Source organism: Staurois parvus, unplaced genomic scaffold (assembly GCF_062004578.1).
Source record: "Staurois parvus isolate SC_StPar_1 unplaced genomic scaffold, SC_StPar_1.0 ptg000735l, whole genome shotgun sequence".
NCBI lineage: Eukaryota > Metazoa > Chordata > Amphibia > Anura > Ranidae > Staurois > Staurois parvus.
This window is the reverse complement of record NW_028318531.1, coordinates 40549-328906: the sequence shown is the minus strand read 5'-3', so window position 1 is coordinate 328906 and position 288358 is coordinate 40549. Positions and strand designations below refer to the sequence as shown.

Here is a 288358-nt window from a genome sequence, read left to right as displayed (position 1 = left end):
CAATTAACCTTCCAGCATGTCTTTGGAGTGTGGGAGGAAATCGGAGTGCCCGGAGGAAACCCATGCAGGCACACGGAGAACAAGCAAACTCCAGGCAGGAGATGCCATGGTTGGGATTGGAACCAACGACCCTAGTACTGCCAGGCGGAAGTGCTAACCATTTAGCCACTGTGCTGCCCATATATAAACCCTTACAATGGATTTTTTTTATTTGGATCCTTTTGATCTATTAAATATACAGGGTGTCCCTGAAGTCTGCACAAATGGGAAGTATCACTATATGTGTATATATGTGTCCCTGTGCCTGCGTGGGTTTCCTCTGGGTACTCCGGTTTTCTCTCACATTCCAAAGACATGCTGGAAGGTTAATTGGCTCCTGTGAAAATTGACCCTAGTATATATGTACGTATGAATGTGAGTTAGGGACTTAGATTATATGCTTCTTGAGGGTTAGGGACTGATGTGAATGTACAATATACAGTATATATGACAAGTGCTGCGTAAGTACTATATAAGTATCTGTAATAAATAAAAATAAATACAAAATATCACTATATAAGCCCAGCAGAACTTACCTCCTTGACTTCTTTTTTAGTTATGCCTGAATGTTAGAATGTGAAAGAAATCACAAATATGAATCGCCTGAAGGAACGAATCATGATAGAATGTGCTCAAATTGACAGAAATGTGGAGTTAATGCATTGGATTCATGTGAATCTTACAAAGCGCATGGAACTTTGCATCACAAATGGTGGAAATCACATGGAAGATGTTATTGATTAATATTCCAATGAAATAAAATGTTGTTGCAAAATGTATTGAAATGTATTGAAAATATGTATTTTGCCTATGTGTCCATATTTTAGGGACAACCTATACAATTAAAAATGTTTTCATCTATCTGTATGAAAAAGTGCAAAAAGTACTTATTGATCTTGTCAGAATTGCTGCCAGCTGATTACTACACGTGTTCTGTATTTGTGCTCTATTTTTATCATTCAAATTGTTTCTAGTTTTCTCCGAGCACTACAGAACACCACCCCTCTATGTTATAAAGAAGAAGTGAGGCTGAATTAAGTTTCTGTAGTTCTGTCCTGTTTCTGTTGTCACAGTACAGTGAGTGAGCGTTGTCACACTAGGACAGGAAATGCGTTACTGGCAGAAATCAGCAAGAAACAAAAACTTCAAAAGAGGTCATAAACCCGGCCACCCATTTGAAGGACTGGTAGGCTGCAATATTTAACATTTTTGTTTTTAGCTTTAGATGCACTTTAAATAGGAAGCCAATTTACCACAATGTTTTTTGGTTTGAGGGAGAAAAAAACATATAGATATTGGCACAACATACAAACTCTATGTAGATACCATCCATCGTAGTGATCAGCCACTGGACCAAGAGTTGCAAGGCTATCCAATTAGACACCATGCCCCTGGACATTTCTAGAGGTAGCCAATTTATCTACCAAGATATTTATGAACTGTGATAAGAAAAAGATGCTTGTGAAGGAAATTTACATAGACAAAAGAAGAAGGTACAGACTCTATCCAGTTAGCATCTTTTGTAGAAATCAGTCCTTGGATCAAGAGTTGTAAGGCCAAGGCTATATTGGCCACCAGGTCATTTTTGAGGATGCCTATCTACCTAGCAAGCTATGTCTGGATTGTGAGAAGAAACAGGGGCACGTGAAGGAAACCCACATGGTTGTTAGCAATCATCCCTGGATCAAGAGCTGTGAGGTCAAGGCTATCCAATTAGCCACCTACGTATGTCCCTTGGCAATTTTGGACAAAGCCTACAAAAAATGTGTGGACTGTAAGAAGAAACAATTGGGCCCTTAGTAATCAAATCCTGGGCCAAGAGTTGTAAGGCTAATCCAATTGACCACCATGTCCCTAGCCAATTTGGGAGGTAGCCAATTTACCTACCAAGATATTGTTTGATTGTGAGAAGAAACAGGGGCACCGGAAGTAAATCCGCACAAACACAGGCAGAACACACAAACTCTGTGCAGATAGTATAATTGTAATCAAACCCTGGACCAAGAGTTCTAAGGTTAAGACTATCCAGTTAACCACCATATCCTTGCCAATTTTGGAGAAAGCCAATTTACCTGTCAAAATGTTTTTGGATTGTTAGAAGAAACAGGGCCATCCGAAGGAAACCCACACAGGCACAAGCAGAATACACAAACTCCATTCAGTTAGCATTCTTTGGGAATTTAAAACTCTGGACCGATCAGACACCATGTCAAATTTTGGAGGTAGCCAATCTACCTTCCAAAATATTTTTGGATTATGAGAAGAAAAGGGCACCCAAAGTACAGTCCATACGGACACAGGGAGAACACAAACACCATGCAGAGAGTGTCAAGCACTATCCATATCCACTATCCAATTAACCATCATGACCTTGGCTATGGTTGGGCTGGCCCACCCACAGCAGAGGTATCAAAGGCATGGGCCTCTTTTGTCAACTGATCAGGGACAGGCACCTGCTTCTGCACGCCTCTCAAATTTTGACATGCAGCTGCTGCATCTGCATCCCCTTCCATAGGCTGCCTGCACGCAGCTTGGGGAGGATGCAGGCGTGAAAATGAATGCCTTATGTATGCAGGATGGGTGCCAGCACCTGTCTGAAAAAGGCTTTAGATGGATGGAAACCCCAACAACAAACTTCTCTCATCTGCTCCCTTTTGGTCTTTTAACCTCCTTGGCGGTATGATTCTTTCCGATTTTGTGTGCTGAAAGAGGTACCATTTTTTTTGCATGGAAACACGTAGTTTTTTATTGTAGGCTGTAATTTTTAGGAATAACTCACTGAAATCTGTACGAACAAGAGTCTATTAAACATCCCAGGTAGGATAAAATTTGAAACACGAAATCATAAATTATAATTTAATAAATAATCATAAAAAATAATAATGTAATAATAATAAATTTAATTCAATAATATAATCAAACCAAAAACACTGAAATTTGAAATACAGAGGCAAATTCGCACATCGCTGAGCAAAGTCGCAAAATCGTTTTCAGTGTCTGATGACGAATTTCCCCCACGAATCATTATCACTCAATTCTGCAAGTGGTTCTGATTTACTATCGCTGTTCTAAAACCGCTTTTTGACGTAAAGGGACGCTTTTTGGACGCCATGGACTTTTCTAAGTTTCCAGGCAGAAAGAACATTCAAAATGCAGGCAGGGCGCAGGACAAAGCAGTAGGGACAAAATATATGTGAAATGCATTGAAACAGCAATGACAGCAAAAATTACATTTTTTAAAAATTTCACATTTCCCGCCGGTTCCGGCGCCCGTATGTCCCGACGTCACAGGGACCAGAACACAGAAGCCGGATGCCGGCATCGGCCGGAGGAGATGGCCGGGGACGCTGCAGGGGACACATCGCGGGAGCGAAGGACAAGGTAAGTGCTGCAGGGACCCCCAGAGCAACGCCGCATGGTAAGCCCGAGTGTAGTTCGGGGTTACCGCTCTTGGTACAGACATTTTACCCCGAGCTACACTCAGGAATACCGCTAAGGAGGTTAAACAAACCATTAAAAGTGTTTTGTTATATCAGTTTTATAAGTGTGAAAATACATGCTGATCCTGCCAGAAATCTGTGCTGAAAAACTATTATAAGTTACATTGTTTGCAGCTCTGTCAGCTACAGCATACCTCCCTCTATGTTATTATTATTATTATTATTATACAGTATTTATAAAGCGCCAATAGTTCGCTCAGCGCTGTACATTACAAAGGGAGACAGAACATGTGACAGAACAATAACAATACAATGCAAAACATGAGGGGATTGAGGGCCCTGCTCCTTTGAGCTTACAATCTAGGAGGGAGGGGATAGTGGTACAGGAGGTGGGGGATGGAGTGGTAGGAAGAGTGAAGGAGGTCAGCAAATTAGCAGGGGGTGGGGTAGGCTTCCCTGAAGAGATGGGTTTTTAGGGTGCGCCTAAAGGAGAGGAGAGTAGGTGATAGTCTGATGGGTTGGGGTAGGGAGTTCCAGAGGATGGGTGACACCCTGGAGAAGTCCTGGAGGCGGGCATGGGAGGAGGAGACCAGGGAACTAGAGAGAAGGAGGTCTTGTGAGGAGCGGAGTGTGCGTGCTGGGTGGTACTTGGATATTCGGTCAGTGATGTAGTTTGGGGCAGTATGGTGGACGGCTTTGTACGTCAGTGTTAGGATTTTAAATTTGATCCGTTGCGCAATCGGAAGCCAGTGGAGGGATTGGCAGAGGGGGGTGGAGGAAACGGAGCGGTTGGTAAGGTGGAAGAGTCTGGCTGCCGTAATAAGGATCGACTGAAGTGGGGATAGCCAGCAGCGAGGCAGGCCAGTGAGGAGGGAGTTGCAGTAGTCGAGTCGTGATACGATGAGGAAGTGGATGAGCTGTTTAGTGGTTTCTGGGGTTAGGAACGTGCGGATTTTGGCGATGTTGCGGAGGTGGAGTCTGCATGAGTTTGTTAGTGATTGGACATGGGGCTGGAAGGATAGGTTGGAGTCCAGAATGACACCAAGTACTCTGGCCTGCGGGGCGGGTTTGATGGTGGCGTTGTTGGATGTGATGGAGAAGTTACTGGGGGGTGGTGTGCGGGCTGGGAGATTATGGAGATAAGGAGGGGGTAAGTGTTCTGTAGAGTGCAAAATCTGGTGCAGCTCTGCAGAGAAACTAATCAGCTTCCAGTTTTTTTTTTTTGTTAAAGCGTAATTGAACAAACTGAAGTTAGAAGCTGATTGGCTACCATGCACAACTGCAGCATTTTTAGTAAATCAACCCCTCCACAGATACAGGTCGAAGAGTGAATGTTGTCACCCTAGGGCTGGATATGTGTTATTAACAATATCACAAGGGGATAATAAAGGGGAAAAAATCCTACATAAAATGAAAACTAATACAGCCACTACATCTAAGGACAAGTAAGCTGCAAAATATTACAAGTTTATTTTTGCCTTTACGTTTTAAAAGGACTGGAAAATTGCCAATTTCCATAAAGTTCATTTTCCATGAATTTCAGCAAATATTTGACCGTAATTCAATACCACAGCGATTGTGTCAGCCTGAAAATCAATACCGTTTTCATAGCTGGCTTATGAGCGTGGAAATTGAGATGGCTATGCTTCAGATGTCCAGGACTGGCGTCTGCAGCAAACTTTGATGTGGTCATTTTGTATTCAGGTCCGATAGTGGTCACTTAATGCCGCTAATGTATAGGATTTGAAATGTTTTTCTTCCACAAAGAGATATTTTCATGATGCTGATAAAACACGGCTAATAGATCGATCCAGTGTCTGCCTGTCTCTATGGAGGGCTTTGTGCTGGCAAAAAAATAGTTATGTGTCAGCTCTGAGCAGTGTCATCTGTGTGTAATTTACACAGCAATTTGGCAGAAGCGGCACCATTTCATGACAATCTTCACTCTGTTGTCATCCTCTCAGCTGCTTCCCCCAATGCTAAATTCAGGGCTGTATTCACATTAGGAGGGACGGAGAGTCTGTTGGCTTCTGTCTGTGATGCTTTCTCCCTGGCAATCCCTGATAGAACTCTGATATGGCAGCAAAGGGTTTTTTTCTACTGGGCCTAGGGGGCAGGTTGATCCTTTGTTGATTTTTAGCAGACTCCTGTGTGCAGAGGAAGCCACCTTTTTAGTTCTCAATGTCATTAGGCCATAGCCTGGTTGCCAATGTTGTCAGGAAATTGGGGGGACATTGTTTACATGCACTAGCTCCAGCATTGGCTATACATTATTGCACTGGATCTGCTTCCTGATGGGGACAATAGTGGATTGTATCTGCACAATGTGTGTCAGCATGGCTTCTTGTTGTCTCCACCAGGGGCCCAAATAACAGGTGATAACTATAGCCAACTCAGTTAGGCCACAGCCTAGATGACAACCTTCTCAGAAAAATCGGGAGGATATTGTCTACATGCGCTTCCTCCAGCATTGGCTACACATTATTGCACTGGATCCACTTCCTGATGGTGACACTAGTGCATTTTGTCTGCACAATGTGTGTCAGTACGGCTTCTTGTAGTCTCCACCAAGGGCCCAAAGACATGGTGACAACTTCATTGGGCTATCGCCTAGTTGACAACCTTCTCAGAAAAACTGGGAGGAAATTGTTCACACGCACTCGCTCCGGCATCAGTTGCACATTATTATGATGGATTCGCTGGTGACAATATTGGAACACATCTGTGCAATGTGTGTCAGTATGGCTTCTTGTAGTCTCCACCAGGGGCTCAAATGACAGGGTGACAACTATGGCCAACTCCACTCCATTAGGCCATAGCCTAGATGCCAGCCTTCTCATAAAAATTAAGAGAACGTTGTCTAAATGCACTCGCTCCAGTATTGCCTAAACATTATTGCACTGGATCAGTTGACTGATGGTGACAATAGCAGATCATAACTGGCAGCACAGTGGCTAAATGGTTAGCACTTCCGCCTGGCAGTACTAGGGTCGTTGGTTCAAATCCCAGCCACGGCACCTCCTGCCTGGAGTTTGCATGTTCTCCCTGTGCCTGCGTGGGTTTCCTCCGGGTACTCCGGTTTCCTCCCACACTCCAAAGACATGCTGGTAGGTTAATTGGATCCTGTCTAAATTGGCCCTTGAATATGAATGTGAGTTAGGGACCTTAGATTGTACGCCCCTTGAGGGTTAGGGACTGATGTGAATGTACAATATATATGTAAAGCGCTGTGTAAATTGACAGCACTAAGTACCTGAAATAAATAAATAACTGCACAATGTATGCCAGAGAAGGTTCATGTAGTCTCCACTAAGGGCACAAATGACAAGGAGACAACTATGGCCAACTCAATTAGGCCATAGCCTACTTGACAACCTTCCCATAAAAATTGGGAGGACCTTGTCTACTTGCTCTGGCATCGGCTGCACATTATAATACCGGATCCACTTCCTGATGGTGACAATAGTGGATCTTATCTGCGTCAGTGAGGCTTCTTGTAGGCTCCACTGGGGGAACCTATTACAAGGTGACAACTATGGCCAACTCAATTAGGCCATAGCCTACTTGACAACCTTCCCATAAAAATTGGGAGAACCTTGTCTACATGCACTTGCTCTGGCATCGGCTACACATTATAATACCGGATGCACTTCCTGATGGTGGCAATAGTGGATCTTATCTGTACCATCTGTGTCAGTGAGGCTTCTTGTAGGCTCCACTGGGGGAACCTATGACAAGGTGACAACTATGGCCAGCTCCATTAAGCCTAGTTGCCAACACTCTTAGAAAAAATGGGAGGACACTGACCTGTGATAGAAGACTTGTGTGCTGCCACCTCCTTGGTGGGATATTCTATGGAGTACTGAGGATGTAGCACAGTCTGAAAAAGAGAAAGGGGGGACTCTTGTACAGAAAGAGGGACACTTGGCAAATATGCCAAAATGATGAATCGAAAGTTGACCTGTTATTATTATACAGGATTTATAAGGCACCAGCAGTTTGAACAGCACTTTACAAAATAAAGCTTGCCGTACAGGAGTATATTTGTGAACAAATGTTAATATTCATATGAATATACGAACATTCATATGAACAGTCATAAAACAATTATGATTGGTACATTCGATGACTTGACGAATGTTTTTTGAAAGTACTTTGAAATTGAATTGGCTTTTAACATTCTCATTCAGGTGAATGGACTTTTCTAAATAAAAACCACACTCGCAGTTAAAAATTTGTTTGAGAAAAATTTTCCATACTGCTCCTTTGAGTTTTCTTGTCACTGCAGTCGAAAACAAACGTCAATTTGTCCCCTCCTTGACTAGAAAATCAAATGAACCTTCTAAAAGCAAGAATTGTCAAATTAAATTCTATTTGTGTATACACAGCTTAACCACTTGCCTACCGGGCACTTATACCCCCTTCCTGACCAGGCCAATTTTCAGCTTTCAGCGCTGTCGCACTTTGAATGACAATTGTGTGGTCATGCAACATTTTACCCATATGAAATTTTTACTACTTGTTTCACACCAATAGAGCTTTCTCTTGGTGCTATTTACTTGCCGCTGGGTGTTTTATTTTTTGTGCTATAAACAAAAAATGAGCAAAAATTTTGAAAAAAAAATTTTTTTTCTTTGTTTCTATTATAAAATTTTGCAAACAGGTAATTTTTCTCCTTCACTTATGTGCATTGATGAACCTGCACTGATAGGCAGCACTGATGGACAGTGATGGGCACTGATAGGCGGCACTGATGAGGTGTCACAGATAGGCGGCACTGATAGGCAGCACTGATGGGCACTGATAGGCGGCACTGATGGGTGGCACTGCTGGGCACTGATCATCAGGGCACTGATGATCGGTGCCAATCCCTCCTCTGACAACTGCCGGTTCTCGATACAGCGTGAGGAAAGTCAGCCGATAACTGGCAATTGCATTTCCTGGTGATCAGTGTGTCATTGGGCACGGCTGATCACGTGGTAAAAGACCGCTGTGATTGGCCTTTTACCATATCACATGATCAGCTGTGTCCGTAGGACACAGCGATCACGGAGATCGCTGGGTGCGCACCCCCGGGACGCGCAGGAAAGCGCGTTCTGGGAGGACGTCATATGACGCTCTCCCAGAACTGGCCAACCGCAGTGAAGCCGTCATTCGGCTATCTACGGTCGGCAAGTGGTTAAAGAATAGTACACACAATCAGAAAATCGTCTGAAAAATACTGCTGTCAAAGCGATTGTACAATAATCTGATCATTACACAGCTTTCGTCCAAAACCATTTCAAAGAACAAGCGCAAACATTGTTCTTGCATACCAAAGCATACGATTTTCATTTAATCAGCACAGTTTTTGTCTGAAAATACAATACAAATACATTACATCACTTACGAATTTCTATTCTGTCGTACAAGTATTTTTGTAACTTTAGTAACCTCTTCATTTTCAATATGAGACTAGCCTGCAAAAAAGAACAGACGATCGTTCATCCAATATTCTCATCGTGTGTATGGGACTATAGGGAGGCAGTACAATAACAATACAATTCAATACAAATGGATTAGGAGGGCCCTGTTCATCACAAAAGCTTACTATTTAAAATGGAGGAGCAAGAGATAAAAAAGATAATAGGGCTGTTATAAAAAAATGTAGACTATAACACAATCTTTGTGCATGCATTTATGCATTATAGCAAATCAAATATAATAGATCGAAATGCTAATTGATATAGATTTTGCTAAAGCATGGTGTATCAAACATTTTTTTTTATAATGTTTTTACCTTTTTGTCTCAGTGCTACTGATCACTCCCAGCTTTCTTTACCCACTTCCCATCTACATGCACTTGCTCCAGCTTCAGTGGAGGGCATGTAAGACATAAGGGGGTTTATTTACTAAAGCTGGAGAGTCCAAAATCAGACTCCCTTCTGCATAGAAACCAATCAGCTTCTAACCTCAGCTTGTTCAATGAAGCTTTGGCAATGAAACCTGGAAGCTGATTGGTATATATGCAGAAGGGAGTCTGATTTTGGACTCTCCAGCTTTAGTAAATAAACCCCATGGAGTCTAAAAGGCCCCGGTGTCTCATAAGAGAACCTGTAACAACAAAATAGTATCACATAGGGCAGGGGTGGGTAACTGTGGCCCTCTAGCTGTTGTTGAACTACAAGTCCCATCATGCCTCTTCCTTTGGGAGTCATGCTTGTAACTGTCAGTTTTGCAATGCCTCATGGGACTTGTAGTTCTACAACAGCTGGAGGGCCACAGTTGCCCACCCTTGACATAGGGGATTTTTGATCAAAAATAAAATTAAATGAAAAAAGAAGTGTGAAAACAATAAAGCTACACTTAAGCAGTTAAAGTGGTTCTAAAGGCAGAAGTTTTTTTTTTACCTTAATGTAGTCTATGCAACTCCCCTTCCATATCTCTACCTGAGCCCCATCTTTAACCAGTGATGTGCAGGCTCTCTCTGCTCTCTTTCTCCTCATTGGCTCAGAGACAGCAGTGAAAGCCATTGGCTCTTGCTGCTGTCAATCACAGCTAGTGACAAGGGAGTGGGGGTGGGGCCGAGTCCTGCTGTCTGTGTCAATAGACACAGACAGTGAGGCTCAGGAGCGAGCCCTCATGAGCGCCCTTGACAAGGGGGTGAAGAACCAGGAGTGCAAAACCATTGCACAGAGCAGGTAAGTATAACAAGTGTGTTATTTTAAAGAAAACAAAATTCTGTTTAGAATCACTTTAACCACCCAAAAAAAGTTTGTGCCCCCAACCCCACATGTACATACGAATATAAACACACGTGTTGGCAGCACCTACATACGTAACTTTTGATTGCACTACACGCAGGCTGGAGTGATGGCTCATTATTCATGGCTAAATGATGACCTGTAGAGGCTGCTAAAACATCGCCTATGGAAAATATAGGGTTCCTAAATGTTTGGGGTATCCATTTACTAGGCACAGCCTCAGCTTATATATTTTACCAGCAGTTGGGTAATATTGCGTTTGTATGCCCTAAAATTGACTTCAATGTACTTTCTACTGAAATTGTGCACTTGATAAATATGTGCTAATATTGTGTGACATGCAAAATTGGAATTAGCAGCATTTTATTCTTCAGGGTCTCTGCTCTCAGAAAATATTTAATATTGTGGGGATTTTAAATAATCTTCAGGCCGAAATTTTTTTTTTCAATGTGCAAAAAATGCAAACGTGACATTGGGAGTGAAAGGGTTAACGTGTATTTAAAAGAAGAGGAGAGGGGGTGTGCTCTGTAGTCCTGTTCTACGTGACAATGCAGCTCCTCCAGTGAGGAATGAATGAGTGAATGTCACCTTAGAACAGAAAGTGTGTTACTGATAGTATCAAAATAAAGAAAAGAGGGAAAAACAGACTGAAAAAAAAAACGAATGAAGTCACCACATCCAAGGTCTGATAAGCTGCAATTTAATACATTCTTGTTCTTGGGTTTAGGCGCAGGTGATATAATAATTATGGATCACTTTTTGCTTCCATTCTAAAATAATAACAGATGCACTTCTGTGTGAACATATAAAACAAGAGAGATCATCCAGCATTGCATTTGGCACAGAACAAAATGTTATAGACTTCTGCTGCACACACTTCCATAAAAATCTCTTTTCATTTTAAGTGCAAACATTTGCTTCTTAAGTGATTCAGGCTTAGTGAGGGAAGCCATATTACGTATATAGGGATGGAGTCAAATGGATGAGCCTTTCCCCTTTGCCCAGTAAATTTCCCATATGTTGCTGAGCTCAGTAACTGACAAAAATCTGCCGAGAGGACCCAACAAATGTTACAGGACTGCATGGACACATTTCTGCAGAACAAATGTCTTTCTTGTCTAGATAATGTCCCATCCTTGACCATTAACCTGAGCTGGCAGATAGGGATTGTATAGGATGCTTGTTAAAAAGGACTGTTTAGCCACGAAAGGATATAGGGCAAAGAGTAAATTGGTAGCGTGACGTGTGTGTGGGGAGATTTTAGTTGTAACGCCCTCCAGGTTAGCCAGATAGCAGTTTGTTGTTTTATTTTTTTTTACATAGAATCTGGGTAGCAGCCTGGGGATGAGTCAGCCTGTGAGTGAGGTCACGTCAGGAAAGGATAGTGAGGTTCTGAAGGTAAGAGCTTCTGGAGCCCTCCCACCTCTCCAGAAACATGAGAGCTTCTGGAGGAGGGATAGAGGAAGGGAGGAAGCTCAGATCTGCATACCTGAGGAACCTTGGCCAATCCCCTGAAGGGGGGCTGGGCATGGTGACCAGAGCAACCCTTAAGTATTGCCTGGGTGGAGGGGAGCAGTGTCAGGTGCAAGAAGGAGTGAAAGGACGGAGTGTGGAGCCTGGGAGGGGGCCCAGGGAAGGGGCCTACCTACAGGCAGGTACTGAAGAGGATCTCCACTGTACCACCGTCTTCAAGAAAGAACATCCTGAACAGCAGGGAAGGAGCCAGCCCAGTGAAAGGCTATCAGAAGAGGACAGTGTGAGTACTCTTACACCCCCTTGGCCAGATAGGGGGAGAGGACAGTCAGGTGGAAAACCCAACTAGCTTCTCATCCATGGCTGCCGTGCTAAATTGGCAGTTTGTGGGGCCCCTTGCCCAGGGAATACCCCAGGCAGCTGGGTGAAGAGGAGGATTCATCTGGGGTCTGAGGAGGTACTATTTTGTCCACATCTGTACATAGTTGCTAAGGAGCTTGTCCTCAAGTTTTCAGTTTCCTTGGACATCCCATACACCCTTCAACCCCAACCAAGTTCTAAACCCCTTCATAAAACCAAGCTCAAGGACTATTCACTGACTCCAGGTGCAAAGTGTGGAAGAAAATACGTGTTGTCTGGCTGTGCAGGGCTATAGGGGGACCCAAAACTCAGCGACCCCTAAGGGGGTAATGCTACATAGGATTGTAGCCCCTGTAATGTCTCAACACCCACATTGATGACACCCACACTGGACTTCCTGTCTCCTACTAGAGGTTCCTCTTCTCTGCTGCCCCCAATCTCTGGACAGGCAAGCCTGATTTCAACTATTAGCAATGAAGAGAGGGACATTTAAATAAAAATCCTGCAGGGAATAAATACAGGTTTACTTTAAATTTGTGTCTGATAATGCCATGTCTAGACTAGTTGTAGTCAACTTGATATTAATAGAGGACCTCAAGTGTGGCCCACAACCCATCAAGAGGGCCGAGATAACACCTACAGTACAGTTTATTTCAATGGAATGCAGAGAGTGTTTCAGCACCCAGAACGCTGCTACTACTCTGCAAAGTAGTGTCCAACTAGCTGTGGCCAGGGAACAATGGGCCACACATGAAGGGATGCTGGGCTGAGTGTTGGGCACCAATGATCTAGACAGTTTTCAGTTATTTAGCTAAACCTAAAAATGATTTAACGACCCTTTTAAAGACTAATCTATCCAAAAGCCACATTTTAGGTATAAATGTAGCCTAGTGAGCTAAGTCCCCTTACAGAAGGGGGCATCTAGCTGCTCTGCATCCCTTCTGCTGTTTTAGTGTGTCCGGGAAGGATAGTTGCAACATCCAGCCCCATTGCCTCCAGTCTTCCAAAGTCTATAGCAGTGGTACTCACATTTGGGGCCTTGTGTGTTCTGGGACGAATGCCCGGAACACAGGTCTTCTTTCTCCCGGGCATTTGTCTAGGAATGAATAGGACCCTGAACCCAAAAACCTCTTGGTACAGTGTTCAGCCCTGACAAGCTGCAGCCTGCCGTAGACTTTTATGTAGGACACTGCACTTGTGCCTTCCAGATGCCCTAAAACACCAGGAAGGACGCAGAGCAGCTAGATGCCCCTTGTGCAAGGGTCCTAGGTCTGCCAATTGTCTTGACTACTCCAACAGCAAGATCTCTCTGTTATAATATCCAACTTTGTTCCTCTTCACCTGGAATGTTTTCCCACACCTTTAGGACTCATGCACTTAGATGTTTTTGAGGCGTAGAATTTAGCATATTTCCCTGCCCAAGAGTTGCAGATGTTGGTGCACAACAGCAGCCTGTACAAATCAAAGACAGATCCCATAATAGTACATGTGTAACTGCACATCTGGGTGGTTACATGGGATGGAAAAGCACCCTTGAACACAAACTGTGGCTGCTCAGCCATCCCTCTAGGAAGGTAACCAATTGGATATGCTGTTACAGGTACAGACTGTCATTTATTTGTACAAGCTGCTGGCCGTGACTGTACACCAACACTTCTGCCCCGAGGTGCAGAAAAACTTCTGCTGTATTTTCCATTTTGCCCCGGGGGATGAGGCTCCACCTTTTATCTGCATGCAGAGGGTACAGGTTGCACTGTCCAGACCCGCTGCTGGAAGCCTAGAATAGTATAGTCTCAGGCACATGGGGCACTTAGTCCTGGTGCATGAGGCTCCGGTGTTTAGCTGCATGTCGAGGGCACAAGTGCACCCTCCAGCCCCATGACTGGCAGTCTGTCAAACTCTACAAGAATATACTATATACATAGGGACACCTAGCGATATTTACGTTTAGGTCAGCATATACCCAGGGGAACACACACGGAACGCAGCTTGTAAATACCACTTGGTCCACCATCTAGCCCTGTCCAGCCACAGCTCTCATAGAGATTGACATACTGCCGGCGGTGGGGCTACAGGGTACACCAGTGCCTTTGACCCACAGCTAAACACCAGAGCCTTCCGTGCCAGGGCTAAATGCCCATTTTGCATGAGGCCTTATTATTCTGCAACATAAACCTGACTAAGGTCCTAACTTTTCTTATTCTATCTAAAACAAGGTTTTGACTTTATTTGGACTTTTTTTTTTTTTCTTTAAACAAAGCTTTATTTGGGTTTTTCAATTTACATAAACTCAGCCGATGAAACCCTCCAAGGATGTATCCTGGCAACAAAGTAACCTTTGTAACAGTACTGACAGATTGACCAATATAAGCAATACAATATTTTGCATAGAAAACTGATCAGAAAGATTCACAAAATATTCAGTATATCTGAGGAGAAGTAGGAAAAATGGTGAAAAAAATGAGCTAAACGCAATGTCAGCAGTTAGAACGTCTGAACAGAAACTCTGAAGGCAGATGAGACAAAAGAGGGGAGGCATTGTGAGTCAGTAAAGTGTGTAGGGGATGTGTAATGGTGAGCTATGATATATCCAAAGATAAGACGGTCAGGACATGCCACAGAACTTTGAATGGGAGCTGGGGTACTATTTGGACTTTAAAGTGGTTGTAAACCTTTACATATACCCAGTGAAATCTCTGTGCATCAGGTGATACACAAGAGATGAAACAAATCCTCCTACATAAGTTGTATCGATCTATCTGCAGTATTCTCTTCTCTACATCTATTCCAAGTGCTGAATTTATAAAGCTAGCCTGAGAGCTCAGAGAAAATGGGGCGAAGAACTGAAATTACACCCTGCAGAGCTCAGTGGGAAGAGCTCTCCACACAGCACCAGCAAACACAAATGCTCCTGCGCTTGGGGATGGACTCGATGCAGGCTACAACCACATTAAGAATGTCCTGGAACATGCACACCTTGCTGCCCTCAAATGGACCGGGGGAATCCAAATATACTGAATGGGGAAAGAACAAAGAGAGGGCGCACAGGCCTAGTGCATTACCATAAAAAATGTTTAATAAAAAATAAAGTAGGTGTTGTACTCACAAACGACAATATAGTCAAGGCACATCATAAAAGAACAGCTGGATCAACACCGCGCTGAGTAACAGTCCGCAATAGGGAGTTTAGACATCCAAAAGCCTGACGCGTTTCGAGGACTTGCCTCTTCCTCAGAGCCAACTGACCAAATGTCTGCTCCCTCTTTTATATGCTCACTACTAGTTAAACCAAAGGTCACATGGGCCGTCCTTGATACTCCCCTGTGCAGGAACACAGGAACAGAGCTGAGGCTGTCAATCACATTCTGCGTGCTAGAAATCCCTCCCCGTCCTCATTTTTTTTTTGGTGTCAAGGAAACTTGTCAGAAATGACTCATGCTGCTGGCAGAGGAGCAAAGCAGCAGACAGAAATGACACTTAGTGCTCTTAATTGAGACAAATACACGGTATAAAGGGATATGCTTTGTTCATATTTCATGTCTGAGGTTCACAACCACTTTACAGCAAAATGTCTTTTTATAACAGAGCAAAACAGGGATTACCCAATCAAGCAATGAAAAATCTGTGTTCAGCAAATTAAAATAAGCACGCACGCTGTGTTCTCACTTGTTGCTAGAGGTGACTGCACTCAATTACTCTTTGTCCTTAATATATAAGCTCAATTAGCGCAGAAGATGAAGTCAGACCTATCTAATTATAAATAGCAACATGACGGCTTTTGCCAATTACAGCAATAGAAATTTCTGATATATTGCACAGTGGGGGAAAACATTTTTCCAATGCCCACAGGATTATCCTCAGCAGTGCAATACGGTTTTATTAAGCTCACTTACCTCCCTGGGCAGTATTCTACTTCCTAATGAAGATAAGATCAGATTAATGTCACCTTTTAAGCTAACTGTCCCATTAAGCTTTTCTCACCCTTGATAATTTGCATAAATGCATTATGGAGATGTTCAGCTTTAGGGAGTGTCCCTTCAAGGTTTGTTGTTCAGCTAAAGGACATTAGCAGGCTGCAAAGTATACACAAGAATTGGGATAGAAAAATATCTACCGGAGGAAAAAGATACGGGCTTTTGAATTTTTTTTTCCTCTGGTTGATGTGAACTCACAATGACAAAAGGAATTATGAGCAGGTCATATAGCTGTACTCAGGGGTCTAAACTGGACCCAAGTTCAGGGCTGGATTTCAGTTGTACGCCTTTAGGCTACATTTTTGGGCGTCTTTGTTTTGAACACAAATCTGTGTGGACATGATCCAGACGCTGAACAAAAATGTTCATGTTTTGGCCTGTGAGACCAAATGGGGAGTAACTGAGTGCCAACTTATCTAGAATTAAAAGATGATAGCGACTGGCTGAAAATCCATCCTGGCCAATTGCTTGGTTCCACCCAAAAGCGTTCAGCCAGGAGGTGTCAGGGAGGACCTACAAATATGAAAGTGTTGCTGCACAACCCATCTTTTACTGGATTGCTTAGGCTAACATTCTCTATTAATTCTAAAAAAAAAAAAAAAGGTTTGCGGAATTGTGTAAAACATTATAACAAATCTATTAAAATAATACTAATAAAAATACTATTAATAATAATATTATCCCAAAATAAGACGTAAAAAATAAATTAAAGTATAAAAAATACTCACACCCAGCTCCTTATAACCTCTAAAAGACATTAAAGGCTCCAAATATTAGGGGATTCTGCCTGTAACCCATACCAACTACATGCAAAAACAATGAAAACATACAAAAAACAATAATCACACACATACTTTTCTTTTGTGTTCCGATTGCTTCCCCAGGTTGAGCTTACTCAACAAGTACAGACAAAGGTTGGCACCCTTGAGTCTTCAGTGCACTAATGTTCTATCTTTTACCTGTGTATAAAAAGGTGCTATTTTTATTCTACTAAAGATCTAAGAGTCTTGACCATTTAGGCATTGGTTTTATGATTGTAGCTTTTTGCCGGGCTTTCCCAAGCTAAGTAAGGGAGTTTGGGTCAGGGCCTCTCTTTTATGGGATACCAGGTACGGGCCTCCTTTTCTTTAGGACTCATGATGAGGGCCTTTATTCTTTGGGACTCTGATTGAGGGTCGATTGAGGGTTGGTTCACACCAAAAAAATGCACTCCAGTTCCAGATGTTTCTGTATGAACATTTTTAACGCCTTTTTGATCTGTTCCGGTGCATTTTTGAATGCGTTTCCAGATGCATTCCAGATGCTTTTTTTCTTCTTTTTCCCATGTACTGGGGTCTGATGCATTTTTTATGCATCTTTGATGCATCCCAGTGCGTTTTTGATGCTTAGTATTGTGTTCTAGTACAGTCCAGCATGCGCTACTTTTTTTTCTGAAACTGGAACACCCTGGATCTGACTCCGCTGGTGTGAACTATGCCATTGGAAACCATATAACCTTCTTTGCATGTATTTTTCATGCAGGAAAAAATGTACTGGACTGCATGTGGTGTGAACTGGCCCTGAATGCTTCCATTCTTTAGGACTATCGTCTGTTTTTTCAGTCTGGGTAAAGACTGCCTTTTTGGGGGCTCTGGAGGAGGGCCTTTATTCTTTGGGACTCTGGGTGAGGCCATCTGTTCTTTTGGATTCTGGGTAAGGACCTCCATAGTTTAGGTCTCTGTGTGAAGGCCCTGGGTAAAGACTACCTTTTTGGGGGCTCTGGAGGAGGGCTTTTATTCTTTGGGACTCTGGATGAGGCCATCTGTTCTTTTGGATTCTGGGTAAGGGCCTCCATAGTTTAGGAAGGCCTCTCCTTTTGCATTTTTTCCACACTCTGAGTAAGGGCCTTATTTGGTAGGGATTCTGAGTGAGGGTTTCTGTAATTTTGGACTTTGGGTGAGGGTCTCCATTCTTTGGGACTATGGATGAGGGCCTCCACTTATTGTGATTCTGCTTGAGAGTCTCTATTATTTGGGACTGTGAATGAGGGCCCCCATTCTTTAGGACTCTGGGTGAAGACTTCTGTTCAATGGGACTCTGGCTGAGGTGGCTCTTTGAGATTATTCAAAGAGAAATAAGAAGCCAGCAAGTAACTGAGCTGTGTCCTTCTTACAACTGAAACATCATATTAGGGTGAATTTACCTTTTAAGTAGAATAATATATATATATACAGTAAAGCATGAAATTTTTTTTTTAATTCATAATTATGCCATAACTGGTTATATGGTGTTCCAGGCCCTCTAAGAAAATACTGTCTACAGCAAGCTTAGAAACATGGGTCTAATTTACTTAAAAACAGATTTTTCTAAAGGACGAGTGAAACTGTGCTTTCTTTTTGGATTTCTAATCAGATTTCAGAGAAAGTATCTTTCTTTATCTTCTTTTAAACTGATATACTGTTTTCCATGAGCATGCATTCACTGGGCTCATGCCAGATCAAGTCCATGTAGTATAGTTTGCCCTCTGAAGCACAAAACTCCCACTTCTCATGTTTGAGGTTGTGCAGTGACTCATAGCCAACCAACAATAAACAGAAGTTTCCAGACAGCAAGTTTTAGTCATGCGATATTTTCTTACTTCTGAGATGTTAGGATTTATTTCCTCTGCCATGGAAAAGAAGTAGCATTCAGGACTCAAAACAAGGAGAAACAAAAGTCATTCTGAGGAATGAAGTCATATTCCTGGGAGTGGAGTCTATGTCCAAAGTACTTGTGTCTCTCCCTAGTCTAGCCCTATAGAATCGGTGTCCTTATATTGGAAGAGGAAACATTTGACTATCGACCATTGTCAATAGTAGTATGAGACAAGACACATTTAATTAATTAATAATAATACATGTGACCAACTACAGTGGGGATCGAAAGTTTGGGCACCCCAGCTAAAAATTTGTATTAATGTGCATAAAGAAGCCAAGGAAAGATGGAAAAATCTCCAAAAGGCATCAAATTACAGATTAGACATTCTTATAATATGTCAACAAAAGTTAGATTTTATTTCCATCATTTACACTTTCAAAATAATTTGGAGAAGAAGGGGCACAGAATTTAATGAAAAGAACCTGTGTCCAACTGTTAAGCATGGGGTTGGATCAATCATGCTTTGGGGTTGTGTTGCAGCCAGTGGCACAGGGAACATCTCACGAGTAGAAGGAAAAATGGATTCAATAAAATTTCAGCAAATTTTGGATGGTAACTTGATGCCATCTGTGAAAAAGCTGACGTTAAAGAGAGGATGGCTTCTACAAATGGATAATGATCCTAAACACACCTCGAAATCCACGGGGGATTACATCAAGAGGCGTAAACTGAAGGTTTTGCCATGGACTTCACAATCTCCTGACCTCAACATAATTGAAAATCTATGGATAGACCTTAAAAGAGCAGTGTGTGACAGACAACTCAGAAATCTCAAAGAACTGGAAGACTTTTGTAAGGAAGAATGGGCAAAGATACCTCAAACAAGAATTGAAAGACTCTTGGCTGGCTACAAAAAGCGTTTACAAGCTGTGATACTTGCCAAAGGGGGCAGTACAAGATATTAACTCTGCAGGGTGCCCAAACTTTTGCAGACGCCATTTTTTTGTTTTCTGTTAATTTGAAAGTGTAAATGATGGAAATAAAATCTAACTTTTGTTGACATATTATAAGAATGTCTAATCTGTAATTTGATGCCTTTTTGGAGATTTTTCCATCTTTCCTTGGCTTATTTATGCACATTAATACAAATTTTTAGCTGGGGTGCCCAAACTTTCGATCCCCACTGTATATGTTCCCTTGCAAAGACTTGGTGATTATCAAACCCTGTAGTGCAGAGGTGTCCAACCTTGTGACTTTCCTGGGCCATATTTGAATAAAAAGGAATTGTCCTGACTGACACATAAAACACACTAACAATAAGGATAGCTGATGAGCAGAAAGAGTCAGGCAGATTACAAGTTAATGATCAGTGATATAGATAATGTACCTGAGTTATAAACTTCATTTTTAATTTTTTTTTAAATTAAATTAAAAGAGGGCAGCATAAAATGAGTGCGATATTTGATGTTTTTGATAAACTAACGCATCAATATCTTGTTCGATGGCTGGAGTAGCAATTCTCAATGAATTCTCAAGGTGCTCATCAGACATTTTGGTTCTAATTTTGCCCATCGTGTGCTTCATCCTTGAAAATAGTTGCTCACAAATATAGGTGCTGCCGAAAACTGATGACATGAATAAGACATCTTTGTTAAGAGTGGGAGATTTTTCTTTGGGAAGATAAAACTTATAAAAGTCCAGCAAAGAGACAATGTCAATTTCTTCTTCAGCCTTATGCGGTTGCTAAGTGTAAACAAATTGTTACAAAAAAAAAATCCCCCCCCCCCCAAAAAAAATCAAATTTTTTACGTAAGTTTACGATTTTGTGTTGGACCCCCTTGCCGTACTGGATAACAAGGGAGCTCACATCCACAGAGATTTTTCATCAGAGCTCAATATTTAATGCATTGAGTTGTACTGCTAGCCCATTCAAAATGAATAGGTTACCTTAGCACAGGGCATGAAAACACATGCTTTAATTCAACGCATGGTGTGAATGGACCCTCTGGGAGCTCAGTATGAACCCTCAAACCCACTGTTCATTTTCTGCGTAAAAACGGAACAAGACTCTCACTTTGCATCCTATATCAACTAAATTAGGTCAATTTAGAGGATTGTGCAGCTCTGGATATGTGAGGGATGACATCCTCCTCTTAAGTGAGGCACGTGTCCATCCATTGGCAGCAATCAATGAAATTGCCGTGGGGGTTGCTAGTAAAAATGGAAAGTAATGGCCCATATTCTGAACAATTAGTGGGTAGATTGGTTCCTCTTTGGCTATTCAGTGAATAATTATGAGCACCCTGGACTTTTAAGGTCAAGAGATATCCAGGGCCCTCTGTTTCCTCTTGTACCAAATTGTATTGTAACTGTAATATCTACCTTCATTTTGTAAAGCGCTGTGTAAACTGTTGAGGCTATATATATCCTGTATAATAATAATAATTTGGATATTGAAAGAATGGCAATCAAGTTACCTAATCTGAATAGGAGGATAGGAGATTCTAGATGGTTAGATATGGCATTTTCAGTGTGTATGGCTAAATCAAATAAAGATGTACGCTTACAGCTGCTCACACACAGGAATCATTGTGATCAGATCACAGCCTGGAACAATTCAATTTTTATTGTGTGTTGGGTGGTCTCCCCGCTGCTGCCAATATAGAACACTTAAGCCGGCCACAGATAGATCGAATGGATTTGATCCATGTATGGGCAGGCTGATCAATTGATTGACTTGGGTATGTCCAGCATGTTGGATTTTTAGCATGTGATTAATGCCAGTGGCTATATAGCCACTAGCAGTAATCATTGTATTCTCCTGGGAGGGATGGCTGCTTGTGCCCAACACCCATTCCCTCCTCCTCCAGCAGGAGAGCACAATAGCTCTACGGAAGGGATCAACACTGACTGACAGGGCCTCACCTGTGGTTGCAGGAAAGAAAATCGCATAATCTGTGGCCTGCCTTAACCATCCTGGCGGTATTCCCGAGTGTAGCTCGGGGTTAACTTTCAGTACCAGAAGCAGTAACCCTGAGATTACTGCTCGGGATTACACTACAGCGTTGCTTAGGGATTCCCTCCAGTACTTACCTTGTCCTGCGCTCCCACGATGTCCCCCGTGCAGCGTCCACGGCCATCTCCTCCGGCCGATGCCGGCATCCGTCTTCCGGGTTCCGTCCCCTGCGAGCGTCAGGACATATGGGGGACAGAACCGGCGGGAAATTAAAAAATTTTAAAAAGTGACATTCACTCAATACACTAAAATCACATAGTAAAACATTACTGTATCAAACCATTTCACATACATTTTGTCCCGAGTGCTTTGTCCTGTGCCCTGCCTGCATTTTTACTGTTCTTTCTGCCTGGAAACTGAGAAACGTCCATGGCTTCCAAAAAGCGTCCCTTTAGGTCAAAAGTGGTTTTAGACCGGCTAGAGAACAGCGATAGTAAATCAGAACCACTTGCAGAATTGAGTGATAATGATTCGTGGGGGAAATTCGTCATCAGACACTGAAATCGATTTTGTGACTTTGCTCAGCGATGTGCGAACTTGGCGCTCTATTTCAAATTTCAATGTTTTTGGTTTGATTATATTATTGAATTAAATTTATTATTATTATTATATTATTATTTTTTTATGATTATTTATTATATTATAATTTCATGTTTCAAATTTTATCATACCCGGGATGTTTACTAGACTCTTGTTTGGACAGATTTCAGTGAGTTATTCCTAAGAAGGCCTACAAAAAAAACCCAACATATTTCCATGCAAAACAATGTACCGCTTTGAGCACAGAAATACTGACGTAATCAGACCGCGAGGGAGATTAATCATCTCCAAGTTAATGTAGTTTACATGTGTTTCTGGGTGCCTGCATTTCTTTTACTAGTCCAAAAACTTGCTGGCAGGCAATTGGCCTCCATCTCAATTGGCATTATGCAGATTCATAAGGGTATAGCTAGGGTCAGTAGGGGTCAGCAGGAGAAACCCCTAATCAATGTGGGGAACAAGGAGATTGACACACCCAGAAGTATCATCAGCTGGTGGTTCCTCATTAATGGAGCGGTGTTCGGAAGAGCAGGCAGAAGCATAGATAAGTATTTACTATTTTCTTTACAAGATCAGCTTTTATTGGAGCTTTCAGTCTGACAACAGAGTTGCTTGAAACCATCCTTGTTTTTCTTGCTTACTGCCCTGTACAGGTGAAAAGCAGTTTTGCAGATAGCAGATCCCATACAGCCTCAGACAACACATTCTAGTTAATGGCTTGGTTTGCAACTTTGCGTTCTGTTTTTATGAGTTTTTAACACATTTTTAAGTGCATGCTGATGCGCACTGAGTGCCTTTTTAATGTATTTTCATGTATTATTGATTTTTCATATTGGCCAATAAAAAAACTATTTAGGCCAGGTTCACATCTATCCTGGTCTGCTTTTGGACGTTTCTTGGTACATTTTTAAAATTTTTGTTGTTACGTGCCAACATGTGTTTTCATTTAGGTTGTGGTGCGATCTGGTATGTTTGTCATGCATTTTTGGTTTGGCCTATGAGAATTGACTTCCTGTAGTGACACTGTTATTGCAGACTTTGGAAGGATTAGAGAGGCTGGCAATGCATAAAAAAATGCCAGAACCTCTAGCAGAAAAAGCTGCAAAAATAAAATGCTCATAAAAAATGCTCATAGTGGCTCGTATTGCACACAGGGGCGGACTGACCATTTGGAAACTCGGGCACTGCCCGAGGGCCCGGGGTCATTAGGGGGCCCCATGGGATGCCCCTGGTACCTTTTTCATAGGCTTTTTTGAGTTTGGGCAAGGACACAGGGGCCCCATGATCCCCTATTGCCCGGGGGCCCCATGAGTTGTCAGTCTGCCCCTGATTGCACGTATTACATTAACAAGAGTTTTGCTTTTATAAGTGTATATTTCCAAAACATTCTCCTCTGCTCATTTTTCAATTTACACCTGAAAACGCTGAATGTTCCTAAACGTCGCGTTTAAGAGTGTTTAGTGTTTTTTGTGCCTGAAAACTCCTCTAACTTGTGATTGTTTTTTTTTCTGCCTCTAAACTCTCCTCTTGAATAACTGTATGCCCTAATGTGTATGGACACATATGATAATATTGAGCTACTTCTACAGGCAAGAGAATAAAATGCAAAACTCCTGTAAAAGCAGTGTTTTTTAAGCCCAGTGTACATGGACCCTCAATTGGACCCTCAAATGCACTATACACTTCCATAGACTTCTATGGTCTTCACAGCTTATGAAAATGCACAATATAACAGACATACCTTCTTTTTCAAAATGCAGTGCATAGATGTAAATGCCACTTAGCATTCCAATACACAGAATAAAAAGCAAAGTGTGAACAGGTCCTGAGCCGAAAATGTATTCAAAATGCATCATACATGCATTTTCAGGCATTACTACTGACTTCTATTGGGCTAAAAACACATGAAAGTGGACAAAAAGAAAGACCTGGGATATTTTCAAAAATGTGCTATAGTGCATAGATGTGAACAGGTTCTATCAATAACATTGCATTTGATGACACATGCGTTCCGGCTCATTCCAACGTGGGCAAAAAAATGTGAATGTGTGAACATGCCCTCCATTTTTATTAACCGCTTTCCCTCCAGAAGATTTACCCCCCTTCCTGACCAGCCATTTTTTGCGATACGGTGCTGCGTTACTTTACCTGGCAATTGCGCGGTCATATCAAATGGACAATTCATCCAAAAAGCTTGTCATGTTGCTGGATGACTATATAGCTTGGCCCCTCCTACTAACCTGAGACTGCCCAACCCAGAGGGGAGGGCCTATGTTCAGTCCAGGAGTATATATAGGAGAGAGCACTCACAGTTCAGTTAGCTCTGATGAAGAAGGGACCCCCTTCGAAACGCGTCAGCTATACTGAACACCCATTCCCTTGATGGGACTCACGCTATCTTCAAGTCCCTGTGAGGACTTACATGCCTGATTTCATTCGCTGTTTGTGAGTATATTTTTTACAATTAATAAATTTTGGTTACTGAGGTAATGCGCAAGGTTGGTGCGCTTCTTGTTTTCATTTCATTCTGCAGTGATAACTGAGTACCACAGTAACATTATTCATTCTTAGTAAATCTTTTGATAATACATGTATTTATATTCCATGGATGTAATAGCTTGTGTAGACAAGTCCTCATGGGTCAACCTGTTTCTCATTTTGCCTCTTGGGACTCATTCAGCAAAATGAGAAATGTGCTGACCCATGAGGTTTTATCTCCACAAGCTATTACTTCCATGGAATATGAATGCATATACTGTATTATCAAAAGATTTATTAGGAATGAATAATGTTACTGTGGTAGATAGGTTGCAGTTGGTGCTCCTTTATCATTGCATATTTTTATTTATTTATTTCAACTTCTATAGCGCCGTCAATTTACGCAGCGCTTTACATATATATTACATTCACATCAGTCCATAACCCTCAAGGGGCGTACAATCTAAGGTCCCTAACTCACATTCATACATACACATACTAGGGCCAATTTAGACAGGAGCCAATTAACCTACCAGCATGTCTTTGGAGTGTGGGAGAAAACCAGAGTACCCGGAGGAAACCCACGCAGGCACAGAGAGAACATGCAAACTCCAGGCAGGTGGTGCCGTGGTTGGGATTTGAACCAACGACCCTAGTGCTGCCAGGCGGAAGTGCTAACCATTTAGCCACTGTGCTGCCCTATGGACTATGTTTTTATGACCCATGGGTTGCCAGATTTGTAAGAATAAAATTTTGTACATGATTTTATATACATCTATATGTCATGTTTCTGTGGCAGTAAAGTCCTATTATTTCCTTTTGGTATGTGTTTGGTAGATATTGCAGATGTAGTGGTCCAAATAATGCATTGAGTACCTAAGGCGGCATAATATCAAAGCACACAGCCCTGGGGCAGGCACTGATGTAAATCGTTTAATGGTTTATCTGAAGCACTGCAAAATATGCTGTATAAGTGAGTAAAACAGATGGATAATGCCCATCCAAGAGTCTCAAGTGAAAGGTGGCTACAACAAGATAAACTACACAAAGACCTTTAAACATCATCCTGTGGACTCCATCGCACAGATAACCCAACCAGCTACTGATGGATTTTCAATCTACATTGACTGACAGGTAAGCAAATGAGCACGATGTTTAAAAGTCCAAAGGGAAAAGGGATATTTGCCGACACACATTAGCTGCCCTGACCACAAAATCCCTCTGTCCAGGCACATGTCAGGGAGATTAGCTCTTATTCACAAAGCAGAAGAATTAGGCCTGGGAACTGGGTTTCTGGTATGACCTTAGATCATCCACTGGTGCCTCACTGATCGTCTTTCATTTACAAAGAGCCAAAACTGTAATAATATGATACCTTTCCATCACGGTCCCTTGGCATGTGTCTGCAGCAAGTCCTATCATGGCGTTTTTGATGATCCGTGAGTCACCGTCAGCTGAAAAATGATCTTGGGGATAAGTAAATAAGTCAAATTTCATGGCTCTTGCCGTAGCATGAAGACTATCAGCAAGCGCCATATAGAATATCAAGATCACAGAGGGTTCAGAGGAGTTATGGCAAAAAAGCATAAAATCTTCCACAATTATAAGCATTATTCATTCGATTGTCAGAGACTTGATGATACATATGTGTGGGGAGTATAAACAAAAGGATTCACACGAGAGAAGCTTCAAAGGCAACATTATAATCTGTCCTAAAATGTCTTTGACTGATTATTCTTCAAGTAGGAATAATTAGTCTTGCAGGATTATTATATAAAATATTCATTTATCTCTACATTTTATTGATTTATTGAGTGCTGAAATGTTTCTTACAGAGAACACAGAGCTGGCCCCTCTGTGTACAGTCAAGGGGGAGATAACATTCAAACATCCCAAGCAATATTGAATATGTAGAAGAGACATTTAGGTAAAAAAGAGCCAATTGAAATACTGGCATATTTTTCTTCTCCGATAATTTTTATTGAGCAATTCAAAAAAAGGTATCAAAAATCCAGACGTGGCATATAGAGGCAGTTCACATTACCTTAATACAGAAAGGTGAAGTCAATAAAAAGATGGAAATAATTACATCATTCCAGTGATGTGATGCAGAAGGCATAAAATCAAGACATCTTATGGTACACAGGCAAAGCACATTACATCCATGGACGCCCGAGACCCTCGGAACATCCAATTTAGCCAAGATCCAAGCCCTGGGGCCTCAAGCTCTTGTCCGCTGTAAGTACAGTCAGATGATGTTCCCAGTAGTCGAGAATATGGTTTAAAGTAAGTACCAAGAGGGAATAAGAGAAGAGGAAAAAAGGGGTAGGTGATAGAAAGCGACCCTACGATCCAGATCACCCATACAGGATATTCAAGTAGAGCCAGATATGTATTTAGCCCATATTTTTTAAAAAAAGGCAATTTTATCATGCAGGATGGCCGAGAGGCGTTCATTAACCATAGTCCACGATATTTTGGCTTTTAACAATTTAAACAGTATCACGAGAGATCTCCACAATCTGGCGATAGAAATTCTTGCTGCAACAAAAATAAATGCTACCAACCTCCTCGTGTGTTCCGGAGTCCCTTCTACTGGGCGACCCAGTAATGCCTGAAGTGGGGATTTTAAGAGGTTTACTTAGGTAAGAAAGTAAATGAGATTATAGGCACGTATCTAAAACCTTTTAACTTTTGGACATGTCCATCACCTATGAAAGACCACAACCTCTAAAGCATTGAGGGAAAGCCCCCAGGCCATACAAGGTCACTCATGTTGGAACCAGGGGCGGACTGACAACTCATGGGGCCCCCGGGCAATAGAGGATCATGGGGCCCCTGTGTCCTTGCCCAAACTCAAAAAAGCCTATGAAAAAGGTACCAGGGGCATCTCATGGGGCCCCCTACTGACCCCGGGCCCTCGGGCAGTGCCCGAGTTTCCAAATGGTCAGTCCGCCCCTGGTTGGAACCATATATCACCACAAAAACACTTTATAATTCACTTCTGTTAATGAAGTATTGCTTTTAAGATGTATTGTGCCAGCTTGTGCCAATTGTCATATTTTTGAACTGTGAGAGGAAAGCAATAAAGATAAAAAGGAGAAATAAAACAGGAAAACTCATGAGGATTTATTATTATACAGAATTTATATAGCGCCAACAGTTTGCTCAGTGCTTTTCAATATAATGGAAGACAATACAGCAACAATACAGTTCAATACAAGAGGAATGGGAGGGCCCTGCGCCTGGGAGCTTACAATCTAAGAGATTGACGCTATCACCACTTAATTAACCAATGAGCAACTAGGAAACAAAAAAGTGGTGAGTAGATAGTGACGTAAGATTATTTCTGGCTAATATGACGAAAAAATGGCATTGCAGCCACAAATTTAAAATTTTGGGTAGCCTTAGGAAAAGTTAGAACCACTGTCAGATGTTTACTGCCATATGTGTCTCCGATAGCAAGTTTTTTTTTCTCAATTCTTATTAGGAAATTAAGGGATATCTCTCTAAAAGGTGTATGTACTGTATAAACCTCCATCACACAACAGACCACAATACCCAGGTATGGGGTAGACATGCGAATGCCGGAAACTTTCACGTTCGCATGCATTCATTCACTGAATTTTGTTTGTTCTTATTCATTATGTTGAACCAATTCATTTTCAGAATTTGTTCCGTATCTTTGGCATTCATTTTGTATATTTGTTTGTCCGGGTGGATTTGAAAAATTTAGCAGTTTTTTTTGGAAGATTGTTATATATTAGTTTTCAAATCCGATATTTGAAATCTGGATCCATATGAAATCCGAAATTATCGAACAAATTTGAAAATTGAATTAATTTCCCCAAGCACCCAAACTACTATTGCATCATGTGAAAAAACTACTATTGCATCATGTGATGTCATACGAATGAAACAAATGCATCAATTAATTTTGTTATAACTTTATTTTGGATTCGTTATGTCCGTTCAGAGATTTGTATACATCATAATCTCTGAAAATCAACTTTTTGTCCGAAATTTGATCTGTTACGAAACACAACACACGTCTAGTATCAGGGGCGGACTGACAACTCATGGGGTCCCCGGGAAATAGGGGATCATGGGGCCCCTGTGTCCTTACCCAAACTCAAAAAAGCCTATGAAAAAGGTACCAGGGGCATCTCATGGGGCCCCCTACTGACCCCGGGCCCTCGGGCAGTGCCCGAATTTCCAAATGGTCAGTCCGCCCCTGTCTAGTATGGGGTGCTGAAACAACAGATGGAGGGTGCCGCAGCAAACAAGAGAAAATAGGTTGCCAGCTTACTTCTATTCTCCTGCAATAAAACCAACTTTATTGATGTTTGTTCGGCACACTTCTGTATTTGACATGCTGAACAAACGCCAATAAAGGCGGTTTTATTACGAGAGAATAGAGGTGTGCTGGCAACATCTTTTGTTCTTCTTCCATCTCCCCAGTAGAAAAGCAAAAGCTATTTAAAAAAAAACAAAAAACATTTTAGGCATAGTGAGGAAAGGCTAGAACCTCCAGTGGGTTTTGTTGCTCATGCTCCTTCTAGAAATTTGGACTCACTTCCAGTCTTGATGACAATAAGGTCCTCATGACAGTAAGTATGTGTGGGTTGGGGGTGGAAGGATCTCAGGAATGGGGCACAAACTGCAGTATACATTTGAAATTGTCTTACTCTTAAAAAAAAGTTTGTTCTAGATTTACAGTTTAAAGGTTTCCGGTCAATTTAACCTTTAACCTAACCTTTAACAATTGGAATCCGATGCGACTGGCTGCCAGTCATGTGACCACTGTGACAGCCAATCACAGTGCTCACATGATCAATGATCCATCCCGTGGGCGAGCAGAACATATTAAAGAGACAACATGGCAGGCAAAAAGGGGTTAAATAATTAGTCCAAGCCAAGCTGGCCCAAGCTATTTCCGTTTCAAGGAGCTGGAAGGACAATTTTTCTTGAACAACGAAATTTAAACTATGAATGTTGGTTTTGTTCGGGGGAAAACATGTACATAGCATAATGAAAACTGTTTAATACGTCTGGGATCCCATTCAAGCAGGAGGCCTGGGCACAATTTTAACTGCTTTTGAATAGAATTACTTGACTCAATGATGAAAAGAAAGATTGTTCTGATGAACGTACGAATGTTTGAACGAAAATCTAACCATGTACGGCCAGCTCCATTCTCTTCTTTTTTGTATTTGGCAGCTCATGTACACGAGGTGTTTGGAAAACTCTTCTGAACGATGGAAACTGACTGCTGGAAAGCGTAGGTTAAAAAACATTACTTTAGCTGTGTTAGCATACCGCGTTTATGCGCATTTGCATTTAGAAGCGTTTTTAAAAGATAACCTCAGGAGACCTTCCCAAATGCCCAGAATGCACTGAAAAACAGTAAAAAATTAACTATTTCAGACATTTTGAGAGAAATAGAGAGAGCAGAAGCAGAGAGAGCAGTATGTGTTGAGATGACCTGTCTTTTCTGGTTGTATTCACTATGGATCCCATCATGAGCATAATGCGGCACGGTCTACCATTTTTTCCTTCACGAAAACCTGGAACTGATTGTGCTGGTGTACCGGATCCATTTGAATACATGGAAAATGCTTTGCATGCATTTTTGATGAAGAAAAAAAAGACTCTGGACAGCATCTGGACATGGAACAGTTAAAAAACGCTTCTAAACACAAACGCTTCTAAACGCGGTTAACCGCGTTTACAAGCGTTTGGCATTTGAAACGCCAGTAAAATCTACTCCTGAACGCAAGCTTGGTGAGTTAAAAAAAACGACTGTAAACTCAACTACCTGTAAATGACAATGTTTACATGGACACATAGGAAAGCATTAAGGAGAGTTCAGGGGCTGCTGAAAAAAAAAAACCCACAAAAAAGCTCCTGAATGTCAGTTTATCAGCTGCAGTGTATATGAACCCTTAAGCACGAAATTGTGAAACTTTTTTTTTTCAATAGGCTTCATAATGTCATCTCTAATGCAGGCCATACATGGTTCGAATTCCGAACAATTTTTTGTCCGAAAATCGAAAATGTTGTTCGCTCGGTAATCCGATGGTGCCATCATTGATTTCGAAAATTGGACGACCAAGTCATAAAGTTCACCCCATATAACAGGCGAAACTTCTGTTCCTTCCAGGTCACGGCTCATGCAGATATTCCTTTCGGAAAAATGATCGTACGATTTGACCATCATTGAGTCGAAAATCAGTCGTTTTTCATGAATTTTTCAAATGCCCGATCACCAAAAAGGGGAGGAACCATGAAAATCGGCCGGTGCCATTGACCCACTAACAAAGCGAAAATCGTCCGATTATTTAAAAATCGGTCGATTTTCGACCCATGTATGGCCAACCTAACTCGCACAGGAAGCATTTACAGAACGGTGAGGAAGGTGCAGCAGTGTGAAGGACCATCCTGGCTCCTGTCTTTTCCCCACTCATAGGCAGGTTACAGGGACTCTGCTAAGACTGTTAACCTGAAAGGTCTCCCTCTCTGCTCACCAGCACCATGATAAAATCTTCACTGCCAGCTTTACAGCCTCCGTCCACTTTCATCATCTGCACTTTGAACCTGGGAGAGTTGATTTTATTGATATCCATGAAGAAGACATGACTTCCTGGGACTGACCAGCTGCCTGTGCAGATGTGCAAGGAGAGCGGGACTATGCATTGACCTCACAACATATGGCAGGACAACCTGAGCTGGAGGGGCCCTATCCCTACATATTGACAGGAGGAGACAAAACATGGCTCAAAGGGCTCACAGATATCCTAAACTACAATAAAGTGCCATTTGATTCGGGTCTCCTGAGCTCAGACCCAGACTATCCTTTTCACTAGATGGAACAGGGGGGCTCCAATCTTTTTATTACATTATATATTTTATTATTTTATGGTAGTAGCGCTGCATCATTTGTGTTTCAATTATATATTTTACAATCAATTTTATGAATGATGTAACACTCCACACCAAAAGCCCCTCCCATCACATCAGAGTCCTCCTTTCACACCAGAACCCCCCCCCCCAATTACATCAGAAGCCCCCTATCACATCACAGCCCCAGTGTTTCACATCAGAGCCCCCCCCTCCCATCAGAAGTCCCTTTCTTCCAACATTCTCTGTCTTCTCAGAAGCCCCCTTTAGCATCAGAGCCCCCCCCTTTTCACATCTTCATTTGGAGAAATACAACCAGTCACCCCATACATGGATCGAATTTGTTCTGAACCGGATGAATTTCGATCTATGTATGGCTGGCTTAATGCAAAAACACAAAGTACGAACTCTAGAAGGGAAAAGTGGGTGAGGTGAGCTGCTATAAGAACAAAGACAGTTTGAATCTTGGCCGGTTCAGCAGGGACTGGCCGAGGTTCGGTCCATCTATGGGCAGGCTGATTGTATTCAAATCGATCCATCAACTGACTTGGATACAATCAGGATTTTTGCATGCAATTATTGCCAGCAGCTTTAGCCACTAGCAGCTACCATTGTGTTCTCCCAGCAGGGACAGTACCCGGCACGCTCCCTGGAAAAACACAATGGCTCCATGGGAAGGATTCCCCCATCAACACTGACTGTGTTGATGGGGGAACCAAGTGATATTCTTTCCTTCAACCCATGGAAAATGGCACCATCTATGGCCTACCTAAATTTACTGTCTTCTCTGAATTCTGAGGATGAAAACACTGTGCCTGCAGGTACAAAGATCAGTGGATGCTTGTCAAGAATACGCAAATACTTGAATGTCAGTAGCCTAGCCACAGGGTCACTGTACACTGGCCACTTTTTATTGGAACCTACTGCAAAAAGGAACAGGACCTTTATGCCTCATATACTTGTTGTTAATGTAAATGGGACTAATGTTCTTCTCTGCCAATGAGAACCTTCTCAACAGCATGGAAATGCACTTGGCCCTGGCTAGCATACTAGTTTGGAGACCCTTATAAAGAAGGTGAATGCATTGGTTATTTTTTCTTGGAACCAGTAAACATATACACTTTACTTATGATGGTTCTCCCAGCTAGAAGTGTAAGGCTGGCCATACACAGACAATTTTCTTACAAATTTCTGTCCAATTTCTGCCCAATTTCCTTTAGATTTACCTTCAGCTATGTAGTGCAAGGGCCTGCCCAATTGGATATAATTGAAAGTGTTGTTTAGGTTTGACTTCATATTATATGGTTTTTGGTAAATCAAAAGAAAAATTCCCAAGAAAAAAAAACTTTATTAGCATGCACATTGCCATCAGCTACAGCACATTACATGCTGGATGCACCTGGGGACAATCACTACACAATTTTCTGTCTAATTTCTGCCCAATTTCCTTTAGATTTACCTTCAACTATATTGCAAGTGCAAGGGCCTGCCTAATTGGATACAATTGAAAGTGCTTTTGAGGTTTGACTTCATATTATATATTATGTTATGTCGCTCCATTTCCTCAAATTGAACCTTTCCAAAACCGAGCTCCTAATTTTCCCCCCAGCCCGCGCCCCCCACCCTCTCCATCACGACCAACAACGCCACCATCAGTCCCACCCTGCAAGCCAAAGTCCTAGGTGTCACTCTAGACTCAAACCTGTCCTTCCAACCCCATGTCCAATCGTTGGCAAACTCATGCAGGCTCCACCTCCGCAAAATCTCCAAAATACGTTTGTTCCTAACCCCAGACACTACTGAACAACTTGTTCACTCCCTTATTATCACACGTCTGGACTACTGCAACTCCCTCCTCACCAGCCTACCTCATCGCAGACTATCCCCACTTCAGTCTATCCTGAACTCAGCGGCCAGACTCATCCACCTTACCAACCGCTCTGCTTCTGCCACCCCCCTCTGCCTATCCCTTCACTGCCTCCCGATTGCCCAACGCATTAAATTCAAACTACTAACACTGACATACAAAGCCATTCACAACGCTGCCCCAAACTACCTCACCGACCTGATACCCAAATACCACCCAACCCGTAATCTTCACTCCTCACAAGACCTCCTACTTTCTAGCTCCCTGGTCTCCACCTCCCACGCCCAACTGCAGGACTTCTCCAGGACTTCCCCCATCCTCTGGAACTCACTACCCCAATCCATCAGACTGTCACCTATCCTCCTCACCTTTAGGCGCACCCTGAAAACCCATCTCTTCAGGGAAGCCTACCCCACCCTCACCTAATAGCCGATCTCCTCCACTCCTCCCACCACTCCATCCCCCACAGCCACTTCCTCCTGTACCACTATCTCCTCCCTCCTAGATTGTAAGCTTGAAAGAGCAGGGCCCTCGAACCCCTCGTGTATTGTTTTGTTACTGTATTGTCTCATGTACTGTCCCCCACTATAATGTACAGCGCTGAGCAAACCTTTTAGCACTATATACTGTAAATCCTGTATAATAATAATAATAATTATATGGTTTTTGGTAAATCAAAAGAAAAATTCTCAAGAAAATTGTATAATGTATGGCCAGCCTAAGCCGTTGAACTTTATTAGCATGCACATTGCCATCAGCTACAGCACATTACATGCTGGACGCACCTGGGGACAATCACCTTATGTCTATAAGCCCCTTTCTAATTTTTTCAGTTTCACGGTTGAAGGAGAGTGGCTTTATAAAGGTTGTGCTTGTTCTCCTTTAGCACTCCCAGTCCTCCTGCGTCCCTATTGTCTGGCCATCAGGAGGTGGGGGTGGCTCGTCCCACCATATCAAACAGGATTGCAGAATGGAGCCATTAAGCTGACTGCCAAGAGACCGAATATGATACAGCGCTATCGGTTTTCTATAAAAAGTTCTCTCAATGGATCCACTCCACCAACTGCTCAAACTGGTGGGATTCAGTTAAAAGGCTCTTAGAAATACTGTAAATTAATTATAGGTTCTCTTCTTTCCAACAGGGTCAAAGTCAAATATTAGAATAAAGTAAAATATTTGAGTAACTACAAACAAGCAACATTGTTCCAAATTCACATGTGTATATGATCTCAAACTTCACATTTCTATGCCTTAGGCCTCATGCACACCGGGCATTTTAAAAAGTATAAATTCGCATTAAAAACATTAGGTTTCTCGGCGCTGTTTAACGTTTTTTCCATTAGCATTTTTTAACACACAAAAAAATAGTCTCAAAAAATTTAAAAAATTGCAGGTTTGCCGCGTTTTACCGCGTTTACCAGAGATATTGAACCCCACTACTTCTGGGTTTTTTTCCAGCCAGAACAAGCCCCTGCCAAAAACGCTGATTAAAGCCTATGTGTGCATGGACACATAGGATAACATGCTGGGGAGTTTACTGGCTGTAGAAAAAAATGCCAGAAGCCAAAAACAGCCGCTGTAAAAACATCCCGTGTGCATGAGGACTTAGAGTAAGTCATAACTCAACAAATCTAATCAAACTAAGGACAGCTACTCGAAACCTCAACCCTATTGAACACCGTTGGATGATGGTCTGGTGCCCACAAATTAGGAAGTACCATTCAGCTTAGAGCAGAGGCAGCAACAATAATACCCCTTAATTGGTGTCAGTCATTGTGGTGGCAATAATAAACTCCCTTCCTCTTCAAGGTTGTCAGTGACAGTGGCAGAAATAAATCCCCCTTTATTAGTGTCAGTGTCAGCAATAGATAACCTTCCCCATCTTCACTGGTGTTCAGTGGCGGCAATAAATACCCCCTTTGCTGGTGTCAGTGACTGCAATTAAATACCCATCCCCCCTTTAATGGGGTTCAGTGGAATTATCAGCATTAAATAACCCCCATCCCTTTGGATTGGTGACAGTTGCAGCAATTTTAGTAACCTTGATGTTGTGAAGTTAGCTAGCACACTGTTCACTTGGTGAAGCAAGACCTGGTGTACTCAACTGTATGCAAACCTGGTTGAACTAGGGGATGATGGTGGATAGGGGAATTGGAAACCTGTCCGGTAAGTCATTGCGCTCAAAGCCATAAGTGTCCTCAGTCAGAATAAGTGATTACCAAGGAGGACCAGGAGTGCAAATACATTAAAGATGGGAATAGAGTTCAGTGTGCTGTGGACTGACCATGTGGCCTGAGCTAGGCCTGAACAACTAGCCCTGCTACTTTTGGTGGGCTAGTGAGGCGGGGACTCTGTCTCATGGCTGGAACCCTCTCACAAGCTGCTACTGTAAGATGTTCCCCAGCTTATGGCGTATGAGGAAGAACACGCACGAAACATGCTGCCTTCAGTAGGATTATGAATACACCCAAGTGCAGCTGCCTGAGACTTCTCCTGCCACTTCTTGGTCTTGATGGACAAGATGCTTTTCAACTGTGATGGCGCTTTCTAGTGCGTAAATTAAGAGATCCAGAGGGTTCTGGAGCTGGTGAAAAACCTGAACTAGAGTAGCAAGCAGGGCTTTAGCCAACAGTACAAGGACCGGTGTCATGTACTCCAACAAGCTGGGCTGTTTGGGCTTCTCTGTCAAGCTCAGGGAAGTGTTTTGTAACGTTCTGAAGTGGATCAACAAGCAGGTCTTTTATCAACAACGGCACGAGGTCCTGTGTTACATACTCTGACAAGCTTGGCTTTTCTGTTGAGCTCAGGGAGGCATTCAGTACAGTTCTGAAATGGAGCAACAAGTGGGTCTTTTATCAAAAACAGCACAAGGACCTGTGCCGCGTACACCAACAAGCTGGGCCACTTGGGCTACTTGTCGAGTTAGGGCAAGTGTTTGGTAATGTTCTGAAGTGGAGCAGCAAGTGGGTCTTTTACCAACAACAGCATGAGGACCTGCATTATGTCCTTGGAGAAGTTGGGTCACTTAGACAACTCTGTTGAGCCTATGGAAGTGTTTGGTACAGTTCTGACGTGAAGCAGCAAGCGGGTCTTTAACCAACATGAGGACCCACACCATGTCCTTGGAGAAGCTGAGCCATTTGGACTTCTCTGTCAAGCTTATAAGGGTGTTCTGTACAGTTCTGAAGTGAAGCAGCAAGTGGGTCTTTAACCGACAACAGCATGAGGACCCGCACCACATTCTCCAAGAACCTGGGCCACTTGGGCTTCTCTGTCGAGTCCTTGGAGGTGTTGGGTACAGTTCTGAAGTGGAGCAGCAAGTAGTCTTTTACAAACAACAGCATGATGACCCATGTCATGTACTCTGACTAGGTTTGACTTCTCTCTTGAGCCCAAGGAAGTGTTCTGTACAGTCCTAAAGTGGAGCAGCAAGTGGGTTTTCAACCGACAACAGCATGAGGACCTGCACCATGTCCTTGGAGAAATTGGGCAACTTGGACAACTCTGTCGAACCTATGGAGGTGTTTGGTACAGTTCAGTAGTGGAGCAGTAAGTAGGTATTTTACCAACAACAGCATGAAGATCAGCATCCTGCACTATGACAAGGTTGGACTTCTCTCTTGAGCCCAGGGAGGTGTTCTGTGGAGTCCTGAAGTGGTGCAGCAAGAGGTTCTGTTACCAACATGACGAGGACCCACGTCACGTACTCTGACAAGCTTGGGTTTCTGTGTTAAGCCCAGGGAGGTGTTCTGTACCATTCTGAAGTGGAGCAGAAAGCAGGTCCTTTACCAACCAACAGCATTAGGACTTGCGCCACATAATCTGACAAATTGGGCTGGGCAAAGAAGTGTTCGGTACAGTTCTGTCAGATTAGATGTATGGGGACCTCCTCTATCCAAAACTAAACTAAAATGTTTTGGCTCTACATACACTTTATTATATCTTTGATAATACAGCCAAATGCATTTTCATTTTGCATGAACACAGCACAGAAACAGTTGACAAGGTTCCTAATTTAGAGGCGGGCAGCTCCAGAAGTTTTTCTATTGAATCCGCACATATCCAGCCAGAAGAGAAGGAGGAGGGATGACAGTCTGGGGCCACTTAACAAAGCCAACACCTTTGATGTTTTTGTTGTTTTGAAGAGCCAGTGGAGTTTGTGTTATTAAGGTTGGAGGCAAAGGAAAGCTGGACACAAAACAAGCACTTGGCCAGGGCCAGCTCCGATTTGACACGGTGTAAGCCATCAACACACATATGTAAATGGTGGCCCCGGATGAACCTGTGAACAGACTGACGCTGAGTAAACGTTTAGGACAAGCTCTATAAATTCTCACAATGGAGTGCCGATTGAGGAGAAGAATTGGAGGGAAAACAGCACAAAAACAAAGGCGGTAATGTGGTCTTTATCAGCTCATAAGGAGCCGTTTGTCATACACAGAAAGGAGAATAGAGACAGAGAATTTTCTTCAAAGAAGAGATGGCAAGGAATAAATGCTGATTTTCACCGTTATTACTGGATTACTCCATGGTTGACCATAAACTGGCTGAATTTTTAGAAGATCGAGTGAAAATTTCAGCATTCTAAGTGCAAAACCCAATGCTGATGAAAGGCACAGTCCAGTCATTATCCAGCTCGCTACATAATCGCTATTAGGACTCATTTGCGGTTGCATTAGGCCTATGAAGTGTGATCTATGATAAATCACTTTTCAGGGGGTGTTTCACAAGCAGTGAGGAGGCGTACACCCCTGTCCGCTGCCTTTGCAGGTTAAGAGGGTGTGGTAAAAAAAAGCAGCTCAACTGTGCTTTTTACTGCTCCCCAATAGCATGTGTAAACCTAGCCTTAAGCTGGCCATACACTGGAAGATTTCGTTTGAGCATGTGCATGAAAAATATCAGCAGTACATTCGATAATACTTACACAGACTTGACAAATGTTTGAAAGTACCTTTAACCAGGGGCGGACTGACCATTTGGAAACTCGGGCACTGCCCGAGGGCCCGGGGTCAGTAGGGGGCCCCATGAGATGCCCCTGGTACCTTTTTCATAGGCTTTTTTGAGTTTGGGCAAGGGCACAGGGGCCCCATGATCCCCTATTGCCCGGGGGCCCCATAAGTTGTCAGTCTGCCCCTGCTTTTAACATTCCATTTTGGAATTATTTATCTTATTTATTTATTTCAGGTACTTATATAGCGCCGTCAATTTACGCAGCACTTTACATATATATTGTACATTCACATCAGTCCCTAACCCTCAAGGGGCGTACAATCTAAGATCCCTATTTCACATTCATATACTAGGGCCAATTTAGACAGCATCCAATTAACCTACCAGCATGTCTTTGGAGTTGGGAGGAAATTGGAGTACCCGGAGGAAACCCACTCAGCCACAGGGAAAACATGCAGGAGATGCCATGGATGGGATTCGAACCAATGACCCTAGTACTGCCAGGTGGAAGTGCTAAGCATTTAGCCACTGTGCTGCCCAAATGAATGTAATTTCCAGAATGAAAACTACATAACTGGTAGAAATTTGCTTGTTTAAGAAAAATTGTCCATTCTGTTCTTTTGAATTAGAAAACCGAAAGAATGTTAAAAAAAAAAATCTGTAATTGGAGTGACTCTGAGGTGATGGGGGGGCTATGTGATGATGGGTAGGGGGACTCTGATGTGATCGGGGAACCTTGTAAGAGGCGACACTGACATGAAGGTGGGCTCTGATATTATGGGATGATCTCTGATGTGATAGGGGAATCTCTAATGTGAAAGGGGGCTTCTGATGGGAAGTTAATTTCATCAAGTGGGTTGTGTAATCTCCCAGGCTCAGGTTTCACATTGACAAGTAACATTTATATATTTGTTAGACTGGGGTGCCTAATACTTTCATAAGGTGCCACTCCTGAAAAACTCGGGTGTAAAGGATACCTACTAGTGTCCACTGTACCAATCAAAAACAATTATCAAGCCCCCTAGAATCCTACCCATCACATTAAAAGTTTATAGAGTGCTTACGATCATTTGTTCATCAATGGAAATTTATCAAATTCTGGTTGTAAAGTCTGAAGAATGTTTTCCGGCTTGCCTAGCAAATATATGAGATGATGTCATCTGGTCAAGGCCAATTACACAACCAGGGGCGGACTGACCATTTGGAAACTCGGGCACTGCTCAAGGGCCCGGGGTCAGTAGGGGGTCCCATGAGATGCCCCTGGTACCCTTTTCGTAGGCTTTTTTGAGTTTGGGCAAGGAGACAGGGGCCCCATGATCCCCTATTGCCCGGGGGCCCCATGAGTTGTCAGTCCGCCCCTGTACACAACATTCTCTTTCAGTCAGGTTCCATACATGCTAGGCCATGTATTCGATCAGTGTATTCTGGCTGAGGCGGGAGCCGTTGTCAGAATACAATATACCGGCGGAGGGGAAATCCCTCCATCCACCTTTTTTGTGTAGATGAAGGAATCTATTAGCTTTTTTTGAGGGCTCTGAACAAAAAAGAGATAACTGTGCATGGCGAGCTTTAAGATTTATTTACTTTGTACTCCTGCTCTATACATTCTCCACACTCCTCTTCAGCACATATTGTCCATTTCCATACCCTCTGCACTCGTCTCCTGCACATACTGCCCGCTGTCTTACCCTCTGCACTCCTCTCCTGCACATAATGTCTGCTGCCATTGGAGTGACTCTGAGGTGATGGGGGGGCTATGTGATGATGGATAGGGGAACTCTGATGTGATCGGGGAACCTTGTAATGTATATAGGGATATATAGCAGCAACTCTAATGTGATGGGGGGCTCTCAAGTCTAGGGGGGGGGACTCTGATGCAGTGTATCCATCCACCTTTTTTGTGTAGATGAAGGAATCTATTAGCTTTTTTTGAGGGCTCTGAACAATAAAGAGATAACTGTGCATGGCGAGCTTTAAGATTTATTTACTTTGTACTCCTGCTCTATACATGCGCCACACTCCTCTTCAGCACATATTGCCCATTTGCATACCCTCTGCACTCGTCTCCTGCACATACTGCCCGCTGTCATACTCTGAATTCCTCTCCTGCACATAATGTCTGCTGTCATACCCTCTGCACTTCTCTCCTCTACATAATGCCCGCTGTCATACCCTCTGCACTCCTCTCCTCTACATAATGCCCGCTGTCATACCCTCTGCACTCCTCTCCTGCACATAATGTCTGCTGCCATACCCTCTGCACTCCTCTCCTCTACATGCTACCTGCTGCCATACCCTCTGCACTCCTCTCCTCTACATGCTACCTGCTGCCATACCCTCTGCACTCCTCTCCTCTACATACTACCTGCTGCCATACCCTCTGCACTCCTCTCCTCTACATAATGCCTTCTGTCATACCCTGTGCACTCCTCTCCTGCACATAATGCCTACTGCCATACCCTTTGCACTCCTCTCCTCTACATACTACCTGCTGCCATACCCTCTGCACTCCTCTCCTTTACATGCTGCCCACTATCATACCCTCTGCACTCCTCTCCTGCACACAATGCCTGCTACCATACCTTCTGCACTCCTCTCCTCTACATACTGCCCACTGTCATACCCTCTGCACTCCTTACCTGCACATTGTGCCCACTTCCATACCCTCAGCACTCTTCTCCTGCACATACTGCCCACTGCCATACCCTTAGCACTCTCAGCACAGTATTTGTAGCTGCTGACTTTTAACTAAAAAAAAAAAAAAAAAGAGTGAAGTTCCACTTAAAGCGGAGTTCCAGTCGCACTGTAAAAAAATAAAAGCCAGCAGTTACAAAAACTGTAGCTGCTGACTTTTAAAAAACAGCCACTCACCTGTCCCATGATGTCCTCCCCGCAGCCTGTTTCACCAACCGTCTGGTGTTCCAGGTGCCGGCATCTTCAGTGTGGGCCCCCGGCTGTGGCAGCTTTCGGCTTCACAGCCGGGTGCACACTGCGCATGCGCGAGAAGCTCTGCGCTTCCTGAATGGCCCCGTAGTCTTCTTGGACCTGTCACGTATCCAAGAAGACTACAGGGAGGAGGGTAGGAGAACAACTTCCGCTTCTGATCGCCTAGGCCAGGGGTAGGCAACCTGCGGCTCTCTAGCTGTTGTGGAACTACATTTCCCATGAGGCATTGCAACATTACAAAACTGACAGTTACAGCTATGACTTGAAGATGCATGATGGAACTTGTAGTTCTGCAACAGCTGGAGAGCCGCAGGTTGCCTACCCCTGGCCTAGGCGATTGCGGAACTTGGAGCGGGTACATATCAATTTCGGGTACCCACTGCCCCCCCCCCCAAGGTGCGAATCCTTAATGAGGAGTGGGGGACCAGTCTTTAAAGCGGAACTTCCCCGTTTGGGTGGAACTCCGCTTTAAGTCCCTTCTATTGCTCTCAGTCACCCCCAAATCTCCAAATTCTTTTTTTTTGCTGCTCTGATCTGACTTCCTGTTAGAGGGTTTCTACGTTTGTTCTCCATGGGCCCTCTGTATGTAGGAACATAGCCACCCTCTCTTACTCACACCTGAGATGGACTAACGACTATGGGAATTTTAGAATGCATAGAGCAGTGTACATGACCACAACTAACGTGCACTGCTCATTCTAAACAAACAAATGTTAGAGGGAAAAGGAGAGGCTTGGGAGCACATGGAGGACATTACAAGGAGGAAGAGAAACACAGTAAGAAGCAATTTCCTGAACAAATCGATAACAGGACCATTATGTAGTGGATATGTATGGATTATATTTGGAGAATAAAGATATTGTTTAGAGTCACCATTCAGTGCCAGTCCCATTCTGGCAAAAGAAAACCTCCTAGGGGTATTAACCCTTTACTCTATCCAACCCCCTAAAAATGTTTTGGTTGACAATAAATTTTAAGGTCCTTGGTTTTCTAAGTACTGCATTAAAGATGCGCCATTGCTTTATAGAAGATGAAGAAGTTAGTAACGCTCCATCACTGCGTGAACTTCAAAGTTGGGTGGAAGTTGTGAAGGATGAAGGATAGCTGTGTGGTCACAGCATGTGTCCTTTAAAATGCAGTCCATGTGCAGTGAATCATGTTTCTTCTCTCCCAGTAACTTGTTTATTAGTAATCTCCCGGCATCTCCCGTCCTCCATAATGGCCCTGTGAAGCTGCGTCCATTGATAATTGGCGCCCTCGCACACCTCTCTCCGCTTTTCCCATCTGCTGCTGGAATGTTAATGACTTTTTCACATGGAGCCCGGCCTGATGGTGGAAAGCCATGACAATCACAGAGGGTTTTCTCTTTTGATGGGAAGAGTTCGGTTACATGCATATGACACAACGCTTTGATGGAGGATTACAGTTCTTATAAATGGCGATATTTTTTAAATTTTTACAGACGGGCAAAGCGGTAACTGCCAGCTGATTATTCCCCAGTGCGTCCGTAAGGATATAGAATGGCGCCATGTGGAATACGGTAGCACAGGTGTGCTTGTACCCTGTAATTAATGCTTTAGGATTACACTTTCTTCTATTACTAATTAGCTATGACACTAAAATACATTTCATGTGACAGCTTTTACCAATGTATGTAAACAAAATGGTTAGTTTTGGAGTAAAAAACTCTTTTTTTTTTCTTTTTGGATAGATTAATGGAAGGTTATAACTGTTGTCAGGTTTGTTTGAGGTCTGTGTCCCCATTGGGGAGATTTCCATTCACATCCTGTCACCTAGGCAAATCAGAAAGTGATAGGATATCCCTCCAAAGTGAGTGAATCCCTGGGTGTCACCAGAACTAGTGTTCCCATTGAAAGATTTTTTTTTTTTTTAATCACTTGCCCTCCAGAGGATTTAACCCCCTTCCTGACCAGGCCATTTTTTGCAATACGGCACTGCATTATTTTAACTGACAATTGCGCTGCCATGCAACGCTACACCCAAATTCAATTTACGTCCTTTTTTTTCCACAAATAGAGCTTTTTTCTGTGGTATTTGATCGCCTGTGTGTTTTTTATTTTTTTGTGCTATAAACAAAAAAAGACCAACAATTTTGAAAAAAAAAACTGTATTTTTGACTTTTTGCTATTAAAAATGTCCAGTAAAAAATTGTAAAAATCTAATTTTATCATAAATTTAGGCCAAACTGTATTCTGCTACGTCTTTGCCAAAACAAAATCTCAATACGTGTAAATGAATTGGTTGATGTGAAAGCTATAGCGTTTACAAATGGCGGTCTAGATACTGAAATTTAAAAAAATATTTTTTTTTTACTAGCAAGGGCGGCGATCAGCGACTTATAGCGACTAAAGTGCAAGCTTACCCCATTGCAAGGTTCCCCCTCAATTCCCATTCTGGTGACAACCCAACATATGGAATTTTCTTTCACTTTCAGTCAGGGTGGATTTGATTTAAATCAAACTCATTTAACCACTTGCCTACCAGGCACTTATACCCCCTTATTTACCAGGCCAATTTTCAGCTTTCAGCGCTGCCGCACTTTGATTGACAATTGCGCGGTCATGCAACATTGTATCCATATGAAATTTTGATGATTTTTTTCTCACAAATAGAGCTATCTTTTGGTGGTATTTAATCGCCACTGGGCGCTTTACTTTTTGCGCTATAAATAAAAAAGTTGCAAAAAATTTGAAAAAAAAAGTTTCTTTGTTTCTATTATAAAATTTTTCAAACAGGTAATTTTTCTCCTTCACTGATGTGCGTTGATGAGGCAGCACTGATGGGCACTGATAGGCGGCACTGATGGGCACTGATAGGCAGCACTAAAGGGCACTGATAGGCAGGACTAATGAGGTGGCACGGATAGGCGGCACTGATAGACAGCACTAATGAGGTGTCACGGATAGGCGGCACTAATATGCAGCACTGATAGGCGGCACTGATAGGTGACACTGATGATGGGTACTGATAGACGGCACTGACTGGCATCACTGCTGGGCACTGACTGGCGGCACTGACTGGCACAACCGCTGGGCACTGACTGGTGGCACTGACTGGCAGCACTGCTGGGCTGCACTGCTGGGTGGCACTGGTGGGCAGCACTGGTGGGTGGGCACAGGTGGGTGGCACTGGTGGGCACAGGTGGGTGGCACTGGTGGGCACAGGTGGGTGGGCACAGGTGGGTGGCACTGCTGGGCACAGGTAGGTGGCACTTCTGGGCACAGGTGTGTGACACTGCAGAGTGGCACAGGTGGATGCACTGCTGGGCACAGGTGGGTGATCTGCTGGGCACAGGTGGGCGGAGTTAGTGGGCGCACTGCTGGGCACAGGTGGGCGGAACTTGCGGGTGGCACTGCTGGGCACCGATCATCAGGGCACTGATCATCAGTGCCCTGATGATCGGTGCCGATCCCCGCTCTGACAACTGCCGGTTCTCGGCAGTACTTTCCTCACGATCTGACAGCGTGAGGAAAGTGCAGCCGAGAACCGGCACTTGCATTTCCCTCTGATCAGCGTGTCATTGGACACCGCTGATCAGGTGGTAAAAGGCCGCTGTGATTGGCCTTTCACCACATCACGTGATCAGCTGTGTCCGTAGGACACAGCGATCACGGAGATCGCCGGGTGCGCGCCCCCGCGTTCTGGTGGGACGTCATATGACGTCCACCCAGAACTGGCCGGCCGCAGTGCAGCCGTCATTCGGCTATCTGCGGTCGGCTACTAGTTAAATCACTAGTCAGTAAGGCTTGATTTAAATGATAGTTTTCTACATAAAGATTAATTCTTGCTGGTATAACTTTAATATGCAAGTAGATGAAGATTTTTAGAATAACAACTTTTCATATTAGTTTTTTTATCCCCAGTTTAATAGGTTAATCATTCATATTTGGACAACTTTTCTGTTGTACTTAGGAAGGAGAAAAATAATTATTACCTTAATAATAACAATTTAAATAAATTTATTCAACTGAAACAATAACATTCCAGCATATGTGATTTGCTTAAACATCCATGTTTGGTAACTAATTTGGCTAAACAAAATATATATATTTTAAGAAACGTAGACTGTCAGCCCCTTCCTCCTCACACTTAGTTTCACTTTCTTCTTGTGCAGATCTATTCCACTCCAAACAATCAGAAAAATATTGTTTCTATTCAATGAACTTCTTGAAACTTAGCAGTGAAGGGGTTGATTCTGTATTCATAGGTTTGTAGAAGTTAGGATGAAGGTCTTTTTCTTAACTCTGTTCATGTTATAACATTTTTGCTGTGAAGAAGAGGCATGTGATCTCCGCTGAGTCAAATACAGTTTTGAGAACTGCAAAAGTAAACCAACATCTGTGATAATATCTTGTAGGCAGAGAAACTGCACAATAATCTTACAAAAACCTCTGGAAGAGCATGACATTGTGAATGGATTCATGGAATTTATGTACCAAAAAAATTAAACATATACAGCCTTATTCTACATAATTAAAAAACTAATCTTTATTTCATGATGGAATAACCTTTAGATGGTAATATATTTTCCTCAAAAAGCATTTTACTTAAAAAAATCCGATTTAAATAAAAAAAATCAGATTTTTTTGATTTTTTAAAAAAAATCATTGATTTTTATCCACCCTGCTTTCAGTGATAAAGGTAAACAAGACAAAAATGAAGGGTGAATCTCCCTAATGGGGACACGCACAGCAATAAAAAGCTTCACTTTGTCCAAAACCAAAAGAGGATGTCCAGCAGTGCCATTAGCACAGAACTGGCAGAAACCAGTAGAACCCATCGACTGTCTGGAAAAGTCTGGCCAGAATTGTTTTTTTATGGAAGAATTGCAGCCAAAAAGCCATACCTCCTACACAAGGCTAAGTGACTCAACTATGAATGAAAACATAGGAACTGGGGTGCAGAAAAATGGCAGCAGGTGCTCTTGACTGATGAGTCAAAATTAGAAAAATGTGTCTGTAGCAGTAGACAGTTTGTTGGGAAAGGGCTGAACGGCAGCACAATAATGAGTTTCTGCAGGCAACGGTGAAGCATGGTGGAGGATCCTTGCAAGTTTTGAGCTGCATTTCTGCAAATGGTCAGGATCAATGGTGCCCTCAATGCTGAGAAATACTTATCCATCATGCGACACCATCAGGGAGGCGTGTGATTTGCCCCCTTTTTATTCTGCAGCTGGACAACGACCACAAACATACAGTCAATGTCATTAAGAACTATCTTCACTGTAAAGAAGAACAAGTAGTCCTGGAAGTGAGGGTTTGGCCCCCACAGAGTCCTGATCTCAATATCACAGAGTCTGTCTGGGATTACATGAAGATACAGAAGGATTTGAAGCAGCCTACATCCACAGAAGATGTGTGGTTAGTTTTCTAAGATGTTTGGAACAACCTATCAGCCACGTTCCTTCTAAAACGGTGTGCAAATCTACCGAGAAGAATTTATGCTGTTTTGAAGGCAAACAGTGATCACACCAAATATTGATTTGATTTACATTTCTCTGTTCATTTACTTTCCATTATGGTAACTGATAAAACTAAACTATGAACACTTCTATTTCTGAAGTCATTTACAGCATTTTTTGCACGCCTGCCTAAGACATTTGCACAGTACTGTGTATATATATATATATATATATACAGTCAGGTCCATAAATATTGGGACATCAACACAATTCTAACATTTTTGGCTCTATACACCCCCACAATGGATTTGAAATGAAACAATGAAAAATGCTTTAACTGCAGACTGTCAGCTTTAATTTGAGGGTATTTACATCCAAATCAGGTGAACGGTGTTGGAATTACAACAGTTTGCATATGTGCCTCCCACTTGTTAAGGGACCAAAAGTAATGGGACAGAATAATAATCATAAATCAAACTTTCACTTGTTAATACTTGGTTGCAAATCCTTTGCAGTCAATTACAGCCTGAAGTCTGGAACGCATAGACATCACCAGACGCTGGGTTTCATCCCTGGTGATGCTCTGCCAGGCCTCTACTGCAACTGTCTTCAGTTCCTGCTTGTTCTTGGGGCATTTTCCCTTCAGTTTTGTCTTCAGCAAGTGAAATGCATGCTCAATCGGATTCAGGTCAGGTGATTGACTTGGCCTTTGCATAACATTCCACTTCTTTCCCTTAAAAAACTCTTTGGTTGCTTTTGCAGTCTGCTTTGGGTCATTGTCCATCTGCACTGTGAAGCGTCCAATGAGTTCTGAAGCATTTGGCTGAATATGAGCAGAAAATATTGCCCGAAACACTTCAGAATTCATCCTGCTGCTTTTGTCAGCAGTCACATCATCAATAAATACAAGAGAAGCAGTTCCATTGGCAGCCATACATGCCCACGCCATGACACTACCACCACCATGCTTCACTGATGAGGTGGTATGCTTAGGATCATGAGCAGTTCCTTTCCTTCTCCATACTCTTCTCTTCCCATCACTCTGGTACAAGTTGATCTCGGTCTCATCTGTCCATAGGATGTTGTTCCAGAACTGTGAAGGCTTTTTTAGATGTCGTTTGGCAAACTCTAATCTGGCCTTCCTGTTTTTGAGGCTCACCAATGGTTTCCATCTTGTGGTGAACCCTCTGTATTCACTCTGGTGAAGTCTTCTCTTGATTGTTGACTTTGACACACATACACCTACCTCCTGGAGAGTGTTCTTGATCTGGCCAACTGTTGTGAAGGGTGTTTTCTTCACCAGGGAAAGAATTCTTCGGTCATCCACCACAGTTGTTTTTCACGGTCTTCCGGATCTTTTGGTGTTGCTGAGCTCACCGGTGCATTCCTTCTTTTTAAGAATGTTCCAGGCAGTTGTTTTGGCCACGCCTAATGTTTTTGCTATCTCTCTGATGGGTTTGTTTTGTTTTTTCAGCCTAATGATGGCTTGCTTCACTGACAGTGGCAGCTCTTTGGATCTCATCTTGAGAGTTGACAGCAACAGATTCCAAATGCAAATAGCACACTTGACATTAACTCTGGACCTTTTATCTGTTCATTGTAATTGGGATAATGAGGGAATAACACAAACCCAGCTGAGAAGCCAATTGTCCCATTACTTTTGGTCCCTTAACAAGTGCGAGGCACATATGCAAACTGTTGTAATTCCTACACCGTTCACCTGATTTGGATATAAATACCCTGAAATTAAAGCTGACAGTCTGCAGTTAAAGCACATCTTGTTCGTTTCATTTCAAATCCATTGTGGTGGTGTATAGAGCCAAAAATGTTAGAATTGTGTCAATGTCCCAATATTTATGGACCTGACTGTATATATATACACACACACACACATATACTGTACACACACTGCTCAAAAAAATTAAAGGAACACTTTTTAATCAGAGTAAAGCAGGCATGTCCAAAGTCCGGCCCGCGGGCCATTTACGGCCCGGAGGTCGGTTTAATACGGCCCTTCAACAGCCCTCCCTGCTCTGTGTAATGTGGCCCTCCCACGGCCCTCCCTTCTATGGCAGACAGTCTTCTGGTTGAGAGCAGAGGGCAGTGCGCATGCCTGACTGCGGCGCGTTCTCCCTGGTCTGTGTAAATGCGGCTGTCGCACGGCCCTCCCTTCTGTGGCAGACAGTCTTCTGCTTGAGAGCAGTGCGCATGCGTGACTGCGCCGAGCTGGGAGCGACAGAGGGCGGTGACCTCAGGGCCGGGCTTCCAGCGTGAAGTGTGTTTCTCTTCCCCTCCCGGCTGTCTGTCAAGGTCCTACCTTTTCCCAGAGGTTATGTTACTCCATGTGCTGGCATCCATCTTGGATTTCTGCTGAGCATGGTGGGAAGCTTTTATGCCTTCAGGTCTCTGAGGTCCATCCCCCAGAGGGGTGTGGCTGAGTACATATAAGCCTGTGATCCGCACATGCTCTTTGCACTTGTGTCTTGTGTCTTGGTCTTGCTACAGCTCTGTGTGTATGCTCGTGACTCTTCTGGTATTCTGACTCGGCTTGTGACTAAGACCATTCTCTGTGTTTACTTCGATCTGACCTTCCGTTGCTGAACCCGGCCCGTGACCTGTGATTCTCTGTCTACTGTTCTGTACTGTTTTGTCCAGTTGTTGTCGACTCGGCTTGCCTGACTACGCTATTGTCATTCTCACCAGCTACACGCCATTGGCGGCGGCCATTACCGCAGCCGGGGTGTCTCAGGGACCGCGACCTGGTTCTTGGCTGCGTCAAGTCCATCCCCACCATCAGGGGCCCTGGTGAAGGGCAGCCTGGGACTTAGACTCCACGCCCTGAGGGACTTCGGTCTGTTGGTGGTGGTTGTCGTCAGCCAGTGCCTTACCCTGCCACTAGGCCTACCTGTCCGTTCCACAGCCCTGCCCTGACACTGCCGAGCAGAGACTTCAGCTCCAGCTACCTTTTTCACCCTTCACATTAGTGCAGGTAAGTTTTTTTTTAAATTTATTTTCAATACATTGTGAAAACTCAGCTGTCAGTTGATCTTAATGTTATGAAATGAAAAGTATGTCGTTTGCAACTAACTTGGCATAAAATAATTTATTTGCATTTAATTGTAATGGTTCAAAGAATGTTCGGAAAAATGTTCGGCCCTCCACCATGTTCACTTCATCCAATCTGGCCCTCTTTGAAAAAAGTTTGGACACCCCTGGAGTAAAGCATCAAGTCAATTAAACTCCTGGGTCAGGTAAGTAGCAGAGGGGGTTGTTAATCAGTTTCAGCTGCTTTGGTGTTAATGAAATTAACAACAGGGGTACCAGATGGGCAACAATGATACAATCCCCAAAAGAGGAATGGTTTTACAGGTGGATGCCACTTACATTTTTTTCCCTACTCATCTTTTCTGACTGTCTTTCACTAGTTTTGCATTTGGCTAGGGTCAGTGTCACTACTGGTAGCATGAGGCGATACCTGGACCCTACAGAGGTTGCACAGGCAGTCCAACTCCTCCAGGATGGCACATCAATACATGCCATTGGCAAAAGGTTTGCTGTGTCTCCCAGCACAGTCTCAAGAGCATGGAGGAGATTCCAGGAGACAGGCAGTTACTCTAGGAGAGCTGGACAGGGCCATAGAAGGTCCTTAACCCATCAGCAGGACTGGTATCTGCTTCTTTGTGCAAAGAAGAACAGGATGGGCACTGCCAGAGCCCTACAAAGAGACCTCCAGCAGGCCACTGGTGTGAATGTCTTTGACCAAACAATCAGAAACAGACTTCATGAGGGTGTCCTGAGGGCTCGACATCCACTAATGGGCCCTGTGCTCACTGCACAGCACCATAGAGCTTGATTGGCATTTGCCACTGAACATCAGAATTGGCAGGTCCGCCACTGGCACCCTGTGCTTTTCATAGATGAGAGCAGGTTCACCCTGAGCACATGTGACAGACGTGAAAGGGTCTGGAGAAGCCATGGAGAACGTTATGCTGCCTTTAACATTGTTCAGCATGACCGTATTGGTGGTGGGTCAGTGAAGGTCTGGGGAGGCATATCCATGGAGGGACGCACAGACCTCTACAGGCTAGACAATGGCACCCTGACTGCCATTAGGTATCGGGATGAAATCCTTGGACCCATTGTCAGACCCTACACTGGTGCAGTGGGTTCTGGGTTGATACCTCTGAATGGCCCCCACACTCTCCTGACCTAAATCCAATAGAATACCTCTATGATATCATGTTTCGGTCCATCCGAGCCACCAGGCTGCACATCAGACTGTGCAGGAGCTCAGTGATGCCCTGGTCCATATCTGGGATGAAATGCCCCAGGACACCATCCATTGCCTCATTAGGAGCATCCCCCACGTTGTCAGGCATGCATACAAGCACGTGGGGGCCATACAAACTACTGAGGACCATTTTGAGTTGCTGAAATGAAATTTCAGCAAAATAGACTCGCCTGCTGTATCATTTTTTCACTATGATTTTCGGGGTGTCTTTGAATTCAGTCCTCTGTAGGTTGATCATTTTCATTTCCATCAAACGATGGGGCCGCCTTATGTTCCTAACACATTGCCCAGTCCATATCAGTATAGACATCCAGCATGATATTTTTCCCCACTGAGATCTGATGTGTTTTCAAAGTGTTCCTTTAAGTTTTTTGAGCAGTATATATCTATACATACAGTACATAACACATACACAAACACACACAGGTGAAGCCATTTACAGTATTATCACATAGTTGTTTGACTCGTTTTTAAATCATAACAGATATCACCCAAATGACCCTGATCAAAAATGTTGGCCTTGGTACAGACACACAAGGTGATGCACACAGGTTAAATTGGCAATTAAAAGTTAATTTCCCAGGTCTGTGGCTTTTTAAATTGCAATTAGTGTCTGTATATAAATGGTCATTGAGTTTGTTAGCTCTCACATGGATGCATTGAGCAGGCTAGACACTGAGCCATAGGGAGCAGAGAAGAACTGTCAAAAGCCCTGTGTAACAAGGTAATGGAACTTTATAAAGATGGAAAAGGATATAAAAAGATAATAAAAGCTTTGAATATGCCAATCAGTTCTGTTCAATAATTTAAAAGAAGTGGAAAATTTCAGGATCTCTTGATACCAAGATCAGGTAGACCAAGAAAGATTGCAGCCACAACTGCCAGAAGAATTGTTTGGGATATGAAAAAAAACCCACAGGTAACCTCAGGAGAAATACAGGCTGCTCTGGAAAAAGAAGGTGTGGTTGTTTCATAGAGCACAATACGACAATAGTTTAACAAAAATGAGCTACATGGTGAAGTTGCCATAAAGAAGCCTTTATTGTGCCAATGCTACAAAAAAGTCTGGTTACAATATTATTATTATTCAAGATTTATATAGAGCCAACGGTTTGCTCAGCGCTTTACAATGTAACGGGAGACAATACAGCAACAATACAGTTCAGTACAAAAGGGTTAGAAGGGCCCTGCTCCTTGGAGTTTACAATCTAAGAGGGAGGGGCTAGTGGTACAAAAGGTAGTAACTGTGGGGGATGGACTGGTAAGAGGAGTAGAAGATTCCATTATTAGCTGTGGGCAGGATAGGCTTCCCTGAAGAGATAGATTTTCAGAGATTGCCTAAAAGTGGGCGGAGTAGGCGATAGTCTGATAAATTGGGGTAAAGAGTTCCAGAGGATGGGGGAAGCTCTGGAGAAGTCCTGGAGATGAGCATGGGAGGAGGAGACAAGAAAGCTAGAGAGCTAGAGAGGTCATGAGAGTAGCAGAGAGTACGGTTTGGGTGATATTTGGAGACAAGATTGGTGATGTAATTTGTGGAAGAGTTATAAATGGCTTTATATGTGATTGTTAAAGTTTTGAATTTTATTCGTTGGGCAATGGGAGGCCAGTGGAGGGATTGGCAGAGAGGGGTGGAGGACACTGAGTGGAGACCAGTGGAGGGATTGGCAGAGAGGGGTGGCAAATACTGAACAGTTAGTAAGGTGGATGAGTCTGGCAGCAGCATTCATGATAGACTGAAGAGGGGATAGCCTGCGATGAGATCGGCCAATGAGGAGGGAGTTACAATAGTCAAGGAGAGAGATAACCAGGGAGTGAATAAGTTGCTTATTGGTTTCAGACGTTAAGAACGGGCGTATCTTGGAGATGTTGCGGAGGTGAAGTCTACAAGATTTGGACAGCGATTGGATTTGGGGCTGAAAGGACAGATGGGAGTCTAGGATTACACCTAGTACCCTGTCATGAGGGGAGGGACTGACGATTGTGTTATTGATCTTGGTGGAGAAGTCAGGGGAGGGGGCACAGGCTGGGGGGAATACTAAGAGCTCAGTTTTGGAAAGATTGAGTTTGAGGAAGTGGAGTGACATCCATGCCGATATGTCACTTAGTAGGTTAGTAATGCAGGAGGAGACTGAAGGGGTGAGGTGAGGAGTAGAAAGATAGATTTGTGTGTCATCAGCATAGAGATGGTACTTAAAGCCATGGGAGTTTATCAAGTGACTAAGGGAGGAGGTGTAGATGGAGAAGAGTAGGGGTCCAAGGACAGAACCTTGAGGGACCCCAACAGAAAGAGAGAGTGGAGAGGAGGAGCCAGATTTATAGGTAACACTGAAGGAGCGCTGCGATAGGTAGGAGGAGAACCAGGAGAGAGCAGAGTCCCTGAGGCCAAGAGAGTGGAGTTTTTTGAGGAGGAGGGGATGGTCAACAGTATCAAAAGCCGCAGAGGTCTAGTAGTAAGAGTATGGAGTAGTGGCCATTGGTTTTAGCAGTTAGTAGATCATTAGTGAGTTTTAGTAGGGCAGTTTCAGTGGAGTGTAGTGAGCAAAAGCCAGACTGTAAAGGGTCAAGAAGGTTGTTGTCGGTGAGGTGGGAGCTCAGGCAATTGTAGACTAAGCGTTCTAGGAGTTTAGAGGTAAACGGGAGCAGGGAGATGGGTCTTACGTTGTTCAGGTCCAGGTGGGGTCCAGGGAGGACTTTAGAAGTATGGCAGTGATGTGTGCATGCTTTAGAGGGGTGGGGAAGGCACAGTTAGAGAGGGAGAGATTGAAGATGTGAGTGAATGAGCATAGGATAGAAGAGGGTGACCGTAGTATTTGAGAGGGGACAGGATCCAAGGGGCAGGTAGTGAGACGGGCTTCTGAGAAAACCTTAGTGACCTCTTCGGTAGTAGCGAGGTCAAAAGAGGAAAGTGTTGAGGGAGGTTTAGTGTAAGGTATACTAAGTGGAATGGATGTCTGTGCAGTGGCGATGACCCTATGAATTGCATCAATCTTGTTTTTGAAATGATTTGCAATCTTGTGAGCAGTGAGTGAGGTACTGGATGGAGGTAGAGGTGGAGAAAGCAGACAGTTAAAAGTAGAGAAGAGATGAGGAGGACTGGATGACAAGCTAATGATGAGAGTGACAAAGTAGGCTTGTTTGGCAGCATGGAGGGAGGAATTGTATGTTAAGAAAGCAGATTTATATAGGGGGAAAGCTTGGTGAGATTTGGTTTTACGCCACATTCGTTCCAGCACACGACTATGTTGCTTAAGATTTCTGGTGTCGTCAGTCTGCCAAGGTTGTAATGGCCGGGGCCTGATGCTTCATGTGGTTAGATATGCCTGACAACACATTGAAAAGCCTCACAGCTTTTGATACACTGTAATCTGGAGTGATGAGACCACAATAGAGCTTTACGGTCACAACCAAAAGTGCTGTGTTTGGATAGGGGTCAACAAGGCCTATAGTGACAAAAATACCATCCAGACTGTGAAGCATGGTGGTGGCTCACTAATGTTTTTTTTTTTTGAGGGGGGGGTTAAAAGCACGGGAAATCTTGTGAAAATTGATGGCAAACTGAATGCAGCATGTTATCAGAAAATACAGGCGGACAATTTGCATTCTTCTGCACAAAAGATGTGTATGGGATGCTCTTGGACTTCCCAGAACATCAATGGCCCTAAGCATAAGGCCAAATTGATCCTTCAGTGGTTACAGCAGAAAAAGGTGAAGGTTCTTTACTGACCATCACAGACTTAATATCATTGAGCCACTCTGAGGGAGATCTCAAACGTGCAGTTCAAGCAAGATGACCAAATACTGTGCATGACCTGGAGGCATTCTGCCAAGATGAACGGCAACATTACCAATTGCAAGAGTTTGGGGCCTCAAAGACGACTATTACAAAAGACCGCATCAATGTCATCGATGCTAAAGAGAGCAATACACAGGATTATGAACTAATAAAAAAATGTGCTTTGCCTGCTCACTTTTTCTTTAAAAATGGTACATAGTATTACCAATTCTGTAAAGGGAGGCAAACTTTTGCGCACAACTGCATACATATATATATATAATGCAGCAAGTGCACTCGATGGGATTTACAACAGGAGGAATTTACCAGCACGGCTTAATCAATGTCAAGATTGTGGTGAACTCAACCTTTCTAAAGACACCTTCATGAGAAAGCGGGCTGTGCCATGTTGGAAAATTCCTCCTGCTGTAAGGCCCCTTTCACATGGGCGTTCCATTTTTTCCAACAGTTCAGTCACGTTTTTTTCCAAAAAAAACCAGATCAGTTCACATCAGTTTTTCATCCGTTTTTTCATGTTTACATCAGTTTTTTTTGTTTATTATTATTATACAGGATTTATATAGCGCCAACAGTTTGCTCAGTGCTTTACGAAATGAAGGAAGACATTCCAGTTACAATACCATTTGATACAAGAGGAAACAGAGGGCCCTGATCGTTAGATCTTACAATCTAGGAGGAAGGGTTGAGTGATACAAAAGGTAATAGCTGTGGGGGGATGAGCTGATGGACGAAATAAATGGCAGTTTACTAGTTAGAAGCAGGATCGGTTTCTTTAAAGAGAAAGGTTTTCAGGGATTGTCTAAAGGTGGATAGATTAGGATAGATAGCCAGACAAATCGGGGTAGGGAGTTCCACAGGATTGGAGAAGTTCGGGAGAAGTCCTGGAGGTGAGCATGGGAGAAGGTGAGATGGGAACTAGAGAGCAAAAGGTCTTAGGAGGATTGAAGAGAGCGGTTTGGTTGATATTTTGAGACCAGGTTGGTGATGTGGCTGGGGGCAGAGTTGTGGATGGCTTAGTTTATATGCATTTTTCGTCCGTTGACATCTGTTTTCGTCCGTTCCGGTTTTAACGGAAGAAAAATAGGGGTTTCTTCCGTCCAAAAAAATGGATGTTAACGGATGTGGACAATAATGGATGTAAACAGATAATCATCCAATTACATCCATTAGTTCATAGAAATACATGGACAATGGACAGATGAAAACGGCCATATGGAACGCTCGTGTGAAAGGGGTCTAAGTCCTGTTGAGTCCACCTATTGCCTACTACATATTCTACAATAAATACTTTTTTCATCCATTGCACCTGGGTCAATACCCCTACAAGTGTGTGTGGTGGCCCAGCTCTACACTGCCTATATATACATATTTAGCAATAATGGCAATAAGCAGATATGTATGAATTATTATTAATAATGTACACAGAATACCTGTCACACCTGTATCACCTGCATTCTTTCTCCCCGGAACCCGATCTGCTCTGCTCTGTTCCCGGGCGGGAGATGTTTTGGGTTGCACCCGCATTACACTCTGTAGTGTGTCGCTGCGAATTCCTTCCCCCTTTCCTCTCCTGTGCACGCTGCGGGCGGAAGAAGCCGGTGTTGGGTGTCCTGCTGCCTTCGCCATGACTAAGGAGGAGAACACGGGGTAAGAGGGGCTCATTGTCACCCCAGACACGGGCGGTGTGTGTGTGGGTGACCTCGGCGGGGGGCTGGGTGTTCTGCGACTTGTAGTGCCTCAGGCGCTACCGCTGTTTCCGGGTCTGCCTGAGAGAGAGAGTTCTTCACATTGCAGCCTTCGTTCTGGGAGTTATAGAAGTGTCATGTCTGTTGTGTCAGTCTATGTGAAGGGGAAAAAGTTTTTTTTTTCTTTTCATTTTTTGGTATTATTACTTTTATTATTATTAGCTTTTCTATTACTTTTTTTTAGTTTTGAATAGTGTGTGGAAGATTTATAACCCCCTGCTAGTGTTTTTTTTTGTCTGTCTCTTTAGGGGAGATTTCCCTTCACTTCCTGTGCCAGAGACACAACAGGAAGTGACGGAGTTTTCCAATGAGAGCCGTATTCCTCCTCTCAGGCTGGCGGTCATTTCCAAATCAGCATACGTCAATGCACAATATACCGCACTCATTGCTTTCTTTTTTTTTTCTACTATTTTGGTTGCATTTCAGTGCTACTGATCTCCTCCAGCCCGTTTGCAGCCACTTCCCATCCACATGTACTCCAGTGAAGGCTTCGTGCCGTTTCTCAGGCGGGGCTTCCTAATGGTGACAGAATTGAACCGTGGCTTGTAATGCGTGTTGAAACAGCCACATGCATGGGGACAGGGTGACAACCGCTGGGAGACAGGGACAGAATGTTGTCAAACAACAAAACAGAAAAATTTGCAGCTCAACCTGCCAGCCAGCTTGTATAGAATCCGAATTAACCTGTCTAAGGGCTCGTTCACACTTGGCTGTTTTACCAACGCTTGCCAAACGCCCCTTTAGCGGTTGGCAAGCGTTGGTCCGGCGTTTGCGGAGCATTTTTTAACGCTCGGCAAACGCCGCATGCGCGGTTTAGCGGCGGTTGTAGGCGTTTGCTGAGCGTTAAAAACGCCCCACAAGCGCCTATAATGCAGTTTGAATGGTGTTACCGCTCTGCAAACGCCAGCCGGGCGTTTGCGGAGCGGCACCATGGACTAGAATAGGAGGCTTCAACGCCTCCTGACTCGACCAGAGGCGTCCGTTTTGCCGCGACACAAACGCTCCCGTTAGAACAGCACCATGTGCTGTAATGTGCAGGAATTGGCAGGTAAAAACGCTTCCCAAACGCCTCTCTGCCGCCTGCACACAGCGCTAGTGTGAACGTAGCCTAACAGTATGCGTTAAAAACAGGGGTTTAGTTAGCACACATTTGCAAACACATGCGTATGCTACAGAGCCTCGTCACGGCCCCCCGATAATCTGTAGTCCTAACTCTACAATGTTAAGAGCCCCCATAGTAGAGGCACATGTATTTAATGGATAGACCAAGGGCAGGTGGACCTGAGGGAGCCCACCCCTTCTTGAGGCTAGGTTCACATATGTGCGGGTGGTGCCGCTGCGGAACCAAACGAAAATCCATGCAGGCGGACCCGCGGGTTGGTGCCAGTAGTTCTAATGGCACGCCGCCCACACTGGAAAACGCAACCGTACTGGGAACTGAGGTTCCTGTGTGGGATGCGTTTTCAGAAGAAGTGCAGGGACTTCTTCCCTGTGTGGCACGGGGGTCCATTCAAATAAATGGGCTCTTGTGCCTGCGCCAAACGCAGCCCACATGGCCGCATATATGTGCACCAGGGCTGAAGGTACAAGAGCGCACTGGACACCCAGCATGTAGCACAATGGCAGCCAAGGTGTGCAGCGTGCCCCCCACCAATAAATCAACAGTACAAAAAATGGCTGCTGCCCCAGTCTATAACTGTCCTTCACAGCAAGGAGCACATGGACGGGCGACGCATGCCAAACAACAAAGCAGGAAAATTCTCAGCGCAACTTGCCAGCCAGCTTGAAAACAAACCGAATTAAAGCGGAGCTCCACCCAAAAGGGGAAGTTCCGCCTTAAGGACTGCTCCCCATTAAGGATTGGCACCTTTGGGGGTCGAGGGGGAGTAGGTACCCGAAATTGGTATGTACCCCCTCCCACTTCCGGCAGCGATCGGAAGCGGAAGGTGTCCTCCCTCCCGTCTTTTGGGACACGTGACAGGTCTCAGAAGACTGCAGGACCATTCATGAAGAGCAGCGCTACTTGCGCATGCGCAGTGGGTATCCGACTATGAAGCCGCAAGCTATCACAGCCGGGTGCCCACACTGAACATGCCGGCCTCCTGGAATACAGGACGGCCGGTGAAATGGACTGCGGGGGGCACACAGCGGGACGGAGGGACAGGTAAGTGGCTGTTTTTTAAAAGTCAGCAGCTACAGTTTTTGTAGCTGCTGATTTTTATTCTTTGACAGAGTGAGCGGAACACCGCTTTAACCTGTCTAGCACCTACAGGAGGAGTTGTGATTGGAGATTAGGAGTCTCTCTACCTTGAGCAGCAGTAAACATATACTAGTTCTAGTGACCTGGGGGACCCCAATGGATTCCCTTAATTTGGGATTTCCTCTCACTTCCAGTTTGGCTTTGGGACAGGAGGTAAAGGGAAATCTCCCCAATGGGACACATATGGTGAAAAAAAAAAAACCTGACGGGTTATAACCCTCCATTTGGCAAAACAAAGTTTGCCTTTAGTTCTATTTTAACTTAGCCAGTAAAGTGATTGTTTAAAACCAGGGTGTCAAACTCAACTTTCATTTTGGGCTGCATCAGCTATGTGGTTTTCATGAAAGGGCCGGCTGTATCTGTAAGACTAGATGTCCATAGCACCCCCACCCTCATCAGGTGCCAAGAGACCCCCACTATCAAAAGTCACGAGTCCCCCAGCCTCCTTTACCTTGTGTTGCTACTGTTAAGAAGCTGGGGGCAGAAATGCAGGGTCTGGAGGAGGACCAGAGGAGGGCTGGAGTCTACTGAATGCTGAGGCCAGGGGAGGTGGAGATGAGGGGGTACCGCAGCTGCAAAGGGGGCGCAGGGTTTTTAGGTGGAGTTTTGTCCTCTTCTCTGCTGTCAACTGCTGAGACAAGGTGGGAGCAGAGACAAGGAGGTGCCACAGCTGCTGGAAAGCTGCGAGGGCCACATGGAAAGGCCTGGCGAGCCGGATTCGGCCCACAGGCCTTGTGTTTGACACATGTGGTTTGAAGTATAAATAAAGGTAACTTTTTTTTTTTTTGGAGAGGGGTTAGAACATCTGTCAGGTTTTTATTGCTGTCTGTACCCCCAGAAATTTGCCTTCTCTGTTTTGTTTACTGTCCACACTAAAAGTGAAAGTAAAATAAATTCCTGAATTTTGGGTTGTCCCTGGCATAGGAATAGAAGGGAAATCTTCCAATGGGGACACAAGTTCTGGTGACAACAATGGATTTCCTCTTACATCTGTTTTGGCTATGGGACAGGAACTGGCTGGGGCACAGATGGCATAAAATAACTGACAGGTTATAATCCGCCCGTACTTTATCCAAAATTTAAAAAAAAAGGTTTACCTATAGTTCCACTTTAAACCTATGGCTTACACAGCACAAAACTCTACTACTGCTATGTAAAAAAAGATGTTCCCTAAAGATATACTCCTGAAGCTGCATTCATTTGCTGGTTTATATGAGATTGTAGGAACGGGCTTTCCATGATCTCCAGCAGTCAGAAGTGTTAATCTGTGTCCAGGCTGGAAAGCAGAAGTGTCTGCTGGGTGTCAGGAAATCTGTACACAGGATTGCATCATGCGACAGAACCTTGTTCCTGTTACTTGTTCAATAAAGCTGTGCAGAGTGCAGTGAAATTATGCAATCTTTGTCAGCAAAAGGTGACTTCTGATTGGATGCTGCTGGTTACGTTACTGACTATAAAAAGTTATATATCTCATATATATATATATTCATACTATAGGTGCAGTTCACAAAGGATCCTTATTACCAGTTATGTGACTGTCCAACTCTAACTGGACTCAGCTGAGAACAACTGTCACTTCATTGAAAAAAAGGAAACACCTTGTCCTGCTGTTTTACCTTTCAGATTAAAGCCCTGGTCTACACTGAATGCAACTTTGAAATTGTGCTACTTCATTTGAAGTAGTTTGATTTCAAAGCTGCAGATCAGTGCAATTTGTATCTCCGATTTCACTGCGGCTTGCAACTTCATTTAACAGAAGTCGATGAAAGTTGCAATGAAATTGGAAAAAAGTAGTGCAGGAACTATTTCTGAAATCGCGATACTTCAAATCACACTTTCACACCTATGCAGGTTGCGTTTGAGCCATTTCTGCATTGCGTTTTATGTTGCATTTTGCAGCTGCGTTTTTGACTCATTTTGCGGGGTTTTTTTTTTTTTCACTTTTTTTTTCTGTTTTTCTTGTTAGGCAGATTTAAAATGTAAAATGCAGCAAAAACGCAATAAATGTTTTTCTGCAGAGCTTCCATTTAAGTCTATTGAACCAAATACGCAACTTTTTGCATTAAAAAAAAGTACCAGACCCTTTCCAAAAAACACACCGGGTCAAAACACGGAGATGTAAACGTGTCCCATAGGAAATTATGTTAAAATGACCTTAGATTGTACGTCCTTTGGGGGTTAGGGACTGATGTGAATGTACAATATATATGTAAAGTGCTGCGTAAATGGATGGCGCTATATAAGGACCTGAAATAAATAAATGGACTGTTTCAGCAAAATGCTGCAGAAAACGGTTAGGTGTGAACCTAGGGTGAGTCAGTACCTTAGAAATATATTAAATGCGATTTCAGGTGCAATTTGTAAATTACATGTCGCACCTGAAGTCGCACTGGTGTGAACCAGGGCTATGGGTCCATTTATACCAGCTAACGGTGTGCAGTCCAGTGGGAATGGCTGCTATGTATTGCACCACCACCTTCTTTTTTTTTTTTAACGTACTTTATTGAACGGCACAGGGACATTTCATTAAAGTGTTACTAAACCCTGGACCCTGCATTCACTATATCTGGTCTCCCCGGACCCCGCATTCACTATATCCGGTCTCTCCGGACCCCGCATTCACTATATCCGGTCTCCCCGGACCCCGCATTCACTATATCCGGTCTCCCCGGACCCCGCATTCACTATATCCGGTCTCCCCGGACCCCGCATTCACTATATCCGGTCTCCCCGGACCCCGCATTCACTATATCCGGTCTCCCCGGACCCCGCATTCACTATATCCGGTCTCCCCGGACCCCGCATTCACTATATCTGGTCTCCCCGGACCCCGCATTCACTATATCTGGTCTCCCCGGACCCCGCATTCACTATATCTGGTCTCCCCGGACCCCGCATTCACTATATCTGGTCTCCCCGGACCCCGCATTCACTGTATCTGGTCTCCCCGGACCCCGCATTCACTGTATCTGGTCTCCCCGGACCCCGCATTCACTGTATCTGGTCTCCCCGGACCCCGCATTCACTGTATCTGGTCTCCCCGGACCCCGCATTCACTGTATCTGGTCTCCCCGGACCCCGCATTCACTGTATCTGGTCTCCCCGGACCCCGCATTCACTGTATCTGGTCTCCCCGGACCCCGCATTCACTGTATCTGGTCTCCCCGGACCCCGCATTCACTGTATCTGGTCTCCCCGGACCCCGCATTCACTGTATCTGGTCTCCCCGGACCCCGCATTCACTGTATCTGGTCTCCCCGGACCCCGCATTCACTGTATCTGGTCTCCCCGGACCCCGCATTCACTGTATCTGGTCTCCCCGGACCCCGCATTCACTGTATCTGGTCTCCCCGGACCCCGCATTCACTGTATCTGGTCTCCCCGGACCCCGCATTCACTGTATCTGGTCTCCCCGGACCCCGCATTCACTATATCTGGTCTCCCCGGACCCCGCATTCACTATATCTGGTCTCCCCGGACCCCGCATTCACTATATCTGGTCTCCCCGGACCCCGCATTCACTATATCCGGTCTCCCCGGACCCCGCATTCACTATATCTGGTCTCCCAGGATCCTGCATTCACTATATCTGGTCTCCTCGGACCCCGCATTCACTATATCTGGTCTCCCCGGACCCCGCATTCACTGTATCTGGTCTCCCCGGACCCCGCATTCACTGTATCTGGTCTCCCCGGACCCCGCATTCACTGTATCTGGTCTCCCCGGACCCCGCATTCACTGTATCTGGTCTCCCCGGACCCCGCATTCACTGTATCTGGTCTCCCCGGACCCCGCATTCACTGTATCTGGTCTCCCCGGACCCCGCATTCACTGTATCTGGTCTCCCCGGACCCCGCATTCACTGTATCTGGTCTCCCCGGACCCCGCATTCACTGTATCTGGTCTCCCCGGACCCCGCATTCACTGTATCTGGTCTCCCCGGACCCCGCATTCACTGTATCTGGTCTCCCCGGACCCCGCATTCACTGTATCTGGTCTCCCCGGACCCCGCATTCACTGTATCTGGTCTCCCCGGACCCCGCATTCACTGTATCTGGTCTCCCCGGACCCCGCATTCACTGTATCTGGTCTCCCCGGACCCCGCATTCACTGTATCTGGTCTCCCCGGACCCCGCATTCACTGTATCTGGTCTCCCCGGACCCCGCATTCACTGTATCTGGTCTCCCCGGACCCCGCATTCACTGTATCTGGTCTCCCCGGACCCCGCATTCACTGTATCTGGTCTCCCCGGACCCCGTATTCACTATATCTGGTCTCCCCGGACCCCGCATTCACTGTATCTGGTCTCCCCGGACCCCGCATTCACTATATCTGGTCTCCCCGGACCCCGCATTCACTATATCCGGTCTCCCCGGACCCCGCATTCCCTATATCCGGTCTCCCCGGACCCCGCATTCCCTATATCCGGTCTCCCCGGACCCCGCATTCCCTATATCCGGTCTCCCCGGACCCCGCATTCCCTATATCCGGTCTCCCCGGACCCCGCATTCCCTATATCCGGTCTCCCCGGACCCCGCATTCCCTATATCCGGTCTCCCCGGACCCTGCATTCACTATATCCGGTCTCCCCGGACCCCGCATTCCCTATATCCGGTCTCCCCGGACCCCGCATTCACTATATCCGGTCTCCCAGGACCCCGCATTAACTATATCCGGTCTCTCCGGACCCTGCATTCACTATATCTGGTCTCCCCGGACCCTGCATTCACTATATCTGGTCTCCCCGGACCCTGCATTCACTATATCTGGTCTCCCAGGATCCTGCATTCACTGTATCCGGTCTCCTCGGACCCTGCATTCACTATATCCGGTCTCCCCGGACCCTGCATTCACTATATCTGGTCTCCCAGGATCCTGCATTCACTATACCTGGTCTCCCAGGACCCTGCATTCACTATATCCGGTCTCCCCGGACCCTGCATTCACTATATCCGCTCTCCCCGGACCCTGCATTCACTATATCTGGTCTCCCCGGACCCTGCATTCACTATATCTGGTCTCCCAGGACCCTGCATTCACTATATCTGGTCTCCCACAGTACACAGAACATGGAAATACAATTATTTTAGTAAATATAAACTGCTAAATACCTTTCCTCATCAGCAGTACATAGCAGTCTTGTGACTTCTATCAGTGTCCAGCAGAGCAGTGGTTACAGCTTGTAGGAGGAGTTTTCATTCTTCTCTAGGAGGATGCAGAAACCCTGACCTGTGTCTGGAGAGTGCTGATTGGCCCTGTGCTGATCACATGTAGTCTCCCAAGAAAAGCAAACAACTCCGTAGCAATACACAGCAAACGGAGCATATGCAACTTGCCCCCGAGCCTCTGTTTTATCAGGAGATATTTAGGAGACACTGGAAGAAGGGGAGGATCAGAAAATACAGGATCAAGCATGCACTACTTTTTTTTTTTTTTTTTTCATCGCACCGTGCCCGCACACCACCGCAATGCAGTGATGTGAATCGAGCAGAAAGGAGCCAAGGCATTTTGCCTCGTCATGTGGTGGGACTGCGCTGGAATAACCGCTCATCACAGTCTTACTGCATCTGGTGTGAATTGGCCCTAAAAGGCTTAGTCCACATCTTTCAAAAATCCATCCGCTTTAAAGTGGCTCTAAAGGCTTTTTTTTTCTAAAACGACAAACATGTTACATTTCTCTGCTATGTGCAACATTATTCATACGTGCAGCAGCCCTTGCTGCCTCTTCGACAAGCGATCCATGGTGGGACATGTTTTAGAGGCAGTTTTAACCCTGTAACCCATGCACTGCCCTGCAACTGAGTGCGTTACACGTAGCTGCGCGGTGGCTCCATACGATGAAAGTCGTTGTAAAGCTTTGTGTTTTTTTTTTTTTCTTTATTAAAATAACAAACATGTCATACCCCCCTGCTCTGTGTAGTGGTTTTGCACAGAGCAGCCCTGATCCTCTTCTTCTCGGGCTCCCCACTGACAGTCCTGGCACCTCCCCCCGCCGAGCGCCCCCATAGCAAGCATGTCCTGACTAGCCCTGTATGTTCATAAGACATACAGAATGCAGCTTAGCCTGGCCTCCTGCCCCTTCCTCACTGGCCGTGATTGACAGCAGTAGGAACCAATGCCTTCTGCTGCTGTGTCTCAGCCAGTGAGGAGAGAGAGACCCGGGAAAGCCGAGGCTCTGTGCACATTGCTGGATCGCAATTGGGCTCAGGTAAGTATCGGGGGATCTTGGGGGGAGCTGCACACTGAAGATTTTTACCTTCTTGCAAAGAATTCATGAAGGTAAAAAACTTTTAATTGATTGTGTTTGGCGCCAGTACCACCTGCTGAATGCGACATCCTGTTTAGTTTGTGCTTTTTCCTTTTTTTTTTTTTTTTTAGGTGGGTGGTAAAACTGCAGCTCAGCTGCTTGCTTTTACCACTCCCTGGCTGCCTGTGTGAATGAGCCCTAAATGTGGGGTAACCATGAACATGGTCACACCGTATGCATTGGGCTGCATTGGACAGCATGCTTAAAGTGGAGTTCCACTCACCCTGTCAAAAGATAAAAGTCAGCAGCTACAAAAACTGTAGCTGCTGACTTTTAAAAAACAGCCACTTACCTGTCCCTCGGTGTGTCCCCCGCAGCCCGTTTCACTAGCCGTCCTGTATTCCAGGAGGCCGGCATCTTCTGTGTGGGTACCCGGCTTTGCAGCTTCACAGCTGGGTACCCACTGCGCATGCGCAAGCTGCGCTTTGCTTCATGAATGGTCCTGTAGTCTGAAGGGACCTGTCTTGTGTCCCAAAAGACTACAGGGAGGGAGGACATCTTCTGCTTGGCGATCGAACTGGAAGTGGGAGCGGGTACCTGTCACATTCAGGAACCCGCTCCCCAAAGCTGCCAATCCTTAATGGGGAGTGGGGGAGCAGTCCTTAAAGCGGAATGTCCCCTTTTGGGTGGAGCTCCGCTTTAAAGCAGCCCAATGCATAAACAAGGCAATTTGCCTCATTTCCTTTTGTGTTCCATTCACACCACTGAAAAAAATAACAAAGACCATACACTGCTGTTTTTCAGCACAGCATGCTGGGATTTCACTACTCTGCATTATACTGCCCAAAATATAGATAAATGGGATGTAACATTCCAATAAAGGTAAACAGAGGTAAACAGTGGATGTGCTGTAATCAGTGCATTGCCCTGTCCCTTGTACCATGCTCTCTGGTAGCCTCACTGTTGTGTAAATGGGCTGTAATGTCAGTGCTGCCTGAGTGTGTGTTACACATTCTGTAGGTGATTGACAGTGACACATGTTGTGTTACTCATTGTGGCGTCACCCCCTGATCGGCTCATTATGGTCATCTTAGATTAGTAATCTCATATTCAGCAGTTGATGAGTCACGTGTCATTGACTAACTTCTGTCTCTTAAGTCTCCCATATGGATTTGTGTTTTGAAGTGTCATGTAAAGATGGGTTCAAGTCATAATTCACTGGAGACTCCGTAGATGTGAGGATGGGATCTGCCAGACCTGACAGCTGTCTTCCTGCTTATAGGACACACTCCTCATCATCGCCGCTCTGGGAATTTGCATACGTATGGTAATACCACAGCGGCTATAATTAACTAGGGAGATCCGAGTTTTCTTTCTTCAAAGTGCTGAAACGTCTAAAACATTGACTTCGCTCATCCTACAAACTCTACAGACCGAGGAATATGTCTGGGCTTGGCACGTCAGTGGACTTACCAGGGCTCAAAAAAAAATAAAAGAAACAAATACAGTTGGCGCGTGACTTCTGTAATTGGCAAATTTGAGGAATGTTGGGTGTCCTAATTAGGGATCATTTACACGGGCTGCCAGGGACTAGTAAAATCAGTGGAGCCACAGTTTTACTGCCCCTCAACCTCTCACTTAGTGATTGTAAAGGCAGATATATTTTTTTTTTAACATAAAATGTCATATGTACTTGCGCTGTGCAGTGGTTTTGCACAGAGCAGCCCTGATCCACCTCTTCTGGGGTCCCCCGCTGGTGCTTCTGACTCCTCCCCACTGCCGTGTGCTCCCACAGCAAGCAGCTTGCTATTGGGGCACCTAAGCAGGCTCGCTCCCGAGCTGCTACTCTGTGTATCCATTTACACAGGAAATTCTGAAGGGCCCTCTGCACTCTGGTATATACCCTTTCCAGCAGACTTTGCAATAAAAAAAAAAGGATATTTAGTTCACAGATATTGCAATACATGTTTAGGCTGGCCAACTGCGTCAACGTAATCCCTCTATGGCACGGGTGTCAAACTGGTGGCCCTCCAGCTGTTGTCAGACTACAAGTCCCATGAGGCATTTCAAGATTGACAGTTACAAGCGTGACTCCCAAAGGCAGAGACCTGATGGGACTTGTAGTGTCGCAACAGCTGCCAGTTTGACACCCCTGTACTATGGCCAGTCCTTCTCTGCCTATGCAAATGCTACTGTGGACACAATGCCATTCACACACATACGCAGCTCAGCCCCGCCCCCCCCATTTTCTCCTAATTGGCTCACTGGCTGTGATTGACAGTTGTGGGAACCAGTGGTTCCTGCTGCTGTCTTAGCCAACGAGGAGGGAGACACCCAGGACAGCCAAGGCTCTCGTGCACAGCACTAAATAGAGATGGGGCTCAGGTAAGTATTAGGGGGGCTGGGTAGGGGTGCTGAACACAGAAGTTTTTTTTTTTTTTACCTTAATGCATGAAGTTAAAAAACCTCCAGCCACATTAAAGAAAGTCTTTCAGCCATTCTGGGCTCTACTCATGCTGCGGTCATGATGCTTTTTGAAGTTAACTGCATTTTACTACCAAACACAACCTATTTAAGCATATGGGGCTGCACAACAATAGGGAAGGGTTAAAACAGGCGGTGAGGAGGCACCATATTGTTCCGTCACCACCCTATGAAAAGTGATCCACTGTGGCAAGGGCTGCATCACGTGTGCACAAGCCCCAGGGCTCTTGCACACAGGTCCAAAAAAATCCATGATTTTAGGTGTTCAGGCATTTTTTTTTTTTACTGGTTTGAATGCAGCCCATTGCTTTTAATGGACCTGTACACACAGGTGTGTAAAATCAGTAAAGATGGCCATAGATGGATTGAGGGCCAATTCACACCAGGGCATTGATCTGCATTTTAGTGCAGCTGTAAAATGCAGATCGATAGAAGGACATCTGAAAAAACAATAATATGTAAAGTGTCCTACTCACACGATAACGCTGCGTTGACCTGCGTTGCACTAAAATGCATCATGTATGTAAGCGGATGTCACACACAATGCAAGGATATCCTGTGAAAATGCATTACGGTTTAACGCACGCTAAAATGCCTGTCAGCGGACATCAAAAATGTATCTCAACTAAAATGAATTGAAATGTTCGTCCATTTTCTGTACATTTTAGCACATGTCAGTGTGAATTGGCCCTTAATCTCAGCTGGTTCAGCAGGAACTGATCGAGATTCAAGCCATCTGTGGGTAAGCTGGTTTTGACTTCAGTACAACCAACCTATCTGAATATTTTCATGTGATCGCTGCCGCCAGCTATATTTATTTATTTCAGGTACTTATATAGCGCTGTTCATTTACACAGCACTTTACATATATATTGTACATTCACATCAGTCCCTAACCCTCAAGGGGTGTACAATCTAAGGTCCATAACTCACATTCATACATACACATACTAGGGACAATTTAGACAGGAGCCAATTAACCTACCAGCATGTCTTTGGAGTGTGGGAGGAAACCGGAGTACCCGGAGGAAACCCACGCAGGCACAGGGAGAACATGCAAACTCCCAGCAGGTGGTGCCGTGGTTGGGATTCGAACCAACGACCCTAGTACTGCCAGGTGGAAGTGCTAACCACGTAGCCACTGTGCTGCCCATATATAGAAGTAGCTCTTCTGGAGGGAGTTCCCCAGCAACACTGAATATGTCAATGGTGGATTTGAGCAATTGGAAGAAAAGAAAATTGGAAGAAAAGAAAATTATTATTATACAGTATTTATAAAGCGCCAATAGTTCGCTCAGCGCTGTACATTACAAAGGGGGACAGAACATGTGACAGAACAATACCAATACAATGCAAAACATGAGGGGATCGAGGGGCCTGCTCCTTGGAGCTTACAATCTAGGAGGGAGGGGATGGTGGCACAGGAGGAGATAGCTGTGGGGGATGGGGTGGTAGGAAGAGCGGAGGAGGTCGGCAAGTTAGCAGGGGGTGGGGTAGGCTTCCCTGAAGAGATGGGTTTTTTTGAGGGTGCGCCTAAAGGAGAGGAGAGTAGGTGATAATCTGATGGATTGGGGCAGGGAGTTCCAGAGGATGGGTGACACCCTGGAGAAGTCCTGGAGGCAGGCATGAGAGGAGGAGACCAGGGAACTAGAGAGAAGGAGGTCTTGTGAGGAGCGGAGTGTGCGTGCTGGGCGGTACTTGGATATTAGGTCGGTGATGTAGTTCGGGCAGTATGGTGGACGGCTTTGTACGTCAGTGTTAGGATTTTGAATTTGATCCGCTGCGCAATCGGAAGCCAGTGGAGGGATTGGCAGAGGGAGGTGACGGAAACGGAGCGGTTGGAAAGGTGAATGAATCTGGCAGCCGTATTCAGGATGGACTGAAGAGGGGATAGCCAGCGGCGAGGCAGGCCAGTGAGGAGGGAGTTGCAGTAGTCGATAGGGGAAATCACGTGTTAATTGGTGTTCATTCACATCAATGCAGCTGAGCACGGAGAGATTTTGGGAAAAGGTTTCTATACTACTTTGGTGTGATTCCAGTGCGAAAATAGAAATATGATCAGCGTTGCATCCAAGTTCCATCCCAGCAGTACTACATCACCGTTCTAAAAGCTGGATCAAAATCATATCGCAGCAATGTGAACCTAGCCTTAGCCCTGGTTCACATATATGCGGGCTGCGTGTTGCGCAGGCACAAGAGCCCATTCATTTGAACGGACTCCTGTTCCCCAGGACATGCAGGGAAGAAGTCCCTGTACTTCTTTGTAAACCGCAGCCCGCTCGGGAACCTCGGTTCCCAGTTGTTTGCGATTTCCAGTGCGAACGGCGTGCCATTAGAAGTAATGGCACCCGCCTGCAGGACCGCATTCCTCTGTGCGGTGGGCGGTGGTGTGGCTGCACGGATTTTCATGCGGATCCGCAGTGACACCACCTGCACAGATGTGAACCTAGCCTTAGATCTGGTTCACATATATGTGGGCCGCGTTTTGCGCGGGCACAAGAGCCCATTCATTTGAATGGACTCCCGTGCCCCGGGACACGCAGGGAAGATGTCCCTGCACTTCTTTGGAAACCGCAGCCCGCACGGGAACCTCGGTTCCCAGTGCGGTTGCAATTTCCAGTGCGGGCGGCGTGCCATTAAAATTAATGGCACCCGCCCACGTATTTCTCTGTGCGGGTGGTGCGGCTGCACAGATTTTTGTGCGGATCCGCAGCGGCACCACCCGCACAGATGTGAACTTAGCCTTCGTGTTGCATAACTACAGCAGCAGAAAATCAGGTCCCCTGCCCTGCCAGACAGGAATGTATTGTGTGGCAGAGCTGTGTAAATCTAAAATAGATGGACAGAAATACAAACTGTTTGGCAGGTAAAGCAGCTCCCATATAGAAATGTCATGTGTGTATTTAGCTGTCTGCGTGGAGCTTGGCTTTAGATGTAACCACTCCAATGTGTACATATAGACAGCACACTACAGCTTTAAAGGAGCCTGTTTAGTTCAGAGGAGCGGTAATTCACAGACAAAAACAGCTTCCATCTGTTGTGTTTTCCCTTGTTGTTCCGTTGCACATGGCAGGTGTCGTAGTGTTGTGGGGTTATCAGGACTTCAGATTGAGAAGCTGTGGTTTACACATCAGCTTTCTTCTCCAGCTGCTGGCTGCAGACCCTCTTCCTCCTCCACTCAGGTCTGTGTGTTGTATGAGGAGTGACGTCACTGTGACACCTGAACCTTCTGCATTTCGGGGTCTTCAGATCGTCTTTTAATCAGTTTCATCACCTGGGTGCAGGCGCTGTGCTCTATTCCTCATTCTTCTTGTGGTTTTTGTGTTGTGACGCACAGTAAACAAAGCTTTCACTTTGGAAAGTGCTTAGAATTTAAAGGGCAATTGTAGGTTTATCATATTGTGTATCATGAGCTGCCCTCCTTGTCATTTAGGTTTGTAGACATACAGACCTGAGGTTCAGATATGACCCCGTTTCCATTATTGTTGGGAATAGGAAGGCTGTGTATTATTACTCTCTATGGACATGCGCTGTGCATGCATAGAAGAGCAGCTGTGCCCATACTCACCAGGGTGGATAAAAATCAATGAATTTTTTAAAAAAATCAGATTTTTTTTATTTAAATCGGATTTTTTTAAAATAAAATGCTTTTTGAGGAAAATATATTACCATCCAAAGGTTATTCCATCATGAAATAAAGATTAGTTTTTTAATTATGTAGAATAAGGCTGTATATGTTTAATTTTTTTGGTACATAAATTCCATGAATCCATTCACAATGTCATGCTCTTCCAGAGGTTTTTGTAAGATTATTGGGCAGTTTCTCTGCCTACAAGATATTATCACAGATGTTGGTTTACTTTTGCAGTTCTCAAAACTGTATTTGACTCAGCGGAGATCACATGCCTCTTCTTCACAGCAAAAATGTTATAACATGAACAGAGTTAAGAAAAAGACCTTCATCCTAACTTCTACAAACCTATGAATACAGAATCAACCCCTTCACTGCTAAGTTTCAAGAAGTTCAGTGAATAGAATAGAAACAATATTTTTCTGATTGTTTGGAGTGGAATAGATCTGCACCAGAAGAAAGTGAAACTAAGTGTGAGGAGGAAGGGGCTGACAGTCTAATTTTCTTAAAATATATATATTTTGTTTAGCCAAATTAGTTAACAAACATGGATGTTTAAGCAAATCACATATGCTGGAATGTTATTGTTTCAGATGAATAAATCTATTTAAATTGTTATTATTAAGATAATGATTATTCTTCTCCTTCCTAAGTACAACAGAAAAGTTGTCCAAATATGAATGATTAACCTATTAAACTGGGGATAAAAAAACTAATATGAAAAGTTGTTATTCTAAAAATCTTCATCTACTTGTATATTAAAGTTATACCAGCAAGAATTAGTCTTTATGTAGAAAACTAGGATTTAAATCAAGCCTTACTGACTAGTGATTTAATTCGTGATTTAAATCAAATCCACCCTGATACTCACACAGCCTGGCCCAGGGCAGTGGAACTGGGGTCAAGTCTGCATTTTTGCCTCCGTTTAATTTACATTACTAGCTTGGCCTTTGACAATGAGAGGTTTACGTTAAAGGGTTAACGCTGAACTTTGGGGACAAAAAAAATATTGATCCTTGCAGTGTGTCCCACTGTCAAAGCAAGAGTTAAGTATAAGTAAAGGCAGAACCTTTTTTTAACATTTTGGATAGAGTGGAGATGGATTAGAACCCCTATCAGGCTTTTATTGCTAATTCTGTCCCCGTTGGGGTGATTCTTCCTCTCTATTTGTCCTGTTTACCATTGTCTTTTAAAGTGAAAGTAAAAGAAAATCCCAAATTTTGGGTTGTCCCCAGAAAAGTAATGGAGACCAAATCTTCCAATGAGGACTCTAGTTCTGGTGACCTGGGTGTCCCCAATAGATTCCTTTAATTTGCAGGGATTTCTTCTCACTTCCTGTTTGGCTATGGGACAGGAAGTGAAGGGAAATCTCCCTAATGGGAACACAGGTGGTGAAAAAAAATCTGATGGGTTATAACCCTCCCTTGCTGTATTAAAATGAAAAAAAAAAATGTTTTTCTTGTAGTTCTGCATTAAAGTGGTTGTAACCCCTTACATATACTCGTTGCAGTGTCTGGATACACAGAGATTAAACAAATACTCCTACATAAGTTGTACCTGTTTATCAGAGGCAATCTGTCTGCTACATCCATTCAAAGTGCAGAATTTACACAGGATCTCTCAGCTCTGAAAAGCATCATGTGGCGGGCTTAAATTACACTGTGTGGAGAGCTCTGAGAGCTGATTGGAGGGAAGGGACACCCCCCCCATTCAAACAGCACAGAAGAACAGAGTTGAGGCTGTCAATCACAGACTGTGTGCTGTAGCTCTCTCCTTTGTCACCATTTTTCTCTTGGTGCCAGGAAAACCTGTCAGAAGTAATCCAGGCTGATAGCAGTTAAACAAGGGAGCAGACAGAGATGGCACTTAGTGCTCTGGATTGAGACAGGTACACACTATAGAGCAGTGGTTCTCAACCTTCCTAATGCCGTGACCCTTTAATACAGTTCCTCATGTTGTGGTGACCCCCAACCATAAAATTATTTACCCAGTAATTATAATTCATGAAGTGTTCGTTTTACCTCCAATACTGCTGCTTTCAACACAGTAGCTGCTTTCAACACAGTAGCTGATCTTTACACATTGGAAATATGTGTTTTCCGATGGTCTAAGGCGACCCCTGTGAAAGGGCCATTCGACCCCCAAAGGGGTCGCGACCCACAGGTTGAAAACCACTGCTATAGAGAAATGTGCTTTGTACATATTTCATATTTGAGGTTTACAACCACTTTAAAATGATAATAAAGCCATATTTTTTATATGAGATGCTGCAATACTTTTCCTAATTTAAAAAAAAAAAAATTCCTCTCTTCTGCTCTGCCAACTTTGCCCCAGCTATGTATGTGGGTGTCCCCTGTGACCTCTGAGATCTATGGAGTCTCGCCTGAGTCTATTGCTTCCATGCTCCCGTTTAGTACTAGAACCTTTATGTTCAGCCCAGGGGCGGACTGACAACTCATGGGGTCCCGGGAAATAGGGGATCATGGGGCCCCTGTGTCCTTGCCCAAACTCAAAAAAGCCTATGAAAAAGGTACCAGGGGCATCTCATGGGGCCCCCTACTTACCCCGGGCCCTCGGGCAGTGCCCGAGTTTCCAAATGGTCAGTCCGCCCCTGGTTCAGCCATTCCGGAGAGGGGTACAGAACCAAACCCACACTAACTCGAGAGTTGCTGTCAGTCACTGCTGTCGGAGACTCGTGTCTTTGGTCCTGTGTCCCTCTCACACTGCCTGTGTGTTCAAGAAGCTGCATAAAAGGTTGTAGTTCTGAACTGGAGACTCCATAGGGTCCCTGTCGGCACAGGGAACACCTGCAGACCTTTTTTTAATTTTTTTTTTTTAGTTTATAGATGTGCATAAGAGGACAATTCCATCTCTACATTAAGCAGACTTGCATAACAGTGCAACAACACTTCATGTAAGCTGCTTTCAGATTCCAACAAGAAATAAGGAAACAAAGGCACAGCAAACTAATATGTCGTGAGAATACTGTCGCATGTTAACATGTTACTATGTAACGGGCTTAGAAAATAAACAGGCGAAGTTCAGAATCAACATGGTGTGGTAACTCGAAGCACAGCAATAATAGGTTGCCATTTGCATTAGGTCATCTCCTGGAGGAGAAGGAAAAGTCTCTAGTTGAAAAGAAGGTATGAAAAAGAAAAAGGGGAAGGTGGGTGGGACAGGTTAGGGGAGGGTAGCCACTGAGGAAGTGGATGGGTCTTCAATTGGCCAGTGTGGAACTGGGAGTGAAGTGAAAGGGATCATATATATCGGAGATGTTCATCAGAGCCATAATATAGGTCCAAGTAGAACCACCTGGTCTTATGTTCTTAAATTTGTCCTGAAAATCAGAGGTCAAACTTTCCATTTGTTACCACGTACCTTAAGTCAACAGGCGCGCAATTAGCGGAGCAAGAAGAGAGGAGAAATGTTTTACGAGAATAGCGAGAGCATGTAAGTCCTAATATAAACCTTTCATTTAAAAAAAAAAAAATGGCTTTATTTTCACTCTAACTGCTCCTTTTGCCTAATAGATGGCAGACAAGCTGCTGTACTTACCTTATTTCTCTCTCCTCTTCTCTCTGACATTCTTCCTCCTCCTGCATTGTTTTGAATGACATTGGAGAGCCTGGTCAGACAGTGAGGGTAAGAGGCTTCAGGGGTCTGGCTGTCTCCAAAGACTTCCTCCTCTTTACACAAAGAATAAGTTATAATATCACCTTATTCATCATCCCCCAGGAAAAATGAGCCTTTACTCCTTGCAGTTGGAAGGGAAGCCCATGGTAAAGGTCAATCGGTTTTGTCCCTAGCATTCAGATTTAGCCCTGGTTCACACCAATGTGGTGCAGGAAACTATGCAAATCCTGCGCGTTTCCCACATCACATTGCAACCACATCCCGTTATTGCGATCTGGTGCAGGTGTCAATGATAAATTAATGACACCCCGCAACAGATTGCAAAACGCGATGCAGTTGCCAGAAATCACATCGCATGGGTGATTCAGGTGTGGATTTAAAAAAGGTCCTGCATTTTTTTTTTGGTGTGGATGCAGTGCGATTTGAGCCATATAAAATGTATGGCTCAAATCGCACTGCACAGACATTTGATTCCTGTGCAAATTACATGCGGTGTCCTGCACCGCATAGTGTGAACCCGGGCCTAAAGCAGTCCCAAACCCTCAGTGTGACATTACTGTTTGTTAGGCTCCATGCAACTTGTAGTTAATACAGTGTTCTCCTTTATTCTTGCTAAAAGTCTTTAGCTGTGTCAAATTTATTCTTTTTGTCGCCTCTTCAGTTTGCTCCTCAAACATCCAAGCATGCGTCCACCAAGCACAGGCCAGAGCAGAGCCCATAACGTGCATGCATCCCCTGAACAGAGCACATGTATACCCTGGAGCATAGTACCTGAGCATGGCACTAAATGATATGCCATGATATAGTCCCAGTAGATGTAGATTTTTCCCTACTCTATACAAAACAAATAAAAATGTTTCAACCAATACCAAATTAAAAAAGAAAAAAGCGCCTCTTACAAAAAACACCAAAATGTCAGCAGCATATCCCACCCAAAATACATTTTGGCAACAATAATCCTAATTAAAAGGTATGCGCTAATAACAAACTTATACAAAGGTGTATATCATCATCCAAAAAACATTAGTGTTTTAAATAAATAATTACCGTATTTGCCGGCGTATAAGACGACCCCCCTACTTTTCCTGCTAAAATGTAGTGTTTGGGCTATACTCGCCGTATAAGACTACCCCTCTTCCAATGCACACAAGTGGGGGGAATAGTGCCCCATCATTGGTATCAGTGGAAGGAATAGTGCCCCATCATTGGTATCAGTGGAAGGAATAGTGCCCCATCATTGGTATCAGTGGGAGGAATAGTGCCCCATCATTGGTATCAGTGGGAGGAATAGTGCCCCATCATTGATGTCAGTGGGAGGAATAGTGCCCCATCATTGGTATTAGTGGCAGGAATAGTGCCCCATCATTGGCATTAGTGGCAGGAATAGTGCCCTATCATTAGTATCAGTGGAGGAATAGTGCTCCATCATTGGTGTCAGTGGGAGGAATAGTGCTCCATCATTGGTGTCAGTGGGAGGAATAGTGCCCCATCATTGGTATCAGTGGCAGGAATAGTGCCCCATCATTGGTATCAGTGGCAGGAATAGTGCCCCATCATTGGTATCAGTGGGAGGAATAGTGCCCCATCATTGGTATCAGTGGGGGGAATAGGTGCCCCATCATTGGTATCAGTGGCAGGAATGGTGCCCCATCATTGGTATCAGTGGCAGGAATAGTGCCCCATCATTGGTATCAGTGGCAGGAATAGTGCCCCATCATTGGTGTCAGTGGGAGGAATAGTGCCCCATCATTGATGTCAGTGGGAGGAATGGTGTCCCATCATTGGTGTCAGTGAGGGGTGGAATAGTGCCCCATCATTGGTGTCAGTGGGGGGGAGGAATAGTGCCCCATCGTTGGTGTCAGTGGGAGGAATGGTGTCCCATCATTGGTGTCAGTGAGGGGTGGAATAGTGCCCCATCGTTGGTGTCAGTGGGGGGGAGGAATAGTGCCCCATCGTTGGTGTCAGTGGGAGGAATGGTGTCCCATCATTGGTGTCAGTGAGGGGTGGAATAGTGCCCCATCATTGGTGTCAGTGGGGGGGAGGAATAGTGCCCCATCGTTGGTGTCAGTGGGAGGAATAGTGCCCCATCGTTGGTATCAGTGGGAGGAATAGTGCCCCATCATTGGTATCAGTGACACCAATGATGGGGCACTATTCCTCCCACTGAGACTTGCTGACCCTGTTCTCGTATGGTGCTGCTGCAGCCAGCATATGTGGTTGCAGCAGCACCTCTACACAGCACACTTACCTGCTGCTCCGGCACTCAATTTTCGCGGGGCCGCTCGGCTCCGCCCCCTTGCCGGTGATTGGCCGCCTGTGTGCCTTTCCTGAGCTACAGTTCTGGCGGCCAATCACCGGTGAGGAGGCGGAGCCGAGCAGCCGCACGAACATCCAGTGGCCGAACTGAAGGAGACGCCGCGCTTCCTGGACCGGATCGTCGTGGGACTGGATCCAGGTAAGAGACATCAGCCCCTGCAAACCCCTGTACTTAATGCCGCAGCCCCCCTAACATGTGTACCGGCGTATAAGACGACCCCCGACTTTTGAGAAGATTTTCAAGGGTCAAAAAGTCGTCTTATACGCCGGCAAATACGGTATAGTGTCCAAACATAAATTAGTGTCCAAAAAATATATATATATCTTCAGTGACTTGAACCAATTGTGAAAAATCCACCACCAAAGGAGACTAAATGAACTCACCAGAGCTAATGGCTGGTCAGATTATAAACCAGCAACAGCGCTTGTGCTCTGGGAGCGATGAACCCGATGTCCAAATAGATATGGTGATGTTTCAGATACTTCCAGATAATAATAATCACAGACAAACAACTTTGCAGCCCAAGCTCTTACGATGAACTTCTCCACTCTTTCTCATACCTCCATGAGAGCATGCAGTACACTCAGGGACAAAAAAGAGAACATAATGGTGCAATACGTTTTTTTCATGTATCTCTTTAATAAAAAAGGTATAAGGAAACTCACAAACAAGGTGTCCAACAGACACCAGCTTCAATCGCAAAAAAGGGTTGAGATACAGTTAACGCTCACCGCGGATCTCTCCCATACAGCACAGAACAGCAAGGCTCTCTAACGTCCACATCGAGTAGGCTACGCCCAACCGGTTTCGTCACACCGACGTCATCAAGGGGCGGTACAGATGGGAACGTCAGACAGCTCTTATAAATACCACCCTTCATCTACATAGTTTTAACACCCAGCCAATCACTTTGGTGGTGGATTTTTCACAATTGGTTCAAGTCACTGAAGATATATATATATTTTTTAAAAATAAAAATGTTTGCCTTTAGATACACGTTCAGTATACTGGTCATTTCCGGTGACACTCTGAAGATGGTCCAGTACACTGTGTGATTGGGATTAGCATATAGAGCAGACATGTTATGTTGTGAGATGTAAAAACCTCTCTGAGCCTTGGATAGGCTGTAGCAATCAGTTTGTCAGAAGTATGTAACTGGAGTCTGTAGGCATATTGAACTTGTTGATGAAGAGGGTGTGCGGGGTGAAGTATGGGTGCTTGTGTAAAACTAGAGCTACACTTAAAGCAGAATTAAACCTTTAAAAAATGCTGGCAGGTAGGAATTTTATGACAGGAGAGACTCTATTGGTCTTTGTCATAAATTTTTCTTACTGTCAGGGGCGGACTGACCATTTGGAAACTTGGCATTGCCCGAAGGCCCGGGATCAGTAGGGGGCCCCATGAGATGCCCCTGGTACCTTTTTCATAGGCTTTTTTGAGTTTGGGCAAGGACACAGGGGCCCCATGATCCCCTATTTCCCGGGGGCCCCATGAGTTGTCAGTCAGCCCCTGGGCTGAACATAAAGGTTCTAGTACTAAACGGGAGCATGGACGCAATAGAGACTCAGGCGAGACTCCATAGATCTCGGAGGTCACAGGGGACACCCACATACATAGCTGGGGCAAAGTTGGCAGAGCAGAAGAGAGGAAATTTTTTTAAAAAAATTAGGAAAAGTATTGCAGCATCTCATTTAAAAAATATGGTTTTATTATTTTAAAGTGGTTGTAAACCTCAAATATGAAATATGTACAAAGCACATCCCTCTATAGTGTGTACCTGTCTCAATCCAGAGCACTAAGTGCCCCATGATCCCCTATTGCCCGGGGGCCCCATGAGTTGTCAGTCCGCCCCTGCTTACTGTCTGTCAGCATTTGTATACACCAAGCTGACTATGCGCAGCTCAGCGCACATTTACGGCACGGCTGTGTATCTATCTGCTTAAACCTCGTACAGGCAGGCAGTTTCAAAATGACAGGAATACTCAATGAACTACCTAGAGTGCTCACTAGCTCCCTGGTAGTTCATTGAGAACTACACAGCATCAGTCGCAAAGGCTGTTGGTACTTGTAGTTCATTCACAGATCTCTGTGAATTAATCAAATTGTGACAGAGGGTGTGGGGAGAAGATCCCCGGCCTGCTGTCACAATGCAGGGGGGGGGGAGGGGGGTCGGCAAGAGGCTGCAGGAGCATGTGATGTTCCCAAAGGAGAACTTATCCTTTAACAAGGAGGAACCCTTGTAACTTCCAGGTCTCACAGAATCTCTGCTAATGAATTATTTTTATAATGAAATTATGAATTACATAATGATGATCATATCAGAAAAATGCCCATACAGTGAAAATGGTGCTGTCCCCTCATAATATTATACAGGAATTGTATAGTTTGCACAGCACTTTACAATATAAAGGGAGGCAGATACAATACAATCGGGTTAGGAGGACTCTGCTCATGAGAGCTTACAATCTGTAGGGAGGGTGGTCAGTCTAGTCGTCTCTTTCATCGTTGGCCAGTGGGCCATCTTATATCCGTGCTCCCCTCACAGATAGCCAAAAACATTCTTGGTGTCAGTAGTTATGTATAATGTCCCCTTGACAGAGTTGCTGTTTTTATAAATTTGAATCTTGAATATAAGACTAAGGCCACATGTGTATGAATGTTTAATAGCTCCAGTGTATTCATCGTAAAATCTCTGCCACGTTCCTGTGCCCGTGGAGCTACCTGTGCCATCCCATTACAAGTGAATGGTTGCTTCTGCATCAGGTTCCATTCACACTTTACGATTAGTAATCGCTGCGATTCTGCCCATGATTCCAAATCCTGAGGTGAGTGCTGCACAATGCCCAACTCGCCTTATGGTGCTGTTATCCTTTAATGGCAACCCAAACATGATGCAATTCTGCCATAATTGTCACGCGACAGGATCGTGCAGCAAAATTTCAAAATCGTGTGAAAATTGTTGCCGTTTCGGGCAACGGAGGCACGTAGGGCAGGCCATGTTAGTGAATTGGCTGGCCCCTATGTGACACGCAAAATTGTATGCAAATCGTGCAACAAAATTGTGGGCTGGAATGTTTGTTTCCACTGCGGAAAAGTATAAATGGAGCCTCAGCGTTTACCCACGCATGCATGTAGGGCAGGGGTGGGCAAACTTTTTGACTTGAGGGCCTCAATGGGTTCATATATTGGACCCGGGGGCCGGACCAAGAGTAGATGAATGATGTGTATGTGTCATCCATAGTAAGTATAGTAATATTCCCCCATAGTAAGCATAGTAATTAATCCCCCATATAGTAATTCATCCCCCATAGTAATTCGTCCCCCATAGTAATTCATCCCCCATAGTAATTCATCCCCCATATAGTAATTCATCCCCCATATAGTAATTCATCCCCCCTATAGTAATTCATCCCCCATATAGTAATTCATCCCCCATATAGTAATTCATCCCCCATATAGTAATTCATCCCCCCTATAGTAATTCATCCCCCATATAGTAATTCATCCCCCATATAGTAATTCATCCCCCATAGTAATTCATCCCCCATATAGTAATTCATCCCCCCTATAGTAATTCATTCCCCATATTAATTCATCCCCCATATTAAGTCCCTAAGTCCCCCCTGTGTCAATTTACTTACCTTTGCTCCGCGCGTTCCTCTCGCCGTGTTCCCGCGCCGTTCCGGTCTTCAGGGCGGACTGTGAGAGGAGCCTAGCTCCCCTCACGTTCGTCACGCTGCCCCGCCTACACACATCCTGACAGCCATCCTGACAGTATCACGCTCCGCGGGCCGGATTAAAAGGTCCGCCGGGCCGTAGTTTGCCCATTGCTGGTGTAGGGCGTATGGACAGACAAATCAACTGCAGAAGTGATCAGCAATTTACACCGCTATGGCCTTTACAGCCATTTACTTGTATTGGTGGGTGTGTGTGGCACCTTTGGCTCCCATGTCAGAGGGTGTTATGCTTGAGGACTTAGGAGCTAATAAACGTCCATGTGCATAATACATTTTATTACATCGGTATAGTAAAATGTTCACTTGAAATGATGTAAAAGTAATTTGCAAAAAAAAAAAAAGTTACATTTTTGCACATATAAAGAAGAGGATTCTTTTCTTGTTACAATGTATCAATCATCTGTCTGTCCCAAAGCTGCTTGTATGATCTAAATAGAGCAGCAGGATCCCTCAATAACTGCAGGCCCATTGTTGTCATAGACAAGGTCATCTGTAAAATTTCTGTCTTTGTCGTCTGATTAGACAGATCTGACATTGACCCCGTCTGCATTCCTGACTGCTGGGATGGAGGGACACTGCAACTGGCCACGTTGGCTTCTTGCGTAGAAGCGGCACAGTCTGACTTTTTCATAGAGAGGGTAAAGGGCATAATAGTCCGTCTGGGTTTTTTGTTAATTTGGAATATCAGCCCATGTGGTCAGCGTCTTTGTATTGTCCTTGTTCTGGTCCCTACGGCCCTGCTGAGACCCGCTTGTCTTTCTTGTGGTTAATGGCTCAGTCATATTCCAGTGCGGTTCTCTTCTTGTATGTATTCATCCTCAGCGGTCTTGGTGTACAATATCGTACTGTCACGCTGTGCGGGGCTCAGAACAAGAGCCAGCTTTTGCTTTACACCCCCTGAGTATATGACGTGTGTGTCAGCCGTCTGAAATGCGGACCCACTATCAGTCAATCTTTGTTGTTTCTTTTTGATATGAGGCTGTAGATAATGTTCTGAATTCTATGTTCCACGTTGTGGTTTGATTTCATCCTGTTTACATATAAAATTCTGAGCAGTTGAAGCACTCAAGTTTTTAAAAAAAAAAAAAAAAGAAGCAGAATCTCCACATTACTCAGGACAGTTGCATTTTGCATAACGTCTAACCATGTTGTTAGGTCAACACTACAAGACAAATATACTAGCAAAACAATGAGAAATGCTGGTGGGTGTGTGTGTGTGTGTGTATGTATGTATGTATGTGTATGTCTGTATGTATGTGTGTACGTGTATAGCTCCTGGCCTATTTAAAATACACAAGTGAATGCGTCCCTTTGATCAGTAATGCACCATGTTATATTTATTTATTTCAGGTACTTATACAGTGCTGTCAATTTACGCAGCACTTTACATATATATTGTACATTCACATCAGTCCCTAACCCTCAAGGGGCGTACAATCTAAGGTCCCTAACTCACATTCATACATACACATACTAGGGACAATTTAGACAGGAGCCAATTAACCTACCAGCATGTCTTTGGAGTGTGGGAGGAAACCAAGTACCCGTAGGAAAGCTACGCAAGCACAGGGAGAACATGCAAACTCCAGGCAGGTGGTGCTGTGGTTGGGATTCGAACCAACGACCCTAGTACTGCCAGGCAGAAATGCTAACCATTTAGCCACTGTGTTGCAAAGTTTTGAATGCAATCATTGCAAATCCTTGGATTTGTCAGACACCATCCGCCTGTGAATGATCCACAGCAACTTGTTTGGGTTCTAGTTTATGTCCGAACACACCTGATCTCATCCTTACCTGTAAGTGAAACTGCAGCAGAGAACCCTTCCCTGCTAGACAAGGCTGCGCTACAGGGCAGAGCTGTGTAAATCTCAGGATTGGATATACAAAAATACCAATCTATGGACAGGTTAAACTGCTTTCTTTTATGTACTTCATGTATATATTTAGCTGTTTGCCTGGAGCTCAGCTTTAAATGCATTGTACACTTTCAAATGTGTTTGTTGTTTGAACTAGGTATTGGTGTAGGTATCCTATATTTCCAAAAGTATTGGAACATCCCTCCAAATCATTGAATTCAGGTGTTCCAATCACCTCCATGACCACAGGTGTATACAATCAAGCACCTAGGCATGCAGACTGCTTCTACAAACATTTGTGAAAGAATGGGTCGCTCTCAGGAGCTCAGTGACTCCAAGCGTGGTCCCGTGATAGGTTGCCACCTGTGTAATAAGTCCATCTGTGACATTTCCTGGCTACTAAATATTCCACGGTCAACTGTTAGGGGGATTATAACAAAGTGGAAGCAACTGGGAACAACAGCAACTCAGCCACCAAGTGGTAGGCCACATAAAATGACAGAGCGGGGTCAGCGCATGTTGAAGCGCACAGTGCGGAGAAGTTGCCAACTGTCTGCAGAGTTAATAGTTAAAGACCTCCAAACTTCGAGTGGCCTTCAGATTAGCAAAACAACAGTGCGTAGAGAGCTTCATGGAATAGGTTTCATGTCCGAGTAGCTGCATTCAAACCTTACATCACCAAGGGCAATGCAGAGTGTCTGATGCAGTGGTGTAAAGCATGCCACCACTGGACTCTAGAGCAGTGGAGACGTGTTCTCTGGAGTGATGAATCAAGCTTCACTGTCTGGCAATCTGATGGACATGTCTGGGTTTGGCAGTTGCCAGGAGAACGGTACTTGCCTGACTGTATTGTGCCAAGTGTAAAGTTTGGTGGAGAGGGGATTATGGTGTGGGGTTGTTTTTCAGGGGTTGGCCTTGACCCCCTAGTTCCAGTGAAGAGAACTCTTAAGGCATCAGCATACCAAGAGATTTTGGACAATTTCATGCTCCCAACTTTGTGGGAAGTTTGGGGATTGCTCTTTCCAGTTCCAACATGACTGCGCACCAGTGCACAAAGCAAGGTCCATAAAGACATGGATGAGCGAGTTTGGGGTGGAAGAACTTGACTGGTCTGCACAGAGTCCTGACCTCAACCCCATAGAACACCTTTGGGATGAATTAGAGCGGAGACTGTGAGCCAGGCCTTCTGCTCCGACATCAGTGCCTGACCACAAATGTGCTTCTGGAAGAATGGTCAAACCTTCCCATAGACACCCTCCTAAACCTTGTGGACGGCCTTCCCAGAAGAGTTAAAGTTGTTATAGTTGCAAAGGGCGGGGCCAACTCAGTATGGAACCTTACGGACTAAGACTGGGATGCCATTAGATTGTAGGGCCCCCCCTAACCTTCTTGTATTGAACTGTATTGTTGCTGTATTGTCTCCCGTTATATTGTAAAGCGCTGAGCAAACTGTTGGCTCTATATAAATCCTGTATAATAATAATTAAAGCTCATGTGCATGTAAAGGCAGGCGTCCCAATACTTTTGACAATATATATTACCTGTATTGTTTTTTGCCTTACCTCATAATAATAAACTGACATGTTGCAGTCAGTGCAGTGTTATGGCTAATTGTTTCCTCTATGCCCATGTATTCGTTCATCTAGCTTGTTCCAGCGTCCAATCCAGACCCTGCCATTTCCTCTGTGTTGCATCACAAATTTAAGAGTACTATTATGATGAAAACACTCCTCTCGTCAGTGCCTGCTTGTGTCTGTGTCAGATGTAATTACTGTTTAGCTTTCACCTGCAGAACACAAAACTGAGAAGCCCAGGGATTGTGGGATATGTAGTTCCTTCTCTACAAAGAAATCATGGATTAACCTGTTCATTGCCATGCCACTTGCTTTGTGTTTAACCCTTTGAGGACCGTAAGATTTTGGACCGCCAAAAGAATAAATTTTTTTGTTTTTAAAGTTCGTACACTTCAGTTGCTGTAACTAAGCCATTTCATGAAATAATTGGCAAAAAGCTAGATCCATTTGTTGTTTGTTGATAAGAACTAATATTTTGACTCAAACCAAAAAAAAAAAAAGAGTTTTAAGTTCTTAATCAGATGATACACGCAATTAAAAACATGGGACAAATACGTCCCTTGATCCTCAAAGGCACAAACAGAAACTCCTGACACTGGAATGTGAAGGTTTATTCTACTATAAGCTGTGTGGACAGGGCAACAAATGACACCATGAAACTACAAGATCAATACACATCTCATGTAGATGAAAAACAAGGTGCAGGTAGGAAGGTTTATGATGCCACTAAAGTAAATCGGTTATACTGTACAGGGATGTGCAATTCCTATAGCCCAATGCCCGGGACATGCGGTTCTGGGCACCGGGAAAGAGAAAGCGATGAGCATACTCAATATTGAACCCTGCGGACTAAGACTGGGATGTCGTTAAAGTTCATGTGTGTGTGTAAAGGCAGGCAATACTTTTGGCAATATAGTGTATGTCAGTGCAGTGCAATACCCAAGGGCGGACTGACCATTCGTGCACTCGGGCACTGCCCGAGGGCCCAGGGTCAGCAGGGGGCCCCATGAGATGCCCCTAGTACCTTTCATAGGCTTTTTTGGGTGTGGTTTGAGTGTGGGTGAGGACAGAGGGGGCCCATGATCCCCTATTACCCGGGGGCCCCATGAGTTGTCAGTCCGCCCCTGGCAATACCCATACATCGCATGCTGTTACTCTGTGCAAAAAATTGTTCAAAAATATATGACTGTCTTTTTTTATATTCTGTTCTTTTTCTAGCAGCTAATATACACATCTCTAGATACAGAAGGTGTAGTATGTAAAAATGTTGTGACAGCATAAAACGTTATAATAAGGTAAATACTACAAATACGTTGTGTAACCTAAATCTGAATTCCAGATATGGCTTTATAGCAGGGGTGTCCAAACTTTTTTCAAAGAGGGCCAGATTGGATGAAGTGAACATGGTGGAGGGCCGAACATTTTTCCGAACATTCTTTGAACCATTACAATTAAATGCAAATAAATTATTTTATGCCAAGTTAATTGCAAACGACATACTTTTCATTTCATAACATTAAGATCAACTGACAGCTGAGTTTTCACAATGTATTGAAAATAAATTTTAAAAAAACTTACCTGCACTAATGTGAAGGGTGAAAAAGGTAGCTGGAGCTGAAGTCTCTGCTCGGCGGCCGGGAGGGGAAGAGAAACACACTTCACGCTGGAAGCCCGGCCCTGACATCACCGCCCTTTGTCACTCCCAGCGTGGCGCAGTCACGCATGCGCACTGCTCTCAAGCAGAAGACTGTCTGCCACAGAAGGGAGGGCCGTGCGACAGCCGTATTTACACAGACCAGGGAGAACGCGCTGCAGTCAGGCATGCGCACTGCCCTCTGCTCTCAAGAAGAAGACTGTCTGCCATAGAAGGGAGGGCAGTGGGAGGGCCACATTACACAGAGCAGGGAGGGCTGTTGGAGGGCCGTATTAAACCGACCCCGGGCCGTAAATGGCCCGGGGGCCGGACTTTGGACATGCCTGCTTTATAGTATAGTTACATTGGTCCAGCTTGGGCCAATGTAAGTATGCATATGTCATCTTTGTGGGATTCCTGTAGAAGCAGATTATGACTGTAGTAGTCTCTGTTACTACAGCAAATGCCAATACCTCCACGGCTGAGAGTCTGCCATGCTGCATAGTGAACAGAGGAAGGCGCTTTTTCAGCATTGGAGCCTCTATAGAAGGCCCTTCCTTTTTTTCAATGTATGCTAATCATTCACTGATTGGACAAGGTGGAGAATGTGACATCACCGCCCTGCCTCTCTACTTCATCCAATCAGAGAGTATTTTGCTTTAATTGAGAAAAAGGCAAGGCATTCTATAAATTGTGCCTATGCTGAGCAAGCAACCCCTTTGGATACTATGTACAGGACCTAGAAGATAGCAGCGATCACTATACTATTGAGACTACTGCAGTGATTATCTGCTTCTATAAATATGGCATATGCATTTTTTGCATTGGTCCAAGCTGGACCAATGAAATCATGCTAAAAAAAAATAAAAAAAAAATTAATACTTGGAGTTCAGCTTTAAAGGGCTCAACAGAATTACACTTCAATTTCCCCTTTAAATATCCAAAGTGGGAGGCAATCTTGTAAATGAGCACAGACTCATATTGACACACCGACAATAGAACATGTGTTTTAACACTCCAGAAGAGTAACTGAACCTGAACTGTGATTATTTCAATTCCAGAAAGAATCAGGTTTGCACATGAGTGTATTTGGACAATGAAGTAAAGCCTGCGGGAACCCAATGCCCACAGCGACCGGTTATCCCATCTGTCCACTTGCAGCAATACGGGAGGTCCGCGCTCACTGCGTTTTATCGCCACAAAAGGGGCTTTTTTTTACATATGCAAATAAACTGCAATATTTACTGAAAATGGCTCAATTAAGGCCATGTTCCCATGGCAGCCGCAGGGCACGGGGCCCAAACGCTTGAGTGAGCAATGTTGGATCTACTTTAAGTGTTCATGGCCGGTCAGAGAAATGAGAACTATAGAATCACTGAAATATATTAAAAGATGCAACTATGTATGGCCTACCTGTGGATCTATCCAAGAAACTATCAGTAGTCCCTATAACAATCTGATTCAAATCTGCATTAGAATAAGACCACTGAAAGAACAAAAGGAGAAACCTGAATGACATTTCAGACACTTAAAGCAGATCCTACATTGAAAAACGGAAACAAATTAAATGAAATAAAAAAACACTTAAAGTGGCACTAAATGCAACGAATATAAAACTGGGACCAGGCAGGGTTTTTTCTGAAGAATTTACATTTAACTGCCTATTTGCAATACTTTGCAGAATGTACACAGAGTTGCACACACACAGCTCAGTTTACATTGGATGTCGCTCCACTTCCTTAAACTGAATCTCTCGAAAACCGAGTTTCTTGTCTTCCCCCCCCAGCCCGGACACCACCCCCCATTGACTTCTCCATCACATCCAACAACACCAATATCAAACCCGCCCTGCAGGCCAGAGTACTTGGTGTCATTCTGGACTCCAACCTATCCTTCCAGCCCCAAGTCTAATCTTTAACAAACTCATGCAGACTCCACCTCCGCAACATTGCCAAAATCCGCACGTTCCTAACCCCAGAAACCACTAAACAGCTCATCCACTCCCTCATCATATCACGACTCGACTACTGCAACTCCCTCCTCACTGGCCTGCCTCGCTGCTGGCTTTCCCCACTTCAGTTGATCCTGAATACGGCTGCCAGACTCATTCACCTTTCCAACCGCTCCGTTTCTGCCACCCCCCTCTGCCAATCCCTCCACTGGCTTCCGATTGTGCAACGGATCAAATTTAAAATCCTAACACTGACGTACAAAGCCGTCCACCATACTGCCCCGAACTACATCACTGACCTAATATCCAAGTACCGCCCAGCACGCACACTCCGCTCCTCACAAGACCTCCTTCTCTCTAGTTCCCTGGTCTCCTCCTCCCATGCCCGCCTCCAGGACTTCTCCAGGGTGTCACCCATCCTCTGGAACTCCCTTCCCCAACCCATCAGATTATCACCTACTCTCCTCTCCTTTAGGAGCACCCTGAAAACCCATCTCTTCAGGGAAGCCTACCCCCTGCTAACTTGACCGACCTCCTCCACTCTTCCTACCACTCCATCCCCCACAGCTATCTCCTCCTGTACCACCATCCCCTCCCTCCTAGATTGTAAGCTCGAAGGAGCAGGGCCCTCAATCCCCTCATGTTTTGCATTGTATTGTTATTGTTCTGTCACATGTTCTGTCCCCCTTTGTAATGTACAGCGCTGAGTGAACTATTGGCGCTTTATAAATACTGTATAATAATAAAATAATAATTACATCATTCCTGCGCATGCGTAGGAGTGATGTCCTCCCTCACCAGTTAAAGTGTCTGAAGACCTGCACCTGGAAGAACCTGGGGAGAAAACACTGGTGAGTGACCTCATAGGCATCAGACCACTGGAACTAAGGTAAATATGTATGCGTTTAGTTATGTTTTATAGCTAAAAAAAAAATAGAATTTGAAAAAAAAAACCTTGACTTGGGCTTCCATCAACTTCATGAAGGCATCAGTGACATCACCATGCCTAACCACTACCTTTCACGGAAGAGAAGTAATCAAATTCCTACAAGAATGTGCTTCAACACCGCGCAGAAGCACATTATCGCAGGATGTCAAGCATCTAACTTTTCAGGAAGGCTGCGGTAAGGCACAATGACGTCATTTGTGTCTTCAGGAAGTGGATAGAACCCTGGGTCTGAGCCAAGAATTTTTGCTCAAAATACTATTTTTTGCACATTTATTAAAGCCCAACGCTGAGCTCAGCCTTTTCCAGATGTCTTCTTCATCTCTTCTCTATAGGTGGGCACAGTCCCTGATGATCCAGAGAGCAGTGCTGACGTTATGATTCTGCTCTTTACATCATTACCCTATGAGTGCAGGGCATCAAGATGACATCCTCAAAGGAAGCTGATCCATTACATTTTCATGCAAGGTCAGCTTTAAAGGAGCAGGGTCAGAGGGAAGTCAGGACTTATGACTCAGAAAAAGTGTCAATAAAAGCTAAGCATTTTCATATTACACAGTATAATAGATTTGCTTTACTGGCATCATAAACCTTCCTACCTGCACCTTGTTTTTCATCTACTTGAGATGTACATTGCTCTTGTAGTTTCATGGTGTCATTTGTTGCCCTGTCCACACAGCTTATAGTAGAATAAACCTTCACATTCCAGTGTCAGAGATTTCTGTTTGTGTTTAACCATTTGACGCCCGGCCAATAGCCGTATGGCGTCCTGAAAAATGTACTAGCTTTCCGGGAGGCCGCCATATGGTGTCCTCCTGCACATGCGCAGTTTTCGCGCTTGCAGAGCTGCGCAGCGGCGCGATCTGTCACCGGCCGTGTACCTCGGACACGGCCGATGACAGATCTGAGTACCGGCCCCCGTTGCCGGTACCATGTGACCTGCTGTGACCAATCACAGCAGGTCACATGACAGTTGTATACAATGGATGGCTTCATTCGTGCCATCCATTGTATACTAGTGTCTAGCTGTGAATGGTCACAGCTAATCACATGCACATGTCATGTGATTAGCTGTGGCCAAATCACAGCTAAGCACAAAAAAAAAAAACCCTGAATGAATCGATGTCATTGTCATTAGCAGTAATTCTTTGCTATAAGCAAATTGTGTAAACGCACATGAGTTTTAATGGCATCCCCATCTTAGTCCGTAGGGTTCAATATTGAGTTGGCCCCGCCCTTTGCAGCTATAACAGCTTCAACTCTTCTGGGAAGGCCGTCCACAAGGTTTAGGAGGGTGTCTATGGGAAGGTTTGACCATTCTTCCAGAAGAGCATTTGTGAGGTCAGGCACTGATGTCGGACGAGAAGGCCTGACTCACAGTCTCTACTCTAATTCATCCCAAAGGTGTTCTATCGGGTTGAGGTCAGGACTCTGTGCAGGCCAGTCAAGTTCCTCCACCCCAAACCTGCTCGTCCATGTCTTTATGGACCTTGCTTTGTGCACTGGTGCGCAGTCATGTTGGAACAGGAAGGGGCCATCCCCAAACTTCCCACAAAGTTGGGAGCATGAAATTGTCCAAAATGTTTTGGTATGCTGACGCCTTAAGAGTTCCCTTCACTGGAACTAAGGGACCAAGCCCAACCCCTGAAAAACAACCCCACAACATAATCCCCTCTCCACCAAACTTTGCACAATACAGTCAGACAAGTACCATTCTCCTGGTAACCGCCAAACCCAGACACGTCCATCGGATTGCCAGACAGAGAAGCGTGATTAATCACTCCAGAGAACGCGTCTCCACTGCTCTAGAGTCTAGTGGCGGCGTGCTTTACACCACTGCATCCAACCCTTTGCATTGCACTTGGTGATGTAAGACTTGGATGCAGCTGCTCGGCCATCGAAACCCATTCCATGAAGCTCTCTACGCACTGTTGTTGTGCTAATCTGAAGGCAATATGAAGTTTGGAGGTCTTTAGCTATTGACTCTGCAGACAGTTGGAGACTTCTGCGCACTGTGCACTTCACTGACCCCGCTCTGTCATTTCACGTGGCATACCACTTCATAGCTGTGTTGCTGTTGTTCCCAGTTGGTTGCACTTTGGAATACCACTAACAGTTGAGCGTGGAATATTTAGTAGCCAGGAAATGTCCCGGATGGACTTATTGCACAGGTGACAACCTATCACGGGACCACGCTTGGAGTCACTGAGCTCCTGAGAGCGACCCATTCTTTCACAAATGTTTGTAGAAGCAGTCTGCATGCCTAGGTGATGATTTTATACACCTGTGACCATGGAGGGGATTGGAACACCTGAATCACATGATTTGGAGGACTAGACCAATACTTTTGTCAATATAGTGTATTTAGCGTAATACAAACGGGTGTCCCCCAGCACACTGCAATGCTTCTGTTAAAGAACATATGCTTTACCTTGCAGTGTAGTGGATGAAAAATGAGGCAGGTATGTTTTTTGGATCCATAAACACACATTAAGGGCCTATTATTTGGCACATTCAACATGCCAAATGTTTGCTATGAAATGTTTGGTATGTTATGTGCTCTTGCTAGTAGTTATCAGTATATCCAACAATGACCCTCTTTGTTGGGATGGTAGAAAGGGTCTTTTGAGGTCCATGTTTGTGTCTGGCTCTTGCATCAGTTCTTCCTCTGTCTTCTACGTGATATGGGTGTTTTTGCAACTCCTGGATCATGTTTGTATGCAGATTTAATTTGTGGTTAAATCTGGCACTTGCCTGCAAACTTGGCTGCTGTGGATAACTGAAGGGCGCTGGGATCAATTTACAGTGGTGGAAGGAATGGGTGAGACACAAAGCAGATGCCTAAAAATGTTTCCAGTATTAAAGCTATCCAAATCTTTCCACCTTCGTCTCTGGAGGCCCTTTAACAAATAATATCACAAAGCTACTAATTCATTCCCTGTTCTCTCCCAGCTCATCTACTCCAACTTGACTACTCCCAACTCATTGGCCTACCTCTACCCCCCTTCTGTTGTGAATGCTGCTGTCAGGCTCATCCACCTTACCAACCGTTCAGCATCTGCCACTCCTCTTTACCAGTCCCTATGATGGCTGCCAATCACCCAAAGAGTTGTATTCAAAATACTAACAACAACATACAAAGCCATCCACAACTCTCCCCACCAACCTCATCTCCAAATACCAAACAAACTGGCCTCTTTGCTCTTTCGAGACATCCTGCTCTGTAGCTCACTCACCACCACCTTGCATGCTGTCTTCCAGGACTTCTCCAGAGCTTCGCTCTTCTTCTGAAACTCCCTACCCCTATGAGTTCCAGTAAATCATACTCTGGCTGTCTGTAGGCAATCTCTGAAATCTTACCTCGTAAGGGAAGCCTGTCCTGTCTTTTCCCAACAACTGACCTGTTTCCATTAACTCATTCCTACATAGTTATTACCTTTTGTGTCACTTTTTTTTGCCACCCTTTCAATTGTAGGCTGTCAGGAGCAGGTCCCACCTAGCCCTTGTGTAGAATAGTAATAGTTACACCCCGACCCCTTCTGGATAATCACTGCAGAAATACAAAAATATAAACTTAAGGTGGTTAGAAAGGCTCAAGCTTTTTTACCTTCCTGCATTCTATGCATGAAGGTTAAGAATTCTTCCATGTGCAGCATCCCCCCAGTCCCCCTAAAACCTACCTGAGCCAGATCCTGATCCAGCGCTGTGCACGAGAGCCTCAGCTCCCATGGGTCTCTCCCACCTCGTTGGCTAATACAGCAGCAGTAACCATCAGTTCCCGCTACTATCAATCACAGCCAGTGAGCCAATGAGGAGAGAACAGGGACACTGCGTGTGTGAATGGACACACAGAGCAGCTGCTTGAGAGAGCGAGCCTGCTTGGGTGCCTCCACAGCAAGCTGCTTGCTATGGGGACACTAAGCAGCAGGGAGGGGCCAGAAGCACCGGCAGGGGACCCGAGAAGAGGAGGATCGGGGCTGCTGAGCAAGCGCGTATGACATGCTTGTTGTTTAAAAAAAATGCCTTTAATATCACTTTAAAGCAGAACTTCACCCAAAAAAGGAGGTTCAACTCCCCCCCCCCCCCCATATTTTGAATGTATTTTCTTTGGGAGGGGGGAGTGGGCACCTGATTTTGACAGGTAGCTAGCCGCTTCTACTTCTGCTCTGACCGCATAGGTGATAAGAGCAGATGTTGCGCATCCCTCCTCCCCACAGCGTCTTGGAACACATCACAGATCCCAGGAGACTGGGGGACCATTCAGTGGGTGCAGCGTGGCATGCGCATGCACAGTGGGCAGCCGGTTGTGAAGCTGCAAGCAGTCACACATGGCTGCCGACAGTTAAGATACCAGTGCCTGGACCTGAAGACAGTATTGTAGCTGCTGACTTGTAAAATATTTTTAAAGGGTGAAAATCCCCTTTAAAAAGACCCAAATTCTTAAATCTGTGGTCATGTGACACCCAGGTCATTCCCATTTGGACTGCAAATTTAGAGGGTCTTCACAGCCAGGTGACGTTATCGCTTATTCCAGGTACACATGGGGAGTCTTTCTTTTTTTTAATCAACCTAGATCGAGAAAAACCCTGAGATGTCACCGTACTAAGTGGTATTAGTACGCCGATTATTAGCTGTCCATTGGCATGAGTCGTACAGGTCCTGAGGATTCTGGAAGCAGCATTGCGACGTCACAATGATGGGTGGTGGCAAGACTAGTCACAGACCGGCCTGCACTGCAAAGCCGGATCACTGGTCTCCATAAGTGGAAGAGGCCCAGCAGAGTGTAATGCAGAGTCCGGTAAGGTGAAAAAAAGACTTTGGAGGGCTTAAAAAAAAAATTGTGTTTTAGTGGGAAATTTGGTCTGATTGTAATTTTTTCCCAGAGGTGGAATATAAAGTACATACTGCAATTAAAAAAGAAAAAAGAAGCAATAGGACAGGGAGCTCTACCCATATGAGCTTATAGAGACCCATACACCAGCTGTTTTGTACTGTCTGTGTTTGTATCAGTTGTCCCTTGTGAATATGAGACCACATGTACTCCGCATCTGTGTACAATTGTAAACACCACAGCTGGAGAATCGCAGCAGCAACTGAGTGTTCTGACGCCTGTTGTCTGCAGTACGCACAGAACGTTTTGGGGTACAGCGACATGACGCCTGTTCTCTGCAGTACACACAGAACGTTTTGGGGTACAGCGACATGACGCCTGTTCTCTGCAGTACACACAGAACGTTTTGGGGTACAGCGACATGACGCCTGTTCTCTGCAGTACACACAGAACGTTTTGCGGTACAGAGACATGACGCTTGATCTCTGCAGTACGCACAGAATATTTTGGGGTACAGCGACATGACGCCTGTTCTCTGCAGTGCGCACAGAACGTTTTGGGGTACAGCGACATGACGCCTGTTCTCTGCAGTACGCACAGAACGTTTTGGGGTACAGCGACATGACACCTGTTCTCTGCAGTACACACAGAACGTTTTGCGGTACAGCGACATGACGCCTGTTCTCTGCAGTACACATGGAACATTTTGCAGTACAGCTACATGACGCCTGTTCTCTGCAGTACACATGGAACATTTTGCGGTACAGCTACATGACGCCTGTTCTCTGCAGTACACATGGAACATTTTGCAGTACAGTGACATGACGCCTGATCTCTGCAGTACACACAGAACATTTTGCGGTACAGCGACATGACGCCTGTTCTCTGCAGTACACACAGAACATTTTGCGGTACAGCGACATGACGCCTGTTCTCTGCAGTATGCACAGAACGTTTTGCTGTACAGCGACATGACGCCTGATCTCTGCAGTACCAACAGAACATCTTGCGGTACAGCGACATGACGCCTGTTCTCTGCAGTACGCACAGAACGTTTTGGGGTACAGCGACATGACGCCTGTTCTCTGCAGTACACATGGAACATTTTGCAGTACAGCTACATGACGCCTGTTCTCTGCAGTACACATGGAACATTTTGCAGTACAGCTACATGACGCCTGTTCTCTGCAGTACACATGGAACATTTTGCAGTACAGTGACATGACGCCTGTTCTCTGCAGTACACATGGAACATTTTGCGGTACAGCGACATGACGCCTGTTCTCTGCAGTACCAACAGAACATCTTGCGGTACAGCGACATGACGCCTGTTCTCTGCAGTACGCACAGAACGTTTTGGGGTACAGCGACATGACGCCTGTTCTCTGCAGTACACATGGAACATTTTGCGGTACAGCGACATGACACCTAATCTCTGCAGTACGCACAGAATGTTTTGCGGTACAGCGACATTGAAGTGGTTACTTTTGCCAGTTAAACGCAGGAAAGCCTTTTTCACGGTCTGCCTCTTGCAGCATGTGCTTGTTTTGATGGGTCACCTCCTGACACCTGTCTGTGGCTTTCTCAGTGATGTTCTGAATTTTTTGGCAGCATCTCCATTGCTGAGATGTATTATTTCTATGATGTGCTCCTGATATTTACTACCATTTTAAAAATAATTAAAATAGCAATCTTACACTTTCAGTGTGATGCAGCTGTATGTTGTTTTTTGAATTCCTACAGTTATACGTCAGTAAGAAATAGCAGATATAAACATTTCTGGGTACTGAAGCAGGACTCCAGATCAGTTAAAAAAAACAACAACAATTATGTAGTTTTAAAAAGAACGTTTACATATGATTTAAAGAGACCCTGTCATCAGCTTAAAAAATTGCATGAAATGGCACAGAAAAATCAGCTACTTTAAATGGTCAATTGAAGGTTTTTCATAAATGATTTACATCTACTGCGGTGGGTTGCCAGGCTAGTCGATGTACCTGTGTGTTGCCGCCTATTTCCATTTTGTCAGGAGTGTGCGTGTGCCCCCTGCTGACCATGCTGTGCTTGGAAACAGCATACATTTGTCAGCAGGTTTCAGCCAATGACTTTGACTGTATACCTGCTGATCAGCTGTGGCCAATCAGAGGACACACACACAGAACTCTGTATACAAAACAACAATCTGGCTGTTTCTTCTCCCTAACAAACAGGGGAAAAGCAGGAAGATCTGTGAGTAAAAGCAGCACATATTACACTTTTTAGGCATACAGTTACCCCTGGATTGAACCTTGATGTTAACCCCTTCCTACCCAGTGTCATTAGTACAGTGTACAGTATTATGATCGTTGTATTAGCGTCACTAACCACGTTAGTGTTCCTCCCAGCAAGCCAATACATTTTGGCCTAAATTTATGAAGAAATTTACCGTATTTTCCGGCGTATAAGATGACTTTTCAACCCCTGAAAATCTTCTGAAAAGTCGGGGGTCGTCTTATACGCCGGTGCGAGCCGGTGTCAGGGCGGCACTTTTTCGAGGAGCGGCGCCGCCCCCCCTCCTCCTCTGACGGACACCAAGTACAGGGGTTGGCAGAGGGGCTGCTGTACCTTACCTGGCTCCGGTCCCACGACGATCCGGTCCAGGAAGCGCGGCTGCTCCTTCTTTCAGTTCGGCCGCACGATGGTCACGCGGCCGCTCGGCTCCGCCTCCTCACCGGTGATTGGGCGCCAGCACTGGAAAGGCACACAGGCGACCAATCACCGGCGAGGAGGCGGAGCCGAGCGGCCGCGTGACCCGCGAAAATCGAGCGGCCGCACTGGAAGAAGGAGCAGCCGCTCCTCTCCCCCACTGACACTAACGATGGGGCACTGTTCCTCCCCCACTGACACCAACGATGAGGCACTGTTCCTCCCCCACTGACACCAACGATGTGGCACTGTTCTCCCCACTGATACCAACGATGGGGCACTATTCCTCCTCCCCACTGACACCAATGATGGGGCACTATTCCTCCTCCCCACTGACACCAATGATGGGGCACTATTCTCCCCACTGATACCAACGATGGGGCACTATTCCTCCTCCCCACTGACACCAATGATGGGGCACTATTCCTCCTCCCCACTGACACCAATGATGGGGCACTATTCCTCCCCCACTGACACCATCGATGGGGCACTATTCTCCCCACTGACACCAACGATGGGGCGCAATTCCTCCCACTGACACCAACGATGGGGCGCAATTCATGCCACTGACACCAACGATGGGGCGCTATTCCTCCCACTGACACCAACGATGGGGCGCAATTCCTGCCACTGATACCAACGATGGGGCGCAATTCCTGCCACTGATACCAATGATGGGGCGCAATTCCTCCCACTGACACCAATGATGGGGCGCTATTCCTCCCACTGACACCAATGATGGGGTGCTATTCCTCCCACTGATACCAATGATGGGGTGCTATTCCTCCCACTGATACCAATGATGGGGCACTATTCTCCCCACTGACACCAACGATGGGGCGCAATTCCTCCCACTGACACCAACGATGGGGCGCAATTCCTCCCACTGACACCAACGATGGGTCGCAATTCCTCCCACTGACACCAACGATGGGTCGCAATTCCTCCCACTGACACCAACGATGGGTCGCAATTCCTCCCACTGACACCAACGATGGGTCGCAATTCCTCCCACTGACACCAACGATGGGTCGCAATTCCTCCCACTGACACCAACGATGGGTCGCAATTCCTCCCACTGACACCAACGATGGGTCGCAATTCCTCCCACTGACACCAACGATGGGTCGCAATTCCTCCCACTGACACCAACGATGGGTCGCAATTCCTCCCACTGACACCAACGATGGGTCGCAATTCCTCCCACTGACACCAACGATGGGTCGCAATTCCTCCCACTGACACCAACGATGGGTCGCAATTCCTCCCACTGACACCAACGATGGGTCGCAATTCCTCCCACTGACACCAACGATGGGGCGCAATTCCTGCCACTGACACCAACGATGGGGCGCAATTCCTCCCACTGACACCAACGATGGGGCGCAATTCCTGCCACTGACACCAACGATGGGGCGCAATTCCTGCCACTGACACCAACGATGGGGCGCAATTCCTGCCACTGACACCAACGATGGGGCGCAATTCCTGCCACTGACACCAACGATGGGGCGCAATTCCTGCCACTGACACCAACGATGGGGCGCAATTCCTCCCACTGACACCAACGATGGGGCGCTATTCCTCCCACTGACACCAACGATGGGCCGCTATTCCTCCCACTGACACCAACGATGGGGCACTATTCCTCCCACTGACACCAACGATGGGGCACTATTCCTCCCACTGACTAATGATGGGGCACTATTCCTCACACACTGACACTAATGATGGGGCACCATCATTGGTGTCAGTGGGAGGAATAGTGTCCCATCATTAGTCAGTGGGAGGAATAGTGCCCCATCATTGGTATCAGTGGGAGGAATAGTGCCCCATCATTGGTGTCAGTGGATGAAATAGTGCCCCATCATTGGTGTCAGTGGGAGGAGTAGTGCCTCATCATTGGTGTCAGTGGGAGGAATAGCACCCCATCATTGGTGTCAGTGGGAGGAGTAGTGCCTCATCATTGGTGTCAGTGGGAGGAATAGCACCCCATCATTGGAATACCATACTGAAATACCATACCATATTGAAATCAAATCTGATGTTTTTTCATTTTTATTTGGTGTGTGTTGGAAGAGGGGTAGTCTTATACGGCGAGTATAGCTCAAACCCTATATTTTAACAGGAAAAGTAGGGGGTCGTCTTATACGCCGGAAAATACGGTAACTTTTAATTTTTTTTTTAAACGATATGTTTTATAACAGAGCATGGAAAATGTGAGGTTTTTTTGTTTTTTAACTTTTGGGTCTTTTTTTGTTGATATAATAATATAAAACAGCCAGTGGTGATCAAATACCACCAAAAGAAAGCTCTATTTGTGTACAAAAAAAAAGTCATACATTTCATTGAGGTACAGAGTTGCATGACCAATCAATTGCCAGTTAAAGTAGCTCAGTTCTGCATAGCAAAAAAAAATGCCCTGGTCATGAAAGGGGTAAAACCTTCTGGGGCTTAAGTGGTTAATATGCTTATATTTTGGCTTTCCCTGGTTGCTGCCTTCCCTCCTCACCAACACGCTAATGAAATTATTAAAACCTTTCTAATTACATAACATAGCTTATTTTAGATCCAGTGATCTCGTAACTGGGTCTATGTGCTTCTCTATGCAAAGCAGCAGGGTGCTGTGCATACTCTACCATCCTGAAAACATCACAGCACCCTGCCTCAATAGTCGCCTCAAGAGCCGTCAGCCCATATGCCAGCAGTGGCCTGTCTCTTGGGAGGAGTGATTTCAAATATCAAAATGTCTTAAAGCGGAGCTCCACCCAAAAGTTCCACTTTAAGGACTGCTTCCCCGCTCCCCATTAAGGATTGGCACCTTTGGGGGGCGGGGTGGAGCGGGAATTTGAAAGGTACCCGCTCCCACTTTCAGTACAGTAAAGGAGCCGGTACAACTGTGCAAGACTGAAGGGAAGGCCATAGTTCAGCTTTAAGGAGAAAAGTGAGCGCTTCCTCCTTGTGGACTGAGTGGTGCTTATGCAGGCCATAGACGGGTCGAAAACTGGCTGTTTTTTTAACAAAAAAACAAACAAACGGTCGTTCAATAGGCCGAAGTTACCACCAACGGTACAAAAAAATCGGCCACTTTTCGTCCCGTCTACGGCCGGCATTTAATTACTTCTGTCCCTGCAGAGAGCTCCGCTATTATATTTGACATTAAAAAGTATAGCGGTTGCGACATTGAATCTATTTGTATCCATTTCAGATACAGACGGTTTTATTCGGATACAAATAGATACATTGTTGCAACCGCAGTACTTTTTCATGTCAAATATAATAACGGACTTGAATTCTTCTTCTTCTCCTCCTCCTCCTCCTCCCCCTCCTCCTCCTCCTCCCCCTCCTCCTCCTCCTCCCCCTCCTCCCCCTCCTCCCCCTCCTCCTCCTCCTCCCCCTCCTCTCCCTCCTCTCTCCTCCTCCCCCTCTCCCTCCTCTCTCCTCCTCCCCCTCTCCCTCCTCTCTCCTCCTCCCCCTCTCCCTCCTCTCTCCTCCTCTCCCTCCTCTCTCCTCCTCCCCCTCCTCTCTCCTCCTCCCCCTCCTCTCTCCTCCTCCCCCTCCTCCTCCTCTCTCCTCCTCCTCTCTCCTCCTCCTCCCCCTCTCTCCTCCTCCTCTCTCCTCCTCCTCCCCCTCTCTCCTCCTCCTCTCTCCTCCTCCTCCTCTCTCCTCCTCCTCCTCTCTCCTCCTCCTCCCCATCTCTCCTCCTCCTCCCCCTCTCTCCTCCTCCTCCTCCCCCTCTCTCCTCCTCCTCCTCCCCCTCTCTCCTCCTCCTCCTCCCCCTCCTCCCCCTCTCTCCTCCTCCTCCTCCCCCTCCTCCCCCTCCTCCCCCTCTCTCCTCCTCCTCCTCCCCCTCCCTCCTCCTCCCCCTCCCTCCTCCTCCCCCCCTCCCCCCTCCTCCTCCCTCCTCCTCCTCCCTCCTCCTCCTCCTCCTCCTCCCTCCTCCTCCTCCTCCCTCCTCCTCCCCCCCTCCTCCCTCCTCCCCCTCCCTCCTCCCCCTCCCTCATCCCCCTCCCTCATCCCCCTCCCTCCTCCCCCTCTTCCCCCCCCTCTTCCCCCCTCCTCCCCCTCTTCCCCCCTCCTCCTCCCCCTCTTCCTCCCCCTCCTCCTCTTCCTCCCCCTCTTCCTCCCCTTCTTCTTCTTCCTCCCCTTCCTCTTCCTCCCCTTCCTCTTCCTTCCCTTCCTCTTCAAAAAAATGTGCCAAAATCCAGAAAAACGGCCGACCAATTAACCCATTAACGGTGCGAAAATCAGCCGATTTTTTTTTTTTTTCGGCCGAAAAATCAGCCGATTTTTGACCCATCTATGGCCTGCATTAGTCCAGGAATACATTGAGCCCAGACTGATGGCCTGTCCATGAGAGCCTGGACCCACAGGAAGCTATTTGGATGTATCAAGCTATCGTTTAACTTGAAGGACCAGCAGCAGCAGAATGGAGCCCTTCTGTGTGGGCTTTTCTTTTTGTATGACCATAGTAGTTTGTGTATAATTGTTGCAGAAACTGAAGTTTTGCTTTAAGGTTTCAAGTGAATTGTTTATGAAAATTCCAGAGCCTTCCTGCCATTCCGTGATTCATTATCTGTATGAATGAAGGAGGCATGTTGCTTTGCCCCTACATGTTGAATGTATTATTAGACATAATTGATTGATTGAGGCTGGCATGGATTGTAATGATAATGGGATGTAAATATGTGGGTTCTGTGTACAATGCCCGACCTCCTGGATGTGGCCCAGCCTTTGTCTTGAATCCCATCAATCATTCTCCGGAGCTATTGTGCACTTGCTCATCTTTAACCTCATGCAGTTTGAAAGACATCCTTTTATAATAAATACATTGGTACATATTTTAGATTAATATGCTTGTCACTGGACCCCATTCATATCATTCTATTGCATTTTATTAGTGTCATATTTTTCAGGCTATTTGTTCACCCCCTCATCATTTATTCAAACAAAATGAATATCGGGTCATATGACCACTGACTTCGCTGCAGGTTTTACCACACAGCTCTGACCTATAAGTCTGCTCTGTGACCCCTTTTCGCCCACCTTGAGAATTCTGTCATGGACAATGTAGAGTAAAAGCTGGCCATAGATGGATTGAATCTCCGTGAGTTCAGCGGATACCAGACAAGATTCGACATCTATGGGCAGGTTGGTTGTACCCAAGTCAGTTCATCAACCGACTTGGGTACAGCCAGCCTGGATTTTTTTACATGTGATAAGTGCTGGCGGCTATAGCCGCTACAAGTAATCGTTGTGTTCTGCCGGCCGGGAAGGCTGCCACCGACAGAAAACAATAGAGCTGTGGGAGGGATTCCCCTATCAACACAGTCCTTGTTGATGGGGTAATTGAGCAATTTTGTTTTGTGGAAGGAAAGAAAAAAGCGTAATCTATAGGCTGCCTCAAAGAGATATAGGGCTTCCCCCAAATTTACTTACCTAGCTGGATGCAGCATCTGTCCCCTGCCAGCTCTAAGGGTGAGAACTCAGTGGTCACATGACTGCTGATCACTGAATTCTCTTCTCCGCGCTGAGCAGGGAGCAGTGACTGTCAGTCACCGCTGTCTTCTCTGCCTCCTCTGCACTGGGCTGTGGAGGGGGAGGAAGCCGCTGGCTCAGGTTCTTAGCGGCTTGCTGAGACGCTCAGCCAGGTGCTGCTCCAGAGAACCAGCAAACACAAATGCTCCTGGGCTTGGGGATGGACTCGATGCTACAACCACATTAAGAATGTCCTGGAACATGCACACCTTGCTGCCCTCAATAGATCGGGGGAATCCAAATATACTGAACGAGGAAAGAACAAACTGAGGGTGCACAGGCCTAGTGCATCACCATAAAAATGTTTAATAAGAATTAAAGTAGGTGTTGTACAGGGCTCTGAGGAAGAGGCAAGGCCTCGAAACGCGTCAGCCTATTGGATGCCTACGCTCCCTATTGCGGACTGTTACTCAGCGCGGTGTTGACCCAGCTGTTCTTTTATGATGTGCCTTGACTACATTGTCGTTTGTGAGTACAACACCTACATTATTTCTTATTAACCACAAGCCTACCGGGCACTTACACCCCTTCCTGCCCAGGCCAATTTCCAGCTTTCAGCGCTGTTGCAATTTGAATGACAATTGTGCAGTCATGCAACACTGTACCCATATACATTTTTTAGCATTTTTTTGAGACAGACAGATCTGTATTTTGGTAGTATTTAATCACCTCGGGGTTTTTTATTTTTTCTTAAACCAAAAACCACAGAAAATTGTGAAAAAAAAGTTTTTTCTTAGTTTTTGTTATAAAATTTTGTAAATAAGTGATTTTTCTCCACTGATGTGCGCTAATGAGGCTGCAGTGATGGGTGCTGATAGGCTGCACTGATGAGCACTGACGAGGAGGCACTGGTAGGTGCCACTGATGGGCATTGACAGGCATCACTGATGGGCACTGAAAGGCAGCACTGTTAGGCGGCACTGACTGGCACTGTTAGGCGGCACTGACTGGCACTGTTAGGCGGCACTGACTGGCACTGTTAGGCGGCACTGACTGGCACTGTTAGGCGGCACTGACTGGCACTGTTAGGCGGCACTGACTGGCACTGATGGGTGACACTGATTGGCACTAATGGGTGACACTGAAAGGCAGTTCAGATGGTCACTGATATGTGGCATTGATGTGGCACTGATGGGCACTGGCACGTGGCACTGATGGACACTGACAGGTGGCACTGCTGGGGCTACACTGATCATCAGTGCACATGTCCCCTCCGCGGAATGCCGATTACCGGCTCTCCTCTCCTCTCGAGCTGTCAGCGTGACAGCTCGAGAGGAGAGAAATGCTGATAACCGGCATTTCCCTGTTTACATGTGATCAGCTGTGATTGGACACAGCTGATCACATGACCGAGTCGACATCTTCGGTTCTTTCCGTGGATCGGTGATCCGCTGTGTTCGAGGGACACAGCGCACCGCCGATCGCCGCGCTCCGGGAGCCGCGCATGCGCAGTTAGAATGGGAGGACGTCATATGACGTCCTCCCAGAACGAGAGAACCACCTTGCATCCGTCATATTACTATACGGTGGGCGGGAGGTGGTTAAACATTTTTTATGGTAATGCACTAGGCCTGTGCGCCCTCTGTTTGTTCTTTCCTCATTCAGGTGCTGCTCCAGACACTGGGGTGGATCCCTACTTTAAAGTCGAGATCTTTTCCCAGACTGGGCCAGCTGAGTGACATCAGCCAACAGCGGACTTCAGTTCACTGTCAGCTGAAAATGGGTCACAGGAGTGCAGAACGAACTGCACTCCTGTGATCCACAGGAGAACTGCAGTCAAAGGAGCGTTGGCTGTATTTCTCCTTTAAGTTGATACCTTGTGTTTGGTGATTGAGGAGAATACAAATCTAAAAAGCTTGAAACTTTAAAACTGGCATATGGGAAATTTCACTCCATTTAAACCACTTTTGGGAATCAAGAATTGCCATAAACAGAGATGCACCACCAATGAGTTCAGTTGACCTCCACAGTTCCCATCACTACATGACACAGCAGTAATGTAGGGGTCAACTAGAGGAGATCACAGGAGATCAACTCTTCTGGAAGTGTCTGTTTTAGAAGAGACTTTCTGGGACTATTCCTCCATCAGATGGGGGCCGTCTGCTGCGTGGGCACCTGAACAGGTAAGTGTTTACTTCTTTGCAGGAAGTCAGTTTGCTGCCATTCCTGTTATCCAGGAAAGGGTGGGAACAAGGCACTGGTCATCAATTTCTGGTCAATGGAAAGGAGCATTATTTGAGCTGAGGGTTCGGCAGCTCATCACAGAGCCAAAAGGCCTGTCAAAGATAGGGGTCACCCAGATTGAGAAATCTATGAATAATAGAACAAATAAGAGCACAAAAAGAACATATTTGGAGTCCAAGACATTCTAATAATTCCAGAAGAAAACAATGGGCAGCCAAAAGCCCCGATGAAGAGGGTTTTTTTGCCCCACTGAAACATTTTGGCTTCCTATTACTTTCTTGTGGAATTACAGGAGAATTCTAGCCAAAGCTATTTTGTCTGTACTTCTCCTGGGGATCCCAGGAGTGCAGTTCGTTTTGCACTCCAGTAACCCGTTTTCAGTCAACAGCAGGTGAAAGACTGCTGTCAGCTGACGTCACAAAGCCCATCTAGGCTCAGGGTAGAGCCTGATTTTAAAGTCGGGATCCACCCAGATGTATGGACTGGCAGCTGGCTCAGCCTCTCAGTGAGTTTGCGAGAACCTGAGCCACTCCCACTCCCTCCACAGCTCAGTGCTCCAGTGAGCGCTGGAGGGGCAGAGCAGAGAGCTGGTGGTGGAGGTCCTGGGTGTTTTTACACTCCCCAACCACTGGTGTAACATCATGGGTCGCAATGGCGACCCCACCCTATGTTCCAGGGGTCCGTGTGGTCTCCCTGTCACATTCTGTTTTACACCTGGACAGGAGGGCAGCATATACAGGAACCGATCTACTCCATTATCCTCCTGCAACTCCTGAATTCCAGCTTCTCCCCCTCTCTCTCCCCCCGGCATTCAGCAGCTGTGGGAAAAAATGTTCATTATGCTATTGAAAATTAAAAAAATGCAAATTTCTGAACCATTTCATTTTATTGTGGCACATGACCGGATACCAAATCACTTCAGTGGTCTTGGTCTTGAAAGGGTTGAACGATCCTGTCCTACAAGATCTCCCCAGTCTCCAACCACAATTGTATCTTGTATGCAGTTGTTTTAATATCTACTTTAGCATGCCCTTGTGCTCTGATCTTCTACTGTAGTATTTCCACTGTCTGTTTTCTGTAATATTACATAACACTGGATTTTATGTGCAGCCCATTGGTGATGTCAGGGACCCCACTTGAACCTTCCTATATTAAAGTGTTACTAAACCCACAACAGTACAATCAGTCTGTATATGCAGTAAAGCATGCTTGTTATACTCACTGTGGAACCTACGGGGTTAATCCTCTTTGCTCCTTCTCTTGTGAAAATGTCCACGTCTTATCTCCTGATAAGACAGACTGAACTGTAGCCAATTCTCCACATGCTCAGTTTAGTATGTATTGCTAGAGATGTTTTTTTTTTTTCTTGGGAGAGAGGGCCAATCAGCACTATCCAGACAGAGGTCAGAGGTTCTGCATCTTCCTAGAGCAGAAAGAAAACTCCTTGTACAAGCTTGAAACAGTGCTGTGCTGAAGTCACAAGAATGCTCTTACTGCTGATGAGAAAAGGTATTTAGCAGTTTATATTTACTAAAATAATTGCATTTACATGTTGTGTGTACTGTGGGAAACCAGATATAGTGAGTGCAGGGTCCGGGGAGACCAGATATAGTTAATGCGGGGTCCGGGGAGACCGGATATAGTGAATGCAGGGTCCGGGGGAGACCGGATATAGTGAATGCGGGGTCCGGGGGAGACCGGATATAGTGAATGCGGGGTCCGGGGGAGACCGGATATAGTGAATGCGGGGTCCGGGGAGACCGGATATAGTGAATGCGGGGTCCGGGGAGACCGGATATAGTGAATGCGGGGTCCGGGGAGACCGGATATAGTGAATGCGGGGTCCGGGGAGACCGGATATAGTGAATGCGGGGTCCGGGGAGACCGGATATAGTGAATGCGGGGTCCGGGGAGACCGGATATAGTGAATGCGGGGTCCGGGGAGACCGGATATAGTGAATGCGGGGTCCGGGGAGACCGGATATAGTGAATGCGGGGTCTGGGGGAGACCGGATATAGTGAATGCGGGGTCCGGGGAGACCGGATATAGTGAATGCGGGGTCCGGGGAGACCGGATATAGTGAATGCGGGGTCCGGGGAGACCGGATATAGTGAATGCGGGGTCCGGGGAGACCGGATATAGTGAATGCGGGGTCCGGGGAGACCGGATATAGTGAATGCGGGGTCCGGGGAGACCGGATATAGTGAATGCCGGGTCCGGGGAGACCGGATATAATGAATGCAGGGTCCGGGGAGACCGGATATAATGAATGCAGGGTCCGGGGAGACCGGATATAATGAATGCAGGGTCCGGGGAGACCGGATATAATGAATGCAGGGTCCGGGGAGACCGGATATAATGAATGCAGGGTCCGGGGAGACTGGATATAATGAATGCAGGGTCCGGGGAGACTGGATATAATGAATGCAGGGTTCAAGGAGACTGGACATAATGAATGCAGGGTTCAAGGAGACTGGATATAATGAATGCAGGGTTCAAGGAGACCGGCTATAGTGGATGCAGGATCCGGGGAGACTGGATATAGTGAATGCAGGGTCCGGGGAGACTGGATATAGTGAATGCAGGGTCCAGGGAGACTGGATATAGTGAATGCAGGGTCCAGGGAGACTGGATATAGTGAATGCAGGGTCCAGGGAGACCAGATATAGTGAATGCGGGGTCCTGGGTTTAGTAACACTTTAAGTAAGTGACCACAAATGAATTAGAACATTTGTGAGGATTTTTTTGGTGTGTCTGTATCAGACAAAGATTCCCTTCACCGCACAGATAATGTGTTTTAGACAGAATTAAAGAAGATTATAACCCTTGCCAACGCTCTCCAAAACTAGAAAAAAAAAAATTGGCAGGATTTAGGCTTCAGGACTTGTCCACACCAGCCCCATTGGGCTGCATTGGGTAGCTCTGCTCAATGTAGTTTCGGTGCAAAGACCAGACAATACACCTGTGTACAACACACATGGCACTCACTTGCTGGTGTAAGCAGACCCCTAATTGTAAAGCCACATATTGTATAGGGGAAACAATTTCTATTCAACGGTTATGTTTAATAGCTCCATATTTAATACTGATCACACAGTGGTGGAGGTAATGCCCCAAGCGTACAGCCCTAATCAGATTGCAGGCCACGTATTTGCGGAAACGGTGCCCCCACACTTTCCTTCAGACCCCCGCCTTGTCCTCCTAGGAATTCATGCAATCAAAAGTCAAGTACAGATGGGAATTTTCTCACTGTACAGATGGTGTGATGGTGACAGCCGAGTATATGACCTGAATCAATTAAGCCATTTCCCCCTAGTATAGACAGTCTAGGAATCTAAGGTAATCCAATATAAAGCAGGGAAAGGCCTTGAAGTCTGCCAGTAAAACAGAAGTGCTGAGTGACAGGCAGATTCGTGTGACGTTCTTCACATTCCCACTGCTCTATTCACACCCCTCAGCCACAGCTGAGCCACACACTCCATATGGGTCGCCTGTTTGTGTTTTCATTCTCATAATTAACAGACAATTTTTACCAATCGAGAGTGACGTTGCCTTTTGTCCCTGTGAATTTCTGAAGGTCATAGTCCTATAAATGTTCTGCAAATATACAGGGTCAGCATATGGAATGTGTACAGGTCAAGAAGGTTGAATTGTCACCTTTCCTTTTCCCTTGATGTTTTCTAGTGTTGAGGCGGATGAATTTATTGGATTAAACAGTAAAGTTGAGGGAACATACAGTAAACAGCAGCAGTCTCTCAGAAAAAAAAATCTGTCATTGATCTGACATCAAATTTAGTACAATTCAAACTAGTGGTGCACCGAAATTAAAATTCTGGACCGAAACCAAAAATTCAGGATGCACTTGGCCGAAAACTGAAACCGAAATGAACATTACAAAAAAAAAAAAAAAAAAAAAACCACATATATATATATATATATGGTATTCTATTCGAATTTTCAATTAATATCATGAATTTGAATGAATATGAATTCAAAAAATACAATCCAGTAACGTAGAATAACTTTTATTGAAAGTAAGACCCCCATGTACACGGGACACATCTGAACGATGGAAACTGACTGCTGGAAAACGTAGGTTAAAAAGTCTGCTTAGCTGAGTTTGCATGCCGTGTTTATGCGAGTTTATGAGCATTTGCGTGTAGAAGCGTTTTTAAAGATAACCTCAGAAGACCTTTCAAAATGCTCAGAATGCACTGAAAAACAGTCATTTCAGACATTTTGAGAGAAATAGAGAGAGCAGAAGCAGAGAGCGCAGTATTTGTTGAGATTAGCTGTCTTTTTTTTTTTTGGTGTTTGGATGTGTTCCAGCTCATTTCTGTGCAGAAATTATTGCTGCAGTGTCTAACATATTTTCTTTCATGCAAAACCTCAAAGTCTGGTGTACCGGGTCCATTTGAGTACCGGGAAAATGCTTTGCATGCCTTTTTCATGATGAAAAAAGGCTCTGGACAGCATCTGGAAATGGAAGAGTTAAAACATTTTTCCAAACGCTTATAAACGCGGTTAGCCGCGTTTACAAGCGTTTGAAATGCTGATAAAATCTACTCTTGAACGCAAGTTTAGTGCGTTCAAAAAAAACAACTGTAAACTCAACTGCCTGTAAATGACGATGTGTACATGGACACAGGAAAACATTAGGGAGAGTTTAGGGGCTGCTGAAAAAAAATGCAGAAAAGCTCCTAAACGTGAGTTTATCAGCTGCAGTGTACATGGAGCCTCACACACAAAAATTGGACAGACAATAAAATGAAATACATATAAAATTAAAAAGCTTAAATAGAGGAGTTTTTGCATTGAAGTCCATAGGGGACTTTTTTGCATTGAAGCCAATAGGACGTGATTTTGCATTGGAGTTAATATGGGGATTTTTGCATTGAAGTCAGTAAGATGCGATTTTGCATTGGAGTCAATAGGGGGCTTTTTGTATTGATGACAATAGGACGCGATTGTGCATTGAAGTCAATTATTGTTATTGCCACTTTTTTTTTTATTCAGCAGAACGCCAATAACCCTATTTTTGGCCGATAATTTCCTTTTACAAAGGGTTTTATTGTAGATGAAGCAAAAATAAACCAACATATGGATCACAGAACTAATGACCATCAAACATACAATGTACTGAAGAAACGGGAGTCTGTTCAAGTCATGCATAGGTAGAGGCATAAATCGAAAGATTTACATAAATGTTTCATATTTCTAGATATTGATGCAAATGCAACACATGAAACAGTAAATTCAATCCAGAAAGTATGATTAATGATAGTTTGGACAATAGGTTAGAAAGAGACAAACAGTAGAGAGGCACGGACGAGGAGAGGAAGAAAAAAAAAACAAAAAAAAACACACAACACAAACCCAAGAAGGGCTCCGAGGCAATCACGGCAATATCCATCCTCATATCGAAAGAAGAGACTGGTTTGGCTGATAATTTTCAGCGGTTGTTATATCAGTGCATCACTGATTACAATGGAACATGGGGTCACCACCTTTATCAAGGCAATCAGTAGATCTGGAGATATAGGCCGCAGTTATGCAAATCTAGACTTTCCTGTAAAAGTCATTCTTGACCCGGCCCCAGCCTGCGCCTCCCTGTTGTGACTTTAACATGATAAATGTCCTCACAACTTGGAAGTGTTGGAAGGGAGGGGGACTTCAAGCAGAAGGTAAAATTAATCAGTTCTGTTATCCAAGAGAATTTGTAGCTTTGCTTATAGTTATGTGCCAAAAAGCTGGATTCTTCTGTCTGCTGCTGGCAGAAAGATCCAGCATAGATAGGAGAATTTTAATACCCCCCCCATGCATGAAGCTTAAAGAAAAATTCCCGGTATGGATATATTATACATAGGTATATTGGTCCAGCTTGTACAGTATATAGCATACTTTGGCAGTGCCCCCCGAGGCTGTAAATCACTGAAGTAGACACAACTACTACAGTGATCTCCATTTGCATCTGGGTCCCATGCTGAATGGCTGGCCTCATGCATTTTGATCAGAGGGAGTCGGCTATTCAGCACAGGCACCATTCAGAGAATGCTTTGCATTTTCTGAATAAATGGAAAGTGTCCTCTGATTGGACGAGGTGGAGAGGCAGGGCGGTGACATCACACGGTTTTCCTCGTCCAGTCAGAGAATGCTTTGCATTCATTCAGGTAATTCACAGCATTCTTTGAATGGCTCCCTTACTGAGCAGCAACCTCCTGTATTCACAATACAGCAGGGCAGCCATGGGACCTTGAAGCTAGTGGAGATCACTGGGGTAGAGTAATTTCCAGCTGCAAGGGGCATCGCCCAGGTATGGTATATACTGTACATAGTTACATTGGTCTACACCTGGTGAAATGGTGAAAACCCATCTCTTCAGAGAAGCCTACCCCGCCCTCACCTAACAGCCGATCTCCTCCACTCCTCCTACCACTCCATCCCCCACAGCCACTTCCTCCTGTACCACTATCCCCTCGCTCCTAGATTGTAAGCTCCAAGGAGCAGGGACCTCGAACCCCTCGTGTATTGTATTGTTACTGTATTGTCTCATGTACTGTGAAAAGTATGGTGTGCATTTGTATTCAGCCCCTTTTACTCTGATACCCCTAACTAAAATCTAGTGGCACCAATTACCTTCAGAAATCATCTAATTAGTAAATAGAGTCCAGCTGTGTATAATTTATTCTCAGCATAAGTACAGCTGTTCTGTGAAGCCCTCAGAGGTTTGTTAGAGAACATTAGTGAACAAGGATCATCACGAAGGCCAAGGAACGCACCAGGCAGGTCAGGGATAAAGTTGTGGAGACATTTAAATCAGAGCATTCATCAGAGAAGCAGCCAAGAGGCCCATGGTAACTCTGGAGGAACTGCAGAGATCTATAGCCCAGTGGGAGAATCTGTCCACAGGACAACTATTAGTCGTGTACTCCACAAATCTGGCCTTTATGGAAGAGTGGCAAGAAGAAAGCCATAAGAATTTATGTTCGCAGTTTGTGAGAAGCCATGTGGGGGACACAGCAAACATGTGGAAGACGGTGCTCTGGTCAGGTGAGACCAAAATTGAACTTTTTTGCCTAAAAGCAAAACGCTATGTGTGGCAGAAAACTAACACTGCACATCACCCTGAACACACCATCATGTGGTGGAGATGCTTTTCTTCAGCAGGGACAGGGAAGCTGGTCAAAGTTGATGGGAAGATGGAGGGAGCCAAATACAGGGAAATCTTAGAAGAAAACCTGTTGAAGTCTGCAAAAGACCTGAGACCGGGGCGGAGGTTCACCTTCCAGCAGGACAACGACCCGAAACATCCAGCCAGACCTACAATGGAATGGTTTAGATCAAAGCATATTCATGTGTTAGAATGGCCCAGTCGCAGTCCAGACCTAAATCAAATGGAGAATCTGTGGCAAGACTTGAAAATTGCTGTTCCCAGACTCTCTCCATCCAATCTGACAGAGCTTGAGCGATTCTGCAAAGAAGAACGGGCTGAAAATTCCCTCTCTAGATGTGCAAAGCTGGTAGAGACATCCCCAAAAAGACTTGCAGCTGGAACTGCAGTGAAAGGAGGTCCTACAAAGTATTGACTCCGGGGGGCTGAATACAAATCCACGCTTTTCATAGATTTATTTGTTAAAAATTTTGAAAACCATTTCTCTTTTTCGTACTACTTCACAATATGCCACTTTGTGTTGGTCTATCACATCAAATCCCAATAAAATACATTTTTACGTTTTTGGTTGTAACATGACAAAATATGTGGGTATAATATGTGGGATGTAACATGACAAAATATGGGTATATGTGGAAAATTTCAAGGGTACTGTAAAAGATGACCATTGTACGCACCCCTGTCAGTGGTAAATGGTTTGTCCTATCCCTGTAATTTATAAATCTGGAAGGCAGGTCAGGGATAAAGTGGTGGAGACATTTAAATCAGGATTAGGTTATGAAAAAATATCTCAAGCTTTGAACACCTTACAGAGCACTATTCAATCCTTCATCCGAAAGTGCTCTTTCTTCTATTTTCATCTGGTGATACAGCCAGTAAGTGTTGTTTTTCAAAAGAACGCCTAAAAAAAAGAAAACTAATGTAGCCACCACATCTAAGAATTGGTAAGCTTCAAAATAATAAATGTTTTGTTTAATATCGCTTTAAACAATCAGCTGAGCTGGGTGGTGTTGACAGGGACACCCACGGCTCAGATTTCAGCTGTTTATTGCAGCCTTTATACTTTTCTTGTTTAATCTTTTTCTGGATGTGGAGTGTTTATTGTCATGTCCTCGATGACTAATGTGTTTTTGCCATCCAGGCCACTTGTTACAGGATGAGAGCCGGGCATGACTAGCCGTGATTCAGAGAATAGTGCCCGATGTCAGGCAGGTGCATGCGAGAGCCGCACTGTTAATGAATGTCGTCCTGAGTGACACCTGCCGGAGTGATTGTGCTGTTTTCCTGGCTGCTGGGATTTTGGCTGAGTCGCTGTTCACATCCTCTACGAAACGTCACGGCTCGGAGCGTTCCTGTGTGTACAGTCCTGGAGTGCTCTCTGTCAGCAGAGGATTTACTACTCAACTTTGAAGATTGTTTACACAAACCCTACATATATAGGCCTCCCGGGGATCTATAATTGGGGCATTGTAGTTAGTAGAGGATGAAAATAGTTTTTATGTTTATTTTTGTGAGCTTGCACACATATTTTCCAGGGGTGGGGGGTATATGTGTCACTCATACTGTATGTCTTCACATCCATAATGGACAAACAAATACATTCAATTTGTATAAAATCAGGTTGACCCTTGCACCATGTAGTCGATGGTAGAGCTAAAGGAGATTGTACAATTAGATTTTATACTGCGTAGCCAACTTGCAGATTCTTCCTTCAACACTAAGCAGCGCAAATGGCCAAATCTCCTTTGCCGGCTGTTGTATCCTGACATACAGCACCTGCGGCTGTCAGAATACCTAAACAATGCCTGCATCTGATTGGGTGACACCTGCCGGAGTGGTTGTGCTGTTTTCCTGGCTGCTTGCATTTTGGCTGGGCAGCTATTCATATCTTTTATGAATAGTCACGGCTCAGAGCGTTCTTGAAGTGTTCTCTGTCAGCAGAGGATTTACTAAACTTTAAAGACTGTTTACACAAACCCTGCACACAGGGTGGATTTGATTTAAATCAAACTGATTTAAATCACGATTTAAATCACTAGTCAGTAAGGCTTGATATAAATCCTAGTTTTCTACATAAAGACTAATTCTTGCTGGTATAACTTTAATATGCAAGTAGATGAAGATTTTTAGAACAACAACTTTTCATATTAGTTTTTTTATCCCCAGTTTAATAGGTTAATCATTCATATTTGGACAACTTTTCTGTTGTACTTAAGAAGGAGAAAAATAATCATTACCTTAATAATAACAATTTAAATAGATTTATTCAACTGAAACAATAACATTCCAGCATATGTGATTTGCTTAAACATCCATGTTTGGTAACTAATTTGGCAAAACAAAATATATATATTTGAAGAAACGTAGACTGTCAGCCCCTTCCTCCTCACACTTAGTTTCACTTTCTTCTTGTGCTGATCTATTCCACTCCAAACAATCAGAAAAATATTGTTTCTATTCTATTCACTGAACTTCTTGAAACTTAGCAGTGAAGGGGTTGATTCTGTATTCATAGGTTTGTAGAAGTTAGGATGAAGGTCTTTTTCTTAACTCTGTTCATGTTATAACATTTTTGCTGTGAAGAAGAGGCATGTGATCTCCGCTGAGTCAAATTCAGTTTTGAGAACTGCAAAAGTAAACCAAACATCTGTGATAATATCTTGTAGGCAGAGAAACTGCCCAATAATCTTACAAAAACCTCTGGAAGAGCGTGACATTGTGAATGGATTCATGGAATTTATTTACCAAAACAATTAAACCTATACAGCCTTATTCTACATAATTAAAAAACTAATCTTTATTTCATGATGGAATAACCTTTGGATGGTAATATATTTTCCTCAAAAAGCATTTTATTTAAAAAAAATCCGATTTAAATCAAAAAAATCTGATTTAAATCAAAAAAATTTGATTTAAATCAAAAAAATTCGATTTAAAATCAAAAAAATCCGATTTAAATCAAAAAAATCCGATTTTTTTTTTTTTTTTTTTCTATTTAAAAAAAAAAAATCATTGATTTTTATCCACCCTGCCTGCACATATAGGTCTCCCGAGGGTCTATAATTGGGGCGTTGTAATTAGTAAGAGATCAGAATAGTTCATGTGTATTTCTATGTGAGCTTGCACACATATTTTCCAGGGGTGGGGTATTTGTGTCACTCATACTGTATGTCTTCTCATCCATAATGGATTCAACAGTATAATCAAATGAGTTGGACATATTTACAATAACAAGATATGGTGTCTGCTACATCCTGGATTGAGAAGAATGATTGAAAACATAATTGGCAGAGAAGGAAATTCCCAATATATTGGAAAAATATTTAAAGTTGAACTCCGGCATCAGAAAATTTAGTTTAAATACAAGTCGTGTGTTCTTGAATCTTGCTGCGCTTTGTGTCTTTCTTCCAGATCTGTGCAGAAATCCAGAGTGAAACTTTACCTCTGTGCAGGAGCTTCCTGTAATAAAGATCGGTCACTGCTGTTCTCTCTCCTTGTGCAGGGTGACCGGTCTTGTCTCCGCCCCCTCCTGTAGTGTCTTGCTGGTAGCCTGTAGTGGTTGGGGTCTGCTCAGGCCCTCCCACAACTCTGCTCACTACACAGGCTATGTACAGCACAGTGATGATGTCACTACTAGTTTTACAAGGTAATATCTAGGATTGCAGGGGCAGTTGGAACACACCAGACAGGTCAGGGATAAGTACAGCTGTTCTGAGAAGCCCTCAGAGGTTTGTTAGAGAATATTAGTGAACAAGCATCATCATGAAGGCCAAGGAACACACCTGACAGGTCAGGGATAAAGTTGTAGACACATTTAAATCAGGATTAGGTTATAAAAAAATATCCCAAGCTTTGAACATCTCACGGAGCACTGTTCAATCCATCTTCCGGAAATGGAAAGAGTATGGCACAACTGCAAACCTACCAAGACATGGCCGTCCACCTGAACTGACAGGCCAGGCAGGGAGAGCATTCATCAGAGAAGTAACCAAGAGGCCCATGGGAACTCTGGAGGAGCTGCAGAGATCCACAGCTCAGGTGGGAGAATCTGTCCACAGGACAACTATTAGTCGTGCACTCCACAAATCTGGCCTTTATGGAAGAGTGCCAAGAAGAAAGCCATTGTTGGAAGAAAGCCATGAGAAGTCCCGTTTGCAGTTTGTGAGAAGCCATGTGGGGGACACAGCAAACATGTGGAAGAAGGGGCTCTGGTCAGGTGAGACCAAAACTGAACTTTCTGGCCAAAAAGCAAATCGCTATGATGATGTCACTACTACTTTTACAAGGTAATATCTAGGATTGCAAGGGCATTTGGTGCTCACAAAGTGTATTTATATCCTTTGTGGCTATTGAGGAATCTTTTTCAATTAAATATTTTCTTGCCGGAATTCAGCTTTAATAGAAGTCCACAATATAGTTCATTCATATATTTATCAAAATTATATTGTGCTGGTCTGCACAAATATTTTTCAATAAAGGATCACCCTCTAATATACATGAGTAACGCCTTTCCAACTTTCTTTTGGAAACACAGGGATAACAGCACTGGAATTTGCACCCTCAAAAGCAAGTCATCAGTGGCAGCTTCCATATTTCTATCCAGACAAGTTCTTTACTTTTCTGACACAGATTACCTCCTGTAATTTATGATCTACATTTTCGTAATTTTCTCCCCTGGCTAAAATGTTGATTAAACCCCATTTAGCTGCAGGTTCATTTATTTCTTGCATCGGGACATCATCCATTGAGCGCACCAAACACAGTGTTCACTGGTTCCAGCATTGCCCTCGTTCTGTGCTCATGGGATCCTCGTTCTGTGCTCATGGGATCCTCGTTCTGTGCTCATGGGATCCTCGTTCTGTGCTCATGGGATCCTCGTTCTGTGCTCATGGGATCCTCGTTCTGTGCTCATGGGATCCTCGTTCTGTGCTCATGGGATCCTCGTTCTGTGCTCATGGGATCCTCGTTCTGTGCTCATGGGATCCTCCTTCTTTGCTCATGGGATCCTCTTTCTGTGCTCATGGGATCCTCTTTCTGTGCTCATGGGATCCTCGTTCTTTGCTCATGGGATCCTCGTTCTTTGCTCATGGGATCCTCGTTCTTTGCTCATGGGATCCTCGTTCTTTGCTCATGGGATCCTCGTTCTGTGCTCATGGGATCCTCGTTCTTTGCTCATGGGATCCTCGTTCTTTGCTCATGGGATCCTCGTTCTTTGCTCATGGGATCCTCGTTCTTTGCTCATGGGATCCTCGTTCTTTGCTCATGGGATCCTCGTTCTTTGCTCATGGGATCCTCGTTCTTTGCTCATGGGATCCTCGTTCTTTGCTCATGGGATCCTCGTTCTTTGCTCATGGGATCCTCGTTCTTTGCTCATGGGATCCTCGTTCTTTGCTCATGGGATCCTCGTTCTTTGCTCATGGGATCCTCGTTCTTTGCTCATGGGATCCTCGTTCTTTGCTCATGGGATCCTCGTTCTTTGCTCATGGGATCCTCGTTCTTTGCTCATGGGATCCTCGTTCTTTGCTCATGGGATCCTCGTTCTTTGCTCATGGGATCCTCGTTCTTTGCTCATGGGATCCTCGTTCTGTGCTCATGGGATCCTCGTTCTTTGCTCATGGGATCCTCGTTCTTTGTTCATGGGATCCTCGTTCTTTGCTCATGGGATTCTTTTTCTGTGCTCATGGTATCCTTTTTCTGTGCTCATGGGATCCTCTTTCTGTGCTCATGGAATCCTCCTCCTGTGCTCCTGGGATCCTCCTCCTCTGCTCATGGGATCCTCCTCCTGTGCTCATGGGATCCTCCTCCTGTGCTCATGGGATCCTCCTCCTGTGCTCATGGGATCCTCCTCCTCTGCTCATGGGATCCTCCTCCTCTGCTCATGGGATCCTCCTCCTCTGCTCATGGGATCCTCCTTCTGTGCTCATGGGATCCTCCTTCTGTGCTCATGGGATCCTCCTTCTGTGCTCATGGGATCCTCTTTCTGTGCTCATGGGATCCTCTTTCTGTGCTCATGGGATCCTCTTTCTGTGCTCATGGGATCCTCTTTCTGTGCTCATGGGATCCTCTTTCTGTGCTCATGGGATCCTCTTTCTGTGCTCATGGGATCCTCTTTCTGTGCTCATGGGATCCTCCTCCTGTGCTCCTGGGATCCTCCTCCTGTGCTCCTGGGATCCTCCTCCTGTGCTCCTGGGATCCTCCTCCTGTGCTCCTGGGATCCTCCTCCTGTGCTCCTGGGATCCTCCTCCTGTGCTCCTGGGATCCTCCTCCTGTGCTCATGGGATCCTCCTCCTGTGCTCATGGGATCCTCCTCCTGTGCTCATGGGATCCTCCTCCTGTGCTCATGGGATCCTCCTCCTGTGCTCATGGGATCCTCCTCCTGTGCTCATGGGATCCTCCTCCTGTGCTCATGGGATCCTCCTCCTGTGCTCATGGGATCCTCCTCCTGTGCTCATGGGATCCTCCTCCTGTGCTCATGGGATCCTCCTCCTGTGCTCATGGGATCCTCCTCCTGTGCTCATGGGATCCTCCTCCTGTGCTCATGGGATCCTCCTCCTGTGCTCATGGGATCCTCCTCCTGTGCTCATGGGATCCTCCTCCTGTGCTCATGGGATCCTCCTTCTGTGCTCATGGGATCCTCTTTCTGTGCTCATGGGATCCTCGTTCTTTGCTCATGGGATCCTCTTTCTGTGCTCATGGGATCCTCGTTCTTTGCTCATGGGATCCTCTTTCTGTGCTCATGGGATCCTCGTTCTTTGCTCATGGGATCCTCTTTCTGTGCTCATGGGATCCTCTTTCTGTGCTCATGGGATCCTCTTTCTGTGCTCATGGGATCCTCTTTCTGTGCTCATGGGATCCTCTTTCTGTGCTCATGGGATCCTCTTTCTGTGCTCATGGTATCCTCCTCCTGTGCTCCTGGGATCCTCCTCCTGTGCTCCTGGTATCCTCCTCCTCTGCTCATGGGATCCTCCTCCTCTGCTCATGGGATCCTCCTCCTCTGCTCATGGGATCCTCCTCCTGTGCTCATGGGATCCTCCTCCTCTGCTCATGGGATCCTCCTCCTCTGCTCATGGGATCCTCCTCCTCTGCTCATGGGATCCTCCTCCTCTGCTCATGGGATCCTCCTCCTCTGCTCATGGGATCCTCCTCCTCTGCTCATGGGATCCTCCTCCTCTGCTCATGGGATCCTCCTCCTCTGCTCATGGGATCCTCCTTCTGTGCTCATGGGATCCTCCTTCTGTGCTCATGGGATCCTCCTTCTGTGCTCATGGGATCCTCCTTCTGTGCTCATGGGATCCTCTTTCTGTGCTCATGGGATCCTCGTTCTTTGCTCATGGGATCCTCTTTCTGTGCTCATGGGATCCTCGTTCTTTGCTCATGGGATCCTCTTACTGTGCTCATGGGATCCTCGTTCTTTGCTCATGGGATCCTCGTTCTTTGTTCATGGGATCCTCGTTCTTTGCTCATGGGATCCTCGTTCTTTGCTCATGGGATCCTCGTTCTTTGCTCATGGGATCCTCGTTCTTTGCTCATGGGATCCTCGTTCTTTGCTCATGGGATCCTCGTTCTTTGCTCATGGGATCCTCGTTCTTTGTTCATGGGATCCTCGTTCTTTGCTCATGGGATCCTCGTTCTTTGCTCATGGGTTCTTCGTTCTTTGCTCATGGGATCCTCGTTCTGTGCTCATGGGATCCTCGTTCTTTGCTCATGGGATCCTCGTTCTGTGCTCATGGGATCCTCGTTCTGTGCTCATAGGATCCTCGTTCTGTGCTCATAGGATCCTCGTTCTTTGCTCATGGGATCCTCTTTCTGTGCTCATGGGATCCTTTTTAACAAAATTTGTTGTAGAAGGCTAAATAACACAATATTACATAAAAATATCCATTTTATCGTACTGTATTATTTCACACAAATATAGGGATACCTACCAGTGTTAGTATGATTAATACAGTATTGAAGTGGGCCTTCACTATTTATTTGATTTATTTCAGGTACTTATATATCGCCATCAATTTATGCAGCACTTTACATATATATTGAACCTTCACAATGGTCCCTGCCTTTGAGGAGTGCACAATCTAAGATCCCTATACATCCACATACTAGGGCCAATTTAGACAGGAGTCAGTAAACCTACCAGCATGTCTTTGGAGGGTGGGAGGAAACCGGAGCACCCGGAGGAAACCCACACAGGCACAGAGAGAACATGCAAACTCCAGACAGGTGGTGCCGTGGTTGGGATTCGAACCAACGACCCGAGTACTGCCAGGAGGAAGTGCTAACCTTTTGCCCAATAATATTACTGTTAGAGTAATTTGCATCGAGAGAGGTTGTTTGCAAACAAAATCATATGGTCCTAGATTGTAAGCTCGAAAGAGCAGGGCCCTCAATCCCCTCATGTTTTGCATTGTATTGGTATTGTTCTGTCACATGTTCTGTCCCCCTTTGTAATGTACAGCGCTGAGCGAACTATCGGCGCTTTATAAATACTGTATAATAATAATAATATGGTCAAAGGTTGCATACAGAAAGTTTGCCAAATGTTGTTTTAGTGGGTTTTGTAAAATGTGCTTTAAAGGTAAATGGAAATCATTAAACAGTAACTCCACTTTTATTGGGAACAGAAATATCATTCCCCTTTTGGTGATCCATGTACATTGTAGGGATTTTAACAAACTTTGTTTTTTAAAGTACATTTGACAATTTCCTACCTTTTGTTATTCTGAAGGAATAGCTGTTTGTGTCCTTGTGCAGAGTGAATCTGTAATGGCAGCTGCTGCACCGACAGGGCTCTAATGAAGAAAGTGGCAGGGTCTGCATCCCTTTTAGACATGTTTTCCCTTTGAGAGCATCCCACCAAAAATGACGTTTGTGTTGCAGGGGATGCCTAAAATCTGACTTGTATCTTTGTGCAGACTTCTAGGAAAATCAGTGAACCAATCACACAAGCATGAAATTTCCTGTGCATCATCTGTGTACAGAACACCTCCAGGTTGCTACAGGGGTGTGGAAAGTTTTGAAAAAACTACTTGTCCAGGGACTAAATCTGTGTCCTAGTCTACTTGTCCCTCAAGACAATCTACTTGTCCTGATAAAAAAAAATACATTTTAACCAAAACCATCTTTAAATCTGCTTTATGTAATGGGGCTTTTAAAAACAAAAGGGGCTTTATGGCGACTTAAACATTTAATATTTTTAACATTGCGCTGTATATCTCCGCCTCCCCTCCCTGCCTGTCTCCAGCACCGCCCCCAAGGACTAGCAGGGAGGGGAGAGACCTTGCAGTGTAATGAGCACCGATTGGGTGCTTGTCAGGAAAGGGGAGTGTCGGGCTTATCCTTTATCCCTTTGGCTGCCAGAGCCATTTTTGCACTGGTTTAAAAAATCATTTAAGGCCTGAAGATTACACAGAACTCCAAAACATGATATATTTTCTGCAATCAAAGACCCTAGAGAATAAAATCGCTGTAGTTCCAATTTTTTATGTCACACAATATTATCACAAAGGTCTAGGAAACACAAACATTTCAGTAGAAAATACCCTTAATTTTAGGGCACAAAAAGCAATAAATTATCCAATTTTTTTGTAAAATATAAAAGACGAGGTTGCATCACGTAAATAGATATCCAACATGGGAAACCTTAAATTTGCATGCGCCTGTGAAACGGCAACAAACATTAGTAACCCTACATTTTCTATAGTTGGCGCTTTTAAAGCTCCTTATAGGTCATCAGTTTAGCGTTCCGGAGAAGGTCTGGTGCTAGAACTATTGCTCTCATTCTGGCGTGCGAGGTGATATGTAGTGCAAATCGTCATTTTTATGTGTAGGCGCCCCAGTACGTGCTTTTACGTTTGTACATGCGTACATATGTGGGGGTCTTGAAAAATTGGGGGGGGGGGGGGGGGTATATGCTTGTGTGTAACTTAAATTTTTATAAAAAAAAAAAATTTTCTTCACTTTTTTTTTTATCACATAGGGGACAAAATGTCTCCTATGTGATGATTTTTTTGGTGACAGGTTCCCTTTTTTGAGACATTCATGGTCTAAAAGATCCTGCTTGTCTCCCCTGTACTACACTGAATGTAATGCATTGCACATTGCACTGCATTACATTCTTTCCTGAGGAACCGGCCGTGACGTCACATCACTTCTGGATCAGGAGGGGAGCGGATGTGTCCACTCTCCTCCCTCCTCTATACCGGCATCCAGGCATACCGCCAGCACCCACTGAACCAGTCCCAGGCCTGCAGATGAGCCAGTGGAGCTCGGGACATAAAGCGGGCAGGGGGGCGGCAGCTGGCACTGTGGGCTGTGTGGAAGCCATCGAGTGGCAGTGTTGCCACCTCAATGCTTCCACCTGACAGATGAGCCCTGCTGCAGGCAAGTGAAAAAAGGTGAAAAAACCACCTGCCTGGCACCCAGAACTACATGTCTTGGGTATCAGGCAATATGAATTGAACATCACTGTGCCATATTACGTTTTACAAAAAATTACAGCGCTGCAGATTGAAAAGCAAAGGTAATTTTTAATAACTTTCAATATGACTTGGGTCACAACTGTATATGCTATGTTACTTTTTTTTTTAATATTTGCTATTTTTTTCCCCACGAACGTGGATTTACCCTTTAACAGGGCAGTGATTTCTCCATGCTGCCTAAAGTTCTAAACTTTGGGTCACCAAGTCATCTGGGTTCACATAATCACTTTATCAGCATCCTAATTGGAAGAAGCGTCTTCTCATTCATTCTGTGTCTGCAATACTTGTTAAAAGAAATATCCCATGACTGTTATTTCCAAACACATGCTTCCCCAGAAATTTCCTGTTTTTATTGTTGGCCAGAGGGAAAAGCTTCATTGAATGAAGGAAAGCCGAAACAAGCATTTGAGCCGGACAAAGGGATTAACTGCACCCCCGTTACTATGAATGGAACCTGAGTTTCCCATTGACTGAAAACTTCCCTTAGGAAGTGGAATAAATAACAATTGGAATTGGCAAGGTCACCTTTTAATATCGCCCCGTGTTCCGGGCTCACTCTCCTTCTCTGTTTGTGTTTTACAGTGCGGCTGAGGACCAGGCCCAGTCCAAGAAAGCCTTGAAGAAACAACAGAAGGAAGCCGAGAAAGCCGCAAAAAAAGCAGAGAAGCAAGCCAAGCTGGTCAGTTCTCAGGCCTGCTTTAATGATCTGTGAAAGAAGACTTTTTCAGTGACCATCTTTGATAACCTCCCGTCTTAAAGAAACATCGTCACCTTTCCTATTTAGAGAAAAGTGTCTCTGTACATTTCACCCCAGACCACTTTTTGCTCACCTTTCCAGTGTTCTTCAGCCACTCCTTCCCCTGATGGAATTAACTTTGCCTCAGAAGCACCCCTTCACATCAGGGGTCCCCCTCCACATCAGGGGTCCCCCTCCACATGAGAGGTCCCCCTCCACATCAGAGGTCCCCCTCCATCACATCAGAGGTCCCCCTCCATCACATCAGAGGTCCCTCCATCACATCAGGGGTCCCCCTCCAAATCAGGGGTCCCCCTCCACATCAGAGGTCCCCCATCACATCAGAGGTCCCTCCATCACATCAGAGGTCCCTCCATCACATCAGGGGTCCCTCCATCACATCAGGGGTCCCCCTCCCCATCAGGGGTCCCCTCCCCATCAGAGGTCCCCCTCCACATCAGAGGTCCCCCTCCACATCAGAGGTCCCCCTCCACATGAGAGGTCCCTCCATCACATCAGGGGTCCCCCTCCCCATCAGAGGTCCCCCTCCACATCAGAGGTCCCCCATCACATCAGAGGGCCCTCCATCACATCAGAGGGCCCCCATCACATCAGAGGTCCCTCCATCACATCAGGGGTCCCCCTTCACATCAGGTGTCCCCCTCCACATGAGAGGTCCCTCCATCACATCAGGGGTCCCCCTTCACATCAGGGGTCCCCCTTCACATCAGGGGTCCCCCTTCACATCAGGGGTCCCCCTCCACTTCAGAGGTCCCCCTCCACATCAGAGGTCCCCCATCACATCAGAGGTCCCTCCATCACATCAGAGGTCCCTCCATCACATCAGAGGTCCCTCCATCACATCAGGGGTCCCCCATCACATCAGAGGTCCCTCCATCACATCAGAGGTCCCTCCATCACATCAGGGGTCCCCCTTCACATCAGGGGTCCCCCTCCACATCAGGGGTCCCCCTCCACATCAGAGGTCCCCCTCCACATCAGAGGTCCCCCATCACATCAGAGGTCCCTCCACCACATCAGAGGTCCCTCCACCACATCAGAGGTCCCTCCACCACATCAGAGTTGCCCCCACCACATCAGAGTTTCCCCCAATCACATCAGAGTACCCCCATGACAGTGTTCCACATTAGAGCCTTCCCATCATGTCTTAGTGTTCCATCATCCTAAAGTCTCCCATCCCTAGTCACAGAATCCTCTCATCCTTCTCTGATCCAGGGTAAACTGGTTCTAATGCTTGCGGTACCCCAGGGGCACCCTGGTTGAAAAACACTGCTTGAAAGATGTCACCCATCCCACACCAATGGCACAGGGTGGCAGCTACAACAGGGGCAAGGCGTGGCAGGGGGACACTGGAATGACAAGTACAAAGCGGTTGGGGTAGAGGGGACTTTACACAAACACTGTCACTTTGCGCTGTATAAGTAAGGTGACAGAGTTGCTTTAAACTGTAATACTAGAACAGCTTTACCTCCTCAGGGATTCCTGAATTTTGTATGATTTACATGTATTCTGTCTCTGTCGGACTGTACAGTCACATCCTGTCCGAGCTTAGGCCCATAACAGAAAAAACTGTTATATATTAATGGTGCTTTAAATGCAGCATGATGTACCGCAACCTTATAATCCAACACAATTGTGATACACAAAAGTACAAATAATCACTCCAAAATAAAGTCCATAAATCTTGTAGTGTTTCCTACACCAGTGTAGTCCCCATATTTCACTATCTTCATATTACTGATCACCAGTGCTTAGCATGCAGACCACCTCCCATGAACAGTATATGCTCACCTCAATATTTGACCCCAATATTAATCAAGATCAAATGCGCTTTTGGCCCCTCCTGGGCTAAGTACAAGATGGCTCCTGGAATAATCCTTGGCTTCTCCTCTCTCTTCACAGTGCAGGCATTCAATCATGCAAAAGCAAATTGGGACCAAATAGTGCTCTCAGCAGATTTAAAACCATTTAATAATAAAAACTTTAAAATCAACACTTACAAAGCAATGCACACTCAGATTTTCTTTCATTTCCTGTCCTGGAGTTACAACAGGAAATGAAAGGAAATCTCCTCAAAGTGATCTTAGGCAGTTGTTACCTAGACATCTGCTCAAATTGGAAGATTTATCATCAACCCTTGCTGTGTTACAATGCTAAAATATATTTCTCATCACTTTCTGTCTCAGTGACAGTGATCTCCTGGACCATCAGGGAGGGTGAATCTCCCCAGCAGGGACAAAAACGGTAATAAAAGGCTTGACGGGTTCTAATTCTTCATCACGCTATCCAAACTTAAAAGAAAGTTTTCCTTTACATACACTTCAAGTTTAAAGGAATTTGCCTAGATACAAAATGGGAGTTACCATTGCTGACTTGTTTTTGAAGGTGCAGGTTCCAGGAAGGAGTCTCCCATTACTAGTTGTTGAGTTACTGACTTGAAGTAAGTTCTATGGATATTAGATTCAAGGACACTTTACTACTGAATGCTTGTTCCAGAACAGCTACTTACTGAATAGAAAAGCTAACAAAAAGAGAACAGATAGGAAACATGAATCTTCAAGTCGGTATTTACACTTCACCTGCTTTCTGACAGATACCCTTTAAAGGGGTTGTCACCCCCCACCCCCGGTTTCTGCTGTAGTACTTGCCTCTGTGGTTAATGAGCTGTCATTGCCCATGCAGCCAGTATAGCGGTCTGGGAATTTGAAATCCCCGCCCTTCTTTCTGTATGGCTTCTGGGACATATCAAAGTAATTGGTGCTGACCATTCAGAATCGCTCTGATCCATCTCAGAAACCCTGCAGAAAAAAAGGGGCAGAGGAGCAGGAATTTCAAATCCAGTGTCCGCTGCACCGGCTGCGTGGACACTGACAAAATTTTTTTTGTGAAAGGTGAAATTCCATTTTGAAACCCAAGCTCCAGGTTTAGAGTAACCCCCCCCCCCCCCCCCCCCATTTTTCAGTCACACTATGAAGTGCAATGCACAGTACTGTACATAGTACTGTGATCCTGGGCTGGCGTGTTCATGCACCCCCAGGGGGTTTGTCCATTCCAGCCAGGGCTCATAGAATGAGGATTGGATAACGCTGGGCATCAGCCAGCCCAGATGACAATCATCAACTGATCGCAAAGCAGTGACTTTGTCTGGGACAGCGCCTAAAAGGAGTTAATTCCACAAAAGCGGATTGTTTTATTTTTTACATGCTGGACCACTGACTTGATAATGCAAAACTACACTACATCTGAGCACCACAAATCAAAAATGCTATTTAATTCATTTTTAATATTCAAAGCAAACTTCCCTAACAATATTTATTTTGCTGAAAAGTCACTTTGAAAAACACCCCTTAGCACTTCTAACCGTGGCCATCTTGAGTAAGGGCAGATGATTCATGTAGCATTTACTTCCTGGGATCCATCTGCCCTTGGTTCAGTCATACAAACAGGAGGGCGTGCTTGGCTGAGAAAACTCCTCCCCTGCGGAAGATTCCTGGGATGTATGACATCATTTCCCTAGGCAAGAAACCAGGAAGTAATTTAAGAAACATAAAAAATAGTTTAAAACAAGTAAACGTGATATACTTTCCTATCTGTTTACTAATGTTTGATTGAGAGAGTAAAGTTCCACTTTAACTTTAAAGATGGAGTTTGGCTTTAAGCAAGGCAGACCATAAAGCTTCTGCCAATCTATGTGCCTAACTTTGTAGAATGTACATCCAAGAATGGAGACGCTGTAGAAAAGCACGTAGTGCGTTTTATTACTTAATTACTTATTACTTACTTTTTATTTTTAAATTTGTCAAAAAAAGAAAAAGAAAAACACGTTAAAAAAAGCAAATCGCACTACAGAAACTGATCAAAGGCAAACTGCATAAGTGTGAACTAGGTGTAAGGAAACAGTAGAATTATTGCCTATCATTTGCAAGTCATCAAAATTGGGATGTATGTTAAGAAAATGTGTTGTGACATTTCTTGCTAAAGAGGCATTTTAATTGTGTAAAAAAAAGTCATAGTTTGCAAAAAAAAAAAAAGAAGTTAATAATCTTGTGAATGCAGTGTATTGTCGTATCTTCTATTTTCAGTGTTTGCTAATGTTTGTTTTTCTTAATCCTTTGTAGGCATCTGAGCAGCAGGCAGATGAAGGAGAGGTAAGCGTTAGACCCTCAACTACAGGGGAGCTGAGATGTGCGACTCAGGGATGTGTAGGTGTGCTTTGCACCTCCATGTGGTTTTCACAGAATAAATTGTTTACTAGACAAATTGTTTGTGTTAATTTTCTCAGCTGAAAATGGCAGTAGTTTTATTCTGTGTCAATGTGACGTCTTTCATTTTTATCACTTTCCATTTCAGCTTGCTGACTTTACACTTTATTGGCTAACTTCCAGTTATTAAAGATGCAAGGGATCTATGGCATCCCAAAAGCTTGCTGTAACGGAACCGGACCCAGACTGCACTTGGGTATTTCCATTAGACTCCAGCTTCCCTGTCCGAACACAAATCCCCGGACATCACCGCTGATCATGCAGGAAATAAGACAGCACCAGACTCTCTTAAGACAGGAAGTCAACTGCTTTATATTAACAGAGACACAAGATATATACACAGGGCGGGGAAATACAACCAGGAACAGGAAACACCTCATCAGGCCATCCCATCAGGAGGGAAGGGCTGCCAGAAACACCCCCCACCAAACCAAGACACACAATAGAACAAAGGGATACACCATATGGCAGTAGACAATAGGGGAACACATGCATCCCATAATAGTTTGCTAGAACAATGGGATCCCATAATAGTTTGCTAGAAAAATGGAATGCAGTCGCATGGTAGAGAACAATGAACAACCCCCACACCAATATTAGAACATTTCACCCTGTCCCCTAACAGGCACAGGGTGACTTAAACATAAGAGGAATTTGGGATGATACAGGGGTCCCCCCACCCCTTAAAGTCACTCCCGTCACACTTGCATTTTTAGGCCTTGTGCACACTGGACATTTGCCCAGCTCCTTTGAATGCTTTTGCTCCTGGCATTATAAAAGCAGCTGAAGAAATGCGCCTAATACCACGTTTTTCACGTGTTTAGGAGCGTCAAGCATTTTGGCATTCATTCTATCCATTGGCCAGAATATTAATTTGCTCTGGCCATTGGAATGAATGCATGCCTAGTGTTTAGGCACATTTACAGGTGTTTAGGCATGTCAAGCCTTTTTTCTGCCCAAATGCTCCTCTCCCGAACATACAAGCAATGTTTTTTTTTTGGGGGGGGGGGGGGTTCGGCCTCCAGATGCTCCTTTTCTAATACACCTGTAAATGCCTACCAGTGCATGGACACATACAGTAGACTAACATAGAGGTGCATTTAGAGACTGAAAAAAAAAAAAGGAAAATGCTTGTAAAAGTTGCATTTTTTTTATGTCCTGTGTGCATGAGGCCTACATAAATTAAACTTGCCAATAAAGGGGTCAGTTGACCTTTACCAAAATACTGCATATGCAGGTAAGGGGTTCCTGTAGATAAAAAAACCCATTCATTCTAAAGTGGGATGATGCCTGTGGGTGTAGGCCATCTACGTACCTCTCAAAGCCTGGCTGAAAAACTCACATAGCATCTCCCTGTCTTGTCTTTTTGCTAAGGGCTCATATACACGAGGCATTTGGAAAACTCTTCTGAACGATGGAAACTGACTGCTGGAAAACATAGGTTAAAAAACGTCAGTTTAGCTGCGTTTGCATACCGCGTTTATGCCCGTTTGCATTTAGAAGAGTTTTTAAAAGATAACCTCAGAAGACCTTCCCAAATGCCCAGAATGTTCTGAAAAAACGTAAAAAATTTACTATTTCAGACATTTTGAGAGAAATTGAAATAGAAAAAGCAGAGAGAGCAGTATGTGTTGAGATGACCTGTCTTTTCTGGTTGTATTCACTATGGATCCCATCATGAGCATAATGCGGCACGTTCTACCATTTTTTCCGTCACGCAAAAACTGGAACTGACTGCGCTGGTGTACCGGGTCCATTTGAGTACCTGGATAAGTCTGTGCATGCATTTCTGATGATGAAAAAGGCTCTGGACAGCATCTGGATATGGAACAGTTAAAAAACGATTCTAAATGTAAACGCTTATAAACGTGGTTAACCGCGTTTACAAGCATTTTGAGTTTGAAATGCCAGTAAAATCTACTTCTGAACGCAAGTTTGGAGCGTTCAAAAAAACAACTGTAAACTCAACTGCCTGTAAACAACTATGTGTACATGGACACATAGGAAAACATTAGGGAGAGTTCAGGGGCTGCTGGAAAAAACGCAGAAAAGCTCCTAAACGTGAGTGTATCAGCTGCAGTGTATAGGAGCCCTAAGACAATCCCAGTTGTAACTGTTTACCTTCGCCATCACAGGAGTAAGCTCTCAAACCCCTGCACATGTGCAATTCACTACCTTCTACTGATATGGGGAGGGGGGGGTGCATGCGATTGGGTCTGAATTAGAGAATGAGCTTGCTGCTCCGGCAGTGGAGGTAAGCAGTAACAGCTGGGAATGTATTGGCAGTGTCCTGGAAACAAGGCAGGACTGGGGGATTTTTGGGAGTTGGCAATTTTTCAACCAGGGGCGGACTGACCATTTGGAAACTCAGGCATTGCCTGAGGGCCCGGGTCAGTAGGGGGCCCCATGAGATGCCCCTGGTACCTTTTTTATAGGCTTTTTTGAGTTTGGGCAAGGACACAGGGGCCCCATGATCCCTTATTGCCCGGGGGCCCCATGAGTTGTCAGTCCGCCCCTGCCTACATCTATAACAAGTGCACTATCCCTCTTTAGTTAGAACTGCACAGTTTGTTTTTTTCTACAGGCAACCCTTTACCTGCATAGGCAATCTTTTGATATTAATCCTTTAAATGCCAAACTTTCTGTATTAATTGATGGCTAACTTGGTACAATACTTTGCTGTCTCTGTAGGCCTTATCACTGATGCTTGAAGTGCACCTTTCAGAAACTTTGGAAATGTACAACAAATTCCTAAAATGTCACAAGATACAGCATTGGTATTATAAAAAACAAAACAAAACCCTCTACCTGTTATCATTAAGGAGATGATCTGTGTTATACATTTTCAACACAACCAAAAACTGCACAGGCACCTGAATTTTCATGATCATTGTCTCTGAGCCAGAATCTGCCAGATGCTGACCCCAGATGATGTCTGAACAAAGATGGCTCTGTCCTTGAGAGAAAAAGGCATTGTTCTGGGGTTTAGATATACTTCAAACTGCAGAATATTTGCCTCCTTTTGTACATTTAGGGCTCATTCAAAGCTGAGGCAGCATTACTCAGTGTATAGACAGGGTAATTAGCCTGATGTTCTATTGGTTAAATTTATACCAACACAGCACATACTGTGACATGCTATAATGCATTGCAGCGCAGTGCTGCTCGCAAAGTTACGTGGACTGTAAACTTTTTAATAAAGTCAAAAAGAAGATAATAGAAAGCAAACACAGCCAGGGGTTGTACAACACTTCACACTGTGCGTGCATCGGCAGGTGTGCGTTATATACACCTTCATGCTCACCCGTTGGTATGCATGGCCCCTTCCTGCAGTGCCAGCATGTAGCAAAACCCTGCCTTCTTGTTACTGTCAGTGTGGAACATTGACCCATACGTTACACAGGGCAGTAGGTCAACAATAGATTTGCTCCCATAAACCGTCAGAAAACGTATGATACCCCCTTTTCAAAACTGTCTAGACAGCCTTGTCAGCAAATGTCCTGTAGTGTTCTGAGGTATATGCATCCTTATTATGTGTCTGGGCCTCTTGATTTTCACTATTTCAACTTGATTTTTACTGTTTATATCTATTTAACTGCTGTCCTTGGAAAGTAGGAACAGAGAGAGTCCTCTGCAGCCCTTGGAGGATTTGTTGCCCTTAGGGAAGTTGGATAAAGGACCCATGTCTAACCTGTAATAGTTTATGGTTGACTGTACCTGGTTCCAAGTTTCTTTCTTTCTTTCTTTCTTTCTTTCTTTCTGTCTTTCTTTCTTTCTTTCTCTCTTTCTTTCTGTCTTTCTTTCTTTCTTTCTGTCTTTCTTTCTTTCGGTCTTTCTTTCTTTCTGTCTTTCTTTCTTTCTCTCTCTCTCTCTCTTGCTCTCTCTTGCTCTCTCTCCCTCCCCCCCCTCTCTCTCTCCCCCCCTCTCTCTCTCCCCCCCTCTCTCTCCCCCCCCCTCTCTCTCTCTCTCTCTCTTTCTTTCTTTCTTTCTTTCTTTCTTTTTCTTTCTCCCTCCCCCCCTCTCTCTCTCTCGTTCTCTCTCTCTCTCTCTCTCTCTCTTCCAAAACATCTCAGGTAATATCTACAATTCACCCTCAAATGATGGTGTCATGAGCAGGGGCAGACTGACAACTCATGGGGCCCCCCGGGCAATAGGAGATCATGGGGCCCCTGTGTCCTTGCCCAAACTCAAAAAAGCCTATGAAAAAGGTACCAGAGGCATCTCATGGTGCCCCCTACTGACCCCGGGCCCTTGGGCATTGCCCAAGTTTCCAAATGGTCAGTCCGCCCCTGGTTATAAGTGTGATGAAGGAAAGCAATTATTCATGATGGGTACTATTCAGTTTCTGTTTCTTGTTGCCTAGGACTTTGCCAAGGACAGATATGGCGTTCCCCCCATGATACAGTCACAAGATAAACCAGGTATGTTCTGTTTAAATATGTAAGTTTCCCTCTCCACTTTGGTTGAAAAAAACACATTCCCTTCTGAGTGTTCAATGAACATTAATTACAAGGATTATAACAAACTTAGTTATACCTACCATTTTTTGCTTTGAAGTTTTGTGCAGGACTGATTTTAAATGGGAGTGAATAATTCATTATAAACAGCTGTTGCACTTTCAGGGCTCTGATGAAAAATGTTGCAGTTTCTGCATCCCTTTAGAAGTGGTTAAAAAAATTTATTTTTTGTTGCAGATGATACCTAAAATCTGAATTGTATCTTAGTTAATGTATCTCAGCGCTTGGAGTTTTTCACACAAGCAGGAAATGACATTTCTGGGGGCGTTCTGTACACCAAATGTATACAGAACACCTCTTGGTTACCATATTGCATTGATTTTATAGAAAATTACAACTGCTTGAAAAGGAAAGGTCATTTTTAATAACATTACCTTACATTATGACTTCTGCCGACATTGTATATGCTTTATTATTATTATAATTATTTTTGCTATTTTTTTTTACTAAAGTGGAATTGCCCTTTTTTTTAAATTTTGGAATTACACTTTAGGATGTGCGAGCTTTGTATGACTGTTTCCCTTCCTGCTTTTTTTATTTTTTTCTATTTCAATTTTCTCTTTTTATTGAGAACGTTTAGGAAGTATAATGTGTAACTTTGATCAGGTATACAAATAAAAGTGTAAATTCAGTCATCAAGCAGTGAAGTTAAAGCAAAAAATAGAACAGTCGTAAGTAGTCTATAATGATTGCTATTGAGCGTACCATCAGTAATTATCATCAAAAAGTACTGAAATAAGTCTAAAACTTAACCACTTCCTGTCCGGACACTTTCACCCCCTTCCTGTCCAGGGCAATTTTCAGCTTTCAGCGCTATCACACTTTGAATGACAATTGCGCGGTCATGCAATACTGTACCCATATGAATTTTTTTACCATTTTTTTTAGACAGATAAAGCTTTATTTTGGTGGTATTTATTTACCGCTGGGGTTTTTATTTTTTTTACTATGTAAATGAAAAAGTCCAAAAATTTTGAAAAAATGCAAATAAATTTTGCAAATAAATAATATTTCATCATAAATCTTGGCCAAAATGTATTCCGTTATTTTTTTAGTAAAAAAAAAAAATCCAAATTAGTTTATAACCAGTTTATAATTTTTTAAATTTTTTTTTACATTTTTGTTTTATTTTTTTTATATTTTTTATTTTTTATTTTTTTTTTACATACTGTCACCCTAGCAGTACAGTGTCACCATGGTGACACTGTACTACTTGTGGGGGGTGATGAAGATTTTTTTTTTTTTTACACTGATTGCTTTTACACCCATATAGGATGTAAAAGCAATCATTTCTCTTTCTCTCTGTCTGCATTCTTGCAGTCATTGAGAAGTACTGAGTGAGCTGTGATTGGTCACAGCTTGTCTCATGGTACAAGGCTGTTGTGAATAGCCTTGTACCATGTGACCTCTGTGGTCATTCACAGATTTCACACATAGTAAGCAATGATGTCACAAGTGACTTCTTGCTTACTACTTTGCATGTGATCACTGATTCGCCAATCAGTGATCACAGGATCGGGACCTCGTACAGAGGTCCGGTCCGACGATCGGTGTTTCACTGTGTCCGGAGGACACAGCGGGCACTGGATCGCGGTGGTGCGCGCTGCCAGGGAGCGCGCACAGCTAGAAAAGGCGGGTTCCGTTTAGGAACGGCAACCCGCCCCTGGACTGCCACCGCCCTGCCGTTTATAAACAGCAGGCGGACGGCAAGAGGTTAAGGATCCTTATGGCAAATAACACAGGCTTTATAGTTTAGTGAATTTAAAGCTTAAAGGATAAGTTCACCTTTGGTTAACATGTTACATGTTCCACCCGTTTTTAGGGTGGAACATGTAACATGTTTCCATAGCTGCAGCTGCGCCTGCCACCCCCGCTCCCTCTGTCAGATAGTCCAGGGAGAAGTTTCCCCTTACTACCTGTCAGATTTGAAAACAGCGCGGTTGTGCGGGGCTCCGCCCACATGGCCCACGGACTTCCGTGAATTAATGAACTGCAAGTCCCGACAGCCTTAGCGGCTTTGGGCTTGTTGTTTTCAGTGACCTACCACATTGCTGTGGAGCGCCGTGGTAGTTCATTGAAGCTTCCTGTCAGAATATCTGCTTGGCCATACATCCCATACAGCAAGCAGATATTCTGACAGGTCTGCAGGAGACCTGCATGGCAACAGCGATCTACTGATTGCTGGTGCAATGCTTTCCAGGCTTCTTTGGACAAGAATAATAAATGCACATTTTTTTTACCTGCAAAAAAATGTGCATTTATTATTTTTGTACAAAAGGTGATCCTTTAAACATACTTGCCTCCCCTCCAGTGAAGCTATGTCCGCGAACTCCCTCTTCAGTACAGATTACTCATTTATTTATTTATTATTTATTTCAGGTACTTATATAGCGCCGTCAATGTATGCAGCGCTTTACATACATATTGTACATTCACATCAGTCCCTAACCCTGAAGGGGTGTACAATCTAAGGTCCCTAACTCACATTCATACATACACATACTAGGGCCAATTTAGACAGCATGTCTTTTGAGTGTGGGAGGAAACCAGAATACCCAGAGGAAACCCACGCAGGCACAGGGAGTAAATGCAAACTCCAGGCAGGTGATGCCGTGGTTGGGATTCGAACCAACGACCCGAGTACTGCCAGGCAAAAGTGCTAACCGTTTAGCCACTGTGCTGCCCATCTCATCTCTAGCTAAACTGAACTAGTGCTCTGTTTTTTATGCTGCTGAGCTGTCTGCCAGTTCATTCCCACCCCACAGCTCACGTAAACAATGACTCGCAGCTCACTGAGGAAAAAAGAAAGAACACAAGTTGGGAGTTCGTCTAGAGATGAGTTCATCCCAAGCTGATTTCTATCCATCGACACCAACATCTTCACCTGATCTTCTTCCTGGTTTGGGATCTTCAGCCATCTTGATTGGCTGTGCCTTGGTGACATAACTCTGAGCATATGTGGGAGTTCATTCATCCTGACAGATACCAAAATGCCAGATGTCAAGGGGGTTGTGAACAAACTGGGTAGGAGTCCTTTACTGTGATACAGTATCTTTTTTTCCTACAATAAAAAGCTTGCCTGGTCGCACATTTTCAATTTTTTTATTCATAGTTCCACTTTAAGCCAGGTGTTGTTAGACAGTGAGGTTGTTGGTGTCAGTTTAGAATGCCGTTACACATATTATTTGATGCTCTTCCATTAACAGCTGGCAGTTAGCAGGGGAATTCCACTCAGAGAAAACTTCCCTCTTGGTTTTAATTGCATTACATGTTCCTGCAGGCACCTTAATGTAACAGACATTTATCACCTGCCCAGGTGTCTTATGATGGGATGAATTATTAAAGCTGAAATTATATTTTTAACAATCTGTAGTTCAGGGTGAGTTACAGTGTTTGATCATAATTTGTATTCTAAATGGTTTCCGTCTAAAGGAAATTATGTAATAATAATAATCCCTAATCAAAATGATTGCTGTAGTGACATTACAGAGAGTGCATAGAACTGTTCACATCAGTTTCAGAGAAGCTTTCAATCCATGTGCTTTATACACATATACAGAAACACACAACTGTCCACACTGAAATTTGGGGCTGGTTAGGTTAACCACTTTCCGACTTCAGATAGCCGTATGACGGCTTCACTGTGGCCGGGCCAGTTCTGGGTGGACGTCATATGATCACATAATAGCTGATCACATAATATGGTAAAAGACCAATCACAGCGGCCTTTTACCACGTGATCAGCCCTGTCCAATGACACACTGATCACCGGGAAATGCAATTGCCGGTTATCAGCTGCATTTTCCTCACGCTGTCAAAGTGTGGAAAGTACTGCCAAGAACCTGCAGTTGTCAGAGGAGAGATTGGCACTGATCATGATGATTAGTGCCCAGCAGTGCCATTCATCAGTGCTGCCCACAAGTGCCCATCAGTGCCTTCCAAGTGTCCATCAGTGCCACCCACCTGTGCCCATCAGTGCTGTCTATCCGTGCCACCTCATCAGTGCAGCCTCATGCACGCACATCAGTGAAGGAGAAAAATTACCTGTTTGCAAAATTTTATAATAGAAACAAAGAAAACCTTTTTTTTTTTTTCAAATTTTTTGCTCTTTTTTTGTTTGTAGCACCAAAAATTAAACACCCAGCGGCGATTAAATACCACCAAAAGAAAGCTCTATTTGTGTGAAAAAAAGGATAAAAATGTCATATGGGTACAATGTTGCATGATCGCGCAATTGTCATTCAAAGTGCGACAGCGCTGAAAGCTGAAAATTGGCCTGGTAAGCAAGGGGGTATAAGTGCCCGGTAGGCAAGTGGTTAAAGTGTATGCCCAGCCAAAAAATGTGTCCTTAGTTTTGGATATAATGAGGAAGGGTTAGAACCCTTTTACATTTTTACTGCTTTCAATGGCTCTGTTAGAGAAATTTCCCCTCACTTGCTGTCCCGCTGACAACTTATTACCAGATAGGAAGAGCTCTTCTACAGCAACACAGCAGACATAACATTTTTAGTAAAGTAGGTGAAAGTTAGAACCCTTTCAGATTTTATTTGTCTAGGTCATTGCAGATTTTTCCTCACTTCATGTCTGGTGAATCTGTTGTCATCAGGACTGGAAGTGAGGGGAAATCTCTGTAACAGAGCTCTGGATAGCAGTGAAAAGGCTAAGGCCCCTTTCACACGGGGTGGACTCCTTTGTGATGAGGAGGGGATCTGTCCACTGATCCCCTTTGAGCAGAGCGGGGTGGATGAGAAATCCATGTCTAGTTAGTTTCTGCAGAGCAGACACCGACAGAGTCCTTCCTGCTGTCTGGGTTGCTGGGAGTATACAGCCTCCACTGTCCGTTTACACCCAACTACCATCTGATTTGATCCACCTAGACAGAGAGAGACAAATTCCTTTCCATTTTTTTTTCCTGACAGGATTGGACCTGAAATAGGTAGGGTGTAAACGGCCATTTACATCCGCCAGTCCGTAGGGGTGAGTGGACCATCTGATCAGTTCTGCCTGAAAAACTGACAGGTGGACCTCATTGGACCCTGCATATGAAAGGGGCCAAAGTTTGATCATTTGCAGCTCAATTCAAAACCTTTTTCCTTTTTTTTGTCTTGACATACACTTTTTTTTTTTCTTAGAGAGCCCCAGCCAGTACCTACCTTATGTACCCTCAGCCCAGTCTACAGTTGTCCTGAAAGTAATAAATAAGTTTCAACATTCTGGCAGTCAATGATCACTTTGGGTTTAACACACAGATTTCAGGAACCTTTATTTTACTGTGTAGGGCAGAGTCACGAGCTTCTTATACCTTTTAAGTGCCGGGTATTTTTTTTTAGGTGGCTTGGCAGCAGATCAGGGAGACAGAGGAGCTTCATCTAGGCTGCTTATAGTCTTTACTCTAAATGGGAAAAAAAGCAAGGAGTTTGCTCATTCGGCTGGAGCACCATTCGGGGAACATTTTCCATTTTCTCAATGAATGAAAAGCATTCTCCTCTATCAGACTGCTTGTATTACAAGATGACTATTCTTTTCCTGAGATGTCTTTTCTCTAATATCAGCAAAAGTACAGGTTCATCTTAAAAGTATGTTATTGATATTGAGAGGAAACTAAAGCACCTGAGAAAAACCAATGCAAACACAGGAGACCCTTAAACTCCATGTAGATAGAGTCCTAATAAACTCCAAAAAGGTGCTGGAAGGTTAATTGGCTCCTTTTTAAATTGGCCCTAGTATGTGTGTGCATGTACAAGGTGTGACAACTTATTTCCTGGAATGCCCATGGCCAGTGGTGTATTAGGATTACGTGCTGCCCTAGGCAACACAAAAATTGGCTCCCCCCCCCCCCACGGAGAGACCCTGACACTGACCAACACCTCCCTCCTCCATAAAGAGAGCCTGACATTGACCAACAACACCCCAGCCCCCCACCCTCACCCAAGAGAGCCATCCACTACCACCGCCCCCCCATACACTGGCAACCCCCCACCCCTGGAAGAGATAAGATGCTCACCTTCACAGCTCTGGACATCCTCGGGAACAAGAGTCAGGCTCTGAATACACCATCAAGCAGCCTGCAACCTCTCTCAGATCCCACCTGGTCCCCATGCTGTGTATGTCCCTTCTTTCATGGGGCAGCGCTGTCCCCCTGAAAAATGCTGCTGCCCCCCTGAAAAATGCCGCCCTAGGCAAATGCCTTGTTTGTCTTGTAGTGAAACTTTAATTCTGTTACAGTGGCATTATGGTGAACATTACATAAAAAATCAAGTGTTTTTGAAAGGCATTGGCGGTTTAAAATGGTTGTGAAGGCTGAAGGTTTTTTCTATGTTTTTTATGCATGAAGGTAAAAAACCTTATGTGTGCAGCAGCTCCCCCAGCCCCCTCAATACTCACCTGAGCCTCATCACGATCCAGCGATGTGAGTGACAGCCTCGACTGTCCTGGGTCTCTGCCTCCTTATTGGCTGAGACAGAGAGCTGGAGCCATTGGCTCCCGCTGCTGTCAATTACAGCCAGTAAGTCAATGAGGAGAGAGAGGGGGGGTAGGGCCAAGCTATGGCTCCATCTGTAAGTGGACACACGCAGCAATGGGTGCCCCCATAGCTAGCTTCTTGCTGTGGGGGCACCCGAAAGACAGGAGGAGCCAGGAGAGCCTGCGAGGGACCCGAGAAAAGGAGGATCCAGGCTGCTCTGTGCAAAATCACTGCACACAGTAAGTAAGTATAGCATGTTTGTTATTTTGTCCACAATGACGCAAGAAGTGGGTAGCCAAAAACGCAAAGGATGGATGCAAATGTGGAATGAGAACCCTTGTATGTTCAGATCAAAGATTGAGGGCAGGAATGATAACAGAAGAATGGAACATGACCAGGGAAACAGTGCAGCAGATTCTAACGGAGGATTTGGGAAGGAGATACATTTCCACAAAGATGGTGCCTCAAATTATGACAGAAGATCAGAAAGAACTTCACATTTCATCCAATCTTTTGTAGAATGCAGAGGTGTTTCATAGGGTTATTACAGGCCCATTCTGAGAATTAAATTGTCAAACCTCATACAGTATCAATGCAAGTTAGGTAGGGCTCTTAGATTGTAAGCTCCTTTAGGGCAGGGGCCGATGGGAATGTACAGTACTTAAACATTGCATATGTTATCAAAACTACATAAATTCTTAAAATAATCAGGATTGAACTCGAGTCCAGGGGCAATGTTTTTTTTCTGTATATTCTCTGTTCTGTTCATATACAGTATATACTAACTAGCAATAGTGTAGAGCTTTTGAATGAGCGGAATATGCAACTGGAAGAGCTAGGATGTAGTAGGTTGTATAATTTACGGAGATGGTATGTTGTCCTTCTCGTTGCTCCAGAAATGACCCCTTTGTCAGGTTTTTACCACTTATGCCACACTCTGCATGGTCTTTCTTCTGTGTCCGGTGACCCCCCTTACCTGCCCCTAACTCAGGCAATGTAGTTATTTTCTGACCATTCTGTACAAAGAGAGGAAAAAGCTGCTTGAAGCAGAGAGAGTGCACCATTGTGTGCTCGCGCCTTGCTTTCTGTGCATTCACCATGTATCTGTTTATTTTTACAATACTGGCAAGAAGGAAAATCAGAAGACTTTTTTTTTTTTTTCTCAGCTCTTCTACAACATATTTTGGAGTTTGGAATCATATAAGGACTTAAAATATATCAAATTAATGTCCTTTGTTTTAGCACATGACAAGTATCTATGATTCATTTTCTGAGCATAAAGGTAGATTTTTGCTTTAAAGCAGAGCTCCACCGGTAAGGAGAAGTTCCACTTCAAGCCTTTGTCCCTCGCTCCCCATTAAGGATTGGCACCTTTGGGGAGTGGGGACCTAGGCGATCAGAAGCGGAAGTCGTCCTCCCCAAGCCTCCCCCTTCCGGTAGTCTTTTAGGACACGTGACAGGTTCCAGAAGACTACAGGGCAGTTCACAAAGCGCAGCACTTCTTGCGCATGCGCAGTGGGCACCCGGCTGTGAATCCACAAGCTGTCACAGCCGGATGCCCACACTGAAGATGCCGGCACCAGGGAGGGAAGACGGCCGGTAAAACCAGCGGTGGTGAGGACACATCTGGTCCGAGGGACAGGTAAGTGAATTTCAAAAGTCAGCAGCTACATTCTCCTCCATGATGCAGCGGGTGTAAATTGACTTGTGTCTGTTTACAGCTGCATACCTACAATCCGATCCGCTAAAGAATAAAACAGAAGGGGATCTGTCCACCTCTGTCTAGGCAGATTAGATCGAAGGGCAGTCAAGTGAAAACGGACAGCAAGTCCCTTTACACCCAGCCATCCATAGAGCAGAGTGGGCTGTGTCCACATAAACTGAGCAGGCACGGACCTGTCATCCACCATCTCTGCTCAGCAGGGGATGAGCAGATAGATTCCCTGTTGAGCAAAGCTGATTGCACCCATGTGAAAAGGGCCTAAAACAAAATATGTGCAAAGCCTTACAGTTTGTTTCCTTTAGAAAGCAGGCATAGCTTGAGTATAAACGCCTATCCACTGCTATCATGCTGCAGAGGAGGACCCTTTGCTTTCAGTGTGGAAGCAGTGGTACCTCTGCATATGTCTGACAAGCCTCTTGCTGTGTAAGACCTATAGCTCTGCAATCTGCAAAGCTCACACTCCCTTTTGATCGAAAAGATTGACCTCTGATTCAGCATGACTGTGTCGAAACTCTGCAGAGGAACCATTGCTTATATACAGAGAGCTGAGGGTCCTCCTCTGCAGTGTGATGGCAAGGGCTGGGCTTTTCTACTCAGGCTGTGAAATACAGGTGGATGCATTTCTTAGTTCATGTTCCCCACCTTTTCTTCATCCTTGTAGAATTTGTCTGCTTCTCAGCTAGTGCTGATAACTGCCTTGAACGAAGTGATGCCTCCTCCTGCCTTTAGTTTGCTCCAAGCATAGTTATTTCAAGGGGGGGAGCATGGATGCAAACCAATAAGGCAGGTCATTGTGGCAAATAGGACGCTGCCTATCGAAGCCATAGATGATGCGATTTTCTTTGGTTGCAGGGAAGTAAATTGTTTGATTCCCTCATCAACTTGATCAGTGTTCATGGAGGAATCCCTCCCATGGAGCTATTGTGTATTCCCAGTGGGGAGAGCTGTCCTTACCGGGAGAACACAATGATTATTGCTAGCGGCTATAGCCACTGGTAATAATGGTAGAAATCCTACATGCTGGTTCCATAGATCGACTTGGGTACACTCAGCCTGTCCATAGATGGATCGAATCTCAACCAGTCCCTGCTGAGCCGGCCAAGATTCGAAAGATCTATGGCCTGTTTTAGACTTTTATCGTTGTTTATGGGGAACTTTGTTTTTCTTCTTTTGTGTAGCCTTTTAGTAACGGCTCTGGAGATATCTGCAGAACATACTGTACATCTACAAGGGGATCAAAGTGTGGAAAGAAGAACAAAGTGTGGAAACATTGAAGCATCTATTATGTTCTAGTGTCATGTTCTATCTGCAGGTGTTTCTTCTGAAAAATCTGTTACTTTCTTGCTGACTCATCTGTTCAGGCAAATGAGTTGTGGCCATACCAACGTAATTCATGATCGTTTACCTTCCCAGAATGTTTCATATTATTTCTGCTTCCATTTCTTTTTATACGGCTGTGTCAGTCCCGATGTGAACCTGTGATAAAGTAAATATAAACCCTCAGTTTTCCGAGACACTGCATCATAAACAACTGTAATTTTAACTACTTGACCTCTGGAAAGATTTAATGCCCCTTCATCATCAAGGCATTTTTTGCTATTTAGCACCTCTCTACTTTAGATGGCAATTGCTCAGCAACGTTGTACGTTGCCCTTTGATAACGTGCTCGTCCGCACGAAACGCGTCAGGGTGGAGCCTAGCCGGTGACGCCACGCCGTCCGAGCCGCGTGGAGGCCTGCGGCCATTTTTGAATCTGTACTATCTGCCAAATGTGAGTGCTCATCTGCTTATATTGAAATCAATAAAGGATCTTAAAATTACTACACTATCAGAGTTTCTGTTGGGGCCCGTTGTACTGCGAGCCCCCTCTTTCAAGGTGGATCTTCTTAGCCCGATGTGTATGATCTTGGGGTGATTCCCTGACTGGTATCTGAGAGCCCATTATACATGGGTGAGGGCCCCCTGCTGGATGGAAGAGGTACCGCAGTTGGTAAAGATGAGATGCTGATCACCTGCCGAGCTGTTCGTTCTGCCAGATGATCTTCAGGTCTTGTTCTTTCCAGTTCCAGAGTACCAGGAGTGGTCCGATTACTCAAACGCACTGAATTGTGCGCAAACTGGTTAGCGTATATTATATACACACCTTTGAGCACGGGAACCACTGATACTTCACCTGTATTTGGATGTCCACTATCACAACGTGGGATGCATCAATATTGATTATTGATCACTATATGCACATATTTCTGTTATGTCATTGGACTGTATTTCCATCTACTATTATTCCTAAATGACACGATTTGTTATACTAGTCATTATTCTATACATTTAGCGCTGCATTTTTTATATGTAACGTTGTACATAGTATTTATCTCTTTTTTTTCACACAAATAGAGCTTTCTTTTGGGGATGGTTGATCACCACTTGAATTGTTTATTTGATAAATTAAAAAAGACCTAAAATTTTGAAAAATAAATTCTACTTTCTGTTACTAAACATATCCAATAAAAAAAAATTGAATTTCTTCATAAATGTAGGCCAAAGTGTATTCTGCTATATGTCTTTGGTAAAAAAAAATCCCAATAAGTGTATATTAATTGGTTTGTGTATAACTATAACGATGGTATATGTACTGGAATTTATACAGTTATAGACACTTTACTGGTAATGGCGGTGATGAACGACTTATATTGGGACTATGATAGTGTGGCAGGCAATCTGACTCTTAACAGACCCTCGCTGGGAGGTACACTAACTGACATTGACATCAGTAGTGACGCTAATACAGTGATCAGATATAATGTACACTGTCACTGTACTAATGGCTGGAAAGGGGCAATCGAAGGGTAACATCATGGGGTAATCGAAGGGTTAACTGTGTGACTAACAAGTGTAATGTGTGCTGCTTTTATTTACAGATCTGGCTGCTTTTTCTCCCTGCTTTGCAGGGAGAAGAAACATCCACATTGCTGCTCTGTGTACAGAGCCCTGTGTGTTTGTAAACACAGGGCTTTGTGCTGTGATTGGCTGCAACCGATCAGCAGGTCTCAGCCATAAATCCTTGGCCTGCACCTGCTGACAAAATCTCTCTATCAAGTGAGAGAGGCGGGGACTAACCTGGAACAGGCTGGATGACGTACATGGACACGTGATCCAGCCTGCCCATGTCGCCCACCCGCAGTAAATGTACTGGGAGGTGGGAGGTAGGTAATGTAATTTAATCCTTCTTAGTGTTTCTGATCTTCTGTAGCATCTATGCAGCCACTTTCTTTGTACCTGATTTCTATTAGTGTTTGATCATCATTTCTCAGGGCGGAGTTCCTGATGGTGACAGCAGTGAACCATGCATGCATAATTGTATGTTAAAATGGCTTCTTGTGGTCTACATCAGAAGCCTGTGTGACATGATAAAAACATATATGCACAACTGGGAGACAGGCAGAGTGTGTTACCAGAGAAAAGCATGCACTAATGGTAGAATCACCGGACCAAAGGATAAGCGTCCAAATTCACTTATTAGTTTATACTAAAAAAAAAAAAAAAGCCAATGTGTTTCAAGAGTCAGAAAAAAACTCTCCTTTCATCAGGGCTTCAATTAAAATAGAAAAGCATGAATAGACTTAAAACAGAGCTTTATTGTGTGAATCTATGTAAAGAAGCTAATTTCTGGATGAAGAAAGTTAGTGGCCAGCAGTATCCATGTGAGCAATCAAGATCTTGAGTGTTCAAACTAATACTGCTGGCCAAAACCTTTCCCGAGGGCGAGTTTTTTCTTAGTCCCATAACACGCTGGCCATTTGTTTTTTGTTTTTTTAGTATTGAAGTTGGACTCATCCTTTGGTCTGGTGGTCCTTCAATTAGTGCATGTTTTTTTTTTTGTTTCTTTTTTGTGCTGGTAACCTACCTTCTGGTGTACCCACTGGAGGGTAGCCTTGTCTGCTGTGAGCAGCCTAACCTGAGCCGGTGAGCTGTCCAAATGTTTTGTCCTCTCTCTGTTTTGTATTAGCTCACATCAAAGTCACAGCGGTTGTTGGATGCTTTTTTCCTCAAGGCAGAGAGTGTCATCACCTTTTAACAAAAGGTTCAAATATTGAGAATGACATTTAAAATTACATTTGCATATGAAAATTATATACCTAGGTTGTACGCTCCGAGGATCAGGCCCTCCTATCCCTCTTGTATTGAACTGTATTGTTGCTGTATTGTCTCCCATTATATTGTAAAGCGCTGAGCAAACTGTTGGTGCTATATAAATCCTGTATAATAATAATAATAATATTGAAGCATATATAACACTGCAGGGCTCTGCCGAAGCTGTACTCCAGTTCAATGTACACAATACACATTTTACATTTGTCATTTTATCTAAGGTCTACTATAAATCATAGAATTTAAACTGTGCTTTGCAGATGACTGACAGGCATGCTTTGCAACATGATATTATACAGAGGTACTATGCATATAGATTAGATTTCAAAGTGTGTTTGTCCTCCTCTGTCGGCCTGCTTGTGTCACATGGTGAATCTTCTTTTCCAGAGAGGGTTTTGATGAGAGTTAAAGACCTGACAGTTGAAAAGGCCGATGAAGTTGTATGGGTTCGTGCCAGGGTCCACACCAGCCGAGCAAAGGGTAAGTCCTGAGCTTCTGAATACATAGTAGAATCCTGTCCTTGGAATGAAGTACAAAAAATAAAAAAAGCTGGGAATGTTCATCCATAGGCAAAATTATTTTAAAAGCCGCCTTCCGCCTGAAGCTGATCTTTAGGTTTTCGGTGGGATCCTGTTGCCTAGGCACTGCCAGCTGCCTGAATGCATTCTCAGGCTTTGGGTTCTGCAAATCAGAAAGGACTTGCTCTCATGTTGCACAGTCTTCACCCCTTGTTCACAGACTTCTGGTCTCCAGGTTTAGTAGTCCTTTGATTGGTACTCCTATCCGTTTATCCTACTGCAGTCACAAAGATATGCATTGAACAGCAAATGCAAACACTCTGAAACTGACCCAAATGGACACCCCAAAGTGATCTTCTTTCTTCCCCAAACTTATAGAAAGCACTGCAAGCTGCCTGAATGCATTCTCAGGCTTTGGGTTCTGCAAAGCAGAAAGGACTTGCTCTCATGTTGCACAGTCTTCACCCCTTGTTCACAGACTTCTGGTCTCCAGGTTTAGTAGTCCTTTGATTGGTACTCCTATCCGTTTATCCTACTGCAGTCACAAAGATAAGCATTGAACAGCAAATGCAAACACTCTGAAACTGACCCAAATGGACACCCCAAAGTGATCTTCTTTCTTCCCCAAACTTATAGAAATGAAATAACGTGCTGTTTAAAAAGTGGTTAAACCATTGAGCTTGGTAATGGCACACTAGATACAGCACATCACTAATGTACAGGTCATTAACAGGGAGAGGAGATGGTGACAGGTGAAGGTTAATGTGCAAGATAAGGGTGGTCAAGGCGTTTATATACAGAACACATAGAGACCGGATGGAGATGAGTTCTGTGATTTCTTCATGAAGGTTGGACTCTCAAACTGGTCATCACAACAAACTGCTGCTCTGACCTGCTCTGTACATTGATCTGAGCTGTCTATTGACAGTTCAGATCACAGTCATTCATGGGTGAGCACTGGATGCTTGTGTGTTTTTGGAGTGAGGTTTATAAATGCCACCCAGAAACATACATTCAATTCCCAGCTGTTTTTTACAATATGGTGATAGGGAGGTGATTAAAGATTTTTTTTTTTTTTTGAGGCTTGTTACTCCCCCATAATGCAAAACAGTATAACAAATACTTGAAGATTTTTATCATTCTCTGCTGTAGTGTTTCTGTTTTCTTAGTAATTCCTGGACCAGGCTGCCCCAGCCTCCATCACTGGGTGTGCTGGCTGCTCTGCAGGCGTGGTACACATTTCCCAAATGTCATGTTATTTTAGTGCAGCAAAATAAACATTCCTTGACTGTACCAGCCCCGGGATCCATTGTCATAGAAAGGGTATAGGCCATTAGTGATTGTCAAGCGTGCTGAGTGACTAAAAACAAACACTGGCATTCAGAGAGTAGGACTGCCATGTTCACTGCAGATTTACTATACGGTGGAAGGATGGAATAGTATCACTATTTATTCGGCTATATCTAAGTGCTATGTCTGCTGTGCTACTCATGCACTGCACAAAAGTATATTGTATGATTGAAAATCTTTATTAATTTTAGCATACTCAGATGCAGAGGGCTGCTCTGTTGCTCATACATATTAGGCAGAGGTAGAGATGGTATAGCATAAGCAGAATACCATGTTTAGGTAGGCCATGTTAAAACAACATGGCTACCATGCTGCTAAAATACCAAACCGCATTAGACAGTAAGATACTGTACCAGCATAGTGGTATTAAAGGTTAGCCTTACCCATGCGGGGCAAAATATAAGGTTAAAAAAACAACAAACAAGTTCCCAGGTCACTTACCAGTCAGCCTGCAACAAACAGAATTACCCTAACAGTTCACATTAAAACAAAGGATTTAGTTTGCAAACATTCGCAAATACATGCGTAAGCTGCTGAGGCCTTGTCATGGCACCCCAGTGTACTGCAGTCCTAGTTTCCAAAGTTGGAGCACATACACTGTACTGCCAAAAGTATTGGGACACCCCTCCAAATCATTGGATTCAGGTTTTCCAATCACCTTCATGGCCACAGGTGTATAAAATCAAGCACCTAGGCATGCAGACTGCTTCTACAAACATTTGTGAAAGAATGGGTCGCTCTCAGGAGCTCAGTGAATTCAAACGTGGTACCGTGATAGGTTGCCACCTGTGCAATAAGTCCATCCCTGAAATTTTCTGGCTACTAAATATTCCACGCTCAACTCTTAGTGGTATTATAACGAGGTGCAGGCAACTGGTAACAACAGCAACTCAGCCACCAAGTGGTAGGCCACATAAAATGACAGAGCGGGGTCAGCGCATGCTGTAGTGCACAGTGCACAGAAGTCGCCAACTGTCTGCAGAGTCAATCGCTAAAGACCTTCAAACTCCTGTGGCCTTAAGATTAGCATACCAACAGTGAGTAGAGAGCTTCATGGAATGGGTTTCCATGGCCGAGCAGCTGCATCACCAAGTGCAATGCACAGCGTTGGATGCAGTGGTGTAAAGCACGCCACCACCAATCACACTTCTCTGCCTGGCAATCTGATAGACGTGTCTGGGTTTGGCGGTTGCCAGGAGAATGGTACTTGCCTGAGTGCATTGTGCCAAGTGTAAAGTTTGGTGGAGGGGGATTATGGCGTGGGATTGATTTTCAGGGGTTGGGCTTGGCCCCTTAGTTACAGTGAAGGGAACTCTTAAGGCGTCAGCATACCAAGACATTTTGGACAATTTCATGCTCCCAACTTTGTGGGAACAATTTGGGGATGGCCCCTTCCTGTTCCAACATGACTGCACACCAGTGCACAAAGCAGCAATGTCCATAAAGACGTGGAGGAACTTTACTGGCCTGCACAGAGTACTGACCTCAATCCAATAGAACATCTTTACGATGAATTAAAAGTGGAGACTGCAAGCCAGGCCTTCTCGTCCGACATCAGTGCCTGACCTCACAAATGCACTTCTGGAAGAATGGTCAAACATTCCCATAGACACCCTCCTAGACCTTGTGGACGGCCTTCCCAGAAGAGTTGAAGCTGTTATAGCTGCAAAGGGTGAGCCAACTTAATATTGAACCCTTTGGACTAAGACTGGGATGCCAATAACGTTCATGTGCATGTAAAGGCAGGCGTCCCAATACGTTTGGCAATATAGTGTATATAATAATGGATAGATTGAGGGCAGGTATGTCTGGAGGGAGCTCACCCCTCCTTAAAGGAATAGGGATGCACTGGACACCCAGCAAAAGCACAATGGCAGCAAAGGTATATAGTGCACACCCTCACCAAAGCATAAGCTTCTCTTAATCCCTCCAGCAGTACATACTCGGCTTTTTTTGCTCTCGTGACTCTCCTTTCAGCCACTTGGACCAGGTAAGTAAAGTCCTGTTGAAGCCCCAAACTGACTTGTAAAATCTTATACAAAGTAATGGACTTCTTCCCAGGCCAATTATATAGCACCAACACTGTCACAGGCTCACTCATATACAGAAGTACAGAGTACTTTAATCTTGGTGGCCAAGCAGATCTGCGGCAGAGCCAAAGAAAGGGTAGGGGAGTGGGAACTGTGTGGCCTATTACTTTGCTCTACATGGAAAAGGAAAGGTTCTCTTTAATTCTGCCATACTGAGCTTGACTGTGCTGCTTATATGCTAGAGTAACTGTTAATGCTACGTCTTTCAGTTGATATGCCACCCTGCCTCTCATAAAGTAGAAACAACTGGATGGTGCATTAGCAGAATATCATGGTTCACTTTATCATACAGTACTTCAAATATAGGTGCTGTCTGGTAGGTTGTCACCCACTGGCTTCTTACATGTCTTGGAGGCTTTATTGGTAAAATCTCAGTGCCCTGATTACTGACAAATTATTACATACCTTTCTTTGAGTTTAGGGTGCGAGCATTCCTTATTTTTAATTAGCCAAAAGATTCAAATTAATAAGCATATTATAATAGCAACAGTGTAACCCCACATTAGAGCCTGCAGCAGGTTTGCTAATCGGGGAAATCAAGTCCACCAAATCCCACCGCTTTCACCTTTTATGCAATGTTAAGGAATGGGAGGGGTGGTGTTTACCGCAATTAGCCATGCCTGTACTGTGCTGGCAGATTTCATTTGTAAACTAGATGTGAACACATGGACATGACATGTCTGTCCTAACAAAAGGGTTAAAGATCCTATGGTTTGGGGGTTATATTGGACAGCCCTGGCCAACAGTTTTGAGAATGACACAAATATTAATTTACCTGCAAGGAAACACATGCAGTCCTAATTGCTTTGCACAAAAAGGGACTCCTAGACAAGGATATTGCTGCTGCTAAGATTGCACCTAAATCAACTATTTATCGGATCATCAAGAACTTCAAGGAGAGAGGTTCAATTGTTGTGAAGAAGGCTTCAGGGTGCCCAAGAAAGTTCAGCAAGGGCGAGGACCGTCTCCTAAAGTTGATTCAGCTGTGGGATCGGGGCACCGCCAGTGCAGAGCTTGCTCAGGAATAGCAGCAGGCAGGTGTGAGTGCATAGAGAGAAAACAGGTGGCGCACACACCTAGTGCATTATCCAAGGTTTATTGTAGGAATGAAATAATAAAAACATACTCACAGACGAAGCATGTATCTAAAAAGCATAGAAAAATTACAATGGCCACAACGGCGGGCAAGGTGTTCTCACTGTCAGTGCGGTCAAATGGCTGACGCGTTTCGGGGACGAATCCCTTTCCTCAGAGCTGATGACCAACCTTTGATGCTGATGTATGGTGTATGGACAGAAAGAGCCTCGCTGTTGATGCCTCGTGGCATCAACAGCGAGGCTCTTTCTGTCCATATGTTTTTATTATTTCATTCCTACAATAAACCTTGGATAATGCACTAGGTGTGTGCGCCACCTGTTTTCTCTCTATCCAGTGGCTGATTTCCCCTTCTGAGAAGGGCTGCACCCCTGGAACATTTCCTTTGGTTGTTGCTGTCCTGGTACCCTTGGCTTCCCTTTTGGCTGTGCATATCCTGAGGCGCTGGAGAGTACATACGATATCAGGTGTGAGTGCATCTACACACACAGTGAGGCGAAGACCTTTGGAGGATGGCCTGGTGTTAAGAATGGCAGCAAAGAAGCCACTTCTCTCCAGGAAACACATCAGGGACGAATTGATATTCGGCAAAAAGTACAGGAATTGGACTGCAGAGGACTGAGGTAAAGTCGTTTTCTCTGATGAATCCCCTTTCTGATTGTTTGGGGCATCCGTAAAAAAACCTTGTCCGGAGAAGTAAAGGTGAGTGCTACCATCAGTCCTGTGTCATGCCAACAGTCAAGCATCCTGACACCATTCATGTGTGGGATTGCTTCTCAGTCAAGGGAGTGGGCTCACACACAATTTTGCACAATTTAAGCTATGAATAAAGAATGGTACAAAAACATCCTTCAAGAGCACCTTCTGCCAACCATCCAAGAACAGTTTTTAATGACAAACAATGCCTTTTCCAGCATGATGATGCAGCTTGTCATAAGGCAAAAGTGATAACTAAGTGGCTTGGGGAACAAAACATCGCAATTTTGGGTCCATGGCCAGGAAACTCCCCAGACCTTAAATGAGAACTTGTGGTCAATCCTCAGGAGGCGGGTGAACAAAAATAAACCCCATAAATTCTGACAAACTCCAAACATTGATTATGCAATAGGCTGTCAGCAGTCAGGATGTGGCCCAGAAATTGATTGACAGCATGTCAGGGCGAATTGCAAAGGTTTTCAAAAAAGAAGGAACAACACTCCAAATATTGACACTGCATAAACGTAATGCAATTGTCAATAAAAACATTTGACACTTAAGAAATCCTGGTAATTATACTTCATTATACAATAGTAACAACGGACAAAAAGATCTAAAAACACTGAAGTAGCAGACTTTGTGAAAATTATTATTTGCGTCAATCTCATTTTTGGTCAGGGCTGTATGTTAATGCACCGGAGAGGAAATACATTTATTTCAATCACTTGTGTGATGCAGTGTATGCCAGCGCCGGTGTAGAAAAAATCAAATGCATGTAAGTTGTGTTATGTTTTAGGGGTAAAAATGGACTTTAGGACCACTTTAACATTTAAAGCGCAAACTGACAACGCATATGTCTGAATAAGCCCTAAAGCAAGCCAAATGTCAATCCTTTTCCAAAACAGCAACAATAGTCGATTTTGTATTTGTTTGCATTTTTCTGTGTTTGTTGTGTTAGCACGATCAACAAGTGCACAATGCACCTGTACGGTTTCCTCTCTACAGGAAAGCAGTGTTTTCTGGTCCTGCGTCAGCAGCAGTTCAACGTCCAGGCTCTGGTGGCTGTGGGAGACCGGGCGAGCAAGCAGATGGTTAAGTTCGCTGCCAAGTAAGTAAGCAATTATATCCTGTTGTCACATGAAACAATGGTGGGAACCCAGTCTCTAAGGGCTGGGACCATTTTTCACACATTCTCATCAATGCTTCGTTTGTTTAAGATGGAGAAGAAAGCAGAGTTAGGTTGGGGGGGGGGGTTAGCTCTGCACTTATTTAAAATTGTCACTTCACTATTGCTCTTAATACATTGCACTCACAATGAATCCATGACCCGAAATCTATTGGAATCCGCTGAAGCAGCAGTCCATCCTGCCATTGGCCACGTTGCTTTCAGATCACATAACAAAAGCTTTGGCAAGACTGGCAGGATTGAGGGCCCGGAGGGTTTTGTGTGTATGCAGATAGGATAGGTTTCTGTAACTCGCCTGGAATTTGGAGGATATTCAGTGTAAGAGAGCTCAGAGCGCAGAGGATGAGGTCTTCAGCTTAACAGATAAAAAGAATTAGAAAACAAGTAAATTCAAGAAAGAAAAGACTTGAACAAGGTTTCTCTGTGTTATGAGCATTTTCTTTCAGATGCGGTGTCAGCTACAGTACAACGATGAATACATACTTTTCAGGGTGGATTTTGATTTTAATCAAACTAAATTAAATCACGATTTAAATCACTAGTCAGTAAGGCTTGATTTAAATCCTAGTTTTCTACATAAAGACTAATTCTTGCTGGTATAACTTTAATATGCAAGTAGATGAAGATTTTTAGAATAACAACTTTTCATATTAGTTTTTTTATCCCCAGTTTAATAGGTTAATCATTCATATTTGGACAACTTTTCTGTTGTACTTAGGAAGGAGAAAAATAATCATTACCTTAATAATAACAATTTAAATAGATTTATTCAACTGAAACAATAACATTCCAGCATATGTGATTTGCTTAAACATCCATGTTTGGTAACTAATTTGGCAAAACAAAATATATATATTTTAAGAAACTTAGACTGTCAGCCCCTTCCTCCTCACACTTAGTTTCACTTTCTTCTTGTGCAGATCTATTCCACTCCAAACAATCAGAAAATTATTGTTTCTATTCTATTCACTGAACTTCTTGAAACTTAGCAGTGAAGGGGTTGATTCTGTATTCAGAGGTTTGTAGAAGTTAGGATGAAGGTCTTTTTCTTAACTCTGTTCATGTTATAACATTTTTGCTGTGAAGAAGAGGCATGTGATCTCCGCTGAGTCAAATTCAGTTTTGAGAACTGCAAAAGTAAACCAACATCTGTGATAATATCTTGTAGGCAGAGAAACTGCCCAATAATCTTACAGAAACCTCTGGAAGAGCATGACATTGTGAATGGATTCATGGAATTTATTTACCAAAACAATTACACATATACAGCCTTATTCTACATAATTAAAAAACTAATCTTTATTTTATGATGGAATAACCTTTGGATGGTAATATATTTTCCTCAAAAAGCATTTTTTTTAAAAACATCCGATTTAAATTAAAAAAATCTGATTTTTTTTAAAAAAAAATTTTTAAAAATCATTGATTTTTATACACCCTGATACTTTTTAACGCCTAGTTCCAGCTAAAACTTTATTTTATTCTGAATAAAGTAAGGAAGGGTTAGAATTACCTACAGGTTTTTTTTTACCCGTCTGTAACTGAATTCAGGATTTTTCTGCTCATTTCCTGCCACTGTGACACAGTTGTCATTGAGACAAGACACACCAAGATCAACTAAAACTTGACAGAGGATCTGAACTTTCTGCACTTTGTTAAATAAAAGGGATTATTTTTGCATTCTGTGTTTCCTTTGGAGAGATATCCACTGACTTAAAATCCCTGTGACAGTCTCTACCAAGTGGAGACACAGCAATATCTAAACCTGACAGAGGTTTCTATATTTTGCCTTACCATCCAAAGCTGAAGAAATTTAGCTTGAATTTAAGCTACAAATTGTCATTAATTTGACTTTGCATCTTCTTCTCCATGGGCCTATAACAAATACCCAATATCGTGGTGCCTACTTATCCCAAATATAGTGACTAAGATCTCCAAACAACCAAATGATTCCAATTTCAATAATAGCAGCTGCCCCTAGTAAATGTGTACACACTAATTAAATCCAGAAAGTGATATGTAGAAAGACGCTTGCTCAACATATGATTATAAACAAATTATCAAATAAAGTCCAATAAAGTGCATTTCCCAACATCATAAAGAACAAATGAAAGTATTTTTAGGAGGATGCTGCCAGTATTCCAAACCAATCTTCTTCACCACTGGTGTTAGATAATTAAATTCCACACTCACCAGAAGGTTTTGACCACCTGTTAGGATGGTCAAACATTGCTAGGTCCTCCAAGCATGTTCTCTCGTGATGTGAATCTTCAGACTCCTCTTCATTCAATAATATCTTTCCAATGGGCTCAATAAAACAACAAATATCCATGAAAAAGCATCTTAAGTGCAGTATTTATTAAGAACCATGGTTCCAGATAAAATATACCAAAAATTCCACTCATATGGTAGGATACCTATAATCCCGGCACCAGTTAATACAGCCTGTGTGTGTATAGATGTCACCTCATCTCCTACACTAGCTGGTATGTGTTACAAGCCTCGAACTTACAGGCCAGACGTGACGTCATATGGGACTCAGAAGTGACTGTCCACACTTCTACGTACATTTCACCTGGCACACCGTCAGGAAGTGACGAGCTGTCATTTCCGAGAGTTATTTATAGGGGCAAGATCGTTTTGATTGGGTGGCTACACCAATATGGTGACCGCTAGAAAAGCCATTTATATACTATGGGTGACTAATTTAACTGGCTGTATGCACTGCTGCAGTTCACAAAAGCAAGATGTAACCCAAAATATAAAAATAAATAAATTTAAAACAAATATAATGTATACATAAAAAGCACACAAAAAAATTTGGAGATACAGCTAAGAGAGATCCCCAGTTCACATGATCATTTATATATTTTGATCGTGTGAAAGCATATGAATTCCTATGTTTCACAATTGGCCCTCCAGATCGAGGCTTGGAACACGCGCCAACTAGTGTAGGATATGCGGTGACATCTACACACACAGAGGCTGTAATAACTGGTGCCGGGATTAAAGGCACCCTACCATGTGAGTGGAATTTTAATATATTTTATCTGGAACCATGGTTCTTAATAAACACTGCACTTAGATGCTTTTTCATGGATATTTATTGTTTTATTGAACCCATTTTAAAGATATTGAAAGAAGGGGAGTCTGGAGATCCACCTCACTACAGAACATGCTTGGGGGACCTAGCGCTGTTTGACCATCCTAACAGGGTCAAAACCTTCTGGTGAGTTTGGAATTTAATTATCTAGCACCAGTGGTGAAGAAGATTGGGTTGGAATACAGGCATGATCCAGCATCCTTCTGAAAAGACTTTTATTTGTTCTTTTCAATGTTGGTAAATGTACTTTATTGGACTTTTTTTTTATTCTTTGTTTATAATCATATGTTGAGTAAGCGCCTTTCTACATATCACTTTCTCCATGGGTAGGGCAGAAGACCTGATATTTCTCAGCTCCAGTTAACTTACAGATCTCCTTCTAGTCCTCCCCAGCCTGTGACTGGATAGTAAAAGGAGAAGCAGCACAGTGATGAGCTCATCCCTCTGCTCCTTGTACTACAGTACAATCAATTTGGATCCTTGTGCTGCTTTTCCCTACCCCAGTCTGAGTTCTGACATACAAGGGATTGCAAAAGGCTAATGCCAGAATTAAATTCAATTACTTGCCCTACTTTGCATTTTCTGAATGAATGCAAAGCGCTCTTGGATTCAACAAGGTGGAGAGTGTGACGTTGCCTCCCCCTCCTCTCACCTCATCCAATCAGGGAATGCTTTGCATTAATTTAGGAAACGCAGAGCATTCTGTCAACTACACCTGTGCCAAGCTGCTGACCTCCTGTGTTCAGAAAGCAGCAGGCCAGGAGCTCAGCACTAGACCCAGAAGGAAGTGGAGATCACTGGATTAGTGGTGTCTACTCGAGTGATTTCCAGCTTCCAGGAGCATTGGCCAGGTATGTACATATAATATATTATTATTATTATACAGTATTTATATAGCGCCAAAGGGTATGCTCAGCGCTGTACAGTAGCAAGGGGGACAGAACATGAGACAAGACAGTAACAATACAATACACGAGGGGTTTGAGGGCCCTGCTCTTTTGAGCTTATAATCTAGGAGGGAGGGGAAGGTGGTACAGGAGGAGATGGCTGTGGGGGATGGAGTGGTGGGAGGAGTGGAGGAGGTTAGTTGTTAGGTGAGGTTGGGGTAGGCATCCCTGAAGAGGAGGGTTTTCAGAGTGCGCCTGAAGATGAGGAGGGTAGGCGACAGTCTGATGGATTGGGGTAAGGAGTTCCAGAGTCCTGGAGAAATCCTGCAATCGGGCGTGGGAGGAGGAGACCAGGGATCTAGAGAGTAGGAGGTCCTGTGAGGAGCGGAGGGCACGGGTAGGGTAGTATTTGGGTATCAGGTCAGTTATGTAGTTTGGGGCGGCATTGTGAATATATATATTATATATGTATAAAATATCCATACCTAGAATTCCTGTTGAATAACTACTTGGATTTTATTTATTTTTTACTATACAAAGAAAAAAAAGACCAAAGGTTTGGGACCTTCTGCAATCTTCCTGCTGTGTATACAAAACATTAATCAGTCCTCTTCCTCCCCTTTCTTTGTGAATGGGCAAAATGTTTGTAACCACTGTAAAGCTGGCCATACATTATACAATATTCTTGTTCAGTTTCCTTTAGATTTACTTTCAACTATGTAGTCCAAGGGCCTGCCTGATTACATACAAATTGTTATTGTTTAGGTTTGACCTTATATTATATGGTTTTGGTAAATCTAAAGGAAAATTTTATAATGTATGGTCAGCCTAAGTGTTTTGCACTTGTGATCTCAGTGATCACAAAGTGCAGAGCAATCCTGTATGTTGTGACTGTAACCTGACCTGTCCAGTGACAGCTCAGTTGCAGCCATTCATGGGTATGTTTTCTGTGGTGCCATTTATAAATAAAAAATCCACCTCTCAGCTGGTTTTTGTTTGTTTTTTCACTATACAGCAGAATTGAGGTGTTTAAAGTGATCTGAAGGTTCATTTAAAAAAACAAAACAAACATGTGATACTTCCCTTCTCTCTGCAATAGTTTTTGAACAGAGTAGCCATGAACCTTCTCTTCTCGGGTTCCTTGCCTGCACTCCAGGCCTCTCCTCCCTGCTGAGTGCCCCCAGAGCAATTCACACTGGAAGCACTCATGCAAGTTCGCTCCTGAGCTGCCTCTGTGTGTCTATAGCACGTCTCCTCCACCCCCAATGGCTGTGATTGACAATGGCTTCCGCTGCTGTGTCTCAGCCAATGAGGAAGCAGAGACCTGGGAGAGCCGCTCTTCTGCACATTGCTGGATTAAGGTCGGGCTCAGTTACATATTAGAGGTGCTGAGGGGGGAGCTGCACACTGAAGGTTTTTTTTGCCTTCATGCATTGAAAGCATGAAGGTAAAAAACTTCAGCCTTTAGAACCACTTTAAGGAGAGTGGCTGTAGATTTTAAAGTATTTTGATTTAATTCTGCATACGTTTGGTTGTCATGTTCTTTCCTGATTGCTTGCCCTGGGTAAAAACTTACAGAACACGTCCAAGTGAGCAGTATACAAACTAGTAAAATGCAACTGTGAAGTACAGAATGTTTTGTTGGCTACAAATTTCTGAACTTGATAACCGTTGACCTAACTGGGGAAAGTGGCCACAGAGTTGTGAAAGGTCATTATCTTCATGTTCTCACACAGTCTGCAATAGGACTTCATAGTTTTCCTAATCTTTGTGGTCACACAATATAATGTGATGTACTGCCAGAAAAGGTGCTCCGCCTGGTTAGCCACCTTTTTGTCTTGTCATGCGATCTTTCAAAACGTCTTCCTTTTTTGCAATAAAACCAAGACATGTTCACTGATTGGTCACACTGCTGACACTCTTTGCATCATTGTTTTACTACTTTTCACATGTGCATTACAACCTTGAAAGTTTGCAAAAGATCCTGCAAACCGTATATTTAGGGCTCATTTTCACAGGCACTTTTGCCCGTACAGTGTGAATGGGCGCCTTGTTGACGCGTCTGGAGCTGTGTGCAGACAGGCTTTGTTCATCTATAGAGATGCAGCGGCTGTACGAACACAGCCATTTGTCCAAATGTGACAAGTGTGCAAGGGCAGGTGAGCAGCCCTGAACATACACTGTCTGCAAGGACAAATATGCATGTGTTATAGAGATGTACAGTACTTAAAAGTTCGGGTTTCTAAAAAAAAATAATTATACTCAACTAGGTGGATGCAGCATCAATCCGATGCTGCTTCTGTCCCCTGCCGTGTCTAAGACAGAACTGAGCAAACACCGTTGATCACTTACTGAAACACCGGGCTGTGGGGGGGTCAGGAGCGGCTGGCTCTGTCTCTCAGTGGCTCACTGATAGGCTGAGCCAACTGCCGGCCATGCATTTGGGTGGATCCTGACGAGTGCTGTGGAGGCACTCATGCAGGTTCGATCCCGAGCTGCACTGTGTGCATTTATTGACGCACACATTGCAGCTTAGCTCTGCCCCTGCTTTCTGCTCACATTTGATTGACAGCAGCAGGAGCCAATGACTCCCACCGCTGCTAAGTCTCCTGTGAGAGAGGGGAGAGCAGCGCTGCTGCAGACAGGCAAAGCACTGGCTCAAGATTGGGCTCAGGTAAGTATTTTAATGGGGGGGCTAAGGGACAGCTGACATTGCATTACGGTAAAATACCTTTGACCTTTACAACCACGTTAATATGTTTTTTTTTTTATTTTTTTTATTTTGCACATTCACCCACTGTACAGTACAATGCATTAGTTTTTCTGCACACACAATAGGGACGGGGGAAGGATTTTTGTAGTCCATATCAGGAGAGCAGTATAGAGTGACAAAGTTGCTTTTCCACAGAAACAATGCAGGAAGGGAGAGTTGTCATCCTAAGACAGGAAGTGAGTTAGTGGCAGGATCACCAGGTGGAAGTAAAGGAAAATGTCTGTGAATGAAATGAAAACTAATGCCGCCTTCATATCTAAGTACTGCTAATCTGCAATATGTTATATTTTTGTTCTTGGGTTAGGTGCCTTTGTGGTCCTGTTAAGTCATCCTAGGACTAGGAACCATTGACAATGCCGGGATTTTCTAAATAATAACTGGGTGTGCAGTAGCCTGAAAATATTACAGCAGCTTACAGACACTGGCAGCAGTCATCATCATGTGATGACCCAGACAGTAAATGGTTGTCACGCTGCACATCATTTTAAATGGGTTAATATTTGTCCTTATATGTTTTGCTTGGTCTGCAAACACGTCACTTGTCTGAGTAGGGGAAAAAAAAATGAGCTCCCTGTCCTCTGTGCATCTGAAGTTTTCTTCAGTCGTCACAGCTAAGACAATTACATTTAATTGTATATTTATTAGCTCTGTTGGAGTGGCAGAGGCGTAAAAATCTGATTTGAAAGGGTAATTAATCTAGCTTGTCTTACAGCATGATCTTCCAATAAAATGTAAACAGCTGGGATTTCCCAACCTCAGCTCTGATTGTGTGATTTCCCCAACAATTTATTGAAATATGTTTTTTCTTGCCTGAAGGCAGCAGATGGGCCAGCAATGAAAAGGTAATGTTGGAGGGCGGTCCATTGTTGATAGACCGTTTGTAGTTAACGACAAAAAAAGAAAACATAGCTAATATATCTCTGCAATACATGCAAACATTTCCATGTTTTGTTAAAACCACTGAGTACAGAAAAATACCCATTCATCTGCCAGAAGTCCAGTGAGCACCTAACTTGCTGCGCACTCTGCCTCTGCTGCACTAAAATCCCAAGTAATTCTTTTAAGGCAGCACAGTGGATAAATGGTTAGCACTTCCGCCTGGCAGTACTAGGGTTGTTGGTTTGAATCCCAGCCACTGCACCTCCAGCCTGGAGTTTGCATGTTCTCCCTGTGCCTGCGTGAGTTTCCTCCCACACTCCAAAGATATGCTGGTAGGTTAATTGGCTCCTGTCTAAATTGGCCCTTGTATATGTATGTATGAATGTGAGTTAGGGACCTTAGATTGTACACCCCTTGACGGTTAGGGACTGATGTGAATGTACAATATATATGTAAAGTGCTGCGTAAATTGACGGCGCTATAGAAGTACCTAAAATAAATAATTATGTAGACCCAGATCTCTGGAAACGGAACAGCTCCCCCACCTATGTTTTGTAGATGAGAAAGTGATGGAGGTGTTCTGTGGTTCTAACCTGCTTCCTGTATTGTGGTTACAGCACTGCTTGTCTACAGATACAGAATGGTGAGTGAGCGTTGTCAGCTTAGGACAGGAAATGTATTAATGGCCGGATCATCAGTTTAAAATAAAGGAAGAAAGCCTGAAAACAGAAGACTAATGCAGCCATCACATCCAATCACTGCAAGCTGCAATTATAGGATTTTTAGTTTACTTGTAACATCCTTTTCTTGTAGTACATCTTGAGACCCAGAGGGAGTGATTTACTAAAACTGGAGCACACAGAATCTTGTGCACTTTTGCATAGTAACCGATCAGCTTCTAACTTCAGCTTGTTCAATTAAGCTTTGACAAAACCTGGAAGCTGATTGGCTACTATGCAAAGAGGCACCAGGTTCTGTGTGCGCCAGTTTTAGTAAATCTCCCGCATTGTGGCTTTGAATCCGTACAGTGAAGCTGCTACTCATCGACGCATATGTGCGGAGCGTGGGTGTTGCATATGCGTTCATGGGCAACAAATGTCTCTGTACTGAAAGTGTGCTCCCAGCACAGTGACTGAGCTTTCAAAGACAGCTCTCAATCTCCACTAAGGATCGGGAGCCAGCGGGACCGGATGTCAATCATGCCACCACTGTTACAGCCAGTCGCAGTGATCATGTAATTGGCTAGTCCTTCCTGCCCCCCAAATTAGAGGGATGCTGGGTGGGAAAGGGTTAGAGAGGTTTGTTTTGTGCCTTGTACAATTTTTTCCAAATGGAAACCACATTCACAGTTAGAATTGTGTTCAAGAAAAATTTTCCATCATGCTCCTTCAAATGTTCTTTTCAGTATGATTGAAAACAAACAAACATCCATCTGACCCCAGTAAACCATAGAAAATCAAACTAATGTTCCAAGAAATGTGTATGACCAGCTTACAATGCAACTGTTAAGCTGGCCATAGATGCATCAAAATTCAGTTGGTTGAGCACTTGTAGCCAGTGAAGTTGTCTCCACCAATCAGAATACAATGGCACAGTGGGGGGGATTTTAACACCAACACCACTTGTGTTGGCATGGCAATATGTCATTTTTTTTTTTTTTTTTATTCATCCCTCTGGCTGAACAAAGAGAAAAAAAAACTTGCAGCTTATACTGGGCTTTACGCTTTCACTGTGTCTCTTGAAGCTGAACTTTGATTGACAGCTCCAGCTCTTGTTTAGCTTGAGGGTCCTACTCCCCTATTCACTGTAATTGAGCCTCTACTCTTCAGTTCTTGACCAGCTCATTACAATGACTCTACCCTGAGGGGCCACCCATAGAACTCATCCCTCTTCAATTAGCCATCAAAGGTGTATCTTCCTTTCACTCACACAGATGTAATTTGTATTTTGTTCCGAGCTAATTACTGCTAGCGGAAATTCTGCTTTCCAACCAGTGATATTGATTAGCACTAAGAAGTGACGAGAAGGTGATAAGACGTCCAGTGATACTGCAAAAGAAAAAAAGCTGCACTAACCTGTGCTAAAACTATGCCATTGTGCTGTGCAAAAAACACAAATAATACATATAAATTCTGTTCATAAAAACATATAAATATCTCCAAACAAGTTGCTAGTCCACACCAAAAATTGAACAAAATGTCCAATAAAAATGTAAATGCCTTCATTATCATCAAAGTGCAGTGAGTCCACAAAAAGTGCTTCTGCAAAATCTTGCAGCTTCTTTTTCTAGTGCAAAGTACTTGTTCTTTATGTCCAACACAGTTGTGTTCCAATATCCACCATAACCACACCACTGGTGCTCCCACTTAGAAATGCACTCACCAGCCATAGAGGGATCGAATCTCAGCCAGTTCAGCAGGGACCACCTGAGATTCGATCCATCTGTGGGCAGGCTGATTGCACTGCAGTTGATCTGTCAATCAACTTCAGTACAACCAGCCTGTCGGATTTTTTGTATGCGATTACTGCCGGCGGTTGTAGCTGCTAGCAGTGATCATTGTGTTCTGCGAGCCAGGAAGGCTCCCTGCTGGCAGAATACAATAGCTCTGTGGGTGGCATTCCCCTATCAACACTGACTGTGTTGATGGGGGAATCGAGTGGTTTTCTGTCCTTCCACCCGTGTTGGAAGGAAAACAATCGTATCATCTATGGCCTGCTTTAGAAGGTTCACAAGATGCACTTAAAGCGGAATTAATCTCAAATTTTTTTAAAAACTGCTGACATCCATATGTCAGAATGCATTTAAGCGCTGTTCCTTGCTGTGATGAAATGACTCCAGTACAGGGAATGATGCCATTGTGGCCTGGCCATTAAATCGGTTGAACAGAGTGAACCTGGAAGGGCTGTGAGTTATTGATGCACACAGTATAGGAAGGCACAGCTTTAGTCCATTAATGCAAGGGTGGCTCCATAGGATGCTGCAAGAGAAAGGAGCCACCCTGAAACCGGAAACCTGGAAAAGCAGTCATGGCATACACATTTTAAAATTCTAAATACGGTGTGATTACATTTTTTTTTTTTTTTTAAAGGAATAGGTGCCTCCATTAATAAAAGCAGTACTATTTATTTATTTATTTCAGGTACTTATATAATTTATGCAGCGCTTTACATATACAGTTGCAAGAAAGTATGTTTACATGTTATGTGCAATTAAACCATGGCAACATCTGATGTTTGTGTAGTATTATGTTCAGCAGACTGTGTTCTTCTATTGTTGTGACTTAGATGACGTTCAGAGCACATTTTATGCCCAGTTCATGCAAAACGCCACGTAATCCCAAGGGGTTCACATACTTTTTCTTGCAACTGTATATTGTACATTCACATCAGTCCCTAACCCTCAAGGGGTGTACAATCTAAAGTCCCTAACTTACATTCATACATATACACACTAGGAGCCAATTAACCTACCAGCATGTCTTTGGAGTGTGGGAGGAAACCGGAGTACCCGGAGGAAACCCACGCAGTCACAGGGAGAACATGCAAACTCCAGGCAGGTGGTGCCGTGTTTAGGATTCGAACCAGCGACCCCAGTACTGCCAGGCAGAAGTGCTAACCATTTAGCCACTGTGCTGCCCACTAGTTGCAGTTAATACAAAAACAGTCGGCACAAAGGAAAATCAGCCTCTCTGCTAAAACTGATAATATATAAAGTTGATAATTCTAATGATGTTAAATAGTCCCATCAAGTTCAATCAAGGCAGGATAAAGACATGAGACAGGAGAGCGCCTCTAAGTGCAGAATAAGAGGACACTTTTATTAAAACCATAAAAGGCCACTCACACATAAAAAGACAGCCTGATCTGTACAATGCCAGGACAGTAGTATAGATATCCACACAGGAAACCCCAAGGTCTGCTGTAAGTTCCTATCGTGGAGGACGAAATCGGCTAAAACCATCCAGATGGTAGTAGGATGCAGCGTATGTGGAGTGATGTCACCAGAGGAAGGAGAGCTATATGTGTTCATGTGAGTAGCCATTTTTGGGTTTAATAAAAAGTGTAATTTTGGTCCACACATAGAGGCGTTGTCCTTCTCTTGTCACTCATTGCAGTTGTCCCACACAGTTCCATAATGTAAAAAAATATAAATGGGGTATGTAGCACTAGAGAGTATATAAATCAATAAAAAAAATGTATCACCATACATAATAAGTTAATACATAACACTTCTATTATAGAGGTATAAGGTCAAATAGACGTAAAATGTTCATATAGTATATCAGGAGAGGTATTGGATGTAATCCCAATGTGCTTCAAATCCAACTTGATAAAATGGAAAAAGATATAGTGTGGTTATGCGCTTACCACATAGACATACAATTTGGGCATTGTATGTAAATCATCATAAGCTGGACATCAAGGTCTGGTCACCATAGTTGACACTCAGGGATGATGGTACACACAGTCTCGAGGGTCCCCTCAGACTCACCAGCAGGTCCAACGTTGTCCAGGTATCTAATGGCCCTTCACTCCAGAACACCACCTTGCAAAGCTCGTCATAAACGAGCCAGGAGGCAAGAAGGTACCAATAGTGAAGTACGTTTATTCAAAGTAGTGCAAAACAAACAAAAGGAAGGAACTCACATAAGTATAAAAACATCCAGGTCTGATTCCCAGGCTACCTGGTGGCTAGTGGTTCCCTGGTGGTAAAAGGCGTCAATTGGGTGGATCCCCTAATGTATTTTGGTGCAGTTTGATTTTCCTGGTGTACAGGAATATTGATCTGTATTTACAGTTGGCAGGTATATGATACTCAGGTTTTAATATCATCTGCATCCAGATACGCAGAATGATCACAGTGAGGCTTTGGCTTCAGTGTCCACAAATATAAACACGGTGACAATGCTTTTTCTGGCATTGTATAGTTTTCTTCCATTTCCTCAGTTTCTTTATGAGGAAGAGCCAGTAATAGATGTTTAGTCTCCAGACACTTACAGAGGTCTATGTTTAGGAAAGCAGATGTCACATTTATTTAGACATGAAAATGAGTGAGTCACCAAAACAAAGTTTTATACTAGTTTGAATGGATACACGTGATGTCACAGTCTGAGCCAAACGCAACAACTGACCCCTGAGTCCATGAAAAAAGTCATAGTAAGGAATGTTTTTTTTTCACATTATATAATTGTAACCAAAATTATCAATAAACTTCCACTGTTTCCAAAAGAATCCACATTTACTTTTGATCAGTTTCAACTTTTTTTTAATGGTAAACAACGACCACCATTCTTTATTCTATAGTCCATAGAGCAGGGGTAGGCAATCTGAGAGCCGCAGGACTCCAAGTTCCATCATGCCTCTGCAAGTCATAGCTGTAACTGTTTGTTTTGTAATCTTTGCAATGCCTCATGGGAAATGTAGTTCCACAACAGCTAGAGAGCCGCAGGTTGCCTACCCCTGCCATAGAGCAAATACTTTGCTTTATGACTTGAAGCGGACCATCCTGGAATTCTTCAATATAAACTGCGGGGTTTTTTTGCCTTTTTTTTCCAGGCCTCACCACCATTCTTGCCTAGATGAGAATGATGTATCCCTTCTTCCACAGCCTCTTGGGATATCCCCATCACATATCCGAGGAGGCTGCAGGAGTAGGAACACACATCGGCCATGGGCAGAGTTGGTGCACACCATTGTAGGCCAATTGCCTGAACCTGGAATAGGCAGCTGGTTCATGATCACTGGAGAGGATCAAGATTACTGCAGGACCCTGCCTGTAACACCTGAACAGTGAAACGCAGCAGGACAATACTGGATCCACCGGTTGGGTAAGTGTGTGAAGTATTAATAACCAAAATAATCTTGTGTACTCAGTGATGATAGAAAAAACCTGCAAGCATAAAATTGGGAACACCAAAAATAATACAATCAAAATGCTGCGCTATTGTGAATTCAAAAAAGCAAGTGAAATCATAAATTCTGTTAAATCAGTCCAAACATATATCACATGATATGCAAAAACACATCAGTATTAAAGCCAAAATCAATGTGTATATAATATTAAAAAATGTGATCCACAAGACATTGTATACTAACACCACAATCTGAATATCCTAGTTACTGTATTTCAACAATTGTGAACACACAAACTAGTAATCAGATAATAAATTGTGCACAAGTATTCCTCAGATCTTCCATCATCAAATCACTCTTGTGTTATGAGAGAGGCCACAGGAGGTGATAATGAATGAGCATGGACAATTACCTCAAAGGGACTTCAACCCTCAATCGTTCTGACCTGAAGTCAGACACCTTATCCATTAGGCCACGCGGTTTGCCACTCAATATTGATTTGATGATGGAAGATCACAGTTATACTTGTGGACAATGTATTATTTGTTTACTAGTTGGTGTGTTCACAATTGTGTATATCACTGGAATATTCAGATTGTGGTATCAGTACACAGAGTTATGTGGATCATGTGGTTTCTTTTTATATTATATACACATTGATTTTGGCCTGGAGGCAAGGAGGGGCCCAAACTATATTTCTTAACTTCAGTGGGCAAAAGTCAGGTCACAAACCTGGCTTTGATAGGAAAAGGGCAACACCATGATATATATTGGCTAATACATAAATTAATTGTGCAAATCAGTGGATTGCAGATATTTGCAAAGCCAGCGTGTTTCGGGCACAAGGCCTTAGTCATAAATAAAGGATGTACGCTTTATCCGATTTACAGTGGTGCCTGCTTTACCCCATGATTGTCTAAGCTTTGGAGATGTCCAGAGCCTGAACACTTCAATCTTAGAGATTTGGTTGATTCAGGAGGTAGTAGCTGTGTTCCATCTTTTCCACAATTTGCCTGTGCTTTCTGCCAGAGCCATGTATATCTGGGTAATGTATGGAAAAAAAATACATATCTTTTGGAATGTAAACCAGCTCAAATATACAGTGCTCAGCATAAATGAGTACACCCCAACAGATTTGTCAGAAAATCTTTACTTTTCTTTCAGAATCAACATTTTCTATGGGACACTATAATGCAAAATACTGCCACAAATGCGGGTCATTGATTGCAAACAAGATTTGCTAATTTGCACACGTAAAAAATTATTTTTCCTAACAAATTCATTCAAGACCATGTTGCAAAAATTAATACACCCCAATGAAAGTCTTAGGAGCAAAGCTAAATTTTAGACAACAAAATTCTAATTAACAAGAATTCAACAAGTGCGTCTAATTCATTAAACAGGTGTCCAGCAGACAGTTGATTATACTTAATACTTAATAGTTACTTAACAAAGAAAACACATTCCCATTTCATGCCATCAGCAATGGCACCGCATGGAAGAGAAATGTCGCCTGAGAACGAAAAAAAATGTAATTACAAAAGAAAGGTGAAGGCTACAAGAAGATCAGCAAAGCTTTACTTATAAGTCAAAATACTGAAACAGAAATTTAACAAAGATGGAACTGCAACCATCTCACAGAGACGTCCAGGCTGTCCATGGAAGTTAACACCTTTACAGGAGCGTCTTCTGATGAGAAGGGTTGAAGAAAATCGCCATGCAAGTTTACTGTAGTTAGCTAAAGAAGTAAAAAGCCAAACTGAAGTGGTTGTTTCCTGTGACACAATATGGTGTACACTGCAGAGGCATGGGATGCTTGGGTGTTGTTCATGAAGTAAGTCTCTCCAAAAGCCCTCCTACAATTTGCCAGGGCCCATGCTGAAAAAGAAGACGACTACTGGGACTCTGTACTCTGGAGTGATGAGACCAAGATAAATGTTTTTGGAACAGATGGCTTCAAAACTGTATGGTGTCGCACAGGCAAGAAGTACAAAGAAGAATGCATGGTGCCTACAGTGAAACATGGTGGTTGCAGTGTCCTTCTGTGGGACTGCATGAATGCTGCTGGTGTCGGGGAGCTGCATTTTATTGATGGTGTCATGAATTCACAGAGGTACTGCTCTATATTGAAAGAGAAGATGCTACCATCACTCCGTGCCCTTGGACGTTGTGCACTTTTCAAACAGACAATGATCCAAACCACACATCTAAGACCACCGTCGCATTTCTGAAGAAGAACAGGGTGAAAGTGATTCAGTGGCCAAGTATGTCTCCTGATCTGAACCTAATCAAACACCTATGGGGAATTCTGAAGAGACAAGTTGAGCATCACTCTCCATCCAGCATCCAGGCTCTAAAAGAGGTCGTTCGTCAAGAATGGAAAAAGATGTTGCAATATGTGGCCAACTTGTTCATTCCATGCCTAGAAGACTTGGTGCTGTCCTTACAAATCATGGAGGTCATACAAAATACTGATGTAGTAGTTTTTGTTGTGGAGTGTATTCATTTTTGCATCAAAAAATTTGAGTAAAACTGAATATTTTGTAATCTAATTTATTTTATTAACTTTACTTTCATGTAATGAGCTAAACAAATTTTCTTTAAAAATCAGTTTTGTCAAAATGTTGGAAATTGTTCTTGTTCATTGAGATACTGATTGAAATCTTACTTTTCAAAAGGGTTGTACTCATTTATGCCGAGCACTGTATATATTGTATTTCAATGGTTTATTCAGCTATTTGCCTGGTGTTCAGTATTAAATATATATGTGTGTACGTGTGTGTACATATATATTTTTTGGTTTTTTTTTTTACTTTTTATTAGAGTTGTGAAGCATTAGAATACCTGTTGGGTTTTTATTGCTCTCTGTGCCCCATTAGGGAGATTCACTCTTTGTATTTCTTGTGTTTATCAGTGAGAGTGAAAGAAAATTCCACATTTTGTGTGGTCACTAGAACAGGAATAAAGGGAGAAATCTTACAATGAAGATACTAGTCTGGTGACAACCAAGGATTCCTTCTCTTTGGAATGATTTCCCCTCACTTCCTGGTTTGGTTATTGGACAGGAAGTGAAGGGAAGGTTTCCCCAGTGGGGCACAGATGGCAAAAAAAACTCATAGGGGTTATAACCCTCATTTACTTTATACAAAAATGCTTTGCCTTTTCTTCTACCTTAAAGCTGCAGATGGAGTGAAAACTGTTATATGGATAAGTCTAACTTGTGTTTATCTCCCCATCAAAATTTCACTCATCTTTAAATACAAAGGCATTTTTTTTAGTTTTGGAAAGAGTGGGGGAGGATTGGGAGATGAAGGAAAATCCTGATACTGTGAGGACTGTTTAAGGTGGGAATTCCTGGTACAGGCTTTACATAAACGTTAAGCAGTTGCGTACCAGCCTGTAATATCCATTCATTACAAAGCCATTTTTCAATGTTCAGTGATGTGATTGATGGTTTGACTGACAATTACTCAGTCATGCAACACTGTCATTTTTTTTTTTCAAGACTTTGAGCTTTTTTTTGTGGTATTTAATAACTCACATTATTTCTCACTATTTAAAGGGACAAAGACCAAAAGTTTGGGATAGCCTCTTTGCTGCATTTGTGCCGTATAGGAATTGAATGGGCTGCCCTATGCATGAAGCACAACACATGATGCATGATTTCTAACTACAGTAGTGTGAGTGAGGGCATCATCTTCTTCAATTCTCTTTTCTGCTTCATTAACAAACATTCAGTGATTTTCTTCCTATGTTAGTAATGGGCTGAATGTTTGTAAACATTGGCAGTGGAATTTTGATGGATATAATTGGTTCACAACAATGACAGGGTACAGAGCTGCTCTGCTCAGCTCTGTACATTGTGACTGTGAGTTCTGCAATGACAGCTCGATCACAGCCATTCACAGGGCACTGGCCACCTGGTTGTTTTCTACAGTGCAATTTATAATCAGCGCTCTAGAATTTAGCATTCACCTCTCTGCTGTTTTTTTTTTTCTTTTTTTTTTTTTTTTTAACAATATGACGGTTTAGAGGTGGTTAAAGTGAATGTGACAAGCCCGAAAACACAATTGTGGAATGAGAAATGAAATTAAAAATGGAATTGGTGTCAAAATGACTTGCCACACAAAGAAGATATGAAAGTGTCACTTGTAGGACTAAGTATGTTTGTTTGTTGGTATATTTCACTTCTGAAATTACAGAATGGCAAAGTATTGTCATAAACAAGCCACATCAAAGCCACATTTCTGGGAAGAGCTGATATATTACTTAGTGTGATTCACAAGCTGTGAAAAAAAGATTATAAATGTTAAATGTGGGACTTCCCTTTACCATTCATTCTGCTACATGCTTGGTCATACGTTAGTGAAATTTCTGCTTCCAAAACCGTCATTAGGTCCTTCTAGATCACTTCATGCTGGTCCTTTTGCAGGCATAGCTATGTAACACATTAAAACTAACTGCCTATACTGTTTAAAATCCAGTAATACACTGTCTAACGCTACTGTGAACATGCTCAGTTACAAGCTCTTTTTCGGCAGTGTGCCAAAAACGTAGAGGCCAATATGTTGACAGCCCAAAGATCTACTCCTGCTCTGGACTTCAGCAAAATGGCAGCCTCCAGCAAGAAGAAACAGGAACAATGTTGGAGGCAATTTACAGCACACACTAATTTTGGTAGCATTATTAATGTGGATTGTATGTTCATTGCTAAAGAAGGGGTTTTTTTTGTATTTTTTTTTTCTTTCAAGTTATTATGGGTAAATTTCCACTTGAAAAGAGAAGTACGGGTTTATATAAAAAAAAGTTACACTCAGCTATGTGGATGCAGCATCAATCCAATGCTGTATCTGTACCCCACTAGCTCTGCACTAAGCATTGAGTAATCAAAAACCACTGATTGCTCAGTTCTCCCCTTCGCTCTGAGCAGAGAGAGGTGATTATCAGTCACTGGTTCCCTGTTCTGCCCCTTCAGGGATCACTGGAGCGCTGGGCTGTGGAGGGGGCAGGAGGCTTAGGCTCTTGGTGGATTACTGAGTGGCTGAGCCATCTGCCAGTCCACGCTGCTGGGTGGATCCCAACCAGGGGCGGACTGACAACTCATGGGGCCCCCGGGCAATAGGGGATCATGGGGCCCCTGTGTCCTTGCCCAAACTCAAAACACCTATGAAAAAGGTACCAGGGGCATCCCATGGGGCCATCTATTGACCATGGGCCCTCGGGCAGTGCCAGAGTTTCCAAATAATCAGTCCACCCCTGATCCCAACCATATGGTCAGGATCTTTTCAGAGCCTGGGCTGGCTCTGTAATATCAGCCAACAGCAGGCTAAAGTCCATTGTTGGCTGATATTACAGAACCGGTCCAGGCTCTGAAAAGTTCCCAACTGATCACAGGAGTGCCAAACGAGGGAAGTACAGCCAAATAAGCTTTAACTAAGTTTCTCTCCAAACCATTTTTATCGTACTATCATAGTTTTCAAGTCTACATTAATAAATGCCTGACAGGTCACAATACACAGCACAGTAAATTATTTAAAAAACAAAACCTTCATTTTCTCATGGAAAAACAGTCTAGTGACTTTGCCTAGGCTGAGATATCAATCTGTTGCAGGCAGGAGGATGCTTTTCCTCAGTCTCCTGTCCCCCAGTGATCAGACTGCCACACTGCACTAATGCTGGATACACACGGGTCAAATATTGTCCAGTTCAGCAGGAACCGGCAGACATTGAGTCAATGTGTACAGCTGTCTGTCTAACGACTGGCTTTTCTCAAAAGGACATGCTGAAAGACCAGCATCCAATCAGCGCTTGCAGGCATCGGCTGTGAGCCGTGGTCAGTGTTTTCTGGCGTGATGGAGTACCCCTGTCAGAGCACAAAGGCAACAAAAATCACAAATCTGTCAATTTTTTTTTCGTTCAGCACGCTGGGTTGAACAAAAAAAACTACCTGTGTGCTAGGCTTAAAGTGGAAAACAAACAAAAATGCTGTATAATTCATTTTTAATATTCAAAACAAACTCCTTCATCCATCAGTGTCCCATTGCTTTATTATGCTGAGCATTCATTTCACACAGCCAAGAACTGCACAGGCACCAGAAAGAAGGGCATTGCCTGGAGTCCTGCCCAAGTTCTAAAATGCTCCAAAAGTTAGATGCTTGCCCCCCAACATCACAGGAGCGGGTGCTCACGCTTTCATATTCCAAACCTGTGCGTTTGAAGTGTGCAGACTCTCAGCCAATGCTGCTATAGGGTGTGGAGCGCACACTGTACATGTGCGGGTTTGGAACGTGATGCTGGGAGCGAACGTTTAAAGTTTACAGCTGCCTGGAACTTCAATGGGGTTTATTTACTAAAACTGGAGAGTGCAAAATCAGGATCACTTCTGCATAGAAACCAATCAGCTTCCAGGTTTTAATGCCAAAACTTAATTGAACAAGCTGAGGTTGGAAGCTGATTGGGTTCTTTGCAGAAAGGAGCCTGATTTTGCACTCTACAGCTTTAGTAAATAAACCCCAATGTGTCTGATCCTTTTGGTGGGATTTTTTGTGGCAGGCTTTGGGGATGTCTGTCATGGCCTATTGATAAAGAATTAAATTTGAAAACTGCACAATATTTGTAACATACTGGGCCCATAGACAGCATAGAAAAAAGCTATTTGAAAAGGCAAACTTATCCTTTAGACACCTTTCACACATAGGGTGGGCTTCGTTTAGATCGGCAGGGGATCTGTCCACTGATCTGAGCAAAGCAGGTGGGTGACAGGTCTGTGTGTGCTCAGTTTATGCAGAGTGGACATGGACAGAGACCGCTCTGCTGCATAGGTGGCCGGGTGTACTGCAATTTCCGTATACACCCGACTGCCCTCCGATCCATGTAGATGGAAGGGGACAAAATCCCCTTCCATTTCTTTTTAGCGGACCAGATATCATTGTAGGTAGACAGGTGTAAACGGACACAAGACCGTTTACATTTATTTCAGGTACTTACCTAGCGCCATCAATTTACATACAAGCTAACTTACATTCATATACTAGGGCCAATTTATACAGGATCCAATTCACCTACCAGCATGTCTTTGGAGTGTTGCAGGAAACGGGAGTACCTAGAGGAAACCCACACAGGCATCGGGAGAACATGCAAACTCCAGGCAGGTGGTGTCGTGGCTGGGATTCAAACCAACAACCCTAGTACTGCCAGGCGGAAGTGCTAACAATTTAGCCTCTGTGCATGTTAGTTGCAGTCGTGTGCACTGCTCTAAGTACACTACAAATCCCATAGTCCTTTGTTCATAATTAATCTTGGGAGCCAGCAAGGGAGGGTGGCTACGTTCCTATATACAGTAGGACTTTGGAGAATGAATGTGGCCACCCTCAAACAGGAAGTTAGATCCCAGCAGCAAAAAAATGGAATTAGGAGATCTTGAGGAGGCTGAGAGCAAAAGAAGGGAATTTGTTGAGTTAAAGCATAGCTAAACCTAACATTTAGAAAAGTATGAGCATGCCATGCCTCTCCTACAATAACCCCCCCCCCCCCCACACACACACACACACCTTCCTGATTCTGAATTGTAATTGCCCTGTGCTGCCCTAATATCTGCCAGTCTATAGGGGTAAATGGGCCATCCAATCAGGTCTGCCTGAACACTAACAGGTGGCCCTTATCAGATCCCCCGTGTAATAGGTGCCTAAAACACCTGTAAGAACTATTTCTGTTGTCTTACGCAGGCCATAGATGGGTCGAAAATCGGCCGATTTTCGACCCATCTATGGCCTGCATTAGGAGCCCAACACATTCCCTACTCCCTGCTGGTAACAGTCTAACCTTATTATCATGTAGAAAAGAAAAATCTGCAACTTTAACTATAAATCTGAGCACGCATATTTTTAGATAGATCTTCATTTGCAGAGATCTTTTACAGTTTCTTTATGTCTGACTGTTCTCTGACATCTATGGCTTGATTAAAGCTGAACTTCAGGAAATGTAAAGATCCTTTTTGCAGGCGGACTGCCCCGTACTGCAAGGTTTATGTGCCGTTTTAGGTCTAGGGGACGGGAATTGCAGTTTTTCTTATCCAATCCTCCCCTGTCCTGGAAGATGGCACTTTCCTGTGTTTCAGAGGTTGACTGTTACTTGGGGTCCTCGGATCCTTTGCTGGGCTATGGGACTTTGATCTTAATGTTAGGGGCATTCAACTGCTAGAGCAAAAGGGAGAGGAGGATGCGGGAACTGGTCTTGTAGCACGAAGGAGCCTTGGATCAGGTAAGGTAAAAATGCTTTTTCTAGATTCCCCAAAAATGTAATCCTTGCGGTGCAGGGGCATCCCCACTGCATGTGTGGATTTTTACTCCTCCCCGGACTTCAGCTTTAAGTCTAATTGGAAAATACTGTAAATCTAACGGTTCTGTTATCAGTCATTCTTTGTTCTTGATCCTCTTTAAACATCTGTAAAGAATTGATTTCAGAAACAAAACAAGAGCCTATTAACCCGTTATATCTGATTCGTCATGCAGATTGACTCTGTGGTGCAGGCGCTCATTAATCCTTGGCTAATGATGCTGCTGACACTGTACCTGACAAAGAGGCCAGTGAAAGCATTTACACCCTGAGGCTGCGAAATGGTGGAACACCCAGCTAAGCGTATTCTCCTGTACTTTGAGTGATGTCCTTCTATCAATCCTGCTGAGTATTCAGCACACTACTCCAGTGTCCCACCTTTCTGCCTCTCCTCACACACCTCTTTATACAGAATGCCTCTTTTGTAGGGAGGACAGGATAGCAAATTGCATGGGCTCTTTGATCAGCTGTTGACTGCGGGATGTCCTGGTTCACTAATTAGCTTGGCAAGGCATTTGTAGCCCTGATAAATTCCCCTCAGTCAAAAGCTTGTGATCTGCTTAATTCATTGAAAACCGCAGTGTTCCCCAGGTACTAGTCCTGGTCTGTAATGGAGGACAGTATAGAAATGTAGGCCTCTATAGCAGTAGTTTGAAAGTAATAGAGGAGGGGCTTTGCATTATCTTTCTTCATAGACATCAGTGAACAGTCAGACTTTAGTTCCAGCACATGTTAGCGGGCAAAGATAGTGATCAGACATGGTTCCCTAACCAGTCTAATTGTCCCGTAACATGCTCATTTGTGTTGTCGGGCTTCTCCAAAGACATTTGATCACCTGATGTATCCATACATGGTTAACCGAAAGCGGAGTTCCACTCGACCTATCAAAAAATAAAAGTCAGCAGCTACAAAAACGGTAGCTGCTGACTTTTAAAACACAGCCACTTACCTGTATCTCGGTCCCGTGGTGTGTCCCCCGCATCTCGTTTCACTGGCCGTCCTGTATTCCAGGAGGCCGGCATTTTCAGTGCGGGCACCCGGCTGTGATAGCTTGCGGCTTCACAACCGGGTACCTACTGCGCATACGCAAGTAGCGCTGCTCTTCATGAATGGTCCTGTAGTCTTCTGGGACCTGTCCCAAAAGACTACAGGGAGGACACCTTCTGTCTCCGATCGCCTAGGCAATCAGAATGGAAGTGGGAGCGGGTACCTGTCAAATTCGGGTACCTGCTCCCTCCCCCCTCCCCAAAGGTGCCAATCCTTAATGGGGAGCGGGGGAGCAGTGCTTAAAGCGGAACTTCCCCTTTTGGATGGAACTCCGCTTTAAATACCAAAACTGATGCACTCAGAATCTGGTGCAGCTGTGCATGGTAACCAATCACCTTCTAACTTCCACTTGTTCATTTGGGCTTTGGCAATAAAACCTGGAAGCTGATTGGTTTCTATGCAGAGCTGCACCAGATTTTGCACTTTCCAGTTTTAGTAAATAAACCCCATAGTGAGATCTACCCATTCCCAAATATATTTTTTAAGCACAAGAATCCTTGTCCTGATCCTCTTTCTGACTTGGTCAACCTTTTTTAGCAGCAGATTTGTGTAGACTATCTGCTTCCCTTAGTGCAGCCTTTCCCAATCTTTCTACTCCAAAGGAACCCAAAATATCAGTTTTGGGTCTCAGCGAACACTCAGCGAACTGGAGGACAAAGGGGAAATTGCCTCTTACATTGGTGGTCAGTGGCATTTCCCCTGTCTTTACAGTGGTGATTGGATGTCATTTTTTAAAGTGGTGCGCAAACTGTTGGCGCTATATAAATCCTGTATAATAATAATACCACCACTTTCAGACAGTAAAAAGATCATTGGTGTCACACAGCTGGGTCTGCTAAGTAGCATTGGCCCCAGAGCTATGCAGGCACCATCAATTATCTACAGCTCGAGGAACCCTAGTTTCATGGAACCTTGCTTGAGAATGGCTGCCTTAGAGGTTAGTGATAGTGGCCACTATGTGTAAAACTGTGGGCAGCACAGTGGTTAGCACTTCCGCCTAGCACTGGGGTTATCGGTTTGAATCCCAGCCACTACCTGCACGGAGTTTGTATGTTCCCCCTGTGCCTGCGTGGGTTTCCTCCGGTTACTCTGGTTTACTCCCACACGCCAAAGACATGCTGGTAGGTTAACTGGCTCCTGTCTAAACTGGCCCTAGTATTTGTATGTATGAATGTGAGTTAGGGACCTTGAGGGCAGGGACTGATGTATATGTATTCTATATATGTACATAAATTGACAGTGCCATAAAGGAGCCCGTAATAAATTAAAAATGAAAATAAATAAACTGCCCATATACTGTTAATTTCTTTTTTCAGTCTGCAGCTAGTCTTTGTTAGAGATATAATGGCTTCCTCCATCCATGCAGAATGGACAAAGTCCCTTGCTGGGCTATTGTATCCTGATATCTACCAATGGCAGCTTTCTGAATACTCAAACAGTGGCTGCATCTGATTAGAGGCAGCTACTGTTTGGCTGCAAAATTCATGTCAGGATCCTTTTACAAAACTCAACTGAATGATTGACTTTTGACAAACAGAGCGTGGCTGGCAGGGCTACCCACTGAGTGCATTTTGGCTGGTTCATCAGGAACTGGCTGAAATTCACTTTCTGTATGGCCAGTTTAATAAGAGACTAGGGTTTCTGAAGCCCAAGAGTGCTCCTTATCCTTGGGAAGGTCTAGTATACTTGAATAACAATAACAGTACAAACAAATGGCAACCACCACAACTTATACTTGGCTTTTGCAGCAAGGAGCAAATTTCAAAAACAACATACAAAATCTCCCAGCTCACTTACCAGCCAGCCTGGTAACTAAATTTACCCTGTCTAAGGCCCCTTTCATATGAGCAGACCCAATAGGTCCATCCATAGACTTCTATGGGCATCCGATCTGATCCTGTATAACAGACAGATTGGATGACAATCGGGTGGTCCCGGACAGTCGGTCTGTTTCCATCCGATCGTTCCATTGAAATCAGCGGGCAGTGTATGTGTCCACTCTGCAGCAGAAGAGAGGACAGAGACCTTTCATCCGCCTGCTCAGCGGGGAGATCCCCTGTTGAGCAGGTGGATCACCCTGATGAATCCGCTTCATCTGAAAGGAGCCTTACAGTTCACGTTAACTGCTTCTGCGCCACCCTATAGCAGAAATACTTCTCTACAGGGCAGGATGGGTGTGCAAAATCCCATACATACACGTGCTTTTGCAGTTTTGAGTAGGGGGCGCGCGCGCTGCCAATTCGCAGCCTCGGCTGTCAATCACTGGGTCCCGGCTGGTGATTCCGTGCACCTGGAAATCTGAGGATTTCATTTGGGTGCAGCGTTGCATGACCGCACAATTGTCACAATTGTCAGTCAAAGTAGCGCAGCGCCGTATCGCAAAAAAATGGCCTGATCAGGAAGGGGGGTAAATCCTCTGGGGGTCAAGGGGTTTTGCTTGCACACATTTTCAAATACATGTGTAAGCTGAATGAGGAAAGAAAAAACGGGCTCTGAGGAAGAGGCAAGTCCTCGAAACGCGTCAGCCTTTTGGATGTCTATACTCCCTATTGCGGACTGTTACTCAGCGCGGTGTTGACCCAGCTGTTCTTTATGATGTGCCTTGACTATATTGTCGTTTGTGAGTACAACAGCTACTTTATTTTTTATTAAACATTTTTTATGGTAATGCACTAGGCCTGTGTGCCCTCTCTTTGTTCTTTCCTCATTCAGTATATTTGGATTCCCCCGGTCTATTGAGGGCAGCAAGGTGTGCATGTTCCAGGACATTCTTAATGTGGTTGTAGCATCGAGTCCATCCCCAAGCGCAGGAGCATTTGTGTTTGCTGGTTACATGTGTAAGCTGCAGAGGCCACGTCATGGCACCTCAGTGTACTGCACTCCAATAACTATAATTCTGAGGTCCTCCTGAGTTGGAGCGCACATATAATAATGGATAGAATGATATATAAGAATGCCCCTAGTCAGCACATGAACTAATTGACTCTTTGTGCCGCTTCCCCCTCTCCCAGCCTGAGTGTTGCTGTATTACAAGAAGCTGATACGACGTCACATTCTGCTACTGACAATTTAAAAAATACTCTTAGATTGTAAGCTCCGCGAGCAGGGCCCTCCTATTCCTTCTGTACTGAAATGTATTGTAGTTGTACGGTCTCCCTTGTATTGTACAGCGCTGCGCAAACTGTTGCCGCTATATAAATCCTGTATAATAATACATTTAATGACATATTAATAAATACAGAGCTGCATTTGTTTGTGTCTTGTATATCTGAGTGGAGTTTAGCTTAAAAATGTAATTACAGTGTGTATTTTATATTTCTCAATTTTAGCAGCTGCTTGACAAAGATACGACTAGTATTAAGTAAACATGTAACGCAATTCTGTGGTTAGATAATGAAGCTTATGGTACATGCAGAAAAGAAAGAAAGTAACAGTAGCTGATGTGTATCATAGTTTTATCTGTACTATTCTGGATCCTTTTTAAGCTATGCAAAAATATCTTGTGTATTTATTAATAGTATAGGATACGGCATGATATAGGTCAGGAATTCTATATTCTCACCAGATCTCCCCCCCCCCCCCATAGCATCAAAGGCAGACTAAACATAACCAGGAAAGATGGCACCAAAATAGGCTCATTAGCCAAGACAAACAAAACAAGGAAAAAACAGCAGAGATAACGATCTGCCAGTAGACAAGAGGTCATATCCTGGTTCAGGCTAGTTAACTGCTCCTCTCTAATAATTGCATGCAATTGGAACATGGTCAACAACCAGAAAGTAAAAGTTTCACTAATTAATAGAATGATTGCTGCATGAAAGACATCTCACGGAAGCTTTGATATATATAGCTGCGCTATAGCTGGAGGTTTGTGGTTGCTGGGTTTGGAATATTGCAGGTATTTCTAAATAGTCTCACTTTTCTACCTTGAACCCTTGATAGAAGATAAAGGTACAAATGCTACAGGACAATGCTTTTTATGCTGCTGTTTACCCTTAAAGTAAACCTGTCACAGCGTAGACTGCCATCACTGGGTGATAGGTGGGCATCTGCCCTGGAAGCGCTCAAACCTGAGGGATGTGCAGTAAGCAAATCTCTACTCAGAGGTTAAACATGTCTATTTCATGCACCCCACAATACAATGTAGGTGCACCTCGAAATTATGCTGCAAACTGGATGACATTACAGGATGTGGAGATAAGCCACAGATTCTAGTAGCTGGATTACATTGGGGTCATTTATATCTGTCTAGATATCACATTAAGTAAAAATCCCAGCTACTCAAGAAACTTTGGAAGATTCTGTCATTTTGTATACCGGATTACTGGTGCACCTACATGAGATGCTGAGCTTCCATGATTGGAAGAACTTAAATCTGATGTGAAAGGGTAGGCCAGGGACAGTAGGCTTGTAAGAAAAGGGCTTTGATGATGCTGGACATTATCCAGCTAGGAAATGAGGGGGACTTGCGTCAGCATCTAATGCACACTGGCAGAAGCTCACATTGTATAGTGAACGCAGAGTAGGTAGTTTCAGTACAGCTGTACAAATGTGCAAAACAGAAGGTAGGGCTGGAGTTCACTTTTCTTTTCTTTTTTTTAATCCAAACAACTTTTATTGTCCAGATAATAGAGAAAATGTAACAGTACTTACGGAATCCACAATGACATTACTGCAATAGCAGGATTACACATAATTAGAACAACATGGATACGCAGATCCCAGAATAAACAGAATAACAGAAATGGTAATCAAACAAAACAGACCACAAGGATCCAAAACTTTCTTGACAATATCTTGCTTTTTCCTTTTTACGTCTTATTCTTTCCCGACCAGATGTAAAAAGAAATGGGGCGTAGGTTCCACCCACTCCCGCTACTGTTTGTATTGAGGATAAGATATTTTTGACGGTTGTCCCCTCTCTTATTATACCCTCCATATTTGCTTCCCTTCCTCCCCCCCCCCCTTTTTTTTTTCTCTCTTTCTTTCTTTCCCTTCCTCTTTCTTTCCCTTTTTTCTTGCCTTCTCTTTTCTTTTCTTTTCATATGCTTACACACGTTTCGGACAATTTTTCCAATAGAACACTGAGTAGGTGGTCAGCATCACCTCCCGCAATTCGTCAGCGGTTCCCACGACAATTACTCCTACATTCGCACAATTCCATCATCGTATTCTGTAGTATTGACTTCTACTTAGGCATCGTATTTGCTCGTCTCCCCCCTACAGATTTTTACCGCAAGACAATATGGTAGGAGGCCATACGTCTCTTTCTTTTTAGCACTTGACAAGCATACCTAAATATTACAGGCACAACCCTGTCATGGCCTAGTTCATCCACACTGTTTGGTTTTGCGTTGGACCTCATTTGCCTTTGTATGATACATGCTTTGCTGTATGTCCTATGTACACTTCATCTGTACATTTTCGTGTGATAATTTGTATCTTGTGTTCAATAAACTTTGTTTTTTTTGGAAAAAAAAAAAAAAAAGAAATGGGGCTAAGAAACAGGCGTTCACTTTTAACCTAATAGTAATCTCCAGGCAACTATGAAAAACTAATACTGCTGTTAGGTGTTCATTAAAAAAATCATTAAAGCCCATTTCCAGGAAAAAACAAATTGTTTTCTAATGCATTAGGTCTATGCCTGCACTGCACTGGTCAATTACTCGTTTGGTCCAGGGGTGAGTAGAACATATACTCACCCGATCCTTTGTTCCACTGGAAAGTGGCACTCCCCCATGGTCCAGAGGTGGACTGTTCCTGGTCTGTGGAGCCTGCTCTGGACTTGATGTCAGGAACAGTCCACAACTCAAGACTGCTGGAGCACAGTGGTGCCGGAAGGGCCTTGTGCTGTGAGGATCGAAGGACAAGGTAAGTAAATCTCCTTTCTCCTCTCCCTTAGACTTAAATGATCCGTTACCCCATGCAGTGCAGGCACAGCCCTACTGCATGGGAAAACTTTTTTTTGTCTGGAAATGAGCTTTATTTGTATTTTAAATGCATCTAGTGCAAGCACCTAAATTTGACTTGGTATCAGCCTATTGTAACCTCCCGTACAGTGACTCCTATCTCTGAGAGAGATTGGTAAAGATCCATAAAAGTATGCTGAATGCACATGTGCTGACAGGGAGCGTGCTGACAAGTGGAGAAAGCAGGCAGATTACTTAATTTGTGTTCTGCTGCAACTGCAGCTGAGAAAGAAAATAGGTCACCAACCTGGCTATGCTGCTTAGCATTACAGTGTTAATCTCAGGACTGAATGAACAGTTACAGATAAAAACAGATACAACTAAAATAGATTCCGCAATTGTCATTCATTTGCGGATTTGCAGTTTTCTTGGGATACAGCTTTAAAACAATATCATGAAATGCGCTTGACTCATGGAATCTGTTTATCTACAAACTGCAAAGCTGTTCATTGGATAAAAGGTTTATTTTGTCACAACTACAATTTGTTTTTTTCAGTTATTTCTATTTTTGTCTTTTCTGGATATTGATTGTCCTTGTATTCCAGCATCACGAAGGAAAGTATTGTGGATGTGGAGGGAGTTGTGCGGAAAGTTGACCAGAAGATTGAGAGCTGCACTCAGCAAGACGTGGAGCTCCATGTTGAGAGAGTAAGTGCAGCTCATTTGTGCGACTACTAGCTGCTGATGTATTTCCATAAAGCTTGTTATACATGGATCAAAATTTAGCCATTTCAGCATGGACCGGCTGAATTTCGATCCATGTATGGGCACTCTGGTTGTAGAGAAGTCGATCTACCTGTCAACTTCTGTACAACTAGCCTGTCAGATAAATTCCGCTTGATCAGCACTGGCGGCTATAACCAGCAGTTCTGATCAGTGTATTCTGACAGCAGGGATGTGTCCCCGCTATCAGAACACAATAGCTTAGCGGGAGTGATCCTCCCATCCACCTCGAATGTGTGGATGGGGTAATTGGGTCTTTTATTTTTTTTTGGTTTTTGTTTTGTTTTTTTTTTTTTGTTGAATGAAAAAAACTAACCCATCTATGGCGAGGCCATACATGGTTCGAACTCCGAACGATTTTTCGTCTGAAAATCGGAAACATTGTTCGCTCGGTAATCCGATGGAGCCATCATTGATTTTGAACATCGGCTGACCAAGTCATAAAGTTCACCCCATATAACATGCAAAACTTCTTTTCCTTCCAGGTCACGGCTCATGCGCATATTCTTTTCGGGAAAACGATCGTACGGTTTGACCATCATTGAGTCGAAAATCTGTAGTTTTTCACACATTTTCCAACATGCCCGATCACCGAAAAGGGGAGGAACCACGAAAATCGGCCAGTGCCATTGACCCACTAACAGAGAGAAAATCAGCCAATTATTCTTAGGTCCAATTTTGGGATGAAAAAAATCGGTTGATTTTCGACCCATGTATGGCCGGCCTTAGTGAATACTTTATCTTGGAAAAATTCCCTTTCCCCCACCTAGTACAACATTATAAGCTCTGAGGAAGGTTATCCTCTGCAGTGCAATGCATTTCTGTAATGGAATGATCACATTTAGATCCCCCCCCCGACCCCCCCAAAGATTTTTTGACTAGAGCCCCAGTTTACAAAAATACTTAATAAAGGATCTACAGATATTTCCTGTGCGATATCGCCTTACAAGTGACTCTGTGTTTTGGTTGCATTTAAGGCCAGGTGTTTACAAATCTCTGTGTGCCACACCATTCTCTGTTTCTGATGAGGTTATATTTGTCAAATTTCCAGATCTATGTGATCAGCGCAGCTGAACCACGCCTGCCCCTGCAACTGGAAGATGCCATTCGGCCTGAAGGAGAGGGGGAAGAGGTGAGAGGGTCCGGGTTTATTTCAAGACACACTGCAACAAATGTATTACTTTGTCAGCCCTAAAGTCGCACTGCGACGGTACGAAAGCTGACCATGGTCACTTAGTTATGCATTTACAATGAAAATCTATCTGATCTTCACTAATAAATCTATCTTAGAACCTGCAAATCTGTTGCAGCTGGTTGCCTAGGAATTCAGGTGAACGGGTCACAAATTTCTCTCTCTCTCTTTCTCTGTTGCAGCCTGCTTTTTGCCTTTGTTGCAAATTTGCTTGATAAAATCCCTCAATATATACACAATATATACACTATTACAGATTGAGGTCTCTCAGTCAGGACTTTCTATATACAAGGTTTCTACAGAAACATGCATACAGTTCCATATCACGTTTCAGTTCTGTGGTTTCCCCTGTGCAGGTGCCGTGCAGGTTCCCCTAGGCATCCATTGCTGAGCCTTCTGCAAATTATAGTTGCCTGACTGCAATGCTGATCCCTGGCTGCTGTACTTGGAGTCACTGATCAGAGAAAAGCTTGTACATTAACGTTCTCTGCACTGCATGGTTATTCTGGGGTAATGCTGGCAAAGGAGCGTGACAGCCACATGACAAGCGTATTCTGTAGGTGGTCAGCAGTGGCAGCCTGGGCATTCCTGTCATGACAGGTTTTCTTTATTGTGCCAGAGTTGTCATGATGCACTGTCCTATCTATTCTCCACAAGCCATGTGCCAGAGTCATGATTCTTTTTGTCTACTGACAATAGATTATCAACAGCTGATCATCTGTGTCTGTCTGCCTGTCCAGGCATGGGTCTTTATCTGTACAATGCACTATATAACTCTTCTTCTCTCTTCCTTTTTTTTTCTTTTCCTCCCCTCTCTCTTTCTCTCTCCCTTCCTCCCCTCTCTCTTTCTCTCTCCCTTCCTCCCCTCTCTCTTTCTCTCTCCCTTCCTCCCCTCTCTCTTTCTCTCTCCCTTCCTCCCCTCTCTCTTTCTCTCTCCCTTCCTCCCCTCTCTCTTTCTCTCTCCCTTCCTCCCTCTCTCTTTCTCTCTCCCTTCCTCTCCTCTCTCTTTCTCTCTCCCTCCCCTCTCTCTTTCTCTCTCCCTCCCCTCTCTCTTTCTCTCTCCCTCCCCTCTCTCTTTCTCTCTCCCTCCCCTCTCTCTTTCTCTCTCCCTCCCCTCTCTCTTTCTCTCTCCCCCCCTCCCCTCTCTCTTTCTCTCTCCCTCCCCTCCCCTCTCTCTTTCTCTCTCCCTCCCCTCCCCTCTCTCTTTCTCTCTCCCTTCCTCTCTTTCTCTCTCCCTTCCTCTCTTTCTCTCTCCCTCCCCTCCCCTCTCTCTTTCTCTCTCCCTCCCCTCCCCTCTCTCTTTCTCTCTCCCTCCCCTCCCCTCTCTCTTTCTCTCTCCCTCCCCTCCCCTCTCTCTTTCTCTCTCCCTCCCCTCCCCTCTCTCTTTCTCTCTCCCTCCCCTCTCTCTTTCTCTCTCCCTCCCCTCCCCTCTCTCTTTCTCTCTCCCTCCCCTCCCCTCTCTCTTCCTCTCTCCCTCCCCTCCCCTCTCTCTTTCTCTCTCCCTCCCCTCCCCTCTCTCTTTCTCTCTCCCTCCCCTCCCCTCTCTCTTTCTCTCTCCCTCCCCTCCCCTCTCTCTTTCTCTCTCCCTTCCTCCCCTCTCTCTTTCTCTCTCCCTCCCCTCCCCTCTCTCTTCCTCTCTCCCTCCCCTCCCCTCTCTCTTTCTCTCTCCCTCCCCTCCCCTTTCTCTTTCTCTCTCCTTTCCTCCCCTCTCTCTTCCTCTCTCCCTCCCCTCCCCTCTCTCTTTCTCTCTCCCTCCCCTCCCCTCTCTCTTTCTCTCTCCCTTCCTCCCCTCTCTCTTTCTCTCTCCCTTCCTCCCCTCTCTCTTTCTCTCTCCCTTCCTCCCCTCTCTCTTTCTCTCTCCCTTCCTCCCCTCTCTCTTTCTCCCTTACCCCTCCCTTTCTCTTCCCTCTCTCCCTTCTTTCTTTCTCCCTCCTTTGTTTCCCCCTCTCTCCCTTCTCCCCCCCCCTCCTTTCTTTCCCCTCCTCTGCCTCCCTTTCTCACTCTCTGTCCCTCTTGCCACCCACTCACTCTCTCTTCTCCCTCTCTCTTACCGTCCACATTCTCATTCACACTGGCAGCTAGGGGGGGGGGGGGGGCAGTAAAACCCAGGAATTGTGCTACATTTTTACCGCCCTTTAACTGCTACCCCCTTTTAACTACAGATGTAGTGACCAGGGGTGTACACATGCCACCAGTGTGATGCCTTGCTTCACAGCAGGAATTATACCTCCCGTTACTTTTGACCCACCAAACGCAACCCATTCAAGCGAATTGGGTTGCTCTGCAAGAGTACTGCAGTTGCATGCATTGCATGCGGTTGTGGCTAGTGTAGGGTTCAAAGGGGTTAAAGCAGGCACTGAGGAAGCAAGCTGCTCTCTGAAGAACGATCCGAATGCGGATTGCACTTCCAAGACTGAAGCTGGTGTGAGCGAGCGCTGCCTCAACATTTCATCTTCGTTTTTCTATCCATGCTCTCTCCTTTCTTCTACATATATATTTATATCTTTATATCTTTTTTTTTTCTTGAATATATATTGTGTCTTCAGACTTCTGGTAAAAGAGGATATAGTAAAATCATTGTTACATGTGCATTGTATTATCTTGGTAAGCATCTTCCCAGCACATGTTACTAATTCTGAGTCAAACGATGGGGACCTGTCATGAGCCCCCAGGGATGGACTCTTGTGTAGCCCATCCACGTCATCACAGTGAAGGGAAGTCATTACGATGCATAGCTTCACAGTCTATGCATCTCCTGTTTATGTTGATATTTCCACAAAGCAGAGAATAGTTTTGTTCCTCTCAAGACATCCCGCTTATGTGTATAGATATCTCTGACTTCTCTGAATCTGCTTTACTTTCCTATTTATGTGCTCGGATGATATTTTTAGACCTAGTAAAGCTATGTAGGAGGCCGGTTTATGTTTACCCAGATTGGTCAATACTAAAATTGTACACAGGCCCGGGGATTGAATAAAGGAATGCAATGCCTTATACTGGTCCTACCAGACTGCTAATGCATTCCCCTATTTTTGTATCTGTAAAGCTGGATCCTAGAGAATGGCCTAGCTCCTACCTGAAGGTTTCAATACAATGGTGTCCTGTTCATAATTCCAAATCTGGGTAACAGTTCCTGCGGGCGCCGTAGTGGTGGCAACACAGTGGAATGGCAGTGATTCTGCCACATACGGTGCCAACCAAAGTTAAAGTGTAGGCAAAACCTGGTGACCCCTGCTCTCCTGTGACATCGGCAATTCCCCTTCTGACCATAGGGGCTGACTGACAGCATAGTATATTCCTTGGCTATGTCTGTTAAATGTTTTGCAAAGCAAATTTCCTCCCAGTTTCATTTGACCACATTTCCTTGCTAACCTGAGCCCCTGTGGCAATCTTTCCTCCTAGGCTGCATCTTTTGAAACAGACCAGCAGGATTGTGTAACCTGATTTTGGAAAATTATTTTATGGTACTTTCACAATACATTTCTGACTTTAAGGCATACAGTGCCTTGCAAAAGTATTCTCCCCCACTTGTTTTTCTTTCTGTTTTCTTCCATTACAACTTGAAATTAAAATATACAGTATGTTTTAGGGGTTTTGTAACGTGATTAACACAACATGCCTACAACTTTAAAGGTGCAAAAAGAAATACAGAGTGTGCATAAGTACTCACCTCCTTTGCCATGAAACACCTAAATTTGATGTGGTCAAACTAGTTAACTTCAGGAGCCCCACCTGTGTGTAATCAAAATGTCACATTATCTGTGAGATGATGTCATTATAAATACAATACACCTATCTTCAATGCCATCACACAACATGAAGACCAAGGAGCTCTCCAAAAAAGGTCAAAGTTGTGGAAAAGTATAGATCAGGTTTGGGTTGTAAAAATAAAAAATATCCCAAACTTTGAACATTCCACCAAGCATCATTAAAATAGTTTCAGAGCCTCACGATAAATGCTTAAGGGTCCCGCACTCAGGCTGTCAAGCTCCGATGAGTTGGACGCTGCTGACTAGTGAGGGTGCAGGCTGAGGAAAGGTCCATCCAGACCCAAAGCATGCTGCAGAAATAGGAAGAGATAGCCCTGCCACCACACACCTCACCTGGCCAGAGTGGTTAGCAGTCTCAGCTCAGCGCCTAAGGCCTGGTCTGGATGAATTGAGCTGAGGCTGCTTTTACTTGCTAACCACTTGGGCCGGGCGGGGTGTGCAGCAGCCGGGCTATCTCTTCCTATTTCTGTAGTTGCAAAGCCTGAAGTATTTTTACCTTCCTTCTATGCATGAAGGTAAAAAAAACCTTCTGTATACATTTCCCACTGAATACCTGGGCCCGATCCAGCGATGTAACTTCTGCTGTCGGGGACCTCGCACTCCTTATTGGCTCAGAGACAACAGCAGGAGCCATTGGCTCCCACTGCTGTCAATCACAGCCAATGGGGAGGGTCCATGGCCGAGCCCCATTCTGAGTGTCTTATGGACACACAAAGTGGGACTTAGGAACGAGCACAAGCAAGGGGCTTGCTATGAGGGCACTTGTAAGGGGAAAAGCCAGGAGCGGTGGCAGGGGACCCAAAAAGAGGAGAATCGGGGCTACTCTGCAAAACCCTTGCACAGAGCAGGTAAGTATGACATGTTTTTTAATGAAGAAAACAATTAAGCCTTTAGCATCACTTTAAATCGGTTATTAAAAAACTGGAAAGAATATGGCACCACTACAAACCAGTGAAGAAAAGGCTGCCCATCAAATTCACTGATCGGGCAAGAAGGGCATTTATCAAGATGCAACAAAAACACCAAAGAAGCAAGTGTCCCTGAAACAGGAGATGACCTAAGGATTGAAATTGATTTCAGGCTTTCTGCAAAACATTCTTCTAACAATTCTACAAACCTTCCACATTGCATGCTTAATGGACATTATTTATAAACTGTATCTGGACTTTAAGAAGAACTCCAGGAAAAAAATTTTTTTCCCATGCAGTGGGGCTGTGCCTAGGGGGTTGGAGAATCAAGATATACTCAGCTAATCCTCCGATCCTCACAGCACAACAACCGTCTCTGTGGCTTCTGACCATTACCCCCCCCCCCCCTCCTTCATGGTCTAATGGTCTTTTGCAGTTTGCAGTGGACTGTTCTGACATTGTTACGCCTGTGTATCGACTCTGAACATGAAGACGTCAGGAACAGTCTACTGTTACTACTGTTAGAAGGGGGAGCTCCGTTTTGCGAAGAATAGAAGGATCAGGTGAGTATAAGCTTTGTGTTCACCTCTACGCAAAACAAGCAGTTTTCTCATGCAGTGCAGGCAAGGGGAGGAAAAAATTGCCTGGATTTGTGCTTTTAATGCCTGTGATGCACTTTTTACTGCATATTTGAGCAGTGGAAACCTGACCGAGGTTCTAACCCTCCCCTCATGTTTTCCACAACTTCCAAAATTTGGGCAGGAGTTGGGAATTAATACTATACACTTATTGTGTTGCTCATGATAGCCAATCCAGTTCATTTTATATTTTGATCTTCCTGAGAAAAATAACAATTGGAAACCAATTGCTGGAAGTAATGCAGTACCTTCTCTTCAAACACATTTCATACATGAGGTGTATAATTGTACATCAGCATAAAGAACATTTTCAGCAGTTTAGCGCATGATTTGTCAATTCTTATTCTTGCACTAGGACCTTCCATTGCAGAAGCTATTTTTATACCCCGTTTAATAAGACGTCTATATGAGTTCTGGCTTGTTTTGTAAGTTGCTCAGCAGGATGGTGCTACTCTTCACTGAGAATATTGACTCAAAACTCTCTACTGTATTATGTTTCCCTGCTTGATGTTTTTGTGTGTGTTTTCTTTGTTGTTTTTTTCTGCTTTAGGAAGGAAGAGCTACTGTAAACCAGGATACCCGGCTGGACAATAGAGTCATTGATTTAAGGGTAAGGATTCAGTCCCAGCTCACGCAAAACCAAATTTGTTTTTTGTTTTTTTTTAATTGTGCTTGTATGACAAACAAGAATTTAGAACAGGTGTTGACAAAGTCGACAACAGGGTAGATCTCTAAGGAGTCCTTGTCATGTTCTTTAGCAAAACCGCCCTGGTCAGGGACGTTATTGAATGATGGGGCGCAATTTCAAACTTGGTAAGCTCCCTCACCCCTTCCCCACATGGAACCCTTAATTTGCATCCTAATTGCACTCCCTCTATTGATACAGAATATAGCAATTATACAGGGGTTCCTAACTATACCTAAATGTAATTGCCAAATGCTATTGTGACCTTCATAAATCCACTATGTAACCGGACCTCTTTGGACCCCTTTTGTTTCAGGGCCCCATAGCAGTTGCATAGATCTGTTGTGGTTGAAATTACACCTTTTGTTCATGTTCCTAGATTGTAAGCTCGAAAGAGCAGGGCCCTCAATCCCCTCATGTTTTGCATTGTATTGGTATTGTTCTGTCACATGTTCTGTCCCCCTTTGTAATGTACAGCGCTGAGCGAACTATCGGCGCTTTATAAATACTGTATAATAATAATAATGTCCTGTTTTAATAGCAGCATTCTAAAGTGTCCCTGTCATGTTCTTGTAGCAGCGATCTAAAGATTCCCTGTTGTGATCTTTATGGTAGCTTTGTTCCAGACTGAGCAAGGCTTCATCTCAGTTCTCAAATAAATTACATCAGCCATACATAGACCGACTTGGATACAACCAGCCTGTCGGATTTTTTACATACGATTACTGCCAGCAGCTTCATCTATAGCCACTAGAAGTAATTATTTTGTTCTGTTGGCTGGAATGGCTCCCTGTGCAACTGCACCCCCCCCCCCTGCAATAACACTGCAAGAGACATTGTTGATGGGGGAAATTGAGTGATTTTCCACCAAAGGAAGGAAAGAAAATCGAGTCATCTATGGGCTGCTTGATACACAAGGTCCCATGTCCCTTGATGGATGGCATTAGTTTCCTATGAATTGATGGGTTGTCCCAAAGGTGGTCCTGTTGTGTGGTATAGGAAGTACTCACAGTTCGATTTTGATGGACAAACGGTTGTTTGCAGTATCTTTTAGTAATGGTTACTTTTGAATGCACTTTTTAATAAAGTCTTTTCATCAAAAGGTACCTTATAGAATGTTTTATATTTTTGAAGGTATAGGCTCCAGGCTATCATTATCTGTGCTTTTTATTTGGTGGTAAGCATAAGGATGAGAGACTTGAGACAGGTGGTTATGTATAGCAAATGCTGTATACACGGTCTTTATATTACGTAATTGAAATATGCATCCTAGAAATATAGGGGCTTATATAGTAATGTTGTGCTGACTGCTGATATGCAGTTCCCTATGTAAGCAAATCAAAATACCAATTTTACTTAACAGCAATCTGATTTATTGACACATGATCCTTTTTCGTATTATTTAAGAAATAATATGTGCTTGGAGAACAGAAGGATGGCAGTTTTGTTGATATACCACCTTCAAGCAGTGATGTTTCATGTGGCTTTTGCAGCCATTATATCTGATTTTACAAAAACAGTTGAAAGGTGCAAAAGGGATAACTTTTAAGGTGATCTAAAAGAATTGGATTCTACAGAATGATTAAAAACTAAAAAATATTGAACCTTATACTATTTTTTTTCCTAAAGGAGGATTGGACACTGGCAAACTGTAGGCCAGCCCAGGGTGTAACTCCTCTTTCCAACATGCCTCATTTTGTTGCTCGTGTCCCAGGAAGATGAGTGTCTTTTCTTCAGTGCTGCTGTTGAAAAGACTAACCTTTGAATTTTACTAGCTATTTTTTTTATTCTTCTACTGAGATTCTTCTACATCAGCAGCTGCTGATGGCTTTATCCACTGGCTTGCAGCTTTTCAATCCGGTCATCCTCAGTGTGACTTTGGACTATACAACATGTGTAGCACCCTCGAAAATTGCAGGGTGAGCCTGGAATCTACCTTTTTTCATGGTGCTTTCCAGACTTCAGGCTCTGGTTTAGTTAGCGGCAGAGTTTTCTCCGGATCTAGAGCCACTAGCATTGCCTCTGCACTTGTCCTTTATCTGAAGACTCAGTGAATAGGCAATTCAGGCCCAGAACCCAGAGTTCCCTCACTAATATTGATCGCTGTTTCCTGTCAGTTTCGGCATGGAAGGGATTACAACTATGGGTTAGAAAGCTAATGTAATTTCTCCGGACAAAGTGTCATGCATGTTCTCCGCACTCTTTTCCACCATACAGCATTGAAGAAGCATTTGCCTGCTGCTGCTCCTGCTACACAGAAGCTTTGATTCTTTGACCACCCAACCCTCCAGTCATGAAGCTTCACCTGATACAAGCTGTCCAGCTTGGAAAGTGGTGAAGTCTGCAGCCTGGAATCATACTGCCCTTTGATTTTGGAGAGTCTTCCTTCAATGAAGCCCTCTTTGTCTGCATTCGGTGAGCTGGATCCTCTGCCCTCTTGGCTGAGGTTTTAACTATGTTGTGTAGGATGTTATGACCCAAATTTCCCAGTTGCTTCCATGCCCTCCCCACCAGAAACTCTGTCTGATTTTCTTGAAGCTATAGTGGAGTCTGAGACATCATCTCCTAAAACCCTGATAGTCTTGGACTTGCTCAGATTTTTACCAGAGGATATTTCCTGAGGAGACACAGTTCCTACTGTAGATCGGGCTATTTCTCGACTTAGGAGGGCAACTGTCATACCAGTAGCTAATGCCCTGGCCACTCTAGAACTATGTTTTTGGGTTTTTTGTTTTTTTTTAATGCGGGTTCTGCTTTATCAGATATGCTATCCACCTGAACATGCAGCAACTGGGGAGCAGAAGTGTCTTTTCAACACATAGGCAGCCATAAAGGTAAGTATGTTGACTCTTGTGTAAAGAAGGTGACAGGGTCACTTTAGACTTGAACTTTGGGCTCCTCCTAACCCCCACTCCTCCCCCTCTCCCCTCTCTAACTAATCGCTGCTTTAGAAAAGAAAAAACTACCCAAATGCCCCCTTTACTCAACTAAATCTTCAGTCATGTGACCTTTCAGTCCTAAGTCGTTATCATCTTCTCCTCCTTTCCACTATGAATTGCTTCTGAATGGATGGGAGCAGGCTTTTAATTTTTATCTAGATGTAGGTTTTAAAGTGTATTTCCCCCATTACAGGTAGATTTGAGAAACCTCTACTATATGTTTGTGTTCCCATTTCCACAGCATACCTAAAAAGCTTTTTAAATATATATTTTAACCTTTCTAGTTGTTTCTAGAAAGGCTAATATGTAGGACTCTATAGTCAGCTTCTATTTTATTTTTTTTTAGAATAGCTTTCGATGTACAATTAGGGGACAACCTGAGGGACAGTTTTTGTTAAAGTGCATTAACCCTTTTACAACGGCTATACACTTTTATGCAGCAGGACAGGTTGGCCTAAAAGCTTAGTTGCCATATATATGCATCCCTGTCTTGTCCAGAGCTTTGATAGAGGCATCACAGACAGCTCACAATCAAGTACTGATGATCTAGAGCTGGTAGGACTGGCTCCCAATGACGTCAGCATTATATAGCCAATCACAGTGCCACATAATGGGGAGCCCCTCCTACTGATCCCAGTCATCACAACCCATTTAAAGTAAAGTCTGGTGTAAAGGGGTTAACATAAAAGGTACCACCCAAGTCTTTAGATCATTAACCCTTTGTTAGGACATTGTGCACATACTGTATAGTTTAACCACTTCCTGTTCGGACACTTTTACCCCCTTCCTGACCAGGGCAATTTTCAGCTTTCAGCGCTATCACACTTTAAATGACAATTGCGCGGTCATGCAATACTGTACCCATATGAATTTTTTACCATTTTTTTGAGACAGATAAAGCTTTATTTTGGTGGTATTTATTCACCGCTGGGATTTTTATTTTTTTTACTATGTAAATGAAAATGTCCAAAAATTTTGAAAAAAAGTTTTTTTTAAATAAAATTTTGCAAATAAATAATATTTCATCGTAAATGTTGGCCAAAATTTATTCCGTTATTTTTTTAGTAAAAAAAAAATCCAAATTAGTTTATAACCAAAAATTATAATTTTTAAACATTTTTTTTTACATTTTTTTTTTTATATTATTATTATTATTTTTTTTTTTACATACTGTCACCCTAGCAGTACAGTGTCACCATGGTGACACTGTACTACTTGTGGGGGGTGATGAAGATTTTTTTTTTTTTTTTACACTGATTGCTTTTACACCCATATAGGATGTAAAAGCAATCATTTCTCTTTCTCTCTGTCTGCATTCTTGCAGTCATTGAGAAGTACTGAGTGAGCTGTGATTGGTCACAGCTTGTCACATGGTACAAGGCTGTTGTGAATAGCCTTGTACCATGTGACCTCTGTGATCATTCACAGATTTCACATGTAGTAAGCAATGATGTCACAAGTGACATCTTGCTTACTACTTTGCATGTGATCACTGATTCGCCAATCAGTGATCACATGATCGAGACCTCATACAGAGGTCCCGTCCGACGATCGGTGTTTCACTGTGTCCGGAGGACACAGCGGACATCGGATCGTGGTGGTGCGCGCTCCCTGGAAAAGGCGGGTGCCGTTTATGAATGGCAACCCGCCCCTGGAGTGCCACCGCCCTGCCGTTTATAAACAGCAGGCGGACGGCAAGAGGTTAAAACTGACAATGAAATCTACCAGCACAATACAGACATGGTTAATTTTGGTAAACGTAACTCCCTAGTCACCTTACAGGATGAGTTCACCTTTGGGAACATGTTGCATGTGCCACCCATTTTTAGGATGTAACATGTACCTGTTTCTGCTCTCCCCCAGATCCCCTTCTCTTTGTGACAGCAGGCCAAGGATCTTTTCCCTGCACCCGCTGTCACAATTTGAAAAGAGCGCAGCCGTGCGATCTGCCCACACGGCCTTGGCATTCATTCACACAGTTTGTGAATGAATTAACTCCTTTGCGGATGTTGGCTTGTAGTTCTCAATGAACTAAAAGGACACTAATGAGCATCCCTGTGGTTTATTGATTCTTCTTGGACTGAAGTAACTGCCTGACAACTACGCCTGAGTCTTCAGGAGCCTGACACTGCACCCACGATCTGCTGATTGTGGTTGCAATGCTTTAAAGACATCTAAAAAAAAAAAAAAAATAAATGCATATTTCTTTTACCTGCAAAAAATGTGCATGTATTTTATTTTATTTTTTTTAAGTGAAGGTATTCTTTAACCACTTCCCGACCGGCCGTTGCATATAAACGGCCGGACGGTGGCAGTGCAGGGTTGGGTGGCTGTTTATAAACGGCCTCCCCGCACCCTGCTTGTGCACGCTCCGGACACAGTGAAACGCCGATCGTCGGACAGGACCTCTGTACGAGGTCCCGATCATGCGATCACTGATTGGCCAATCAGTGATCACATGCAAAGTAGTAAGCAAGATGTCACTTGTGACATCATTGCTTACTATGTGTGAAATCTGTGAATGATCACAGAGGTCACATGGTACAAGGCTATTCACAACAGCCTTATACCATGTGACAAGCTGTGACCAATCACAGCTCACTCAGTACTTCTCAATGAGTGCAAGAATGCAGACAGAGAGAAAGAGAAATGATTGCTTTTACATCCTATATGGGTGTAAAAGCAATCAGTGTAAAAAAAAAAAAATCTTCATCACCCCCCACAAGTAGTACTGCTAGGGTGACAGTATGTAAAAAAATAAATAAAAAATAATAATATAAAAAAAAAATAAATAAAAATGTAAAAAAAAATTTTTTAATTTTTGGTTATAAACTAATTTGGATTTTTTTTTTACTAAAAAGATAACGGAATAAATTTTGGCAAAGATTTATGATGAACAATTATTTATTTGCAAAATTTTATTTAAAAAAACACTTTTTTTCAAAAGTTTTGGACTTTTTCATTTACATAGCAAAAAAAATAAAAATCCCAGCAGTGAATAAATACCACCAAAATAAAGCTTTATCTGTGTCAAAAAAATGGTAAAAAATTCATTTGGGTACAGTATTGCATGACCGCGCAATTGTCATTCAAAGTGTGATAGCGCTGAAAACTGAAAATTGCCCTGGTCAGGAAGGGGGTAAAAGTGTCCGGTCTGGAAGTGGTTAACATTACATAGAAAGCAAAAACTAAGATTTTTCAGCAAGCAAAACTGTAAGAAGAAATGTTTTTAATGTTCTACTACTGTGGAAGTAAGAACATGTAACAAAGTAGGTGCTATTCCAATTGGGATGCAAAAGTGGAAATACAGTTTAAGGGTTCATTTTCAATTCTGTCTGAAGTGCACCTTCAAATTGTATGTATCATTTAATAATTGCAGCGCCAGCGACCTTTTCTCATGATCGCTGCCGATGCCACTACCTAGGAAGCATTGGTCAGTCCTGCCTCTTTGTGATAACGCCCAGAGGACACTGGCAGATAATGGTGACTTTGATACTAGTTATGATAGAGAATACCATCTGCAGTGTCAGTGGTGACAGGAAGAGACTGAACAGCTGCTGGTCCCAGATAAACAGATTAGCCTGTGGTCAGACATAGCCAGCATTGATCCTGTCCATGTCATGCCACCTCCCAGACAGCTATTGTGCAATCTCCCCCTCACAATCCAATGAGTTTTTTCTTATGATTTGAAAAGAAGAATGACCCACAGAAAATACACACGAGGTTCAAATTAGTTCAATAACCGACCCTTCACTCGTGGCAGACTTCGATTTTATGCTGTTTTTTTATATGAAGGACATGATATGCCTGAGTTTTATAAATAAATATTAAGGGAGTAACATCTTTAAAAATAGGGAATGAGTTGAATTTTGCCATCTCTCTTCTTCCACAAATACTAGTTGCTGGGCTGTCCTGTTCAACCTTTAGCCTCAGTCCTTTAAGTCATTTGCCTGAGCCAGAAGTGCAGAAAAGGATTTCTAACTTTGCTCCACTGTTCCTGATCTGCATGATTTTTTTTCCAGGTTAGTGAAGCCAAAGTGTCCGCAAAATAGCCAGGCAACTAGACTTCTTAAAAGGAGACCAGCAGCAGCAACTGCCCTACTTTTTTCATGATCAGGTAACTTTAACCCCTTGCCTACCGGGCACTTATACCCCCTTCCTGCCCAGGCCAATTTCCAGCTTTCAGCGCTGTTGCACTTTGAATGACAATTGCGCGGTCATGCAACACTGTACCCATATGAAATTTTTATTATTTTTTTTATGACAGATAGAGCTTTATTTTGGTGGTAAATAATCACCTCTGGGTTTTTTAGGTTTTCTTAAACCAAAAAGCACTGAAAAAAAAATTTTTTTTCTTAGTTTTTGTTATAAAATTTTGTAAATAAGTGATTTTTCTCCTTAACTGATGTACGCTAATGAGGCTGCAGTGATGGGCACTGATAGGCTGCACTGATGGACACTGATAGGTGGCACTGATGGGCATTGACAGGCATCACTGATGGGCACTGAAAGGCAGCACTCATATATGGCACTGATAGGCGGCACTGCTAGGCGGCACTGACTGGCACTGATAGGTGGCACTGATTGGCAGCACTGATAGGTGGCACTGACTGGCATTGATAGGTGGCACTGACTGGCATTGATGGGTGACACTGAAAGTTAGCTCAGATGGGCATTGATATGTGGCATTGATGGACACTGAAATGTGGCACAGATGGGCACTGGCAGGTGGCATGGATGAGCACTGAGAACTGGCACTGATGGACACTGACAGGTGGCACTGCTGGGGCTACACAGATCATCAGGGCACACTGATCATCAGTGCTCTGATGATCTGTGTAGATGTCCCCTCCGAGGAATGCCGATTACTGGCTCTCCTTTCCTCACGAGCTTCCAGCATGACAGCTCATGGGGAGAGAAATGCTGATAATCGGCATTTCCCTGTTTACATGTGATCAGCTGTGATTGGACACAGCTGATCACATGACCGAGCCGACATCTTCGGCTCTTTCCGTGGATCGGTGATCTCGGACACAGCGCACCGCCGATCACTGCGCTACGGGAGTCGCGCATGCGCAGTGAGAATGGGAGGACGTCATATGACGTCCTCCCAGAAGGAGAGAACCACCTTGCATCTGTCATATTACTATATGGCGGGCGGGAGGCGGTTAAAGGGGCACGGTCACCTTGCATATTCTGTGCAAAGTGGCCATGTCTATGGAAAGGGGACCTCTATTCCCCCCACCCCATTGCACTGATACTCACTCTATCTGCTTTCTCCATTACAGCTGGCAGCTGAAACCCCAGTGTCAGCTGGTGTTGGACACTAAGTGGAGCGGTGACGTCATTTGTCCTGTCCTGTGAGAGTGTTCAGGCCTAGTTATTGGCTGTTAGATCCATGCACTGTTACATTGAAGGTGGTCACATGAGCCTCCATACCCGGTAATACCGTATTTCTTTTTGGTGACCAAGGCATCAGAAAGAGGAGAATGGGGTTGCTATTAAGATGAGGATTAGTAGCTTGCAATAGAGGTCCTTTACACAGATACTGTCATTTTACCCTGAATGAGCAAAGTGACAGTGTCTCATTAAACACTTGTTTGTTAATAAATTGACATACACCCATGGCAGAAGGGTTTCTCTGTTTATGGGGTGCTCGTGCTTCTAAGACTTGGGAACCTGTAGTAATTTAGTTCACAGTGTGAGTTGGAAGCTGCAGCAAGTCAGATGGTACCTACCTAATATTCTTGCTGAAGAACGTCCTGTATCATTTAGCACTTTTCCTCCCTAACCTGCCTTTGACCTCGCCCTTCATTCATTGGATATCAGTTCTTTCAGTTCTGGAGGCTCAGCTTCACATGTGGGCATTACCTAAAGCAGTCTACATGCAAATGCAGTATGTCTAGGAATACCCACTCTTCCATGTGTACATCTGCCCATCAAGGCATTTTGACATTTACAGTCCACAGAGAAAGTATGTTCTAAAGTGGATTACCTAGGAAACTGGGAACTGGTACTCTGGCTCAAATGCCTTTGAAATGCAGGAATAATCCTCTAACACAATGAAGTCGGCTACTTGGTACAATTCATTGGATCAGTTATTTTAGCAGGATACAGCAGTAACATGTTAAGGTGTTTCAGGTGAAGCTTTGAGTATGCTTTCGGGCGAAACGCGTCAGCATGTTACTACTGTAGCCAATAAAGAATTGTTCCGGTGTATAGTACCAAGTAGCTGGCTTCATTGTATCACATGATTTTGACATTTATATAGATCTTCCAAAGAGTCAGTTCACAGTTTGCATCAAGGCTCCGGGCTCTTGGATGTAGTTCTGGATACTGTGATGTTTTAAGGAAGCTATACTGGCCTCTCCCAGTAGCTATGATCTGCCTGAATTGCATAGGGAAGCAGCAAGTGTTAGTGATGACATCACTGGACCTAAAATAAGGTATATAATAAAAATGGAAATACTTTTATTTATTTAAAATGATCATTAGCATGTGGAATAGGGGAAAGAAGGAACCAGAGAAGGCAAATATAAGCAGAATAAACGTTAGCTTTACGTAAATCTCTTAAAAATAGTGAAGATATCACAGCCACTAGAAGATCACAAATGCCTCCAAGGCCCCTACATTGATTGTAAATCATCAAATAGCCGCACAGCTGTGTCTAACCTACCTTTCATCCCACCACTGTGAGAACGTGATTCAGGGCTGCCTTGTAAACAGGAAGAGGAGCCACTTGCTATTATTTGCGCGTGTTACAAAATAAACTCATATTTTTCTCAAACGCAAGTTCCTTTGAAGCATTGTTCTGCTCCAGTGCATACATCTGCCGTAGGGCCCCTTGCGGCGGTATGCTTACAGAATCTCAGTCTCGTTGCAGGAGCTGAAACTTTCCACGGAAAAGAAACTTGTGTGTACATACTTCTCTCTCCGGGTCTCATGAGTGTTTATAGCATGGTCATAAGTACTTGCTTTGCGCTGTGTTTAGAAAGCTCCTTCTCAGTAACTTCCTCCATAAGTGATTTTCAATGATCCCGAATAATTGTGCGCTGCTGGTTGATAAAGCAGCTTTTTCCTCTTATTGTAGCCAAAGGTCAAACAATAGCAACAAAGTATTTGTGTATATAGAGGATGGAGGTAAGAGGGTCACAGGATATTGTTCACATTGGGAATATAAGATGTAAGAAATGAAAACTTAATACAAGGACCACTTTGTGCTTGAAGTGTCTTATCCCCGGAGCAGCATCAGAATTTAGCTATGGTGTGTTTTGCTATTGATGCAAGCACTGTCCAGTATTTAAAGAAGTAGGGTTCTACTTCTCCTGGGTATCACAGGAGTGCACTTCTTTCTGCACTCCTATGACCCGGTTTCAGGAGACAGCTGGCTAAAGCTCACTGTCAGCAAATGTCATGGAGCCAGTCCATTCTCTGGAGAAATCCCAGCGGTATTGTCGGGATCAGGGGCGGACTGACCATTTGGAAACTCGGGCACTGCCCGAGGGCCCGGGGTCAGTAGGGGGCCCCGTGAGATGCCCCTGGTACCTTTTTCATAGGCTTTTTTGATTTCGAGCAAGGACACAGGGGGCCCCATGATCCCCTATTGCCCGGGGGCCCCATGAGTTGTCAGTCCACCCCTGGTTGGGATCCACCCAGATGCGTGGACTGGCAGCTGGCTTAGTCTCTCAGCGAGTCACTGACCCAGCCCCTCCTGCCTCTTCACAGCCCAGCGCTCTAGTGAGCACTGGATGGGCAGAGCAGAGAGAAGTGACTGACAGTCACCGGCTCTGTTCAATGAAGACCAAGAACTGAGCAGTATTTCAATTCTCAGTCTTAGAAGCAATGGGGGACAGGTGTAGCATCTGACCGATCCTGAATCCACTTAGGTGAGTGTAGATTTTTATTTTTTTTTATTCCCGAGCCTCTCTTTTAATGTACTATCAGTGTAATTCCATTCATTAAACAGGTGGTGATCATTGATTTCATTTAATTCATTTTAGTACTTTTTCGACCTTTGGTGTCAGCAGGCTTTTGTTTGTGTCAAAACTGCTTGTCTCCCCATACAAGTCAATGGGAGGGGAAAAAAGCAGTTGGCAGAAGTTGATGCGACTTAGGCCATAAAATGGAGGTCAGACAGAGGAATGCCGCAGGTCACATACATTTGTCAGTGATCTCTAATCTCAGAAGCATCTCAAAATGATCTTAAATGCAAGTGGAATGATCCTGAAAGCAGGATGCATTTCCCCATCACCCCAACCCCAAAGCCTATCAATACAAGCTCTTGGACTTGCAGACATGAAGCAATAGAAGGCAGCGACCATTAATTTTATTTCCCTGTTGTAAACGTCTACATTTTTTCATATCATGTTTGTCAGTGGTAGGGGTAGGCCACCAGAATGGATGATTTCAAGAGTGTTCAGATATTAGTCCGAATTCACTTGAGCTATCCCGCTAGACTTGTGATTGCACAAAGCCAATCATAAGAAGCCAAAAACATTGCCTGCATGGCAGCTGCATGTATACAGGGACGTGTATACACGTGGCTGCTGAGCAAGGAATGCTATGGCTGCATAGGATTGGCTTTGCGCAGTGACGCCTTTCTGGTGGGGTAGCTCTGATGGGTTCAGAATTGTATCTGAACCATCTTGATCTCATCCCTAATCACCAGTATGACTAGGATGGACTACCAGTGATTCAAAGGCAAGGCAGAAAGACCGCAAACTATCCCAAGTGTTGTCTACATGTAAGCAGCTCTCCCATGTTCATAGGCTGAAATAAGCAGAAGGTTTAACCCCTTCCCCCACAATTGGTATATAAATGTATTCTTCTATCAGTAAACGTCCTCTCTTTGACAGATGCCAGCCAATACTTTGTGTGGCTGCTGGTTGTCAAACTCGGTTATCACTTACTGCTTGTGATCCCACTAATAATTGGAAACCAGAGTGGATCCAGATTGTGTGATTGCTGCTTTCTCATTTATAATATATTATTTTACATGCAAGCTGAAGGCAGAGGCGTCCCTAGGGTTGGTGTCACCCGGTGCGGTGACACGTGATTGTCACCCTTCCGGAGAGGAAGGAGCGGTGCCGGTGTAGTGCTAAAATGAGTATCCCATGAAGATATGTATCCCCTGAAGCAACTGCACATGTACCGGTTTCAGGCCAAAGAAGCCGATCTCCAACTTTAGCATAGAGCTGCCACAGTTAACCCCTTACAGGCTGCAAACCACTGAAGCTGATCCCACGGATCACTATGGGTTGCAAGATCAGTTAATCCCATATATGTTGAACCTTTACGGGGTTAACTGATCTTGCAACCCATAGTGATCCGCTGGATCAGCTTCAGCGGTTTGCAGCCTGTAAGGGGTTAACTGTGACAGCTCTGTGCTAAAGTCGGCAATCGTCTTTTTTGGCCTGAAACCGGCACATGTACAGTTGCTTCAGGAGATATATATCTTCATGGGATACTCATTTTTTTTACCACTACATCGGGGGCAGCTGTCACTGTGCCGGGAATCAAGGATCACCCCAATAACTGGCCAGGACCTTCACAGAGCCCAGAAGCTCTGCTGGCATCCTGCTCCTGCACCCCCTGTGATGGTGTCACCCGGTGTGGCCCGCAACCCCCTAGGGATGCCACTGCCTGAAGGCATCATTCAGAAAAGAATTCTAACGTTGGCATGGGTATCTAGTGGTAGAGGAGGATGCAGAGGGTAGTACTGAAGTGTTGACAGGATAAGTAGTGCAAAAACAAACAGAAGAGTTTTCAGAGAATTCTGCTTTAATGAAGACTTAGACGTAGAGAGGGAGAAGACCCCCATTGTATTGACCATGGCTCACGATGGATCTTTGAATTCCTGTATAACGATTCCTTCACACCAAATTCACTGAGAGATACATATGAAATGATGATGTATGGTGGCATCTACCGTAACCAAAACTGAAATACCAGTATTTGTGGACTGACCTTTTTCTCTAAACTTACTGGCAAGCAGTCATATATTTCATTTTTGAGATATTCCTAATTCAGCTCATTGTACTTCACTAACGGCTGCTGATGGTTTTGGTTGGATGAAAATGGAACAGACTGATTAAGAATGTGATTGGTAAACCACACCAGCCAAAGTTTGGCTTCCGTCATTTTCCTCTTTGTGAAATTGAAAGTTTAAGTGAAGCTGACATCACAAATGCTAATCTCTGTGGTAAGAAAACTGCAAGTTGTAGATAAGTAAATATAGAAGCCAATTAGGAGATTTAGGCTCAGCTGAAATGCCACACACATTGTCAGTTCAAACAGCATTACCTCCATAGAAACCATCAGAAGCATAGACCACTTGTTGGCAAGCAGTACAAATCAAATAGGCAGAAAATGAGAAGATATAGGTTAAAGAGAACCAGTCATGGTTCAAAGTAATTCTAAAATTCTATGCATGAAGGTAAAAAACCTTCAGCGTACAGCCCTCCCCCCTAATACTTACCTGAGCCCAATCTCAATCCAGCAATGCGCACAAGAGCAGTGGCTCTCGCCTCTCTCCCTCCTCATTGGCTCAGGCTCCTGCTGCTGTCAATCATAGCTGGTAGGGTGGCGAGGCTGTGCAACACTCATGGACATACAGAACAGGGCTCGGAAGCGAGCTTGCATGAGTGCCCCCTCAGCAAGCAGCCTGATATGGGGGCACTCGGAAGGAAAGAAGTGTCAGGACCACCAGCAGAGGACCTAAGAAGAGGAAGATTGGGGCTGTTCTGTGCAAAAACATTACACCAGGCAGATAATATATCATGTTTATTATTTTTTTTAAAATGTATCTTTACAATCACTTGAAGTTCTGACAAATTAATTATTTAACCTTAATTCTGAACTCTTGGCAGTTATAAAAACAATTCATCAATTTAGCAGTGTAAGTGCCTGAATTTGAAAGCTGGAGTGGAAGGGGAAGAAGCAGCACAAGGAGCCAATCAGTTCATGTACTGACAAGGAGCATGCTGATAGGAGGAGAAAACAGGGTGGCAGAGAGACGAGCTCATCACTGTGCTGCCTCTCCTTTCACAATCCTACGGCAAAGGTGGGAAGGAGTCCTCTAAGTGAAACTGCAGCCTTTGCTAGGTGGCAGAGCGGTTTAAATCTCAGGACTCGAAGGTTAGAAATACAAATCCTTCAGCAGGTAAAACAGCTCCCATATATGCCTTTCAGCATATATTGTACATACTAAGCCCAATGTCTTTGCAGTGTGGGAGGAAACCAGAGTACCCTGAGGAAATTCATGCAGGTGCCGGGACAACATGCAAATTTCAAGCAGGTAGTGTCTTGCCATTATTCAAACCAAGGACCCCAGTGCTGGAAAGCAGCCATTCTGGCCATTAATGCAAAAAGGAGCATTTCTTAATAGCAGATGCTAATAGCAGAACTGCACCTGCAGGCTTTAAGAGGTGCTTGGCTCACACATGTACATCAAACCAATCTCTGCTATCTGTTGCCTACTACTATATGGAGGAGAGCAAGCTCTTGTGATGCTAATCTCTAGTAGTAATGAAGGTCAAGTGGAATGGAATCTGTAGAAATCCGTATTTGAATTGGCATTCCCTTCCCTATGCTATCTGCAGGAGTGGGTCACAAGAGCATATGGCGTTATTTTACAAATGTTTTCACTTGGAATCGCTCTTTAAACAGCCTTGGGTGACTCTCTCAATAGTTGAACAAATTCCGGTCCCACCATGCACCACCAGCCTTTGGAGTCCATGGAGTTCAAATCTTAAAAGTCATGTTTTTAATACATTTTGTCTTGTAGGTTATGTTTACAGAGATATTTTCTGATCTTACTATCACAAGGTTACATCACATGCATTACTGAGATCATGTCTGATATGTGTGATGCCCAGTAACCTCCAAAATAGGGAACTTGATCATTTCTGACGTACGTGGAAACTGTTTTCTGCACGTCTGTCTTATAAAGTTGTGAACTTTCCCTGCTGTTATCTGATTTTGGTGTCTTAATCTTCAGATAAAGCCGAATTGACCATGATTTTAGGTTTCCCAGCATAGATGTGTTATAAAGATTTTTACTGCCATCTAATGTCCAGCTGCTGCGTTGTTTGTCTAGAGCAGCCTTTCTCAGCCTTTTTAACCTGGCACTTGAAGTAACTTTTCGGTTCAGGGAACCTCTGCCAATAATTCTATATCCACAGCTCACAGTACAGTGGTGTGAATGTCACAAGAATGCTCCTTAAATTGGTGGTCAGAGGGAGAATGCTCCTTACATCGGTGGCCAGTGAGCGGAATGTTCCTTACATTGGTGGTCAGTTGGAAGAAAGCTCCTTACATTGGTGGTCAGTTAGAAGAAAACTCCTTACATTGGTGGTCAGTTGGAAGAAAACTCCTTACATTGGTGGTCAGTTGGAAGAAAGCTCCTTACATTGGTGGTCAGTGGGAAGAAAGCTTCTTACATTGGTGGTCAGTGGGAAGAAAGCTTCTTACATTGGTGGTCAGTGGGAAGAAAGCTCCTTACATTGGTGGTCAGTGGGAAGAAAGCTCCTTACATTGGTGGTCAGTGGGAAGAAAGCTCCTTACATTGGTGGTCAGTGGGAAGAAAGCTCCTTACATTGGTGGTCAGTGGGAAGAAAGCTCCTTACATTGGTGGTCAGTGGGAAGAAAGCTCCTTACATTGGTGGTCAGTGGGAAGAAAGCTCCTTACATTGGTGGTCAGTGGGAAGAAAGCTCCTTACATTGGTGGTCAGTTGGAAAAAAGCTCCTTACATTGGTGGTCAGTGGGAAGAAAGCTCCTTACATTGGTGGTCAGTGGGAAGAAAGCTCCTTACATTGGTGGTCAGTGGGAAGAAAGCTCCTTACATTGGTGGTCAGTGGGAAGAAAGCTCCTTACATTGGTGGTCAGTTGGAAGAAAGCTCCTTACATTGGTGGTCAGTGGGAAGAAAGCTCCTTACATTGGTGGTCAGTGGGAAGAAAGCTCCTTACATTGGTGGTCAGTGGGAAGAAAGCTCCTTACATTGGTGGTCAGTGGGAAGAAAGCTCCTTACATTGGTGATCAGTTGGAAAAAAGCTCCTTACATTGGTGGTCAGTGGGAAGAAAGCTTCTTACATTGGTGGTCAGTGGGAAGAAAGCTCCTTACATTGGTGGTCAGTGGGAAGAAAGCTCCTTACATTGGTGGTCAGTGGGAAGAAAGCTCCTTACATTGGTGGTCAGTGGGAAGAAAGCTCCTTACATTGGTGTTCAGTGGGAAGAAAGCTCCTTACATTGGTGGTCAGTGGGAAGAAAGCTCCTTACATTGGTGGTCAGTGGGAAGAAAGCTCCTTACATTGGTGGTCAGTGGGAAGAAAGCTCCTTACATTGGTGGTCAGTGGGAAGAAAGCTCCTTACATTGGTGGTCAGTGGGAAGAAAGCTCCTTACATTGGTGGTCAGTGGGAAGAAAGCTCCTTACATTGGTGGTCAGTTGGAAGAAAGCTCCTTACATTGGTGGTCAGTGGGAAGAAAGCTCCTTACATTGGTGGTCAGTTGGAAGAAAGCTCCTTACATTGGTGGTCAGTGGGATGAAAGCTCCTTACATTGGTGGTCAGTTAGAAGAAAGCTCCTTACATTGGTGGTCAGTTGGAAGAAAGCTCTTTACATTGGTGGTCAGTGGGAAGAAAGCTCCTTACATTGGTGGTCAGTGGGAAGAAAGCTCCTTACATTGGTGGTCAGTGGGAAGAAAGCTCCTTACATTGGTGGTCAGTTGGAAAAAAGCTCCTTACATTGGTGGTCAGTGGGAAGAAAGCTTCTTACATTGGTGGTCAGTGGGAAGAAAGCTCCTTACATTGGTGGTCAGTGGGAAGAAAGCTCCTTACATTGGTGGTCAGTGGGAAGAAAGCTCCTTACATTGGTGGTCAGTGGGAAGAAAGCTCCTTACATTGGTGGTCAGTGGGAAGAAAGCTCCTTACATTGGTGGTCAGTTGGAAAAAAGCTCCTTACATTGGTGGTCAGTGGGAAGAAAGCTCCTTACATTGGTGGTCAGTGGGAAGAAAGCTCCTTACATTGGTGGTCAGTTGGAAGAAAGCTCCTTACATTGGTGGTCAGTGGGAAGAAAGCTCCTTAAATTGGTGGTCAGTGGGAAGAAAGTTCCTTACATTGGTGCTCAGTTGGAAGAAAGTTCCTTACATTGGTGCTCAGTTGGAAGAAAGCTCCTTACATTGGTGGTCAGTGGGAAGAAAGCTCCTTACATTGGTGGTCAGTTGGAAGAATGATCCTTACATTTGTGGTCATTGGGAGGAATTCCTCCTTACAGTACCTAAAAAAGATCATTGGTGATCTTTTTAGAAACTTAAACTCCAAGCAATCTCTGGAGGAACCCTGGTTGAGAAAGGCTGCTCTAGGGGAATATAAACAAGATATTCTCAGCCCATCTAAGAAATATTTATCATTCTATTATATCTGTACTGTAGATAACTGTTGCTATAATCACATATTTCATTATGGTTCCTGATGTATCCAAAGTATCTGTATATGATATTGAGTTTGTCCTACAGACAGCCACCAGCCAAGCTGTGTTTGGTCTGCAGTCTGGAGTGTGCCAACTATTTCGGGAAACCCTTAGCAAAAAAGGATTTGTGGAAATCCAGACGCCAAAAATCATATCAGGTATGTAGAATGCTAGGCCGGTGGACTCAGCCATTTGATATTTATCCAGTCTGGCCATAACACCATAGGTGCAAATCCATTACTCTCTGAAGGTACCAAATAGACAAGGGATGATTGCCAGATTGAAAGCTGATGATCCCATTGCTATAACCAGCTTTATTGCTGGCTGTAGTTTTTTTGTGCTGCATGATGGGTACGCTGTAAGTTAGCCCGCATCTTGCCCAGTTATATGATCATCTATCTTACCTGTTTTCCATTGTTTCCCCAGCCGCCAGTGAGGGAGGAGCCAATGTGTTCACTGTGTCCTACTTCAAAACCAGCGCCTATCTGGCCCAATCTCCGCAGCTTTACAAGCAGATGTGTATCTGTGCGGACTTTGAGAAGGTCTTCTGCATCGGGCCAGGTAAGAGAAAATAGCTCTATAAACTAAAGAGCATTTGGGAATCATGTTTTTTTTTTCCTGGTGATGTAAATGTGGAGTTTTAGGTCTCATTCACAATTGCAAATAGGGCTGCTGGCAATTACATGAGGGAGACTCAGTGGGGAGATTCTAGTGATTGGCTTCAGACGGCAGCCCATTGAAAGCAATGGGAGGATGTCAGCTTCTGCAACCAATTGTGGCTGCTCGCATGTAGTCACTCACGGAGTGTTTACCTGCAAATGATCGATGCTGGACGCACAGTCTGTATCCAGGGCCTATCAGTCACAGGTAGTTACCCTGCTGGGTTTCCTGCATATGTTGCAAACAGCTCCATTTGTGTGAATGGAGCCATATTGTCTCTAGCCAAGTCTGTCTCTAGCCAAGGCATTTTTTTATAGAACATAGTTGGAACCCCTATCAGTTTTACATATTTGGGTGTCAAAGACACAAACCAATAGTTCAACTAATAAAAAAACTAGTATATGAATAAATTGAAAATACAGAACCCTATACAAGCAGTAATGTAGAGGAAGCTGTAATAATAACTGTTGCATGGGTGTCTTGAGCCTGTGCAACATAGATACTGGCATATTTCTCCAGTCCAGGTACTGTGCTTATCCACCCATAGACATGGATACCTGTGCTTGGCTGTACTTGTACATGCTGGTACTCATGTAAGTACTGGTATAGTGTACAAGTGTATTCCAGGAAATGTTCTACCTTCCATACACTACAGAATACAACCGCACACAGCCATTCATTCTACCTTCCATACACTACAGAATACAACCGCACACAGCCATTGGTTCTACCTTCCATACACTACAGAATACAACCGCACACAGCCATTGGTTCTACCTTCCATACACTACATAATACAACCGCACACAGCCATTCATTCTACCTTCCATACACTACAGAATGCAACCGCACACAGCCATTCATTCTACCTTCCATACACTACAGAATACAACCGCACACAGCCATTCATTCTACCTTCCATACACTGCAGAATACAACCACACACAGCCATTCATTCTGCCTTCCATACACTACAGAATACAACTGCACACAGCCATTCATTCTACCTTCCATACATTACAGAATGCAACCGCACACAGCCATTCATTCTGCCTTCCATACACTACAGAATACAACTGCACACAGCCATTCATTCTACCTTCCATACACTACAGAATACAACCGCACACAGCCATTGGTTCTGCCTTCCATACACTACAGAATGCAACTGCACACAGCCATTCATTCTACCTTCCATACATTACAGAATACAACCGCACACAGCCATTCATTCTGCCTTCCATACACTACAGAATGCAACCGCACACAGCCATTCATTCTACCTTCCATACACTACAGAATACAACCGCACACAGCCATTCCTTCTACCTTCCATACACTACAGAATACAACCGCACACAGCCATTCATTCTACTTTCCATACACTACAGAATACAACCGCACACAGCCATTCATTCTACCTTCCATACACTACATAATACAACCGCACACAGCCATTCATTCTACCTTCCATACACTACATAATACAACCGCACACAGCCATTCCTTCTACCTTCCATACACTACAGAATACAACCGCACACAGCCATTCATTCTACCTTCCATACACTACAGAATACAACTGCACACAGCCATTCGTTCTACCTTCCATTGAACCATGCCTCGCAAAAAAGAGCTCTCAGAAGACCTACGATCAAGAATTGTTGACGTGCATGAAGCTGGAAAGGGTTACAAAAGTATCTCCAAAAGCCTTGATGTTCATGTGTCCACGATAAGACAGACTGTCTACAAATGGAGAAAGTTTAGCACTGTTGCTACTCTCCCTAGGCGGGGTCGTCCTGTAAAAATGACTGCAAGAGCACAGCGCAGAATGCTGCATGAGGTGAAGAAAACCCCAGAGTGTCAGCTAAAGACCTACAGAAATCTCTGGCACATGCTAACATTTTTGTTGACACATCTACAATAAGGAAAACATTAAACAAGAATGGAGTAGATGGGAGGACACCACGGAGGAAGCCATTGCTGTCCAAAAAGAATATTGCAGCACGTTTGAAGTTTGCAAAAGAGCACCTGGATGTTCCACAGCACTACTGGCAAAATATACTGTGGACAGATGAAACCAAGATTGAGTTGTTTGGGAAGAACACACAACACTATGTGTGGAGAAAAAAAGGCACAGCACACCAACATCAAAACCTCATCCCCACTGTGAAACATGGCGGAGGGAGCATCATGGTTTGGGGCTGCTTTGCTGCCTCAGGGCCTGGACGGATTGTTGTCATTGATGGGAAAATGAATTCCAGAGTTTATCAAGGCATTTTGCAGGAAAACGTACGACCATCTGTGCACCAACTGAAGCTCCGCAGAGGATGGGTGATGCAACAGGACAATGACCCAAAGCATACAAGTAATTCAACAAACAATGGCTGAAACAGCACAGAATACGCCTTCTGGAGTGGCCCAGCCAGAGTCCTGACCTCAACCCCATTGAAATGCTGTGGCATGACCTTAAGAGACCGATTCACACCAGACATCCCAAGAATATTGCTACACTGAAACAGTTTTGTGAAGAGGAGTGGTCCAAAATGACTCCAGATCGTTGTGCAGGTCTGATCTGCAACTACAGGAAACGTTTGGTTGAGGTTATTGCTGCCAAAGGAGGGTCAATCAGTTATTAAGTCCAAAGGTTCACATATTTTTTCCTCCCTGCACTGTGAATGTTTGCATGTTATGTGCAATTAAACCATGGCAACATCTAATGTTTGTGTAGTATTATGTTCAGCAGACTGTGTTCTTCTATTGTTGTGACTTAGATGACGTTCAGAGCACATTTTATGCCCAATTCATGCAAAACTCCACGTAATCCCAAGGGGTTCACATACTTTTTCTTGCAACTGTATACTATTAATTAGCCTCCCAGCCGTTGGCTAACAGGCACCACTTCTGAATTACAATATCAGTTAGCCTCCTAGCCATCGGCTGTCATGCACACCTACTGAACTACAATAAAGGTGGGCTTCCTAGTCATTTGCTTTCCAGCAGTCCTTGTAGCGCACTGGCAGTCAGATCCTAGTTTGCTATGCAGTTTATCAAATCTAGCCTTATTCCAATAATCCAATTCTGCTTCCAGACTTCATTACAGCCTCTCCTGGCATCGCACACTTAGCGATTAAAGTGACAATTTACGGATCATTAGTGCCATGCTCCAGGCCTGCTCCCTGACATTTCTCCAGGTTGCAACAAGCGCAAAGCCACATGGCGTGACGTGCATAATTACCACTGTTTTTTAACAACTCTAATGGCTCCATAATTATTACCAAATGATTTTGCAGTTGTGCCAGAAGGACAAATATAATTGGAATTAGGAACATTAGCTCATTAGTATTGAGTATTAACTTCAGGGAAATATCTACAAAGTAGGAAAACAAACATTATGTGATTCCTTACCCCTCCCCTCTTCACCAACGGCGGGATAGGGGAATTAATAAACGTCTGAAAACTCCTTGATCAGTGGTGACTGGTCTTCCAGGTTTAGTAGTGCTGGGCATGATTCAACCTGAAACACAGAGGACATTTTGGTTGTGAAGAAGAGACACTGCTGGGGACAGCTCCAGATTGCAGGTGAGTATTTCAGCAAACCTGTACTGAACAAATGCGGATTCTTGATATTGAATGCCTGGATATCATGGTGATCTAATGGCTGTCAAAAATTTCTGTGCTGCTGATTTGGAAGTAATGTTGTATGGATCAGGAGTTACAACTTCACACTGACTTCCTGTCTGTATACTTATTCTGAATCCGTGAAAACATTGCAACCAGAACAGCCAGGGAACTAGCATTTTCAAGGGGAAGACAGCAAAGAAGGGCTGCTTATTTCTCTCACTACATTTACCATAGGGGTTGAAATAACTTTCCCAGGGAAAAGGTTGCTCAAGTGTCCTATCCAGTAAGTGCTACTTGGTTCAGTTCAGACTGCCGATCCTCCCCTTCAGCAGAGATGGTGACTATTTACCTAGGCCTGATGTGGCTAGCACCAGAGGGAGCCTGGAGTAGCACTTTCTCCAGGCATGGTGGAGCAGCACAGTGGCAAAATGGTTAGCACTTCCGCCTGGCAGTACCAGGGTCTTTGGTTGGAATTCTCACCACAGCATCACCTGCCTGGAGCTTGCATGTTCTCCCTGTGCCTGCGTGGGTTTCCTCCGGTACTCCGGTTTCCTCCCACACTCCAAAGACATGCTGGTAGGTGACTTAGTTCCTGTCTAAATTGGCCCTAGTATGTGTATGTATGAATGTGAGTTAGGGACCTTAGATTGTACACCCCTTGAGCGTCAGGGACTGATGTGAATGTACAATATATATGTAAAGCGCTGCGTAAAATTGACAGCGCTATATAAGTACCTGAAATAAATAAATAGATGGTGAACATTTTAGTGCTGCCATTGCCCGTCGGTTATCAATCTTAGCAAATGAAAGTAACAAATGAATGCAGATCTGTGTTTGTTAATGCATAAGTAAAAGTATTAAAGCAGAGGACTAAAGTACTCGGTGGTATCAACACAAGGAGCCTGTCCTTTTTGCTGCAGTGCATGTGTGCTAACAAGGAACACGCTGATAGGAGGATTTTATCATTAAAAAATCTTCTCAGGGCTCATGTACACTGCAGCGGATAAATTCATGTTTATAAGTAGTTCTGCATTTTTTTCAGCAGCCCCTGAACTCACCCTAATGTTTTCCTATGTGTCCATGTACACATCTTCGTTTGCAGTCATTTACAGGCATTTGAGTTTACAGTCGTTTTTTTTAATGTATAAAACTTGCGTTCATCAGTCAATTTTATCAGCGGTTCAAACGCAAAACGCTTGTTAACGCGTTTATAAGCGTTTGCAAAAATTTTTTATCTCTTCCAGTTCCCGATGCTGTCCAGAGCCTTTTTTCATCATGAAAAATGCATGCAAAGCGCTTTCAAGGTACTCAAATGGACAAAACACTGAGCACAGGATGTTCCTACCAAGCTTGTCACACATTGTAATGACCAATTCACACCTCAGACCTCTCCCACCCTTGGAAATAAAAGATCTGTTAATGACCATTCACACCTCAAATTCCTCATGAAGACCCCCTGCCAGGTGGCCTTAATGACTCCCTTCACCAGACACCTTTCCCACCCTTGGAAACAAAAGAAATGTTAATGAGCAACTCACACCTAAGCTGATCTCAACACCTACTGCTGTCTCTGCTTCTACTCTCTGTATTTCTCTGAAACAGTCTGAAATAGTTAATAATTTACCACTTTTCAGTGCATTCTGGGCATTTGGGAGGTTCTCCTGTGCTTATCTTTAAAAAACGCTTCTAAAAGCAAACACGGCTAAACAGACTTTTTTTAACCTACATTTTCCAGCAGTCAGTTTCCATTGTTCAGAAGTGTCCCGTGTACATGGGGCCTCAGTCTACTGCTTCTCCTCTCACTGTCCAATCACAGACTGGGGGAGGGACAAGAAAAAAGCACACAGGTGGCGCAAACACCTAGCGTATTATCCAATGCTTATTTAAATGCTTAAAAAGACAAAAAACATAGTTACAAAATGAGTGCATAAAAAGCCTGTGAGGCCATAGAGATGGCCAAAATGATGGCAGAGTGTCCGACCGGTGGTGTGGTCAGCCTGCTGACACGTTTCGGGGACGTGTCCCTTTCCTCAGCTGACTCAGCTCTGAGTCAGCTGAGGAAACAGAATAACTTCAATTTTATTTTCATGCTATTCAAATAGATTTAAAAAAAAAACCCACCAAATATTCCCTTGCAGTATTGGTAGTAACTGAAAGATTTCTCAGCAGCTGCAGAATTCTCAGCTTGATACGGTGGGTCTATGGAAAGGCATAAACAGCTGTATTCCTTTTATTATCCATTAAAATAAAGAACAGCTGCTGTTTGGTTTTCGTAACCTTTGCAGTTACATAGAAGTGATTCAGTTCTGTCACTATTCATAGAGATCAAAACAGCCGTGGGCGATTCATAAACTTTCACTTTCATAGTAACGCAGAATTGAAACGCAGTGCAATACCTGGGAAAAGGAATCTATTTCTTATGAACAACTTAAAATGAAAAGTTTTGTTAAAAATTCCAATTTCCATTCCGATTTCTTCTGAGCACTGAGTATTCTTAGGATCTGCTTACCAACATCTGCTTGTTGTACACACGCTCTCTCTTTCTCTCCATGTCAAGTAGTGGAGTGTGGCGCCCTCTAATGCACATCTCCTGTAATAGCAATATTCACTAATGATGGAAGACCATAGCAGTTAAAATCTAATAGTGATTATTTCAGGTACTTGTATAGCGCCGTCAATTTACGCTGCACTATATCTATATATATATATATATATATATATATATATTTATTGTACATTCACAACAGTCCCTAACCCTCAAAAGGCGTACAATCTAAGGTCCCTAATTCACATTCATACATACACATACTAGGGCCAATTTAGACAGGACCCAATTCACCTATCAGCATGTCTTTGAAGTGTGGGAGGAAACCGGAGTACCCGCAGGAAACCCACACAGGCACAGGGAGAACATACAAACTCCAGGCAGGTGGTGCTGTGGTTGGGATTCAAACCAACAACCCTAGTATTGCCAGGCGGAAGTGCTAACCATTTAGCCACTGTACTTGATGCTGCGGATATTTGTAAAGATTGTCCACTGAACCAATAATTGGGTAGTCTGTGTAGCCGAGGGTCATTAGTGTGAAGTTCTCTGTGGGTATTTTTTGCCATCTGGTGACTATTCTTGTTGTATTTTTGAATCACATCTGCATAAGGCTGGCCATACATTATACACTTTTCATCTACAGTTTTCCTTTAGATTTGCCAAAACCATATAATATGAGGTCAAACCTAAACACTTTAAATTGTATGCAATCAGGCAGACCCTTGCACTACATAGTTAAAGGTAAATCTAAAGAAAAATTGAACATAAAATTTGTATAATGTATGACCAGCTTAAGACATAAATGCCAACAATATGTTGTAATACATTCTGTTAGAGGGTGCTGTAACACTTAACCTTCTCAAGCCTGTTTGACACAGGCGGTTGATGGGCATTAAAACTATGCAGTTGAGCCGCTGATTTACCACCGCTCCTCCTTATGCTGTATAGGCCAGGGTGTGTGCACATGCTTTACATCACGGTGAGGCATAAATTAGCCCTGCCATTGCATTCAACAGGCAGTACCACTTGCTGACTATTACCCATTCTATTGAATGGGAGCACCCTGCAACCTCGGGTTCTAGGGGTTAAAGCAGGTGATGAGGAGGTGATACAGTGCCACTGACTGCCTGTGAATGCTCTCTGAGGAGTGATCTGAACTTATCACTCTTCAGAGAGCACAGCAAGTGTAAACTAAGCCTCAGTGCACATCTTTAAATCATATCTAAAACCAAAAACAATTTATTGCCGCTTACCAGTCCTTAGATGTGGTGACTGCATTCATTTTATTTTTTCTTCTGCTTTATTTCCTTTTTTTTTTTTTTTTTTACATGTTCACTGCTTTGTGTCTACGGAGGATCGGTGTTGTCATCCTAAGCAGGGCTACAGACATCGCCCCTCTTTTCATCTCTATTACATAGAGGGGCGTTGTTTTATAGTTTTCAGAGGAAAACTGGGACAGCTGATAAGATTGTTAGAGATTTTAGTTCAATACATAGGAATTTTACAAGGACACTGGATTTCTGGCAGGATCAAATGATATTTTTCTGTACTTGCAAAAAAAAAAAAACAAATCTGGAAAAAGAAATCTAAGGCAGCCAACCCCATTTAAGGACTGGTAAGCTGCAATATCCTACATTTGTTCTCGGGTGTACATATTCTTTAGTGACATCAGGGTTATGTTGGCATGACATGTTTTTAATTTCAAGAGAGCAATCTGCAGTTAAGATGGCTTTGCTTCAAAGTGCATGTAAACCCAAACCAAGAACTGCATATTTGCTCCATTTTGTTCTGTTAAATGTACCAGTGAAAGAGTATCTGACAATTCTGAGAAATACCTGTTGATCCTGCCAGAAATGTTGGGAGTCTTTCTGTGCTCCCTGCCTGTGCTGAACTTGCCAGTTAGCATTGTTCCCAGATTACAGAACTCCTCTCTCTACCCTCTCTGTTATGGAGAAGACTAGAGGTGGGGGATGTTCTGTAGTCCTGTCCTAATGCACTACACTGCTCCTCTATAGATACAGTACAGTAAGTGGGCACCCTAAGACAGGAAGTCTGTAACTATCAGGATTACCCAGTGAAAACAAAAGAAGGAAGGCCTGAATAAAAGAAAACTAATGCAGCCACCTCATCTAAGGACTGGTAAGCTGTAATATAGTCATTTTTTGTTCCTAAAGTGGACCGGTCTTACATGGCTAGTGAAGGCAGACATTATGTAATATCCAGCTCATAGTTTACAGTACAGTAATTTTATAAGCGTAGAATGGCTCAGACACTTCTTGACTCTTGTGATACAAGCAAGGAGGGATACTATCTATGTGATAATATGAATGATAATACTAAGGCCTCATGTGCATGAGCACCTGGGGCTGTATGATGTAAAACTTGGGTGCCCATAGAAATCAATGGCTGTATACATGGCTGGAACCCAGTACTGGCATAACTGTGCTTGCGTAAGTATCCACACCCATTGTCTGCGCCTAGGGACGTACTTCCATATGCATACACATCTACACAACTACTATTTATTTCTATGCATGGCTCTACGCAGCTCTTGTGGTTCCTGGGCAGGGAAAAGACGCCCAGATTTTAATCACTTGACCTCCGGAAGATTTTGACCAGGGTATTTTTTTACTATTCAGCACTGCACCACTTTATCTGCCAGTTGGTCGGTAATGCAGCGCTGTACCCAAATGAAATGTATTTTTTTTTTTCACACAAATAGAACTTTCTTTTGGTGGTATTTGATCACCACTGTTTTTCTTTTAAATTTTTATTGTAATAACATATCCAATAAGAGAATTTGAAAAAAATCTAATTCTTTCATAAATTTAGGCCAAACTGTATTGTGCTACATGTGTTTGGTAAATGAAAAAAAATCCTAATAAGTGTATATTGGCTTGTGTGAAGTTATAGTGGCACAAACTATGGTATATGCTGGAATTTTATTTTTATTTATTTATCACTGGTACTTATTTACTCAGCGCTTGACATGTATATATATTGTACATTCACATCAGTCCCTAACTCTCAAGAAGTGTAAAATCTAAGGTCCCTAACTTACATTCATACATACACATTCTAGGGCCAAGTTAGACAGGAGCCAGTTAACCTACCAGTATGCCTTTGCAGTGTGGGAGGAAATCTGAGTACCTGGAGGAAACCCACAGAGGCACAGGGAGAACATGCAAACTCCAGGCAGGTAGTGCCATGGTTGGGACCTTAGTGCTGCCAGGCATAAGTGCTGACCACTTCGCCACTGTGCTGTTCATTAACGTAGCAATAGACGTGATTTTTAGTGGAACTGTAATAGTGTGGCAAGCAATCTGGCACTAACAGACCCTCACTGGAAGTTACACTAACACAGACATCACTAGTGACACTAATACAGCGACCAGATATAATACTGTACACTGGCTGGGAAGGGGTTAACATCAAGGGATTAACTGTGTGCCTAATGTGTAATGTGTGTAATATGTGCTGCTTTTACTAACAAACCTGGCTGTTTTTTCCCCTGCTTTGCAGGGAGCACAAACAGATCGCTGATCTGTGTACAGAGCCCTGTGTGTTCGTAAACACAGGACTCTGTGCCGTGATTGGCGACCTCCAGTCAGCAGGTCTCAGCCATAAATCATTGGCTGGGACCTGCTGACAAAATACTGCTGTAGCCAGTGACAGTGTGGATCAGCATACGCACACCCCTAACCCGGAACAGGCTGGATGATGTATGTGTACATCATTCAGCCTCCTCGTGCCACTGGCCTGCAATAAATGTACTGTAAGCGGGCGGAAACCGGTTATGTCATGAGGCCCTTTTCGCCCATGCATGAGACTCTAGAGCATTCAGGAAAATGTGAGACTGTATACTGAGATGCATTGTAACCTGTAAATTGATATGAACCGCATTAACAATACAGTTAATGAATGCATTTGGTTACATTTTCACCAGAAGGACAGCAGCTTGTGATTGGTAGATATGGACAGCACCCTATGCACCCAATACATTCCCCATACTGCTTTTTTCCTCTGTGATATCTGTCCTCCTGACCGCTGTCTGCCTGTCTGTTCCACAGTGTTCCGTGCCGAAGACTCCAACACACACCGTCACCTGACCGAGTTTGTAGGTCTGGATATAGAGATGGCGTTCAACTATCACTACCATGAGGTGGTGGATGAGATCGCTGACACCCTGGTGCAGATATTCAAGGGACTGCAGGAGAGGTAATACAAAACAGTGTTCTGCAGGAGAGGTGCATAGGGAAGGTCCACAATGTGCATTTCTCATGGGGCCTCCTATTATAACTTGTCCAGAAAAGTCAACCTTGTGCCTTTTACTTTTACCTTGCTATCGAGATCTCAACTTGGGGCATAAACTCCCTCCACGTATGCTGTTAAACCCAAACTCCAGCCTTACCCTCGGTCTTGCACAGCTGTATTGGCTCCTGCACACTGTTGGCTTCTCACAGTGTGCATTAGAACTTGTAGCAAGTTAGATAGAGCCCGCCTCATTTCCTGGCATCATCTAAAGCTTTCCGCCCCTGCCTGACTGTCTCTGGCCCACCCATTTCACTAATTGGACTTCAGTTCTTTAAATCCTAGTGGCACATCATCACATGGGGGCGTTATCACATGGGGGCGTTATCACATGGGGGCGTTATCACATGGGGGCGTTATCACATGGGGGCGTTATCACATGCGTGCGTTATCACATGCGTGCGTTATCACATGGGGGCGTTATCACACGGGGGCGTTATCACACGGGGGCGTTATCACACGGGGGCGTTATCACACGCGGGCGTTATCACACGCGGGCGTTATCACACGCGGGCGTTATCACATGCGTGCGTTATCACATGCGTGCGTTATCACATGTGGGCGTTCTCACATGCGGGCGTTAACCCTAGGTTGTCAGCCAAGGGACACCCACTCCTCTAAACCAAAACCTGTCCATCAAGGCATTTTTAATAATTGCATAACTCTTCCTAAGAGCCCATCTACTGCTTATATCAAGGCTGAAGGCTCTTGAGATGAGTACTGAGGGGAGGGTGTTGTGATGTTGTCAGAAGCTATGTGCAGCACCCTGTCGGCCCCTCCCACCAGCTATGATCTGCCTACATTGCATAGAGAATCACCGAGACCCATTGAGGAGATCACTGGGTTTAAAACAAGTTATGTAATCAAGATTGAAAGGTTTTAGGGGAAAAGAAAACCAAGGAAGGAAAAATATAAGCAGATTACCATCAGTTTTAAAGTGTTACTAAACCCAGGACCCTGCATTCACGATATCTGGTATCCCACGGTACACACAACTTGGAAATGCAATTAGTTTTGTAAATATAAAATGCTAAATACCTTTTCTCATCATCAATATATAGCAGTCTTGTGACTTCTGTCAGTGTCCGGCGGAGCACTGGTTAATGTTGTAGGAGGCATTTTCATTCCCCTCTAACTTCTTTGAGGTTGCATGACCCCTGACCCTCGGTCCAGAAAGCGCTTATTGGTCCTGTGCCAATCACATGCACTCTAGCAATGCACACCAAACTGAGCATGTGCAGAGGGCCTCCTTGGGCTCTGTACTATGAGCAGATGGATTGGGGACAGTAGCAGAAGAAAAGGATCAGAGAAGACAGGATCAACCAGCCTTTTTACACAATGTGAAGGAGTAACCCTTTAGGTTCCACAGTGAGTATAACAAGCCTGCTTTACTGCGTATACAGACTGATTTTACTGTTGTGGGGTTAGTAACATTTTAGGTCTTGTCCTTCCTGGCTAGTAAGGCGCTGCCTTCAGACAGGGGGCCAATGGGTCGTTGACACCCTGTACAAGAGAGTATCATACTGCCCATTACACCAAGTCAAAAAAATGTTGAGGCATCAATGGAAATTGTAAGGGCGGCTTTACACTGCCCCGCTGCGATTTTGCTCAGGCACAGCTAACTCCCAGTTTTCATGTGTGCTGCATGCTGCATCTTTGGTGTGCTTTCTTAAACTGCACCAAAACCATGGAACATTTTGTGTAGATAAACTACAAAACCCATGCGTCAGCTGCTCTTTGCCTAAAGTGCAGCAGGCCTAAGTAATGACAGGTGTGGCATAAAGGAGACTGCTTGGACCAGGGACGTAAATAGTCATCTTGTGCCGAGTCCCAGGCAGCACATTTTATTTAAAATCGAGTGAAGGACAGGTTCTAACTTTTTGTGCCACATCTTCTTCTTTTTTTTTTTCTTTTTGGGTGTGGGGGCTGAGATTTTATTCTTTTTAGTATGTTAATGTCCAATATTATTATACAGTATTTATATAGCGCCAATAGTTTTTTCAGCGCTGTACATTATAGTGGGAGACAGTACAGTAACAATACAATGCGATACACGAGGGATTCGAGGGCCTTGCTCCTTGGAGCTTACAATCTATTCTCCTACTTTGCAGAGTACACAAGGCGTCAACACTCTGTAATTTAGTATTCTAGCAGAGTGCTGCCTGTGTGAACTGTAAATATGAGTCATTTTTTAAAATTAACTTTACCCAATAGAGGGATATGATTATCCCAGGGGGTAGGCGACCGTAAAGAGGTGGAGATCTACCCAAACAGCATGGGAGAATTCAAAGATCACCGGGCACAATGTCGCCTCCTCGCACCTGATTAAAACCTCTAATTGCCATACTACTGCATTACAATTGCATACATCGCATGGGAATCTTGGTCTTAAATCAGGTGGTGAGGAGGTGACCTATTGGCTCCTCACCATCTGTCAAACACACACGGATTGCTTTTCAGAGGAGCAGCAGTGCTTGCTGCACTTGTGAATGAGCCCTTCGTTGTATTCAGAAACGACATACTTAGGGCTTGTTCACACACAAACTTGGGGGGTGGTAAAACCCTGCTGTTGAGTTGCGGTTTTATCACCCCAATCCCTACCCTTTTAAACTAAGGTGTATATATGCCGAAGCAGCAGTTAAATCCCCTGTTGCTTTTGGTGGGTTCTACCACCTGCCAACCGCGATCCATTCACGTAAATAGGGCCACTCTGCAAGCACCCGCAACTGCATGCTTTTGTGGGGTCCAAGGGCTTCAAGCAGGTGGTGATAAAGCAACACAACGCTGCCTGCTTTAACCCCTTGTTTGCTGTACTCCACAAGTTTGAGGGCACTTGCAGAAGTGCCCCATTGACTTGACCGGGCCTATAACTCCTGCTGCTGCTACGACATGTACACCCCTGATCACTGCAACTTAAGGGAATGCGTTTGGGGTGGGGATGGTAAAAAGCACATCTTTGTTATGGGGTTTTACCACCCACCAAATTGCAAATGTAAATGAACCCTTACTGTTCTGAGTCTCCTATAAGGCTGCCTTCATACTGATGTGCTGCGGTTTACCTGCATCACGGGTTTAGCCCAGTGCATCTGCGACTTTCCTGGGTTAGTTGTGCTTTGTCATAGACTTCTATTATTTCCTGCAGTTGTGGTCTGCATTCAGGAGTTTTTGTGTGCTTTCAGAAAGTGCACCAAACCCGCAGGATATAATAGAAGTCTATGGCTAAGTGCAGGAAAGCTGCAGGTACACTGCACTGCAGCCGCGGTGTGGACAAACCGCAGCACATCAGTGTGAAAGCAGCCCTATGTATACTATGATGCCCAGTGTATTGCTTCACACTGACCTGAAGAGCTCTTTTTTCCTGCTGCTGGCCCACTCTGGAAACCGCTAGCCAGGATAGGACATGGAGTGTAGTTGGTATCACTCCGCATGGGACAGGAGCCAGCACTGGAGGAGACATCGCCTTATGCGGCTCTTGCTCCCTACCACAGCTTCAACTTTACAAGTGGTCCTTCTACATTGCACTCTGTTTGATGATTTATGATGGCGGGTCAGCAAGCCCAGACCTCAATCTACTAGTCACCTGGCCGAGATATACTGGTAGATCATGATCTACGGGTTGCTGATCCTCGTATTATCCTTAGGTCTATAGCCATTGTTTTCACTCGAGTAGCTGCCTGTATGAGACCGCCCTCTAGTGGGGGAAAAAAGCCTAACTGTGATAAAACTGTTGTGCTTCAAACTACAATCTCACTGTTTATAAACAATAGTATGCATTGTTCATTCCGTTTACTGATTTTTCCAGATTTCAGACTGAAATCCAGACCGTGTGCCGACAGTTCCCTTCTGAGCCTTTCAAATTTCTGGAGCCCACTCTTCGCCTGGAATACCGCGAAGGGGTAGCGATGCTGCGGGAGGCTGGTGTGGAGATGGGGGATGAAGAGGACCTCAGGTATGTACTGCTAATGAATAAATACTAAAACCCTATTTTGTTTTCCTTTACACCTTTAGTTAAATCACAGTGTTATTTTTTTCCGCTTATTCACCTGAATTTTACAAAAAGTTGCTCAGTTGTCATCACACAAAACCCCCAGAAAAATTGCTCTCCGCTCTGAGAAGGCCAAGAACTGAGCGATCAGCAATCACAGATCAGTGATCTGCATGCTGATGCAGCAGCGTGGAGATCGTATATATGTTTGTTTTTACACACCCTATAGATTTTCTTTAATCTCTGACAAGATTCCCAGTCTGACATGGCCATAAGACTGAAAGATTAAATCTGTTTGGTTACAGTCCTAGCCCAGCAATGGGCAAACTACGGCCCGTGGGCCATATACGGCCCGGCGGACCTTTTAATCCGGCCCGCAGCCAGGGCAGGCAAACAGGATGTGTGTAGGCGGGGCAGCGTGACTAACGTGAGGGGAGCTAGGCTCCTCTCACAGTCCGCCCTGAAGACCGGAACAGCGCGGGAACACGGCGAGAGGAACGCGTGGAGCAAAGGTAAGTGAATTGACACAGGGGGGACTTGGCTTACTACTTGGGGGGGAATAGTACTGTGAGGGATGAATTAATATGGGGGATGAATTACTATGGGGGATGAATTACTATGGGGGATGAATTACTATGGGGGATGAATTACTATATGAGGGATGAATTTATATGGGGGATGAATTACTATGGGGGATGAATTACTATAGGGGATGAATTACTATATGGGGGATGAATTACTATATGGGGAATGAATTAATATGGGGGATGAATTACTATATGGGGGATGAATTACTATAGGGGGGATGAATTACTATAGGGGATGAATTACTATATGGGGGATGAATTACTATGGGGGATGAATTACTATATGGGGGATGAATTACTATATGGGGGATGAATTACTATATGGGGGATGAATTACTATGGGGGATGAATTACTATAGGGGGGATGAATTACTATATGGGGGATGAATTACTATAGGGGGGATGAATTACTATGGGGGATGAATTACTATATGGGGAATGAATTACTATATGGGGGATGAATTACTATATGGGGGATGAATTACTATAGGGGGGGTGAATTACTATATGGGGGATGAATTACTATATGGGGGATGAATTACTATATGGGGGATGAATTACTATATGGGGGATTAATTACTATGCTTACTATGGGGGAATATTACTATACTTACTATGGATGACACATACACATCATTCATCTACTCTTGGTCCGGCCCCCGGGTCCAATATATGAACCCATTGCGGCCCTCAAGTCAAAATGTTTGCCCACCCCTGTCCTAGCCTGTAAATGTGACTCATAGTATATAAACACTCATCTCTTGTTTTTCAGCACCCCTAACGAGAAGCTTTTGGGACGGTTGGTCAAGGAAAAGGTAATGTTACCATTGACTGAGGTAGTGTGAGGTCAGCTAAAGATGAATTCCAGGTATGGCAATTGTTACATTGGTCGAACTTGGACTAATGTATACCTGTGGGATCTCTGCGGAAGCTGAAAAACACCATTTACTACAATGATCTCCACTAGCTTCTGGATCCCATGCTAAGTGACTGTCCTGCTGCTTTGTGAACACAGGAGGTCGTTCACTTACCACAGGCACCATTCATGGAACACTACATTTTCTCAATGAATGCAAAGTTTTCTCTTATTGGACAAAGTGGAGGTGTGGGTGATGATATCACGATCTCTACCTCGCCCAAACAGAGTACATTTTGATAACATGGAAAATGTTCTCTGAATGGCACCCTTGCCAAGTGGGCAGAAGGACAGTTGCTTGGCATGGGACCCAGAAGCTAGCAGCAATCACTGTAGTAGCCATGTCTACTATAGTGATTTTCAGCTTCCACGGGGATCCCACAGGTATGGCACATAGATACTTGTATTAGTCTAAGCTGGAACAATGTAACTAGGTGAAAATTGCCATACCCAAAATTCAGCTTTAAAGAAAAGCTGTCACGAGGGAAATATGTAGGTTGACATTGCTGATATTTCCTTCTGAAAATGCTGGTTGCCTGGCTGTTGTGTTGATGCTTTGCCCAAAGTTAAATTGTTACCAAACCCACAACAGAAAATCAGTCTGTAAAGCATGCTTGTTCTACACACTGTGGAACCTAAGGGGTTAATCCTCCACATTGTGTAAAAAGGCTGTTTGATCCTCCCCTTCTTCCACAGTCCCCAATCCATCTGCAGATCGTACAGAGCCCTAGAAGGCACTCTGCACATGCTCCATTTGGTGTGTATTGCTAAAGAGAGTGCATGTGAACTGTACGGTTAGTAGTCATGCAGCCTTATAAGACAAACAGAGGAGAATGAAAACTTCTCCTACAAGCTTTAACCAGTGCTCAGCCTGACACTGATAGAAGGCACAAGACCGCTCTAACTGCTGATGAGAAAAGGTATTTAGCAGTTTGTTTGTTAAAATAATTGAATTTCCATGTTGTGTGTACTGTGGAAGACCAGATATAGTGAATACAGGGTCCTGAGAGACCAGATATAGTGAATGCAGGGTCCAGGGAGACCAGATATAGTGAATGCAGGGTCCGGGGAGACCAGATATAGTGAATGCGGGGTCCGGGGAGACCAGATATAGTGAATGCGGGGTCCGGGGAGACCAGATATAGTGAATGCAGGGTCCTGGGAGACCAGATATAGTGAATGCAGGGTCCGGGGAGACCAGATATAGTGAATGCGGGGTCCTGGGAGACCAGATATAGTGAATGCAGGGTCCGGGGAGACCAGATATAGTGAATGCGGGGTCCTGGGAGACCAGATATAGTGAATGCAGGGTCCGGGGAGACCAGATATAGTGAATGCAGGGTCCTGGGAGACCGGATATAGTGAATGCAGGGTCCGGGGAGACCAGATATAGTGAATGCAGGGTCCGGGGAGACCAGATATAGTGAATGCAGGGTCCGGGGAGACCAGATATAGTGAATGCAGGGTCCGGGGAGACCAGATATAGTGAATGCAGGGTCCGGGGAGACCAGATATAGTGAATACAGGGTCCTGGGTTTAGTAACACTTTAAAACATATTTCAGCTTGTCTGTGGCATCTGTTTGATGCATGCTTGTTCCAGGTTTGAAGACATGAAGTCAGACACAGCCAACTACCAGATCTGACACTTGACATATTGTACATAGCAGAGAATACATCAAGAACTGGCTTTCTCCTGGAAGCAGCCCCACTCTTCCCACTGGTGCAGCAGCACATGGGAGATCCAGACAACTAAAGACCTCCCATATGTTTATACTGTATGCAGCAATAAGGAAACACTGGCAGCTGCCCAATCTATTTTATTTCAAAGTTAAAGCGGAGCTCCACCCAAAAGGGGTAGTTCTGCTTTAAGGACTGCTCCCCCTCTCCCCATTAAGGATTGGCACCTTTGGGGGGCGGGAGGGGAGCGGGTACCCGAATTTGACAGGTACTCGCTCCCACTTCTGGTCTGATCGCCTAGGCAATCGGAAACGGAACATGTCCTCCCTCCCTCCCTGTAGTCTTTTGAGACACATGACAGGTCCCAGAAGACTACAGGACCATTCATGAAGCGCAGCGCTACTCTCACATGTGCAGTGGGTACCCGGCTGTGAAGCTGCAAGCTATCACAGCCGGGTGCCCACACTGAAGATGCCGGCCTCCTGGAATCCAGGACTGCCGATGAAACGGGCTGCGGGGGACACACTACGGGATGGAGGGACAGGTAAGTGGCTGTTTTTTAAAAGTCAGCAGCTACAGTTTTTTTAGCTGCTGACTTTTATTTTTTGACAGGTGAGTGGAACTCCGCTTTAAGAAGGGGAACAATAACTTGTTGCAAGTGCTAATTACTAAATTCCCCATCATTTAGCCTGCAAGCCAGCTGATCGGATTGATTAGGCAGCTGCCATTTTCTCTTTTTATTGTTCTGAATCCCCAATAGCTTCTTATTTTGTTAGTTCCATTGGTGAGCTATTCCCAAGTCCCTGGGTCTGTTCCCTCGGCCGTAGAGACTCGCTCATGTAGCAACAGGACTCTCAGCTGTTCTGCTGCTGTCTTTGTAATGTGACCCTATAAATAAACAGGGAAGATATCACTCACTTGTAATGGCCACAGAGGTAAATGAAGTTGGAAAAACCAGGTACGTTGATTTCATGTCTTCAAACATAATTACACTTACTTGCATCTATTCCAACCTGTATTTCAGTTTTGTATAAACTGTAGATATATGAAGCAATATGTGACATAGGTATGTGGACTGTACCTCAGTCAAGGAGGGTCAGTGTATGATAAAAGAACAGGGAGATGTGATGAACCACGTAGCACACTCCTTACTGACAGTGTCTCTCCTCTTCAGTATGATACAGATTTCTACATTCTGGACAAGTATCCATTGGCTGTGAGACCCTTCTACACCATGCCAGACCACCAGGACACTGTGAGTACCGTGTACTGATTATATTGCATGTATGGTTCTTTTCCATCGTGAAGAAGTGAATAAAAATGATGGTTAGGCTTTCCATACCTAAATAGCCACAAGATTGTTCTCATATAGGAGAATTCCAATATACATTACCCTAGATCCCTAGTTCTTTGGTGATAAAGCAACCTAATTATTAAAGCACAATGAACAAATCTATGATCTGATTTACAAGAGCACAAAATGCATAGCTAAGAGCTTCTAGGGATGTAATTTTTCCTTATGTTTGCGTGGGTTTGGTCTGGGTATGCTAGTTTCCTCCTGCACAGTGCAAGAAGAAGCCAGCTTACTACTAGCTCTAATACAGCATTGTAGCAATCAATGGATACAACCTTTGAAGTCATGTAGGTACTCATTCTCAGGGTACCTTCTCAAGTCAAAGCTAAAGCTCTCCAATCAGCAGGCAGCATAAAGTGAGTGTGTCAGACCCTCTGCAGAGCACAGAGCAAGGGTTCTTCTCCACAGCATGTTGGTAGGGGACAGGCTTTTCTACTCAGGCTTTCTAAAAAAAAAGCAAGACTTGTACCGCCCCCCAGGCAGGTAGATCCCATGCTGTATTTGAGAACCTGCTCTGATGGGGATAAAAGGCCCTCCCCATGAGATTTTGTGCAGTCACAGAGTTTGCAGACGAGGTCTCCCTTGAAGGCACTGATGACGTAGCCTTCTCAGGGAGCCTTTGTGAGGCCCTGTCTAAGTCACCAGTGCCTCAACAGACTACAAAGTGCAATGCAAAAGAAGATAACTAACCAAATCGATGCCAATCAACAAGTCTCAGCCATAAAGCATTGACCGGGACCTGTTGACAAAATTTCTCTGTGTGCAGCCGCAGCGTGGGATAGCAGGGGGTGTGCGCCACAAACCCGACAGCAGGCACACAACTTTTATTTCTGTTGCTGAGCCTTCAGCTGCTACCCTCTCACAGCAAATCTACTGCGATGGGGTGGTAAGTGGTTAACCACTTGCCAACCGTGCTATAGCCGAATGATGGCTACAGCGCAGTTGTCCGGTTCTGGGAGGGCGTCTTATAATGTCCTCCCAGAACGCACCCTCCCGCACACCCCCAGCGGCACGCATTTGGCGATCTCCGTGATCGATGTGTCCTACGGACACAGCTAATCACGTCATGAGGTAAAAGGCCAATCTCAGCAGCCTTTTACCACATGATCAGCTGTGTCCAATGACACAGCAGATCACCGAGTAAATACAGTTGCCGGTTATCGGCCGCACTTTTCTCATGCTGTCACAGTGTGAGGAAACTACTGCCAATAACCGACAACTGTCACAGAGCAGATCGGCACTGATGATCAGTGCCCAACAGTGCTGCCCATCGGTGCCACCAGTCAGTGCTGTTAGTCAGTGCTGTCAGTCAGCTCTGCCTATCAGTATTGCCCATCAGTGCCGCTTGTCAATGCAGCATCATCAGTGCCTCCTCATCAATTCCTATCCATGCCACCTCATCAGTGCCACGTATCAGTGCAGCCTCATCAACACACATCAGTGAAGGAGAAAAATTACCTGTTTGCAAAATGTTATAATAGAAACAAAGAAAAACTTTTTATTTTTTATTTTTTTCAAATTTTCTGTTCTTTTTTTGTTTATAGTGCAAAAGATAAAACACCCAGTGATGTTTAAATACCACCAAAAAAAAGCTCTATTTGTGTGAAAATAATGATAAAAATTTCATAGCCGGATCTAGCCTATCTGGTCTGGGGGTGCAGCAAAAAAAAAGTCAGGGGGCATAATGCCAACACTGTGTGTCAATTACTGGGAGCCTGTCACACAGTGTCACCACCTGGGAAACACTAGTATATATTAGGCTGACACAGAACCAGTCCTCCTTATATCACATGTCCCTATCAGAGTCCCCATTTAAATCAGGTGTCCTCATCAGAGCCCCCCTTTAAATTATGTTCCTATCAGCTTGCCCCCTTACATCAGATGTCCCCATCAGAGTGCCCCCAACAGAGTGCCCTCTTACATTAGGATCCCTATCGGAGTGCCCTCTTACATCAGGGTACCTATCGGAGTGCGCCCTTATATCAGGTGTCCCCATCAGAGTGTTTAAATGCCACCAAAAGAAAGCTCTATATGTGTGAAAAAAATGATAAAAATTTCATATGGGTACAGTGCTGCGTGAGAGCGCTGAAAGCTGAAAAATGGCCTGGGCACCAAGGGGGTAAAAGTGCCCGGTAGGCAAGGGGTTAAGAGAAATCGCAAGTAAGCCATCTGAGCTGGCTGACTTCCTCTAATGTAGATGGTTAAAGGTTAAGGTTCGTTTTTTAACCACTTGCCCTCCAGAGGATTTACCCCCCTTAATGACCAGGCCTCTTTTTGCTACTCGGCGCTGCACTAATTCAACTGATAATTGCACGGTCATGCAACGCTGCACCCAAACAAAATTTACGTCCTTTTTTTCACACAAATAGAGCTTTCTTTCGGTGGAATTGGATCACCTGTGCGCTTTTTATTTTTCACGCAATAAACAAAAAAAGACCAAACATTTGGAAGAAAAGCGATATTTTTTACTTTCAGCTATAAAAAATATATAGTAAACTCAAAATGAGTTATAAATTTAGGCCAAAATGTATTCTGCTCCATGTTTTTGGTAAAAAAAATCCCAATAAGTGTATATTGATTGCTTTCTGTGAACGTTATAGCGTCTAAAAACTATGGTATAGATACTGCAATTTACGCAATTTTTTTGCTATACGCGCTGTGCTAGTTTAACGGACAATTGCGAGGTCATGCAATACGGTACATAAATGAAATTTATGTCCTTTTTTTCACACAAATAGAGCTTTCTTTCGGTGGTATTTGATTACCTGTGTGTTTTTTATTTTTTGCACTAAAAAAAAAAAAAAGTGACAATTTTGAGAAAAAAAAAACAATATTTTCTACTTTTTGCTATAAAACATGTCCAGTAAAGAAAAAGTAAAAAATCAAATTTCGTCATAAATTTCGGCCAAAATGCATTCTGCGACATGTCTTTGCTAAAAAAAAAACCCAATAGGTGTAAATTAATTGGTTTACGTGAAAGTTATAGCGTTTACAAATGACGGTAAAGATACTGGGATTTTTAATTTTTTTTTATACTAATAATGGCGGCGATCAGCGACTTATGGCAGGACTGCGGCGGACATTCTGACGGGGGGGGAACTGACTTGGGGTCACTGACATCCCCAGTGACACCAATACAGTGATCAGTGCAACAAAAAAAAACACTGACACTGTACTAATGGCACTGGGGAGGAAGGGGTTAACTTTATTTTGCACTGAAAGGGTTAACTGTGTGAGGGGAGTGTTTTACTAGGGGGCGGGGTGTGTACTGCAGGGAGACAAGCAGATCGGGACAGAGAAACTCATTTCTCCTGGTCTGCATGTCAGGAACTGTCAGGGAAGTGACAGAAAGCAGAGCTACTGCAGCCCTGCTCTCTGTCACTGATTGCCGCAAATCGCCGGGACACAGCTGATAACAACCGGCTGTGACCCGGCGACTGACACCCGCAGCTGAGATCGGCGGTGAAGGTAGGGTGGCGGCACGCCTCGCGCGCACCCCCTACCTGTTTTGAAACAGCGCATTTTAAAACGTGTTTTTGCCCAGCCGTGCTGCCCTGCCACCGTTTTTATACAGTCGGTGGGCGGCAAGTGGTTAAAGACATTGCAAATGTCATCAATTTAATAAGAATTTTTGATTTCTATATAAAGAGCATACCTGTGGTTATTTTGGCAACAGACATCTGCTGCCCCTGTCATAGCGTTGGCACCTCTCAATGTTGGGTCCACTGGGCGCATTTATTCTGCACACCCACAGCATTTTGTCCTGGGCACTTGTGGATCGGACGTACACTACAGCACTTCAGCTAGAGTCAGGCACAGGGGATTGTTTAAGTATTGTCTAAGTTTAAGTATTACTTAGAGGGAGAATCAATCACAGGATTTGTCTTGGGCCCAACAAATGAAACGAGAGCAAGAAACTCCCCTTACATCACAATCTCTGTAATGCGTTAGCCTCAATTCACTTCGCTATAATTCCTGTGTTTCTGGCTGTAATGGTCTTTAAATTTCAGCGTTGTGACTGTCATTTGTAGCTCACATTGCAGAAAATAACAGTCATTATGGCTTAACATTCACAGCATAATATGCTCAATTTGCTTTGTGATATCATTTTCCCTCCCACAGAAATACTCAAACTCCTATGATATGTTCATGAGAGGTGAAGAGATCTTATCTGGTGCTCAGAGAGTGCACGACGCTCAGCTGCTGACGGAAAGAGCAATGCATCACAGCATTGGTAAGGAAAACGTGTAGACCTTTCCACTGTATTTGTAAATGGCAATACTGTGCAGCATCACTAGCAGGGCAAACATACAGTTGTGCTCAAACGTTTGCCTCCCCTGGCAGAAATTGTGACATTTTGGCATTGATATTGAAAATATGACTGATCATGCCAAAAAATGCTCTTTTATTGAAGGATGATGATCATATGATGCCATTTATTATCACATAGTTGTTTGGCTCCTTTTTAAACCATTATGATAACAGAAATCACCCAAATGGCCCGGATCAAAAGTTTCCCTCCCCTGGAATGTTTGGCCTTGGTACAGACACACAAGGTGACACACACGGGTTAAAATGCCAATTAGAGGTTAATGTCCCACATCTGTGGCTTTTTAAATTGCAATTAGTGTCAGTGTATAAATAGTCAATGAGTTTGTTAGCTCTTATGTGGAAGCACTGACTGGGCTAGATACTGAGCCATGGGGATCAGAAAGGAACTGTCAAAAGTCCTGCGTAACAAGGTAACGGAACTTTATAAAGATGGAAAAGGACATAAAAAGATGTCCAAAGCCTTGAATATGCCATTCAGTACTGTTAAATCACCTATTAAGAAGTGGAAAGTTCGGGGATCTCTTGATACCAAGCCAAGGTCAGGTAGACCAAGAAAGATCGCAGCCATAACTGACAGTAGAATTGTCTGGGACTCAAAGAAAAACCCACAGGCAACCTCAAAAGAAATACAGACTGCTCTGGAAAAAGATGGTGTGGTTGTTTTTAAGGAGTACAATACGGTGATACTTGAACAAAAATGAGCTGTTTGGTCGAGGAGCCAGAAAGAAGCTTTTACTGCACCAATGCCACAAAAAAAGCCCGGTTACAATATGCCTGACAACACCTTGACATGCCTAACCGGAACTTTTTGTGTCATTGATGCAGTAAAGGTTTCTTCTTCTGGCACCTCGACCATGCAGCTCATTTTTGTTCAAGTGTCATCATATTGTGCTCCTTCAAAACAACCACACTGTCTTTTTCCAGAGCAGCCTGTCTTTCTTTTGAGGTTGCCTATGGGTTTTTCTATAAGAACACTTTTCTGGCAAAATGGCTCTTTAGGAAATCCTGTGCCAGATTGAAAAATCCCTCCCTTCAGTTTCGGTAGCTTTACCGACATGTATAGCAGAATCGGGTAGGTTTTGCTGCACTAAATTACTAAATGGAATTCCCTCCTGTTGATAAAACAAATAAACTGTTTACAACAGGTACATGAATCTTTCACCTGCTTCATCATTTGTCATGTGGATGCTCAATGGGATTCCAAAGTGTCGTAGACGCCCTTTATGATATTTATATTTGAAATGGTTGTAATTTGGTATGTTTTCTTTTTTTCTTTAGACTTGGAAAAAATCAAGGCGTACATTGACTCCTTCCGCTACGGAGCTCCACCCCATGCTGGAGGAGGCATTGGTAACTAGTCATATATATGTACAGTATATACAGCCACATATTCTGTGTATTTGTCTAGGCAGGACGTGATAGGAAATGAAAACAAAAACACATTTTAGTACAGAGGAGAAGGGTTAGAGCTAACATGATTTTTATTACTGTCAAATGCCTTCCTGTCCTGATAACCGCACCCCAATTTCTAGACTGGGTGACACAGGCAGTAAACAAGGAAAAAAACCTGTCAAATGTAGTCACACATAGAAATAAAAACCTGTCAAATGTAGTCACACATAGAAATAAAAACCTGTCAAATGTAGTCACACATAGAAATAAAAACCTGTCAAATGTAGTCACACATAGAAATAAAAACCTGTCAAATGTAGTCACACATAGAAATAAAAACCTGTCAAATGTAGTCACACATAGAAATAAAAACCTGTCAAATGTAGTCACAAAGAACAAAGGTATACCGCTCAGGCAAACAATCCAGATCAATCCACAACAGGTGCAGGCTCTGGCTCGCCACCACATACGATGCAACAGGAAGAAGGTGCAGCCGCACACCAGAGGATTGATGAATATAGTGTGTATATATTGATCCACAGGCCACTCAAAACACCAGGACATGAATACAGGACCTGCTAACGCGTTTCACACAATCTCGTGCTTAATCATGTATTGTGTGTCTCATGGATCAGTAAATACACACTATATTCATCTATCCTCCAGTGTGCGGCTGACCCTTCTTCCTAAATGTAGTCGGACATAGAAATAAAAATCTGTCAAAAACTTTATTCACTATCCAAACTGACACAATTTAGCTGGAGTTAGGCATTAACTATTTAGTATCTGATTTTGTGCAAACTGCAAAATTTTATCTCTGCTGAAGGACTCTGACCCAATTTATATGGTATACAGCTACAAAGTAATCTAAAGAAGCATAGGCTATTCAGTAGATGAGTTTGGTGCTTCATTTAGGTTGAATTTGTGCGTTTCCAAACAATATATTGTTAACGAAGACTCCCATTTAACTAATTTGACTTCTAAAATCTGGCTGCTGTTTTTTTCAGCGCTCTTCACTTTATAACCCATTTGAAATCTGTTTAAAGCAGCTGTAAACCCTTACATATACCATCCGAAGTGACTGGCCTCAGGTGATACACGGAGATTAAACAAATCCTCCTACATAATTTGTACCTGGTTATCTGCAGCCATCTCCCTTCTACATCTGTTCAAAGTGTACAGTTTAAATAGCATTTCTGATTGTCAGAAGTCCAGGGGGAGGGGATCTGACCTCACACACTGCACCACATAGAGTAGGGAGCTGAATGTAATCAGAGATCTGGGTGGAGGGAATGGACACACTCCCTCTGCACAGTCTCATGGGAAAGCATGCATAGATTGGGGGTGGGGCCATCTCACAAGATTGGCTGGTGTCCACATAGACTGTAGGCAGTGATTCATGCAGAGGAATTACAAAGGAGACAAACATCAAATGAAGTGCTTTGGACAGAGGCAAGTGCACACTATAGAGGAATATGCTTTGTTCACTTTTTAATTCAGTTGTTCACAACCACTTTAACCATTCTAGACAATTTACCCCCCTTGCGGACCAGGCCATTTTTTTTTTGCGATACGGTGCTGTGTAACTTTAACTTACAATTGTGCGGTCATGCAACACTGTACATAAATGAAAATATTCTGTCCTTTCTTCTCCCACAAATAGAGCTTTATTTTAGTGGTATTTCATCACCTCTGCGGTTTTTATTTTTTGCGTTATAAACAAGAAAAGCGGCAATTTTGAAAAAATATATATATATTTTTGACTTTTTGCTATAAAACATAACCAGTAAAAATTTTTTAAAAGATCACATTTCTTCATGAATTTAGGCCAAAATGTATTCTGCAACATGTCTTTGGTAGAAAAATCCCAATAATTGTTTATTAATTGGTTTGCGTGAAAATTATAGCATCTACAAATGGTGGTATATATTGGAATTTTATTTTTTTTTGTATTAGTAATGGCGGCGATCAGCGACTTATAGCAGGACTTCGGAGGGCATTTTGAGACTGGGTGGAAACTAACTGCCACTGTCATCCCCAGTGACACTAATACAGTGATCAGCTGCTTGGGAGCGAGCGCGCAGGAATGCCCCCAGAGCAAGCAGCTTGCTTTGGGGGCACTTGGCAAGGGGGACGTGCTAGAAGCTCTGGTGGGGGACCTGAGAAGAGGATGATCAGGGCTGCTTTGTGCAAAACGATTGCACAGAGCAGGTAAGTATAATGTGTTTAATTTTTTTTTTTTTTAAATCAAGCCTTTAATATCACTTTAAGGACTCATTCACATGTATGTCAATACCAGGGGCGGACCGACAACTCATGGGGCCCCCGGGCAATAGGGGATCATGGGGCCCCTGTGTCCTTGCCCAAACTCAAAAAAGCCTATGAAAAAGGTACCAGGGGCATCTCATGGGGCCCCCTACTGACCCCGGGCCCTCGGGCAGTGCCCGAGTTTCCAAATGGTCAGTTCCCCCCTGGTCAATACCCTGTATTTATGCAGCATTTATTCAGCAATTTTTAAAGCCTCACAACCGCCCTTCAGCACCTGCCATGAATATTACAATGCGCACCACACAGTGGACAGGAGCAGTATCGTTAGTCAGTGTGTCGCTTTCATGAGGTATGGGTGCTTGTCAATTGCCTCCATTCATTTCAACGGTAATGCTCTGTAACTGCACCTTAACAGCATTTAGAGCTTTTATGAGGTGTTAGTGAAGCATTTATAAAGTATTACCTGGGCTTTGGGGGAGAGACAGTGGAGGCTCCAGTATCCCAGAATGCCCTGGGAATAATAGAGAACTAGGACAGAGCAGCTCGAGCCACTTTCTGGTTGTACACAGGAGCTGTGTGCTTCTATATGCTGGGAAAAGCACCAAGTCAGCCAGCAATACTGACCGTGTCAGTGCCAGAGCCCTTCGTTTCAGCAAAGTTGAGTTGGACGGGGTCATGTGTCAAAGAAATGAAAAGTATACAAATTTATTTTGTAGAGAATTCACAAAAATGTCTGCTATCACACTACAACCTAACCACGCCCCAAAGCAGATCAGGTCCTCTATATCACTTCCCCACTTACATGGGCATTTATCAAGCATTTCTGAAACGTTTTCAGTGCTTCAAAAACACATCATAAATGCTATAGGCGTGTTATATGAGCAATGCTTCATTCTTCATATTCAACACACATGTGAACAAGCCCTAAATCAGCTAAATACATTCCAGGTGCCTCAGAACAAAAGGTGAGCAAAGTCTTTCACTATGTTTTCTTTAGAAAGCAGCGAGTCTCAATAGAAACACCTGTCCCCTGCTAGCATGCTGCATGTAAGGGTCCTTACTCTGTGTGGAAGCAGTGGTCTCACTTCAGAGGTCTAATGCTCTCTGCTAAGCCAGGGCTAGAGCTCCCCAATCTGCAGGGAGCAGGAGCTTTGCTGATTGGAGAGCTATAACTCAGCAGGGGACATGTTAGACCTTTGCAGTGAGGCCACTGCTTCCACACAGATTGTAAGGGTCCCCTTCTTTACAGCATGCTGACTGGGGACAGGCTTTCTACTGCAGACTGTGGCTGCTTTCTAAGGAAAATGAACTGAAAGGCTTTGCACATCTTTGATACACCTTGTAATATATTTAGTTGATTTAAACTGAAAGTTTTTAACTAGTCTTTGATATTACTACCTGACATTTTCATGGAAACATTAAAGGCCTAGTCTTACCTAAACCTTTATTACTTTTTTGAGGGTTTAATAAATCATAAACTAGCCTCTTATACCTTTCTGACATCCCTACTTTAGAGGCCGCACCAACTGGCTATAATATCAGATACGTTTACCGCTGCTCAAGGTAGAGAGGCTCCCAGGCTCCAAGCACAGCTCCTCCTGTAGGTGCTAGCCCAGCTCGTGTGCTGTATAGATGAGAACAAAGGAAGTCCGATCGGCTGCACTCCAAACAATACGCTTTATTGAACCAGGATAAAAGCAATACAGACAGTGGAAATACAGTGGGGGACTGGCAGGTATTTTTACCTTCTAGCCCCCACTTTATTTCCACTGTCTGTATTGCTTTTATCCTAGTTCAATAAAGTGGATTGTTTGGAATGCAGCCGATCAGACTTCCTAGGCTATAATAGCAACAGACTCTTCTCCGTAAATTTATTTATTTATTATTATTATTATTATTATTATTTCAGGTACTTATATAGCGCCATCAATTTACGCAGCACTTTACATATATATTGTACATTCACATCAGTCCCTAACCCTCAAGGGGCGTACAGTCTAAGGTCCCTAACTCACATTCATACATACACATACTAGGGCAATTTAGACAGGAGTCAATTAACCTACCAACATGTTTTTGGAGTGTGGGAGGAAACTGGAGTACCCAGAGGAAACCCATACAGGCACAGGGAGAACATGCAAACTCCAGGCAGGTGGTGCTATGGTTGGGATTCGAACCAATGACCCCTTAACAAGCACTGCCAGGCAGAAGTGATTTGAATTTGGTTCCTTTTTTAACCGCATGCCGCCCAGCCACTGTACATATACGGTGGCAGGGCGGCACTCACAGGCAAAACCACGTTTTAAAACGTGTGTTTTGTAAACAAATAGGGGGTGCGGGCGAGGCGCGCTGCCGCCCTATTTGTCCTGTGGATCACCGCCGCAGATGTCAGTTGCCGGGTCACAGCCGCTCATTAGCGGCTATGTCCCGGCGATTGGCGGTAAACGGTGACAGAGAGCACAGCTGCAGTAGCTGTGCTGTCTGTCACCTCTCTGTCAGTTCAAGGATGAGCTGATCGAGAAAGAATAGTTTCACTTTCTCGATCAGCCTTGTCCCGCCCAGTACACACCCCCGCCCCCTAGTAAAACACTCCCCCTCACTCCTATAACCCTTCCCTGCTAAATAAAGTTAATCCCTTCCTCCCCATTGCCATTAGTACAGTGTCAGTTTTTTTTTTTTGCACTGATCACTGTATTAGTGTTTTTGGGGATGTCAGTGACCCCAAGTCAGTACCCCCCAATGTCAGAATGTCCGCCGCAGTCCCGCCATAAGTCGCTGGTCGCTGCCATAAGTCCCTGATCGCCACCATAATTCGCTGATCGCCACCATTATTAGTATAAAAAAAAAACTAAAAATCCCAGTATCTTTCCCGCCATTTGTAAACACTATAACTTTCACGTAAAGCAATTAATTTACACATATTGGGATTTTTTTTTAGCAAAGACATGTCGCAGAATGCATTTTGGCAGAAATTTATGACTAAATTAGATTTTTGCATTTTTTTTTTACTGGACATGTTTTATAGCAAAAAGTCCAAAATATTGTTTTTTTTTCCTCAAAATTGTCAGCCTTTTTTTTTTATAGCGCAAAAAATAAAAACCGCACAGGTGATCAAATACCACCGAAAGAAAGCTCAATTTGTGGGGAAAAAAGGATGTAAATTTCATTTATGTACCGTATTGCATGACTGCGCAATTGTCCATTAAACTAGCGCGGCGCTGTATAGCAGAAAAATGGCGTAAATTGCAGTATTTATACCATAGTTTGTAGACGCTATAACTTCCACACAAAGCAATCAATATACACTTATTGGGATTTTTTTTACCAAAAACATGTAGCAGAATACATTTTGGCCTACATTTATAACCAACTTTGAGTTTACTATATATTTTTTATAGCTGAAAATAAAAAATATTGTTTTTCTTCAAAATTTTTGGCCTTTTTTTGTTTATAGCGTGAAAAATAAAAAGCGCACAGGTGATCACATTACACCGAAAGAAAGCTCTATTTGTGTGAAAAAAAGGACGTAAATTTCGTTTGGGTGTACCATTGCATGACCGCGCAATTATCAGTTGAATTAGTGCAGCGCCGAGTAGCAAAAAGAAGCCTGGTCATTAAGGGGGGTAAATCCTCAGGAGCTCAAGTGGTTAATTTATGAACAGTCCAGTAGAGGGAAGCCTGGTCCCTCCTTGGCCTTGCTGCACCTGCCATAGAATGTCCAGTGTCTGGAATTTAAATATTTATATCTGTTTTAGAGTCTTCTAGAACATTCGGGTCCTTCCTTATTATGCCACTCTGTATATACATATATCTAGTTTATTTGTTTCTCTCTATTTCAGGTCTAGAGCGAGTCACCATGCTGTACCTGGGACTGCACAACGTCCGCCAGACCTCCATGTTCCCGCGTGACCCCAAACGACTCACCCCATAGACACCATCTTCTTGGAAGTCACCTGCTATACATAGCCATATTCTAGACTGTAAACTGCACTTCTAATACTTCTTACAATCATAAACAATGGGTCCGTCAATGCCTACAACACATCCAAACACTGGGCTGCCCCCAAGCCGTCCAAGAGTTGCTGGATCCCATAGCCTTACTTTTTCTTTGTTAATAAAAACTGGGGCTGCTAATGGGGTTAGAATACATGTCACGTAAACTCGTTTTAATACCAGACTCTACCTAGTCAGTCAAACGTTTCTGGATTCCCTTATTTTTAGTTTTTCTTACAATAGTGTATGTTGGATTTTTTTTTTAACTAGGGCCAGGCTCCATGTAACCTAGTATATCAGATGGAACTAGAAGATACTTATAGGCAGGGGTCATCATATCTGCCCACAATGCCTTGTTATTATTTCAGTCTGGGAATTTTGTTTAACTCTAACTTAAAATATGTTCAAATAACCTCCTCTCCAGGCTAGACGTATGAGTGAACCTTGCCATGGGTGTAAAGTAAGTTAAATCAGTTTTCTGGATTACAGGCAGGACATGGTCAGACCTCAGATCTGGTATTTGGTGAATCCATCACTGCGTTGTGAAATGCCATTTTGAGAAGACATGGATGTCTGTGGTCTTCCTGTAACTCCAGCAGATACTTTTGGGAGAATTCTTTTGATGACAAAAGACGTTAGTGGATTTCTTTGACTGATGGCCTTTTGTTCTCTTGAGATGAGAGTCCTCAGACTGACATTTATTCATACAAACATGTTTGATATCCTACAAGCATGCATTTTAATGGGAGCTGTAGGAAGGAAGGATCTCCAGGTTTTGGAGCATTTTCTGACTCCTGCCTAAACAGACAGTTCTAGAATAGCAAATCAGAAAACGAGTACAGTGTTTTGTATGCAGATGATAACCCTTAGTATTGTGTGATTTTAACATTACTTCAGAGAAAGAGAGCTTACCGTTTTGTAACTATTAAAAGAGGTAGCAAATGCAAATCACTGTATTTAAATAGCAAGTGAGTTCTACTAAAGAAAATAAAATATTTGATTAATTCTATGAACAAGTCTTTTTTTTTTTATTATAGGATCTTCATGGTATAAAGAAGTTTTTGTCTTTTGATGTGTATTTGGGTAAACAAGAACCCTACTGCTCTATAAACGTTTATTCATTATATGTACTCCTTTGTACATATAGCCATTTTTTTTTAAATCTGTATGTCTAGTTGTGGATATCTTCTCTTATTTTTTTCCTGTCCCAGAGACACAGCAAGAAGTAGATCTTTCCAATGCCTAAAGATCTGTACTTTTTGTCAAGGAGACCGTGGTCATCAGGACAAAATAGAGAAGGGTGTATGCATCTCCCTAACGCAGCATTAAAAACTTAATTTTCCAAATTCTGCCCTGCACACTCACCCACAATCAGTGTAGAGGGGTACATGGCCACAGATGGCACTGTATAAATCCAAATTAACCATTTGCCACCCATCCACAGTATACAGTTGTGTTCACAATAATAGCAGTGTGTTGAAAAAAGTGAATAAAGCTCAAAATCCTTCTAATAGCTTTTATTTCCATCCACACAAATGCATTGGGAACACGACACATTCTATTCCAAATCAAAACATGAAGAAAAATAGATCACATTTGTGTTGTTCCTCTAAAAAAATTGAAGAAAAGTGAATATTAGACGGTTCAAAAAAATAGCAGTGTTTGTATTCTTCTTTACAAACTCAAACATTCACTATATAAACTGAAAAATGTTTGAAGATTTTGCTTTCCTTTGAATCACTTAATGAATATTTGGTTGTAGTCGCACTGTTTCTGAGAACTGCTGTACATCTGTGTTGCATGGAGTCACCCAACTTCTGGCCCCTGTGATCAGGTATTCCAGCCCAGGATGATTGGACGACATTCCACAGTTCTTCTCTATTTCTTGGTTTTGCCTCAGAAACGGCATTTTTGATGTCACCCCACAAGTTTTCTATTGGATTAAGATCCGGGGATTGGGCTGGCCACTCCATAACGTCAATCTTGTTGGTCTGGAACCAAGATGTTGCACGTTTACTGGTGTGTTTGGGGTCGTTGTCTTGTTGGAACACCCATTTCAAGGGCATTTCCTCTTCAGCATAAGGCAGCATGACCTCTTCAAGTATTCTGATGGATTCAAACTGATCCATGATCCCTGGTATGTGATAAATAGGCCCAACACCGTAGTATGAGAAACATCCCCATATCATGATGCTTGCACCACCATGCTTCACTGTCTTCACAGTGTACTGTGGCTTGAATTCAGTGTTTGGGGGTCGTCTGACAAACTGTCTCCGGCCACTAGACCCAAAAAGAACAATCTTACTTTCATCAGTCCACAAAATGTTGCGCCATTTCTCTTTAGGCCAGTCAATGTGCTCTTTGGCAAATTGTAACCTCTTCAGCACGTCTTTTTCCCAACAGTGGGACTTTGCGGGGGCTTCTTGCAGATAGCTTGGCTTCACATAGGCGTCTTCTAATTGTAACAGCACTCACAGGGAACTTTACACCTTATTTCATCTTCCTGGAGCTGATTGTTGGCTGAGTCCGTGCCATTTTGGCTATTCTTCTATCCATTCGAATGGTAGTTTTTCTCTTTCTTCCACGTCTTTCAGGTTTTGGTTGCCATTTTAAAGCATTTGCGATCATTTTAGCTGAGCAGCCTATCATTTTCTGCACTTCTTTATATGTTTTCCCCTCTCCAATCAACTTTTTAATCAAGGTACGCTGTTCTTCTGAACAGTGTCTGGAACGACCCATTTTCCTCAGAATTTCAGAGAGAAATGCACTGTAACCAGCATGTACAACATTTGCTGCCTTCCTTCCTTAAATAAGGGCAATAATTGCCACCTGTTTTTCAAAGAATGAATGACCTCACTAATAGAACTCCACACTGCTATTATTTTGAACATGCCCCTTTCAATTAGTGATTCAATGACACAGAATCAGCAGCATGCATGTCATGACTGTTGGGTCTGTTGGATTTCTATTACTCTACTACACCTGCTAGTAAATTATTTGCCATGTAGAAATATCATTTCTACCAAAAACTGTGATTGATCCGGTTAGTGATGTCTGACTGCTATTATTTTGAACACAACTGTATTTACTGTGAGCGGGCAGCGCAGAATTTCCTGGTTTTCTGGCAGACGAGCATACAACCCCTGGTAACCCATGCTGTGATTGAAACCTAATGACAAACTTGTGTTGTGTCCAGACAAAATCAGCTGTAGCCAACCACAGCACAGAGTTCCATGTTTACAAACACACAAAACTCTGTGTAAACAGAACAGCGATCAGGCTGTTTCTTCTTCCTGCAAGGCAGAGAGAAAAAGCAGCACACATTACACTTGTTAGGCACACAATTAACCCCTTCATTGCCCCTCCTTCCCAACCATTGTCATTACTGTATTAGTGTCACTAGTGATGTCAGTGTCCTCCCCAGCCAGTGCCAGTTAGCACCATATTGCTGCCACACTACAAGTTCACTGCCATTACTAGTATATTGTCTGTACAGATCAGTATCTTGACCAGGACTGTACTAGTGTCCCCAAAAATGCAGTTAGTTTTTACCAAAGACCTGTAGCAGAATACATTTTGGCCTAAATTTATGAAGAAATTTGAATACATTGGATATGTTTAAAATGGAAGGAAAATATTGTTTTTTTCAAAAATATTTAGGTTTTTTTTTTTGTTTATATAATGAAAAATAGAAAAAAAACCCAGTGGTGATCATCAATTATACCACCAAAAGAAACAAAAAATAATTTGCGCTAGTAAATAAAACAAAATAAACACCCCAAATAAATGTGAAACTAACCAAAAATAAATACAACAAAAAAAACAAGAAATAATACAAAAAATATAAATAAATGAATAAATGTCCCCAAAAAAATGTCCAAAATGAATATCTTTGAAGTCCAAAAAAATGTGAAGAAAATTCTAACAGTCCACCACCAAATAGAACTAAATGAACTCACCAGAGCTGAGAGATTAATTAGCATAAAACATTAATTTCCCTGGGGGCAATACTCTGCAGGATGATAAGCCACTTCCAGAGGGTGATATTCAGCAGAAGCCAACTCCAAATAACCAAAATGGAGGAAGCAATGATCTGTATTGAAAAGTACCACTAAGGAAATCCACTTCTCCCATACTCCACCTTATTCATATCCAAAGGGTATTAGGCCAGACACTCGGAAAATAACAATAACAACTTCATAGTGCAGTACCTTGAAACAACTTCATTTACTATGTACTCATTGCACCTAACTCAAAAGGTGTCCCAGCCGACACCAGCGTTATCAGCATGTAAAGTAACACAGTAGACGAACCCAGCCACTTGGCACATGCGCAGTAGATAGCTGGGAAGCGTAATGACGTCACATCAATCAGACCCCGCCCTATGCGTTTCGTCATCGACGTTCTCACGGAGCGGAAAGAAAAGCCCTATTTGTGTGAAAAAATTATCTAAATTTCATTTGGGTACAGTTTTGCATGACCGAGCAATTGGCAGTTAAAGTAGTGCTGAACAAAAAAAAAAAAAAAAGCGGAGGTCGTGAAGGGGGTAAAACCTTCTGTAGGCCAAATGGTTAAAGTAATTTCTAGCATTTCTCAAAAACAGAGGTGTTGTATATATTTTGCAAATGTATGTGGAAGTCATACTGCCTTGTCATGGCCCCTCTATTTAGTGTGGGGGCCGTACTACACAGAGGGGCCTTGACTAAGCAGTGTGGTATCAATGTAGATTTACAGATATATGCAACGGATGCCTCTGTCTTGAAAACCTGATGGGTTCTGTCCCTTCCACAATCTGTCCATGCTCTTTACCACCAAACACCGTCAAGGAAGCATCTCTCCTCTACTGCAAACAGTGGCATGGAAATTCGATCTATGCCTGTTGCCTGCCTACAGTGACTTTTAGTCACCTCTGGTCAAGAAGTTTATACTAGCTGTCCAGGTTTTCTGAGTGTCCAAAGCCTTGCCTCTACCCTGGAGCCTGTATGTTGCCTACCACACAGCAGCTGTAACATGTCTGATTCTAAACATGTGGGATGGGAACCCCCAACAGGCTATCCTCCAAGGCACCAGGAACTGCTTCCAGCGTGCCCCCCTGATAGTGGTGAAGTCTGTGACTTGGCATCCCGCGACCCTCTGATATTAGTCTCCCTCCTTTTCTGAGTCCTATATGGCTTTGTCAGGTATGGCTGGGTTCTCTGCCCTCTTGACCAAGGTTTTTACTATGGTCATAAAGGGTTTTATTGCCCAGATTACGCCATTGTTTTCCAATACAAACAGAAAATTTTCCAGCACACTTACCTTGCTAGCCCGCACACATTTGCAAGTATACAGAGGAGCTTTAGGTAAGGCTTTCACATCAAGTCTGGTCCTAACTCATAAATTTGAGTCTCCAAATTGGAGCATATGTAGCAGTGGATAAATGAAAGGCAGGTATGCCATACCTGGAGGGAGCCCATCTCTCCTTAGCATAGGGGCACATTAGAAACAACCCAAGAGCACAATGGCACCTGAAGGCATCCAGTATGTCCCTGCACCAAATACAGTGAGTAAGCTATGGCAACCACCCCAATTTATAACTCACATTTGAAGTAAGGTGTCCATGAAAGGGCATTTCACAATACAAGCCAAAAATTACCGAGCATGCTTACTAGCTAGCCTGCAAGAAGAAGAAAAAAAAATTGACAGTCTAACAATTTATGGAAAAAAACAGGTTTTAGTTGCACACATTTGCAAATATATGTGAAAGCTGCACTGTCACACCAAGGCTCCTCTTTAAATGCAGCCCTAACGCATAAATGAGAGAGTCTCCAAGTTGGATCACATACAGTATAGCAGTGGATACATTTAGGACAGGCATGCCTGGAGGGAGCCTGTTCCTCCTTAAAGGTGCGGGGACACATTAGAAGCCTAGCATGAGAACAATGGCAGCTAAAGGTCTCCAATGTGTTCTCACACCAAATCCAGTGAGCAAGCTACACAACAGTGGAAACCCCCTATTTATAACTAGCTTTTGAAGGTGTACATGGAAGGGTGTTGAACAGTACAAAGAGACAGAAAATGTCCCAGCACACTTACCAACTAGTCTACAAAAAAAATGAGTAAGGTCTAACAATTTACATTAAAAACATAGGTTTTAGTTACACACATTTGTAACATTGAATGCAGAGGCCTTCAAGCGCGCTACCATGCCTTCTCCAGATGATCCTTCACCAGCAGCCCGCATAGGACCATACTGTTCATTGACATCAGTACCTGTCCTTAAAGAGCTTACAATCTAAAGGCCCTATCTCACAAAAAACATGCATATACACACACAAACACGACTGACAGGACAACCCAGACAGCAAAGGAGAAGAGCCAAGGTGCAGAGTCTATGGAACCGCCTTGTCCTCTCCAGAGCTCATGAAGTTGGAGATGGGCTGCATTGCAGGTGATTCCAAGGTCCTCTAGCTCAACCTGGTGCCCGACACACGCACATCAAAATGGATTTATGAATCAAAGGCATCGGTCCGAGGAGGGCTAATGGCCTAAATGTCAATTTTGGTTTAAAATGTTTTTATAGCTATTACCAATGAAATATCTTTTACGTTTTTGGAAGATTATGAAAAATAAAACAAAGATTATTGTGAAATCTAGGAGAAGGAGAGGCAAGAAACTGCAAAAATTGCATGTTACGCACATTTTTCAGATGCCCCATTGAAGTCTATAAGGGATCAAGAATGTGCGACTGCCCCAAAGGAGCTCCTGTACTTTTTTTGAGCAGCAATCTGCAAGTGAAGTGCTTCTAGAAAAACGCTTCAAATCTCTCCAGTGTGATCTGAGCCTAAAATGCGTACAACTTTCTCCCTATTCTAAGGTTGAACAAAGACACACAAAATTTACACAGTGCTTTACCTACTATTTATTCACATCAGTCTCCTAAAGCGGAACTTCACTTAAAATTGGAAATGCAGCTGTTCCTACTCCTTCCCCCAACCTATACCACTAATGCAAACATTTTATGGGAGTGGGTATCTTGATTTGACAAGTACCCTCTTCCACTTCTGCTGGAATTGCCCAGGCAATCCTAGCAGATGTTCATCCCCCTCACTGTCGCAGCCTCCTAACAGGTCTGTAACAGTTCCCTAAAGGCTGAGGAACCACTCATAGGGCACGGCACGGCTGGCATGGCAGTATGAAGGAAGCTGGCAGGATGTTGGGAGGTGCAGAGATGGGGGTATGGAGGATGCTGAGAGGTGTAGGGGTATGGAGGATGCTGGGAAGTGCAGTGGTGTGGGGGCTATAGAGGATTCTGAGAGGTGTAGGGGATATTGAGGATGTTGTGAGGTAACAGGGAGGTAAAGAGGTGTGCAGGGGGTATGGCGGATGTTCGGAGGTGTGGGGGGCATGGAGAATGCTGGGAGTTGTAGGGGGTATGGAGGAGGTAAAAAGATATGTTGGGGCTATGGGATGTGCAGAGGTTTGGAGAATATGGAGGATGCTTGGAAGTGCGAAGATGTGGGGGGTATGGAGGATTATGGGATCTGTGGGGGGAATGTAGGATGCTGGGAGCTGCAAAGCTGTAGGGGATATTAGGGATGCTGTGAGGTATGGAGGGGGAGGTGAAGAGGTATGGGGGATGCTGGGAGGTGTGGGGGGGGTATGGGGGATTCTGCAAGGTGTTGGCAGGATGCGGAGAGGTGTAGGGGGTATGGAGGATGTTGTGAGCTATAGGGGGAGGTGAAGAGGTATGCTGGATGCTGGGAAATGCAGAGGTGTGGGGGGTATGGAGGATGCTGGGAGGTGCAGAGGTGGGGGGTATGGAGGATGCTGGGAGGTGCAGACGGGGGGTTATGAAGAATGCTGGGAGTTGTAGAGGTGTGGGGAGTATGGAGGATGTTGGGAGGTGCAGAGGTGTGGGGGTTATGAAGGATGCTGGGCGGTGCAGAGGTGTGGGGGTTATGGAGGATGCTGGGAGGTGCAGAGATGTGGGGAGTAATGAGGGAGGTGCAGAGGTGTGGGGGGTAATGAGGGAGGTGCAGAGGTGTGGGGGGTATGGAGGATGCTGGGAGGTGCAGACGGGGGGTTATGGAGGATGCTGGGAGGTGCAGAGGTGTGGGGAGTATGGGGGATGCTGGGAGGTGCAGAGTTGGGGGGTATGGAGGATGCTGGGAGGTGCAGACGGGGGGTTATGGAGGATGCTGGGAGGTGCAGAGATGTGGGGAGTAATGAGGGAGGTGCAGAGGTGTGGGGGGTAATGAGGGAGGTGCAGAGGTGTGGGGGGTATGGAGGATGCTGGGAGGTGCAGACGGGGGGTTATGGAGGATGCTGGGAGGTGTAGAGGTGTGGGGAGTATGGGGGATGCTGGGAGGTGCAGAGGTGGGGGGTATGGAGGATGCTGGGAGGTGCAGACGGGGGGTTATGGAGGATGCTGGGAGTTGTAGAGGTGTGGGGGTTATGAAGAATGCTGGGCGGTGCAGAGGTGTGGGGGTTATGGAGGATGCTGGGAGGTGCAGAGATGTGGGAAGTAATGAGGGAGGTGCAGAGGTGTGGGGGGAATGGAGGATGCTGGGAGGTGCAGAGGTGTGGGGGGTATGGAGGATTCTGGGAGGTGCAGAGGTGTGGGGGGTATGGAGGATGCTGGGAGGTGCAGAGAGTATGGAGGATGTTGGGAGGTGCAGACGGGGGGTTATAGAGGATGCTGGGAGATGCAGAGGTGTGGGGGGTTATGGAGGATACTGGGAGGTGCAGAGGTGTGGGGGGTATGGAGGATGCTGGGAGGTGCAGAGGTGTGGGGGGTATGGAGGATGCTGGGAGATGCAGATGGGGGGGGGTATGGAGGATGCTGGGAGGTGCAGTTTATGGAGGATGCTGGGAGGTGCAGAGGTGTGGGGGTATGGAGGATGCTGGGAGGTGCAGAGGTGTGGGGGGTATGGAGGATGCTGGGAGGTGCAGATGGGGGGGAGGTATGGAGGATGCTGGGAGATGCAGATGGGGGGGAGGTATGGAGGATGCTGGGAGGTGCAGGTTATGGAGGATGCTGGGAGGTGCAGAGGTGTGGGGGGTTATGGAGGATGCTGGGAGGTGCAGAGGTGGGGGTTATGGAGGATGCTGGGAGGTGCAGAGGTGTGGGGGGTATGGAGGATGCTGGGAGGTGCAGAGGTGTGGGGGGTATGGAGGATGCTGGGAGGTGCAGAGGTGTGGGGAGTATGGAGGATGTTGGGAGGTGCAGACGGGGGGTTATGGAGGATGCTGGGAGGTGCAGAGGTGTGGGGGGTTATGGAGGATACTGGGAGGTGCAGAGGTGTGGGGGGTATGGAGGATGCTGGGAGGTGCAGAGGTGTGGGGGGTATGGAGGATGCTGGGAGGTGCAGAGGTGTGGGGGGTATGGAGGATGCTGGGAGATGCAGATGGGGGGGTATGGAGGATGCTGGGAGGTGCAGGTTATGGAGGATGCTGGGAGGTGCAGAGGTGTGGGGGTATGGAGGATGCTGGGAGGTGCAGAGGTGTGGGGGGTATGGAGGATGCTGGGAGGTGCAGAGGTGTGGGGGGTATGGAGGATGCTGGGAGGTGCAGAGGTGTGGGGGGTATGGAGGATGCTGGGAGGTGCAGAGGTGTGGGGGGTATGGAGGATGCTGGGAGATGCAGATGGGGGGGTATGGAGGATGCTGGGAGGTGCAGGTTATGGAGGATGCTGGGAGGTGCAGAGGTGTGGGGGGTTATGGAGGATGCTGGGAGGTGCAGAGGTGGGAGTTATGGAGTATGCTGGGAGGTGCAGAGGTATGGGGGGTTATGGAGTATGCTGGGAGGTGCAGAGGTGTGGGGGGTTATGGAGGATGCTGGGAGGTGCAGAGGTGTGGGGGGTATGGAGGATGCTGGGAGGTGCAGAGGTGTGGGGGGTATGGAGGATGCTGGGAGGTGCAGATGGGGGGGGGTATGGAGGATGCTGGGAGGTGCAGGTTATGGAGGATGCTGGGAGGTGCAGATGGGCAGATGGGGGGGGGGTATGGAGGATGCTGGGAGGTGCAGATGGGGGGGGGGTATGGAGGATGCTGGGAGGTGCAGAGGTGTGGGGAGTATGGAGGATGCTGGGAGGTGCAGATGGGGGGGGGGGGGTATGGAGGATGCTGGGAGGTGCAGAGGTGTGGGGAGTATGGAGGATGCTGGGAGGTGCAGATGGGGGGGGGGGTATGGAGGATGCTGGGAGGTGCAGATGGGGGGGAGTATGGAGGATGCTGGGAGGTGCAGATGGGGGGGGGGAGTATGGAGGATGCTGGGAGGTGCAGATGGGGGGGGGGGAGTATGGAGGATGCTGGGAGGTGCAGATGGGGGGGGGGAGTATGGAGGATGCTGGGAGGTGCAGATGGGGGGGGGGAGTATGGAGGATGCTGGGAGGTGCAGATGGGGGGGGGGGAGTATGGAGGATGCTGGGAGGTGCAGATGGGGGGGGGGGAGTATGGAGGATGCTGGGAGGTGCAGATGGGGGGGGAGTATGGAGGATGCTGGGAGGTGCAGATGGGGGGGAGTATGGAGGATGTATGTAATCCAGGCTCTTACTGGTGATCTTAGGTGGTACAGCTGTCTCCTGATGGCGTAGGTGGCTCTGCATTCCTCTCTCTATATACACAGGTGTGTCTCGGTATACAAACACCTCGGTTAATGCAATTTTCAGTTTACAAATGAAAATCCATTGAAGATAATGCCTCGGTCTACAAATTATTTTCTGCAATACGAACGGATTGTTTTTCAAGGCATTTCCGACATTTTTTTTTAATCATGTCCCTGTACAGTATTTATGCCTTTAAAGTGCACTTTTGAACAGATAAAACTTTTTTTGACTTTTTTCTGACCTCTGGACCGGATTACTTGGTTTTCAATGCATTCCTATGGGAAACCAGGTTTCCAATTACGAATGTTTTGCAATACGAAACGTCGTGCAGAACGCATTAAATTCGTAAACCGAGGTACGCCTGTTATGTGTTGTGTATGTATGAATGTGTTCCTCTACTCCCAGCACCAGGGGGCGCCCCGCTGAGTACACAACGCTCCTTCCAGAACCACAGCTACGTGTCTATTGTACCTCCCAAACCCCTCCCCTCTATAGTCCGTGGCGCGAAAATCTGGTCCGTCCGTTTTGTCCTATTGGCTGCGAGTGGCGCGAAGCGGCTCACGTGATTCTAGTTTGGCGCGAAAGTCCGTGAGCTTGTGGAGCGGTAGCAGCGTGTGATCGGTGACCAGGATGGACGTAGAACAGCCCGGAGCCCCGGCCACCGCCGCCCCCCATGTGAAGGATGAGTTGGCTGACAAGTGTCAGAAGCTGTTCCAGGACTTCCTAGAGGAGTGAGTGTCCCGGGGGGGGGGCAGAATTCTCGGGCAGTGTGATTGGGGGTCACGTAGCTGATTGGCCCTATATCTCCTCACCCAGACTGGGCCCCCCAGGAATTGGTGCTTTCAGTCTGTTCCAGGAGCCATGGGAGGGACTGCAACTTCAAGGAATGTGGCATGCTGGGAGTTGTAGTTCTCTTAGAGATGGGACTGGCTGGCATGACTTGCTGGGAGTTGTAGTTCTCTTAAGGGGCGATAAAGTTGGCCAATGTGGCCTGCTGGGAGCTGTAGTTCTGTAGGGAGTGATGGGTCTGGCCTGCTGGGAGCTGTAGTTCTGTAGGGACTGACGGGTCTGGCCTGCTGGGAGCTGTAGTTCTGTAGGGACTGACAGGTCTGGCCTGCTGGGAGCTGTAGGGACTGGCCTGCTGGGAGCTGTAGTTCTGTAGGGAGTGACGGGTCTGGCCTGCTGGGAGCTGTAGTTCCGTAGGGAGTGACGGGACTGGCCTGCTGGGAGCTGTAGTTCCGTAGGGAGTGACGGGACTGGCCTGCTGGGAGCTGTAGTTCTGTAGGGAGTGACGGGTCTGGCCTGCTGGGAGCTGTAGTTCCGTAGGGAGTGACGGGTCTGGCCTGCTGGGAGCTGTAGTTCCGTAGGGAGTGACGGGACTGGCCTGCTGGGAGCTGTAGTTCCGTAGGGAGTGACGGGACTGGCCTGCTGGGAGCTGTAGTTCCGTAGGGAGTGACGGGACTGGCCTGCTGGGAGCTGTAGTTCTGTAGGGAGTGACGGGACTGGCTAGTGTGACTTGCTGGGAGCTGTAGTTCTATAGGATGCAGTGGGGTTGGCTGATGCGGCATGCTGGGAGTTGTAGTCCTTATAGGACTGCTTGATATGCCATGCTGCATGTTAAAGTTCTATAAGGTGCTATGAAGTTGGCTGATGTGGCAAGCTGGGAGTTTTAGTTCTGTTATGGACAGTGGCGTTGAGGGATGGTATGCTAGGAGCTGTAGTTCTATTGTGGATGAAAAGAGACTGGCTGATGTGACATGCTGGGAGTTGTAGTCCCACTGAGGAGTCCTGAAAACAAGGCAAGCTAGGAGTTGTAGATCCATAGGGAGTAATGGGGTTGACTGACATAGAATACTGGAAGTTGAACTTCTGTAGGGGATGATGGGATTGGCTGACAGTGTGCTGGGAGTTGTAGTTCTTTAGGGGACAGTGGTGTTGGCTGATGTGGTTCTCTTGGAAAGGATGGGACTGACTGACATGGTATGCTGGGAGTTGTAGTTCTATTAGAGGGCGATGGGGTTTTGGTGACTTGGCATGCTAAGTTGTATTTGTTATGTTTGGCTGATATGACATGCTGGGAGTTGAAGTTTCTTAGGGGTGACAAGGTTGACTGACATGTTATGCTGGGAGTTGTAGTTCTCTAGGACTAATGGGGTTGGCTAACATGGCTTTGCGTTTTAGTTCTATTGGAGAAGATGGGGCTGGTGGGTGGCTGGTGTGACATGCTGGGAGTTGCGGTTCTATTGGGGCAATTGGACTGATGGGGCTTGTTGGCAATTGTAGTTCCATATGGGGTTGACTGGCATAGCCTGCTGGGAGCTGTAGTTCTGACATGGCTTGCTGGAGGTTGTAGTTACCTAGAGGGTGATGGGGCTGGTTGACATACAGAACTTTGACAAAGTATTTATACCCCTTGAAATTTTCCACATTTAACCAAAAACGTAAATGTATTTTATTGGGATTTTATGTGATAAACCAACACAAAGTGGCACATAATTGTGAAGTGGAAGGAAAATGATAAATGGTTTTACCAATATCTGAAGTGTGGCGACATTTGTATTCAGCCCCCCGGAGTCAATACTTTGTAGGACCCCCTTTCTCTGCAATTCCAGCTGCAAGTCATTTTGGGGATGTCTCTCCCAGCTTTGCACATCTAGAGAGGGACATTTCTGCCCATTCTTCTTTGCAGAATCGCTCGAGCTCTGTCAGATTGGATGGAGAGCGTCTGTGAACAGCAATTTTCAAGTCTTGCCACAGATTCTCCATTGGATTTAGGTCTGGACTGTGACTGGGCCATTCTAACACATGAATATGCTTTGATCTAAACCATTCCATTGTAGCTCTGGCTGGATGTTTCGGGTCGTTGTCCTGCTGGAAGGTGAACCTCCGCCCCGGTCTCAAGTCTTTTGCAGACTCCAATTGCCCTGAATTTGGCTCTCCATCTTCCCATCAACTCTGACCAGCTTCCCTGTCACTGCTGAAGAAAAGCATCTCCACATGATGCTGTCACCACCATGTTTCACGGTGGAGATGGTGTGTTCAGGGTGATGTGCAGTGTTCCGCCACACAGCATTTTGCTTTTTGGCCAAAAAGTTCAATTTTGGTCTCATCTGACCAGAGCCCCTTCTTCCACATGTTTGCTGTGTCCCCCACATGGCTTCTTGCAAACAGGACTTCTTGGTTCCTCTAGCTTTTAGTTGGGGGTATCAGAGTAAAGGGTGCTGAATAGAAATGCACGCCTCACTTTTCAGATATTTATTTGGAAAACCATGTTTCATTTTCCTTCCACTTCACAATTATGTGCCACTTTGTTGGTCTATCACATAAAATCCTAATAAAAATACATTTACGCTTTTGGTTGTAACATGACAATGCAGAAAATATCAAGGGGTATGAATACTTTTTCAAGGCACTGTGTGCTGGGAGTTGTATTCCTATAGAAGGTAATAGGACTGGCTGACATTGAATAATGGGGGGAGTTATTCTTTACTAGCTATGAGAGACTGGCTTGTCATGCTGAGAGTTGTAGTTCTATATCAGCTATGGCAGACTGGCATGCCATACTAGGAATTGTGTGTTCACTGCTGAAGGGAAAAGACTTCTGGTGTATGATGGGAACTGTAGTTCCTCAGTGGCTGAGAGCTGCCATTTCTATGTAGGAGATGCACATTGAGAATTTCTCATTCATGGCACTGATGGTATTTCGTGTCTTTCAGGTTTCAGAATTCCGATGGAGAGTTGAAGTATAAAAGTGATGCAGAAGAGTTAATCCGCCCGGAGAGGAACACGCTTCTCGTCAGTTTCCAGGATCTGGAGCAGTTCAACCAGCAGCTGGCCACCACCGTCCAGGAGGAGTTCTATAGGTGAGGGTCTGATCCCATCTTTTCCTGTATTTATTCAAGGCGCCCTTCACTTGCTGACTTCTTGTTTCTTAATCAGAGTCTACCCGTACCTCTGCCGAGCGGTGCGATCTTATGCCAAAGACCATGGGAATGTGCCACAAAACAAAGAATTCTACGTGGCTTTCCAAGACCTTCCCACCAGACACAAGTAAGATCTGCTGTATGACTTGTATTTGTCTAGTTTCTGTGCTCAGATTCTTGTTTATGGTACAGTTTATCATACAGTAAGTTCCTGATCACTTGCAGTGGAGAACAGTATTAGAAGACCCCTCCATGCGGCTCCACACAAGACTCATGTTTTGTTCTCTCGTCTCCTTAGGATCAGGGAGCTGACCACTCCTCGTATAGGCTCTCTGATGAGAATCAGTGGTCAGGTTGTCCGGACTCATCCTGTGCATCCTGAGCTGGTCAGTGGTACCTTCCTCTGTCTGGACTGCCAGACTCTAGTCAAAGATGTGGAGCAGCAGTTCAAATACACCCAGCCCAGTATCTGCCGGAACCCCGTGTGTGCCAACAGGAGACGCTTCATGCTGGACACCAATAAATCCCGATTTGTTGATTTCCAAAAGGTAATGTACTGCTTCAACCCAAATAGGTATCTGCATGAAGGTTTCAATGTGGATATCTGCCTATAACTGTGTCTTGTGAAGTTTTTTTTTTTTTTTTCACTTCTAAACTACCTGTGTGCAGTTTAGGGATGTACATTGATAAGCAGGGATGTACTCCTTGGGTTGTGGAATTTTGTATCCCCTGTATTCTGATACATGTAACCATTACATGTGATGGAGTTTTAGCTGTAAAACAGGGTGCCTTGTCACTCCCAAACATGGTTCACTTATATCAAATGACTGGCACCTCCTCTAGCTCACTACCCACACATAGGCTGGGGTTGGTGAATTTTGGGCATCTCTAGAGAAGTCTGCAATAGGCTGTCCTTGGAATATAAACAGAAACCATTACAATTAATTGGACTGTTTGTGGGTTTCCAATCCGTCTCTGAATTGAACATTGCCATTTAGTTGCAATAATCAGACAGCTGATTGGTGGAGTTCTGTGTACAGATATGCTCCCCGCTGGAAGGGTCATGTGAGTAGACTTTTGTTTGCTCATGGAAAATTTTTCTTTGTAGACCACTAAACAGAAGAGAAGCAGTTCTAACTTGATGCCTAACATCATCCAAATACGTTTTTGGATAAAGTGGGGAAGGATTAGAACCTGTCTGGTTTTTATGGCTGTCCCCACCAGGAAGAGTTCTTCTTGCTTTGCCTTCTCAATGGGGGGGGGGATACAGTTTCGGTATTGTTTTTTATTACTGTGAGCTATTAGGGGAACCATAGCTGTCCCCACCCCAGCGGTTAAGGAAGTGTTTGAAGTGTGGTGTTTATGTAGACCTGTTGGTTACCAAGTTGGTGCCTCAACTACTGTCCATGTTGAGATTAAGTCCACCTCTGTCAAATGTCAATGTGGGGATTGCTTTCACTTGTGACTTGTTAGCTGTCAAGACTCCAAGTACATCCTGGTCATGATATCAAAGAGGCTGTTCAGGGATAAAATTGAAAACTAGTCCAAAATTTGCCTGCAAATAAGCAGAGTTGCATTAACCTCCCTGGCGGTATTCCTGAGTGTAGCTCGGGGTAAAGTTTCAGTACCAAAAGCGGTGACCTCGGGCTTACCATGCGGCGCTGCTCCGGGATCTGTTCTTCTCTTACCTTGTCCTGCGCTCCCGCGATGTCCCTCCTGCAGTGTCCCCGGCAATGTCCTCCGGCGGATGCCGGCATCTGTTTTCTGGGTTTCGTCCCCTGCGACGTCGGGACGGAACTGGCAGGAAATTTGAAAATGACAAAAAGTGACATTCGCTCAATACACTAAAATCGCATAGTAAAACATTACTGTATCAAACCATTTCACATACATTTTGTCCCGAGTGCTTTGTCCTGTGCCCTGCCTGCATTTTTACTGTTCTTTCTGCCTGGAAACTGAGAAACGTCCATGGCGTCCAAAAAGCGTTCCTTTAGGTCAAAATCGGTTTTAGACCAGCTAGAGAACAGCGATAGTAAATCAGAACCACTTGCAGAATTGAGTGCTAATGATTCGTGATAATTCCTCATCAGACACTGAAAACGATTTTGCAACTTTGCTCAGCGATGTGCGAACTTAGCGCTCTATTTCAAATTTCAGTGTTTTTGGTTTGATTATATTATTGAATTTAAATTTATTATATTATTTTTTATGATTATTAAATTATAACTTATGATTTCGTGTTTTTTAATCAATCCCGGGGATGTTTACTAGACTCTTGTTCGGACAGATTTCAGTGAGTTATTCCTAAAAATTACATGCCTACAATAAAAAAACTACATATTTCCATGCAATAAAATGTACCGCTTTGAGCACAGAAATACGGACATAATCAGACCGCTAGGGAGGTTAAAGTGGAATTAAACTCTAAATTTTTAAAACCTGATGACAGGAAGAATTATTTTTTATTTTTTTTTTATAACAGAAGAGACCCTAGTGGTCTGTTTCCTCTCATGCTTCTCCCTTCCTGTCAGTGGTAATGTACACTGAGCACAGCATGCACAGATCAGAGAGTACATTTACAGCGCTGCTCTGTGCTAAAGTGGAAGTGACTCCTGTGAGCATGTGCAGGAGTGACATCATCGCAGGCCAGCTATTCAAGTAACACAAAACAATAATAATTGGCATTGGAGAGGCGTATGACTATATGGGAGGAAAATGGTCCATAAAAGTCCAAATGAAAGACCATTGGTATTCACAGTGGGAGTATAGAAGCACCCTTAGAGCAAAGCTGAACTCTGTGTATGAAATAGAAGCAGAGGGGTGCCGGACAAAGTGCAGCATTAATCTTCTCCCAGGTTTTCCTTCTGGGTTTGCTCTGGTCAGCTACTTGAATAGCTGAAAAAGAAGCAGAGGGGCGCAGAACTAAGTGCACCATTAAAATGTATTTTATTGTAGATAAACAATTAGCAACTCACAGAAGGAAGGTAAAAACAGGCATGTCACAGAATGGGTCCATACTCCCGGAATGGCAGGAAGCAAGCAAACGATATCCACACATATGGCGTAGTATGGGAAGGGTAGCCTGGTGTGGCCAGCCAGCGCAGGAAACCAATGTGAACCGCAAGATGGCACCGGACGTGCCGTCAGCCAGGGGCGTGATGACGTAGGTGGGCGGTGATGCATTTCGAAGCGGAAGCTTCTTCAGAGGTCTAAAGAAGAAGCTTCCGCTTCAAAACGCTTCACCGGCCACCTACGGCACGTCCTTGGCTGATGCCACATCCGGCCCGGCACCATCTTGTGGTCCACGTCGGCTTCCTGCGGCGGCCAGCCGCACCAGGATACCCTTCCCGTACTACACCATATGCGTTTATATCGCTTTCTTCCTGCTGTTCCAGGAGTCTGGACCCATTCTGTGACATGCCTGTTTTTTTTACCTTCCTTCTGTGAGTTGCTAATTTTATCTACAATAAAATACATTTTAATGCTGCACTTAGTTTGGCGCCCCTCTGCTTCTTTTTCAGCTATTAAAGTAGCTGAGCAGAGCAAACCCAGCAGGAAAACCTGGGAGAAGATAGAAGCTGGGACCAGCGGAAACACTAACACCACAGCCCTGGAGGGCTTTTACAGGTAAGTCTGCCATAATGTGCTAATAAGTACATATTAATAAGCTTACCTGTGGTGCATACTAGTACATTATAGCAAAAAACACCTGGGGGCCCATTAAAAAGAGGAAAAAAAGTTTAATTCCACTTTTTATAAATTTTGGTCCAAGTCACATTCATCATAAAGAAGGGTGGACACATCACAACTTTTATGTTTTTTAAGTTTAGGGACTCAATAGTCAGCGTATAAAAGCCTTTTTTTGTGATTCTTGTGTTGCAGTATGATAGTATTTGTGCACTTACCCACAGCAGGGATGTTAGTTTCTAGTGTAACAATGTGGTTTTGTTCTTCTTCCTAGGTTCGCATCCAGGAGACCCAGGCAGAGCTCCCACGGGGCAGTATTCCTCGTAGCGTGGAAATCATCCTTCGTGCTGAGGCTGTGGAGTCTTGTCAGGCTGGCGACAGATGTGATTTCACTGGATCTCTAATCGTCGTACCTGATATTGCTCAGTTGGCTACACCAGGTAACGGTGATAGCTATTCAGATACTTGAGTGCTCTGAGGGAGGATCGTGCATGATAGAATAAGATGTGTATGTGAGAATTCAGCCGCTTTGGGGGTTATTTACTAAAACTGGAGAGTGGGAAATCTGGTGCAGCTCTGCATAGAAACCAATCGGCTTCCAGGTTTTATTGCCGAAGCTTAATTGAACAAGCTGGCGATGGAAGCTGGCTGGCACCAGATTCTGAGTGCGCCAGTTTTAGTAAATCTGCTCCTATGTGTCATCATTGTGACACTATTAGTCCAGTGTTGCTGACCATGTTACTGAATGTACAAAAACCTTGAAAAAGTACTGGATTAGTAAGCGTTTCCAACAATTAACCAGTATTTACGCCTAAAATGGCACAAATGCAGTGTATTTGTCAAAAGGTTAGTATTTCAGTAACCACTTTAAATATTGGTTTTAAACCAATATAATTTATGTAAGTACAGATTTTTAAACCAGTGTTCTGGCTGTTCACCAGCATCAAATGCAAGAAAAATAGATGGAAACAGCAAGGAGACCTGTACAGCGAAGTAGATGTAGGCTTCCTTTCTCACCTTTTGAAAATCCAATAGGCCTTGCTGTCTTTTGCTGAGTGCTTTTGAGTTTTTGTGACAGAAAAATCATGTAAGCATGAAGAGAGTGAAGTAGCCTATGATCAGTCCAAAAGATAAACGAAACCAGCGCTCCAGTCTTCATACAACCAAGGAGATGCCAAAATTCCAACCGACGAGGTGCTGCCCTTCTAAGATCGGGAAATCTGACCACTAGTGGAAAAGAATAGACAAGGGCGCACTCTCATCGTGCATTACCGTGGTAGAACACGTATTTATTGAATAAAAAAGGATATATACTCACAAACCAACGTGATTAAAAGCAGTATAAGTGGTCCACAAGGACAGTCACAATACATCTGTGTCTAATGATGCGGATAAGCTGACACGTTTCGGGAGCTGAACCCCCTTCCTCAGAGCAAGGGGAAGGGGGTTCAGCTTCCGAAACGCATCAGCTTATCCGCATAACTAAACACAGATGTATTGTGACTGTCCTTGTGGACCACTTATACTGCTTTTAATCACGTTGGTTTGTGAGTATATATCCTTTTTTATTCAATAAATACGCGTTCTACCACGGTGATGCACGATGAGAGTGCGCCCTTGTCTGTTCTTTTCCACCAGTCTATGATCAGCTTACTTGTTTGGGTCGGTATTTCAAAGTACTAAAATGACTGGATCAGATTGATCCGCCAAGCAACTATATAGAGGGATCAGGACCTCCTTCCTCCTGCTGGTGATCCCTCTAGTGGTAACTAAAGATCTATATAGAGGGATCACTTAGATTATAAGCTCCCAGGATCAGGCCCTCCTAATCCTCTTGTATTGAACTGTATTGTCTCCCGTTATATTGTAAAGCGCTGAGCAAACTGTTGGCGCTATATAAATCCTGTATAATAACTTAGAAACTTCAAAGAGGAGAGGTCAGCGATGGCAACCTACATGGTCCATGCAGGTTTCGCTTCGTTAGGCCTCGTCTGCTAGGGTATGCTCACATATATACCTGGCTTTGGGGAAAGTTAGGGGATCGTATGCTCGTATCTGCCTGTGGGTTTCATGACTGACCGTTTTCTGACAGGTGTCCGAGCTGAAACAAGCTCACGAGTGGGAGGAGCCGAAGGTTATGAAGCAGAAGGCGTCCGTGGCCTTAAAGCCCTTGGTGTCAGAGACCTCTCCTACAAACTGGTCTTCCTTGCATGTCACGTTGCACCAACAAATCCCAGGGTAGGTAATATGTGGCCTGTTTTAACACATTATATGGCCTTGACAAAGGCAAAATGTAGTACAAATAAGGGTTAATCTACTCTATGGTCCCAATTTCCAAGAAACGCCTGTTTGCCGCATACAATTTTATTATGAGCATATTTTATAAATGGTGGTAACCAAGTATATATCCGCCTTCCCACATTCCAGAGACATGCTGGTAGGTTAACCTCCCTGGAGGTATTCCCGAGTGTAGCTCGGGGTAAAGTTTCAGCACCACAAGCGGTAACCCCGAGCTACACTTGGGAATACCCTGCAGCATTGCTCCGGGATCCCTTCTGCACTTACCTTGTCCTGCGCTCTCGCGTAGTCCCCAGAAATGTCCACCGGCCGATGCCGGCATCTGTCTTCTGGGTTCTGTCCCCTGCGACGTCTGGATGTACGGGGACGGAACTGGTGGGGAAATTTAAAAATGTCAAAAAGTGACATGGACTAAAATCACATATTAAAACATTACTGTAGCAAAAGCATACATTTTGTCCCGAGTGCTTTGTCCAGTGCCCTGCCTGCATTTTTACTGTTCTTTCTGCCTGGAAACTGAGAAACGTCCATGGCGTCCAAAAGGTGTCCCTTTTAGGTCAAAAGCGGTTTTAGACCAGCTAGAGAACAGCGATAGTAAATCAGAACCACTTGCAGAATTGAGTGATAAAGATTCGTGGGGGAAATTCATCATCAGACACCGAGACACGATTTTGCGACTAAGCTCAGTGATGTGCGAACTTGGAGCTATATTTCGCATTTCAGTGTTTTTGGTTTGATTATATTATTGAATTTTATATTTTTTTGATTATTAAATTATAACTTATGATTTTGTGTTTCAAATTTTAATATACCTGGGATGTTTACTAGACTCTCTTGTTTGGACAGATTTCAGTGAGTTATTCCTAAAATGACAGGCCTACTAAAAAAACCTATTTCCATGCAAAAAAAATGTACCGCTTTGAGCACAGAAATACTGACATAATCAGACCGCTAGGGAGGCTACTTGGCTCCTGTCTAAATTGGCACTTGTATGTATAAATGTAAGGTAGGGACTACTAGATTGTAAGCTCCTTAGGGACTGATGTGAATGTAAAAAATATAGATCTATATTTATCTTTATATATGTCCATCTGGAGAGACAGGATGGCTTCTTGTATTTCTTGGTTGCATAGTTTTGCTTGACTTCTTGAGCCTGCAAAGAGCCCTCATTTCAAGCTGGTCCCTCTTAACTCTTTTGTGGGCTTTTTATATATCTTTAGGGGTAGGGGCTCACAGCTCCATGGTGATAACTAAATGTGGCAGGGCAGGTTTTGCCACTCAAGTTCAGTGGGTGACTATATCCTTTTTGATTGATTTGACCCTTTTTACTAGAAAGTGATTTTGCTTGCATAAGACTTCATTGAATCCTTTCATAATCAAGTATTCCAAAAAGCTGCAATTCTCTTTGTACTTGTGTGCGCCCTGGTCCTGGAGCTATATATGGTTGTGAAATTTTGATCTGCTTGTTTAGTTGTATGACAGAAGTGTTGGATGATGGTAATAATAGGTATTGTACTCACAAACGACAGTAAAGTCGAAGGCACATCATGAAAGCACAGCTTTGTCAAAACCGCGCTACGTTACTGTCTGCAATGGGTAGTGTAGACATCCAATAGGATAATGCGTTTCAAGGACTTGCCTTTTCTTCGGCACCACAAGGCTGAGGAAGAGGCAGGTCCTTGAAACTCGTTAACCTATTAAATGTCTACACTACCCATTGCGGACAGTAACGTAGCGCGGTTTTGACAGCTGGTTTCATGATGTGCCTTTTGACTTTACTGTCGTCTGTGAGTACAATACCTATTTCTAAGGTGATGCACTAGGCTAGTGCACCCTCTGTTCTTTCTCCATTCAGTACATTTTGGAGGGCTGCAAGATGTGCATATTCCAGGACATTCATGATGTGGTCCTAGCCTACACTGAGTCCATCCCTAAGCGCAGGAGCATTTGTTTGCTGGTTCTGTGTTGGTGTATGATGTAGGATAAGACCTAGTCTACCGACGTGTATTTGTATGTATATATGTGTATATACATTTTTTTGTTTGTTTTCCTTCCCCCCCCCCCCCCCCAGTTTGGTGGAAAAGATCTGAATGATGAGGATATGACAGCAGAGAGCATCAAGAATCAGATGTCTGTGAAGGAATGGGAGAAGGTTTTTGAGATGAGCCAGGATAAGAATCTTTACCATAATCTCTGCACCAGTCTCTTCCCTACCATACATGGTACGTTTATCCTCCACTGAGCCTGTAGCTTCTGCCAAGTGTCATCATAATCCTAAAACTTTTTTTCCCCCCCCCCTTACCATGCAGGTAACGATGAGGTGAAGCGAGGTGTCTTGCTCATGCTTTTTGGTGGTGTCCCAAAGACCACTATGGAGGGCACATCTCTGCGTGGAGACATCAATGTTTGCATTGTTGGAGACCCAAGTACAGCAAAGAGTCAGTTCCTCAAGTAAGTAGAACATTGTGTGCATCTTCGATCTCATGGCTTTTGTTTGGGCAGGTCTGCGTACTATATCTGTAGCCCACTGATACTAAATAATACTCGTGATCCCCATTCTACCCACTAAACCACAAAACTCCCTTCATGAATAAACAAAAAAGCAGGTGGCTACAACCAATTGATAGTGCTCCCACTAACACCAAGAAGACCAAAAATTAAAGTTTGGCTGTGCCTTCCCTAAAACTGATGCAAGTGATGCCTAATTGTACATGTATGATAATGTTTACCAAACAATAGTGTGCATAATATAAACAGTGAAATCGCTGATAAATAATCAACTTGTATTATTAAATACAAAGTCTCAATTCATAAATTGTGATAATCGTCGGTAAAGTCCTTTTTTATAACTTGTTCCACCCTCCATGTTTATAGTCATACAGTGACTCCCACCACCGTTCATAAATGCGCTCACCGTGTCCTGTAAAGCAGGTCAAAAACGCCTTTTCTAGCCTAGGGGTAGATTTCCAAGCTGCTCCACTGTGTCTAGATATCTTCCAGGACTCTAATGGTAGCCTCCCACTTGACAGGTGTATGGCCCCTTTTGTAAAACTAATCGCCGCTCTTTAATCTTGTCATTTAAAGATTCATTTTTTTTCACTTTGATTTTCGGGATGTCTTTGAATTCAGTCCTCTGTAGGTTCATTTTGATTTCCATCAAACGATGGGGCATCCTTACGCTCCTAAGACATTACTCAGTCCATATCAGGATAGAGATCCAGCAGGAGATTTTTCCCCATTGAGATTTGAAGTGTGTTCAAAGTGTTCCTATTTTGAGCAGTTTCTATTCTCTTGCCACTAAAGCTCCAATATCTACATTCCGCCCCACCTCTCAAAGTGAGTGCCTTTTTTAAAAGACAATTCACACTATTGCAGTAAAGTTCCATTCAAATTGAACGTAACTTCCCAATACAAAGCTTGTGTATGCATGGCTTCACCAGACCAGGAAGTAAAACAAAATCTAACTTGGGGCCATGAATTAAAGTGCTGTCCTTCTAACAGTGCTTATAGCTAATCTCCAAAAAAGTTGACGCTTTAATAATATGCCTGGGACACTGATTTCAATACTTTTTAACAAAAAAAAAAGTAATCCTTTTAAATATACCCAATGCAGAGTCAGGTGATACAGAGATGAAACAAGTCATCCTACATAAGTTGTACCTATTTATCTAAAGCTGTCTTTCCCCCTACTTTCATTCAAAGTGCAGAATTTACACGGGTTCTTCCAGGTCTGAAAAGCCGGGAGCTGGAGGTACATCAGGGAGATATGAGTTGTTTGAAGGGAATGGACACAGCCCCTGCACACAGGAACAAAACTGAGACTGTTAATCACAGACTGTGCTGGAGCTTCCCCCCCACCCCCTCTGTTGGTGTCAGGAAGTGACTCGTGCAGATAGCAAAGGAATGAAACAGCAGACCGAAATTACGCTGTGCTCTGGATTGAGACAAGTACACACTACAGAGGGATATGCGTTGTTCATATTTCATGTGTGGGCAGCACAGTGGCTAAATGGTTAGCACTTCCGATTGGCAGTACTAGGGTCATTGGTTCGAATCCCAGGCACGGCGCCACCTGCCTGGAGTTTGCATGTTCTCCCTGTGCCTGCATGGGTTTCCTCCAGGTACTCCGGTTTCCTCCCACACTCCAAAGACCTGCTGGTAGGTCAGTTGGATCCTGTCTAAATTGGCCCCAATATGTGTATGAATGTGAGTTAGGGACCTTAGATTGTACACCCCTTGAGGCTTAGGGACTGTTGTGAATGTATAATATATGTGTAAAGCGCTGCGTAAATTGACAGCACTATATAAGTACCTGAAATAATAATGTCTGAGGTTTACAACAACTTTTAAGGGATTTTTTAGGGTATATGTTGCTGTGAATGTTCTGTCAAATGGCTTGCACATGTTTAAATAGTCTCCTTTTTTAACCTGTACATCAGCATAACAATGTTACTTGTTTTTTCAGACACGTTGAGGAGTTCAGCCCGCGGGCGGTGTACACAAGCGGGAAGGCATCCACTGCTGCTGGTCTGACTGCGGCTGTAGTGAAGGACGAAGAGTCCCATGAGTTTGTGATCGAGGCCGGAGCCTTGATGTTGGCCGATAATGTGAGTTGCTCCTTACTGCTTTGTTTTCAATCAACAGGGCTTGTAGCCAGTGCTGAAATCTTTGCACTCACACTGAAGCCATATTTGAAAATGTTCAATAGGACAGTTTGGTTTTACTGGAGATTTTAGAGCGGAACTAAACCCATTGATTTATTGGTTTCAGAAAACCTGCCCAGCATGCCAGAAATACTGTCACAACTTGCTTGTGCTCTCAACCAATCTGTCAAACCATCAAATGGCTGGTGTTGTAACTGATTTACATGTGCAGCACCATGGCAGTTGCAAATCAGAAGCTTAAATGGCAGCTTCCTTGGCTGAGAAGTAGTGGTGCACCAAAATGAAAATTCTGGTGCCAAACACAAAAATTCAAAATGCACTTGGCTGAAAACCGAAACGTGCAGTTTTTAAAAATGAATATATATTTTATATTAAAAAAAATACACTGATTAAAAAAAATATATATATACCCCATTTTTTGTAAAATATGAAAGAGGATGTAACGGCGGGTAAATAGATACCCAACATGTCACACTTTAAAATTGTGAACACTCGTGGAATGGCATCAAAATGCGGTACTTAAAAAATCTCCATGGGTGATGCTTTAAAAATGTCTATTGGTTAGTGTAATGTTACAGAGGAGGTCTAGTGCGAGAATTTACATATGTGGGCATGGCCTACGTATGCGTTCACTACGTGCAAGCACAGGAACGGGCACGTTTTAAAAAATTTTTTTTTTTTTTTGCACTGTCCCTTTAAAAAAAAAAAAATTATAACTTTTATTATCACAAGGAATGCATGCCTGCCTTGTAAAAGATACTTGGTGACAGGTCCTCTTTATGCAGAGATATGGGGTCAGTATATCCGGAAGTGACATCACTCTGGTCCTCCAAGGGCATAGAGATGAGTGGAGGCCATCTTTGCTTCACTCATCTCTATGCCCAGCGCCAGGATCATTCAATGGTTTCTCAGGTAAGGCTGAGAGCTACCGAGTGGTAGTGGCGGCCAAGAGGGGGCAGGGTTTTTTTGGTAGCTGTACTGGTGCTTTTTTGTTTTTGTTTGTTTTTTCCGGCCGCAACGTTTCGGCCACTGAAATTTTGGTGCACCCCTACTGAAAAAGATAAAAGGGTTTAGTTCTACTTTTTAAGCTGCTAAGGTCAATGAGATGTCAAGTCACTTGGTTATTATAACAGTTTTTGTCTGTTCGTGTATCCAAACCCTTACAAGGAACATCTTTATTCCTTTAAATGTCATTGAAAGAGTTTTGTTACATTTTGTTCAAATGCTAAAAAAGCCTATTGTGACAAATTTAGAGTTGACCCGTCTCTTGTGAACTCTTCCTGTGTTCTGTCCACAAGTTCTGTGCCGTGAAGATTAGGGGAATGGGAAAGATTCAGTAGTTTACAACCTGAGTCCAGCTTTAATTTTCACTTTAGTTTTGGCACCTTTCTGCAACTGATAGTGCCATATCATACTCAGACCCGATGTGATTCTGTGCTTTGATAAAAAAATAAGCAGCTGGCACAGGTGAAAGATGCGAAACCACAATAAACCTAATACAAAAAGTGCAGCGCTAAAAAGTGTACATTCAAAATGGTGACAATCTGCCATGACCAAATAAATGTCCACACCAATAAATGTCCTTGATGGTGTATGTGTTCCTAACCATCAAAGAAAGGACCCTCGTTTCCAACAGGACTGTAGAGAGCGACATTCCGGGATACTTCTTCTGATAACCATAGATGAGTAAACACTTACCGGAATTGTTGGGCCTTCAAGTTAATCCAAAAGCGTGTAAAGGGAATCCCACAACATGTCCATGCTGTATGGCTATATTCCAGTCCTATGGCTCCACTGTAACCTTCACTCTCCCATCAATTGCGGTATATAAAATCTAAGGGCTCGTTCACACTTGGCTGTTTTGCCAACGCTTGCCAAACGCCCCTATAGCGTTTGGCAAGCGTTGGTCCGGTGTTTGCGGAGCGTTTTTAACGCTCCGCAAACGCTCCGCAAACGCCGCATGCGCGGTTTAGCGGCGGTTGCTAGGCGTTTGCCGAGCGTTAATAACGCCCCACAAACGCCTATAATGCATTTGAGTGGTGTTACCGCTCCGCAAACGCCCCGCAACCGTGTCGCAAACGCCGGCCGAGCGTTTGCGGAGCGGCACCATAGACGAGAATAGGACGCTTCAAAGCCTCCTGACTCGACCAGAGGCGTCTGTTTTGCCGCGACGCAAACGCTCCTGTTAGAACAGCACCATGTGCTGTAATGTGCAGAATTGGCAGAGGCGTTTGGGAAGCGGTAAAAACGCTTCCCAAACGCCTCTCTGCCGCCTGCACACAAGGCTAGTGTGAACGTAGCCTAATAGTGCAGTATGTTCTAAAAATGTGTTTATTAAAAAAAATTATTGCACTTAATGTTAACAAGTCGTCAAAACATCACAAAGCTTCATCAATCCTGATGCATATCAAGGGTTACGACCGATCAGCATGGTGACATCACGTCAGGCTCCATCCAGCGCGTTTCGTCATTGGATTGACGTCGTTGGGGGTGTGGCCTGACCACCGTCACCGCGCACTTTATATAATTCACATCAGGAAAGAACTTCTCCAAATATGGTTTACTGGAAGTGGCTTGCTGAACTGACACAATCAGCATCGACCCGCATCCTGTGGCCAAAACAGGGTATTACAAAATGAAGGGATATATCTGAAAAATGATTATAACCAGTCCGTATTTGGATTAAGCCAAGACCAAATATCATATACAATTAATTGAAAAGTGTATATAATTTTAAAATATATGGAAAGAAATAAAAAGTTAATCAGGGAATAGGCAAGAGGTATTCTGATCCTCCCTACTAGTGTTACCCCTTAACCGTTGGTACCTATTCAAATGAGCTACATCGTGTATCGTGGTATTTCATTGTTTTCATCATAACTTCTGAGCTTTAAAAATCAATTTTTGGGAACTGCCGTCAGCTGTGAGGCATGATGACAACTGTCCAGAGATAAAACCATTACGGTCAGTCTCTTTAAAGTGTGTGGTGGTAATATCCTCCACCCTAATATTTAAATCCAAGAAGGAAATCTGATTAGCTGTAAAATCTAGCTTGGCTTAATACCCCTCTGGCTATTATTCAGGCTAGATATAAAAATTTCAAGAGAACCCAAATCGCCATCCCATAGGAGGATGTCATCGATATACCTGCACCAGAGAATCCACTCCGGCTTCTGGTTCTTCAAGATGACATCCTCCCACTTGGCCAAAAAAAGATTCGCCATGCTAGCTTCAAATTTTAGCTCCCATCGCTACGCTGCGATTTTGCAACAACCACTAAACCAAAAATAGTAATGTTGTGAAATCCAATAACTAAAGTAATATCCCTCTGTTTTTTGGGCAAAGAGCCATCCTGGTCTAGATAGTATCTTACTGCCTCTAAACCCTGATCTTGGGGAATAATGGTGTAAAGAGAAGCCGCATCAGCAGTGGCAAAGATATAACTCTCCTACGTGACCTCCTTGATCAAATTCAAGGTATGAGTGGTATCTTTTAGAAAAGAGGGCATCTTAGGAACTAATAATTGTAAAAACTCAGCATATTTTCCAATCATCGATGTTCATCTATATCACTTACGATCGGTCGACCTGGTGGTTTGGTTAAGTTTTTGTGGACATTTAGGTAAATAATAAATCGCAGGTACATGGGGGCAACAGGAACCAAATAGGCCTTCTCCTTGCTAAGAATGCACTCCCCATACCTTGTGTTTATAATGTTTTGTAGATCTTTTTTATATCCCTTTTTGGGTTCTAATCCAACTAATAAGTATCATGATCAGTGAGGATGATATTAATTTCCATAATCTACCTTGTCCGATTTTCCCCTGCCAGCCTTCCTTTTATCTGCAGGGCAGGTGATATTCTTCCTATTGCACAACTGCTTTATGACCCTCTTCAAAACTTTTTTCCCCATGGATATTCCTATTATGGACAGTCTCTAGATCCTTAAGGACCAGGTCCTTAAAGACCGATACACAGGGGGATGGCTTACCAGGGGGATTGAACAAGGAGGCATTAGAAAGGCCAGTATGTTGATAGACCTCATCCACCACTTTAGTATCCTACTGTAGTAACGTCAGCTACATATAGTATGCGGATGGGATTGTGATCTGGCTGCAGTAATGTGATGTATGCCTCAACATGAGTCAGGCTAAGTGCTACTCAGCTATTCATAGACTTGTATTGTTATCAATATAGTACTTCTCTGGCTGAGGTGGAAACCGTGACATCATTTACCCACCTTTTCACCTCAACCAATCGGGAAATCTTGAATCCGTTGATAAAATACAAGGCTTTCTGTTAATAAGTACTCAGCCAAACTCTATTTTAGTTCTTGGCAACAGATGGGAAGTCTCCTGAGATGCTGCAGGACCACAGGGCTGCATAGTGTATGTAGCTGATGCTGCTACAGTGTGATTCAGCACTAACAGTGCCACAATAACTTGGTTATGAAGAGTTAATTTAACCCGTCTGGCCGTTGTATTTAACCTTCCAGACGGTGGCAGTGCAGGGTCCAGTGGCCGTTTTATAAACTGCCTCCCCGCACCCTGCTTGTGCGCACTCCCTGGGAGCGCGCAGCACCGCAATCCGGTGCCCGCTGTATCCTCCAGACAGTGGAAAACCGATTGTCGTATCTCTGTGTGAAGTCCCGATCATGTGATCACTGATTGGCCAATCAGTGATCACATGCAGAGTAGTAAGCAAGATGTCACTTCTGACATCATTGCTTACTACGTGTGAAATCTGGGAATGATCAGAGGTCACATGGTACAAGGCTATTCACAATAGCCTTCTACCATGTGACAAGCTGTGACCAATCAGCTCACACAGTAGTTCTCAATGGCTGCAAGAATGCAGCCAGAGAGGAGGAGAAATAATTGCTTTTACAGCCTTTTATGGGTGTAAAAACAAAAAAAATCTTCATCACCCCCCACAAGTAGTACAGTGCCACCATGGTGACACTGTACTGCTAGTGAGACAGTATGTAAAAATAAATACATAAATATAAAAATGTAAAAACATTTTTAAAAATTATTTTTGGTTCTAAACTAATTTAGGTTATTTTTTACTAAAAATAACAATAAATTTTGGCCAAGATTTATGATGAAATATTAGTTATTTGCAAAATTTTATAAAACACTTTTTTTCCAAAATGTTTGGACATATTCATTTTACATAGCAAAAAAAATAAATATCCCAGTGGTGAATAAATACCACCAAAATAAAGTTTTATCTGTCTCAAAAAAAATGCTAAAGAATTCATATGGGTACAGTGTTGCATGACCGCGCAATTGTCATTAAAGTGTGATAGCGCTGAAAATTGGCCTGGACAGGAAGGGGGGTAAAAGTGTCCGGACTTGAAGTGGTTAAGCCAGCTGGATCCTAAAATCGTGAAAGTAAACCTGGACATGTTCCTTACAGCATATCGCACATACCTTATTTTAAAATCCATCAAGCATCCAAGGTATAAAAGTGGGGGATCACCATTCGTATATCATAAGTTGCAATGTGATACCTCTTTGGTAGCTAAAACATTTTGAACATTTTGTGCTTGAAATGGTTATCAGACTCTGCTTGTCCTATTATTGCTAATTGATAGAAAATGAAAAGCCATCTGGCCTTTGGAACATAATCCATCACAGAGGTCCCTGGGCCATGGACCGCTACTGGTCATGAACATGGCCACACAGTAGGAAGTGAGTGGCAAGCAAGTCAAGCTTGACCTCCATTTACAGCCCGTTTGCATTATCGCCTGAGCTCCGCTTCTGGTCAGATCACTGGGGGCATTGGATTCTCATAGGAGTGTGAACCCTGCTGTAAACTGCGCATGCAAGGGATCTAAGTTGCGCGCTTCTCTGATGCGGTGATGCTATGCTGGAGAACGGCAGCAGATACAGATCATTAGAGTTTTGACTGCACAGACACGCCTATGAAAATCCTATCGGTGAGTGGCAAGTGACAAGCTGCATCTGGTGGCAGGCCATATCAACCTGCCCAGCCCCTGGGAAAATGTTATGCCACAAAACCCGGTCCTGGTGCCAAAAAGAGTTGGGACTACTGATCTACCTTCTACATGATGCTAACAGACTTGGTATACGATTATATATCTGTAACTTCTGTGTTTGGGCACAATTGACTCTTGAGCTAAATCCATTTTGGTCCATTGCAACTTCCGCCTTGCTGCAATGCATTGACTGTCTTAACGAATACGTTTTTTGCCTTTGCAGGGTGTGTGTTGCATTGATGAATTTGACAAAATGGACCTGAAGGACCAGGTGGCAATCCATGAAGCCATGGAACAGCAGACCATCTCCATCACCAAAGCTGGTGTTAAGGTAATCCTTGCAAACTGGAGGACTAGTTTTCCTTTCACCCCCCCCTTTTTCTTATGGGAGTTTACTGACTTGTACTTTTCTTCATCAGGCAACGCTGAATGCAAGAACATCCATCTTGGCTGCTGCAAATCCTGTTGGTGGTCGTTATGACAGATCAAAGTCTCTAAAACAGAACATAAACTTGTCTGCTCCGATCATGTCAAGATTTGACCTCTTCTTCATCCTGGTTGATGAATGCAATGAGGTACCATGATAGCATTTTACAATAAACTTTCTAGCCAAATGAATTGTCCTTAACCAAGCTAATAGCTAGTAACATTTTCCCAAAGTAGAAATATTTTCCACTCCTACAGCTGATATTTTGATTTTCCTGTTTGCCATCAGCACAAATAGAGGTTTCATTTCTCAAGTGTGAACTTGGTAAAAACCTGACACCGGATCTGACCCTTCCCTACTATCCACAACTATAAATTTGACCTGAGAAATATTTCAAAGTGAAACTGTTTAGACTCACCATTTTAATTTAACCCAACTACTATTGCATATTTTTTTTTATTTTTAGTAGCCAGGTTTATTAGCTTGGTTTGGTCTGAGAATGCTGTCTTAATAACTTTTAATGGTCTTTAGGTGACGGATTACGCCATTGCTCGGCGTATTGTCGACCTACACTCCCGCATTGAAGAATCCATTGACAGAGTGTACACCCTCGATGAAGTCCGTAGATACCTGCTCTTTGCCCGGCAGTTCAAGCCTAAAGTAAGTTTCCTAAAAGCAGGATTTTCTGGTGTTCTTCATTGTTTGCCCTTCTCTTTATAAAATTTTCTACTTGCAAAACAGATCTCTAAAGAGTCAGAAGACTTCATAGTGGAGCAGTACAAGAGGCTTCGACAGAGGGATGGCTCTGGGGTTACTAAGTCAGCTTGGAGGATCACTGTCCGACAGCTGGAGAGTATGATCCGGCTGTCTGAAGCCATGGCAAGGATGCATTGCAGTGATGAGGTGAGAATCCTGGAAGTTCATTAGTAGGGATGAATTTGCTTCATGTGGTTAGTGTTTACTTATGCAACAATAGTGGCTTCAAAGATAGTAATTTTTCTTATGTGTTCCCTACAGCACGTGAGGACATGCAACTCCCAAATTTTAATTTTTAGTATAGAAGTAATCCCTAACAGCCACTCGTACATGTGTGGGTTGATAGTGATGAGACAATGCAAATAAACTGTTGGCAACATATAGATAGAGATAAATAGAGATTTTTTTTCTATATATAAAATATACTTTTATACTTCCTAAAAATACACACTGTATGATATCGTATGACGTCTGAGTAGTGCATTGAGCCCATGGGGTTTACATTGCTCAGATAGGTACAACAGTATGACCCAAGTAATTTTCAACAATATAAAAACTGGAGAGATTAAAGGTTTATGAAACCCATAAGCTATAAAAAAAATATAGCAATATAACTGGCATGGTTTCTAGAGATGCACTGAAATTTCGGTAGCTGAAAACACCCCTTTCGGCCGTTGGCTGAAATAGGGGGAAAAAAAGCACCGTTACAGGTGCAGAAAAACCCTCGCCGCCGCTCGGTAGTTCTTGGCCTTACCTGAGAAACCGATCCCAGTGCTGGGCATAGAGATGAGTGAAAGAAAGATGGCCGCCACTCATCTCTATGCCCTTGGAAGACCGGAGCAATGTCGCTTCCTGTTCCTGTGTTGTTTTTTTTTTTTGTACTAGATCAATGCTTTTTTTGATCTAAGGCTTTACATTGCAGAGGAGAGATGGGTCTTAATGACCCCATATCTCTCACTAATTTCTATCACAAGGGATGCATGCATTCCTTGTAATAAGAATAAGTGATTAAAAAGTTTTTTTTTTGTTTGTTTTTTTTTTTAAAGGGACAGTGCAAAAAAAATTTTAATTTATAAAAAAAAAAGTTTAAAGTTCCCCTGTGCTAGCATGTAGTGGTGAACACATACGTAGGCCATGCCCACATATGTAAACGGTGTTCAATTCACACACATGAGGTATCGCCACGAGCAAATAGAGCACTAGACCTCCTCTGACTTTACACTGCTAACCTGTAGAAATTTTTAAAGCATCACCATGGAGATTTTTTTTAAGTGCCACAGTTTCACGCCATTCCACAAGCATGTGTAATTTTAAAGCGTGACATGTTGGGTATCTATTTACTCGCTGTAACATCCTCTTTCATATTTTACAAAAAAATTATATATTTATTTTTTTCTAAACCTCGTTCACAGGATATGAATTGATGACGTGTTCATTGTGGTATCTTTATTGCACTCTAGTACAGTTTTGAGCTTTATCTTCTAGTGTTTTGTTGTGTTTTATTACAAAAAAAAAAACTCCCAATCTGCTACAGGTGCAGCCAAAACATGTCAAAGAAGCTTTCCGACTGCTGAACAAGTCCATTATTAGAGTGGAGACCCCAGATGTGAACCTGGATCAGGAGGATGTAGAGGAAGAGCAGGCTCAGGAGGACATCAATGGTGAGCGTTCTATGATTTCCTGCGTAGAACTGGTCATGATGCCAGGACTCTCCTCTTCTAACATGCCGTCATTTCAGGCGATGCCGGAATACCCAATGGTCATGTGAATGGAATAAATGGTCATGCAGATAGCGAGCCTATGGAGACGTCTGCCAAACCAACCTTGCGTCTCAGCTTTACAGAATACAAGAGGATCTCCAATTTATTGGTCCTGCAGCTGAGGAAGATGGAGGGTCAGTAAGAAGGCTAAACTTCTGTGTAATGGGAAATGCTTATAGCAGGGGCACGGCAGTCACTTATCTTGTGCTTGGTCCACACAGATGAGGATGAATCGACTCAGAAGAAAAACGAGCTCATTAACTGGTATCTGAAGGAGATGGAGTTAGAGATTGACTCTGAAGAGGAACTCGTAAACCGGAAGCAGATCATTGAGAAGGTTATCCACAGACTAGTTCATTATGTAAGTATTTTGATGATCATCATCAGAGTATAATTACAAAATCTAAAGCTTTCTCTATAGAAGCGCTGCTGGCTCTATGCAAGAGTTAATGGTTTTAAAGGGTTAGTCTGCCTTTTGCAAAATGCAGCAACACTGATCACGTGATTAATGTGCCGTTTTGCTAAAATAATCTTGCAGAGCATTGCTCCCACAATCAGTGTGTTGCAGGTGGCGTCTCTTGCAATGGTCTTTCCCCAGCCTCAGATATGTACGGAGGTAAGGACATGCTGGAAGAAGTGTGACTTGAACTACAGAGCTTGCGATATAGATCACTGGAATACTCTGCATAGTCCCTGTATAGCAATGACCATGGCTTTTAATATTGCATGATGGCGGTCACTGTCTGGGTTAACAGTAGAATATGACACTCTACAGCACAGGTGTCAAACTTGGGGCCCTCCAGCTGTTGCCAAACTACAAGTCCTATAAGGCATTGCAAGACTGACGGTTACAAGCATGACTCCCAAAGGCAGAGGCATGATGGGACTTGTAGTTTCACAACAGCTGGAGGGCCACCAGTTTGACACCCCTGAGCTAGAGAGACTTACAGTATGTTCTGGCGTATAAGACTACTTTTTATACTTAAAAATTATACCCCAAAAATTGGGGGTCATCTTATACGCGGGGTATAAAATGTGAACTTTGAGTTTGTTTGGGTGAAGCTGGCTGCATGTGTGGTAATACTGTACATACAGTATACCGTGCTGAGCCAAGCTGGCTCAAAACAAATGTCCCTATGACAGATTAATCTGTCAGCCCGCTGGATGTGCGGTATATACAGTATACTGAGCCAAGCGGTTTCAAAACGTACCGGTACGTCCCTACGGTAATCAGACCGCTGGATGCGTGTATGTACGGTAGCTGCAGTTACACTGGGCCAATCACGGCGAGCGATGTATTCTACTAATGAATATAAAGCCTGCTCGGATTGGCTGAGTCAGAGAGGTGGGCTGATGTCACAACTTCAGCCAATCCGAGCAGGCTTTGTATTCATTAGTAAAATACATCGCTCGCCGTGATTGGCCCATTGTATACTGTATGTAGCCTCAGCTACTGTACATACACGCATCCAATGCGGAAGGGGGGTAGTCTTATACGGCGAGTATAGCCCAAAACCTAGGTTTTAACTGGAAAGGTAGGGGGTCGGCTTATACACCCAGTCGCCTTATACGCCAGAAAATACAGGTACCTGGTTTGCAAGTTTGTCTTTCTGACTTGCCTACCGGGAGACACCTATAGCTTATAGGTTGAGTTTTCTTCAGTTTGTTACAACATTGGGCTTTGTAAACTTGTGCATTGCTCCTTCCCAGCAGCATATACTGTTCCTGGCTCCACCACCACTCCACTTTACTGCTGGGAGCAAAGAAAAAAAAACCTCTTACTTGAGTGTGACGTCTCTTCCTTTCAGGTGACGGCACTGGGGAAGGATTGAACCAGAGCTGTCACATAGTGGAGAGAGTCTTCAGCCCTGTGTAAGCTCTAACTAAAGTTGGAATATTCAAATGGCTACTGAACTGTTTGGTAAATCAAAGTATCTTTAGTGTACAGCAGGCTCATGTTTTATATTTAGTGGTTTTCTCTGCTACTTTGCCGTTTTCACTTCGAACAAGAACTATCTGCCAACAAGACACATTTATAGTGAATGGTATGTCAAGGTATACAGTATCCTAAGGCTATGTTCCCACTAGCGTTGTGTGCAGGCAGCAGAGAGACGTTTGGGAAGTGTTTTTACCGCTTCCCAAACGCCTCTGCCAATTCTGCACATTGCAGCACATGGAGCGGTAGCATCACGGCAAAACGGACGCCTCTGGTTGAGTCAGGAGGCGTTGAAGCCTCCTGTTCTAGTCTATGGTGCCGCTTCGCAAACGGCCGGCGTTTGCGGAGTGGTAACATCATTAAAACTTCATTATAGGCGTTTGTCGGGCGTTTTTAACACTTGGCAAACGCCTAGCAACCTCCGCTAAACCGCGCATGCGGGATTTAAAAAAACGCTTTGCAAACGCCGGACCAACGCTTGCCAAGCACTATAGGGGCGTTTGGCAAGCGTTGGTAAAACAGCCAAGTGTGAACGAGCCCTTAGAACTGTATGCAGTTAAATTGGACCTGAAGTCTTGGTTATGACACTGTGAGATGGCAGGTGTACATACAATGTCCCTTCTGCAATAATATGCACCTACCTACCTGCCTCCCCGCAGTGGCCCTGGCATGTAAACTGAGCTGCCCTGTTTACAGCACTGGGCCAATCCCTCTGTCTTTCAAGCATCAGTTTGAGATGCTTCTCAGATCATTCAGAATTTGAAGGGTGCAGATGACCTGCAATTTATCTGCTTCAAGTTGGTTTTGCATCTCCACAGAAGTCTGCAAATATACGCAGGTCCCTTTTTCAAGACAGGCTTTTTTTTTTCTGGACCAGCTTTTTTTTTTTCCATGTAAATATGGAGAGAAATTCTCATCTTTTCACATCTCTGCATTCCATGCATCACCTGTGTACAGATATCAGAATCCAGCCACAGGGAGTGAACCTTCCCAGAAGGGATGACAGTTGTAATGTGATGGGTTTTATTCTGAGTGGTTGCAGTGGGAAATGGCTGTCACAACACTGCCCCTAACTACCTCACCAACCTGATCCCCAAGTACTGCCCTACCCAAACCCTTCGCTCCTCACAGGACCTCCTTCTATCCTGCTCCCTGGTCTCCTCCTCCCATGCACGACTGCAAGACTTCTCCAGGTCCTCCCCCATCCTCTGGAACTCACTGCCCCAATCCATCAGACTTTCGCCTTCCCTCCTCACATTCAGGCGCTCCCTCAAAACCCACCTCTTCAGGGAAGCCTACCCCACCCTCACCTAATGGCCATTCTCCCTCTTTCCTCCCACCCCTCAATCCCCTCAGCCACTTCCTCCTGTACCACTACCCCCTCCCTCCTAGATTGTAAGCTCGAAAGAGTAGAGCCCTCTAACCCCCTCGTACGTTGTTTGTTATTGTTGTACTGTTTCATGTATTATTCCTCTCCCTATTGTACAGCGCTGAGCAAACCCTTTGGCGCTATATAAACTCGATGTAATAATAACTTGAACAAGTTGTACTTTTAAAGGCCTTTTTCTTTTCTTTTTTTTCCTTTATCTGCACCTGTGTTGTCTGCTACTGCTTCAATTAGTGGTTTAAAGTGATTGTAAAGGATAACCTTTTTTATTTTAAGAAAACATGTTCTGCTCAACTGCTCTGTGCAATGGTTTTGCACAGAGCAACCCTGATCTTTCGCTTCTCAGGTCCTCTGCTGGCATTCCTGGCTCCTAACCCAACATCCCCTCCCCTCCGAGTGTCTCCTTAGCAAGCCGCTTGTTATGGGGGGCACTCGTGCTTGGTCATCCCGAGCCAGCCATAAGGCTCAGTGTGGCTCAGCTCTGCCCCCACCCCTTCCTCCACTGGCTATGATTATGCCATTGGCTTCCACTGCTGTCCGAGTCAGTGAGGAGGGAGGGAGCCTCTGCTTTCGTGTACATTACTGCATCAAGATCAGGCTCAGGTAAGTATGGGGGGGGGGGGGGGGGAGTTACCTTAATACAGAATGCATTAACAAAACCTTTTTTCCTTTGCAACCACTTTAAAAGATTTTCAGCTGAAAGAAACAGTGAGGCCAACAAGCACATGTATGTCCTGGCACAAATTAAAAGTTCTGATTTGGGATGGAATGCATTGCAGCTATATATCATTGTCTATCACAAGGTGTAAGTTCCTTGTTGACTCCACATCACTTGACTAAACATGCTTTTCCTTTGTTTTTAGGATCAGATCTTGATTGAATTATCACAGACTGGACTGAAAGGCTCTGGCAGTGATGAGGAAGCCGGCAAGGAAGAGGATCCTTACCTGGTTGTCAACCCCAACTACATCCTAGAAGATTAGAGTTGCTGTAAATATGGACATTGGAAGCTCCTTCCAGCTTTAACTCAAAGCTTTCTGGCATTTCCGGACTGATCTTCTTGACATGACACCCAGAGCCACGTGCCCTTTATTTTAGATTTGTTTTTATTTTAGACTATTTTTTTCAGAACTTTTCTGGAAAGCAAAAGTTGTCTTTATTTTAAAGAGCCCAAGAAGTTTTATTTTGGTGGAACCATTAGTATCATGGTCTTGGCCAACTTTTTCAGAATTCACTGAGTTGATGCCTCTGCAAGTCCCACGTTTTAACGTTCGTTATGTTTTACGTGGACTTTAAAGGCCAAGTCTGTGTAAAAGCTGAAAAGTTCTCTGCTCCTTAAACCATTTGCTGAATCGAGCAGCCAAGTCAGATGAAATGCCTTATGGGGAAGATGCTGTTCTCAATTCATATTGTTTTTATAGTTCTGGAGCAGTCAGCTTACTTTAATGCTGAACAGGAGCTTGGCTGCCTGTAAATCAGAGGATAGTAGCTTTCCTTTTTAAAGTGCTTCTCCATCTGCATTCTTTTGGATATGGTGGGGAAACCGTTAGTGCCTCGATTTTACTGCTTTGTTGCCCTGTCTTTTGGGGTGACATTGCTGGGATAGTAAATGGGGGTGGGAAATCTCAATGAGACCTTGAGGAGAAATAAAAACCTGACCAATTTTAACTTTTCTTCACTTTACTCAAAACTAACAAGTTTTGGCTTTACATTTTAAATGCACGTGTTTCCTTGGCCATTCAAGACACCGCATCGATTTTGGGTTTTATTTTGCAAAGGGGCCCCCAACCCACCGATGCTCACTGCTATTACTCCTCTGCCACTTCTCACTACATCGCTGCCACCAAAAATACCTGGTGCTTTCAGATATGAGGGAATGTGTGACAGTGCTGGGGTCCAGGTCTAGCAGCTGATCGCTGTCACATTACGGCAGTGTTTCTCAACTCCAGTCCTCATGGACCCCCAACAGGTCATGTTTTCAGGATTTCCATTATTTTGCACAGGTGATTTGATCAGTTTCACTGCCTTAGTAATTACCACAGCTGTTTCATCTGAGGGAAATCCTGAAAACATGACCTGTTGGGGGTCCATGAGGACTGGAGTTGAGAAACACTGCATTACGGAGAGGATTAACGTACTGCTTTCCCAAAGTGTCTGATCACAGAAGTGATGTCAAAGTGAATGTTGGGTCCTTTTGCAAAAACACTTTTGCCCTTGAACAGGAAAGAGGTATTGTCTTTTTTGAGGCTTTCTAATATGTGGGGGGTTCAACAAATCCCTTTAAGAATGCCCAAGAAGACAGAAGTCATTGAAAAGGATTTTTTTTTTGTTTTTTCCTTAGAAAAAATGAAAGTGTGTGTATATGTATATATAATTTTTTTTCTTTGTTTTTAGCAAAGCCTTGTTTTTAAGATTCTAGTACATGGGGGGGAACTTGAGGGGTGCAAAGGTGACCCTGCCCATCCGGCCTTCCTGTCGCATTAGGTTTTACACGGTCGCTGGGGAAAAGTGCTTGCTGTGTCACCCTGTGTGGGTAATTCAGTAAACTTGGTTTAGCCCATCATCTGTCACATCATAATATCAACAACATTGATATTGTAAAGGGGCTGGTGTATACCTATGGTTTTACTTTACACCCATTTTAAAATGCTTTTATACATCTTTTCTGTTTTACCTTTTCTTTTATCTTGTTTGATCTGTAAGATGTATTTAATTTTTTTTTTTTTTGCCACTTCTGGTAAACATGTTTTTGTTAACAATATAACCGTCTAAAACCTGTTGAAGTAGTAATTTCTCTGATGCTGACAACTTATGTGATGATGTAGGAAATTTATGAGAAATTCCTATATCTTCATCATACATCACAGGACTTTGGCTGTACATGGCTTGTTGGGTTATGCTGACACCATCCAAAAGAGAAATCCTCTCCCAGCTCAGCCAAGGTTTTAGCTAGTATGCTTAGCTGTGTCTCTTAAGAAATGGGAGTGTATAGAGACGAAGTTCCTAGTGTGATCAACAGGTCCACAAGAAATATTAGGATGTGTGAAGATGCCTGAAGTGGCACACTTAAAGACCATCCCTATTTCTCTCTTTCCCCAAAATAAATTTTGGGTGGGGTACATAGTGCTTTTGAGACTGATCATTCTTGGTGTTTTACATCTCTCTTGACAGGTTCACTCTCCATGCCTAGGTCCCTTTTGGTTTAATATGGAAGTTATATGTCCCCACTCAACTATCCTTCAACAGTGGACTCTGGCCATACTTGTGGGTACAGTGAAAGACCAATCTGGTCCCAGCAGCAAGGGAAAATAGCCTGGAATATCACAAGTCACACCTACTTGGTCCATGCTACATGGCAGTCATATGGCTGGTTTCTCTTTGTGCAGCCAGGAAAACTTTGGGAAGCAAACAAAATGAGTTTGCCATCGTAGTGAGTGCAAGGTTTTGGTCATCAAGTTGGTGATGCAGCAAGTAGAGCCATATCTTGGGTTGTGAGTCTGTTTCTAAGGGTCTCAATTGGGTATATTTGTGAAAGTGGGTGCAGATTATTATTATACAGGATTTATATAGGGCCAACAGTTTGCTCAGTGCTTTATAAAGGGAGACAATACAGCAACAATACAGTTCAATACAAGAGGGTAAGGAGGGTCCTGCTCCTTGGAGCTTACAATCTAAGAGGGAGGGGCTGGTGGTACAAAAGGTGATGAAGATGAATCCTGGGCAAGGCTCGAGTTCCATCATTTGCAAGCCTAAGTTTTTCCTAAAGGCAGGTAGCTTTTCAGGAGATCAAAGAACACAGGAGCATCCATTCTTTGGGCAATTGTACCCCCCGGTTATCCATTCCAGGAATGTGTACCCCCACTGATAGGCACTAGCAGAGTCCGACATGTCATATGACCCAGCCAGCGAGTGAGGAATGAGGCAGACCAGTGAACATCTGTTCACTGATCTCCCCTAGCTCGAATGAACCTGGAAGTAATATGTAAAACGTGACTTCTGCTTTCTGGTGCCATTTTCTCTGGCCCTTACAGCCAGAGAAGAAGCTATTGAAGCATGATCTGTACTCCATTAGTGTCAATGGAAGGCAGTTGAGACATCAGGGGTCTAAAAGACCCCTGAATTCTCATGAAAGAGTCTTTAAAGTATATTACGTAGGGGACTTTTTGTACCCTATGTCATACAAAAAACGTAAATGCACCTGTTGGGGCACTTATGTATGAAAACAGAACTTGCGATACACATGCCGAAGTGGAAGCAATAATTCCAGGGCCGCCATTCATGGTTAATGCTAAACCGATGACCCATAGGGGCTTTTAAATCCTTGCCTATGGAAAATATAGGGTACCAAGGTTTATTATTTTGCAGGTGAACAAATTTAAAGCTTGGCATGTTGGGTATCTATGTATTCAGCACAAAATCTTTTTAGTCCTGGTTCACCTCTGTGTGGGTGGTGCCACTGCGGGATCTGCACAAATACCTGCAGCCACACCACCCACACAGAGGAACACGGGACCATTAATTCTAACGGCATGCGGCTCGCACTGTAAATCACAACAGTACTGGGAACCTTGGTTTCTGTTCGGGCTGCAATTTTCAAAGTAGTACACAGACTTCTAAGCACTCCAGGTAGGTTGCAGTTCTGGAATATGACCGCACTGGAGAAGAATGGGTTCCTGGTAGATTCACATTTGATTCTTCTCAAATCTTTGGCAGTTAATTTGCATCTTTTGTTTTTCTCCACACGTTTCTTGTGACCCTGTTGACTATTTGCAACAAAACGTTTGGTTCTCTGATCACGCCCCATTATTTTAGCAATTTCAAGAGTGCTGCATCCCTCTGAAAGACTTTACAATTTTTGACTTTTCAGGGTCAGTTAAATCTCTTTTTTGGCCCATTTTGCCTGAGGAAAAGAAGCTGCCTAATAATTATGCACAGCTTGTTATAGGCCACACCCTCCCTCATTACACAAATATGCATCACCTGATATGCTGACATCCAATAAGCATTCACGTTTATACAGCGTGGAGTTGGATAATATGCATAAAAACTTGTCTAATAATTGTGCACCCAGTGTATTAATAAAGATATCACCAGATGAATGTTGCAGCAAAGTCCAGTTGCAGGGGCCCCTGAGGGTGATGCTGTCTTTGTGTTGGAGACCTGAAGACCAGATCAGTGGTCACAGGGGTAGTCTGACCAGCCTGGAATAGAACTTCTCACCCACAGGAACTGTGATATTGCGTTGGAATGAGTCAGTCTATCTACTCTGTGCTTTGATCCCTACCTAGTAGTGTACAATAGTCTTTTATGGTTCAGCATTTAGCAGCATTGACAGGACATGTGGCTGCAACTTTCTATATCTCCCCACTTCCTCTGTTGGGGGGTTTCAAAGCCGGCAGGCAGTGCATACATAATATACAGTGGGGAAAATAATTATTTGTTCCCTTGCAGATTTTGTAGGTTTGCCCACTTTCAAAGAAATGAAGAGTCTATAATTATTATCATAGATGTATTCTAAATAACAGAGTATCAGCCACAAATCCAGAAAAAAAAAAACAATACAAATGTTATGAATTGAGTTGCCGTTCATTGAGTAAAATAAGTATTTGATCCCCTACCAACCAATTCTGGCTCCCACAGACTGGCTATGTGCTCACAGATTAGTCCTGTCAATTTAAGAAGGTGCTCCTAACGACAACACATTATGTGTATAAAAGACACCTGTCCACAGAATATCCTTCTTCCTCATCTTCATGGGCAGGACCAAAGAGCTGTCAAAGGACATCAGGGACAAGACTGTAACCTGCACAAGGCTGGAATGGGCTATCAGACCATCAGCAAGAAGCTTGGTGAGGAGGAGACAACTGTCGGAGCGATTATCCGCAAATAGAAGATATACAAAATAACCATCAATCACCCTTGGTCTGGAGCTCCATGCAAGATTTCTCCTCAAGGGGTGAGGATGATCATGAGAAAAGTGAGGGACCAGCCCAGAACTGCACGGGAGGAGCTTGTTAATGACAAGGAAGTTGGGACTACAATCACCAAACAAGCCATTGATAACAATACAGTGTCATCGATTGAAATCCTGCAGCGCCCGCAAGGTTCCTCACCTCAAGAAAGCACATGTCCAGGTCTGTCTGAAATTTGACCATGAACATCTAAATGATTCAGAGGAGGATTCGGAGAAAGTGCTGTGGTCAGATGACACCAAAACTGAGCTCTTTGGCATTAACGCGACTCACTGTGTTTGGAGGAAGAAAACAGCCGACTATGACCCTAAGAACACCATCTGTACAGTGAAGCACGGAGGTGGAAACATTATGCTTTGGGGCTGTTTCTCTGCTAAAGGTAGAGGATGGTGAGGGGCCAATGGATGGGGCCATGTATTGTATTCTTCCCTCAGCCAGAACACTGAAGATGGGTCTCCCAGCATGAAAATGACCCAACAGATACGGCAAAGGCAACAAAGGAGTAGTTCAAGAAGAAGCACATTAACCTATTCAGGCCGAGCGCAAGCAAACATCTGGGCCTTGACGCCGAGTGGCCGCACATTTGCGTGCAATTAAAAAAAACGTGCTGAGTGCGCGCGTCCCCAGCACACATGTCCGGGACTCACGGAAGGGTCCCAATCTCCTCTTGTGATCGGGACCTTTCCCGATCATGTGACAGCGTATCACGGCAGGCACATGACCCTAAAACCCCACCTGCCTTCCGGCTTCTGAAACCCTTAAAGGAGTGGGAGGTGCCAGCTCCAAGGGGTTAAGGTCCTGGAGTGGCCTAGCCAGTCTCCAGACCTTAATCCTATGGAAAATGTAAACCTTTGAGTTGCCAAGTGACAGCCAAGAAACCTGAAGGATTTAGAGATCATTAAAGAAGAGTGGTCCAAAATCCCCCGAGATGTGTGCAAACCTGGGAACCAACTACAAGAAACATATTACCTCTTCTGTGCTTGCCAACAAGGGTTTCTCCATCAAGTATGTTTGTTTGCGGATCAAATACTACTTTAACTCACAGAACTGTGACTCAATTTATATCATTTGTATCATGTGTTTTTTCTGGATTTTTGGTTAATATTCTGTCTGTCATTTAAAATACACCTCTGATAAAAAAAAAAAATACAGACCTTTCATTTCTTTGTAAGTGGGCAAACTTGCAAAATCTGCGGGGGATCAAATCATTATTCTCCCCACTATAGTTACAGGCATTTACAAATTCAGACGGTAGAGGGCAGCATATCTCTACACTGGCACAGCAAATGCAATCAATGCAAGATGTACAGAGGTCAAAGTTCAGTGCAAATGCAAATTAAAAGCAAATGCAATTACAAGAATGAGACACTTGAAAAAAGCATCAGCATATACATGTGACTACTGGCAAACTTGGAAGGGATGTACCTAGGCACAATATTACATAGAATGATGAAAGAATGTATTGTAGCGCTCGGGGTGCCCATGCTCAGTACTCATACTCCCCATGCTCAATGTTACGGTGACTGGCTGTGCCGCGCTCCATGGTCCTGCGCTGGCTCATGGCTTTCTCTCTCTTCACTGCACAAAACAGGATTTCCTGACTCCCAGCAATGCACCCATGAAGCCTGAACATGTGACCCCAAAAACACAGTACATTTTCAATGTTTTTTTGTTGTGTTACCATTGAATTCTATGGAAGGTGCAGGACAGAACCGAAGCACAAATGCAGCACACTAATGTGAACAGCTACATACGATGTAACCACTTCCCGTCCGGCCCATGTATATAAACGGCCGGACGGTGGCAGTGCAGGGGCGGGTGGCCGTTCATAAATGGCACCCACCCTTTAAGCCTGTGTGCTCTCCCTGGGAAGGCGAGGCACCGCGATCCGGAACACCGATCGCTGTACAGGTCCTCTGTGTGAGGTCCCAATCGTGATCACTGATCGGCCAATCAGTGATCACATGAATAGTAGTAAGCAAGATGTCACTTTCTGACATCATTGCTTACTACTAGTGAAATCTGTGAATGATCACAGAGATCACATGGTACAGGGCTATTCGCAACAGCCTTGTACCATGTGACAAGCTGTGACCAATCACAGCTTTCACAGTATTTCTCAATGGCTGCAAGAATGCAGCCAAAGAGAGGAGAAATTATTGCTTTTATAGCCTTTTTGGCTGTACAAGCAATCAGTGTAAAAAAAATCTTCATCACCCCCTCACAAGTATTACTGTGTCACTATGGTGACACTGTACTGCTAGGATGACAGTATGTTAAAAAAAAACCATAAAAAATAAAAATGTAAAAACAAATTTAGAAAAAATATAATTTTTGGTTATAAACTAATTTGGATTATTTTTTAACTAAAAAGATAGATGAATACATTTTGGCCAAGATTTACAAAGAAAGATTATTTATTTGCAAACTTTTAGAAGAAAAACACTTTTTTTTTTCAAAATTTTTGGACTTTCATTTATATAGCAGAAAAAAATAAAAATCCCAGTGATGAATAAATACCACCAAAATAAAGTTTATCTGTTAAAAAAATGCTAAAAAAATTCATATGGGTACAGTGTTGCATGACTGCGCAATTGTCATTCAAAGTGTGATAGCGCTGAAAGCTGAAAATTGGCCTGGGCAGGAAGGGGGTGAAAGTGTCCGGACATGAAGTGGTTAAAGGGGAATCATTTTCATGTGCTTTTGTTGTGCTGGAAAGATGCGTTTTAGCACAGAAAAAGTGCATTAGTGGAAGGGGGGGAAGGCCCCCGCCCCCCCCGGTCACATAACAGCAGATTTTGAATTTGTGCGACTTACAGTGAAGTCGCACGGTTTCAAAGTCGGGTGACCTGCTGATTTCATTGCGATTTGCAAGACGTCTGACACAGATGTAAATCGCACCAAAAGTAGTGCATGTAGTACTGTAGAAATGGGTACGTCTCTGACCAAGTCAGAACCGCACCGATAGGACCGCTCTAATAGCAGACAATAGGCTGTGACTTGGCCTACGATTTGCAAGTCGCCTGGCATGCAACTCGCACCCGATGTGACCGGGGTTTAGGTAAATGACTCAATGTCCCGTCTTTTACAGGCATGAGGGTGCACAGGTGTTGCATCCATCCCCATGCCAGCGTCCCATTTTTGTCTATTGGGACACACGGCTGCATGGACACAGTTGCTGTGGCCCTATATGACATGTGGTTGCGGGTCCCCAAACGCACACACTGTTCTGAACATTCAGTTTAAAAAGATGGAAAGTACATTCATAGAAAACAAAGGTGTGCAAAATCTTACAGTTCCATTTCCTTTCAAAGCAGCCACGGCCTGAGTGGAGTAGCAGTCCTATAAAAGGACCTTTGCTCTGTGTGTGGAAGCAGTGGTCTCTCTCCTGGGGTGTGACACACCCCCTGCTGAGTCAGAACCAGTACTCTCCAATCAGGACACTCATGCTTCACTGATTGCAGAGCCATATACAGTATCTGACACAGCAGGGGCCCTGTGTGTTGGACCATTGCAGAGAGACCACTGCTTCCACACATAGGACAAAGGTCCTTCTCTTCAGCTCATACCCAGCATTGGGCTTCAACATTCTGACTTGTACCTAATGTAGCACTACCCTCTTAGGAGTTGCAATAGATTTGGGTCCCCCTATAGTCCTGCACAGCCAGGCAACACACATTTTCCAATCGGACTTACATCAGGAGGCAGTGACCAGTCCTTGAGCTTCGTTTTGAAGTTTTATTATGGGGTTTAGAACTTGGATGGGGTGAGGGGCGTATAGGATGGCCGAGGGAACGGCAACAAAAGGCAAATTCCTTAGCAATGATGTACAAGTTTATACAGCAAAATGTCTCTTCTGGAGAGCTAGCCAGCGTCCCCGAGGACCGCCCCCGAGGACTCCTCTCCTCATCCACATGTACTGGGTGCATCACTGGGCAGGGAATCCGATGCTTGTCACTGCAGAGTGTACAGTCCTGGGTAAGAGAACAAATCCAGCTTCCCTCCAGAGGGCTCCTCTTCCCTTACTGGCAGGGTGCAGGCTTCTTCACTTGGTCCCCTCCTGTGCTGCCGGTGACTGCTACCAGGCCTTCTAGCTGGGCCGCTCCTTCCCTGCTGTACAGGTGGGCCTCTCTCAGGGGACAAGAAAAGTCCCAAATTATCTTACAGGGTCCTGTGCCTGTAGGTGAGCCCCTCTCTATCCGGGCATCCTAACATCCTATCCTACTAACTACCCCTCCCAGTACCGCGCCACTGTGTGCCTGCTATCCTACTAACTACCCCTCCCTGTACCCCGAGTACCTGCTATCCTACTAACTACCCCTCCCTGTACCCCGAGTGCCTGCTATCCTACTAACTACCCCTCCCTGTACCCTGAGTGCCTGCTATCCTACTAACTACCCCTCCCTGTACCCTGAGTGCCTGCTATCCTACTAACTACCCCTCCCTGTACCCCGAGTGCCTGCTATCCTACTAACTACCCCTCCCTGTACCGAGTGCCTGCTATCCTACTAACTACCCCTCCTAGTACCCCACCACTGTGTACCTGCTATCCTACTAACGACCCCTCCCTGTACCCTGAGTGCCTGCTATCCTAATAACTACCCCTCCCTGTACCCTGCCACTGTGGGGGGAGGGGGGGTCCTTGTAGAAGCAGCGGCAAGACCTGTATCCCATGAAGAAATGTCTCTCCTGAAGCAACTGCGCATGTTTCGGTTTCAGACAGAAGAAGCCGATCGCCAACTTTAGCACAGAACTGCCACAGTTAACCCCTTACAGGCTGCACCGCTGAAGCTGATTCCACGGATCACTAGCCGCCGACGCTCCCACAAGATGGATCGAAGCTGTGTATTGGGGAGCATAATGGATCAGAGAGAGGACAGTGACATGGGGGGGGGGCAATGACATGGGAGGACTGTGAAATGTGGGGGGGGGGGGCAGTGACATGTGGGGTGGTCAGTGACACATGGGGGGAGGGCAGTGACATTGAAGGACAGTGATGTGGGGGGGGGGGGCAGTGACATGTGGGGGGGGGCAGTAACATGGGAGGACAGTCACATGTGGGGGGGCAGTCACATGTGGGGGGTAGTGACATGGGGAGGACTGTGATGTGGGGGGCAGTCACATGGGAAGAGGACAGTGACATGAAGGGGGGCGCGCTGACATAGGGGGATGAGTGAAATGGGGAGGACAGTGACATGGGGGGGGGGCTGACATGGGGAGGACAAGGATATTGGGGGGGCAGTGACGTGGGGAAGACAGTGACATGGGGGGCCGTAACATGTGAGGGGCAGTGACATGTTGGGGGGGGACATGACATGGGGAGGGTCAGTGACATTAGAGGGGCAGTGACATGGGGAAAACAGTGACATGGGGAGGGACAGTGTGACATGGGGGGCAGTGTCACTCACACTGTCATCGCCATGCCACTGACACTGTCCTTTCCCCCCCATGTCACTGACGTTGTCCTCCTCATGTTACTGCCACTGCCCCCCCCCCCATGTCACTGACACAGATCACCTCTACACCGGCCTCCCTGTCAGTCTGGCCCCCTTGTGTCTCTCAGTCCCCCTGCGGTCCATGCTGAGATTTGCAGTCCACCCGCCGAGCTTCTCCTCACCCCATGAAGACAGATCTCATCTCTCTGGCCGAGGCTCTGTCCGAGATAGAAGCACAGCATGTCCCGTCTGGTAACCTCCCACCCTCACAGCACTTCCGGGAACGGGGTTAAGCCACGCCCATGTTGAAAAAGGGGCGGAGTCCTAGCTGAGTCACCTGGGCGCACAGTTCCTCCATGTCATTCAGAGCTGGGCGGAGCTGAGAGGAGGACGCAGAACTGAGAGCGGGAGGAGTCCGGAGAAGCGACACACCCCAGACAGTGTGAATGACATTGGGGGGGAGGAGTGTCAAACACTCCCCTCCCCTATGTCACTGATACTGTCCGATACTGCCATATATCGCTGCAGAATGTTCCCACCCCGTCACTGGCACTCTCCCTTCATGTCAATGACACTTCCGGGAGGGTGGTTAAGCCACGCCCACAGGCTGGGTGAAAAAAAAGGCGGAGTCCTAGCTGAGGCACCTGCGCACACAGGATCTCCTTGTCATTCAGAGCCGGGCGGAGCTGAGAGGAGGACGCAGAACGGAGAGCAGGAGGAGTCCTGAGGAGCGACACACGCAGGATTTCTGTTCAGTGGGCGGGGCGAGGGAAAGTTTTCTTGTGTGCCGTCCAATCACATCTCTCCCATCTCCGATGACAAGAGCGAGTCTCCCGCAAGTACTACAAGTCCAGGCATGCCCACCTGAGGCAAGAAGAGGACTTCTACCGCTGGATGGACTCCCCGATGTCCGGACACAGCGCCGCACAGGACCGTCCTCTGAGTGTCGAGCTGAGGGGAGGACGGATAACCAGAGCTACTGGAGCCAGGAGCGGGGAGCCCGGTAAGAAATCCCCTTCTATCTCCCATTATTCTTCTGTCTGTGATTGGGGGGATTTATTATTGTCTGTTATTAGCGATTCTATCTACTGCTAATATTTGATGTATTATTATTGTTTGATTTCTATTGGGATGATTATTTATATCTATTATTCTTAATTATATGTAATTCTATTCAATTTATTGTTTATTAATATTGATTATAGCGATAACTGCTATTTATATAAAACATAAAATAACAATAGAGATTTAAACAAGAAATAGAGATGAAACAATACATAAAATAATAAGATATAAATAATAATAATATTGATTATACTTTTTATGAATATTTTATTATATTTTATCAATACTATTATTGATTTTATCTGTTGCTAATATTTTATTATTGTTTATTGATTAACTAATATTACTATAATTTTATTGGTTATTATCATTGATGAGATCTGGTATTGTTATTTTATTATTGATTTAATGTATTTTTATTATTTAATATATTTATATCTATTATTTTTTATTATAAAGCATAAAAATAAATTAACAATATTACATGAAGACATAATCTATATCGGAGAGCAAGGGGTTAAGTCCAAGCAGGGGATAGATCCAGCCAGGCAGATTCACAGGGACAGCAGAAGATTCCTCCACGGTGCAGGGATTCCAGGCAGCACAGACAGTCCAGAAGATGAGGAGGAGGACGGGGGATGGTCGGATGAGAGAAGCTGGCCCTCAGCACAGCCTTCCCTCACACACACAACCAGGAGAACACAAGGGGAGTTTTCCTGCTCTCTCAAGTATAGAGCTGGTAACCGGATACTTCCTGTCAGGTTACCATGGCAACGGGCCCTGTCTCCCAGGTCTCCAGACCTGCCCAGGGAGCTCAGGAATTTGTGCATGAGGGGGAAGGGAGGAGGGGGCCTGTTTGTGGATTCCTTCAGCAGGAGGCCAAACTGCAAGCCAGGGGGTGAGGGGCTGCTGAGGGCTGCCTGTGTCAGGGACACGGAGGACTAGAAGTCCCAGCATGGACGGGACAGAAGAGTGAGGGGCTTCTGAGGAGTGGGGGGGGGGGTGGCGGCAGCCAGCAAGCCTAGAGGATGGGGAAGGAAGGACCAGCTCCGTGTCAGGGACCTCTGGCTGAAGGTTGTCTGAAAGTACTTCAAATTACCCTTTGCTTTTACCATTGGAATGTCACATGAATGGACTTTCCTGATGGAAAACTGCATACACTGTTAGAAATGAGTTTTATTCAAAAATTGTCATCTTGCTCCCTTGAATTTTCTCCTCGCTGCATTTCAAAACAAACATCAAATTGACCAATTAGTAAATGAAAGGAATGGTGTTAAGATGAAAAGTCACAAACACAATTCTTTTCCTATATGAGCAGATATAGATTTTTTCAGTGGTTACCGTTGTTACATAGCTTATAAAGTTCATGGACGTACTGAGCAATGGGCTAAAGAGAGCTTGTAGACAGTCCTCCTTTGGGCTACCTCAAGGGGAATTTACTTAAAATGGATGCAGACAGGATCCGGAGTAGTTGTGCATCGTAAGCAATCAGCTTCTCACTTCAGCTTGTTGAGTGAAGGTTTGAAATGGACACAAGGAGCTGAGTGGTTGCCATACTCAGTAGCTCCAGATTCTGTCTTCTCCCTTTTTAGTAAAATCCCCCTCAAAATACTACAAAGCTCTTTACTGCTGTCCCGTCTGCGTGTGCACGCTCGACTGTAAAACGGGGAAGAAGGTATACCCCTTTACGGAGGATAGACAGCAGGACCTGTTCGCCTAAAGCATGGTTTTCCCATGGGCGTAGTGGAAAGTCAGAATTACAGTATTAAAAATGATTAATCTTTTCATCTCCCCCCCCCAAGCCCCCCCTCTCCTACCTATGCACCACCCATCCCCCCCCCTTCCAACCCTTCCCCCCCTCAACTCTGCAATTTCCTATTCCTTTCTGGAGATCTCAATCTCAACAAAGGCTGAAGCGAGTAAAACCATATTGTTCTATGTTAGTCCCCCATCAACTCTAGATTTAACTTTTTAAATTCCTCCCATTTGTTCCATCTTATATGCTGACTCTCCATCTTATCTTCATTCATATGGTAAAGTTCCTCCAATCTACATATTTGATCTACCATGTCAACCCAATCTTTT

General features: G+C 44.1%; 2 protein-coding genes across 2 annotated transcripts; both read left to right on the top strand.

Annotated features, from left to right (window-relative positions):
• The first annotated feature begins 56363 nt into the window (after window positions 1–56363).
• On the top strand, window positions 56364–237388 carry DARS1 (aspartyl-tRNA synthetase 1). The gene is made up of 18 exons (XM_089654055.1): window positions 56364–56495; window positions 122337–122433; window positions 126630–126659; window positions 131137–131194; window positions 144013–144105; window positions 150380–150482; window positions 179951–180053; window positions 181180–181260; window positions 187187–187246; window positions 204774–204885; window positions 205154–205288; window positions 215627–215774; window positions 219670–219816; window positions 221212–221254; window positions 224208–224288; window positions 228510–228621; window positions 229998–230069; window positions 236219–237388. The coding sequence occupies exons 1-18, from the start codon at window positions 56473–56475 to the stop codon at window positions 236308–236310; spliced, it is 1590 nt and encodes a 529-aa protein (XP_089510181.1). The 5' UTR covers window positions 56364–56472; the 3' UTR covers window positions 236311–237388.
• Window positions 237389–247455: 10067 nt separating this feature from the next.
• MCM6 (minichromosome maintenance complex component 6) lies at window positions 247456–276579 on the top strand. The gene is made up of 17 exons (XM_089654054.1): window positions 247456–247691; window positions 250677–250823; window positions 250900–251010; window positions 251182–251431; window positions 254845–255010; window positions 256663–256808; window positions 258940–259090; window positions 259178–259319; window positions 261334–261475; window positions 267759–267866; window positions 267955–268110; window positions 268494–268622; window positions 268704–268865; window positions 270253–270379; window positions 270457–270612; window positions 270700–270839; window positions 274665–276579. The coding sequence occupies exons 1-17, from the start codon at window positions 247591–247593 to the stop codon at window positions 274782–274784; spliced, it is 2454 nt and encodes an 817-aa protein (XP_089510180.1). The 5' UTR covers window positions 247456–247590; the 3' UTR covers window positions 274785–276579.
• Window positions 276580–288358: the final 11779 nt, after the last annotated feature.

Excerpts from the sequence above, each read along its gene's own strand:
- DARS1 (XM_089654055.1), top strand. The coding sequence starts at position 56,473 with ATGACTAAGGAGGAGAACACGGG. Across the intron at positions 150,483-179,950 it reads ATGGTTAAGTTCGCTGCCAA|CATCACGAAGGAAAGTATTG; the intron begins GTAAGTAAGCAA and ends CTTGTATTCCAG. Across the intron at positions 204,886-205,153 it reads GACGCCAAAAATCATATCAG|CCGCCAGTGAGGGAGGAGCC; the intron begins GTATGTAGAATG and ends TTGTTTCCCCAG.
- MCM6 (XM_089654054.1), top strand. The coding sequence starts at position 247,591 with ATGGACGTAGAACAGCCCGGAGCCCCGGCCACCGCCGCCCCCCATGTG. Across the intron at positions 255,011-256,662 it reads TGCTCAGTTGGCTACACCAG|GTGTCCGAGCTGAAACAAGC; the intron begins GTAACGGTGATA and ends GTTTTCTGACAG. Across the intron at positions 256,809-258,939 it reads TTGCACCAACAAATCCCAGG|TTTGGTGGAAAAGATCTGAA; the intron begins GTAGGTAATATG and ends CCCCCCCCCCAG.